General features: G+C 45.4%; 2 protein-coding genes and 2 long non-coding RNA genes across 13 annotated transcripts; 2 read left to right on the forward strand and 2 right to left on the reverse strand.

The window, feature by feature from the left end:
- The first annotated feature begins 1803 nt into the window (after nt 1–1803).
- FGD5 (FYVE, RhoGEF and PH domain containing 5) lies at nt 1804–126018 on the forward strand. The gene is made up of 21 exons (XM_031009545.3): nt 1804–2001; nt 10072–12712; nt 55282–55414; nt 71764–71822; nt 71934–71964; nt 88761–88921; nt 89191–89347; nt 89991–90078; nt 91668–91718; nt 92268–92326; nt 98962–99033; nt 102099–102167; nt 108490–108573; nt 109995–110074; nt 113154–113253; nt 113646–113783; nt 114281–114410; nt 115243–115373; nt 117593–117721; nt 124096–124250; nt 124650–126018. Exons 1-21 carry the CDS (start codon nt 1989–1991, stop codon nt 124684–124686), a joined length of 4518 nt encoding a protein of 1505 aa, XP_030865405.3. The 5' UTR covers nt 1804–1988; the 3' UTR covers nt 124687–126018.
- LOC115934025 (uncharacterized) lies at nt 108561–140145 on the reverse strand. 4 transcript variants are annotated; one of them, XR_010132653.1, is made up of 7 exons: nt 139646–140138; nt 115212–115333; nt 114326–114583; nt 113537–113639; nt 112545–112695; nt 111633–111719; nt 108561–109850 (listed from the first exon to the last, which is right to left on the reverse strand). It is a non-coding gene; the product is annotated as an uncharacterized lncRNA (long non-coding RNA). The 4 variants fall into 4 exon arrangements; XR_010132654.1 differs by lacking the exon at nt 108561–109850 and having other exon boundaries at nt 111589–111719; nt 114269–114583; nt 139646–140145; XR_010132652.1 differs by lacking the exon at nt 108561–109850 and having other exon boundaries at nt 111589–111719; nt 139646–140132.
- Nucleotides 134410–139163, reverse strand: LOC134757969 (uncharacterized). Its single transcript, XR_010132651.1, has 2 exons — nt 138717–139163; nt 134410–137791 (listed from the first exon to the last, which is right to left on the reverse strand). It is a non-coding gene; the product is annotated as an uncharacterized lncRNA (long non-coding RNA).
- Nucleotides 139216–243242, forward strand: NR2C2 (nuclear receptor subfamily 2 group C member 2). 7 transcript variants are annotated; one of them, XM_055381078.2, is made up of 16 exons: nt 139457–139540; nt 154056–154139; nt 197886–197996; nt 198564–198620; nt 207653–207853; nt 210216–210318; nt 214817–214996; nt 217228–217375; nt 218143–218236; nt 222597–222730; nt 224278–224455; nt 226381–226502; nt 228669–228808; nt 231999–232136; nt 233129–233234; nt 236821–243242. In XM_055381078.2, the coding sequence occupies exons 2-16, from the start codon at nt 154080–154082 to the stop codon at nt 236993–236995; spliced, it is 1947 nt and encodes a 648-aa protein (XP_055237053.1). In that variant the 5' UTR covers nt 139457–139540; nt 154056–154079; the 3' UTR covers nt 236996–243242. The 7 variants fall into 7 exon arrangements, with proteins under 7 accessions (XP_030865408.1, XP_030865406.1, XP_055237053.1 ...); XM_031009547.3 differs by lacking the exons at nt 139457–139540; nt 198564–198620 and adding exons at nt 150795–150834; nt 151178–151283; XM_055381077.2 differs by lacking the exon at nt 139457–139540 and adding an exon at nt 151182–151283.
- Nucleotides 243243–245556: the final 2314 nt, after the last annotated feature.

The raw sequence follows: 245556 nt of genomic DNA on the forward strand, positions 1-245556 counted from the left end.
TTTTAAAAAAATATATTTTCTTTTTGCATCAAATATTGAAGCGGTTTATCCATTCACTCATTTGTACCCACATTTAAACACAGATATACCTGCCCACATCTTGTATACCACCAACTCTACCACCTCCCTCAACTCCACCACCTCCATCAACTCAATCCATTCCCTCACCTGTCCCACCTCCATCACCTCGACTGTCTCAACTGCCTCCACCACCTGCATCACCTCCTTCAACTCCACCTCCACCACCACCACCTCCTTCATCTCCTCCAGTTCCACCACATCCACATCATCTATCAATTACACCACCTCCAACTCTTCCACTACCATGGGGTATACTGTGTCCTCCAGTTATGCCATGATTTCCACAACTACGTCCATCACCCTCTCCACCTCCACCACCACCACCTCGACCTCTCCACCACTAGTTTCTACTACCAGCTCTGCCTCCTTCACCTCCAACACCACCTCCACCACCTGTTTCTGCTACTGCCACCTTCGCCACCTCTACCACCTCCACCATCACCTCCATCTCCATCCCTGCCACACCTCCATGCATGGACCCATAAAATATATCAAGAGCCTAAGTAACACCAAATTCAGCCACAGATTTTCTATTCGAGTCACAAGTATTTCTCCACAGAAGCCTGGAGGATTAAGGACTCTGGGGCAGCTCAGAGATGGAAAGGACTTTGAAAGGATCAAATTCAGTTCCTAATTTTACAGCTGGGGAAATCAGGTCCGCCTCCAGCACCACCTCTGGACACTCCTCCAGCAGGCCAGGCCCTCTCCCACCTCGGTGAAGTCTTTGCCCCAGCGATTCCTCCTACTGGGAAGGCCTCTCCTCCGGTTGAACCCTCCCCCCTGGGGTCCTCCTCTGAGCTCCCACAGGCGCCTGTGCGTTCCCATCCCAGCACGAGCCTCGGGGTAGCAGAACTATCTGCCTGTGTCTGTGTGGACAAGCAGACGGGGAACTCCTGGGAGGTGGAGGCTTGGTCTGAGTCATCTATGTCGCCAGGCAGGTACCTGTGAGGGGCTACGCGGTGTGTACTGAGTGGATCAGGAAAGGCTTCTCATTAACTGGGTCTCCCTTCCAATGTCACCTCCTCAGGGAGGCCTTCCTTGATCACCCAGTCTCTACTCCGGTGGTTCTCAAACCTGGAGGGTTTGATAAAACACGGGGTTTCTGATTCAGTGAGGCTGGGGAGGGTCCCAAGAATGTGCGGCGCCATCTGAGAGCCATCGCTCAGCCCTATTGCCCTGGTTTTCCTCCCTCGCTTTGAAATGGTGTCTCCAGCGACTTCCTCCCGTCTAAGCTCCATGAGGGCAAGAATCTGGGGCTGTCTTGTTCCGTGCTCAGCGCAGAGGCTGGCGCGGCACTGAACGAATGCCCAGAGTTAAAAATAAAGGGATAGATGGTCCGCTGGGCGAAGGAGCCAGGAACACCCCAGAAATCCAACTCGCTGAGTTCTCGTCCTTCGAACCCCCAGCGCCTCCCGCGGTGCCCATGGCCACGGCCCCTTTAAATGTGCGCAGGGACGCCCCGGCCCTCGCCTCCCTGAATCCCTGACCGAGCAGGGGAAAAAAAAATCCTTCCTCTTCGGGAGCGGAGGAAATGTCTAGGAGGGGGTGGAGGCGCGGCTGCGGCGCAGGCAGAGGCGCAGGCGGAGGCACGACGGCCAGAGCGCAGCGCGCCCGGAGCCGGGAGCGGACGCGACGCCGGGCGCTGCCCCAGCCGCCGCCCCCGCGCTCGCGCCCCCTCCTCCTCCCCCGCCCCGCGCCCCCGCCCAGCGGCCCCGCCCCGGAGGCTCGCGGCCCGCGCCCCCACTGCCCTGCGCGCCGCGCGGAGTCCGAGGCGCGCCGGGGCCGGGCGGGCGCCAGGGGGTGCGGGCCCTGCGGGGCGGCCGCGGAGGGAGGCGGTGTGCGGAGTCGCACTGGGACCCGCGGACGGACTGAAGCGCCGACGGCGGCCCGGGCCCCGCGCGCTGAAGATGAACAGAGCAGGTAGGAGGCCCGGCGACCTCCGGCGCCGAGGCACGAGCGCGAGGGACCCCGGCCGGGCGCTCCAAGTTGGAGCTCCCGGGGAGCCCGGGGCTAGCTGCCCGAAATCCTCCGACCTTCCAGTGCCGCTCGGCCTCGGCCAAAGCATGCGCGGCTCCGGGGTCCTCTCGCCGAGGAGGCTGAGAATCGGGGGCCCCCGTCCGAAGCGCCCTGCCTCAGGGACCTTCTCAGCCTTGGCGAGGCCGCGCCCTGGCCGTGCGCGCCAGTATCCCACTCGCACGGCGTTCCCCAGAGTGAGGGTCCCTTCCACAACGAAGAAAGACGCCCCTTTCGCAAAAGCGACTTCGTCGGGCCCCAAAACCTTTGCCCTCCATTCCCCAGCGTCCCGGACCGGTCCTTGCTCATTTCTCAGGGGCCACACCTGACCCACGGGGCCCGTCCCGGAGCTCTCTCCGACTCCGGGACCAGTTCCCAGCCCTTCAGTACTCGGCATACCGGAAGGAGGATTCCTGCTCCCTTCTCTCCTCCTAGACCCCGAGGCTTGGAGCTTACTCTCCAGATAAGACTAAAAAGCCCTAAATTAATCCCCCTATAGCGCACCCCTCCCTCGCAGCGCCCTGGCCGGGGGCCTCCATTGTGCCTCCCCTAGGGGACCCAATGCCAAGGGGACGCTCCTCGCCGCCGCGCTGAGCCGCTCCAGGTTCCCCCACCCCCAGTCCATCGCGTTCCTGCTCTATGAATTTGACTCCCCCAGCTCATCCCTGCAGTTCAGAGATTCCGTGAAATCAAAATGTGTTTGAAATCGCAGGGATCCCTCCAGAGTAGTGTCATTTAACGGATTTAGAAAGCGAGACTCGGAGATGGGTGGTGCATGGAACCCAGTCCTCGGGATTCCCAACTCCATCCAAGGGGAGGGCAGAAAGTTCCCTTAAGATGAGAGTTTGCAAGGGAACAGTCCCAGCTAACTTCATCTGCCTGCCAAGGAGCAATCACCACTCTATTTTCTTTTTCTCACAGAATTTAGTAGAAGGCAGCCTGCTCCCCGACCAACACCCTTGTCCAAAGCCATACTCCAAAACACACATCCCTAAAGAAACAGGAAGCCACCATTTTGGCTGTCTTGGAACCATATCCTGCTGGTGTGTGTGTGTGTGTGTGTGTGTGTGTGTGTATGTGTGTATGTATGTGTATAGGATTTTTTCTTTTAAAAATCTTTTTAATGAAAAAAAGTCATTGTTTTAGCAGTGAGGTGCAGGCTGCGCGTTTAGACAGTCTGGGAGTGTGGCAGCCACCTTCCATGTCCAGGCCCTGTTATTGCTGGGCATACAGGCACCTGAACAGTTAGTGAGTGTGGGTCACAGAATGGGGGTGCCACTTTGCGGGAATGGAAGAGGCTGAAACAGAGGCCCAGAGCCCAGCCAGCCACTGCTTGGAAAGGGGGTTGCCTCCTGCCTGTGCTGGCGTGGCTGAACAGAGCCAGGCTAGCTTTTTCCTACACTCCTAATAAAACTCGCTTTATAACAATGGTGAGAGCGTTTCCAGTTTTCCCACGTTTTCCTGCATGAGGCTTGGGCAGACCCTCCCTTCTCTGAGAATCTGGGGGATGGAGTGAGTCGGAATAAACTTAGAGGCAGGTTTGGTCCCAGGAAATCTTAGCCGTTGTCACTCTTGGGTTCAGCCTTCCTGCAATTTGTCTCCAGTGTAAACCTGGTTCCTTTTTCAATGTGATGGTAATGATACCAGCCTCACATTCAGGCCGTGCACGATGGTCTGAATTTCCTGATCACGTGGCATGGTGGTTCACAGACTCCATAGGACTGAATCTCAGAACCATCATATGCTTAGTTATGTGACCTTAAGCAGGTTATTCAACCTCTCTACACCTGTTTCTTTATCTGAAAAATGGGGTTGGTAAGATTAAATAGACTAAAACACGTAAGGTGCCTAGAAAGAACAGTGTCTGTAGCAGAGCAACCAGTAAATACCAGCTAATATTTATTGGGTACTTAATATGACTTGGTATTGCTTTTAGGTGTTTACTTCTATCAGTTTATTTAGTTTTCACAGTCACCTTATGAGTTGAGTGCCATTGCCATCCCCATTTTATAGATGGGAAAACTGAGGTGCGGAGATTTTATGGTCACTGGCTTATTGAAGGGCTGAGACAAGATTGAAACCCAGACTCTCCAGCCCGAGAGCCTGCTTTTTTATCCAGTGCCTAACACGTAGTAGGGTGTAGGAAATGTCTGCCAGTCGACTTTATTAGGCATCGTGTCTGTTAATTTTCCGGACCTTCTCAACGGCCCTATGAAAAAAAAGGGGGTATTTCATCATTTTACCAAAAAGGAAACTGAGGCTCAGAGAGGCAAAATGATGTGCCCAAGATCACAGAGCTGACCTATAGCAGAGATGGGATGGGAGCCCAGCCTTCCTGAGCCTGAGCATGCTCTTCCCACACTGTCCTGTGCTGTCTTCCTGGTAGTGCCCTGTCATGGATCACTGGACCAGCCTAACAGCAGCCTAATTAGAAATCATCAGGCTTGGCTTGGACATTCCAGCAGGCACCCAGGAATGAAAGTTAAATTAAGATGTAATTGGAAGGTGAAATTGGAAGATAATTACTCTTACAACATATGGTTATGAGAGTTCCAGGGGGAGTATAGTGAACTGCAGCTGAAACAGACTTTGTAACTGAAGATGGGATGTCAGAGGGTGTCTTAAGAAGAGCCAGGAGTTTAGAAGGCTGTGGTCGGCCAGAGCAAACCAGACTGACTGACTGGTCCCGTCCCCTCACTCTGCAGATGGGGAAGCCAAGGCCCGGAAAGGGAAGGGACTTGCCCAAGATCACACCTCCAGTTAAGGCAGAGCCAGGTGTGAAGATCAGGGCTCCTGGCTCCCCATCCAGTGCTCCTCCCAATACCCCTGCTAATTGAACTTCTACATAGCCGACAAGGGAGCAGCAAGCACGAACATGTGAGTGACAGATATTTAATTAAAATAGAGAGAGAAAATATAAACTGGTACCAGGGGGCTGGCTGGGGATGATTTCTATCACTAGAAGCTGTTAAAAATCTCTTCCTCCTGTCAGTGCGATTCCCCCACCCCCTAGTTAACTCCTGCCATCTTGGCTCAAAGGGTTTTTGGAGTTTGAGTCATCCTTGGGCATAGCAAATTGCCAGGAGGCCCTGGGCATTAGTAACTTAGGGTGAGGAGGGTCCGACCCCCAGGCTCCGTGATACAAGGAGAGAGAAGGTTCACACCACAGCCTTCTCCAGAGGAACTCAGGAGAGCCCAGAAGGTCCACCAGCTACATCCATGCTGGGTTCTGGACAGGGAATCCAGAGAAGGAAACCACAGCTCTGATTTAGCCTATAGTTTTGCCCTACCATACCCTAAAGCTCAGCATACCCTAAAGTTCCCTGGAATGCTCTATCCAGCTGGAGCCTATTTTTTAATTGTGAAAATCCTCCTGTCCTTCAACCTGCACTCAGTGCGCGCTCTTTTCTGAGTCTTCTCTAGGCAGAATTGCCCTTAGACCTAGATAACATGATGCTGAGGTCAGGAGCTCCATCTGGCTCCCTTTTGTGATGCGGGTGAGTAGGAGGGGGCAGAGCTGGATGCTCTCATACTCTTGATTTGTTTGCACCCTCCTCATCTCTGCTGGCTGGGGCCCCCAGAGCTCCCTCCTTGGTCCTGCCCTCTTCTCTGTCCACACTCATGCCTCTGGTGATCTCAACAGGCTCCTGCCTTAAATTCCATCTCTATGATGGTGACCTCCGGCCAGACCTCTCTTCAGAAGCCAGAGCCTGCTTGACATCTCCAGCTGCTTGACATCTCCACCAGGGTGTGTAGTAGGTGACTGTGAATGGAGTTTGACCCGTGCAAACTGAAATTCTGGATTTCCCTCCCCAGCACCTGCAGTCTTTCCTGTTCCAGTTGGCAGAAACTTCAGCTTTGTAGTTGCGCAGACTCAAAACCTTGGTGTCGTTCTTGACTTTTCTCTTTCTTTTACACCCCACATTCATACGGTCAGCAGATCCCCTCAGCTCTCCCTTCCTGTTGAGAATCTGACCTCTTTTCACCTCAGCCTGGTCCAAGCCTCCATCATATCTCGCTTGGATAATTGCAGGAGTCTCCTCACTGGTCTCCCTGCTTCCTTCCTCACCATTTCAGTTTATTTCAACACATTAGCCAGAATGTGCATGTCCCTCTGCTCAAAACCCTGCAGTGGCTTCCCACATCATTCTGAGTCAAAGCCCTGCATAATCTGCACCCTCCTATGATTCCTCTTGCCTCATCTGCTTCTCCTGCTCGATCACTCGGTCCCGTCTGGCCATGCCGGCCTCTTCGCTGTTTCTTGGATGCCAAGTGAGTCCTAGCTTTCCTCACCACTTTAGTGTCTTTGCTCACATGTCCTCTCAGTGAAGCCTATGCTGGTCACTCTATCTAAAATCGCAAAAAAAAAAAAAAAAACTCCTAATCATTTTGCATAGACTTTATCATCATCTAGCATATGATATGTAATGTACTTACCCTTTCTCTTGCATATCTCCCACCACCTCTCAATACAAGGTCCCTGAGTCTGGGGGCTTTGTTACACTTATTGATGTATCCAAAGAATCTAGATTAGGGCCTGGCACATAGTTGGTACTCAGTAAATATGTATTTAATGGAATTAGACTAGGAGAAATTGAATGGGAGCAAATTAAAGCTAGTTGTTCACTTTTTGGTCAGTTAGTAGTTCTGAGCCCTGGATCCAGCCTTACATACATTTTTTAACTGCCCAGCTGTTTCTGGTCACCGTGGCCTTAGTTTCCCTGCATTTTACCCTTCTGTGCTTCACCAGATGCTGGGACCTCTGAGTCTCCATCATAGAGGAAACACTCTGTGGCAAAAAGGGGATGGCAGAGGGTCAGATGACAACACTAGAAAGCAGGAAACGCAGGTTCTACCAGGGCCCTGCTCTGGACTCGCTGGGTAGCCCCACACCAGCCCCTCACCCTCTCTGTGCCTTAGTTTCCTCCTCCTTCAGTGAGGGTCGGATGAAGCCTTTCTTCTTTTGGCTTGCCTTGATCTCAGAAGGGATGTGGCTGAAGCACTCTGCGCCTGGGGCTGGGAGCACAGGACAGGCGCTGAGTGTTTGCCATTCCCAGAGGCTCCTGTGGGGAAGTCATTTTCTTGCAGGATCATGCCTCAGACACCCACCATAACCTTTCCCTAGGAGACAGTGGCTTCAGATCAATAGCTTGATTGGATGAAGGATTGGGTGGGATGGGGGTGATACAGCCAAGGTGATGGTCATTTTTCATGGCCCACCTGTCCCTTTGTCCTGTCTGATGGCACCCATGTGAAATGCCCACCTGTTAAGGATGAGAAATGAGAGTCCCACCCCCAAAGAATAATTTCGTGCCAATGCCTGCCACCCAATGTTGACAGTGTGAAGCTCATATTACGTAGTATATCAGTGTAGAGCAAGACTTCAACCAAGGGAAGATCTGGGGTAGGCAAAGATGGACTTTATCTGAACAACAGCTACTATTTATTGAGTATTTCTATGTGAAGGCCTGCTATTGAGTCCTTTTGATATGTAGCCTTTAATTTTTAAAACAATCCATTGAGGGTAGGTGCTGTGTGGTACACATTTTACAGATGAGGAAACTGAGGCTGAGTTTCGTAGCTGATAAGTAGCAAAGTCAGGATTTGACCCAGATCAGCCAGGCTCCAAAGGCTCCCTCTGTTACCCCACTCTAACAGGTAGCTGAAGCATATCTTTTTAAGCTCTAATGTTTTGTTTTTCACTAATATGGATAGACACTTTTCTAAACTAGGACACACATGACTGTGTACGGAAACAAGGAGTTTGATAGTCACTATTTCTAGAAGATTCTGGGTCATTGTATGGATGTCAGTGGCTGGCCTGGGCATTGATGTGGATGAAATGGTGTGGATTAGGGGTCTGATGCAGTGGCTATTTTAACCTTTAAACCCACTGGCACTGATACCAACTTTGGCTTCAGAAATACTGAAATTGAGGTGCCAGTGGTACAGTCCCATGGAGATGTCTAAAACCAGTTAGAGCTGTGCTGGACAGTACCGTAGCCACCAGCCACATGTGGCTCGTGAGCACGTAAAATGTAGCTAGTCTAAATTGAACTGTGCTGCAAATGTAAAATGCATATTAGATTTGGGACACTTCATATGAAAAAAGAGTGTCAAACACCTCATTAATACATTTTATATATTGATTACGTATTGAAATGATAATATTTGGATATATTGAGTCCAATAAAATATATCGTTAAAATTACTTTTACTTTTTCTTTTTTTTTTGAGACGGAGTTTTGCTCTTGTCACCCAGGCGGGAGTGCAGTGGCTCAATCTTGGCTCATTGCAACCTCTGTCTCCCAGGTTCAAGTGATTCCTCTGCCTCAGCCTCCTGAGTAGCTGAGACTACAGGTGTGTGCCACCACACCCGGCTAATTTTTGTGTTTTTAGTAGAGACGGGGTTTCACCATGTTGACCAGGCTGGTCTCGAACTCCTGACCTCAAGTGATCTGCCCACCTTAGCTTCTGAAAGTGCTGGGATTACATGTGTGAGCCACTGCACCCAGCCTTACCTATTTATTTTTAATGTGCCGACAAGATCATTTAGAATTGCCTATGTAGTGATACATGTGGCTCACATTCCAGGGACAGCCCTGGATTAGAGATTAGTGATGTTAGATGTTTCAGGGACAAAACTGGGCCTAACATGAGTGGGAAGAGAAGAGTTTGCTGGCAGAGATCTCCCGGCAGTCTGCTTCATCTTCCCTCCTGTTAGGAGCCAGGCTGTTATTTTGAGGCTACTTGTGTCATACCCAAGCCTTAGTGGGAATGGGGCTGGGAGATTAGACCAGGCTGAAGGAGAAACGTGGGAGTCCTAATCCATGGGTGGCAGGGATCCATGCAGTACTTTTGAAGCAGAGATGTTGGGATGGAGATGGATTCCATGCCCGCAGTATGCAAGGGAGCTTAGGGGGCCAGGCAGGTGACAAGGAAGCCAGGGAGGAGGCATGGGCAGTCTTGTAGCAGAGAGATGCTGAGCTCAAAAGTTGGCAACCACTCATTTGACCGTTCCCCTTCTCTAGATCCTTCTTATCCTGCAAATCTTAGCTAAAATGTCACCTTCTTCAAGAGGTCTTCCCTGGCCACAGCAGCCCATGCTTCTCTAATTCCAGTTGCATTGTAGTCTGCACCACATCTTTTATTCTGCCATGGTCAGAAGGTCCTCAGCATCCACAGATATCCATGTGGCAAGTACATCCTTTTCCAGATATCCATGTTGGCAAGTACTGTATAATTTCTCCCATGAAATTTGCATGCCCATGAAATTTGGGTGTAGGCCTGGCTGGACACAGTCCTGAAGCATGCAGATTCCAGACGTGACCCCCAGCAGAAGCACACATCACTCTTTCAAACCTTTGGCGTGTCATTCATGAAGGGATGAAATGGCAGCTATTCAGTCATAGTATTCCAAGGGTCCCCGGCTCTACCCTCCAGTTGTTGTAACTCAACTGTGAGTTCTCAGCAGAGTCTGTTTTCTCTTCTTGACCCTAGGAGACCCTGCCGTCTGCAGTGCTATGCGTGTAGCTAGTGGGTACCCAATGGAGTAGCTGTAGAAGGGGGGATGTAAGTTCCATGAGGGCAGCAGGGAGGGTGACAGCAAGTTCAGCCTTTTCCCATGGTTGCTGGGTCATAGAAAGTGTTTATCAGTAGCTGCTGGATGAATGAATGCACTGACCTGGACCCTTCATTTGAGGAGCACAGGATTTCATTTGGTTGATTTTCGTTAGTTGGGCTGCATGTAGAAGAAAGGTCTGTTCACTTTGTTTACAGAATGAATCTTTAGTGGAAAATCAAGGGGTTTTAAAGATTCTGGTGGAGGGCATAAGCCTAAGACAAAGCGCGGGAGGTGGGCTTCACATGGGCGGACGGAACCATCTGCGGCGTCCCCTGCAAGTGGTGTGTAGGAGACTCTGAATGGCAATGAAGTTAATTGTACTTTTTCTCCTTTTCTCTATTTTTGTCATCTAGATTCACCAAAACCACCTGTTGCTCCCAAGCCAAAGACTACCAGTCCACTGACGCCAGTGACCGCGCCCAAATTCCCTTCCTCAGCCAGGCCCGAGAGTCTTCACAGTCCAAACTCCATGTTCAGGGGTCCGAAGCCCCCCATTGCCCCCAAGCCCAGGCTGACTGCCCCAAACGAGTGGAGAGCCGGTGTGTACCTGAATGACAGCTTGAACAAATGCAGCAACGGCCGGCTGCTCTGTGTAGACAGGGGGCTTGATGAGGGGCCCCGGTCCGTCCCAAAGTGCTCTGAGTCGGAGACTGATGAGGATTACATCGTGGTCCCCAGGGTTCCGCTGAGGGAGGATGAACCCAAGGATGAGGGCAGTGTGGGGAACAAAGCCCTGGTGTCTCCCGAGGCCTCTGCGGAAGAGGAAGAGGAGCGTGAGGAGGGAGGTGAGGCATGTGGCCTGGAGGGGACAGGAGCTGGTGAGGATTCAGTGGCCCCTGCTGCTCCCGGTGCAGGAGCACTGAGCAGGGAGAGTGAGGAAGGCACAGACCTTGCTCTTGAGGATGAAGGGGAGGGCTGCGCTGATGAGCCAGGGACACTGGAGCAGGTGTCCAGAAGTGAGGAGGAAGAGAAGCTAGTGCAGCCACACAGGGAGTGCAGCCTGGAGGACAGTGGGCCTTGGGCTGGAGAGGGGGTCTTCCAGAGCGACCTCCTCCTGCCTCAAATCCAAGGAGAGGACCACGAGCCCCCTGACACCCCCGGGGAGGCAGAGGAGGATGATGAGGAAGGCTGTGCCAGCACAGACCCAGCAGGGGCAGATGAGGGTTCGGGTCCTGACAGGCCCACGGAGGACATGGGACAGGATGCTGAGGACACCAGTGAGGAGCCCCCTGAGAAGGAGGAGCTGGCCGGGGTCCAGGAGGCAGAGACAGCCACAGACTGCCCTGAAGTTCTTGAGGAGGGATGTGAAGAGGCCACGGGTGTCACAGGTGGGGAACAGGTTGACCTCAGTGAACCGCCTGACCACGAGAAGAAAACCAACCAAGAAGTGGCAGCCGCCACCCTGGAGGACCGTGCACGGGATGAGTCCGCCGAGGAGAGCTGCCAGATTGTCCCTTTTGAGAATGACTGCATGGAGGACTTTGTGACTTCCCTCACAGGAAGCCCATATGAGTTCTTCCCAACTGAGAGCACCTCTTTTTGCAGCGAGAGCTGTTCTTCTCTTTCTGAATCAGCGAAAGGTTTAGAATCAGAGCAGGCACCAAAGCTGGGGCTGTGTGCGGAGGAGAACCCCATGGTGGGGGCTTTGTGTGGCCAGTGTGGCTCCCTACAGGGTGGAGCGGCCGAGGGTCCCGCAGCCCCTGATGTGGTGGTTGTGCTGGAGGAGGAGGCCTTGGATGATGCATTGGCCAACCCCTATGTGATGGGAGTGGGCCTGCCCGGTCAGGCGGCCCCTGGAGAAGGAGGGCAGGCTGCATCGGATGCCCTGGGTGGTTATGGCTCGAAAGAAGAATTGAACTGTGAGGCAGAGGGTGGCCTGCTCCCCGCGGACAGGAAGAACACCAGCACGAGGGTCCGGCCCCACTCTGGGAAGGTGGCCGGCTATGTCCCAGAAACTGTCCCTGAAGAAACCGGACCTGAGGCGGGCTCGTCAGCCCCTGGCATTGGAGGTGCCGCAGAGGAGGTGGGAAAGACGCTTTTGTCATTGGAGGGGAAGCCCCTGGAAGCCAGCAGGGCCTTGCCAGCAAAGCCCAGGGCCTTTACTTTATACCCTCGGTCGTTCTCCGTGGAAGGCCGAGAGATTCCAGTCTCCGTGTACCAGGAGCCTGAGGGGTCAGGGTTGGATGACCACAGGATAAAGAGGAAAGAGGACAATCTCTCTCTGTCGTGTGTAATTGGCTCCTCTGGGAGTTTCTCCCAGAGAAACCACCTTCCGTCCAGCGGCACCTCCACGCCTTCTTCCATGGTCGACATCCCACCTCCTTTCGACCTGGCCTGCATCACCAAGAAGCCCATCACAAAGAGCTCTCCCTCACTCCTGATCGAGAGCGACTCCCCGGACAAGTACAAGAAGAAGAAGTCATCCTTTAAGCGGTTCCTGGCACTGACGTTTAAGAAGAAGACGGAGAACAAATTGCATGTGGATGTGAACGTGTCTTCCTCTAGGTCCTCTTCAGAGTCCAGCTACCACGGGCCTTCCAGGATTCTGGAAGTTGACCGGAGAAGCCTCAGTAACTCCCCTCAGCTTAAGTCTCGGACTGGGAAGCTCCGGGCTTCTGAATCCCCCTCCTCCCTCATCTTTTATAGAGACGGCAAGAGGAAAGGTGTCCCCTTCAGCAGGACGGTGTCCAGAGTAGAGTCCTTTGAAGACCGCTCCCGGCCACCCTTCCTGCCCTTGCCACTGACCAAGCCACGGTCCATCTCCTTCCCCAGCGCTGACACTTCAGACTATGAGAACATTCCAGCCATGAACTCGGACTATGAGAATATCCAAATTCCACCCCGGAGACCTGCCAGGGCTGGCGCGTTCACGAAGCTGTTTGAAGATCAGAGCAGAGCCCTGTCCACAGCAAACGAAAATGATGGCTACGTGGACATGAGCAGCTTCAACGCCTTTGAGAGCAAACAGCAGAGTGAAGACCAGGACGCAGAAAGGTACCTGACATTCTATTTCCTTTCTTGTTCGGCAGCTGTAACTGTCCAAGAGGCAGCGTGGGTGTGGGGCACAGATGGACTTGCTTTCTAGCCTCAGGCTCTGTTTCTTACTAGCTGTGTTGACTTGGGGTGAGTGGCTTTATATCTCTGAGCCTCAGGTACTTCATCCATGAAATGGGACTCATGCTACCTCATGGTAGAGAGTTTAAGAAAATCAGAATAAGGCCGGGTGCAGTGGCTCACGCCTGTAATCCCAGCACTTTGGGAGGCCGAGGCGGGCAGGTCACAAGGTCAAGAGATCGAGACCATCCTGGTCAACATGGTGAAACCCCATCTCTACTAAAAATACAAAAATTAGCTGGACATGGTGGCATGCACCTGTAATCCCAGCTGCTCGGGAGGCTGAGGCAGGAGAATCGCTTGAACTCGGGAGGCGGAGGTTGCAGTGAGCTGAGATCACGCAACTGTACTCCAACCTGGCAATAGAGCGAGACTCTGTCTAAAAAAAAAAAAAAAAGAAAAGAAAAGAAAAAGAAAAAAGAAAATCAGAGTAGATACTCTGTGTGAAAGCAGTGTATAAGATGCCAAATACGGTACATGTGAAAGCATTTTTGTTTACATTATTTGGGAGACAGTTCTCGTTATCTCCTAGGTAGATGGCTTTGCTACCCGCCTCTGAGACAGTCACCAAGACAGAAGGTTCTGGAATCTTGGCAAACTAAATATCTTTCACATCAGGAAAATACCCTAAATTGAGATTGGTACCTTTTTATTGAGTAAATATACACTGTATTCAACCGGGAACTAGAAAAGACTATTTAAATTGTTTAAAGAGCTGATGGTGCCCTGAGCTAAATTACTGAATGGAAGTCTTTAAGAGCTACATCCAAGCTTGTTTTTTTTTTTTTTTAATTGATTCACTTTGGAAGTGAGAGTGAGACACTGAAGTTATTGAACAACAGTGGGGGTGTTCTGACCTCACCTTCCCAAGACTCTGAATGCCCCTCATTGATCATCCCGAGTGGATAATTGCCAAATCTTGCCATTCCTCGTGGAATTGTGGACACAACTTAAAGGTGATGCAGTTCGCCCTGAACCGTCCTTATTGTTTGGGGGCACCTGATCTGAATTAGCGAGAAACCAAAGTGGTTGTGATTTTAAAAGAAACCCTCTGATTCTTTTCCCTCATGTGCAGAAACTTAAACCAGTCCTACTCAGCTGTTGCTGCTAGGAATTCCTAGGTGACCCGCAGTCTTGACTAGATAAGGATGATTTGCAATTAGCATTAGCTGTTGTTGGAGTAGAGCTGCTAGGAAGTGTTTGCATGGATAATTCTCTTGAGTATTTTGCATGGTTCGCCATCCTGGCTCCATCTTCTCACTATCCCAAGTCTGGGTGAGGCGATTAATTTATTAGTTCTTTCTAAGATGAGAAGATTTGTTTGCCAGAGCAAAGGTAAACACCAGCACAGCCCGAGGGACTGAGTTTAGTTTGGAGAATGTGGACTCGTGCGAGCTGCAAGAGGGGTAGAGAGGCAGAGCCGACAAGTTCATTACATTAATAACAATCGGCAGGGGTGGACAAGACCCATCCCCAGCTGAGTGCCTCCTAGCACTGAGGAAAGCAGAACCAAGCTTTGCAACAATAAACTCTCCGTGCTGGAAGAGACCGCCCACCTCTAACAGGTGCTTACCCAGTATACTTGAAATCCTCCAGCACAGGGAACCCATCACTCCCAGAGCTGCCTCATCGGGTGCTGGGTACTCTGATCATGAGGAAGAGTTTCTCTGTGACTGAGGCATATACTGTTCCCCTCTAATATCCCTCCCCTGCTCATGGTTCTTCTCTCTCAAGCCAGGTGAGGGAGCTTATTTCATCTTTTTTACAATAGCCCTTCAAAAATTGAAATCTGCCTCTGTAGAATCACAGAATTTTATAGCTGGAGGAAACTTCAGACACAAGTCCTGTTACAGAAGAGGAAACTGTGACACAGAGAGGAAAAGGCACTTGTGTAAGATCTCTCAGTAAGTTACTGGAGAAATCAGTGTCCAAACCCAGACTTCTTGACTTCTGGATCAGGAATTTGTAGTGAATTATGTGAGGGGATGCCAGGTCTGGTTGTGCAGGCTGCGCATTGTACAATCACAGGAGCAAGTCCTTCACCTTTCATCTATGTATGGTGCCACCTGGGGTGTGCAGTGCACAGGCTGCTTGGCTATATGTGAAGGACCTGTTGCCTTGATCTGTACTTTGTGCAAAAAAACAAACAAAAAGGACTTTTCATCCGGACAGTTATGACAATAGGGAATAAAATATCTAAGACAACGCTAAAGCTCCTGGATCGTGACTGTTTACTGTGTGCCAAGCACTGTGCTAGGTGCTTTCTTTGCATTAGCTCACATTTGATGCTACAGCCTAGGGCCTTGGTTGAGTGTCTTGAACTGTCAGACTGAATTTCAAAAGCATGGTTGCACCACTCTGATGCTATTTCGCCAAAGGCCAGACTGACTGGAATAAATCTCCCATACAGGAACCACATCCTCTTGGACATCAGTCAGTGAGCAAAGCTTTCTTCCGCTTTCCTACATGAAACAGATGAAAGCAAAGGGGGAGAAAAATCCCCACTTTGGGCTGGAGCAGGTCTGGGCAAAGGAGGTTTGAGACGCATATCGCCAAGAGGCATGAGTGACTGCCGTGGGGCTGGGGGACCCTGCTTGTTTGCCTGAATAGGGGCTTTGAGTACAGAGTGGAGGGGATGCTGCTGATCTGAGACCTGTGCCTAGGGGTGCTTGGGGTTGGACGGGATGAGAGGGTGGGGAGGCAGTTCCTTCCTCCGCCTGCTACTTGTCCTGCCCCGTACCTTGCTATAGTGTGAGGATTAGAGGCAGAAGTCAAAATAAATACCCATAGCCCTGACTGAAGGCAGGTCAGTGCACCAGACATGGATTCAAAGCCTAAGGTCCCAACACTTGTTATGGGACCTTGGAAGAGGCTGGGCTGCAGTTTGCTCATCTGTAAAATGGTAAGGTTGGAGCAGTTGTGTATTTCTCAACCATTCACCTTTCCTGGACTTCATTTACCATTTCCATTATACTGCCTATACTTTGACTCATTACTTTTCTTTAAATCAGCCCATCTTTTTTATTTAGAAAAATGTAACGGAAACTTTGTCTCACTATTGGGAAATGGAAAAAGAGTGTCAGTTGCCATAAATAGAAGGCAATTGTAAAAATAAGATAGAATGGTAAAACAACATGGGTAAAGACTAGCTTGAGGTGATTCCTTGCCAAGGCTGGGAGCTGGAAGCCTGATCTCTTTGTTAAACAGGGAGAGGTGTTAAAGACATGCTTGCGCCACACGGAGACTTTCTACCTGGCAAAACCAGAAGAATCCAAAAGGACTAAGAAGGGAAGTGATTCCGTGTTATTTAAAATCCAAGCCCTTTTTCTGCTAAAAGTATCTCCCTTCAAGAAACAGCATATAATAGAATTCAGAGAGCCCTTAGCCACCCTGAAACCGGGTGAGTAGCAGCTCAGGGTCTAATGGATGATTGTAAAGTTTCTTCTGTGTAGTTACTTCCTTTGAGATTTGCATAGATAGTAGCATGTTAGTAGCTATAGTAATACTGTTAACAGTCTTTTATAAATTTATTACCTATGTCCATTTTTTTCAATGGTATACAAAAGAAGGTTTTATCATTCTTTAGTTTAAAATGTATACCTGGGCTGAGTGCAGTGGCTTACGCCTGTAATCCCAGTGCTTTGGGAGGCCAAGGCAGGAGGATCACTTGAAGCCAGAAGTTTGAGACCAGCCTAGACAACATAGTGAGACTCCCATCTCTACATATACACTCCCATCTCTACATATACACTCCCATCTCTACATATATATATATATATATATGTACACACACACACATATATAAATAGCTGGGCATTGTGGTACGCACCTGTAGTCCCAGCTGCTCAGGAGGTTGAGGCGGGAGGATCACTTGAGCTAGGAATTTCAGGCTGCATTGAGCTGTCATCATGCCACTGCACTCCAGCCTGGCTGACAGAGCAGACCCTGATTCAAAAGAAAAATGAAATGAAATGTATCCCTGAAGCATTCTTTGTTCCCTGAATTGACGCTCACTTAAAAAAAAAAAAAAAAGTTTTCAGCAGAGATCTAGTCCAACACCCTTAGTTTCCAGATAGGCTGTCTTATGTCCTAAGTCACTGACCAGTAGTCTTGGCCAGGGGAACCCAGTCTTCACCTCTGAATATCCTATAGCACCCTGATATGTTGGTTACACACTAGAAGCTTAATAAATGTATGTTGATGAGTTGGTGATTTTGAGCTTCACAAGGGGGAAGAAATACCATTTATTAAATACCTGTTTTTAGCAACACAGTGCTTCATGCTTTGTATACAGTTATTACATACCTGTTTTATGCAAAACATGACACAGACTCACTTGTCCTAAATATCTCATTTAAATCATCATCATATGTTTGTGTTTTGCATGATAGCAGTCAGCATTATACATCAGCACAGATCCCTGAGGCCACTTTTCCCCAACATTTTGTTATGAAAATGTTCAAACTTGTTGAGAAGTTAAGAGTTTTAGTGTGAACACCCATGTGCCCAGCACCCAGATTATACCGTGCACATGTTGCTGCACTGGCTTTCTCTCTCTCTCACTCGCTGTCTCCTTCCTCTCCCTCCCTTTCTCCCTCTCTCCCTCTCCTTTTCTTCCCCTCTTCCCCTCTGCCCCTCTCCCCACTGCCCTCATCCATTAGTGCATGTTGTTCTTGACACATTTATGGTAGCTTTTTCTGTTTACAGATGAGGACACCGTGGCCCGAGGAGAGCCTGTGAAAGCACCACAGCTAAGCTCATAGGCTTTGGAGCCAAGCTGCCTGGGTATTGGTCTACACTTATTCTCTATGTGACCTAGAACAAGTTTCTGACCTCTCTGTACCTCAGTGTCCTTATCTGTAAAAGGAGACGATCATTGTACCTGTCTTGGAATGTCATTAAGACTACAGGAGTTAATACGGTACATGGTAAAATGATCAGTAAGCGTTAGCTGTTATTAAGTGACATGACCGAGGTCACATAGTGGTGGATGCAGGATTTGAATTTGATTCCTGAGGCATGGAACCTGGGAGGGAGAATCTCGTTCCTCTTGCTGTGTATTTCTGTCTGTCTGTCTGTCTCTCTCTCGCACACACACAACGACTGTTCTGCATGGGTTTGACTTAACGTTTAGGGCTTTACATCACATCAGTAAAACCAGGATCATGAATTTGCAAGCTTTTGCCATAGGATGTGGCATGAACTGTACCTCTGACTTCCCATGAGATGGGTTCAGGGCTGCAGGCAACATCTGAGCAATATTGATTTGGAGTCATTAGCTGCCTCGTACACCAAAGACAGCAAGACTAGGGGTTTTATGATTCCATAATCATAATAAAACTGCCTGTCTCCATTATTATGACTGTATTTGTTATTTCATTTATAACTTACAGTTAGTTAGGTAGGAATTTCCAGCTCCCATTTTCCAGGTGAGAAAACAGGCTTGGTGACATGACATGAACTATCTTCTGTCACATGGATGATAAGTGGCCAAACCAAGGTCAGAACCCAAGTCTGTCTGACTTTCAATCCAATGCTGTTTCCACTACTACCTGTTTTCTGTGGTCGCAAATTGCCACATTTTCTGGTATTCTTTTTTTTTTTTTTTTTGAGACAGAGTCTGGCTCTGGTGTCCAGGCTGGAGTGCAGTGGCGCGATCTCGGCTCACTGCAAGCTCCGCCTCCCAGGTTCATGCCATTCTCCTGCCTCAGCCTCCCGAGTAGCTGAGGCGTCCGCCACCATGGGCGGCTAATTTTTTGTATTTTTTAGTAGAGACTGGGTTTCACCATATTAGCCAGGATGTTTTCTGGTATTCTTAATCCAAACCTGTTGAGTGTCCTGCTTGCAAGAGACAGGGTGGCACAGCCACCCCCAAAGTGTTAACATTACTTATTGGTCCAGGAGACTCAAGGAAAAGTGAAAGGTCACCTTTCTTTTCTGCTGGCTGGTGGGTTTGTCGCTCTGTTGGCAACTCATCAATAAGATGAGCTTTCCTGGAACTTGCTAATGAGGTACTCAGATGTCTTTCCCTCCTGCAGGCCACAGTGGGTACCCCTGCCCTTGCGTGGCCAGCTGTGCCTGAGGAGCAACCAGGAGTTCTCGGTTTGGAGCATGCCATCTGTTTGGAATGGAATGCTCATTAGGAGAACCTCAGAAGATTCCACCCGCCCGGGGCAGCAGCTCATGAGTGCTTGTGCATTGCAGACAGAGCAGTTAAGGATTCTGCTTCGCCAGCCCAGGGTTGTTACAGAGCTGCTTATGGTTGGAATGCAGCTCGAATTACATGCCCAGGAGTTTGTGTTTGGGCCGCGTTGTGCAGCATGCGTATGAGGAGAGGGAGCAGGAAGACCCAGGAGAGTAAGTGTGTTGGCTAACTGGTGATGGCTGTTTGTGAAATGACTCATTTTGGGCAAGGATTGCATGGAGTGATGTGTGGAAGGAGAGAGGGGGACCAGGTACCACTGCGGGCCTCAATGGACTGAGAGTCTGGGGGTAGGAAGAGGACTTAGACCCAAGTCACTGAAATGCAAGGTAGAAAAGGCCCAGGACCCAAAGAGTAGGAGTCCAGAGGCGGGCAGGATGTCTTCATGGACAAAGTGGCACTTGAGTAGACATTGCAGGAAAAGTAGGTTTTTGACATGGAGGCAGGAGAAAGAGGAGAGAACGTACAAGAAATAAGACTCCAATGAAAATGTCTTCCTTCATTCAGAAGGTACCTCAATACCTTTATTCTGGAAAATAGGTCACATCATCTGCAGACAGGGAGGAGGATTATATGGAGGAGATGGGGTTGAAAGGCTTGAGGACTAAACACAAATACCATCTCTCTCTCATTTCTGAGTGTAACAGTAGGACATTGTGAGTGAGCCCAGCCAGTTCTCTCACTCAGTCCGCTAGCATTCCCGGAGTATCTGCTGGTTGTCTGTGCTGTTCTAGGTAGTAGAGGTACTCAAATCCCTGCCCTCTGGAGTTTTTAGGCTGGCTGAGGAGAAAGATGGATAGAGAGGCAATTAGAGCCTAGGGTGATAAAGTGATAAAGCTTGGTTAGTGGTATATCCAGTTGGCTATGGAGTGGGCAGTAGGGGAGCCTTCAGTATCTGTAGGACTTTTGAGGTGGGTCTCTTTTTTTTTTTTTTTTTTTTTTTGAGATAGAGCCTCATTCTGTTGCCTGTGCTGGAGTGCAATGGCATGATCTTGACTCACTGCAACCTCTGCCTCCCAGGTTCAAGCAGGGGATTACAGGCACTCATGACCTTGCCTGGCTAATTTTTGTATTTTTAGTAGGGATGGGGTTTCACTATATTGGCCAGGCTGGTCTTGAACTCCTGACCTCCGGTGATCCACCTGCCTCGGCCTCCCAAAATGTTGGGATTACAGGTGTGAGCCACTGTGCCCGGTCAAGGTGGGTCTTGATGGGGAGCAGGAGTTGATGATGGAGACAGTCCAGGAAGAGAAAAAGCCTGCGCTTGAGTCTAGAGAGTCGAAAGGATCTTGAAGTGTTCAGCTGGAGCTTAGGGGCATGGAGTTGGGAAGGCAGGGTGGGCCCAGTTGAGAATGCCTTGTATATCAGTGTGACAAGTGTGTACGCCATCCCCTGGGCAGGGGGGAGTCCATAGTGATTTTCAGCAGGGGAACGCCGTCGTGTGGGTGGTGCATTGCATGGATACTTTGCTGGCAGGTGGAGAACGGAGGGGATGGAGGGATGGGAAGCTGGGAGATTCATGAAGAGATGGTTGTAGTGGTCCCCTCAAGAGAGGATGACCAACCTGGGGCTGTGGCTGCAGCCAGGGGAGGAGTGGCGTTCTGCCACCAGGATGTACACAGCAACCCTAGTTCTCCAGCGTTGATGAACTCCAGGGCTAGATTGCATCTGCCTTTGCATTTCTCTTTTCATTCTTTTGTCTTTTACAGTCTGGTCCCAAATAAAAGATTTGAGTTGGTTTCCAGTAAAAGACATAGCAAGAAATAATAGGAATTCAGTCTTTAAGAGTAAAGGAGACAAGCTGAGTAATGAAGTTGGGGGGAGGTCATTGTATGGGCCATCCAGACCGAGAATAGCGACTGCCATTGCAGTTCTGGAATCTAGCACAAAATCTAGCATAAGCATCCCCTCCTTCCTCCTCCCCACCTGTCAGTGCACCCCCAGATTCCTTAGAATGCATAAATATTTTGCTGAAGTGATTCTCTAAGAGAGTGAAACCTGACTTTTATATATTTTTTTACTACTGTAGACAGCGCTGCAGCAACAAATAACACATCCTTGTAAAACCAAGGTGATTTACAGCCTCAGCTATCAGTGCTCGGTGGGAATGTGACAGAGTTGCAGCTAAGCCTCCTGCTGACTGGTTCCATTGGTGCTGAGAGCTGCGTGGCTGGATTTTTGGCATATCCTAGCTGTGGTATTCACTGGTATCTTTATATCTGCCTGTAAGCCAGGAGCCTTCCTGTTATTATGTTTTTGACAAATGAACTCATGCAGAGCTTTCATTAAGTTTCATTGAAAGGACCTAGAAATGCCATGAAAATTATTATAATCTCAAAACCATCACATCCTAATGCATGTGGCTGTGCTTCTTGTTGAAATTGACTGATGAGAATGCTCAGTTTTTAATTTTCTGACTTAAAATAAGACCATCTGCAGCTGTTTCTTTTAGCAATAATTTTTAATTAAATGCAATAAAATTTACAGGGAAGGACCCTAATAAGAAAATCGTGTCAGGAACACACTCATTGTAACATTACTAGCATGATATTAAGACCTCCAACTATTTTTTTTTACCTTGCAGAGCTGTAATGTAGATAAGATCCTGATTAAGTGTTAATCACGATGTGGTTTTACCTTCATAAAATCAGGGTTTCTCCCTGTAGGAGGTGTGAATATAATTCTCGCTAATAGAAGAGAGTCTTATTGTTGGAGTTCTTCGGTGAAATGTCAGCAGCAGGTCTCCTTGACCAGCTGAGCCCCAGAAGAGGAGTGAAGTCTTTGTTCCAGCTTGAGTCTGGATTTCCTTGAGGTATTTGGGCCTCACTTTCCCCAGCTTTTCAAATGGGGATGAGGCTGTCAGGCATAGGATGCAGCCAAAGAGGAAAGTTGTGTTGGTAGTCCATGCATTCCTTGAGGACAGATGTGTATCAGGTACCTATTCTGAGCCGGGTGCTGCTCTCTGAGCTCCACATACAGCAGTGAACAGACTCCTTGTGCTGGGGAGAGGCAGACAGTAAACAGACTAATAAGTGAACACGATAATTATAGTTTATGGAAAAGAAGAATAAAAAAATCAATGTGATACAAAGTGACTGGTGGAAGACACACTTTAGACAGGGTGATCAGGGAAGGCTTCTCTGAAGAGGTGAACTTGAGTGAAACGTGAAGGATGATCAGACATCCTAAGGGGAAGGGCATCCGAGGCAGAGGGAATAGCAGGAGCAAAGGCCCTTTGTGCTGAGGCTGGAGGCCTTTGTGGGGTTCGTAGAGAGGTAAGGAGGCCAGTGTGGGTGGAGTGCAGAAGGCGATGGGAAGTCGGGTAGGCAGGGACCTTGTGAAAGATTTGGATTTTACTTGAAAGAGATGCCATTGGAGAGAAGTGTTACGATCCAAAGATACTTGAATTATCTAAGCACTTCAGATCGTTTCTCTGGACTTGTATGTTTAGGGTAGGATCAGCAAGTAGTTCAAAACTGTAGCTAAGAGTATTTGCCCTTCCAAGTGGTTCTCGGGGTGTAGAGAGGCTTGGATTTAGATTGCAAGTCTTCATCAAGCTGTGTGATTTTTAAGCGGCTGGGTCTCAGGCTGCTCTCCCACCCATGACTGCTCTGGAGTGGTTTGGAACCAGTGGCGCTGAGGTCCCCCATCTGAGTGCTCTTCCCAGAAGACCATGCTAGTCCAGGGAACCAAGAGGAGATTGGCCCAGCCACACCAGAGGGAGGGTAGGAGGGAATAAGGCTGGGAAGGCTCTTGAAAAGGAGTGTGTTGAATTTGGATTTGTACCTCCTGGTGAACTGATTTGATCTGTAAGCAGTAGGGAGCTATTCAAAGTTTTAGAGCAAAGGGTGGGAGGTGCCAAGATCAGCTAGTACTCTAGTACAATTATTGTCAGCTGTGTGGGGTGAAGAAGCCACTACAGAAAGGTGCCTGAACATCAAGGGGTCAAGACATGACAAGAGGCTTAGCTTCTTGTTCACCTGTGTAGTGTGGTGGCCTTCCAGCTGTGGCTGCAACACAGTGGCTCAGTGCAGAATAAACCAGAGCTCTTGCTAGTCTGGAACTTCCCAGCGTCACGGTTCTCAGAATGGTCAGTGATATTTGGTGGACACAGATGGCAGAACCAGAGAGGCAGCACGGCACAGCAAAAAGAGAGAATGAGGTCAAGTCCACCTTCACCCTGACCCTGCCCTCTGATCTGAGCCCCGGTTTTCTCGCCTGTATAAGTGGTGGTGACGGTCTCTTCATCACTCAGCACCGTGAGGAGTCTGAGAGATAATGCAGACACCAGGGCTGAGTCAGGTCTTCAAAAAGAATATTGTCAACCTTGTACTTTGTGCTGGGAGCTGAGGCAAACAGACACTGCTACGTAAGAGGCTTCATAGAGCTCCCCCTGCACCAGGTGTTGTCACAGACCGTTTGTATGTGTTAACTCAATTCATCTGAAAAACCACCCTGAGACATAGATGCTGTTTTTTTGTCTGTACTTAGCAGATCAGAAAACTAGGGTGTAAAGAGGTTAAGGTGAGGACTTAAGGTCACACAGCTGGTCAGCAACGGAGCGAGAATTTTAACCCAGGCAGTTTCCAGCACCCAGGCTTTCAGCTCTGCTGTGTGGTTCCTTCTTTATGTGCCTCATTGCGTCCAATTTGCTGAACGTCCCTTTGGGCATAGTTATCCAGTTTTATTTTTTTAATAGAAAACTGAGGTTCAGAGTGGCGGCATGACTTTTAAGCCAGTAAGAATGATGGAGGTAGGACCAGAGGGAGGATGTCTATAGAAATGGTTCTTGCCTCTTTCTAGTTAATCCCTTTGAGAGCTTCCTGACTCTCCAGCTGTCAAATAAGGGTACACAGTAGAGTACGAAACTTCAGGATGGAAATTTTCTTAATGCAGGTGTTCAGACTTGGACAGCCTACAGAGACTGTCCATTTGCCTGGGTTCACATGGCCAGGGAATGATGAAAAACTGTAGAGAAAAAGAACGGCACACACTATTGCAGTAACAAAGGGACAATCTTATGCAGAAGGTTTACACTTCCTTAGATTGCCTGGCTATGCTCGGGAATGGCCCTTGGAGAATTTATTATCCATGCTTATAATACTCAGGGTCAGCAGGACGATAAACTAATAATAATTTCTGAGCGACGAATTAATGTGTTTCATCTCGTTTCCTGAGAATGCCCCAAGACTGTCCAGCCTTCCAGAGATGAAGGCAGCCACTGAGCCATGTGTCGGGGAATTCCGAGCTTGCATCTAAGAATTGTGGTGCTTCCCTGTGTTGGAGAGGCCTGATCTTTGGCTGTTTTCTGGCAAGATGAGTGTCTCCGAGTTGAGGTTGTTTTTCGGGATGATGTGACTGGTCTCTATGTAAACAGACCCATTCTCTGCATGCACAGGGTTGGGTTAGAGCCCTGGATAGGGCCCAAAATCTCCAGGTCAAGGCATAACCCAAGAACTTGAAGTATGAGGCTTTCTTGTAAGATTTTAATTAAGAAAACAAGACACACACACACATTAAACAATTCTATCATACAGAATCTGCTCAGGAACCTCCTCTGTTACAGTGAGACTTTCTCGCACTGAGAGATGTGTCCAGCAGGGTTGTCTTGTAAGGTAGTGAGCTCCCCATCATGATCAGTAATTAAGCACATGAGGCTTGCACAGGCCAGGAAGTTTGAGCTCTTGGGGTCATTTTTGGCTGGCAGATAGCATCCTGAGGAAGCAGGTGGTCCGCTATAGATACTGCCTCAATGATCCCTGAAGGGTTTCCAGACCCCAAGGCTGGAGAGGCCCGAGGTGACCAGAGGAAGATCCAGTACCAGCTCTGAGGCCAGTTCTAAAAGGCCCCTCCTGGCACAGTGCAGCAGGGCTTTCATGAAGAGTGCGTGCTTCATCCAGATCCTCTGAAATGCTGGAAGACACACCTGCCGACAAGCAGCCTCAGAAGGCAGCAGCCCTTGGGTGCTGGTGTGTGAAGTCTGCCTGGGTGTGAAGTCCTGCCCGAGTCAAGGGCCTGGCCAGGTAGAAGGGGTGGGAAGGGTGGTTATGTATGCGGTCCTCCTTGGGGTTCCCTCCCATGCTTAATCTTGGTGGTTTTCTCAGTTTCTGTTGCAGCGGGCTACTTTTTCAAATCTTACTTGGAACGCCAACATAGAAACCAAGGGTCTGTTATTATAATTCTCTTTCATAAGCTCAAGTTTTTAACAATGAATAGGATATCAATTAATGAGATTGTCATAGTGAATAGAAGTCTTGAAAATTGGGAGTTACGGATTGCAGTGCTGCCTGAAGAGCCTGCTGAGGGGCAATGATTTTGTGAAGTAGTATATTATGGGAGAATGCATTCTCTAGAGTCAGATGGCTGAGTTCAAATCCCAGCTCTGCCACTTACTAGCTGTGTGTCCTTGGGCAAATTACCTAACCTCTCTGTGCCTCAGTCTCTTCATCTGTTAGAAGAGGGGAAATGACACTAGATAGCTACCTCGAGGAGTTATTGTGAGGATTGAATGAGTTAATGCTTGCAAAGAATTTAGTAAGAGCCTGGCAGTTTGCAAGTGCTCACTGCACTGGAGCCGTTATTACTAACACTATAGCACTGTCTGTATCCATGAGATTCAAACTAGACATTCATGAGTCCTCACTCACAGGAGCCTAGGGTTTCTGAGGAATGCAGTTTGAACACCCTACGTCATCTCACATAGTCGGGCTTTTGATAAGAGCTATCTGTCAGGTATACATATTTGTAAGTCTTTTTTACCAATAATTTAATCAGACGTTTGCAGAACCCTGTGCCACACACAGTAGGGGAGGTGGAAAATGGCTCCTGTTCATTTTTTGTTCTGTTGAGGGAGAGAAGCCACAGGCGGGGCATGTAAGAAGCACTTTAAGGGGTAAATAGCTTTTGGATCTTAAATTCCTGGGTTGTATTTTGTCCCTTGCCTTCTATTTTACAAGAACGGAAATGAAGTTAACAATGTAAATGGTGAAAGAAGCAAGCTTCAGCAGACCCCGCGATCTGCCACTGCATTATATGTGATATCATTAATCCTCCCAACCGCCGTGCAAGACCAGGATCATCAGCCCCATTTTACAGGCAGGAAAACTAAGGCTTTGAGACATCACATGGCAGAGGAGGCAAACAGACAGTCCGAAATCCCAGAGCAGGCCCCACAAGACACACACAAGGACCCAGCGGTGCTTTCCCCTGGCAAGCGTTGCCCCCGCCTTAGGAGATGGCGAGCCACTCTCACAGTGGCTCTCACAGAGAGGCCAAGTGAGCAGGGAGGCTGTCCTTCTGCGGGTCAGAAAGCTGGACTACAGGCAGGGTGAGGTGGCTCACGCCTGTAATCCCAGTACTTTGGGAGGCTGAGGCAGACAGATCACCTGAGGTCAGGAGTTTGAGACCAGCTGGGCCAACATGGTGATGCCCCATCTCTGCTAAAAATACAAAATGATTAGCCTGGCGTGGTGGTGCATGCCTGTAGTTCCAGCTGCTTGGAAGGCTGAGGCACAAAAATTGCTTGAACCTGGGAGGTGGAGGTTGCAGTGAGCCGAGATCACGCCGCTGCACTCCAGCCCGGATGACAGAGTGAGACTCTGTCTCAAAAAAAAAAAAAAAAGGAAAAAAAAAAAAGAAGAAAAGAAAGCTGCACTACAAAACCCAGAAAGCTCAGGAGGTCATGAAACCTTAACGTGGCCGCCGCATACTTGTGCACTGCACTTTACAGCTTACAAAGCTTTTTTCTCCCAGTAAGCACCCTTTGGAAAAGGGAAGACACCAATTACAGCAAAATTTAAGCAAAGACTTGAACAGGGAGAATTCAGGCAGTTATTTTCCTTGCAAGGCCGTGGGTGAGCCGTTTTCTAGAATGCCTCTCAGTTCCTTGACAGTAAAATGGAGATAACAGGTGGTGGCAAGTGTGCGGTGGCTAAGAACCCATGCCAGTTGCTTGGTGCAGGGTCTGGCCTGCAGAAGGTTCTCAGCGAAGGTTCTTGGTAATTGTTATTTTGATTGTGCCTGATATGAAGAAGGGATCAGAGGAGGGCAGGAAAAGGGGCCTCTGAAAGACTGAGGGTCTGGGAAATACCAGGGAAGGGGCAGAGATTAAGAGTAGAAAGGAACTCGAGGCTCCAGAGTGCTGTCCAGGATCACATAGCTGGCAGGTGGCAGAGTCAGACGTAGATCCCAGGGGCATCTGCTGTGAAGCCTCCATGCCACATGTTGCACAAGGAGCCGTGGTGAGAGCGCGGAGACCCTGGGGCTGACCTGGGTCAGGGTGTGGCAGGCCATGACCCCAGTCCTGCTCTGAGGGATAACAAGAGAGAAGGGTGATGTCATACGGCGAGAGGTTGTTCTGGGCCATGCTCCCCGCCTGGGAAGCTCGTTGTAGATGCTGCATCTGGTTTCCAGGGAGGTCCCTGGTTCAAGCCCAAGTTTGCTTGCCAGCTGGAGGCCGGAGGTCAAGGCTGGGTTCAGAGCTGCAGAGTGAGTCAATGGCTTAGCAACATCAGAGAACTTAGGCAGCTGCTCAGCCTCTGGGGTGAGGAGACCTGCCTGGTCCCCAAACGCAAATGGTCTCCAGACTCCAGGAGGCCCTGAGGTCTCCATTCAGCAGCACCGTGAGTGAGGAGAGTTCATGCTTTGCCAGCCTTTGCCTGACTTTTGAGTTTTCTCTGGCTCTCCTCTGTTCCTCAGCTTTGAGGGTGGGAGGTTCAGGATTCCACCCAGGCTGTCTGAACCCCCTCATTTACAGAGGAGAAACCTGAGGCCAAGAGGGGAAGAGAGAAGTGCTGGGACTTGGTTCCTTGAGTAGCCAAGTGGCCACCCTCAGAAAGGCCCAGGAGAGAGATGGGAGAGGCAGACCCCGATTGCTGATGAGATGTGATTAAAATAAATATGATAGGAAACTGAGCAATATTCTGGCAGCACAGAAGGAGTAGCCATGTGCTTTGAAGAAGAGGCCTCCCTGAGGCACTCGCAGGGTTAACATGGACATTTGAGCAGGGCTCAAAGGGCGAGTAAGAATTTGCTAACTGAAGAAGGGAAGGAAGGACATTCCAAATGGAAGGGACGGTGGGGACCACATGCACAGAAGCACCCGGGTATAAGGGACCTAGGGTGCACCAAGACCAAGGACACACACCCAGTGACCAGACTGTTTGCAGCAGGGAGGGACAGAAAGGAGGTGAGAGTTCAAGCCCCAAGCTTGAGGGTGTGAAGTGCAGAGAGTCAAAACAGAGGCTGAGAGTGTTGGTCAGTGGTGGTGCCAAGACTCCCAGCCTGGGGCCCTGCGTGTCCTTGCCATCTTTATCGGCGTGTCCCTGACTCTTTCAGCCCTCACTGAAACTATTTGAGGTTAAATAGGAGGCTGCTGTCTCCATGGCTGGAGAAGGGGAAGGTGTGAGTGTAACAAGGTCTTTTGAGGCTGGAGTTTGGCTTGCCTGTAACCCCAGGAGGGGCGATTGCTCAGTTCACGGAGCAGTCATTCATTATCCAGTTGCTTCTAATCCACCATTCCTTGGTGACAGGCAGAAATTAGTTTCCTTTGAACCCGCTAATTAGAGCTAACAGTTGCGGGGGCTGGGGGGGGATGTATTTGGATGACATTGGCTGGAGGACTAGCCTTCTCTAGGTTTTGCGCCTTTTCAGAATCCTGCATCTGTCCTCACTCTTTGGCCTGAGGACCATCGGGTTTTTGTATAAAGCCCAGCTCTGTGTGGATCCTGCTTCTCTCATGGAGAGGGGGATAGGCTGCGAAGTATTTGCAGGCTTTCTGAGTCAGCAGTGATTGATTATGCTCATCCACAAAAGTGCTCACGGTGTTCCACAGTTGGGTTTTGGGCTTAGAGCCCCGAGTCTCTAAGCATGGAAGTGGCCCAGAAAAGGCTCTTTGCTCTCTGCCTCTTGCTGTGTAGCCTTTTTCTTGTGTTTCTCTTTTGGGGCCTCAGTTTCCCCAGAAATGAAGTGATGAGCTAAGCGATTTCGTAGGGCTGTTCTGAGTCTGACGTGACATACTTATTTTCTGTTGCTGCCATGGCAATTTGCCATAAATTTAGTGGCTTAAGACAACAGCTGTTTTTCATCTCCCAGCTCTGTGGGTCAGCAGTCCAGTGGGCTCAGCTGGGTCCTCTACTGAGGGTCTCAGGAGGCCAAAGTCAGGGTGTGGGCTGGCCTGGGCCCTCATCTAGAGACTGTGGGGAGATTCCAGGCTGTGCCCATTCAGGTCACTAGCTGACGTCCACTCCTGTGGGACTGAGGGCCCTGCTTCCCTGTTGGCTGTCACGGGGCTGGTCTTTGCCCTGGCTGCAGCCTGCACTCCTTCCCCTGTTTTCTGCATGGACTTCTCCAGTAATGGTGGGTTGTGAGTTGACTCTTTCTCGCGCTCTGAATCTGACTCCAGGCAAGTTCTCTGCTTCTAAGGACCTGTGTGATTAGATTGGGCCCACCCAGATAACCAAGGGTAATCTCCACGTTATAACCTTCACAACCTTAAGTACGTCTGCAAAGCCCCTTTTGCTAAATGATGCAGAATATTTGTAGTTTCCAGGATTAGGGAGTGGACATTTTGAGGGCTTTGATTCTGCCTATTACAGTCTTTGATTCTGCCACTGCCATCTGACCCCCCAGTGATTCAGGTCTATCCCAAATGCAAAATATATTCAGTCCATCCCAAGGTCCCCAGAGGTCTCATCCTGTGACAGCATCAGCTCAACAAATCTTATTTGAATCTTGTCAGCTCAGAAGTCCTAAGTCCCATTATTTAAATCCAGTGTTGGGTGAGGTTCTGGGTATGACCCATTCTGGCATAATTCCTCTCCATCTATGACCCTGGGAATCTAAAGAAATAAGTTATCTGCTCTTGAAATATAATGGGACCAGTTATAGACTTCCAGTCCAAACAGGGAGAAAATGGAAGGTAAAACAAAGTCAGATGACATTGCTGGGGCCTCACATCCCTCTCTCCCAAAATTATAGGGAGAAAATGCAATAGAACCAGCAGTTTCCTACCCCCTCTGCCCCCTCCTTACCTCTGTGGGCATTCACTGGCTACAAGTCCACCCGTTATATTCTGGCCCTGTCTTTGGGGTCTTAGGAATACACAGTTGCACAGCTTTGTACCAGTGGGTTAGAAACAACAGCAAGTTTAATTGAAATGCAGCAGAAGGGATCTAGGTTGAAAGGGTAGTGTTTGATTTGAAAAGGGTTTGTTAGCACCAAGAAAGGAAAAGCACATGCTTCCAGCACCTCCTGTCTGTTTCTCAACACTAGGAAGTGGGAAATGCACAGGCTTCTGGGGACATTTGACCCGTCATTTCCGACCTGGGAGGAATTGGGGGAATTCATTTAACCTTCCTGAGCCTCAGCCTCCTCGGCTGTAACGTGGAGATGCTGCTGGGTGCCTCACAGAGCTGTCGTGAAGGTCATGTTATGTGAAGGGTGTTTTGTAGACCACAGCCAGTGTACAAATAGTAGCTCTGTTTGTGGTCTGGAACCTGCTATGCCAGCTGGTGAGGGTAGGGGGTGTCCCAGAAGGTTTGACTGTCGTCAGACCTTCCCCTCCCCCTTTGGAATGACTCTCACCTCCCCAAGATAATCTGATTAACTAGTGAGTGTATAGAGATCCTGCCCCGGGGGCACAGCACAGGGGCACAGAGGTCTCAACAGTGCAGAGCTCTGCCACAGAGGAGGGGAATGGTGCTGCTAGGACAGTCCAGAGGGAGAGAAATTTGGCAGTCCATTTTGGTTCAAAACCATTTTTTAAGAATGTTGGCCAGGCTCAGTGGCTCACACCTGTAATCCCAGCACTTTGGGAGGCCGAGGCGGGTGGATCACGAGGTCAGGAGATCGAGACCATCCTGGCTAACATGGTGAAACCCAGTCTCTACTAAAAATACAAAAAAATTAGCTGGGCGTGGTGGTGGGCACCTGTAGTCCCAGCTACTCGGGAGGCTGAGGCAGGAGAATCGCGTGAACCTGGGAGGCAGAGCTTGCAGTGAGTCGAGATCGCGCCACTGCATTCCAGCCTGGGCAACTGAGCAAGACTGTCTCAAAAAACAAACAAACAAACAAACAAACAATGTTTTACAAAAAGCCACAGGCACTCCCAAAATTCAGATCTGCAGGGAAAAATCAAATCTCACATTCTCACATCACCGAGTCCTGGTTCTCCAGCCCCCTGCCTAGTTACTGCATCCATGTACAGACATGCACAGGTAACACACACATTTACACATTTACATTTATGTTTCTCTCTTTTTTTTTTTTTTTTGAGATGGAATCTCGTTCTGTTGCCCAGGATACAGTGTGCAGTGGTGCGATCTCAGCTTACTGCAACCTCCATCTCCTGGGTTCAAGCGAGTCTGCTGCCTCAGCCTCCTGAGTAGCTGGGATTACAGGCGTGGGCCACCACGCCAGGCTAATATTTGTATTTTTAGTAGAGACGGGGTTTCACCATGTTGGTTTAGTAGAGACCACCAGGCTGGTCTCGAACTCCTGACCTCAAGTGATCTGCCCACCTTGGCCTCCCAAAGTGCTGGGATTACAAGTGTGAGCCACCATGCCCAGCCTACATTTATATTTCTGTCTCCCTCCCCACAACCCTCTACTTTTTCTAGACATAAATGGAAGCATAGTGAGCATACTCTTCTGGATCTTGCTTTTGTTACTTTACAGATTGTTCCCTGTCAGCGCAGGCAGATCCACTCCTGTTCTTTTTAATGACTGCAAGGAATTCCAATATCCAGTCACCTATTGGTAGATATTGAGTTATTTCCAGCCTTCCGCTACTCTAAAAATGGCTCAATCAGTAGCTTTATCCATATTTACATACATTTGTGAACATATCTGGAGGTAAAAACAAAAACCAACCAACCAACCCCACCACGGTGACATAATCATGATGAGCATTGGGTTGTGTTTTGTTTTTGCCATGTGTGAGTGTATATAGTGTGTGTGTTACATGGATGTGTCCTGTCGTGCACAAGATCTCTTGCTTTTTTTATTTAACTGTGTATTATAAATGCCTATATTTTAAAATAACTTACCAAATTAATAAAAGTTACTCTCAGCCAGGCTGTGGTAGGCTCAGCAGACACAGCAGTAGCAGGTGACTGCAAATACTCCATTGAATGATTGTGCCCCCGATCAGCGTGCTCCTGTCCTTTCATGGTGTATTTAGAGTGCTTCTGATATTTGGCTGTTTTGTAAAGAACACTCAGGTGCACCCATTTGTAACTGAAGCTTTTCCAGCGTTTGAGTATGTTTCCATGGGTGAGATGGCAGGGTCAGAAAGGTGCTGTGTGTTGCCATAGTGCTCTGCAGAGGGGCTGCCTGGCCATCCTGCTCAGCCGGGCCCATCTGAGATGGGAACTCTGCTGTCACCCAGGGGTGGTGAGGAATCATTGTGAAGATGATTAAGACAAGTGAAGACAGATGGAGTTACCGTCTTAAAGTGTTACATGCAGGATGAGCATTTACTATTTCTGAGCCACCTCTGTTCAGATGAGGTTGGCATGTGCTTAGGAACATGGGGAGCCGCTGGGTTAAATGCTGCCCTGTCCTGGTTTGTATCAAATTATGGAGGATTGATGAGTGGAGATGGGTCAGTATGAATAATTCAAGATTCTGAGACACAGAATGGATTACTGGAGAGAGGAAGGAGATGAACAGACTTAAGGATTAGGCTTTTTTTTTTTTTTAAGGATAAGATTTCAGAAAAGATACAGGAAAAGTCACAGCTATAGGGCATGGGTGTCACTGACAATTGTCCTTTCTCCCCTGTCTATAAAGGACATCGGTGGGGGCAGGGCTTTGGAGCAGTCTGCCAGGCTGGGATCTGAGTGCAAAAGGAAGCCCTGTCACTGGACAGTGTGAGTGGGGGGTGCCTGCCCCCACAACACACCTCTCCTGCCTGCTTCCTGCACATTTCCACTCACTCCCTCAAGAGTGCTTGCTCCTGGGGGTTTAGAAGCCCCCCACCTTCTCTCCCAGGGTGCAGGGTCCCGGGCCCTGGCCCTCTGCAGTCCTTTCTTTCCAGCGAGGACTCAGGCAGTTGCCGAGATCCAGATGTTTGGCTTCCGTCTCTACTCGGCACAGCGCTGTGCCTGAGAGTAAAGTCTGGGGTGTGCTTTTGTCCTGAAAAGGCATCCCAGCTTGGGCAGCTGCAGCTTTCTGGGACCCAGCGAAATAGAACTACACGTCCCCATGTTGAAATGCCAAGTTGTCCTCAAACCAACTCAGTGGCGTTCACAGCCAGGCCCTTCTACCATTTCCCTCTGAGGAGTCCAAGGGGAGCTTCTCCTTAAACCTCAGACCTCAGGACCACAGCCACGTCTCTTACTCCCTCAACATGTGGCCAGCTGCCTGGTGGCTGGAAGTGACTTTACTGGGGGACCAGGAACTTCTAAGTGTGGCCTCCTCCCAGATCACCAGGGCCTAGGCACAGGCATGGTCACAGAGACCAACCTGGTGCAGGTGTCTAAACCCCCACCGGATCCCCACCCCCGTGCATCTCAGGCATGGGAGGGTGCACACTCCCTTTCCTCAATGCCAACTCTCCTAGACAGGGTTCCAGAGCCCATCTCAGGCCTCTCACACTGGTCAGGACCCATTCTTCAGCTTCCCTCTGTTCTCCTCGACATGCCCCTGGCCATACTTTGCGTTATACCCTGATGTCCCTTCACTCTTTCTGCATGTTCAGATCCTCCCCAGGGCACACCCTCTCCCTGAAGACTTTGTGCTATCTGTGGGCAGGTTGTGATAGCTCTGATGTTGTCTGGATTTTCCCAGCAGCTTCCTTGTCCTTCTCGGATAGCTTTTGGAACCCTCTGCCATCTTCCCTGTTGGTGGCTGTGTGTATGCTTTCCTGTTGCAATTCCTGCTAGACTGTATTCTCCTAGGGAGCAGAGACTTGTCTCTCTCCTTCTTTCACTGTCTTGCAAGTGTCTTGCCTGTTGGATACTGTGTGTTGGATGTGAGAATGGGTGGGTGGTGGGTGGACAGAAAGGTGGGTGTCAAACCCTGGCCCCTCTGTCTGTGCGGTCACCTTGTCTAAGATAGATTGCTGCAATGAGACCTCTGAGCTGGGCCTCCTCCTCACTGTTGAAATAGAAAACAGAAGTATATTTTTAAGTGTTTGTTATATTTATCAAATGAAGCCTTATATTTCTTGTTCTTAATTTTAAAATCCCGAGAGTTGAATACTTGATATTTCTTCAAGAAAAAGAGAATCTAAATTGAGTTGCTTATTTTCTCATGTTTGACATTTTGCTTGATTTATCTTTTTCTTTTTTAGGCTGTGGCTCTCGATGAAAGGAAGGGTCCCCATCCCAAACTTGGCACAGTACTTGGCACATAGCAGGGTCTCCATATATAGTGAACGGAATTGCACTGTAATCCACAGCATGAGAGCCCCCTGGGTCTCTGCAGCTTGGAGAGCATCCTCTGCGTGTGGCAAGAGTGGGTTTTTAGCTCGGGAAAGTCAAGGCTGATGTGCTGTGTCAGATGCCCTTGCTGCCATGGTCTTTTCCTCTTAGCCCTGAAATCAGGGGCTGGGCACCCCCTTCCCTTTAGACGCTCTCTCAGGGACGGCCACTGAGTCCACCCCAGGCTCTGCGGCAGGCGTTGCTTGCAGTGTGCCATCCAGATGCCAGGTAGCCCTGCTTGGTATGCCAGGTGGGCTCTCACTGTTGATAAGGTCACGGCCAGCCCCTCCCCACCAAGGGAGTGGTTTCCGTGGACAAGGCACCAGTCTGCTGGCTGGAAGGAACCCTGGACGCTTGGGCTCTATACCTGTGCATCCCCAGGGCACTTTTTTTTTTTTTTTTGTTGGGGGAGACAGAGTCTCATTCTGTCGCCCAGGCTGGGGTGCAGTGGCGTGATCTTGGCTTACTGCAACCTCTGCCTCCTGGGTTCAAGTGATTCTCGTGCCTCAACCTCCTGAGTAGCTGGGATTACAGGTATGCACCACCACCACACCCAACTAATTTTTGTATTTTTTAGTAGAGATGGGTTTTCGCCATGTTGGCCAGGCTGGTCTCAAACTCCTGACCTCAGATGATCTGCTCGCCACGGCCTCCCAAAGTGCTGGGATTACAGGCGTGAGCCACCGCGCCCAGCCCCCAGGGCGCTTTTCTAACTTCCTTTGAAACTCACAGCAACCCTGTGAGTTGGAAGGACGGGATTCCTATCCCAACCAGACAAGTGAAGAAACTGAGGCTGACAAAAGCGAAGTGGCTTGTCCAGGGTTGCATAGCTAGGGGAGCTGGGATTTGAACCTGAATGTCCTGACCCTTTCAGCTGTAACATTTCTCACATCTTAATAGGCATTAAAAAAAAAAAAAAAAAATATATATATATATATATATATATATATATATATATATATATATAAATAAAATGCAGGTTTCCAGGCCCTTTCCCTGAAACTCGGATTCACTGGGTGTGGGGTGTGGCTGCACAATCTGCATTTGTAACAGACTCCCCCAGGCACTCCCAGGTTCCCCCTTAGAGAAACACTGCCCTGTACCGTGTGGCTTCTTAACTAGCTGCGTGGAAAAGTCACCTCCCTTTGGTCAGATCCATTCCAGGAATCTTGGGGCCAAGCTGAAGGCAGAGGAGAAATAGCCTTGGGACCCGACTGACACTGCTGTGTTTGTGCAAAGGAAGGGATAGGGAGAAGGGTCCCTTGGGGATGGCCAGACCAGACAGGCAGAGGTAGGTTGCGGTGCTGAGTATCTTGCCTTTCAGTCAGCTTTGGCATAAAACCCTGGCTGCATAGTTCACTGACAGTGTGACTTTGGACTAGTCACTTCATGTCTCTGTGCCTCAGTTTTCTCATCTATGAAATGGAGCTGATAATTCCTATCTCATAGACTTGTTAGGAAGGCTAAATTGGACAGTGTCTAGAAGGAGCTAGCCCAGTGTTGTGCTGGAATCATAAGCCCCAGTCTCTCCTCAGTAGACTGCACTCAAATCTTTTTTGTTCCTGGAAAGTCTTGCCCTCATCTCTCCTCTTAACTAAATGCTGCTGGTCTGGTCAGGTGCAGTAGCCCATGGCTGGTGTCCCGTTACCTTCTAAGGTGTGCAAGGAAGTCCCTATGCCTCGGTTCTGGAGTAGCAGGGAAAGGTGGCTACCTCAGCTCAGCTTCTAACTTCTGTGCCTCCTGGAATTTGAGAGTTAGCAGAAATTCTGCCTCCGCTCACTCAGAAAATGCCTACAGCTTCTGGGTTTTGGGTGTTTGTGTTCTCTTCTGTCACCTGTACATGCTAAAAAAGCCCTGATGCCTTCACCCCACTGCAGGTCCTTTCCATTGTGAAGGTTCTGAAGGCACCCTTGGATTGGGCTTAGTCTAGACAGCAGGAAGGGTTTCATCCAGCTGCATTCTGAAGTCATCCTCAACTTGCTGGCCGCATCGACCCCTAACTTATTTTACTCTGAAAGGTTTAAGTTGAAACTACTGAAGTTACTCACTTTGAGGTTGGAAGGGACCTTTAGTGATGGGGATGCCCCTCTCCTTCCCAGATGCTTCAGTTCTCAATAAGCCAGTGCTTGAATACCTCCTGGGGCAGGGTTCTTGCTCCTGCTGCAAGGCTGTTGGATTGTTGCAGTTTTAGTTTTTGGTTCCTTTCCGTCCTCTGAAAGGTTAAGAAGTTTCCCTGAACTAAGAAGTCTAGGAACAGGTGATGCAGGCAGGGTGGAGGTAGCAAGACTCCACCTACTGAGGCTGGGATGTGGGAGAGTTTATCAAGACAGAGACCCAGACCCTGGAGCCTGGTAACACTTGAAGGTGGACTTTGCATCAGAAACAAGATCCCCAGGGGTGGGCTTCATAGTCATCCCCCGACAGGTCTGGAGCAGTGTTCATTGCCACATGCTTTGTTTTATAGAACTTTACAGTTTGAAAACTGCCTTTAATACACTTTATGTTCAGACCCTGGGATACAGAATCAAGTTCCTCAGGTCCTCCCTGACTAGTGGCAGTGTGAATTTCAGAATCTGGAGAGGGGCTATGAGTGAAGTTGGGGGACAGGTGGCCCAACAGGTAGACATGAAGGATGTGGAGTGAGGTATGTGCTGCTCAGAGGCTGGGTTTGGGACTGGGTATGAGTACAGGGATGAGAACTCACACTCACCAAGCCCCGTGGTTTATTGACATAAAGGTGACTGATTGTTAGAAAACCTCTTCCCTATTTGATGAAACTTCAAGCTTGTTTCATGTCGGAATTATCTCCCAAGTCATTAACTAGGGGCACACCCGTCGTGTTAATTGAACCCAGGTGGCTGGTGCGATCTTCACATGGAAGAAGAAAATGCTTGAAATGTGGGAGAGGCGTGTGTGGTTTGGGGGCTCAGGGGCTTCTTTGGGGGGCCAAAAGATTGTGCTAGTGAGGATGGGGCTGAGGGAGGAGGGCGCCATCCTCAAGGGTTCTATTTTTCAGCTCATTGCCTCTCTTCCAATGCTTTCTTTCATCCCAAGCCAGAGTTGTCTGTGGGGTGGGTGGTTTTCCCAGCTTTCTATTGTCGTGGTCTCTGTCCTGGCATGTGGGGAGAAGGCTGTGCCAGCTAGCACTGCAGCCAAAGTCTCAGAACCCATATTTCAAAGCAGTTACTGACTGAAAAAGCAGGCTTAGTTGCATAGCTCATAAATACTTCCAGACACCCGGCCACAAGCCTCAGAAACTGCTCACACGGCACCCCAGGTCCACGGGGGAGTTGCCTGACATGTCCCTGTGCTGGGTCCAGAGTCAGGAGCCACTGTCCAGGTCCTCTTGGTTCATGCAGAAGATGAAGAAGCATTGTCATACAAAGGGGAAACTTCCCAACCGTGGGACCAGAGACCCCATTTTTACTATGTAACTGTGGGACCCAGGCAGTCACTCAGCCCCCCTGGGCCTTGCTTTCTTCTCTTTGTTGGAGGTGACAATGCCTACCTTACATGTTTGCGGGAAGAATCAACCATGATGAAACATGTGGAGGTGTTTGTAGACTGTGAAGTACTGTGCAGATCTTAGCTGGGCTGTAAGGAAACCCTCTTCAGCCTGTTCTTAGAGCTGAAGGTAACAGGTTTAGGACAAATCAAGGGAGACTGAACTTAGTGGCCCCCCGCCATCCCTCTGTTTTGTGATATGGGAATGATAATAGCCTGCTGGGAGAGTTGTTCCGAGGAGTGAATGAGATCCTGCTGGTAAGCACTTGGCCAGGACTTGGCACACATAAGCTGTCAGTGTAGCCAGATTATTAACACCATACTGATAAAGACTTTCAGGGCTTATCCTCGAAGATGAGTTTTTGTGACAATTTGTTTGGAAATGCCGACCCCCACCTGAAACACCTAATGTATCAACTGGAACTTTTCTACGTGCTTTTCTGTCTGTTGTCTCATTTTACCTCCCGGCCACCCATGAGATAGAGCAGGGTTTTAGTCTCCATTTTATAGCTGAGGAAACTGAGGCACATAGGAGGGAAGTGTTTTTGTCCGAGATCATGGGGTGAGTTACTGGCAGAGCAAGAGTCTCCTGACTCCTAGAACAGTGCTTCTAACCCTGAACTGCTTTAAGTTGGAAAGCCGAGCCCAAGTAGCATCCCTGGTGGGATGGAGGTCTGGAGACTCAGAGTCTGTCCTGGTTGGAGCTTTCAGTAAACATTAAAAACAGGAACAGCAACATAGCTGCAGTATGTTCTCGGTGTTTTGTATATATCACTTCACTAAATCCTCACAGCAACCTAGTGAGGTCTGTACTGTTACTATCCCTGCTTTACTGATGAGGAAATTGAGGCACAGAAAACTTGCCCAGGGTTGTGTAGCTGATAAGTGGCAAAGAACCAAGTTTTGGAAATCTAGGCAGGCTGGCTGGAGTCTGAGCTCCTCCCGGGGTGTTCTCACCTTCGAGAGCTCAGTGTGTCACAGTCAGCAGATGAGGCGCTGAGGTGTAGAGATGAGCAAGTCATAACCCTGCCTTTGGCTGTAGACTTGTTGTGTAGCCCAGGACAGGTGCCTCCCCTCCTCTCTGAGCCTTGAGTTGTCCATCTGTGGCATGGGGGCATTGGGCTCCCCAGCTCTAGGAAAGGGTAGCCTTTCTCTGGGTCCCTGGGAAGGCCTGGGGTGTGGAGTGGCCAGCTGGAGCCCCGGGCCAGCCATTGTTGCCCGGCTCTGTCAGCCGCGGGGTGTGGCCCCAACACTGCCAGGCCCTCCCCAGGGAGGAAGTGTCGGTGTTTACAGGAAATGCAGGACAAGTCCTGGGAGGTGGGTGGAGGAGGGGCAGCCAGCCACTGTGAGCTCTGAAGACATGTGGGGCTGCGGGCGGTGCCTCTCTTCTCACCCTTTGGACGAGGCTTTTCGTTGTTGTGGAAGGAAAAAGTCCCACTTCCCGGGCAGCCCTGCCCTTCCCTGCGCCTCTTCCCTCCAAGACTGCCACACCCCGAACGCCTGAACCCCAGGACAGCTGACCCCCCTCTGCAGGGAGGCTTCTGGGAGCCATGGAAATCTGGTCTGCTTTCTCATCCTTCCCCCTGGCCCTCACTGCCCCCATCTGTTAAGTAGGTAACTTGCTGCAGCCTTAACACCGCAGGGCTCACTGCCCTCATGGAGTACAGAACCCAAATGGGAGAACCAAGATGCAAAAAGGCCAGGCCAGCCCCATGCAGCCCTGGAACCCATGGGGTACAGGTTAGGCACCTCACTTATACCACAAAAAGCTTCTTTAAGAAGTGTGTGAAAATTAAAATCTTGTAAGAAATGGGCTCTATGTTGATTATACTGATAGTATATAGGTTATTTTTTAAATTTATGCAAATAAAAAAGATTATAAATTAACTTATTGAACCTTGAAAGGTACCCACCCGTGCAAGTGTAGGAACTAAAGCTTAAGCCCCATTAGCTTAGCTAGTAGTCAGGGAAGGCTTCCTAGAGTAGGATGTAAGGGTTGAGCTGGCCTTGGAAAGGAGCGGACCCTGGGCCCTGGCTGGTGTGAGAAGTCAGATCAGCTCAGGTCAGCAAACACTTTCCGGGCATCCATTCTCAGCTGGGCTCTAGGGACCAGCAGAATCACATGCAGCCCCTGCCCTCAGGAGCAGCGTGGATTTATAGGGTTTAGAGCCCTTGGCAAAGGGTGGCATCCTCTGAAAATGCTTCTTCTGTGTTTGGAGTAGAGGAGGCAGATGGAGTTGGGGAAGACCACATGAGTGACATGACAAGAGCATGTGTGCACTATCATGTGTCTGGGTCCAAGTGTGAGGCCCTTCCCTTCTGGGCCTGAGCCTCAGTGTGTCCGTCTCTGTCTGGCCCTGTGTGATGGATTCCCTCTGTGTCCCCCATCCAGGCATCCCACTCTTGCCACAGGTGACGCTCCTGTTCATGTGCGTCAAAAGGCCTGCGCCCACCTGCCCTACAGGTGCTCTGTGGACACTCCTCTGTGTCCTGGCACCTCACACATTTTCATGCCTTGTGGGCTGGGAGTCCTGCTCTGCCCTGGTACTGCCCAGCACAGAGGAGGTGACAGTGAACCGAATGAATGGATGTGTCCAGTGTGTGGGTCCAGCCATGGGCCATCTGCTTGTGGTTTTGTCTGAGAGAGGTTGATGGAAGGGGAATATAGCAGAGTGGACCTTGGGCAGGTCATTTAACTTCACAGAGCCTTAGTTTCTCCAACTGAAAGATGAGTATAATAATAGTGCTTACCTCACTAAGTGGTTGAAAGTGCTTCTAACCCTCACTAAGCTGGTTGAAAGGATCAAACGAGATAGCCCCTGGGACGTGCTCAGCTCAGTGCTTAATAAATGAATAAATACAGTAGAGGTTGCATAGACTCATTGTCAGAGGGGAAGCTCTGAAACCACATTCCCTGTGTTCAGATCCTGGCCCTGAACTTTGCCTCTGTGCACCTGTTCTCCATCCGTAAAATGGGAGTGTTAATGTCTACGGGATACAGTGGTTGGGAAGAAGCCATAGAGCACCTGGCACATAGTAAGCCCTAAAAAAATGCTGGCTTCTGTGTCTGCTGTTGCTGCTGCTGCTGTTGTTAGTATTGGCTGGCTGTGTCTATGTGGAAGGGAGGGGTGGGAGAAGGAGATTGTTATTCAGACCACCACACTTGGAAACCACAGGCTGCCCCTCTCATAGCTCCTGGCAGCTTCAGATGTGGTGTGTGGTTATTAAATTATAGTGTCCTCTGTGAATCTCCAGCTGCTGCATCCTCCCCAGCTGCCTGGGGTAGGAGCAGTGACTCCCCGGCCCTTCCTGCTTCGCCTGTGGTCTGGGTTCCTCTGACTCCCAGAGCGGAGGTTGCAGGAGAAAGATGCGTCTGAGTTTCCTCCTGCTTTGGGCTGGAGTTAGGTGCTCAGGACCCACAACTGTAGAGCTCATCTTGCAGATGAGGAAACCAAGGCAGTCCCCACCACCCATCCTTCAGCATCAGCTGAACCTGTGGGAGAACCAGATCCAGCCTCTGGGGTGCTTCTCCCTCTCCCACCCCTGACCATATTCCTAGTGATTTAAAAGCGTGGCCTGGTGAGGAAGGAAGCTCGTTTGTCTCCTGATACTTGTCTGGCCACAGTGTTCTCAGCAGTGGCAGCACCTGTGATGCCATTTCAGCGTGAGCCAGGCACTATGTTATGTGTGCAGACAGAGAGACGCCCTCCCCCTGGGTGATGGGAGGAAGTTACCTCCATCAGCTGGGATGAGACGGGGAAACTGGGATAGGACAGTCATTTGTCGGGCACCTACTGTGTGCACTTCATGGAGGACACAGAAATGCATAGCAAGCCCATGACTGCTACCTTCAAGGAACTTTAATATAGGAACGTAAATTAACTGGAGTCGTTGTAGTAAACTGCAACGGGAGCCCCTCCTGCTGGAGAGACAGAAGGCTTCTTGGAAGAGGTGGTATTTGGGTTGGACCTTGGTTGGGGGGGCGGTGGTGGGTGGGAGGGATGGTGTTGGGCAAGTGCAGGGGAGGGTGGGAAGGAATTCTGTAACAGTCTTGGAAGGGGGATAGATGGGAAACTGCAAATGTATGCATGGGCCAGGGAGTTGGTTTGGCTGCGTAGGCTGGTCAGTAATGCCAAAGATGTGGCAGGAATCACTCGAGCAAAATTCCTCAGCTTTGGACATAAAATAAAGCCACAGCGCGTTGTGGAGAGAAGGGCTTCTAGTTCTAGTTCTCTTATTTTACAGATGGGGAAACTAAGGCCCTTGGAGGGGAAGGGGCTCACACTGGTGACAGAGGTGGGACCAGAACCCAGGTCTGTAAGCGTTGAGGAGCTCTGCCTGTTGAATTCAGACTGGCCTGTAGCTCAGACGGACTCTAGTAACATAAAACCAGCAGGTACTGTGTTACACAGGTCGTATACCTCATTTACAGATGTCATCTCATCTGATCCCTACATAGACCCTCATGGACCTTGGGAATTTAAGGACTGATATCATCTCCATGTTACAGATGAGGAAACTGAGGCAGGCAGGTTAAGCAACTTACCCAAGGTCATTGGGCTGGTAAGTGGCAGAACTGCGTCTTGGCATCAGATAGTCAGATCCCAAAATGTATGCCCTTTACCACTGTCCTCTACTGCAGTCCCAGAGATGACCAAAATGTTAGAGCCAGTGGTTATGGCTAGGCCAGGCCTGTGAACCAACAGTGTGGCAGAAATGCTGGCTCCAGCCTCTGCTGCCAGCATCACTACCTCAGGTTGCCCAAGGCACTTCCAGTATCCCAAAGACAGAGCCTGAGACACCATCACAGTGGTAGGTTTGTGGCTCCGGCTTACATATTGTTCTTGAATGTTACCTCTTTATGTTATAATTTTATGAGGTTTCTGAAGATCTTCTAAAAGTTTAAATTCCCCCCCCCCCCCCACCGGACTTCTGAGCCTCACTTGATTATCTGAAAATAAAGCCTTCATGGTCACAGTTGTGTTTCCCTTTTTCTCTTTGGCTAGGAAAAATAGTGTTTGCTCAGGTTGGGAGGAGGCTGAGATGGAATCAGAAAAAAACAAAATTCTTTGAAAATCCTTATAAAGCCACTTCAAACCCACTAGGATGGCTAAGATAAAAAAAAAGGCAGACAATAACAAGTGTTGACAAGACTGTAGAGAACTTAGAACCCTCATACACTCCTGGTAGGAACGTGAAATGATACAGCCTCTTTGGAGTACAGTCTGGTAGTTCTCAAAACATTAAATATAGATTTATCATATGACCCAGCAATTCCACTTCTAGGTATATACCCAAGAGAAAGGAAAATATGGCTATACAAAAATGTGTACACAGATATTCACAGCAGCATTATACATAATAGCCAAAAAGAAACAATTCAAATGTCTATCAGTTGAATGGATAAGCAGTATGATCTATCCATACTGTGGAATATTATTCAGCCATGAAAAAGAATGAAGAGCTGACACATGCTACAAAATGGATAGACCTGGAAAACACACTAAGTGAAAGAATCCAGACCCAAAAGGCCTCATACTGTATGATTTCATGTAATGAAATGTTCGGAATAGGCAAATCCATAGAGACAGGAAGTAGACTAGTGGTTGCCAGGGGCTGAGGGGCCTAGCAGGGAATGAGGTTTCTTTTTGGAGTGATGAAAATGTTCTAAAATTAGATAATGGTGTTGGTCACACAACTCTTTTAAATATGCTAATATACTAAAAAGCACTGAATTGTATTTTAAAGGGGCATATTTCATGATATGTGACTCATATCTCATTAATGCTGTTATAAAAAGAAAACAAACCCCTCTGAAACCATTGATGCTGCTGCATTTTAAGAGGAGGGGTGGGGATGTCTCTGGTCAGAAAACAAGGATGAACTTTTGTTTTTACTTAGTGAGAAATGGAAATTGAATTTTTTAAAAAGTCTCTCCTTCGGTCATGTTTCTGGGAACCATTACAATGCTATCCCTTGGCTGACCCTGGGTGCAGGATGCATTCTCTCCGAGAGGCGTGAAAGGGAGCCTCACTTCAGACACGAGGAGGCACCAGGCAGGCAGCGCTCTCAGGGCCTGGCCCCCAGGCTGTGGGATGTGTGTGTCTGGTCTCAGCACACAGTTTCATATGTCTGGGTGTTTTGTGCTTTGACCCATGAGTCCAGCCTCCACCTCAGTTTTATAGATGTGGAAACTGAGCCTCCCCAGGACAGCCACGACGTAGCCCAGATGACGCAGGGTTTACTGAGGAATCCAGGACCCCCAGTCCTCTTGGGCTGTTTCCACAGTGTCACATTTGTGCTGTGTTTTGTCTTCGGTGGTCCCAGTTACAGTGCAAATGATAGCTCCATCTGCAAAGATTGCAATGTCCCTGTGAGGACAAGGAAGCATCAGAGCAGAAGGGGTCACCAGGGGAAGTCCTGGAGGGACTGTTTAGTACTGGGAAGGTGCTGGGGCGCTGAGGGGTGAAGGATTCAGCAAAGGAGTGGAGTGAATGTCTGAGGGTTTAGAAATCCCTATCCCGTATCCAGCCCTCCCCTCCGCCCACTTACAAGCTCTTCCAGCTATTCTGCTAATTGGGATACTCATTCTCGCCAGCCTGTCTCCTACATTTCAAACTTTCCAGCTCCCAGAGAGCTCAGCCCCGAAGCCCCGTTCCCCTCCCTGCTGGGCTGGTGAGCTTCAGAAAGGTCCCAGCCTGTCTCGGAGGGGCTGGGAGGGGCTGGGAGAAGTTACGTCTGCAATCTGGCCCCATTTGCATGAATCTCCACACCAGTGAGGATGGAATTTGAGGTTGGAGTGCCCACTGAAAGATTCCCAGGGGGAAAAGCGTTCCTTTTTTTTTTTTTTTTTTTTTACGAGTTATTAGGCCCTTTTGGCTGTGTTCAGAGTTATGGCTCCCAACGAGCGTTACGTAGGACGGAATTAAATGGTCAGAGTTGGACAGCACCAGGCCGGGTTACATAGCGTTCATCTCCCCACGTGGAGGCACATATCCTCTTACCACTCTAGGCTGCCGAAAAGGACTAGGCTCATTTGGAGCCTAGTCCTTTGGAAGGACATTTGGAAGGTCGTTTAAGGTAACAGCCTCTGAGCAGCTTTAATTGATATTCCCTTTACAGCACAAGTGGACTCAGAGGGTGGATACAGTCCCAGGGAGACTAGGCGGGGGGTTTAGAACTTGGCCCTTCTGCAGGCTCTTCAGAGCTGGCCAGAAAGGACCTGCTGTATGTCAGGCCGTGGTCGCTTTCACCATTGTGTTCTTATTGACTCCCACCGTGAACCTCCGTAGTTATCACCACCTCATAGGTAAGAAACAGAGAGGTTGAGTGGCTTGCCTGAGGTCACACAGTGACTCTTTTCTGTGTGATGCCAACATTCTGGGCTACTTGGTCACTAAACTTACAATGCTGACCACCTGGCCCTTTTCCCGTTTTCCCAGAATGTGACTCTCCAGGTAAACTTATTGAGTGGTGGGACCATATTACTCCTGTAATGACCACATGCCCAGAATTTCCTGGAAAGATCCCATTCAGGGCACAACTGACCACTAGTCCTTTATTTTTTGTTTTTTTTCTTTTACCTATTTATTTATTTATTTATTTATTTATTTATTTATTTATTTATTGAGACAAGAGCTCACTCTGTCACCCAGGCTGGACTGCAGTGGCGTGATCATAGCTCACTGCAGCCTCGACCTCCTGGGCTCAAGTGATCCTCCTGCCCTAGCCTCCCAAGTAGCTAGGACTACAGGTGTGCACCACTGCACCTAGCTAGTTTTTTAATTTTTTGTAGGTATGGGAGGTCTTGCTATGTTGCCAGGGCTGATCTCAAAGACTCCTGGGCTCAGGCAATGCTCCCGCCTCAGCCTTCCAAAGTGCTGGGATTACAAGTGTGAGCCAGCAGACCTGGCCCTCTTTTATTTTTTAAATTGACAATAATTGTACATATTCATTAGGTCCATAGTGATGTTTTGATATATGTAATTTATAGATCAGATCAGGATAGTTAGCATACCATCATCTCAAACGTTGATCATTTCTTTGTGTTGGGAACATTCAATATCCTCCTCCTAGCTATTTGAAACTATATAATATATGATTGATAACTGTAGTCCTCCTACAGTGCTACGGAACCCTAGAACTTATTCCTCTTATCTGGCTGTATTTTTTATTCTTTTACAGATCTCTCCCTATCCTCACCTTACTCCTATCCTTCCCAGCCTCTAGTATCCTCTGTTCCACTTTTTACGTCTATGAGGTTAGCTTTTTTTTAGTTTCCACATATGAGTGAGAACATGCAGTGTTTAACTTTCTGTTCCTGGCTTATTTCACTTAACATAATGTCCTCCAATCCCATTCATGTTGTCACAAATGACAGGATTTCTTTCTTTTTTATGGCTGAATAGTGTTCCGTTGTGTATGTATTTTCATTATCCATTCATCTGTTGTTGGATACCTAGGTTGATTCTGTATCTCAGCTACTGTGAATAGTGCTGCAGTAAAGATGGAGGTGTAGATGTCTCTTCCATATACTGATTTTCTTTCCTTTGGATAAATGCCCAGTAGTAGGATCGCTGGATCACATGGTAGTTCTATTTGTAGTTTTTTGAGGAATCTCCATGTTGTTCTCCATAGTGACTCTACTGATTTACATTCCCATCAGCAGTGTAGAAGAGTTCCCTTTTCTCCACATCCTTGCCAGCATTTGTTATCTTGCATCTTTTTGATAATAGCTATTCTAACAGGTGTGAGATGATATCTCATTGTGGTTTTGATTGGCATTTCCCTAGTGATTAGTGATGTGGGCATTTTAAAAATATACTTGTTGGCCATTTGTATGTTTTTTTTTCGAGAAATGTCTATTCATATCATTTACCCATCTTTTTAATCAGATTGGGTTTTTGTGTGTGTGTATGTTTTTTATGTTAAGACCTTTGAGTTTCTTATCTATTCTGGATATTAATCCCCTGTCGGATGAGTAGTTTGCAGATATTTTCTCCCATTCTGTAGGTTGTCTTTTCACTCTGTTGATGGTTTCCTTTGCTGTACAGATGCTTTGTTGTTTGATATAATCCCATTTGTTTATTTTTACTTTTGTTGCCTGTGTTTTTGAGGTCTTAGTCATAAAATATTTTCCCAGACCAATGCCCTGAAGCATTTCTCCTATGTTTTCTTCTACTAGTTTTATAGTTTTGGGTCTTACATTTAGGTCTTTGATCCCTTTTGAGGTTGATTTTTTTATAGCATGAGAGGTAAGGATCTAGTTTCATTCCTCTACATATGGATATTCAGTTTTCCCAGACCCATTTAGACTGTCCTTTCTCCAATGAATGTTCTTGGCACTTTTGTCAAAACATTAGTTGTCTGTATATATATGGATTAATTTCTGGGTTCTTTATTTTGTTCCCTTGTTCTGTGCATCTGTTTTTATTCCAGTGCCATGCTTTTTTGGTTACTATAGCTTTGTAGTATATTTTGAAGTCTGGTAATGTGATGCCCCCAGCTTTATTCTTTTGGCTCAGGATTGCTTTGGCTATTTGGGTCTTTTGTGGCTCCATGTAAATTTTAGAATTTTAATTTCTGTTTCTGTGAAGAATGTCATTAGTATTTTGATGGGGATTATGTTGAATCTGTAAATTGCTTTGGGTAAGTATTGTCATTTTTACAATAGTAATTCTTCTGATCCATGAGCATGGAATGTCTATTTGTTGGTATCCTCTTTGATTTTTTTTCATCAGTGTTTTATGTTTTTTCTTGTAGAAGTCTTTCACCTTCTTAATTAAATTTATTTCTAGATTGGGCTTTTCTTGTAGCTATTGTAAATTTTGTAAATGTAGTATTGTGATTTTTTTTTGTAGCTCTTGAAAAATCGTTCTCAGCTAGTTTATTGTTCATGTATAGAAATGCTACGGATTTTTATATATTGATTATGTATCCTGCAACTTTACCGAGTTTATCAGCTCTAAGAGGTTTTTGGTAGAATATTTAGGGTTTTCTATATATAAGATTATGTCATCTGCAAACAGGGACAGTTTGACTTCTTCCTTTCTAATTTGGATGCCTTTTATTTCTTTCTCTTGCCTTATTGCTCTGGCTAGGACTCTCAGTAGTATGTTGAAGAATGGTGGTGAGAGTGGACACCTTTGTTTTGCTCCAGTTCTTAGAGGAAAAGATAAAAGCTAACAGTAAGATGTCAGCTGTGGATTTATCATATATGGCCATTATTATGTTGAGTTACTTTCCTTCTGCACCTAATTTATTGAGAGTTTTTTTCACGAAGGGATGTTGAATATTATCAAATGATTTTTCTGTCCTTTAAACTCTTGAAATAATGGTTAGAAATGTCATCCTTTTTTTTTTGTTCTAGAGACAGGGCCTTGCTCTGTCACCCAGGCTGCTGGAGTGCAGTGGTGTGACCAGCAGCCTACACCCCCCCCAGGCTCAAGCAATTCTCCTGCCTCAGCCTCCCAAGTAGCTGAGGCTAATAGCTATAGGGATGAGCCACTACATTCAGCTAATTTTTTTTTATTTTAGAGACGGGATCTCATTTTGTTGCCAAGAGTGGTCTTGAACTGCTGGCTTCAAGCGATCCTCCTGCTTCAGCTTCCCAAAGTGTTGGGATTACAGGCTTGAGCCACTGAGCCCTACTGAAATTTCATCCTTTTGGCCTCCAAACTATCTCTCAAATGTCCTTCCTCACTTAACATACAGCAAAGTTTCAGATCCTTGGTCCTGGTTTGGGGCTTGAGAAAACAAAGGCACTGAGCCCTGGGCAACCGGGAGACTTCAGCAAGGAAACAGATATGAAGTTGCCTGTAAGTCGTAAGGTACTGTAGAGATGGGGGCCTTTCTACTGGTTCTGAACCACCCTTAGTGTCCGCTAGAGAGCAGAAAGATACCAGCTGATGGAAGGATGGGGCAGTCTGCATTTTCATTGTTCTGATGGGCTATTCTGATAAACTTATTTCGTCTGTTGCTGTCAGGCTATGGAAACACCACCACTAGCTAATATCTAATGAGGACCTTCTTTGTGCCACTTCTGAGTGCCTTTGTTGCATTATTTCAATGAATCCTCTAAATAATCTATACCTATATTACTCTCACCCCTGTTTTATAGATGAAACTGGAAAAAAAAAAAAAGCTGAGACACGGAGAGATTAAGAAACTTGCTTGAAGTGGCACAGCTGGGATTCCACCCAGGCAGTCTGTCTGAGCCCACCCTCTCCACCTCTGAGGCCAGAGAGTACAGTAAAGTACCCAGAGTACAGTGCAAAGTACAGTGCAAAGGTGAAGAGGATAGGCTCAGAAGACTTCGCTCTGTACTCTCTCTGGGCTCAGAAGTAATTTGCACTGTACTGTGTCTGAAGCCAGAGAGAGTACTTGAGTCATCTTTGATCCCTCCATGTGTTAGCTCCATGAAGTAGAAGCTGAGCCGTATTTGGTGAGTGAGTGTGAGGGGATGGGTGAGAAGGATGGATGGCTGAGTGAGTAGTTGGAAGGATGGCTGGAAGGGTGAGTGGATGGTCAGATGTCCAGTGTCCTGAAGCGGGTGGGTGGGTGGGTGGATGGATGGATGGATAGATAGCTAGACAGATGAATAGATAGATGGGTGAATGAGTGGATGGGTAGGTAGTTGGGTTAGAGGGCTTTCTCATATGTAGTATATTGGTATGCTCAAAGAATCCACCTGACGATAACACCTCATCCAGTTATGATTATAATGGGCATTTTTACTAGAGAGACTATAGACACTGTACCCTCAGTACCTGTAGTACAGAGTCTAGAACCGACAGCTCGTAATAGGAATTTTTTTGAATGAATGAAAAACCAGGCAGGCACCAGATAGCTGAAAATATAGAGCCTTGCAGGCTTCCTTTGACCATACTGAGCAGAGTACTCATCTCGGAGGTTTCTGTTGGCAGACTGGGGAGATAGATATGATATGTAAGTGTTCCCAGTCTTTTTCCCCAAGGGAAGACGTGGTTACTTGCCCAGGACACAGTTCTGCCAGGTCTGTCAGAGCATTTGGGAAGAGGTTAACATCTATCTCTCAGAGGTGTTTCCTTGCCCTGTGTATGATCAACCTCATAGCAATACCAGGGTCAATGGGAGCAGCCGTGTTGACAGCCTTGGTTTTAGTATCAGAACGTTTTGATTTGTTTATTTTACTGCTGACTTCTGTTTAAGATAGGGTCTGTTGCTGCCATTTTTTCATTGACTCTGCAAAGGCATTGGATCATACTTGCTCTTTCATGTTGGAAGTGCATATTTTAAAGACATTTCTAGACCTTTAAAAATGTATTACTATAATTTTTGATTGACAAATCATAATCCTATACATTTATGGGGTACAATGTGATGTTTTAGTATATGTATACAATGTGGCATAATTAAATCAAGGTCATTAACATATCCATCGCCTTATCATTTTTATGGTAAGACATTTGAAAGTTACTGTTAGTTGGCCAGGCACAGTGGCTTGTGCCTGTAATCTCGGCACTTTGGGAGGCTGAGGCGGGCAGATCGCTTGAGGTGAGGAGTTCGAGACCAGCCTGGCCAAGATGGTGAATCCCTGTCTCTACTAAAAAATACAAAAATTAGCTGGGCATAATGGCTTGCACCTGTAATCCCAGCTACTCGGGAGGCGGAGGCTCAAGAATCACTTGAACCTAGGAAGCAGAGATTGCACTTAGCAGAGATCACATCACACTGCACTCCAGCCTGGGTGACAGAGCGAGACCCCCCCCCCAAAAAAATAATAATAAAAGAAAGAAAGAAAGAAAGAAAAGTTACCCTTACCCAAAAGAAAAAGAAAGAAGAAAGGTTACTCTTATTTTGAAATATGTAATACTTATTATTGACTGCAGTCACCCTGCTGTGCAGTAGTCTCAAAACCCATTCCTTATGCCTGTTTGAAACTTTGTACCCCTTGATCAACAGTAAAAGCACATTTCTTTTTTGTTTTGTTTTGTTTTTACAGCTCAGTGTACAAGATTTTATTTAGTGATATCTGAATTTGGTTCTATCATGTGTGGCCCACATTACAAGTTCCATCTGGGTCCATTACAACTCGAACCACTCCCCTGCAAAAAGGGAAAGAAACTTAGAAAATCAACAACTGTTTCCATGTCATTAAATATATTCATATATAATAACCATAATATATTAGTATGCATTGGAAAGGGACACTGACCCAAACAATACGTCGTGGTCACAACTAAACATTTACAATTCTGAGTGAACAGAAATTCAAAACACAGGAGGGGGTCAAGGGAGGAGGGGAAGTGCATCTGGGAGCAGGGAATGGGAAGAAATGCCCAATGACAGGAGTGGGACTGGCTTGGCTTTTGGCAGGGGATGAGGCCCCACAAGTCCACATTTTGACACCCCTAGGTATGCCGTGGCTGTGGCCCACAGGAATGTCTTGTCATGGACCATGGCCCAATGGCCCCATCAATGAGTCTGGTTTGTCCACTCTCTGGGCTTCAAGGGGGCTTCCTTTAAGTGTTGAGAGCCTAAACGTCTTTCACTTTCCTGAAGGCAGGAACCAGCACATTTCTAATGGTGACTTATCCCCATTTGTTGTACTCATAATTCCTATATAGGACAGTGAAATAAATGAGCCAGAAATATCAGAGCGCCTGAACCTTTGCCCCTAACATCTGTTTTAGTGATCTTTCTGGAAAACAGAATCAGATAAAGAAGTAGAATAAGAGGAGGGCCATCTGCATGGGCTCCACGACTGCCGTGGCTGAGGCTGAATTGAGGATCAGAAGTAACCAGGTTCATCTGTGAGGTCTGTGCACCTCCAATGTGAGCAAGATAACTTTAGTCAAACACGTTATTATAATTTAATAATTATACGGTTTATTTTAAAGTGTTAAAAGGGTCCGGGTGTGGTGGCATATACCTATAATTCCAGCTACTGCGGATGCTGAGGTGGGAGGATTGCTTGAACCCAGGAGTTAGAGTCCAGTGTGGCCAACATAGTGAGACCCCTTTTTAAAAAAAAAAAAAAATTTAAAAATTAGCTGAACGTGGTGGTGTGTGCCTGTAGTCCTTAACTACTGGAGAGGCTGTGGCGGGAGGATTGCTTGAACCCAGGAGGTTGAGGCTGCAGTGAGCTATGATCATACCAGTGCACTCCAGCTCAGGCAGCAGAGCAAGACCCTGTATCTAAAAATAATAATACATTTCAAAATACAGTGTTAAAAGAATACAGCATATGACCTCACAGGTATTATCACTTAGGATGAGGCCAGAGTTGGTAGCAAGTGTTATAAATGAGTTAACTTAAAGAAAACATGAGGCAAATGATAGAACAGCTGGAGGCAGCAACGGCCACGCTGAAGACGGGGGAGTGGCTCGGGTTTGGGAAGCACAAAGACAGGAAGGGACAGGAGAATACAGAGCTGATCGTGAAGAAAGCTGACGTTTATTGAGTTGTCATGTGTTGGGAACTATTCTGAATGTCTGATGTTATGTAACTCACTGTGAATTGAGCACTGCTGAAGCTTGGAGAGGTTAAACACAGCCAACAAATAGCCAAGCCAGAATCTGAACCCAGGAAGCCTAACTCGAGAGCATGAGCTCTCATCTCCGCACTCAGTGACTTTCAGAAGTAAAATAACAACAAAAGCAAAGGCCCACCCAAGACCCAACTCCACATATCACTGCAGTGACAGGCCCAACTGCATCTGCTTTCAGGTCTCTAAAAGGGACCAAGCATGGAGAGAGGCACCTTCAGAGGCAGTGTATGTCAGCTCAGATTTGCCGCGTGACCTCGAGCTATCTCCTTCCCCTCTCCAGGGGTTTGGCTTCCGTGAGCCTTCTCCCCCATATCACCCATGGCTCTGACTCATGGAAACCACCCCCTGCTTGGCTTGAGGCAGCGCCCCCAGGTTCTGTGATGCCCAGCAGCATCTGACGCTGGGGAGACCACAGCAGCAGCAGCAGGAGCTGAGGGTGCCCGCCTTGCCCTCCCCAGGTCCCGCAGGCTTGCTGGACAGGCTGAGCTCTTGGGGCCAAATCCCAGCAGCCCTGGAATGCCCCTGAAGAAGTTAAGCCAGGGGACAGCACGATCAGATTGGGTTTTGAGATGGTCACTATGGCCACTGGGTGGAGAACAGATTGGGTGACAGCCAGGGTGAAGTCAGAGAGCTCAGGAAGGCACCAGTTACAGATGTTCAGGTGGCCTGGCCAGCAGAGGCTGTGCTAGAGATGCTAGATGTATGGTTGGGAGGTATTTGAAGGTAAGCCTGGGAGGAAGGTAAGCCTGACGCTCACGTAGTGGCTGTGCTAGGAGACACTCGGGTTTCTGGCTTTCTGCCTGGCATGCACCTTGCTTTTGGATGCGGAGGAGGCGTGGTAGGCGTGCTGCTAACTGCTGCATCCCTCATCCTTACTGCTTATCCTGGATAGAGCACCACCTGCTCCTGCTGCCTGAGGTGGCTGTTTCTCTCAGAAGGAGGGCAGGACTCCACTCCAAGTCTGCTGGAAAAAGGGTTGCAAATTGATGCAGGCAGCTCTGGAGGGAGGGGAGTGAGGGTTTTGTGAGACCAGTCCATGCAGTCACTTTACTGAGCCTGACCTGAGCTCTGCCGAACAGGTGAGTTGTCCCTGACCTTTAGGCTGGGGACCGCTCCTCAGTGGAGGGAGCTTGTGGCCCTTGGCAGCACGGTGACTTGCAGCGGAGGTGGAGGTGACCCTGAGACAGGAGGGAGGCTTTGGCACACCTCAGCAAGCCTGGCGGGGTGTTATTTCTTTGTATACCTTGGTAGTAGGTATATGGCTTGTTTTAAAACACCTCGTCATTTGAAAGAGAAGGCCAGAAGGCAATGTTTTTGAAAAGGAAGAAGAAAGAGGTCTGACCAGAGGGTAGCCTGTTGGCTAGTAGGTTGAGTCGTGGCTCAACCTTGGTGAGGACTGGGTTTGCCTCTGTACACAAGTGTGCAGCCACAGTCCCCGCCTCCAACCCATTATGTCAGTGGAGGCCCAGGCAGAGACAGGCCACCTTGTCCTTGCTCTGTCTGGCCCTATAGCCCCTTGTGGAGCAGGGGACCCTACTCTGGCCTTGGCAGAGCCCCAAGCTGCTTAGGCTACAGGTACTCTGGGGTTGGGTACCTGCGGTTCTGGCTCCTATGAAAGATACTTGAGGAGCTCCAGGATAGGCTCCTAGCTCAGCTATTCCCTAAGGCTGTCTCTCCTCCCCTGATGTCCCCCACCCGCCTCACTTCCCCCTGCCTGGGCCGGGGCCTGAGGGAAAGCTTGGCCCAGGCAGTCCAGGAAGTGGCTGCTCCCTTCCGTCCTGCCATCCGTCAGTCATTCCAGTATCTCATCCAGGCATTCCCAGAGGGCAGGAGTATTTGGTAAGGATTTAATAAGACCAAATTTTGAGTAGGAAGAAAGGTTTGTGAGTTGTCTGGGGCCGCGTTGCCAATGGCAAGAGGGAGCCACTGAAGGTTTTTGGGCAGGAGAAGGGCAGTCTTTTGTGGAATAATCAGTCTGCTGTGTAGAGAGAAGGGCTGAGAGCCCCCGCTGTGGGGATCACAGTTTGTGATTGTGCACGAGTTGTTCACATTTGAGGACAGGGACCATGTCTGCTTCACTCACCAGTGTTTTACTCGATGCCTAGCCCATGCCTGCTTAAAGCAGACAGTCAGTGAATATGTGCTGACTGCTATGTTCATTATTTACTGGCAACACCTGTGGAGAGTAGTCACAGGCATAGAGATATGAGACTGTCACACCTAGATGAGCTGTGATGCTCACAGCACCTGCCAAGAAGGTGAGACAGGAATCCTTGTTGCTATGCAGCTGAGTGGGAACTGATGCCCTGAGCTATGTCTTGTCTGCAATCTAGCCGATGGCAAGGCTGGGACTAGGGGCTGGAACACATGTCCTGGATTCTGTCCACCACATCATTGCATCCCTTACTCAGGCCCAGAGCACACGGCCACCTTAAGGACTAACCCTGCCGCCTGACCAGGCCAGTCCAGATCCCAGACCACCCAGATTCAACATCTCCTGCCCGCATCCTGAGTGATTCGGGCCTTCCTCTGGCAGGGGAGGCTGCCCCCTGTCTGCAGGGAAGTGAGTCTGTCTTAACGTGTGCAAAGGCACTGGGCAGCAAGAGCCTGGTGTGTTCAGGGCTCCAAATGGAAGCCAGTGTGGCTGGGGGTGGGGAAGTAGGAAGTTTGTGCCTGAGTCTTACTACTTGTTTTCTGTCCCCATGGCATGAATGGGACCCCTGGTAGGTTCACTTTGCCTATGCTAAACAAAAAGCTCTAACCCTTCTTTCCCCTGCTCTGACCCAGCGCCTACACAGAGCCCTACAAAGTCTGTCCCATCTCGTCGGCAGCCCCCAAAGAGGACCTTACGTCGGATGAAGAGCAGAGAAGCTCGGAGGAGGAGGACAGTGCTTCAAGAGACCCCAGTGTCACCCACAAGGTAGGGCACCCCACAGGTAGGCCATGGGCATCGGAGACGTGAGGGTGGAGAGATGGCTGTAACAGATCTGCTCCTTCTCTTGGTGCGGACGGAGCTGTTTGCAGATAGCTGGCCCCAGCAGGATGCAGGGGCTGAGACACGCACCATCAGGGCTCTAGGAAGCATCGCCTTCTGGGGACCGGCCTTGGTGATGCAAGGGCAACTGCTCATGCCGGCATCCACTGGAGTCTGATGAAGTCTGGGGTTTTCTGGAGCCTTTGTGGTTGATGTGGAATAGAGCTGCCTGGTTTGAATGAAGACCAGCCTATCTTCTAATGACCTTGGACACCCTGGGCCTCAGTTTCCTCATCTGTGAGGTGGAAATCATGAGGGTGAGATGTGTTAAAGGCTGTAAGGGAATTTTGTGAACTGAAAAGTTTTAGATGAAAGCTGGTTTCCCTGGCCCTGCAGCAGTGCTGTGAGGGGATGGAGTTGCTGGAGGGAGGTTGCTGTCTAGAGGCTGATGGTGAGTTGGGGGCCACGTCACAGTGAAGACCCAGACCTCATTGCTGGGCACGGGTGCATCAGTGCTGATGGGGATAATATACACTCTCTATTGGACACTCATGGTGAGCCGGCCTTCCCCCACTCACTGACAAAGTCCCAGCCTTTCCATACACCCCTTCTCAGAGTCATGAATCCTTTCCCACAATATACATTTGCAGAAATGGGCAGAGGTGAAGAACGGGCCTAGGGCATGTGACTGGTAGGTGGCATCCCAGGAAACATCACGGGGTGATATGGGGCTCAGACATTTGTTCTGCGGGGGACACGACCACTGCAGGGAAATGGGCTAGGAAGGGTGAAATGCCCCCACCCATCCCACCCATCTTCCAGGCCATGCCTGCATGTTGAGAGGCGACTGGAGAGGCAAAGAGTGAAGCGCCCGCTTCTCCCGCTTCCCAGCAGACCTCAGCACCTCTTTCTGCACCTGCCTCCCACTCTCCATCATCCTCCCCTTCCAAGCCTAGGTTAGTTTTGCTACATTGATTAAAGACCATTGCAAGGGAATGCACTCAGCACAGGTGCCTGACACTTACCAAGCATTGGCCAAATGGGGATGTCTCATTTTCTCTCCACAAAGGTGATTTCTTTTAAAAGTCCATTGATCTCTTCTGGACTGTGTTTTCATAAAGTTGCCTACCAAGTTCTACAGGAGCCCTCAAGAGAGTTACTCCCCTCTTCTCCTGCCTCTTCCCCCGCAGTCCCTTCTCCCTCCAGTGGCTCCTTCACACCCTCCCCGTCCCCTTCCCCTCTCACTCATCTCCCCGCTGCCTCTTCCTCTCTAGGTACTGAGCCACGTATCTGGCACTGTCCTGAGGTTGTCCATGTTTGCCATCTCCTTGACTCCTTACAACAACTTCAAAGTTGGCACCATTATCCCTGTTTTACAGTTGAGGACACAGAGGTCCTGAGAGGTTAAGTAACTTGCCCAAGGCCACACAGCTAGTGAATGAAGGGGTCAGGTCTCAAGCACAGCTCTGGCTGGCTCCAAGTCCAGTGTTGTCTGTCACTGTGGGCCTTCTCTGACCTCTCCACTCCTCCTCCTCTCCCAAGAAGGAGTGTTGTCTCCTTGTGGAGAAGGGAGGAGAGCCTTGAGTTAGTCGTGCCCATTTAGAGATGATTTTGGCTTTTCTGGGCATCCCTGAGGTCATGGAATCTGGGAGCAGAAAGAGATAGTTGCCATCAGAGATTTGGTCCCCACCCTGAAACCAGGAATTGGGTACTGGCCGCGAGAACGTCGGAGGGCTGATGGAGCAGTGGAGCCCACCATGTACAACTCTCTGTACCTCAGAGTCCCCCCCCCCCCGCCTTGTGATGTACCCCACCATGGTCACTGAGTTCTCTGTTAAACCCTCCTCTGGGACCCCCCATGTCTCTTCTTCCGGCTGTGTCACTGCAGGCCAGTCATTCCCCATCTCTGAAAGAGAGCACTAATAGTAACTGCGGGGCTGTGGGAGGGTTGAATGGGAACACAAATGTGAGCGTGCCGGCCATACAGTAGGGGTGCAGTAATTATCTATTGTTTCTGAATCCTTGAGACAGAGGGGGAGTATGGAAAGAGAGGGCCTGTCCTGCTCAGAACCATTCTAAAGGTATGAATGTGCAATTCTGGGGCCCTGGACATTGGCTATTACCCAGGATCTGGTCTCCCGGCCACTGCTTGGACAATCCCAGGAATAAGGAGCTAGCAAGAGGTAGAGCAGCCTAGGGACTAAGAAGTTCAGACTCAGCTTTGTCCCTTGCTGGCTGAGTGACTTGGGCAACTTCCTGACCACTCTGCTCATAGGATTCCCCATCTGTAAGGTTGGGACAGTAGTAATAGTACCTGCTTCAGAATAGTTACGAAGGTAAATAAGTCTAAGGAGACCTAGAACAATGCCTGCCACTCAGTAAAAAAGCATACAAAGGTCAGAGCTTTTGATTGAGACTAGGAGCCTGAACAGGGAAGCAACCTGCCCAAGTTCAACCGGGACTCAGCAGTGATGCACTGGGGTCATGAAGCTGGGGCAGCCCTGCCATGGACAGGGGTCCTTCATGTGTCCTGCGGGGGCCAGAGCCAGGCAGAGCCTGTGGCCAGCCAGAGCGAGGCCAGGGTCAGAGGCAGGAGCATCCGGTCATCCCAAGAGCAGGGAGGGGGTGGGTGAGTCTAGGCTCATCTTTCCAGCAGGTCAGTTCACTCTCCAGAGTCCAGACTTCTCATCAGCTATAGAGTTGGACATCCGTGCCCTCCTCCCCCTCATTCTTCTTTATGAGGCTTGCATTATACACCAGAATTGAAGTCGAAACCTACACTTTAATTGCACAAGGCATGCTCTACCACGGAACATGTAAATCACTGGAGATGAGGGTGAAAGTCCCCTCGAACTCTCATTCCTATTCCCCATTCCCTTAAACACACAGTGTATTGTTTTGTGGGTTTGTTATTTTTACATATGTGATATCAAACTATAAGAAACCTGAAGTAACTTAGTTGGGTTCCTTCAGTAATATCCCAAAGGTATTCCCACATTGATACATAGAGTTCTGTGTTAAATGTTTTTCTGGCTGCATAGTATTCCATTTTCCAGATGTGCTATGGTTTATTTAGCCATCTCCTCACTGCAGTATGCTTACAGTGTTTCTAGTTCCGTCAGCATTGCAGTGAACTTGTTCACACACCTCCTTATGCACATAAAAGATTTTCTGAAGGGTAGATCCCAGAAGGCAATCAATGGACCAGAGAGCAGGCATATTTTAAATCTCCATATCCACTACCATGTAACAGTCCCCCAAGAGGCTGAGACAGCAGACTCCCTGGCCACCCTTGGTGCCCAGAGCTCCCCAACCACGGAACCACTGTGGAGATGGGAAGGGAGGTTTCCCAAGTGACTGACCTTCCCCACTTTTCTGCAGGAAGATTTTTGGTAGGGTGGGGGTGGGGAGAAGGGTCATGTCTCCATCCTCATTTGTCTTCCACTGCGGTTTAGAATTCAGTTTCTCCAAAAGGCAGAGACCTCTCATCTCCATGCCCTAGTCACATTGTGTGGGACGTGGGAGCAAGATTTTCTGTCTCCACCACCTCAGAAGAGCAGACCAGGGAAGGTGTGAGTGAGGAGTGGTCACCCTGTGGGCCCCGGGAGGTGTTTTTGGGGGTGCAGTGGTGAGCCCTACCCTTCCTGGATGTTTTGGAGCAGCCAAGTCATGATAGGAGAGGTTTTGGGAGCAGGACAGGAGGCTGAGCCCCACTGGTCCACCCACATGTCTGACCTCTCCTGGCTCCCACTCGTAGACACACAAAGGCTGTAGGTGGAAGGAAAGAGGAAGGGAGAGAAGGAAAGCAAGAAAGACTTAAAAATAGCTCTCCTTATGAAAGGAGACATTCAAAGACTCGCTGACGTGTCGGCCCTCCCTGACAATGAGTCTAATGGGGCCTTTTCAGGCTAAATACCAGCTCCCCCGAGACCAGCCCAGTAGCCAGCAGCCCCTCCCAGGGACCCCCTCCCTCACCTGAGTCTCATGGCCACATTTGTTTCCCAGTCTGGCCTGTTTCTGAAACAGACCCTTCCTGTCGTCACGCCCTCTGTGGCAGGTCTGCTCCTGCCCAGCCGGGCCCACATGCCCAGAGCTCTGCTCTTGCCGGGCCGGCTGACCGGTGTCCCTGGTCCTTGCACCTGTAGCCTCACCTTGACCATCCGCCCCCAATTAAAGGGTCCACCTGAGCCCTGGTTGTTGCCATTGGACCAGTCCCCAGCTGGGGTTAAACACCACCATGCACTTTCTCTGTGCTATGGACTTCTAGAGCTAGATTCACAGCTGCACACTGGCTCCACTGCAAACGCTTGCTTCTCCTGGGCCCCGGGGAAGGGACTCTGAACCACAGCCTGTGCTTCCCACTCCCAGAAAACAATACTCATCTCCTAGTGAACATGAACTTCCTCCACTGTCTGCCTCTCTTCTGTCTGTATCTTCACTCAGTTACTCCCAGTCCCTCCTCCTCTTCCACAGAAACTTATTTATTAAGTATATACTGAGCGTCTACTCTGTGCCTGCCTCATTGTCAGGGAGGACCAACATGCAAGCACCCTTTCAAGGGCTGAAGACACAGCAATGACAAGTCAGACCAGTCCCTGCCTGCCCTGTTGGAGTTTCACATTCTAGAGAAGGGGATGGAAGGTAAACCAGAAAACTCCTAAGATGGGATTAGGTGGTAACAAGTGCTATAAAAAACAAACTGGCGGTCAGGCACGGTGGCTCACACCTGTAATCCCAGCACTTTGGGAGGCTGAGGTGGGCGGATCACGAGGTCAGGAAATCGAGACCATCCTAGCTCACATGGTCAAACCCCATCTCTACTGAAAATACAAAAAATTATCTGGGTGTGGTGGCACGTGCCTGTAGTCCCAGCTACTTTGGAGGCTAAGGCAGGAGAATTGCTTGAATCCGGGAGGCAGAGGTTGCAGTGAGCCAAGATCGTGCCACTGCACTCCAACCTGGGAGGCAGAGGTTGCAGTGAGCCAAGATCGTGCCACTGCACTCCAACCTGGGCGACAGAGCAAGACTCTTTCTTAAGACAACAACAACAATACAAACAAACAAACAAAACTGGCTATGGTTGTGAGGAACAGAGCTCCTGGGATTGGGGGTGGGGGCATCTTAGACACAGAATGCCTTCATTTTTCCATTTTTAAAAAATCGTGGGAAAATACACATAACATCAAATCCACCATCGTAACCATTTTTAAGTGTGCAGTGCAGTGGCATGAAGCACATTACATTGCCATGCAGCCATCAACACCATTCATTTCCAGAGCTTTTTCCTCTTCCCAAACTGAAACTCTGCCCCCTTTAGACACTGACTCCCCATTCCTCATCCCCTATCCCCTGGCAGCCACCGTTCCACTTTCTGTCTCTATGAGTTCAGTTACTCTAGGGACTTCACATGAGTGGAATCCTACAGTATTTGCTCTTTTGTGAGTGGCTTATTCACTTAGCATAATGTCCTCAAGGTTCATCCACTCTGTAGCATGGGTTGGAATTCCTTCCCCTTTAATACTGAGTTTGATTCCATTGTATGGGTGGACTGTATTTTGTTTGCCCGTTCATTCATTGACAGATGCATGGGTTGCTTTCACCTCTTGGCTGTTGCGAATGGTACTGCTGTGAATGTGGGTGCACAGATCTCTCTGAGACCCTGCTTTCAGTTCTTGTAAGTATATGCCCTGAAGTGGGATTGCTGTATTATATGGCGATTCTGTGTTTAGTTTTTTGAGGAACTGCCATATAGTTTTCCACAGCAGCCACACCCTCTTAACATTCCTGCCAATAGTGCAGAAGGGTTCCAATTCCCAGGGAGGGGCTCTTGGATGAGGAAGACACATCTGTGAGGGAACGGAATGGCATGAGGGAGCCTGAATGGCATGAGGGAGCCCGCACTGTGAAGCCCTAGGGCAGAGCCTTCCAGGCAGAGGAGAGCAGTGTAAGGGCAGGAGGGCGGGGAGAGTCTGTGAGCCAGAGCCTAGGAGGTCATTGTGGCTGGAGCAAGGTGAGGTTGGGGAAAGAAGGGGGAGCGGGAGCTGGAGAGATTCGTCAGGTCTTCCCTCAGGCCATGGCCATATTGAAGCCTCCCTCACTCCTTCACCTCCCTTACTGCTGTCGCTGGTGCTGCACAACCCTCCTGATACCCAGGAGCCAGGCCCCCTTCCGCCGTCCACTTCAGACCCCTCTTACACAAGCCCTGAGCCTCAGCCCTGGTGGCCTCACCTCCTTGGGAACAAACATCCACTTCCCTGGGCTTGCCTGACAGTCCTCTCCTGGTTCTCCTTCGTTTCTGACTGTGCAACTCTGTCAACTCTGCTGTCTTAGGCATTTCCCAAGGCTCCACCGCCCCCAGCCCCCATCCTTCATTCTGTGCCCTCTTCGCCAGCAGCCCATTCCAGCCATGGCCAGCCCTACGCAGGTGGCATCCCGAAGCACACCATCTGGCCTGACCCCAGACTTGAGCTTCTTGGTGCCCTTTAGGGACCTTCTTGGAAGCCCCACAGATGCTTCAAACTCAACACATCCCATACCGAGCTCATCCTCTTCCCATCCCCGGCCTGCCTGCTTCCTGTGTTTGCTATTCTGGATGTTAGCACCCGATGTGGAAGATCTGAATTCCTGACGTGTCATCTTCTTATTGCCATGTCTTAATCACAGATCAGAGAAAATTCAGTAGACACCTAGTTCTTCGACCAGACATCATGCAAGGTACAAAACGAGTTCTGTCTGCTCCTTAAACCCACCTTAGACCCTTTGCCATTGGAGTTTCCTCCACCAGAAGTATGCTCCCTGCCCTTTGCCTGGCTGGCTACAGGTCTCAATTTGAATGTCACCTCCTCAGAGAGGGCTCCTAGATCTTCTGCCATGCTCTGTCGCAGCATTCCTGGCTATTTCCTTATGCTGTAGTCTTGTTCTTCATTCCTCTGTTTTCTTGCCCATCGTTTGCCTTTCCCTGGCAGTCGTTCCCAGGAGGGCAGACGCTGCGTTTATCCTGTTCATGGGTGCGTCCTTGCTGCCTAGTACATTAAGATATAGTCAATGAATATCTTCAAATAAGTTAATAAACAAATGAATACATTAGACCCAGTTCCTACATTTACATAAGAAAAACAAACTCGAATGTCTGACAGTTTAATAAAATGAAAACACTTGTTTGGTTCTGTGTAACTTACTCTGCACAGTGAGTGATGGAGCTGGGAGTCCAACCTGCATTTTTAATATTCCTGTTGCTTCACCCTGGCTCCCCCATAGCCATGCAGAGAGTGCTGCATTTCAGTACAGTAACACAAGAGACATTGCAAGGCGGGTGACAGAGGAGAGGGAGGGAGGCAGACACAACTCAGAGGGGGCGGGAGAGAAGAGGGGCTCCAAGGTTCTGGAGGGCGTTGTGGGTACGTGTATGCCTCACACACCTTGCTGAGGTCCTTGGGGGGCTTGAAGGCAGCCAGGGCCAAAGGGCTGGGCAGGTTAGGATCCCCTGGCCCTGGGACAGCTTGTTCTGTGGCTGAGTTTCCTCAGTCAAAAGGGCAGTCTCAGACATGCCCTTTGCCCTAGTGTTTGGGATGTGGGCCACAGGTGATACTCAGTCTTGCTTTCTCCTTCTTGACTTGGCGGTGGTCACCCACTCTCTCTCTTCATGGCCTATGGCCAACGTGCCATATGTGGACCAACAGCACCCTAGCATCTGGGGGATCATTAGAAACACAGTATCCCAGGTCCCACCCCATACTTGCCTAACCCAGATCTGTCTGTTGACAAGATCCTCAGTGACTCACGTGTGCTCACTTAAGTCTGAACTCTGGCCCATGTGCGGCAATCACCCAGTCTATGTGGAGCAGTTGTGGTGCCCTCGGCTCTGGGAGATGCCACAGAAGAAGCTAATGGGGTCCCAACTTTGGGGAACTTAACAGTTGAGTTGGAGAATGAAAAAGCAATTCAAGTGATGATCTTTAAACTTTCTATTCATATTTTATGTACTTCTCTGAATGTTGTATGTCACACTTTAAAAAAATAAACCAAGGTTGCACATGAGATGGAAGGGTTATGGAATTTAACTGAAAAATGGCAAGATCTTTAAATTTGGAGAAGAGACTTTATTTCTTATAAGGGGTTACAGCCTGTAAGGTGGCTGTTCTCATGGGCTGGGAAGTGTAGCCTCTGGCTAAAGCCTTTAGCAGGTGCTCAAAGCAGGTACTCAAAGCACCTGTTTGAGGGAGGGAGGGGTAAGACAGGAATTTATGCTTGCAGGGGTTGGACAAGTTTACATATTCAGCAAATTATAGGAGGAGCTGTGGATATTCATAAAAGAAGACAGTGTGCACGTGTGATAAGCAAGCATGCATGTTGCATGTGTCCCATGTTCACCTTGGGGTGGAGACTTAACATTTAAATGTATTACAGTTAGGCCTTATATGTCAAAAGACGAAGCAGGGGCGGCATGAAGGCACTCAGTGCACAGCCTCCTCAAACCAGCCAGAGCCAGTCCATGGTGGGTGGTCTCTTATTAGGAGAAAGTCATAGAAATCAGTCTCTTGTCCAATCAATCCAATCAAAGCTGTAGCTTGGCTGGTAAAACAGGGGGCTTAGTCAGTCAGTGTCTGATGGTGGCTGAGCTGTAATTGTTTCAACATTGCTTATCTTGAGGCCAGTGCTTGTTTAGCTGCTGGTGAAAAAGAAAAACCACATGGCAGTGAGAACATAATTCATTCTTTAAGTGTGGGGTGCATGGCTTAACCCTTGCCTGGCACAGCCTTAGGTCTTGTTTATAATTTGGCATCATATTGCCACAGATTCCGTTCTGTCAAGTCTTATGATCTCTATTTTAACATTAGTGCTGGTCAGATGTTGTGTCTAAACTGAAAGAGGGAAGGAGTATAATGATGTGTGTCCAACCTCCCATCACGTCATGACTGGGAACTCAATCTTTAAGGTTTTTCTGGGGTCCCCTTGATCAAGAGGGGGCTTGTTCAGTCAGTTGAGGAGTTTAGGATTTTGTTTTTAGGTCTCAGGGGCAACCCTCATGCCCAGCTGTGTGAACTAAACCATGAGCAGTGGAAGGGGTCTATGTTGTAAGAGTCAGAGCAGTCAGGAAGGCTTCCAGGAGGTGGTGAGGCCTAAGTGCTCCTTGGAAGAGAGCAGGACGTAGTTAAGTAGAAAGGAGGAGAAAAGTTTATAGGAGGCAAGAACAGATGGGATGAAGGCATAGAATCCAGCCATTAGCCGGCTGTTTGAAGTCATGGATGGACCTTTCCGGAATTAACTGAGATGGGGAGGGCTGTGTCTTGTTTGAGCCAGCACTGGCCCTTTCTTGCCATCAAACATGGGGAGCTGCTAATCACAATCACAGCCGCTCTCTTAGGATTCCAGAAGGTGAGAGAGCTGAAAGGAGCATTTAGAGACCACTGTTTCTTTTCACTGTGGCAAGAACGTTTAACGTAAGAGCTACACTTTTTTTTTTTTTTTTGGAGACAGTTCTGTCGCCCAGGCTGGAGTGTAGTGGCATGATCTTGGCTCACTGCAACCTCCGCCTCCCGGGTTCAAGATATTCTCCTGCCTCAGCCTTCCGAGTAGCTGGGACTATAGGCTCACGCCACCACGCCAGACTAATTTTTGTATTTTTAGTAGAGATGGGGTTTCACCATATTTGTCAGGCTGGTCTTGAACTCCTGACCTCAGGTGATGCACCTGCCTTGGCCTCCCAAAGTGCTGGGATTACAGGTGTGAGCTACCGCGCCCAGCCAGATCTACACTCTTAATGCCCATCCTTTGGTGAGTGGATAAGGAAAATGTGGTCTGTGTATACAATGGAATATTATTCAGCCATAAAAAGGAAGGGAATTCTGCCATTTGCAACAATGTGAATGAACTTGGAGGGCTTGATGCTAAATGAAATAAGCCAGTCACCGATGGACAAATACTGCATGATTGCACTTACATGAGGTGTCTAAAATATAGGGCCAGGCATGGTGGCTCATGCCTGTGTTCCCAGCACTTCGGGAGGCCAAGGCAGGAGGTTCACTTGAGGCCAGGAGTTGGAGACCAGCCTGGGCAACATAGCGAGACCTCGTCTCTACAAAAAATAAAAAAAATAGCTGTGTGTGATGGCATGCATGCCTGTGGTCCCAGCTACTCAGGAGGCTGAGGCTGAAGGATCACTTGAGCCCAGGTGCCATTGCATTCCAGCCTGGGTGACAGAATGAGATCCCTAAGTCTCTAAAAAATAAAATAGCCTAATTCACAGAAGCAAGGAGTAGAATAGTGGTTGCCGGGGGTGGAGGGAGGGAGAGGTGGCAAGCTACTGTTCAACAAAGTTTCAGTGACATAGGAGATCACTGGAAGGAAAACTGCAGCTTGTCACTCGTTCCTTGCTCAGGGCTATTCAGCAGGTTGGAGGCCAAGTCAGGAGTAGAAATCAGGCCTCCTGATCCCTCCCCATTCAGGGTGTTCCAAGATAGCATGCTGCTTCTGCAAATTTGTTACACACTGTAGCCAGAACCAAAGATCTCTCCAAAATTAAAGGTCTTTTAAGTAGCTGGGCCAAACCCACACTCACACCAGCCTAACTTCAGGAACTGGACTAGTCAGCATGATCTGGAAACTGACCAGCTGGTCCTGGGGAAGCCAGGGGGCCACTGTTGGGTCCCTCCTTCTCCCCTCGCTTGTCCTGGCAGGCACTCACTCTCCTCCGCCTCCTCTTCCTGCTCCTGGTGACAGCTGGGATAAAGAGTGAGCCACCTCTCCCTGAGTACCTGTCTCTGAGTTTTCCAGCAGCTGTTGAAGGCTGTGCTGGAAACCCCCACCTGTGTTCCCTGCCTGCCCCAGTGGTCCCCAGGGGACTTGGAGACTGTGTTCTCCTGGAGCCTAGTGCCCCATGTATCTGGGTTTCTGAGCACTCTCCCGTCTCCAGATGTGACTTCAGAATACTCCAGCTGGCCCCTTCATTGGGACCCTCAACACATGGAAGACTCACAAGGAAAATTTCCCCAGGGCTTGAAACAGCCATGGAAGGTGGCCCCTTCCTTGTGTATGGATGTGGGTTATTTTAGGGGGGCTGCGTGGCTGAAGAGGCTGGCGCATATGGGGCATCGGGGGCACCTCAGATGTAGCCTGTGACCTAGAGATGTTTATTGAGGCTGTGTGGGGATTCTGGGCACAGGAAACTGTGTGAACCAAACACACCCAGAGGTAGGAAAAAATAGAGTGGGCTTAAGGGATCACCTGGAGCTCCACGTGGCATGGAGGAGTGGTGGAGGGGACTGGGAACAGCCCTGAGCTGAGCCACAGGGGCCCCTTTCTGTAAGCACTGGGAGCCTCTGCAGCCACTCAAGGGTGCAGGTGACAGAAGGAGGCTGTGGGAATGGCTAGGAGGCTGGAGCTCAGAGTGAATGAGAGACAGGCCAGTCAAGGGTACAGGGAGGGTCAGAGCTTGGGTCCAAGATGAGGAGTGGGAAGCCTGGACTTCAGAGGCAGAGCAGTGTGGAGTGTGGGTGAGGCCCAGGCTGGAGGGAGTGGAGGGAGACACTGCTGAGAGACATCTGAGGAGGAGGGAGGTCTCAAGGAGGTGAGCACAGGGCATTCAGATTGGAGTGCCCAGTGACCACAGGTGCAGGGGGACAGGTGTGAACTGATGGGGGCGTGTGCCGAGCCAGACACAGAGGCTTTGGGGGCAAGGAGCTTGGCAAAGGACTGGCAGAGACCAGTGAAAGAAAGAGGTGGCTGTTAACATCAGGCTGCGCCATCTTAAAGGCCGAGCAGGTGTGGACCCAGGAGGCCTGTACACAGAGAGGGGAGGCAACGAGATAGGCATCTTGAGGTTGTTCCTTCCTCTCCCACAGGTAGGACATGGTGGGGAAGGATTGTGTGGACCCTGGGCATACTTGGGGACCATCCTGAGGGACAGGCCAAAAGGCCTGGGGTTCCCTGGCCTCTGTAATAATAAAGTGATGCTAATGCCTCACTCCCCTGTAGCTCTTTACTGATTATGAAGAGCTTTTCCATCCACAACCCTTTGCTGTCTTTGTGTGACAACCTCTGAAACAGTGGTTCTCAAAACTTTTTGGTCTCAGACCCACCTCCCCTCTTAAAAATGATTGAGGGCCCCAAAGAATTTTTGTTTCTGTGAATCACATCTCTGCGATGTTTACCACATTAGAGAGTAAATCAGAAAATTTTGAAACATCTTTTAATGCATTTTAAAATAACAAACCCATTACATGTTAATACAAGTGGCACTTTTATGCAAAAAGAAAAAAAAAACTCCGTTTTCTAAAACAATCAAGAAAAAACGGAGAAGAGTGACATTTTTACATTTTTACAAATATTAATGTCTGGCTGAACAGAAGGTAGCTGGATTCACCTATCCACTTCCCCACTCAGTTGGTTGGAATTGTTTTGGTTGACTTAAATGAATAATATCCAGGCTCATACAGATATGTAGTTGGAAAAGGGAGGACCTTACATACCTCAGAGGTTCTCAGGCTGCATTTTGGGAACTGATGTCCTAGAAGGAGGCTGAGCACCTAGTTTTACAGTTGGAAAAACTAAGGCATGGAGACAGAGGACCCGGATTCTTGACTCTTTGTGTGACCCACTGTCTAACACTGAGGTTCCCTGGAGGAAGAACTACCCCTCCCGACCTGCCCGGGTCCCAGAATAGCCAAGTGTTGAACCAGCTGGTTTGCTGGGGACCAGGGAGGAGGCCGGTAGCCCTGGGGACAGCTTCAGGCAGGGGCAGGTGGCCTGATGTTAACACCCGTAGCTTCAGCCTGAGAAATGCCATAGCAATAGCATGGGCCTTGGCACCCCCAGACCCCAAGCTCCTGGGAGGAGCCCTGTTCCCAGAAGCCTGTCCCTGGACGCTGCCGTCAGCCTCGGAGTTCATTTCCTGGTTAAACAAACATCTATATTAAATGGCCCAGTTGGGCAACGCCCAGAAGCAGTTTCTGCGTGCCTCTGGCACACAGCCTGCCAGGCCTCCCCGTTGGCCGCCTGGCGAAGACACATCCATCATCGCAGAGTCACTGAAGCAGGACTGCCCCGTGCGTCCCACCCAGAATCTGCACGTCTGGCAGGAGGGGCTGGGTGGGACGTGCAGAGGGGCCCGTGTCTGGACCCTACCAAAAGCCTGTCCTCGACAGCTTGGAGACTGTAACAGTGGTAATGATGGCAACTCCAGAAGTTTGGGTATGGTGTGACGGCTGCCATCCATCATCTGATCTCATCCTGGCAGGATAGGAACACCCACCTGTTTGCCAGATGAGGAAACGGAGGCATCTGAGAGGGGCTCGCCCACGGTCACACAGCCACCCATGGCCTTGTTTGGGGGAGGATCCAGGCATCTTGACTTCCAGCATAGTTGTCTTTGTGGCATTGTGGCCACGTTCTGAGGATCCGGAGTAAGGAAGCCTGAGTGCAGAGGGACAAGCCCAGGCTGCTCTGATGTGTGTCTGCTCTGATGAAAAGCGCAGCAGGATAAAAATGGGGCAGGGGCCCTTAACCAGGGGTGACGTTTTGCATCACCCCAAGCCCTAGGACATTTGGCAGTATCTAAAGACATTTTTGGTTGTCACAGTGGGGGTTGAGGGAGTGGAGGCTCCTATTGTCATCCAGTGGGTAGAAGCCAGGGATGCCATTAGTTATCCTGTAATACATAAGAACAGCTTGTACAGCAAAAACTATTCTTCAGAATGTCAACAGTCCAAGATGGAGAAACCCCGGGGTGCAAAATGATTTGGGGTGTTCTTTAGGTCAGGCAGTCATGGATGACTGTGCTGAGGTGGTGACTTTTGAGCAGAGACCTGAAAGAACCAGAAAATACAAATGAAAAGATCTGGGGAAGAGCATTGCAAGAAGAGGGAACAGCACATGCAGAGGCCCTGAGTCAGGAAGGCATCCTCAAGAAGCCAGTGTGTGAGACCGGGTTGGTTATTCTCTACCAGATCTCAGATGAAAACACTGAGGCTCAGAGATAGGGGCTCGCCAGAGGTCATACCATGGAACAGTGCTGGAGCTGGGTTTGAAATGGATGTGATTGATTCCAGAGTCCATTTGCTTTCCACTGTCTCTGCTGCTACTGTCAGAGGAGTGGCCCAGCCTTCATTTTGCAGTTAAGGCCTTTCCCCTACTCGATTCTATAAATTTTTTTTTCTTCTTCTATCCCTGGTTACTTGGTTTTGTTCCTGGCACCACCTCAGTGACAAAAACAACAAGGATAATGATGGCCAATAATTCCATAGTGCTTGCTGTGTGCCAGGCACAGTTCCAAGTGTGAGAGATTCTCTATGTAGATACCCATCTGATCCTTATGACATGCATATGTGCTGGATACTATTCTCCTACTGTGCCCATTTCACAGGTAAGAAAATTGAGGCACAGAGAGCTAAATGACTTGTTCAACAAATAAGAGTTAGAGGCAGGAAACTGCCTAGTTCCAAAGCCCATGCTTTTTTTTTTTTTTTTTTTTTTGAGACGGAGTCTCACACTGTCACCCAGGCTGGAGTGCAATGGCGCAATCTCGGCTCACTACAACCTCCGCCTCCTGCCTCAGCCTCCCGAGTAGCTGGGATCACATGTGCCCGCCACCATGCCCAGCTAATCTTTTTGTATTTTTAGTAGAGACGGGGTTTCACTGTGTTGGCCAGGCTGGTCTCGAACTCTTGACCTCATGATCCACCCGCCTTAGCCTCCCAAAGTGCTGGGATTACAGGCATGAGCCACTGTGCCTGGCCTCAGAGCCCATGCTTTTAACCACAACACTATGCAGTGACTTTCTCAGCAGTGATTTTCTCATCACTAGAGTGGATCACTCACTTGACGAGTGGCTCCTTAAGTTTAGTAACACACAAGGTTCAGCACAGAAGGGAATTTAGAGGTTAGTTTGTCCACATATGAGGAAACTGAGGCTTGACCTTGAAAGTGATTTGTATAGAGTTGTACCAGGAGGCAGGTGTTCCCAGCTGAGTGCCCTCTGCTCTGCCATGGGCCACCGCTGCCAGCCATGCCTGCACATTCACAGCCTCCCCCGTCTATTTCGTCAGGCCGCCACAGCATGTGTTTGCATCTCTGGATCCCAGCCACTAGTTGTGTCTGATATCCGGCAGGTTTGGGGCCACCCAGCAGGAGCCTGCTTGTGGCAGAAGGCCCAGGCATCTGTCTCAGCCCAGCCCATCCTTCCTGTTTATAGACATAATCTCAGTCTATTTCCAGATCATATAGGTGTGGAAGCTGGGGCTCACCATCTGAGGTCAGCCTGCAGAGTTAGTGCTTCCCAAGGGGAATGAATGTGCGCTCGCTCACTCACTCACTCCTCACTCACTCTTTCAGTCAACAAAGAGAACTACCATATGCTAAGCACTGGTCATGCAGAGGTGGGAGTTCCTGGTCCCTGCCCTCCTGGAGAGATGTAATTGTTTCACAGTAATGATAAGTGTCGTGAGAGGGGGATGCTCAGAAAGGATACCTAGCCCAGCCCGTTGAGCAGGGAGGATCAGGAGAGGCTTCTTGGAGGAGGTGCTGCCGTGGCTAAGTCTTATAGGATGACTGGGAGTTAGCCAGGTAGAGGAGGGGGAAAGGATGCTGAGGGAACAGCATGTACAAAAGCAAGAGAAAAGAGAGAATTCCTCAGTACAGGGAACCACAGGTTGCTCAAGATTGGTGGGGTCATGAAGTGGGATATAAAGGTCATGCCATCATCATGGCCACTGAGCATTTACTAAATGGCAGGTGCCATGCTGGGCGTTAGCTCAACAACCTTCAGAGTTAGGTGCTGTTAAAATCTGCATTTACAGCTGGGCTCAGTGGCTCACGCCTGTAATCTCAGCACTTTGGGAAGCCAAGGTGAGCGGATTGCTTGAGCCCAGGAGTTCAAGACCAGCCTTGAACTGGTCAATGTAATGGTCACTGTCTCTACAAAAAATTTTGAAAATTAGCCAGGTGTGGTGGTACATACCTATAGTCCCAGCTACTCAGGAGGCTGAGGTAGGAGGATCGCTTGAGCCTGAGAGTTCGAGTCTGCAGGGAACTGAGATCACGCCACTGCACTCCAGCCTGGGTGATAGAGCATGACCTTGTCTCAAATAAAATAAATACATTTTAAAAATAAAATAAAATCCACATTTCCAGATGAAGAAACTGAGGTGCAGAGAGGTTAAATAAGTTGTTGAAGAACATACAGGTAATGAGTGCCCGGAAATGGTCTGCGAAACGCTTGGAACTTGCCTCCAGCAGCATGGTGGCCTCCTCTAGAAACCACTGATGCCTGTCCCACCTGATTGCTCTCTTTCCTCCCACAGGTGGAAGGACAGTCCAGAGCCCTTGTCATCGCACAGGAACTGCTATCTTCAGAGAAAGCGTGAGTCCCCAAGGAGCTGCCTGTGGCCTTGAGCTTATAAACAAAACGTCACCCTCCTGGGCTTACACAGGATGGGGATTAATGCAGCCTCAACTCTCTTTCCCTCTGCAGATACGTGGAGATGCTCCAGCACTTAAATCTGGTGAGTTAATCATTTTAATTGTCCAAAACTAATTGCCCTTTTACAAGTCTGTGATATAAGAGGCAGGAAAGCAATGTGGAGACAGAGGTGATTTCCATTAACAGAGGCCTGGCAGCAGGCAAGCACTCACCGACGCTTTTCAGGGAAGTCCGTCTCCTGATTAATGTGCTTCCGGGGGCAGACAGCGGATGCGTCTCCTTGCTCAGGGATGGGGTGCATGGGGGCATGGTCTGAGGTTTTGCGCAGGTTGTTTGAGGTTTCCTTAGCCCTCTTGCTGAGAAAGGCAGGAAGAGGACAGTGGAGTGTTTCTGGGGATTGCTGTGTGTGAGTTTGTGTATGTGAGTTTGTGTACCTGTGTGTGTGTGATGTTTATGTTCGTATGGAGAAGGTGTCTGCCTGGTGACAGAGCAGCTGAAGGTATCAAGAGTCTTCCTCAGTCTCCTTAGTGTCAGGGCGGTAGTGCCTGAGCTGGTGGTGAGGGGCTCCTTTGGGCTTTCAGAGGAAAGGAGGCCAGACTTGGGGACAGCCTGAACATCAGGCACTGCTCCCCTTCGTAACTCACAGGACAGCTTGCAGAGTGTCCCTTTGCAGTCAGCTCAGTTCAGTTCAGCAGACATTGTTTTGAGCTCTCGCTGCATAACAAGAACTGGAGAATGGGAAGACAGGTCAGACAGGGCCCTTCCCCAGGAGCTGTCTGGCCAGCAAAGGGGACGGATGAGGGGGGTGACCAACAGCATTGGGCAGGCTTCCCTGAGGAGGTGATGTTAAGGGCTAGGCCATAGGGAAGCGTGAGAAGAGGGCACAGCAAAGACTCAGGAAGTAGGGGACCATGGCAGACTCGGGCTTCCTGCTCCCTTGAGCTCTCTCTGGGCCACTTGCACTCTTGCCATGGTTGAGCATTGGGTTCTATGGTGCTTTGAATCATTCATCATCTCTAAGAATGTCAGAGCTGGGAATGTGCACCTGGACATTTTGTAGGTGGTGATGTGGAAGCCCAGAGGAGGTGACATGGCCCGCGTCACACAGTGGTGGAGCCAGGACAAGCACCAGGTCTCCTGGCTCCCAGGCCACTCCCCTCGCATTCACTGGGTGTTCCTGGCTGCCTTGGGAGCTCCATGGGGCAGGGACCATCTCTGGGTGTACCAGAGCACTCAACATCAAGCCAGGCCTCTTGCTGAACCCAGCTGAGGTCCCTGTCAGCAATGTCACCCTGGCATCACATCCCCACGTGAGCTGTTAGCAGCCAGGACCCCAGGAGGGCGGATAGAGCACTACTCTGGTCTGGTGCTCTCGGCCCCTCATTTTTGTGCCCTCAGGATGAAAGCCTTGTGTGCACTCTTGAACCCCAAAGCCCTCAAGTATGAAATGCACCAGCCCCCATTCAGCTTTTATACCTAAAAGATCTATTTGGCAAAGGCCTGAAGGATCAGTTTCCCATTTTTTTTTTTAACTTCTCTCTCCCTTATTTCTGGGCTGACAGCATGACAGAGGGGCTGGGCAATTTTGTTTTATGACTTCATAAGAGGGTTTTAACTGGGAAACTTGCATCTATGTTTGCCCTGCTTCCTGCCAGTTGGAAAGACATTGAAGCCCCTGGTAATCCATAATAAGATCCTGAGGATGGGGTGAAGGGAGAGCCCATAAAAGTCATCACTCAGGCCAGGCGCGGTGGCTCATGCCTGTAATCTCAGCACTTTGGGAGGCCGAGGTGGGCTGATCACCTGAGATCAGGAGTTCGAGACCAGCCTGGCCAACATGGTGAAACCCCATCTCTACTGAAAATACAAAAATTAGCCGGGCATGGTGGTGGGCACTTGTAATCCCAGCTACTCAGGAGGCTAAGACAGGAGAATCACTTGAACCCAGGAGAAGGAGGTTGCAGTGAGCCGAGATGGTGCCACTGCACTCCAGCCTGGGTGACAGAGGGAGACTCTGTCTGAAAAAAAAAAAAAGTCACCACTTAGAGGTTGGTTGCAGGAAGTTGTGGTCTGGAGCTGTATTTTAACGTATCAGTGCTTACAGGGATGGGGGGGCAGACATCTCCCAGTGTGACTCCAGGTCCTAGCTAGGGACATGAGTCTTAAAGGAGACCCATAGACTTTGGGGCACTCTCCACCACTCCCCGGCTTCGAATCTATCCCTGGTTGCTAAGCTTGGCAAGTTCTTCAGAATTTCTTCTTAGAGATTGGTGCTGTCGAGATCCCAAGGCTGTCCAGTGATGAGGAGGAGCTGACGGAGTCCCCCAAATCTCCCCAGCAGGAAGGGTCCTGGGTTCATTGTGCTATTGTTATTGGGGGCGGGGAGTGGCCTTCTGTGTTTGAGGTGTAGCTCTGTGCTTGTCACATGGTAGCTATAGCTAACTCAGTGGCTGCCATGAATTCTAGTCATCCTGATGGCCACAGTCCTGGGTTTGTGTAGCCTATGGGCCCCATAGGAATGGAGTTTACATTTTTAAACATTTGTGAAAAAAGACAAAGGAGAATATGCGACTGAGACCACATGTGGGTCACAAAGCTTAAAATATTTATCATCTGGCCCCTTACAGAAAAAGCTCACTGACTTCTGGTTTAACGGCTGCCTTCCATCCTTCCAGGAACCCAGTCATAAGAACTTTCCTCACCTGCCCATCTGTCAGTCTCTACCCGTCCACCTAGCCAGCCAGACTTTCACCCAGTCATCTGTCCTTTCATCTCTTCATGCATCAAGTGACACCACCATGCACCCATTCACTCTCAATTAATCTACTACTCAGATGTCTACCCACCTATCCAGCCATCCGTCCATTCCTCATCTACCCATCCAAACAGCAATCCATCCATTCATCTATCCATCTGAATTGACCATTCATTCTGGAAACATCACAGGATGTTTACTGTAGGCACTGAAATAGGCCTTGGAGCCCCAAAGCTGAATAAGGCTCAGAACCTGCCCTTGAGTAGGTTTCCTTTTGCAGGGAGAGAGGGTGGAGGTGGGGAGGAGAAATCAATATGTGAACAGACAATTTACATTACCCCGTGTAAGTATAATTTGCAGAACTGTAGTTTTGTGCAGAATCTGCAGGGGCATGAGGGAGGGAAAGACATATGCAGGAAGGTTTGCGGAAGAGGTGCCACTGAGATGGACTCTCGGAGTTCACCAGGCCAGGGTAGTGGTGGAAGAGGGTGTGTAAAGTAAGGGAGTCAGCATGAGCAAATGCTCACAGGCTGATGGTATGTTTGGAGAATGACACATCATCGCACATGGTTAGAACATAGAAAATTTTGGAAAGCCAGGTAGGAGGTAGGATCGGGGATCAAGTAATGGATCCCCAAATAAGGCTAGGACCAGATCGAGAAGTATCAAAAATGCTGGGCCAAGGACCTTATGCCTTTCCTTGTACATGGTGAACAGCTAGAGATTTTGAACAGGTGTGGCACCTGGACACCTTCTATCTTCTGTTTTTTCATCTAAAACAAGTCTCTCCTAGAAGAAGCCAAAAGTTCCTACCAATCCCTCCTTTGGGCTAAGGCATTCAGAAGGCCTGTTCAGAAGCCAGTTTGCTGATTGGGAGATAACTCTGGAAGTTGTCACCATCCTGCCCCAGGAGAAGTTTCCCCACACAGGAGGCCCACATGACCTGGCCCCTGTCCACCTCTCTGGCAGTACCTCCTTTACTGTTTACTTCATCACTGCCTTCAGCCACACTGGCCTTCTTTCTGTTCTTCAGATACTGCGAATGCATTCACATCTCACAGTTTTGCTCTTCCGTCTGCTGGAAGGTCCTACCCCGATCTTCCCATTCAGGTCTCAGCTCAAGTGTTACCACTTCAAACTACTGGTGCCCCAGAACTTAGTGGCATAAGACAACCATGCTGTTATGCTCACAGACTCTCTGGACTAGAAATTTCGACAGGGCACGGTGGTGGGAGTTGGTCTCTGTTCCATGATGTCTGGGGCCTCAGCTGGAAGACTTAAAGACTGGGGGTGACCTGATGGCTAGGAGCTGGGATCACCTGGAGGTGTCTTCATGTAGGCAGCCGAAGGCCCATGGGAAGTGACCAACTCAGCATTCCACTGGAGGCTATATGATCAAACAGCAAACTGTTTATCATGAGTGCAGGATGTGGGCAAACTCATGACTGTGCCTGCCGACAAAAAGTTTGCTGGAGGCATTCACTCCCTGTCGCTGAGGTTATCTACCGCGACATCTAGAGAAAGCAGTCTTGCAAGCCTACTCTGGACCGAACAGCTGACCCCTTCTTCCACCTCCCTCCTCACTATCTCTTTTGCCTAATAAATACAGAGGGCTGTGTAAAGCTCAGGGCCCTTGTCCACTAGAGGCAAGGTGACCCCTTCTTCCAAATATACTCTTTTGACTCATATCTTTTATTCCCACATTCGCCCCCTTTGTTCAGTCCCTCTAGGTCTGTGCAGGTTACATAGTAGACAAAAGAGTATATTTGGAAGAAGGGGTCAGGGGGCACCTTGCCTCTAGTGGACAAGGGCCCAGAGCTTTACACAGCCCTCTGTATTTATTAGGCAAAACAGATAGTGAGAAGAGAGGTGGAAGAAGGGGTCAGCTGTTCGGTCCAGAGTAGGCTTGCAAGACTGCTTTCTCTAGATATTGCGGTAGATAACCTCAGTGCCAGGGAGTGATTGCCTCCAGCAAACCTTCTGTCCGCAGGTGCAGTCGTGAGTTTGCCCACATTCTGCATTCATGATAAACAGTTTGCTCTTTGATCATATAGCCTCCAGCGGAATGCTGAGTTGGTCATGTCCCACGGGCCTTCGGCTCCCTCATCTTCACTCACACATCAGGTGGTTGAGGCTGGCTGTTGTCCGAGACTTAAGCTACGAGGTTGGCCAGAACACTTATCTGTGGCCACTCCATGTGGTCTCTGCCTACACGAGTTTGGGCTTCTGCACAGCATGGTGGCTGGGTTCTAAGAGTAAGTGTCCCAAGAGAGCAGGTAGAAGTGCATGGCATTTTTATGATCTAGCCTTGGAAGTCCTTAATAGCACCACTTCCACCATACCCTATGAGTTAAGACAGTCACAAAGGTCTACCCAGGTTCAACGGGAGGGGACATAGTCTCTCCTATTCAATGGGAGGAATATCGAGCTCACATTGTATAAAGACCATTGAGATAGGAGATATTGTTATGGGTGTTTTTGGAAAAGACAGTCTACTACAGAAGTTTTTCCTAAACATTCTGTGTTGGTTAGGAATTGTGTTTGACTGCTAGTAACAAAAACTCAATTACCATGGCTTAAGTAATTTAGAGATTCTTCTTTCATGTGAAATAAATCCAGAAGCAGGCGATCCAGGTCAAATCTGGCAACTCCACACAGTCTCAGGGACTAAAGTTCCATCTGCAGCATCCATTTCCAAGGTTTCTCATGAACACAGGTTGGCTGCTGCAGTTTTAACCATTGCATCTATATCCCAGGCAGGAAGAAGGAGAAAGGTAGAAAAGCAACAGGTCATGCCTCCCAGCTGGGTTAGTCCCCTGAAAGCTTCACTTGTCAAACTTCTCCTTTCATATCCTTGGGTACTCCTAGTTGCAGAGGACGCTGAGTGAAAGCTGGGTTCATCTTGGTGGCTCTGCTTCTTGTGTGTTCATCCTGGGGCCTGGGCTGAAGGGGCAGCACACACCCCGGGAAGCTCTTCCCATGGCGATGGCAGGAGAAACAGCAGAGGGCTTCTTAGAATCAAGTTCACAACTGGCACATCATCCTTTCCCCACACACCCCAGTGGCAGCAGCAGGTGCCATGGCCAGGCCCAAAGGCGTAAGGGGCAGGGACGTGCTCTCCCCTCCGATGAGGCTGTGGCAAGGGTGTGGACACGGGGAGGGTGACACACGGTGGGTGTACTTCCCTCCTCTGCACTCCCTCTCACACCTCGTTTTCTTCACACCACCTTTCCCTGTTTGAAATTACCTAATTTATGTATTTGTGACTGGTTATGTTGTGTTTTCATTTTCATGCGGCTCACAATACTTTCTATTAATAATCCCCTTTGTGATTTCTTCTTTGACCCATGGATTATTTAAAACTGCGTCGTGTAACTTCCAAGTATTTGTGTGTTTCCCACATCTCCTGCTGCTGATTTCTAATTTATCCTTCTGCTAATCCCATTGTGGTTGGAAAACATATTTTGTATGGTTTCAGTCCTTTTAAATTTACTTCAATGTATTTTATGGCCCAGCATACGCCCTAGCCTACCTGGAGAATGTTCCATGTGTATTTGAGAAGGATGGGCCCTCTGCTCTTGTTGAGTGGGGTGTTCTGTAGATGCTGCATAGGTCGAGCTGACAGATCCTGTTGAGTCTTCTGCATCCTCACTTTTTGTCTATTGTTGAGAGAGGCGTACTGACCTCTCAGCCGTGATTATTGGGTTGTATGTCTCTCCGTCAGTTGTCAGCTTTTGCTTCATGTGTTTTGGGGCTCTTTTTGGGTGCTTGTTTGCTGTCTGCCTTCATCACTAAACTCTGAGCTCCTTGAGGGCAAAGAGCTGGACCCGTACCCTTGTTCCCAGTGGCTTGTGATGCCTGGTACACAGCTGATGCTCAGTATGTATCCAGTGAATGAGTGATGGTGGAGCAAGTTCTCCTCCCAGCAGTCCTATCCTTTCTTCAGTCAAAAAAAACTTCCTGCCAGGCATGGGGGTGCATGCCTGTAGTCTTAGCTACTTGGGAGGCTGAGGCAGGAGAATCACTTGAGCTCAGGTTGCAGTGTACCTTGATCGTACCTGTAAATAGCCACTGCATTCCAGCCTCAGCAACATAGCAAGACCCTGTCCCTAAAAAAAAAAAAATTAAAATAAGAAAATAAACTTCCTGAGCACCTGGTCTGGGTGACATATCAGGGAGTGATGGCAGGGAAAGTCTCCGCCCTCAAGGCACTGATGGTCTAGAGAGAGAGATTGGCATGAAAAAGAACAATAGTAACGCAGTGGTGGGGGGTATACAGAGGTTTAGGGACTCGAAGGAGGCGTCCAGCCCAGTCTTCTTGGAGTTAGAGAGGGATGCCCAGAGGAAAATGTGTTGAATAGCCAGGTGGGGGTGCAGTGAAGAAGGCTGTGCCTGGCAACAGGATCAACATTTGCAAAGGCCCAGAGGTCAGTTAAGAATGGCACATTTAGGCCTGGTACGGTGGCTCACACCTGAAGTCCCAACAATTTGGGAGACCAAGGCGGGAAGATTGTTTAAGGCCAGGAGTTTGAGACCAGCCTGGGAAACATAGTGAGACCCCATCACTACAAAAAAAAAAAATTTTTTTTTAGCCAGACATGGTGGCTCATGCCTGTAATCCCAGCTACTTGGGAGGCTGAGGTGGGAGGATCACTTGAGCTTAGGAGTTTCAGGCTGCAGTGAGCTATGAGCATACCACTGTGCTCCAGCCTGGGTGACAGAGTGAGATCTTTTCTCAAAAAAAAAAACAAAACAAAAACAAAAACAAAAACAAAAAACAAAACAAAAAAAAACAGATGCTCAGATTCCGCCCTCAGAGATTTTTACTTAATTGATCTGTAACAGCCTAATCATTGACGTACCAGACATTAAGCACAGTCGTGAACAAAGCTGAGCAAATCTGAAGTCGAAAATAAGTGAATGAGGCACACTGCTCTCTCTTAGTTAGAGGGGAGGTAACAGAAACATGCAGGATACCTGAATAGTCTGACAATGCAGTATTTTGTTGCTTTTTCAGACTGGCATACATGTAACCCAGCCCCAGCTGTGCAGTAGGTGCCCAGGAGGGCTAAAGGCCTCTGGCTAAACATGGCGTATTTTCTAAGAACCTCCATTTTGCTCCAGATACATAATTTTAAATAAGTTAAACTAGATATGGATATATTTCAGAGACTAATGTAAAATATGCATTCTTTTTTTAAAGTTAAAGTAATAGACTTCAAAGACATTTCTGAGATTAGAGTAGCACCCTTCAGGCTCTGACCCCAAATTTCTGGAGTAGGACACTTGAGAGGCCCATAGGACTGACTGCTGAAGTAACCCAAGAGGGCCTCATGAAGGAGGTGGTCTTAAAGTAGCTTTGAAAGATCAGCAAGATGTATATTGGATGATGGAAGTGCAGAACAAAGACACAGAGGCTGGAGAAGAGGATTCATAGAAAGCAGTAGTTCTCAAAGCATAGTCTTCAGACCAGCAGCGTCAGCATCACCTGGGAAATTGTGAGAAATGAAAATTATCCCGCCCCAGCCAAGACCTGCAGAATGGAAACTCAGGCGGAATGGAGGATGGGCAGCAATCTGTGTTTTCCTAAGCCTGGCAGGTAATTTGGATGCACACTCAAATTGGAGAACCATTGTTACACAGGAGTGAACAGTCAGCTGCAGAAGTAGCTGCACCAGCTCCTGCAGGGACATGGTCACCAGGCCAAGGAGTTTAACTTGGTGCTGAGGGCAGGCGGGGCCACGAAGAGTTTGGAGGAGAGGTGAAAAAAATGGGGAGCCCTTGCTTGTCTTCCCTCCCCCAGGGACGTATGTTTGTACACTTGTAACTCTCGCCCGGATAGAACATTTCCATCATCCCAGAAGATTCCTGTCATACCCTCCCAAAGGTTACCACTGTTTTGCTCTCTGTCACATGAGATTGGTTTAGCTTGTTCTTGGATGGAATGGAATCATAAATTAGATACTGTTATGTGTCTGGCTGCTTTAGCTCAACAGTCTGTGAGATTTAGCCAGCTGTTCACGGGTATCAGTGTTCTTTGGTAGGGATAGCCTATAGTCGGGTTGTCTGTGCTGTGCATGAACACGTGGATGGCTTCCAGTTTTAGAAAGCTGCTGTGAACATCACCATAAACACCTGAAGTCATTTCTCCTTGGTATTTACCCAGGAGAGGAATTGCAGAGTCACAGGATAAGCATAGACATAGCTTTACTAGAAACTGCCAGATAGGTTTACAAAGAGGTTAAAACAATATATATTCCCCCTCCAGTGTATGAGACCAGTGTTTGTTCCACACTCTTGCCAACATGTTGGTATTGTCGGCCTCTGTACTTGTGGCCATTCTGCCGATTGAGTAGTGGTGTCTCCCTGTGGCTTAATTTGTATTTCCCTGATGATTAATAAAACGGAATCCTTCGTTCTGTTTATTAGCCATTTGGGAACGCTTTTGAATGTTTCTTTTGCTTTTTTTAAAAAAAAATTGAGGTATCTTTTTTGTATTGCTCTTAGAAGCTCTTTAAGTATTCTGGACACAAGTCCACCTTCAGATCTGGGGATTATGCATATTCTCTCAATCTGTGACTTCCTTACCCAGTTTTTTTTAACAGCTTCATTGAGATATAAATCTCATATTGTACATTTCAGCCCTTCGAAGTGTAAAATTTCATGGTTTTCAGTATATTCTCAGCGTTACACGATCATTGCACACACGGCCACACACTCCGCCTGAACCGTACTGCAGCCCTCAGCTCCTCTTCCGCCTCAGGACCTTTGCACCTGGCATTCCTTCTTCCTGAGATGCTTACCTCTTGTCTCAGCATAGGCGCTGCCTCCTTGGAAGGCTTTCCCATGGCCAAGCCAGGTCTCCCTTCTCTGGTGTGCTGGGTCCTATGCTTTTCCCCATCACAACATAGGCCCCTGTGTTGAAATAGTCTTTTTACTCATGGCTTTGGAACAATTACCCAGATTGCAAACTTTCTGAGGGCAGAAGTGCATCTCTCCATGCTCCCACTGTTTCCTCCGGGCTTGGTGCAAAGCAGGCACTCCGAATATTTGCTGTATGAATAAAGGAATGAGGACGGGTGCCTCCTACCCACTTCCTCCCTCTCAGATGGCTGCCAGGACCCCCAGGTATGATGATGGGCCCAAGTTGATGAGTTGATGAGACAGCAGAACCCTTTCAGGGAGTGATGGATGGTGAGGCTGGCACTCAGCACTTCCAGCTGGTGCATGAGTTTTAAGAACGGATGTTTGTGGCAATTCTGATTACGTGCTAGTTTTTGAAATGAGTCATGTTGGTGGTGGCCATCCTGCCCATTGGGACTGAGTCGATTCAGTGAGAATTAATTACAGACGAGAAACCAGCTTGCAGAGCAATTAATATTTAAGCTCCCTGGAGAGTGTTGCAAATACAGCCGATCTTGTCTTTGCCCGTTCTTCCTTTTCTCTCCCAACACTGTACAATTGACAAAGCAGTTATAATCATCAGGAAGAGCCTCTCTGCAGCCTCCTGCTATACTTTGTGGTACTGTTATCCCCATTTTACAGGTGAGGAAATTGAGACTCAGACAGGTGACAGCTTGCCCAGTCGTCCAATACCCTATCTAGCATCTGGGCTTGCACCCAGCCCAGAACAAATGAGAGTGTGTTGAAAGCCCCTTGTCAGACAATGCCCACACAAGAGAGATCGTTGACCTCATCAGTATACAGGGCTGTTTTTCTTTCTTTTCCTGGGATGCCAGGGCTCAGAAGAGCCTGCAGGGCTGGAGGCTGGGTCCTAAATATGGAAACTCACAGGGAAAGAGTTGGGAGTCCTCCTGCCCCAGGTCAGCAGGGAAACCTCCACCCCAGGCTCAGAATGACCCCAGTACCCCAGAGCCAGCTGTGGCAGAAGTCAGAATTACCCACCACCTCCATCCAGCCGCCCTCTGCACCTGCTGCCCTACTCACAACCCTCACCTCCCGTGCCCTCTAAAACATGCTTTCAGGAAAGGCTCTGATAGCTCCTGTACAAGGACATTCAGTTTCTCTTTACAGCTTAGCCATGTGGCTTCCTCATAGGAACACACATACCTTCATCCCAGAGAGTCCATTCGTTAGTTCAAGACTCAGCCCCTTGAGGGTTTCTGACCTTCACGTTGGGGCTAGAGGTTTCCCAAGACCTTGAATTGTGCTGGACTGGGGCTGGCCAGTCTCAGGCAGGAACCAGCTCATCCTTCCTCCTTGGGACTGCAAGCCAGAGTGGGCCACCCTCCTCGTGTCCTCCCCGTAGTTCCGGGCAGAGCAGGCTATCAGCAGGAGGTCAGCACAGGACAGGATGAGGTGTTCAGGAAGCACAGACCTTTTTAAACTCCACATCTGCTCTCCTTGTCTGATGGCGCAGGCACACGCCTCTGGGCAGATGTTGGAGGCACAGTGCGAGGGGGTCTCTCAGTCTCTACATCTCACCCTGGAGCCCTCCTTCCTTCTCCCTTCATGCCCCCTTCCTCCTTCCCTCCTTCTCTTCCTCTCACTCTCCCCTTCTCTCTCTCTCTCTTTCTTTTTCTCTCTTTCTCCCTCTCTCTCATACCTGTTCACTGGATCTGTTTCCTTGTTTTTCTTTTTCTCTCCCCGTTTCCCTCTCTGTCCCATCCCACCTCCCTGTCCTCTTTTCTACCCCTCACTGTTCCCCTGCAGGGAGGGGTAGAAAAGCCTCTGGCCTTCACTTGGGGAGAGAAGGCCAGAAAGGCTTCCTGGAGGAAGGGCTGTCCATCCTCTCTCTCAGGCACTTTCTACTTTTCAATCCTTGTATACAAAAGACCTTTTTTTTTTTATTTTTTTGTTTTTTTGAGACAGGGTCTAGCTCTATCACCCAGGCTGGAGTGTAGTGGCACTATCACAACTCACTGCAGTCTCGACCTCCCAGATTCAAATGATCCTCCCACCTCAGCGTCCCAAGTAGCTGGAACTATAGGCGTGCACCACCATGCCTGGAGAATTTTTTATGTTTTTGGCAGAGTCTCGCCACGTTGCCCAGGCTGGTCTCCATCCAACTCTTAGGCTCAAGCGATCCTCCCGTGTTGGCCTTTGAAGGTGCTGGGATTACAGATGTGAACCACTGCATCTGGCCTAAAGAAGATCTTTCCAGCAGTAGAAACTGTCCAGCAGGCCGGGCGCGGTGGCTCATGCCTGTAATCCTAGCACTTTGGGAGGCCGAGGCGGGCAGATCACCTGAGGTCAGGAGTTTGAGACCAGCCTTGCCAACATGGTGAAACTCTGTCTCTACTAAAAATACAAAAATTTAGCCAGGCGTGGCAGCAGGTGCCTGTAATCGCAGGTATTCAGAAGGCTGAGACAGGAGAATCACTTGGACCTGGGAGGCAGAGGTTGCCGTGAGCCAAGATCATGCCATTGCACTCCAGACTGGGCAAAAAGAGCAAAAATCCATCTCAAAAAAAAAAAAAAAAAGAAAGAAAGAAAACTGTCTAGTAGTGGGGTGAAATGTCTTGCCCCATAGTCCAGCTCCCCATCAGGGAGACAATCCAACAAGGTAGAGGAATCATCTTTCCTGAGTGTTGAGGGTGATTTGAACTTCTCCATTTGGGCAAGAGTGCATGATCTCTGACCCTGGGATTTTCCCAATATGCATTGCTCCACAGCTCAAGGTGGTTTCAGGATTCCCTGTCCCCACCCCAGCCGTGTATTTACAGCTGTAGAGCTAGGCCTCATGCAAGAGCAAATGTATTTGAAGATAAAATATTTTTCTTGTGAGAAAGAAATCTTTATAAATTTTTATTCTTTAATTTATTAAAAAATGCATCATAGATGTACATAGTTTCAGGGTATGTGATCATTTAATATGTTTATATAATTTGTAAAGAGCAAATCAGTGTACTTGGAATATTTATCACCTTAAATATTTGTCTTTATGCTGGAAACATTCAAATTATTCTCTTCTAGTTATTTTATTTATTTATTTATTATGTATTTATTTTTTAGAGGCAGAGTCTCACTCTGTCACCCAGGTTGGAGTGCAGTGACACGACCATAGCTCACTGCAGCCTGGAACTCCTGGGCTCAAGCAATCTTCCTGCTTCAGCAAATACCTGGAACCACAGTGATGCGCCAACAAGCCCAGCTAACCTTTTAAATTTTTTGTAAAGACGGAGTCTCAATATATTGCCCAGGGTAGTCTTGAACTCCTGACTTCAAGTAGTCCTCCGGCCTTGGCTTCCCAAAGTGCTGGGATTATAGGTGTGAGCCACCATGCCTGGCCTCTTCTAGCTATTTCAAAATGTATAGTCCATTATTGTAAACTATAGTTGCCGTACTGATTTATCTAATATTCAGTCTTATTTCTTTTTCTTTCTTTTCTTTTCGTTTTTTTTTTTTTTTTGAGACAGAGTCTCTCTCTGTTGCCCAAGCTGGAGTGCAGTGGCCGTGCAATCTCAGCTCATTGCAACCTCTGCCTCCCAGGTTCAAGCGATTCTCCTGCCTCAGCCTCTTGAGTAGCTGGGATTACAGGCACCGGCCATCACACCTGGCTAATTTTTGTATTTTTATTAGAGACAGGGTCTCACCATGTTGGTCTGGTTGGTCTCGAACTCCTGACCTCAGGTGATCTACCTGCCTCTGCCTCCCAAAGTGCTGGGATTACAGGTATGAACCACTGTGGCCGGCCTTATTTCTTTTATCAAAATGTATATCTGCACCCATTAATCATCCTGTCTTCATTGCCACCCCCTTCCCACCTCTGGTAACCACCAGCCTACTTTCTATCTTCATGAGATCCACTTTTTTAGCTACCACATATGAGTGGGAACATGCGATATTTGTCTTTCTGTGCTTGGTTTATTCACTTAAGATAATGACTTTCAGTTCCATCCATGTTGCTGCAGATGACAGGACTTCATCCTTTTTTATGGCTGAATACTATTCCATTGTGTATATATGCCACATTTTCCTTATCCATTCATCTATCTGTTGAGGTGTACTTAGGTTGAATCCATACTTTAGTTATTGTGAATAGTGCTGCGAAAAACAAGGGGGTGCAGCTATCTTTTTGATGTATTCGGTTTTCTTTCTTTTAAATATCTACTCAGTAGTGGAATTGCTAGAGCATTTGTTAGTTCTTTTTTTTTTTTTTTTTTTAATCCTTTTTTGAGACAGGGTCTCATTCTGTCACCCAGGCTGGAGTGCAGTGACATGGAGTGCAATCATGGCTCACTGCAGGACTGACCTCCTGGGCTCAAGCAATCCTCCTGCCTCAGCTTCCTGAGTAGCTGAGACCACAGGCGCAGGTCCAGCTAATTTTTTTTTTTTTTTTTAGATACAAGATCTTGCTATGTTGCCCAGACTGGTCTTGAACTCCTGGCCTCAAGTGATCCTCCCAGTAGTTCTATTTTTAGTGTTTTAGGAACCTTCATACTGTTCTCCATAGTGGCTGTACTATTTTACATTCTCACTGACAAGAGTTCCCCTTTCTCTGCATCTTTGCCAACATCTGTCATTGCGTGTCTTTTTGATAAAAGCCATTTTAACAGGGGTGAGATGATACCTTGTTGTAGTTTTGGTTTGCATTTCTCTGATGATTATGATGTTGAGCTTTTTTCATATACCTATTGACCATTTGTATGTCTTCTTTAGAGAAATATCTGTTTAGATCTTTTGCCCATTTTTAAAATCGGATTATTTGGGCTTTTTTGCTGTTTGAGTTGTGTGAGCTCCTTATATATTTTGGTTGTTAATCCTTTGTCAGATGAATAGGTTGTACGTATTTTCTCTCATTCTGTGGGTTGTCTCTTTGTTGATTGTTTCCTTTGCTGTGCAGAAACTTTTTAGACTGATGTAGTCCCATTTGTCTATTTTCGCTTTGGTTGCCTGTGCTTTTGAGGTCTTATGCAGAAAATCTTCCCCTAGTCCAATGTTCTAGGGTATTTCCCCAATGTTTTCTTCTAGTTGCATCATAGTTGGAGGTCTTAGATTTAAGTCTTTAATCCATTTTGATTTGGCTTTTGTGTATAGTGATAGATAGAGGTCTAGTGTCATTCTTCTGCATTTAGTTATTTAGTTTTCCGAGCACCATTTATGGAAGAGACTGTCCTTTCCCCAGTGTATATTCTTGGAACCTTTGTCAAAGATGAGTTGGCTGTGATTGTGTGGATTTATATCTGGGTTCACAGACAACAAGATCTGTTTTTTGTTTTGTTTTTTTGTTTGTTTGTTTTATGAGACAGGATCTTGCTCTGTCACCCAGGCTGGAGTGCAGTGGTGCAATCAGAGTTTACTGCAGGCTTGACTTCCCGAGCTCAAGTGATCCTCCCAGCCTCTCAAATAGCTGGGACCGCAGGCACCTGCCACCCTATCCTGCTAATTTTTGTATTTTTTGTAGAGATGGGGTTTTGCCATGTTGCCTAGGCTGATCTCAAACTCATAGGTGCAAGCGATCCCTCATCCTTGGCCCTAAGTGCTGATATTAAAGTGCTGATATAAAAGCCGACAAGATGTTATACTCAGAAAAAGCTGAAGACTCCACCAAGAAACTAATAGAACTGATAAACAAATTCAGCAAAGTTGCAGAATACAGAGTCAGCATACAAAAATCAGTAGCATTTCCATATACCCAAAGTGAACAATCTAAAAAAGAAATCAAGAAAGCAATCCCATTTATCATAGCTACAAAGGATATAAAATACCTAGGAATCAATTTAACCAAAGAAGTGAAAGATCTGTACAAGGAAAACCATAAAACACTGATGAAAGAAATTGAAGAGGACACAGACAAAAATGAGAAGATGTTCCATGCTCATGGATTAGAAGAACTAATATTGCTAAAATGACAATACTACCCAAGGCAGTTTATAAATCCAATACAATCCCTATCAAAATACCAATGACATTCTTCACAAAAATAGAAAAAAAGTCCTATGATTTATATGGAATCACAAAAGACCCCCAACAGCCAAAGCAATCCCAAATAAAAAGAACAAAGCTGGAAGCATGACACTACCTGACTTCAAAATTTACTTCGAAGTTTTAGTCTCCAAGTCAGCATAGTACTTGCATTAAAAACAGGATACATGGAACAGACTAGAGAACCCAGATGTAACTTTTTTTTTTTTTTTTTTGAGACGGAGTTTTGTTCTTCTTCCCCAGGCTGGAGTGCAATGGCGCGATCTCGGCTCACTGCACCCTCTGCCTCCTGGGTTCAAGCGATTCTCGTGCCTCAGCCTCCCGAGTAGCTGGGATTACAGGCATGCGCCACCACACCCAGCTAATTTTTGTATTTTTAGTAGAGACAGGGTTTCTCCATGTTGGTCAGGCTGGTCTTGAACTCCTGACCTCAGGTGATCTGCCTGCCTCAGCCTCCCAAAGTGCTGGGATTATAGGTGTGAGCCACTGTGCCCAGCTCCCAGATATAACTTTTATATTTATTAAATTGAGTTTAGTTTTAGAAGTACATTAATCATGATAGATTTTAGAAAATAGAAACAAGAAGATTAACAGTCATTCCTAATTCTGTACTCGTGACACAGCCACTCTGCATGTCGTCCTGTTTTCTTTGAGCTTTCTCCTCTGCTCACTTTTTACACAGTATATCAGGGTGTGGAAACAGCTCTGCACCCCTTCTTGATTGCTGAACACTATGATGTGAATATTTCTACATAGCCACCACCTTTATCATTTTTAGTGACTGCTTAATATACCATAGGGTGGATGCCTATAATTTCCTTAGACTTCGTTTTGAAACAACATAGCTCATGAACCTCTTCAAAGATGAATAATGAGAAAGCAAAACCTTCTGCTTCGTTATAGAAGGAATTACCCAATCTCTCCCCTATCTTGTAAAAGAAGAGTGTTCACCACGTGGCCACAACGAGAGGAGAGTGAGTGTGTGTTGAGCCCTGCTCTGTGCCAGGCGTTGGGTTGGGTGCTCTTTGGGTGTCAGCTCAGGCAGCCCTATGGTCGCCAGGTGCATGTGGTCATCTCTGCTTTGTAGTTGAGACTGTTGGGTCTGGAGACACTGGCTTAAGGCTCACTGCTGTCTTCACAGAGGCCAGGGCTCCAAAGCCCCAGGGGAAATCTGCCAAGGAGGACTTGTGCTCAGTCCTATCAACCTGTGGGTAACAGGCCTTTTGGTGTTTCAGGTTTTCCATGGAGCTGTCATGAGGGCCTTGGATGACATGGACCATGAAGGCAGAGACACATTGGCCCGGGAGGAGCTGAGGCAGGGCCTGAGTGAACTCCCAGCCATCCACGACCTTCATCAAGGCATCCTGGAGGAGCTGGAGGAAAAGCTGTCAAATTGGTGAGCAGTCCCTGGACCCCGAGGTTCCACTTTTGTTGCATTGGGGGAATGGAGACGGATAAAAACACCACCATATGAAATGGTATCTCCATTTGATGGATGGGAAAGCCGAACTCCGAAGTGTTAAGTCGTTTGCTCAAAGTAAAACAACTGTGCAAGGGTTGAGCTGGGATCTGCACCCAGGGATATGACTCCAGGCCCCCTGCTTCTAACCCTGCATTGGTTACAAGGCTGAGTTCTCACTGTCCCATCCCCATTCCTGGCTGCAGGGAGAGCCAGCAGAAGGTAGCTGACGTCTTCCTGGCCCGGGAGCAGGGGTTTGATCACCACGCCACTCACATCCTGCAGTTCGACAGGTACCTAGGTCTGCTCAGTGAGAATTGCCTCCACTCTCCCCGGCTGGCAGCTGCTGTCCGTGAATTTGAGGTGGGTCCCTTGGTCCTCTGAGACCCTGCTGTAAGGATGCAGGGGTTGAGGTGGGCGAAGGGCTTAATGCAAATCAATGGGACATCTTGGTAGGTGTGGGGCTGGGGAGCAGACAGGGAAGACCTGGCCAGAGGGATGAGAGGATGACCCATCAGGAAGGAGAACCCAGAATCCAGAACATCCACTGTTGGGCAGCAGATGACAGTGCAGTGAGTGCCACCCAGTAAGGGTCTCAGGGTAGTTTTCTTGTCTCAGTTGAAAAGCACCAACCAAGCCAGAGCCCCAGCCGTGGAGTGTTCAAGGAAATTCCCAACACTAGCCACAAACTGGGGATCTAGTTTTCCTGGGCAGAAAAAGGGAGAGCTTTCCTCCATTGCTAACATTAAGAGCAGAGCAGGGACTAGGAGAGGCTTGATACTGAGTGTAGCACCAACTGGGAGCATGATGGAGTGAGCAGTTACAGCAGGGCCGGGCTAATCCAGGAGGGCTTCCCACAGGAGGAGAACCTGGTTTTGGAGATGAGGGAGAAGTTCAGCTGGCCCGGGAAGAGGTGTGGATGGGACAGTGTATATGGGCTGCTGTGAGCATGGTGCCCTCAGGAGGGGTTTCTGATAAGGTTTTTCCTTCCCTGTCTTGAGAGCAGCAGAGTGTACAAGGAGGCAGCCAGACTGCGAAGCATCGGCTGCTGCGGGTGGTTCAACGCCTCTTCCAGTACCAAGTGCTCCTCACAGGTGGGCCCCACAGGAGGTCAATGGGGACTGAGGTAGCAGGGCAGGGAAGGCCCCTGAGGAGGGGTGGAGGGGACTGTGGTGACCTTGCCTCTGACCATGTCAGGCAGATGTTGGGGAAGGGTGACCTCTGCCATCACCTTTCCCTCCAGTTGAGCTTTGAGCCCTCTGAACCACCTCCTGCCACCTTAGAACGCTCCCTCCAGTGGCCACCCCTGATCCTAAAACACAAAAACCCAACGACACCCCTCCCCAGCTTGCACTTCCTCCTTGCCTCAGCCGGCCATCTCCTCATTTCACTGAAGCCACGCCTGTTATCAAAGTCCTCGTGGCCATATGAGTGGACATTTTCAGCCTTGGACCTGCTGGACCCACGACCACTTCCTGCTTCTCGAGTCCTTTCCTCCCCGGGTTTCTGTGGTATACTCTTTCCCACTTCCCTCCCATCTCTCTGTCCCTTCTCTGTCTGTGTTGGTGGCCTCCCATCCTCCACTGCTCCATAAACGTCAGAGCTTCTCAGGACTCAGTCCTGGGTCCCCTTCCCTTCTCTCTTTATGCCCTTTCCCCTATCTCTGCCTGCTGGAAACACCCACTCCTCTGTTCTGAGCTCCAGACCCATTTATTCAGCTGCCTCCCAAATAGACAAAGACCCCTGTCCTGGGCAACTGATGTCCTAATGAGAGAGACAGACAGTACGTATGTAGGCATGGATATGTAATTCCAGGTAGCAACTGGGGCTCCTCAAAAATACATTAGGGCCAAGGACTGGAGAATTCATTCATCTAATCCAAGAACTATTTATTGAGCACCTACTATGTACCAGGTCCCATGCTGGATGCTGGAGATGCAGCAGTAAATCGAACAGCAAACTCAATGACACTGTAGAGCTTACACCCTAGACAAGCAAATAAGAAAGCCAAAAGATAATGTCTGTTAAGAACTCTTAAGAAAAATAAAGCAAGTTAAGGAGACAGAGGGAACAGGGCTGCTGTGTTAGCGATCAGGGAAGACCTCTCTGAGGAGGCGGCATTGGACAGAGATCTCAGTAAAGCAAGGACATGAGCCATATGAAGATCTGAAGAGAGTGCCAGGCAGAGGGAACAGCAAGTACAAAGGCCCTGGGGTAGGAACAAGCTTGGCACGTTCAAGAAAGCCATCATGGCCAGAATAGAATGAGCAGATGGAAGAGCAGTCACTGGGGAGGGGCTGGAGGATGTGGAGCCTGGAGAGTATGAATGCACTACAGGTTCCACACAACACACTCGGCTGTGCTGATTGCCATGTCTGTCGCCCCCAGTGGGCTGTGATGGATTCACCTTGTTGTGTCTGTCTCCAAGGCATGGCCCAGTGCCAGGCAGGTGCTCAATGGGTATCTGTTGGATAAGTGAGGGACAAGCAGCTGTGGCAGCAATGCTGACAGTGGTCCTGGGGGCCTGGTTTCATGCTAATGTGGTATTGTGATGGGGCCAGCAGGGGAGAGAGGGTAGATGCTTCATTCTTCCAACTCTGGCAAGAGAGGGGGTGGCCACAGTTGTGGGCAGGAGGGGCTGACCTCACCAGTAGCTGACTCCTGGCTCTTATCCTGCCAACAGACTATTTAAACAACCTTTGTCCGGACTCCGCCGAGTACGACAACACACAGGGTGAGTCCAGCGTGAATGCAGAGGGAGGTACTCAAGCCTGCTCTGCCTCCTTGCGCCAAAGCCTGGACCCTGCCCCAATTCCAAGGCCCAGGATATAGTCCCCTCCCCACCAGCTGGGTGGGTTCTGCATATGACACGTCTGGGACTTCTGTGAGAGCCCGCAGTTCTTCTGAGATGGGTCCCCCGTCACCTCAGCTGTGGGGACATCCTAAGACGGGAGGACATCCCATCAGAGGCGATGGGGGAGTCACCAGAATTTGGTGATAGGAGGGGTGGTGCCAGGTCTGAAAAGCTCACCACAGTTTCCCTGTTTCCTCCCAATTCGATGTGGCTGTCCCTGTGTATCACCTGCCAGGGTGGTCACTATTATAACATACTCAGTTTACAGCCAGGGAAACTGAGGCATGCGTGACAGTGGTCAAATCACTGTCAAGGTCACCTAGGCAGTAGTGGCTAAGCTGGGCTTGAGGCCTGTGACCTGACACTACAGTGGGGAAAATTGATGCCCCTCTTGCAATGGCCCAACTCCTGCTCTGTGTCCCTCCCCAGGTGCGCTGAGCCTCATCTCCAAAGTCACAGACCGTGCCAACGACAGCATGGAGCAAGGGGTGAGTGCGGCCTGGCGGCCCCCTTCCTCAGACACAGGTTCCAGGCACCTCCCCACCAGCTCCGGTCAGCCTTCTGATGCCCCACTCCTAGGGGCTGCAGGCAACCATCTCTCTTGTGGGACTCTGCAGAGAGCCGTGGGTTCTGGCTCTGACTCTTGATGTGTGACCTCAGGCACTGTGTGCCCCTCTGCGCCTCCAGTTCACTGTTCAAACAGTGAGAGGGGCTGCAGACTTGTGGAGACCTGATAAGCAATGCCCCGACTGTGGTCTGAGGCCACCCCCATCAGCACCTGCGGTGCTTTGTAAACTCCTAGTTCCTGGGCACACGTTAGATCCTCCCAGTCAGAGCTTCTGCATGTAGGATCTAGAGAGCTGCATTTTTAACAAGCACCCTGGGTAAATGTTAGGACCACAGAAGTTTGAGAATCACTAGTCCACTAGAATACGTGGCTCTAAGCACAGATCCGATTCTGACTGTGTGACTCTGTCTGCTAGAGGGCAGAGTTGATCCCGCATCCCAGCTCCATTCAGGTGGTCACCACATGCTCACTGTCCTGCTAAGCTGTAGGCATGCCAGCGCTCTGTGTTGACAATGGTTCCAAGCCCGAGTCCTAGGTCACTGGAAAAGAGTTCAGTGACCAGGTAGTCACATCTTCTGCAGGCACAGAAGGGAGATGATGGCCATGTGTGCCGAGGAGGTGCTATGCTTTGCTGTGGCAGAGACACAGGGTGTGTGTACAGTGAGTCATCCACAGGCAGAAGAGGAAGGGAAATTGCATTTATTGGACACCTGCTATGTGTCAGACCTTGTGCTGTGTTGGGGAGTGAAGATACAAGCCCTTGAGGAAACCTCCGCTTAGTGGAGTAATTAAATATGTGGATGCAAATGACCATGATAGATGTCATGGGAGAGAATGCCACAGGGTTCAGAGAAGGGAGGTGGCCCTACCAGCCGAGGTTGCCAGAAGAGATGATACGGGCCAGGTGTGGTGGCTCACGCCTGTAATCCCAGCACTTTGGGAGGCCGAGGCAGGTGGATCACTTGAGGTCAGGAGTTCAAGACCAGCCTGGCCAACATGATGAAACCCTGTGTCTATTAAAAATACAAAACTTAGCCAGGTGTGGTGGCACACACCTTTAGTCCCAGCTATTTGGGAGGCTGAGGCTAGAGAATCGCTTGAACCTGGGAGGCGGAGGTTGCAGTGACCCGACACCATGGCACTGCACTCCAGCCTGGGTGACAGAGTGAGATTCCATCTTAAAAAAAAAAAAAAAGTTGACCTGGAGTTGTCCCCATAGGGAGGATTTGCACACATGCCAGGAAGGCAGAGAGAGAAAAGGGGTGATAGGAAGAGGGGCTGGCCTGGGCAAAGACATGGAGGTTGGATGGTTTATGTTGGAGTTCAGAGAGCCACCTGCTAGGTGGCTAGGTGTTGGGGACAGGATGGCAAGGTAGCATCAGAGTCCAGGGAGAGAGGTCGGGCTGGCTGGTGAAGGGTAGACTGAGAGTGGAGGCTGAATCAGCTAGGTGTGAATACACAGGCCAGTTTCCGGGCCATTTTCCGTGTGGGTCAGACATGCCCTTTTAATCTTTAAGGTCCTCTCTTCTCTCACTCTGCTCTGCACTGACCTCCCTGCCCCTCCTCATTTTGGCATCTTGTACATACAGTGAGAGTCCCTCAACACAGCCAAAAACTAGAGGTGCTTTGGGGTCCAGCACCCTGTCGAGGAATAGCAGCAGATGGGCTGGGTTCTCCACATTTCCCTTTAGCCGGGGCTGCCTCTGCTTCCAGAGAGAAAAACTAGGTCAGGCAGGGATACATCTTCCCTCCTACGGGGAGCTTGCACACACAGCCCCACCCAGAGGAGGAACCGGAGCAGCCGACGGCCAGACACCCTCTTGGCTTTCTCCAAGGCTGAAGTTGGGCGCTGTGCTGGGAAGCAGGGGCCAGCTGTGGACAGCTGCACCAGGCCTGCTCTGGACCAGAGGCCCCTAGCCCATGCCTGCTTGGATTGGGGAGGAGCTCTGCCTGGGACATTTACTCTTTTGCAGTTTGGAGGTATTAAGCACATTCACATTGTCATGCAACTGTCATCCCATTCATCTCCAGAACTTCTCTTCCCAGACTGAAACTCTCTCCCCATTAAACTCTAACTCCTCATTCCAGTCTGCACCCCAGCCCCTGGTAACCATCATTCTGCTTTCTGAATAGACTTTATTTTTTAAAACAATGTTTAAAAACAATGTTAAATTTACAGAAAAGATTGAGAAGATAGTACTGAGAGTCCCCATGTGTCCCCCACACAGTGTTCTCTGTTATGAACATCTTTTTTTTTTTAAATTATACTTTAAGTTTTAGGGTACATGTGCACATTGTGCAGGTTAGTTACATATGTATACATGTGCCATGCTGGTGCGCTGCACCCACTAACTCGTCATCTAGCATTAGGTTTATCTCCCAGTGCTATCCCTCCCCACTCCCCCCACCCCACAACAGTCCCCAGAGTGTGATGTTCCCCTTCCTGTGTCCATGTGATCTCATTGTTCAATTCCCACCTATGAGTGAGAATATGCGGTGTTTGGTTTTTTGTTCTTGCGATAGTTTACTGAGAATGATGATTTCCAGTTTCATCCACGTCCCTACAAAGGACATGAACTCATCATTTTTTATGGCTGCATAGTATTCCATGGTATATTAATATGCTACATCTGTTACATTAACGCACAAATATTGGTAATGGGATTATTAACCGAAGACCCTAGCTCATTCAGATTTCCTTAGTTTTGCCTGGTGTCTTGTTCTAGGGTCCCATCCAGGACCCCACATGCTGTTCAGTGGTCCTGTTTCCTTAGGCTCCCCTTGACTGCAGTAGTTTCTCATTTTCCTTGCTTTTGATGAGCTTGACAGTTTTCAGGAGTACTGGTCAGGTATATGGCAGGACGCCCTTCTGGTGGAAATATCTGGTGTTTTTCTCATGATTAGACTGGGTATATGGCTATTTGGGAAGAGGCTCACAGAGCAAGGTACTTTTCATCCCATCATATGAAGGGCATATACTAGCAACAGGATTTACCACTGTTGATGTTGACCTTGGTCACCTGGCTGAAGTCACTTAGTGGCAGGTTTCTCCACTGTGAAGCTGCTCTGTCTCACCCCTGCCTTTTCCATGCCCTTTGGAAGAAAGTCAGTTTGTGCAGCCCATTCTTAGGAGCGGGGGGTTATGCTCCCTCCTCTTGAGGGCACCGTATCTACCTAGGTTATGTGGAATTCCTCTGCCTGGGAGATTTGTCTCTTCTCCCTCATTGGCTAGTGTATCTAGTCATTATATATAAAGAAGTCATTTATATCAGTATGGACTGTTATAATCCAACACTTCCTTATTTATTTTATTTCTCAAATTATTTCAGCTTTGGCTATTCGGAGCGTTTTCAGTTGGTTTCTGTGCCCTTTTCACATGGTGTCATCAATATAGATTTCAGGGTGTGTGTGTGTGTGTGTGTGTGTTTGTGTGTGTTTGTGTTTTGAGAACTTCCTTACTTTCTGGCAGTGCAAGGTGCTCCAGGATCACTCACCTTGTGTATTTCCTGCCCCAGTCTTAGAATCAATCATTTCTCCATGGAGCCCTGATTGCATTAATTGGATAATAATACTAACAGCCAAGATACAGGCATTAGGTGCACTTACTGGTATGTGGTATCATTTCTTTTACATCTCCTTAGCTGACAGCAAAGAAATATATGTGCATACCAGCTTTTGCATATACCCATATCTGTAGATATTTCCATGCATAACCATCTGTATCTGAATATTAAACTAACCATGAGTTTTATTTTATTTTTTTGTAGAGATCGAGGTCCCACTATTTTGCCCAGGCTGGTGTCAAGCAGTCCTCTTGCCTCAGCCTTCCAAACTGCTGGGATTATAGGCATGAGCCAACATGGCTGGCCTTTATTTATTTTTATTTTATTGTATTTTATGTATTTGTTTTTTACCATGAGTTTTTGCCAATGTTTCCCATTCTAATCATGACCACACTAGCCTCCTCCCTTGCTTATCTGTAAATTCTCACTCCAACAGTGAGAAGCCTCGTTCCTACCACCCATTAATTTAATTGTTCAATTTACCTTAATTTGTGGAAGATATTTTTCCTGGGTGTAGAAACCTGGATGGACAGTTTTTCTTTGCTGCCACTCCACTGTCTTCTGGTGTACATCGTTTCTGGTGGAAAGTCTGCTGTGATACTCATGAGTATCTGTCTTTGTGTAATGTGTCCCTTTTCTCTGGCTGCCTTTAAGATCTTCTCTTTTGATTTGATTTTGGGAAGTTTGGCTGTGATGTGTCTGTGTGTGTGTTGTGGGGGATGGGGTGCTCTTTATCCAGTTGTGATTCTTGAGCTTCTTGGATCTGTGGTTTGTTGTCATTCATTAATTTTGGGAAATCCTCTTGGATGCTCTGTTCTTTTTCCCTGCTCTTTGTGTTTCAGTATGGATCATCTCCACTGATCTGTCTTCAAGCTCATAGAGTCTTTCCTCAGCTGTGTTCTGTTTGCTGCTAAACCTGTCAAAGGAATTCTTTGTTTCTGATACTGATTTTTTACTTTCAAAATTTCCATTGGATGCTCATGTATGGTTTCTATCTCTGCCAGAATCCTCCGTCTGCTTGCGGGTGGTGTTCACCTTTCCCACCAGGTCCTTTTACCCACCAATCAGAGCTACTTCAAGGTCTGATGGCTCGGACACCTGTGTCCCTTCTCACTCTGGTTTGATGGAATGCTTTCTCCTCTTGAAAATGAGGTGGGGTTGGGGAGTTTTTTGCTTGCATTTTTGTGTTCCTCATAACTTGTTATTGGAGGCCAGGCATTATGTGTAGAAGCGCTGTAGAGACTGAGATAAATCGTATTTACCCCTCAAGGTGGGGTAAGCCTCTTTTTTGGTCATGGCTGTTCACGGTAGGGTACAGGGCAGTCGGGTCAGTCCAGTCGGCACCTGATCTGGGTTTGGGTTTTGCTGCCATGTCATCAACCTTCAGTGACTGCCAGGCTTCATGCTTCTCCCGTGGGTGCTGCTGTGACCTGTGGGGTAGGTCAGAGAGCTTTTCTTTCATTCCTGCTCCATATTCAGCTTTTAGCCCTCCCTGCACCACAGGAGGGCCCTCTCCCCATGTTCTTGCCCTTCTCAGAGGCAGGCTACTGCCCTGTATTACTCAGTGCCGGGCTTATGGTGGGCACATGCCTACATCTGAAGCAGGGCCTGTGAGCCGGGCTCTCACAGCATTCCTGTCCCTCCCCTCCATGGCGGCTGAGCTCTGTGGCTCTGTGGCTGGCCTTAGACAGGTTTCTGGCCATCCCCCAGCAAGGTATTGGTGCATAGTACTGGGTCCAAGGGGTTATCGCCCCCCTCCTAGGGTGCAGCTTTTGCTCTCTTTCCCTAGAGGAGCAGACCTTTGCCTGGGCTGTGGGGGTGGGAGGTCTCCTGGCCTCCTCCTGGAACTGAAGCTTTGCATGAGAGAAGGCCTGAGGAAGTGGGCAGGGCTTTGCATGTGGCCCCACCTTGCCACTGCCTTTCTCGTGGGCACGTGGCAGAGACTCGTGGATGAGAGCTTGCAAGTGAGGACAGATTCCCTCGGGTCTGCAGCTCCCCATTACTCTAAACTGGCACCAGCCCACACTTGTCCTTTAAGAATTCATTAACATTTTCGCCACTTTCTTCTTACCTTCCTTTACATCAGCCACCTCTGCCTCCTGTGTGTCACCAAAGGTGCAGCAGTTCCTGCATCTCATTCCTTTGTGGACGGGCTTGCCAGGTGGAAGCCAGTTCACTCGGTTGCCTTGTGACCCCAGCTCTCCCACAGGCTGAAGCATAGTTATGATTTTGAAGGTTATCTGGCTTTTTCACACTACAATGAGAGCAGTGTTCTCTTGTACTTCCTACATCTTAAGTGGAAATGGAACCACAATTACTCATTTTTTACTACATAGGATTTTATGCCCAAAACCATAGATAATGGAAAGGACTTTTCAGGGCAAATTCTCTACCCACAATGCTCACCTTACAACTTTAGAACCTGCCCTGTGTAAGGTTCAAGGGGCACCTGCCCACAGGGTGGGCGCTTGTTGTATCTAGGATTGTGGGGTGCTGTGCAGAGGAGACAGGGGGCTGTTACTTTACATTTTGTGGCTAACCCAGTGAGGTACTGACAAGACACACTTACTTTTCTAACCACGAGGCTCCACAGAGTGTGGATCCAGTTTCCTCTGCAGGTGCTGTGTTCTATGGGCTACAAGCCAGGAGGGCCTGAGGCCAGCCTTGGGTCCGGTGAAGTCCCCATGCTCCAGACCTCATGAGGGACGTAGGCTTAGAGAGCGTAGGAGCAGTTGTCCAGAGAAACACAGGGATGCTGGACAGCACAGTGAGGCCAGGCAGCCGGCTCCACAGCGCACAGAGCCATGGTGGTGGCTCCCTGCAGACCCAGGCTCGGGTCCCAGTCCTGCCTTGTACAGGAGGTTGGATTTGGGGCAGGCCTTTCCGGGCTTCATTTTTGTCTGAAACAGAAGCAATGCCATGCCTTACAGAGAAGATAAGATGCCTGGAAGGGGCCCTGATCATCTCTCCCTCACCCCATTCCCACCCACAGGAAAACCTGCAGAAGCTGGTCCACATTGAGCACAGCGTCCGGGGCCAAGGGGATCTCCTCCAGCCAGGAAGGGTGAGTGCCGCCACCATGGGTAGGGGCAGAGGGTGGCTGGGCGAGGCTCCGATAAGCCCCATTGTTCACTGGGCTGGCCCCAGACAGGCCTGGCTGCAGGTGCTGTCTACCCGTGGAGGGCAGGCAGGCGGGTGGGCGTGGGCTCACTGGATTCTCCTGGCCGCAGCCCTAGGCTGCCTTCCCTGGGGTTCTCCACCCCATGTGTTGCCTGCAGAGCAGTTAAAGACTCAGTGCCAGGTTTTTTTCGTGTTGCCTGTGGCTCTCCTCACCTCCAAGAAGAGGAAGCACCAAATATTTTCAGTGCAGAGTTGCTGGGAAAACAGAAAATGATCTCCCAAGAGCAAGCCCCTAGAAATTTTCTTAAAAATAACATTCTTGAGGAGATAAATCCACTCTCTTTAAAGCTTCCAAATGGAAAATGTAAAACTCAGCTTAAAAACAGTAAAAAATGTTCATTACCAGTTGTGCTCCATAAAGGACAAGAGACAAAGGAATGAAAGTACATGCTCAGGGGAATTTTACTCAAGATTAGCAGGTGTCTCATGGGACTGAGATTCTGTAAAGTTACATTTAGTGATCATGAGTTTGGTAAATTGTTTCTTAAACATCTATTTGTATCTCCAGAATTAAGGGGGCTATAGCAGCTGTTCCCAGGTCTTCAGCTGTCTTAGTAGACCTTCCGAGGCTCTGTTAAGAATGGACTCCTCGTGGGTACAAACCAAGGAGGGAGTCATGGCTTGGACCACCCAGAATCCTGAAAGACACAGTCTTGAGCACCGTGATCCCAAACGTTGAAATCCCAAAAGATCAAAATCCCAAAAATATAATTCTGGAAAAAATAATTTAGAAAAATATTTTAAAGATATTTATATTTTTAAAAGGGGAATTTATGGGGCCGGGTGTGGTGGCTCATGCCTGTAATCCCAGCACTTTGGGAGGCTGAGGCGGGCGGATCACAAGGTCAGGAGTTCGAGATCAGTCTGGCTAGCATAGTGAAACCCCTTCTCTACTAAAAATACAAAAAATTAGCCAGATGTGGTGGCCTGTAGTCCCAGCTACTCGGGAGGCTGAGGCAGGATAATCGCTTAAACCCAGGAGGCAGAGGTTGCAGTGAGCCGAGATCGCGCCATTGCACTCCAGCCCGGGCGACAGTGCGAGACTCCGTCCCAAAAGAATAAATAAATAAATAAAAATAATAAATAAAAAGGGAATTTATTTATTCATTCATTCATTCATTCATTCATTCTTTTGAGCTGGAGTTTAGCTCTTGTTGCCTAGGCTGGATTGCGATCTCGGCTCACTGCAACCTCCGCCTCCCCGGTTCAAGCAATTCTCCTGCCTCAGCCTTCCGAATAGCTGGGATTACAGGCATGTGCCACCACGCCTGGCTAATTTTGTATTTTTAGTAGAGACTGGGTTTCTCCATGTTGGTCAGGCTGGTCTCAAACTCCCGACCTCAGGTGATCAGCCCACCTCAGCCTCCCAAAGTGCTGGGATTACAGGCGTGAGCCACTGTGCCCAGTGGGAATTTATTTAAGAAACATAAAAACACAACAGAATACTTCATAGGCCACTTTATACAATAAAATAGGCACTACGAACATACATAATTTTGCAAGCATAAATGCTGCTGTGTGCTAACAATAGTTCCATGGGTCAAACAGTCATGAGCACACAAACCATATTCATAAAAAAGAAGGTCAAACAGGGAAATGGATCAGTGTATGTCACTATGGTTAGTAATTGTATGCACCCAGCCTTATAACTGTGGTCATCTGAAATACCATGACAGATAACCGAAGTCTTTTGATGAGCTCAGTTAAAAACTGTGATGGGTCACCACAGTGTATGCAGCCACCCACAGAGCAAAGATCTCAGGAAATTTTATCTTTCACAAATGCAAATGCACAAAGAGGATATCTCTATTCATTGAGGAAGTTTGTGTTTTTAAGTACATACACAGTGCTTACACACAAATTCAACATTGTGATAATGCACTTTTCTTTTCTTTTCTTTTTTTTTTTTTTTTTGGAGACAGAGTCTTGCTCTGTTGCCCAGACTGGAGTGCAGAGTGCAGTGGCTATCTAGACTCACTGCAACCTCCGCCTCCTGGGTTCAAATGATTCTTCTGCCTCAGCCTCCCGAGTAGCTGGGACTACAGGCACGCACCACCACACCCATCTAATTTTTGTATTTTTAGTAGAGACAGAGTTTCACCATATTGGCCAGGCTGGTTTTGAACTCCTGACCTCGTGATCTGCCCGCCTCAGCCTCCCAAAGTGCTGGGATTACAGGCGTGAGCCACCACGCCTGGTTGTGATAATGCACTTTACATGAAGCCAAATTTGCAAAAAAATAAAAATAAAAAATACATAAAATGAATTAGAACCCTGTAAAAGTCTGTATACAATTTATACCTCCAGTATTGGAAATGATGCAGAATGTAATACAGAGCATGGTGAATTGCTTTGCCAGGTTTCCAGGTGTTCCTCAATCCAGTCAAGTTGATGCCTAAAAATTAACCATCACAAGTCCAACGCTTGTCAACTTGGCACCCGCACACATCTCCTTAAATCATACTTAATTTCCAAACAAAGACAATAACAGGGTAATAATTCCACCTAACATAATGCAGCTCTCCTGTGATTGTGATTTTCAGAATTTTGTGAGTGTTTTGTTTTTTGAGACAGGGTCTTAGTAAGTTGCCCAGGCTGGTCTTGGACTCCTGAGCTCAAGTGATCCTTTCAACTGTGTCTTAGGCTACAGACTCACATCATGGCACCCAGCCTGATTTTTGGAATTTTTGATGTTAAGGATTTTAGACTTCTGAGATTTAGACTTTAGGGATTATGACATTCAGGGTGGTGTCTTTCAGGACTATGATCCAAGCCCTGCTCTAGCATATACAGCACCTCTCTCATGAGCAGGCATTTATCTGCTAGCTGCTCTCGGGTTCTCTGGGAGGCTTTATGATTTAAGTTTCCACTCAGGGGCCTCCCCTGCACCCTTGTCTGGGATTCAGGGGGCATCAGCCTGACCGCCAAGTTCTGCTTCTCTCCCCACAGGAGTTTCTGAAGGAAGGGACGCTGATGAAAGTAACAGGGAAAAACAGACGGCCCCGGCACCTATTTCTGGTAAGTGCCTGGTCCCCAAGCCCACCTCAGGAACTGCCAAGTTCTATGAGGTTTTCTAGGGCCATTATTCAAGGACAAGTGGAAGAGGGTGAGAGGAGAATAGAACAGAGCAGACATTTGTGGGGGAGGATCATTCTGGACAGCTGAGAGCTTCACCCTTGGACGCCACGCCCACCACTCATTTGTTATTTGAATGATTTTGAGTGGAACGTTGGCAAGATGTAGTTACCCACATCCCCACCTTAAATATCTGTCAACCACCTTATCTAATGCTCAGAGAACTGAGGTCCAGAAAGGAAAGTCGCTGTAGCTAGGCCTCCCAGGGGGATGGTGGCAGAAGCCCAGGAGGAGCCAAGTGTTGTGACCCAAGTCCAGCACTTTCTCTACTGTGCGGGAGACAGGATGTAATATAATATTTTTGCTTATGGACAACTGGAGTCTTCCATACCAGGGAGTGTCCAGGCCTAGGGTATAGCTTTATCGGCCTTAGTGGCTGTTGAGTGCCCCAATCCTGAGACCCCCAAGTGGCCATGCCTTTTAAGCCCTCTGCTGGGCACAGTTTTTCTCTTGCTCCTGCATTTCTGCTTTCATTCCTTGTTCCTGTCCACCATGGCTGCCTCTCCCAGCTTCCTCATACTTCGTCAGAGCACCGTGTGCAGTGGGAGAGACAGGCTGTGGTAAGAGTCTACGAGCTCTCTCTGTTCCAGGCGTTGACTGAGCACCTCGTGTGTGCTGGTGCTGGAAACAAAGAAAGAAAAATCCCAGGTCTTGCCCTCAGCCTTCAGAGTCCAATGGGAGGGAGAAGCAAGCAGACAGCCCATTGTAAATGCAGAGTTATGAGCGTGATATGGAGGGATCTCGGGTGCCGTGGAAGCAAAGAGGACTAAGGAGGGCCGGGGGTGAAGAGAAGAGGAGCCACAGCCACGGCAGCGCCGCCGTGTCTGGAGTGTCTGCTGGGTGCGCACACTGTGCTCAGTGTTTCATATGTTTTCTGAAGAAAATTCTACCCGAGTTCAGCCCTGGAGGAAGGATGGGAGTTTGGCAGGTGCACCAAGGAAGGGCATTTCAGGAGAGGTAAGGGCCTAAGCAAAGGATAGAGGCATGAGGAGTGTGGTGTGTTGGAGGAGTTCTGTGAGCCTCAAGAAGTCTTTGTCTGCAGCCAGACCCTTCTGCTCGTGAGTGGGGTCTTCCCCATGCCCCAGATAGCCCCTGCCCATAGAGGGGCCACTTGAGGACTGAATTCCAGAGAGAGCTGGTGGTGCTGGTGGAGAAATCCTGAGCCTGGCCAGAAGTGTGGAGCCTGCAGTGCTGGCAGGGTGTGCTGGGCCCCGATGGCTGGTGGCCTCAGGCTCTGCATGAGGCACTAGGTGACCCAAGTCCAGAGTCTCCCTCCCTCCCTTCCCTCCTAAGAGCTATTTCTTTCCTCCCATGAGAACCCCTCAGTCTGGCTGGTCGGTTCTGCAGTGGGCGAGATTTAGCTGCAGGCAAGAGGAGAGTGGACCGCAGGGGGGATTTTGAGAGAGATCTGAGAGCCAGGCAGTGCGTGGTTTAGATTTGGGTTCTCAGAAGGGTTTCAAAGCCCCCACAGATGCCTGAGTCCTTTTCTCTAGGTCGTTTTTTTTTAACCTCTGCTTACACACCTCCAGTGTTGGAGAGCTCACTGCCTGCTGTAACATTCATTCATTCTGCAGCTTATTATCCATCTCCTCTGCATGCCAGGAACTGTGCTGGTGTGTAGACATGGCCTTTGCCCTGCTGTGGGTCTTGGAGTCCAGTAGTGGAAGACATTTTTTATTCCATGTTAGACAAGTCTAAATTTTAAAAATTCTTGGCCGGGCACGGTGGCTCTTGCCTGTAATTGCAGCACTTTGGGAGGCCGAGGCAGGCGGGTCACAAGGTCTGGAGTTCAAGACCAGCCTGGTGAACATGGTGAAACCCCGTCTCTACTAAAAATACAAAAAATGAGCCAGGCATGGTGGCGTGTGCCTGTAGTCCTAGCTACTCAGGAGGCAGAGGCAGGAGAATTGCTGGAACCCGGGAGGTGGAGGTTGCAGTGAGATGATTGCGCCATTACACTCCAGCCTGGGCGACAGAGTGAGATTCCATCTCAAAAAAAAAAAAATTCTCTCCATTGAGGAGAAGTCCCCGAATGTAGGGGCAGGTAATGAGCCAGACAGAGCTGGTTAGATCCTGCCCCATGGGACACTTACTACTTCTGTGACCCTTAGACAACTCACAGACGTGTGCGAGCCTCAAGTCTCCCCCCAGGAAAGTGGAAAGACTGGGTGGTTTTGAGAATTAAATTCCTGGCATTTAATTACATGCCTGGCAGGTAGAAGCCACTTATCTGATAGTAGTTGTAACAGTTTCTCCCTTCCCGCTGACAGTTGTTCCATGGGACACAGGTCCTCCCTCTCTATCTAGAGCTATAGATCTCATCAGCTCCTGCCCCAGCACAGCCCTGCAGGGAGTTGGGTCCCCGTGAATTCCCCCTCTTCAGGACGCAGAAGAGAGGCCATACCGGATGGCAATGGGGAGGCAGACAGACCAGATGCAGACCCCAGATGCAGACCCCAGCTCTGACAGCTACTGGTGTGAGACCCATGAGCACATCCCATTACCTCCCCGAGCCTCAGCAACCTGATCTTTAAAACAAGGGAAGCAGTGAGGCGGCAGATGGCACAGGGCAGAGCTCTGTCTTGGCCCCTCAGCCATTTGCATCTGGCCACCTCCTCTGGCCATGCCCCTCTGATCTCTGCACCTCTCCCAGGGACCTTGAATGCCAGGAACAGACACAGCAGCCTGGCTTTCCCCAATGTGTCCTCACCCTGTCCTCTACTTCATCTGTCCCTGGTCTTGGCTCACTGGCCCTCACACACCTGAAGCTCTCTGAAAAGGGTGCCAGCTCCTCCCCTTCAAGCCAAGCTCAGATAGCACCTTCTATGGAAGCCTAGCCACCACCCCCGTTTCCCCTCTCCCTCCTCCTCCTCTAGCCCTGCTTCTCCTCTCCCCCCCACTCCCCCCGTCTGGCATGGCCCTTTATCAGAACTTCTCCTTCCCTCAGGGATAGGCCTGCATCCCTCTGATTACCCTGCTGTGATTAGGCCATCAGCCTCACAGTCTGAAGCTGGGTCCTCTTCTTCCTCTGGCTCAGCGCAGCCCTTCCACTGAGCAGTGTTGATAACTCTCTAATGGAGGGATACATGGGAGGAGGGCGGCCCGACAGGTGCTCAAGCCAGGGAGTGCCATGGTGAACAAACACACTTAGGAAGAATTTTTCTTCCTCAAAGGTGCCAGTTTCAGAAAATAATCTGAACTGCAGAACAGAGTTGGGGCATCTGGGCGCCCACGCCCAGCAGTTTTGTTAGACTGCGGAAAGTGTCCTACCAGGCCGCGACATCCCTGAGCTGCAGGTGGGGCTGCCCCCTGGTGGCTCCTTACAGTGGGAAGCCCCCCTACCCATTCATGATGGGCTCGTCCTCCTTCCTCCAAGCTGGGGCTGTAAAGCATATACTTTGAAGCAGGCAGGAGAGCCATGGGCAAATTAGGATGTAGCCTGGTCCCGAAAGGCGAAGGAGACCTTGGGGTGCTCATGGCAGTTGCCATGGCAGCAGGAACTTGAGGGGCCATCACAGAGAGGCTGGGGCTGCTCTCCCTAGTGACATAGGTCAGTTCCCTGGGTCTGGGAGGGTTCATGGGCAAGGTTCATGAACCTGTGCGCAGGTTCACTGTGAGAGCAGCCCTGACATTCTCTCCCGAGCACACTGGAGGGACACTCATCAAGCCATACCCCTGGCTCCACTACCTGCTAGCTGTGACTTCAGGCATGGCCTCTGGCCTCTCTGGGCCTCAGTTTCTCCCTCTTGGAAATGAGGATGATGATCATGGTGCCTGTAGGTTAGGACTGTGGGAGTGCACGTTAGGACTGTGGGAGTGAAGTCAGGGGCTTGATCCAGCGCCTGGTGCAGAATCGGTGTCAATGCACTGTAGTGCCTGTCACTCTTAGAAGGCAGGGCAAGAACAGGGCTTCACAAACTAGAGCTGCAGGCCAAAGCCAGCCAGACACCGATTTTTGTCGATAAAGTTCTGTGGGAACACAGCCACATGCATTCCATCATGGGTTGTCTGTGGCTGCTTTGCACAGCAGCAGAGTTGAGGGCTGGAGGCGGAGGCCTGAAACATTCGATACCTGGCCCCTAAAGGACAGTGCCCCAACCCCCACCTACTCCAACTCTACTGGGACACAGCAAGGCCCGGAGAGAGGGAGGGGTTCCTGAGGTCCCATGGAGGGGGTCAGTGGTGGGCCAAGTCTCCTGCATTGCCATGGCTGGAACCATGGAGTCCTGAGAAGAGCTAGCTGTGGGAAAACTCATTCTGTTCCCTCAGCAGGCTCTGTCTATCCAGGGAAAAGAAGTATTCATTCCAACTTTTCACATGCATTGTCTTGTTCTATCCTTACACATCCCTACTTTATGTTTTCCTCCATGCCTGCATGGCTCTCCTTGGTTCATGTCAGCATCATGTGTAGAGGACTTGCCTTGGTTCACATTGGTGCCATGTGTCCAGAGCTCACTCTGGTTTATGTTGGCACCATGTGTAGAGGACTTGCCTTGGTTCACATTGATGCCATGTGTCCAGGGCTCACTCTGGTTTATGTTGGCACTATGTGTAGAGCATTCACTTTGGTTCATGTTGGCACCATGTGTAGAGGGCCCTCTCTGGTTCATGTTGGCACCATGTGTATAGGGCTCATCCTGGTTGATGTTGGTGCCATATGTCCGGGGCTCACCCTAGTTCATGTTGGCATTTTGTGTACAGGGCTCGGCCTAGTTCATGTTGGCACCGTGTGTACAGGGCTCACTTTGGTTCACATTGGTGTCATGTGCACAGGGCTCTCCCTGGTTCATGTTGCCAGGTGGACAGGGCTCACCCTGGTTCATGTTCCCAGGTGGACAGGGCTCACCCTGGTTCATGTTGGCACCATGTGTACAGGGTTCACCCTGGCTGATGTTGGCGTCATTTGTACAGGGCTCACCCTGGTTCATGTTATTGCCATGTGGAGAGGGCTTGCCCTGGTTGATGTTGCCATGTGCATAGGGCTCCCCCTGGTTGATGTTGGTGTCATGTGTAGAGGACTCCCCTGGTTCATGTTGGCTCCATGTTTAGTGGGCTTATTCTGGTTCATTTGGCCCCATGTGAAAAGGGCTCACCCCAGGTTCATACTGGTCACGTATGGAGAGGGCATTCTCTCTGTGTCCACGATAAAGTAATGGTGGTGGTGTCTCCCATTTCCCAGAGGAAGCTGAGACTCAGCTGAGGAAAGGGCTTGGTCATAGTCTCAACGCTGGTCCATAATATGGTCAGGATTTACAACCCTGAGCGTGATGTCATCTTCTCACACCTGAAACCGTTTAGCTAAACAGAAATACTCTCTCCTAAGGAGATAAAGTGACTTTCATTACATGTCCTTCTGTCTGCCCTGCTGTGGGGAGAGCTTTAGTTGTTCATTCAACAAATATTAATTGAGCACCTACTCTGTGAAGGGACCTGGAAGTACAGCAGCAAGCAGGGCCCACCACTTCCCTCTCCTCAAGGTGTCTCCCAACCCTTCCTTAGCTATACTTTATTGAGCTTTATTTCTTTAGTGAAATGCATCAACCTTAAGCGTATGTGTTAGTTGGTACTGACAAGTGTATATCACAGTGTAACCACCACCTGGGTCGAGATGTGGAACATTTCCAACCTCCAGAAAGTTCCTCTGTGCCCGTTTGGAGTTCATTTCTCCCAACCCTGGGGGCCCCCATCAACCACTGGCCTGACTTTTGTCCCTATTTAGATTAGTTCTGCCTGTTCTGGAGTGTCACAGAAATGTCATCAAACAGCATATACTCTTTTGTGCCTCGCTTCTTCACTCAGCATGATTTTGAGATGCATCCACGTGGTGGTGTGTACTGGTGGCATGTTCCTTCTGGCTGCTATAAGGTATTCTGTGGTATATGGATAGACCAGTTTGTTTATCCATTCACCTGCAGATAGACATTGGAATTGTCCCTACTTTCTGGCTGTTACAAATAAAGCCACTGTGAACATACTCACACGACATCTTGAGGGCATATGCATTTATTCCTCTCAAGCATCGAACCAGGAGTAGCGTGGCAAGGAAGGGGCTCACATTTTGGCCACAACGTTTTTGCTCACCTGTGGGGGTTACTGAGGAATACAAGATGCCTGTGCACAGCGGAGCTCAGGGATCCTTTGAGGACAGAAGCCTGGCGCAGCCTTCTGGGGCCAGGGTCCTCTAATAGGGTTTCCCTCTCTCCAGATGAACGATGTGCTCCTGTACACCTATCCCCAGAAGGATGGGAAGTACCGGCTGAAGAACACATTGGCTGTGGCCAACATGAAGGTAAATATCTGGTGCCAGGTACCCCAGGGTTGGGGGACAGGGAGACCCCAGGGGAGAAGGGGACAGCATCCTGCTCCTAGGAGCACCCAGACCAGCTGGAAGAGGGAGGCCCTGCGGAAACAGTGTTGGGCTACAGCAAGTTTGTGCTGTAAGTTGCCCAGGGAAAGGGGAGGGGGATGGAGGGCTTCCTGGAAGAGGAGACTGAACCCTTAGAGTGGATAATATTTGATCGGATCAGGAAGGAAGGGAAGGAGGGGCATCCTATGAGGAGGAAAATGCATAAGGAAGGGCCTGGGTTGGGGGAACAAGCAGGTGGTTGGTAATTTTTTTAATTGTGATAAAATACACATATCATTTTAAAAGTAACCATTTTTAAATGTACAGTTCTGTGGCACTAAGCACATTTACATTGCTGTGTATCCAGCACCACCATCCATCTCAGAACTCTTTCCTCTCCCCAGACTGAAACTCTGCCCACATTAAAAACCAACTCTCCATTCCCCTCCTTCTCAGCCCCTGGCACCTACCATTCTACTTTCTGTGTCCATGAATTTGAGTACTATGGGTACCTCGAATGAGGAGTCACACAGTATTGATCCTTGTTTCACTTAGCACAGTGTCCTCAAGGTTGATCCCTGTCATCTGTAGTATGGGTCAGAATTTTCCTTCCGTTGTGTGGATAGACCACATGGTGTTTATTCAATCCTCTGCCGATGGACACTGGTGGCTTCCACCTTTAGGCTGTTGTGAGTAATACTGCTGTGAATATGGGCATATATGTGGGGCTTAGCTCCGTGTAACTTGGTCCTGAAGATGGGAACACTTGGGAGCTGTTGGGGACTTTGAGGAGCAGGAGGTTTTAGGAAGTTAATTCTGGTGCAACAGGAGGCTGAAGTCAGAGAGGGCAACACTGAGGTGGGACAGTGGAGCCGCAGGCGGTTGTCATTGTCAAGGGCAGAGGCAGGGATGGCCAGGAGAGCTGAGAGAGGCACTGTGCAATCTCTCTTGATCCTGTAGGCTCTTTACCATGGGGAAGGGGAAGGAGGAAGCACCTTTCTCAGCACGGAGGTTTGTTCCCTTTTGGAACCAAAGGCTCCACCGAGGAGCCTGTTAGAAAAAGGCATGGGAGACGTGGTCACTGGCAGGTACTTGTCCAACATGACAGTGCACCTGGGGTTGCCCGGGCTGGGCCCTGAGCATGACGCTCTGCAGCCTTCCCAGCGGTGGGTGAGTGGCCAAGAATGATGGAGCTGGCAGCCAGACACCTTCCACAGCACCTACCATCACAGAAAGGTATGCCCTGAGGCTAGAGAACGGCAGTAGGTGGACACGGTCCCTCTGTTCATCTGCTGCCAGGAGAAGCCGGTCTACACTTGCTCCTCCCTGCCCCACCCTGAAGGAGGCTGCTGTTGGTTTTCCAGGTCAGCCGCCCTGTGATGGAGAAAGTGCCCTACGCTCTAAAGATCGAGACTTCCGAGTCCTGCCTGATGCTGTCTGCGAGGTACGGGCAGGTGGAGGGAGGATGGCGCACAAGGCAGAGGTGTGAGCATGGGAAGGTTCAGAACAACAGATAAGGATGTGCTGTTTTTATTTTGGTATCCTTCTGGGTCAAAGTATCCTTCTGGGTCAAAGGACTTTTTTTCTTTTCAGTGTTTCTTAACCTTTTGGGGAATTTGATAAAAACTTTTCTCCCCCCAAAAAATGTACACACTCATAAAATTTTATATATAACTTCAGGGGTTTCTAGAGCCCATGGCTTAAATATGGCAATAGCAATGTCTCATGTTTGTGGAGCTCTTTATGGATGATTGGGTCTCTACAGCAACACGAAAAGTTAAGGCAAGTAAAAAATGTATTGTGTGCTGCTGTTCATAAAGTGGCCTGCCTTTTTGCTTTCCTGTCTAGAAGATGAGAGAAAAAAAAATAATAAGTGAGCGTTCATCACTTATGTTGCCCTGTCTGTATGGTGTCTTAGTCCATTCAGGTCACTATAACAAAAATACCAGGCCGGGCGCGGTGGCTCATGCCTGTAATCCCAGCACTTTGGGAGGCCGAGGCGGATGGATCACAAGGTCACAAGATCGAGGCCATCCTGGCTAACACAGTGAAACCCCATCTCTACTAAAAATACAAAAAGTTAGCCGGGCGTGGTGGCGGGCACCTGTAGTCCCAGCTACTCGGGAGGCTGAGGCAGGAGAATGGCGTGAACCCGGGAGGTGGAGCTTGCAGTGAGCTGAGATTGCGCCACTGCACTCCAGCCTGGGCTACAGAGCGAGACTCTGTCTCAAAACAAAAACAAAAACAAAAATACCATAAACTGAGTGACTTATAAACAACAGAAATTTCCTACAGGCTGCAGGTCAGGAAGTCCAAGGTCAAGGCACTGGCTGATTCGGTGTCTGGTGAGGTTCTGCTTCCTGGTTCAAAGACGGTGCCTTCTCACATAGACAATGCCACCTCATGTGGTGGGAGGAGCAAGGGTCTCTCTGGGGCCTCTTGTATAAGGGCACTAATCTCATTTGTGAGGGCTCCACACCCATGGCCTCATCACCTCCCAAAGGCCCTGCCTCCCAACACCAGCACCTTTGGGAAGAGGATTTCTGCATTTGAATTTGGGGGGACACAAACATTTAGACCACAGGGGGGCATGGCCTTTCTATCAGAAGGGTCTGCATTTTCTCCAGGCCCTCAGGTTGCCTGGGATCCTCATCTCTGGCTTCAGACCATGACCTTAAAGAGCATCCCCTTTTCCTTCTTTCAGGGCAAGGTAAGCTCAAGCTCTCAGGGGCTTGGAAACCAGGGCGGTATGCCTCCAGCTAAGAGTAGCTCTTCAGCCAGGGACGTGCATGGCAGGGGTCAGCAAGGCTTCTGGGGCTTGGTTGTCTACTCTCAGCAAGCACATGAGATGGGATGGCAGCAGTGCCTATCACATGGGGGTTTATCCTGCATTGGGCGGTTCTGAGTGTGAAATGGGATCTAAATGCACTTATGCACATGCACTCTCATAGATGCATTTCCTCATTAAAATCATTTATTAGGTGGGGCATGGTGGCTTATACCTGTAATTCCATCAATCTGGGAGGCTGAGGCTGGAGGATTACTTGCGGCCAGGAGTTTGGGACCAGCCTGGGCAACATAGTGAGACCCTGTCTCAAAAAAAAAAAAAACTTAAGCATTTATTAGCCACACCTCAGTGCCAGGTCTGGCAACAATTTAGCCGTTGTTGTGCTCTCCAGGAGCCCACATTACAGGTAGGAGAGTTGTAAACTGCTTCAGATGCAGGGCAGTAACTGCTGTAACAATTAATAGTGGTAATGACAACAGTAACAGGCATTGGACACCTGTCAGGCCCCAGACGCCGCCGTGATCCTCATCACTACCCTTAGAGCTGGGGTTTGCGGCTCCTTCCGTGCATAGGGAGTTGAGGCTTGCAAAAGGGTCACACAGCCGGGTGAGGTGGAACTGGAGTTTGAACCCAGGACTGTGTGGACCAGAGCTCTTATCTGTTACAGTCTACTGCATGAGGGAGTAGAAAAGGGCTTGGAAACCCAAAGGAGGGACTGCCCCATCTGGAGGAGTGAGGGAATGCTTCCTGGAGGAGGTGATGCCTGGGTGGGGGTCGTGGCCTCACCTCTCCTTGTGATAAAATCAAGGGCAGGAGGCTGCCAGCAAATAGTTTCTGTTAGTCTGGCCATGACATGAAGGTGGTGACGATCCACACGTGGACCTTCAGGTGGGGCTGCCCATCTCCCAGGGCAAGGACAGTGGACTTTAGCATGCCAGTCACCTTCCTGCTAGTCCAGACCCTTCACACTTGAAGCTCCCAGGGGACAGCAGGACCCATTCATCACATTTTAGGGACATGGTGTCTTGCTGCCCACAATGCTGATTCAGCCTCTGCCCTGCAGCACTGCTCCCGCCCAGGCCAGCGGGCCCTTATGCTTGCTTTCCGGGGCAGGTTGCACACTTACCTGTGGTGTAGGCGCGGCATCTAGTGGACACTGTGAGAACTTCACCCAGCTAGCTGGCACCCAGCCCAGGCGTAGCTCTTGCCACTCAGGAAGCCCTCCCTGGTGCAGAGCAGGGACTTGGAAAGTGCCTGTCGGATGACTGTCTGGGAAGCTATGTGGGGAGATGAGGAAGGTGGAAGACACAGATGTTTACCTTTGCCAGCTCCCACCTACCCCTCATCCTCCACAGGTACCCAGCCCTCTGTCCCCTGCCAGCCCGTTTCTCCTGAAGTATGGGACCCTCTGGGCCTTCCTAATGTCTCTTGCTTTTGCACAATGTTGACAATGTGGTTCCACGTCCCACATCTCCCTTCATCCCCACAGCAGCCCTGGGAGTTAGGGGAATATCATTATTCCAGTGTAAGAAGAAACAGACCCAAGGACAGCTAATGGACCAGTGGTCTGCTAGTAAACCTAGTCTGGCAGGTGATCTGTTCTTTGCTGGTGGTTCTGGGCAGTGTGAGAGGTGCAGGCTCAAGGGGCATCTGAGTGAGAACCTCATCCATGCCGAGATGGAGGGTGGGAGGCAGAGCTGCTCCTGCCTTTGCTCACTCCAGCCCATGCCCGCAGCTCCTGTGCAGAGAGGGACGAGTGGTATGGCTGTCTGAGCAGAGCCCTCCCTGAGGACTACAAGGCCCAGGCGCTGGCTGCATTCCACCATAGTGTGGAGGTGAGTGGGTGGGCAGGGCCCACGGGCCACCAGCCTCGGAGACCTGGGGTTCCCTGGGCGGGCATTGCTGTTGCCACTCACACCCAGATGGACGTGTAGCTCCTGTCTTGGGGCACTGGCTCCCCCCACACCCCTACCATGCTCCCACCCTAGTCAGGGGCGGCCTCCGTGTAACCTAGGAGCCCAGCACCCACAGTCCTGTTCTCACAGTCTGGCTGTTTCCCAAGCAAGGGTGAGCATCCTGGAGGGTGCAGGAGAGGCCTTCAGCATCAGACCCACTCACCCACACACGCACACACTGCACAGAGAAGCAGGGCAGGGCTCACTGGGCTCTGCATCTGGCTGGTCTCCTGGCCACATTCCACATTACTCAGCCAATTCTGTTGCTGCAGATACGAGAGAGGCTGGGGGTTAGCCTTGGGGAGAGGCCCCCCACCCTGGTGCCTGTCACACACGTCATGATGTGCATGAACTGCGGCTGCGACTTCTCCCTCACCCTGCGGCGTCATCACTGTCATGCCTGTGGCAAGGTGAGTCGCTGCATCTGGGGTGAGTGTATGCATGGGGGTGGGGTGGGGGAAGGGCATGTCCCTGCCCAGCCGGGGGCTCAGGGATGTCCAGCAGCTACTGTAAGTCCCAGAGTGAGGCATGTTCACACCAACCTGAGAGGAACAGATTGCTAATTCCCATTTTATAGATCATCAAACCAGAGCTCCAAGTCCCAGGCCTCTTCCACACCACCACGTTTTCAACAGAAAACTGTAGCATACATGGCTATTGTGCTTGGAGAAAAAAGTATCATGTAGTGGTTAAGGGTGCAGGCTCATCAGAAAAGCAGATAGGCGCTGGCTCAGAAACAAGATGAAGCCTTGCCGGAAAAGTAGGGGACACGCACAGCTCCATGATCAGAACCTGGGGCTCCCTAGGGGCAGTTGTGGGTGGATTAGCAGAGGGAGCGGAGGGGAGGGTTGCAGGTCTCCTTTGCATGCACTGAGAGGGGTGAGAATCTTCCCACCTGGGCCTGCAGATCGTGTGCCGGAACTGTTCGCGGAACAAGTACCCGCTGAAGTACCTGAAGGACAGGATGGCCAAGGTCTGCGACGGCTGCTTCGGGGAGCTGAAGAAGCGGGGCAGGGCTGTCCCGGGCCTGATGAGAGGTAACCTGGGGACCACTTGCCTTCTTCCAAGTGGCCTGGTGGCTTCTCCCCAGGCTCCAGTGGCTTCTCTGTGGTCCATGGTTCATGCCTGAAACCGCTTTCCCTGGAGGGAGTTATTCACTCCATGGAGGGAGGAAATAGAGGTTCGGGCACCATTTTCCAATATGTGGATTCTGTGGAAAATTGATCGGTGTCCCCAGAAGAAGAGCTCTGTGGGTAGCTAAGCTTAGGAATCAGTGTGTCTATAAGGGGACAGAGGCAGGGAACTCGTGTGTCCTTTACCATAGAGGCCCTCTTGTCAAGTGTCCTATAGGCCTGTGTCCTGTAGCACCGTTTGGGTCTAAGGACTATATAAGCGTGGCAGCAGAGGAGCTGGGGTCAGGGAGGGGTGAAGCTGTTCCACACAGGAGCCTTGGGAAGCTGAGCCGGCCCTTGAGAGACCTGGTCAGTGCTGAAGGGACAGGTCTTGCCAAAGCAGGGTCAAGTTCCCAGGAAGGAGAGCAGGTGTATCTTGGGCCTAAAACTGAAGTCTTTCCCTGGCCTCCACTCCACGGGGCTGGACTAAGGTCATCAGAGAAGACAGCCCAGTCCCTGCTACCTGGAGGCCTGGAGGTGAAGGGCTGTCCAGCGCCCTGGAAAAGTGTCCCCTCCCCAGCCCCCATAGCCTTTGTCTGTTCCTGCAGGAGGGAGGGAGGAAGAGTGCTTGACTTTCAGGTCCCACTTAACCCCCATGGCTCACATTCCTAGAGGGATTTTACAGGAATCAGCGTTCCAAAGACAAGCCGCAGGCACGCCTCTCACCTCCCTTCCACGTGGCTTCTTTCGGTTACAGAGCGGCCTGTGAGCATGAGCTTCCCGCTGTCTTCACCCCGCTTCTCGGGCAGTGCCTTTTCATCTGTCTTCCAGAGCATTAACCCCTCGACCTTCAAGAAGCAGAAGAAAGTCCCTTCAGCCCTGACAGAGGTAAAGCAGGCAGGGCTACCCAAGTGGGAAGTAGGGCATTTGGAAGGTTCATGGTCATCCTGGGTAGACGGAGTCAGACCCTGCCCTGTCCCAGCCTGACCAGTCTCTTCCGGACAGAGCATTCCTAATGGAAGCATCCCAGCTACGAGGACCTACTTGACAGTGATGGTGCTAGGCGACATCTTTCCCATCCTTCTCTCTACCTCTCCCCTCCTCCTCTTTCTTTTCTCTCCTTTTTCTCCTGCCCCATAGCTTAGATCTAGTACCCAAGCAGACTGCACAGATCACAGGGGCTCTTCAGTCTAAAGGAGCCAAATTCCTGGGTTGGTCCTTCCATGTCATCCCCTCATCCTAGGGGTCCCAACCCGGCTCAGGTGTTGACGTCCCTGGAGGCCATGGGCTCTGCAGGAAACTTCAGAACTGGCTAAACTCAATTGTATTCCACAAATAGGACCAGATTGTATGTCTGTATTTCCATTCACAACCACAGACCAATGTATGTCTGTGAATACACAAGGAGTCTACAAGTGTGATCAGCTGCTTCCAAGTTAGTCCATTAATATCAAGTAGCAGGTAGCAAGGGTTTAAAAAAGTGTTAGGGAATGGAAAATTTAAATAGGTACAGTTTTATCCATTAACTTGTTCCTTTTGCAAATTAAAAATCTTGGAAATAACACATACGGCCAGGCGCGGTGGCTCACGCCTGTAATCCCAGCACTTTGGGAGGCTGAGGTGGGCAGATCACGAGGTCAGGAGATCGAGACCATCCTGGCTAACACAGTGAAACCCCGTCTCTACTAAAAATACAAAAATCAGCCGGGTGTGGTGTCATGCACCTGTAGTCCCAGCTACTCGGGAGGCTGAGGCAGGAGAATCGCTTGAACCTCAGGGAGGTGAAGGTTGCAGTGAGCTGAGATGGCGCCACTGCACACCAGCCTGGCGACACAGCAAGACTCTGTCTCAAAAAAAAAAAAAAGGGGCCGGGCGCGGTGGCTCACGCCTGTAATCCCAGCACTTTGGGAGGCCGAGGCGGGCGGATCACGAGGTCAGGAGATCGAGACCAAGGTGAAACCCCATCTCTACTAAAAATACAAAAAGTTAGCCGGGCGTAGTGGCGGGCGCCTGTAGTCCCAGCTACTCGGGAGGCTGAGGCAGGAGAATGGCGTGAACCCAGGAGGCGGAGCTTGCAGTGAGCCGAGATCGCACCACTGCAGTCCAGCCTGGGTGACAGAGCGAGACTCCGTCTCAAAAAAAAAAAAAAAACAAAAAAACAGAACACATACATGGTTAAATATTTTTCCCAAAAAAGTACAAAACAGCACATATGGTGAAAAGTGAGTTTCTCATCCTTCCCAGCCTCCCTCAATCCCACTGCCATCAAGTTTCTTATGGATCCTTGTGGAAATTTTCATGCACATACATAATACAGATGTACATTCATAGATCTTCTTTTTCTACCCAGAAGACAACATATTATACAGAATCTCTTCTGTTTTCTCCACTTAATTTGTCTTAGAGATCATTTCATAATCACATATATGTATAAACCTCACATGTTTTACATTGCATTCCTCTTTTACTAGTAAGGAAATTGAGACTTAGAAGAAGTCAGCAAATTGCTCATCATTAACCACCTAGTAATTGGTAGAGCCTGAATGGGAAATCCAGGTTGGTATTAACTCCAAGCCTGCGTTCCTCACCACATAAAGCCTGTGGACAGAATACTACTACCCCCCGCCACCACAAAGAGTAGTAATAATAATAAAAGGACTTAACGCTGCACACACCCCACTAGGCAGGAGACTATAATACCTTTTAGGCAACAATACAAAGAGGATCCCTCCCTAAATGTGAGGAAGAGATAAGTTGAAAGTGCAAGAGTTAATTTTAGAAGGAAGAACCTTTTGCCGAAGTACCTGAACGAAGTTTCTTGAGTTGAGGGGCTTAGGTTGAGAGAGGGAACCAAGAATCTGAAACACCACTAGAGGGCAGCATCAGCATTCCCAAAGTCAGCTGGGTCCATTCATTAAATCCTGTTTCTCAAAGCATGAAGCACTATCTTGCTGACTTTGGTACTGGGTAGATCCTGAGACCTTATCCAGTGTCAAAGCAGTATAAGTAGTCAGCCAAATGGTTTGCAGTGTCATTTTGAATTGTGCTCTGTTTGAACTGTGCCTGACCACCGGGGTGGCCTGACCGCTCTGCTTCCCTCCTGCCAGGTGGCTGCCTCTGGAGAGGGCTCTGCCATCAGTGGCTATCTCAGCCGGTGTAAGAGGGGCAAGCGGCACTGGAAGAAGCTCTGGTTTGTCATCAAAGGCAAAGTTCTCTACACCTACATGGCCAGTGAGGTAGTAGTGATCTGCACTCTCTCCCCTCTCCTCTGTCCTGTGAAATGACCCCCTGGGGCCTGCACACATCCTGTCACCTGCAAAGCTGTGTGAGTCCTGGCTGCTGAGCCAGTTCTGGTGGCAGTCAAGTCTTTAGTGAGCAATGCCATGTGCTCAATGTTGCTGTGGCTACACAACCACATATGACTTCAAAATCTAAGGAATTTGCAGTTTCTTTGTGGAGATAAGAAGGTACGGACATGCCAAGCTGTGCCGCAAAGTGTTTAAATGGCACAGGCCCAGCATCTAGGACAAAGATGGAACAAGCCAGCCATGCCACAAAAGAAAACGCCTTCCTACTGTCTACTTAGATTGCTTGGGGCAAAATTCAGCAGTGTGGAGGAAGCTACTCCCTTTTTGTCTGTCCATTTCTTTTATAGGGTAACTCTAGTAATTCTTCTAAAGAAAACTGAAATCTATATTTTATAGAATATCTTACTTTAGGTGAGAGAGCCTTGGAAATCAAGCTTACTTCCAGAGTAGACAGATGTGTGGCCATGGTTGTGTAGCCGGGTGCTGTGTGGCCCTGACCCAGGCTGAACCTGTTGGATAATGTGAAACATTTCTATCTCCATGCTTCACCAGCTGGTGGCTTCTAGGTGGTCAGGCATAGTTTCAGCTTTGAAAATGGGAGTTAAATGTATTCTGACGAGCTGCAGAGGGTGGGTGCTTTGCTCCACTGGGACGTGCATGTCAGGGCTGGCTCTTCTCCCCTGGCCACAGATGCTAGCAAATGTGCAAAAGGCACTTACTTCTTTGGGGCATGAAGCTTCCCTCTGGAAGGACCTGCAACTGTGAAGGTTGCCGTGTGCCCATCCCCAGGGATCACAGAGGATGGCTTTCTAGAAGAAATTGCTTTGGAGCCATACTTAAACACTTAGCAAGGCCCCACATCTGTTTACTCCAAGCAAAGCAGGCAGACAGGGGATCTGCCATAGGCCTGAGTGGCTTGGGTACCTGGTAAGCTGCACCCCACCCTGAGGGGCCTTTGCCTGTGTCCACAGGTGGGGTCTTCCACACTGTGGGGGATTTTTATCTTTCCAAAACAAACTGAACAGTTGTCATGGAAGTGACAGCATAAGCTTATTTTAAAAGGTGGATTTAGGGGCCTGGCATGGTGGTTCACGCCTGTAATCCCAGGACTTTGGGAGGCTGAGGATCTCTTGAGGCCAGGAGTTCGAGACCAGCCAGAGCAACATAGTGAAACCCTATCTCAACGAAAAATAAAATGAATGAATGAATGAATGAATGATGGACTTAAGTATGACTCCAAAACAGTTTCTTCTAGAAAGAGGAATTTACATAATTTCTCAATAAACCTGTTCCAGCGATGGAATAAAGCTTTCAAATACCATCAAAGAAAAAGAGGTTCTGATGAAGTGGATAGCTGGTTTGCACTGTCTACACCACTGTGCACCCCTGTCATGTACCCTGAGGTGGCCCAGAGCTGATGCAACTTGCTATTTAGTAACAGTCCTGGGAAAAAGCGACTATCAAAAATACATAGGTATCTTTATTTTTTCCAACATTTTCTGTTTGTTTCAAGACAGGGTCTTGCTTTGTTGTCCAAGGCTGGAGTGCAGTGGTGTGATCACTGTTCACTGCAGCTTTGAACTCCTGGACTCAAGCCATCCCCCCCAACTCAGCCTCCCAAGAAGTTGGGACCACAAGTGTGTGACGCCAGGCCTAGCTAATTTTTTTTTTTTAATTTTAATTTTTTTTTTTGAGATGGAGACTCACTCTGTCACCAGGCTGGAGTGCAGTGGTGCAATCTTGGCTCACTGCAACCTCCACCTCCCGGGTTCAAGTGATTCTCCTGCCTCAGCCTCCTGAGTAGCTGGGACTACAGGCGCCCACCACCACGCCCAGCTAATTTTTGTATTTTTAGTAGAGACGGGGTTTCACCATGTTGGCCAGGATGATCTCGATCTCTTGACCTCATGATCCACCCACCTTGGCTTCCAAAGTGCTGGGATTACAGGCGTAAGCCACCACGCCTGGCCAATTTTTTTATTTTTTGTAGGGGCAGTCTCACTATATTGCTCAGGCTGTTCTCGAACTGCTGGCCTCAAGTGATCCTCCCACCTTGGCCTCCCAAAGTGTTGGGATTACAGGTGTAAGCCACTGTGCCCAGCCTATCTTTTCCAACATTTTATTCTTTATTATATTTATTGTTTATAAATATTTTCAAACATAAAGGAATGTTGAAAGAATTTTACAGTGAACTAGCCGGGCATGGTGGCTCATGCCTGTAATCCCAGCACTTTGAGAGGCTGAGGCAGGAGGATCACTTGAGGCCAGGAGTTAGAGAACAGCCTGGCCAACATGGCAAAACCTCATCTCTACTAAAAATACAAAAATTAGCCAGGGATGGTGGCACGCACCTGTAGTCTCAACTACTTAGGAGGCCGAGGCAGGAGAATCGTTTGAACCCGGGAGGTAGAGGTTACAGTGGGCCAAGATCACACCATTGCACTCCAGCCTGGCCAACAGAGCAAGACTGTCTTAAAAAATAATAATAATAATTTTACAGTGAACTATCATATGACCATTAACTGGATTGTACAATTAACATTTCCTACATTTCTTTTATCAAGTACCTATCTATTCATCCTTCTATACCTTTTACTTTTTGATGTTTTTCAAAATATACTTAACCCTATGAATTCAATGTTTTTGTACCTTTTTTTTTCCTTTTGAGGTCTAATTTATATATAATGAAGTGCACAAATCTCAAATATACTATTTGGTGAGTTTTGATTAATGCACACACCTACAAATTGCCACTATCATCCTGTCCCCAGAGGCAACACCCTGTTGCAATTTTTTTCCACCATAGATTAGTTTTGCCTCTTGATCCTCAAACAGATGGAATCATGTGTGACTTCCATTAACCATGATGTTTTTGAGATTCATTTATGTTGTTGCATATAGCAGTAGTTCACTTCTTTTTATGGCTGAGTAGTCTTCCATTTTGTGAATATACCAGTTTTGTTTAGCTGTTCACCAGTCAAAGGACATTTGGATTGCTTCTAGGTTTTGGTGATTATGAATAAAGCTGCTTTAAACATTTTCATACAGGTTTTTGTGGGAACATAAATTTTTATTTCACTTGGGTCATTACCTAGGATTGGAATTGATGGATCATAAGGCAGGCATATATTTGGTTTATAAGGAATTGTGAGGCCTTTTTCCAAAGTGGTGTGCCATTTTACACTCCCCCAATAACGTGTGTGAATTTGAGTTCTGGTTGCTCCACATCATTGCTAACACTTGGTGTTGTCAGGCTTTAAAATTTTAGCCATTCTGGTGGGGAGTGTTGAGGTAACTCAATGTTGTTTTAATTTAGATTTCCCTAGTAACTACTGATATTAAGCACATGATTGCTTTCATGTGCTTATTGGCCACTCATATTTCCATTTGAGAAGTGTCTATTCAGATCTCTTGACCACTTTTTTAAAAGTGGTTGTGCCTGTGATTAAGTTATAGGATTTCTTTCTGTATCCTGTATACCAGGCTTTTGTCAGATAAATGTTTTACAAATATTCTCTGCCTGTCTGTGGCTTGCCTGTTCATTTTCTAATGAATGAATGAATGAATCTTTTGGTGAACTGCAGTTTATAACTTTGAGGAAGTCTACTTTGTCAGTGTTTCCTTTTATGACTGTTGCTTTCTGTGTGCTAAGGCATTTTTGTCTACTGCAAGCTACAAAGTTATTTTCCTCTATTTTCTGGAAGCATTAATGTTTTAGCTTTTACTTATAGGTCTATCTCAAATTAATTTTTGTGTGTGGTATGACATGGGAGTTGAGGTTCCTTTTTTTCATTATGGATATCCAGTTGTTCCAGCACCATTTGTTGAAAAGACTTGCCTCTCCCTATTGGATTGCTTCAGTGTCTTTGTTAAGTCTCAAATGATTGAATAAATAGAGGTCTATTTCTGGACTTTCCATTGTGTTTCATTCATACATTTACCAATCCTTATGCCAGTACCAAACTGTCACAAATACTGTAACTTTACAGTAAGTCTTGAAGTCAGGTTGTGTAAGTCCTCCAACCTAGTTCTTTTTTAAGACTGTTTCAAGGCTGGAAAGGTGCCTACGCCTGTACTCCCAGCACTCGGGAGACCAAGGCAGGCAGATCACTTGAGGCCAGGAGTTCAAGACCAGCCTGGCCAACACAATGAAACCCCATCTCTACTAAAAATAGAAAAAATTAGGGAGGTGTGGTGGTGCATACCTGTAATCCCAGCTACTTGTGAGGCCAAGGCATGAGAATCGCTTGAACACAGCAAGCAGAGGTTGCAGTGAGCCGAAATCACACCACTGCACTCCAGTCAGACTTTTTTTTCCCCAGACTCTGTCTCAAAAAAGAAAAAAAATTGTTTTGGGCATTCTAGGTCTTTTATGTTTTCATATAAACTTATCAATTTCTATGATAGGGATTATGGAATCTATAGACCAATTTGGGGAGAACTGGCATTGTAATATTGAATCTTTCAATCCATGAACATGGTACATAAATTTTCATTTATTTAAGCCTTGAATTCTCTTTTAATGTTTTGTAGTTTTTAGTGTAGACATCTTATACTTCTATTAATATATTTCTAAATATTTTTTGGATGCCATCGTGAATGGCATTTATTTTATTTTCTAGTTGTTTGCTGCTACTATATACACATAAAAACTGATTGTCTTGTGACCTTTCTAAATTGATTTTTAGTTCTAGTAGTTATTTTGTGTTTTTTTGCAAGCACAAATAGTTCTACCTCTTTTCTGACTTTATGTCTTTATTTCTTTTTCTTTCCTTAATGTAATAGTTATGGTCTCCAGTACAATGTTGAATTGAATTGATGAGAGTGAACACCATTCTTGCCTTGTTTCCAATTTTAAGGGAAAAGCATTTGGTGTTTCACTATTAAGTATGATGTTAGCTGTAGGTATTTTATAGATGCCCTTTGTTAGTTAATGAAGTTTCCTTCTACTCTAGTTTGCTAAGAGGTTTGCTTTTTTGTTGTTGTTTTTACCATGAATGGATATTGAATTTTGTCAAAGGCTTTTTCTGATCTAGCAATCCTTGAGAATTGATTCCTTTTATTTTAAAAAAATATTTCTTAGTTTTCTGGGGTTTTAGGGATGAATTCTCACTATGTTGTCCAGGCTGGACTCAAATTCTTGGCCTCAAGCAGTCCTCCTGCCTTGGCCTTGAGTGTAGCTGGGTCTACAGGTACATGCCACTGTGCCCAGCTTGATTCTATTCTATACACAAACTGTACTCCCCTTCTTCTTCCTCCCACCACCATTCTAATATGCTTAATTATATCTCTTTATGTGTTTTTACAAAGTCTGTATTGTTTATGAACATGTATGTTTTTACATAACTGTGTATAAAAATGTCTTTATCTATATATAAAAATCTTTTTCCACTGAGCACTATGTGTGTAAGATCCATCTGTGTTCTTTAGGCATATCTCATCAAATTGTTAGCAACTTTATAGCACAGACAATGCAAGTGCTCCATATTGAAATACTGCAAATGAGGTTTTGGAAGAATGAGTATAGAATATGTGATCAGAAGTAACTGCAAAACTGAGTCACTGACTGATGAAATCCATGGAAAGAATGTGGGGTTAGAAGGTGGTCATGAGTGCAAATTCTGGATCTGCTCTTTACTGCTGTGTGATCTTGGGCAATTAACCTTTTTTGAGCCTTGGTTTCTTCTTAGAATGGGAGTGACACCTTCTATGATTGTTGTGAAGATTAAAGATAATGAAAATGTAACTGCCTGGTCCCTGATAAACTGTCACAATATGTTGAGACATAGTGTCTCAACATACGTCACATATGTTGAGACAATATGTGAGACAGAGTCTCACTCTGCCCCCCAGGCTGGGGTGCAATGGTGCAATCTCGGCTCACTGCAACCTCTGCCTCCCGGGTTCAAGCCATTCTTCTGCCTCAGCCTCCCGAGTAGCTGGGATTACAGGCACCTGCCACCACACCCAGCTAATCTTTGTATTTTTAGTAGAGATGGGATTTCACCATGTAGGCCAGGCTGGTCTTGAACTCCTGACCTCAGGTGATCCACCCGCCTCAGCCTCCCAAAGTACTGGGATTACAGGCATGAGCCACCACACCCAGCCAGTGTTGTTTCTTTCCTTCCTCAGGGCTGGCTCTGGGGGGAAGCGAGGGTCAACAGTTTGTGTGTGGTGAGCCCGAAGGTGCCAAAGCACACCCCACACAGAGGCACTCTTCACACATCTCAGATTGGAGATAACAGTAAATGACTATGCAGAGTGCGGTGTTTAATGTCAATTTTTCCTTCTGTCCTCTGCAGGACAAAGTGGCCATGGAGAGTATGCCTCTGCTAGGTTTCACCATTGCTCCAGAAAAGGAAGAGGGCAGCAGCGAAGTAGGACCTATTTTTCACCTTTACCACAAGAAAACCCTATTTTATAGCTTCAAAGCAGAAGATACCAATTCAGCTCAGAGGTACGAAAAGAACTAATTAGTCTTATAGCTTTTTGTTCTCTCAGAAGGCAACAAGTTGTTTCTTGGGGCTTTGGCTTCTGTTCTGCTCCATTCATCCTATCCCATTAGGTCCCTTTGGGCCATAGCAGAACTGCAGAACTACCTGTTCTTTGTCACAATCATGTTTAGACTGTTTGGATTCATTCATGAATCAAGGATGCATTGATTCAGTAAACTTTTGCCCTGTGTTCCAGGCCTTTTGCTGAATATAGAAAACATGTTTGAGAAACAAATACAACTACGACATGGTCCTTGACTTCAAACTAAGAGGAATCTACTAGTCCAGTCTTTTCTAGGTTCTGTGACCAGAGTCATAGGCAGAGCCGCAAAACCAAATGTCCTCTCTGTTTTGTTTTATAGGTGGATCGAGGCCATGGAAGATGCGAGTGTGTTATAGCAGTTATCAAGCATGTGGACTTGTAACAAATTCTTAGGTCAATATGTGAATGCTTTTAGAAGCTAAGCTGTGGCTCAACTCATCCGGACACACACCTGGATTCAGCAATGAGGCCTGACCTTTTTTGCTATAACCGCCCCACCACTCCCCTGCCCTTGCCAACATCTTCATGAGTGGAATCCTTAAGGGATATTTATGGACCTCTCCTTTTCTGTGTTTTCCACCCCCACCCCCACCCGCCACCCGGTAATAAACTATTTCCTTACCCCGCAGTGAGTTAAAATTTAGTAAGATGAAGATGTGGAAACCAATGAAAAGTACATTTAGAAATGCAGGCTTTTTAGTAGAAAGAAGCTCTTACAGTTTTTACTCATGATAAATCTTATCACCTTTCAAAAATTGATTGTGGTGCCTCAGGTGAAATGAGAAGCTATCAGTAACAGCTACTCTCATCGAAAGCACTTTATTATTTTACGGAGCTGCAACCTCCAATTTTGTGTTTTCTAAGTGATTTACTTAAGTCAATAACAGATGGAATCCTGTGGACTAATGTGCCACCAGTTTTCTAACAAGGGTGTACATAAAATGGATTTGTGCAGACCTGGCTGTGGCTTGCTGGTGTGCAAGCACACATCACTTTAGAGGGGCTGCGCCCCACCAGATAGGAAGGGGAGGATTTTCTCCTCCAGTCGACCTTGTGACCTGTATACTAACATAACTTATTAAAGGAGGGGTCCCTCCTCCCCAGAGCAGTCCTCAACACTATGTCAGTGCTGGAAATGCAGCCACTGGCAGATCTGGCCCCCCAGAGGTCACCGCAGAGCCTCTGAAGAGTCAGGGTCTGCTTTAATTTATTGTGTGCCTTTCTGTGTTTACCTCACTCAAGCTGACAACATTGTTTATGGGAATCTATCCTTTTAGACACACGGTAATCCTTGGGCTGTATTACTGAAGGCTTTTTATTTTTTGAGAGGTGAAAAAAAGAGAAAACAAGTTAGACTCCAAAGGTGAATTCCTGGTCTTGGCAGATGGCTCTGGGAACAGCGAGGGAGCACAGAAGTCGTGGCCTGAGGCTGTTCTGTGGGCACTTGGGGCTAAATCGCCTCCTGACGGTGACTGTTGCTTATTCTGCTGGACAGGTTTTTACATAAAGCAAAGGGCATGTGAGGGGTGGGATTCCTTGTTACTCTTACTGCAATAAAAATCAATTGTCTGATATCCTGTCCCCATTCTGTTGCTGCCCTGTCCCCTACAAAAAAGGGAATTTGCTGACAAACTTTTTGTAAAAAGCACCATCTCTGGACTTACTTGCATTAAATATTTTCAGGGGAATTTTTTTTTCCAGTTTGCAGTTCTTTTAAAATGTTTGCATTATACATGTAACTAATGGTTCACACTAAGTGATTAGACAGTGTTTTTGTTAATTTTTGAGGGCTTAATTCCAACTGCATCATTTTCATCATCAGACACGGAAATGGGTTTCCTAGAGCTGTTGAGCAGAGCAGGACTTCGGTACCAGGCAGGGGGACGTTTCCCCAGTCTGCTCATGTTGCCGCCCGTGGTCAGTTTCTGAGTTCCAGATAGAATTACGGGTCTGAGAGTCATCAGAAGGCCTCTTTTACTTTATATCATCATCCTATTTTGGATGCTCTGTAAAGAGGTAATAGGGCTTTTACTTCTCAGTGAATAGTTACCCTAATAAAAATGTCTGGGTTATAGATGAAAAACACACTGGACGGGTTCTGTAAAAGGAAACTGGCAGGGGCTCATGTGTGACTGGGCAAGGGATTACCTTTTTATCTGGACATTGTATTACAAGTCCTTCCTGTGGTTCTTTGTGTACTCATTTCAGGCTAATTTCTGCTACCTTTTCTACTGGGGATGAAGCCACCCCACCCGGTCAGAGGGTGCACCTTCCCACTGGACCCAGATGCTGGGGATATGACCAGCCATGACACTACGGAGATGCTGCTCGAAGTCCCCCATAATACCTGCTCTGCCCCTCTGCTCACTGGGCACAGAGCAGCCCCTTTACTGTGCACCCCCAGCAAAGGCCATGTTTATCAGGAAGAAGCAGCATAGACGAGCCACTCGAATTGCTCTGAGCTTTGGTGTCTTCTTCTATTACATGGAGATCATTCTAGCTTCTCCTACAGGTTCAGGGGAAAAGGCACAAATGGAATGTTTGTGAAAGTGGTCTGAAAAGAGCAGGGCCCATAACTTTACTTTTACTTTGTATAATAACACCATGCCCTTCCCCACTGGTTTATCAAAGTCGTGGGCCCTGCTCTTTAACAGCACAAAATGAAGACAATACACAGAAGACCTTTTTCCTTATCCATGAAAATTGGGGCCAGGTGTGGTGGCTCATGCCTGTAATCCCAACACTTTGGAAGGCTGGAGCAGGAGGACTGCTTGAGTCCAGGAGTTCTAGACCAGCCTAGGCAATATAGTGAGACCCCAACTCTAAATTAAAAATCAGCCAGGCATAGTGGCTTATGCCTATAGTCCTAACTACTTAGGAGGCTGAGACAGGAGGATTCCTTGAGCCCAGGAGGTCACAACTGCAGTGAGTTATGATCATGACACTGCACTCTACCCTGGTAACAGAGTGAGATCATGTCTCAAAAAAAAAAAAATGGCAAGGAAGAGAAACCCTAACACAGTAAGGCTGAACTTTGGTCATGGAATCTAATCTTCTCTTTCATTTTAATCACCTCAGGAAAGCACAGACCTTCACAGGGTTGGTCTCTGCCTGCTTCTCAGAATCAATAAAGGTTTATAATAAAACTCAAAGTTTTACTGAAAAGCAGCAGCACCTATTTCACATGAATACTGGCTTCACACTTTCCCTGCAGATTGAATGTGTTTCTTGAGTCTGGGTTAGTCTTAGTAAGTAGGAAGAATTCTGTTCCTTATTACTAATACAAAGCACACCAGAAACATAAACAGTAGTGTATGTTCCTGGGTCGTAATAATTCTTTTGGCTGAGCGCAGTGGCTCACGCCTGTAATCGCCAACACTTTGGGAGGCCAAGGCAGGTGGATTGCTTGTGCCCAGGGGTTCAACACCAGCCTGGGCAACATGGCAAGAAACTGTCTCTACTAAAAATACAAAAAGTAGCCAGGTGTGGTGATGCGCGTCTGTAGTCCCAGCTACTTGGGAGGCTGAGGCAGGATCACTTGAGCCTAGGAGGTTGATGCTACAGCAAGCCATCATCATGCCACTGCTCTCCAGCCTGGGCAACAGAGCAAGTCCCTGTCTCTAATAATAATAATTCCTTTACATATCAGAAATATGCTTTAAGTTTTTCTGAGCAGGCTGACTAGCTAATAGACTTATTCTCCCTTGTATGCAGCCTGGTTCTGGGAAAATGTGTGGCCCAATGGGCTGATGCTTGCTCTGATCTTTGGGCGTGCACCATGCAGGCCAGTGCTGAGGACCCCAGCAACCCTGTTGCAGCAATTGAAGGGTGACAGAGTCCTTTTTTCCTCTAGTCCAGCCTTTCGTTTGCTCTGTTTTCAGCAGCAGTATACACTGAACACAGAAGCAAGCCCTAGATGGTGACTGAGGCCAACACAGAAGCAAGCCCTAGATGGTGACTGAGGCCGACACAGAAGCAAGCCCTAGATGGTGACTGAGGCCACCTGGGCTAAGGTGGTAGGACCAGGCTTGGAACCTGAGTTTCTTTCTGATGCAGGTCAGTCAACAATGTGCTGGAATATTCTTCTGTTGATTCAGCCTGTGTTTCTTGGTTTTTCTTTTTTCTTTCTTTCTTTCTTTTTTTTTTTTTTTGAGACAGGGTCTCACTCTGTCACCCAGGCTGGAGTGCAGTGGTGCAGTCATGGCTCACTGTAGCCTCGACCTCCCAGGTTCAAGCGATCCTCCCACCTCAGCCTTCCAAAGTAGCTGGGCCCACAGGCATGTGCCACCACGCCCAGCTATTTTGTTGTAGAGATTGGGTCTCACTATGTTGTCCAGGCTGGCCTTGAACTTCTAGGCTCAAGCAACCCACCTGCCTCGGCCTCCAAAAGTACAGGGATTACAGGCATGAGCCACTGCCCCCCAGCCTGTTTTGTGGTTTCTATGATCATGGAAGCTTCTGTGCCTCCACACATTCATGGTCAGGAGAGGACAGATATATCTATCTACACTAAGATGTCTGTTTTCAGCAGCAGGTAATGGAAACCAATCTCAATCTGGTTTAAACAATTTGGAAATCAGTTAAAAGGAGATCCAAAAGCAGGGGGATTTGGTTTTTCTGACTTGCCATGCAGTGTCAGCTTGATTCCAGGGTTGGTTCCCAAGCAGTTTATTGCTGACTGCCACTGATGGTTGGGGCTACACTATAAAATTCCCTGTTCACAGCCACCAAGGATAGACAGCTTGGCTTCGTGTAGCTAGCTTTTTCTTAGAAGCAGCCACAGGCCCTTCCCACTCTCCAGGTTCACACTTACTTATACCTGCCAACTCCTGAGCTTAATCTTCGTAAGAGGGACCACCATGATTGGCACCGAACAGTCAGCTGTGGGGGCAGCTGCTGGGGATTCACCAATGTCCACTCTCTGGACCAAATCTTCTGGAAAGACTATAGTTTGGATTAACAGAGTGCAAGGGCTATGCTTTTTCCTATCTTTTGGGGATGATCTGTAATAGAATACTCACAGGGCAATTATTTAGGCATCTATTATATATGTTTGCTAAGTATTAAGGTAAGTGGCACGGGGAAAGCTGATTTGATATCACTGATCTTTTAGGCTCCTAATGAAAGACAATTGTTAAATCAGTAGCAAAACAGTACTGACCTCTCAGGTTCTTAGGAGACCTTTGTATGATTATTAGCAACAAAGAAGTGTCTAGCACTTTAACCCTGTTATTTCATTTAATTCTCCCAGGGACCTGCTGAGGTAAGTTATTACCTCCATTTTGCACATAAGGAAATGGGAGTAGAAACATGAAGTCACCTGTCCAGGGTCACACACAAAATTGGCAAAGCCCACCTTTGTAACTGCTTCACTATAATGTCTCTTTTGAATGTGTATGAGCTGATACTAGGAGCAATTCTCTGACACCTGCAATGTGAATTATTTCCTAAATTTGACAGAAATCTCTGGCTGCAGAGGACCAATCAGTAGGACCTTTTCCTCTGAAGTCAGAATAAATAGGACACTAAGACAAACTCAATTTTGCATTTCATTATCCAAGCAAAAATCATTAAATTTTATCAGTTTACAATCCATGCACATAACCCAACTTTAATTCAATATATTGTAAAAATGAATATAATTCTATTTTTTCTACAATCATATGCACAAGATTTACCTCAATTGAATGTGGGAATCTAGATATTTAAAACTCAAAGCATACATGCTTTAAAAAAATTTTTTTTAACATACACTCCTAGTATTATTCATTGACATATTAAGATGCATACTCAAATATGAAGAGTCTAAGTGACTTCATGGATTTAGCACATTTTTCTCGTATGAGGAAACAGCAGAATTTCTATGATGAATTTATAAACAACAATAACCTCATAAATTCTTAGTTACTTGCTACAGATTGAGCAGCTTATCCAAAATGCTTAGGACGAGAAGTATTTTGGATTTAGAATTTTTTTCAGATTTTGGGATATTTGCAGATACTTAACCAGTTGAGCATCCCTAATCTGAAAATCTGAAATGCTCCAATAAGCATTTCCTTTGAGCGTCATGTAGGTGCACAAAAAGTTTCAGATTTTGGAGCATTTCAGATTAAATTTTTGGATTGGGGATGCTCAACCTACATTCTCAAACCCTTAAGAATCTGTATTGTATATGACAAGTCTGAAGGTTATGGTTAACATGTATGCTCTGTGAATTGACAAGTTTTGTATTGGAAAGGCAGCCATCATACCGTTGTTGCACCAGTTCCAAGAAGAGGGTGTGCATGTTCACAGAACACCTCTGTGTCCTGGGGGATGCGCCTCCAGGGGAGGGGGACTATTTTCAGAAACATAAGGCAATGCAAGCAATGCACACTCCAGAGCCTGTGGGTCATGTGAAGTCAAAGCAGTGTGGGGCAAGAGACCACAAATTTGCAACATGCTACAACCAGAATGAGGCCACTCTACCAAGGCTGCCCCATCCTTGGTAGTGCCCCACTCTACCAAGGCTGCTCCTCCCTGCCACAGGAGAAGCCTTGAGGAAGTCCCCTCTGGCTCTCTGGCTGTTCCTCTACGAGAGCTAGAGGGGACTTCCTCAAGGCTCCTCCTGTGGCCCACACCTCACCTCCTGGGGTTCCCTCTGGGTAGGTAGTCTGGGGTGGGATCCAGGCATCTTCAGTTTCTACAAGCACCTCAGGAGATTCTGTGCACAGGCAGGATGGAGGGAGGTAGGAGGGAAGATAGAGGAGGTGGTAGCTCAGCCACCGTGAATAACGAATAAAAACTTAGTTCAGTCATTGGCAGTGATCTCGGTTTGTCACCAGACTGAGTCTGTGGTAGAAGTGGCAGTTTACAGGTGTATCTGCAGTGAATATTCAGATCCTTAGCTTAAGAAAGTGAGACCCAAGAGTATCTGAAAATGTTATAAGGCATGAGAACTGGCACTGGTATCATCAGACAAGATTATAAGAAGCCTTTTAGACTATGACAGTATGCCAAACATTACAGGAGAAATACACGCCCACAGTAATATTTGAGGAGGAAAACCAGTCTAACTGAGGTAGAAACAGGACTACATCAACGTGGCACCCAGCCGGTTAAACATCTCCTTCCACAAAACTTTCCTCTGGAGAAGCTTGATGACCCTATGACCACCCTCATAATATCCTAGTGATCACATGAGAGATTCTGCAGAACAAATTCTCTACATGAACTTGGGATCTTCCTTGTCCAGATCATCTGAAGCTGTCATACCGGAAGGGGCATTCTGTGTTGACAGCAGAATGACATGCCTCATTCTCTAATTTTGATCGTCTTTCATGCTGCTGTTGTGATAGAGCCAGTGTAGAGAGGCAGCACTTCCACAAGAGCAAAAGAGAGGCTTGCACAAAATAAAATCTGTATGAAGCAAGCTGAAAAGTTTTTTTTGTTTTTGTTTTTTGTTTTAGCTTGGAGCCATGTTTTTCAAACTCTGGGAATGGGTTGCAAAATGGATGGAAATGTAATGACGTTTCCAGTTTTGTTTTTTGGCTGGCTTCAAAACTGTAACAAGGTTTTGGAAAAAGATACAAAATTCATGGTAAAGTTTACACAAATTCTTCTGATTCGGAAATGGATACTGTAGCAATTAAGAGAAAACCCCATTTATCTGTATTTGTAAATTATACATTATAAAAATCCTTCAGGAACTGAGAGTTCTTTAAAGTTCTATTGTAGAACTTTAAAACGTTTCATGCCAGGTGGCCCTAAAGCATTTTCAACAGTGATGACTACCCTTGTTTATATATAAAGATTACCCACTCAAATGTAAACTGCCCTAAATGACCTCAAGTTCTTATCAATATTCAAATCTCATCTTCGGTATGTTCATCAACAGCTGTATCCAAAAATCTATCTTGTGATAAAGTGTAGTCAATAAGCCCTATGCTCCTTAGAACTAAGTAACAGATACAAGCGGGAGACCAGGATGTTCAAGAATTATCATCTCCAGTAAGTCTGTGGTCCTTCAAATCCAGTGGCCTGTACTTACCAGCCCTTAATAATGCCACACTAGAATTCATGAATGTGTAATGGAGCTATCCTGTTGTGAGCAGCATACATGAGAAAATAACTTACTTTTTGAAGGCTACAGTAATTGGCTATGCCCTAAAGCATGAGACTTGATTATTCCAACACATATAATTATGAAAGTTATTATAGGCATAAAATTAGACAGCTCTTTTAAAAATGCAGCTACAGTACTACTCAATGTGACCCTGAATCTTACTTTGTGGCCACATGTAGGTGTTCACACTGACAGCAAGTATTAATCACAGATGTATAAGGGAACCTTTCAGATGACTCCAGCCATGTGAACATGAGGGATGCCAAGAGAGAACAACTTGACTCCCCTAGAATTAAAAGATTTTCATTAAAAAAAAAAAAAAAGTGACTGTTAGTCCTTAGGCCATTGAGTTTGGGTGTGATTAATTATGCAATAGATGACTAGAAAACATGCATTTCTTAGCTCCCTCCTCAAATCCACTAAAGCCAGCAAGTGAATAAAAAGATATAACCCAAAGGATAGTTCTAGAGGAGACACAACGTATAGAAAATGTCAACCCATTTTTGGAAGATATAACATGCAGACACAAAAAATAATCACCAAAGTGCGTCAGATGGGGTGCCAGTGAAGACACAAAAGGGCTTCTGCCCCTGGAGGCTCACAAACTGGAGGCACAGGTGTCTTGGAAGGCCAGGATGGGACTGAAGGCAGGGGGATCAGTTAGGAATCTCTGTGAGGTATCAGGACATCCTAAGATTCCCTAACGCCATGCTAGCAGAAAATAAGTTTTCTTTCTGGTGGGGGGATGGAGGGGCAATGGAGGGGAACAAAAGAACTAGAAGAGGCTGGGGACTCAGGGACACATGCATGGCTAAGACCAAGGTTATTATACTTAACTGAAAACAAATGGCTAAGTCTACATGCTCACCAGTAGAACTCTCCCCTCCACCTCTTATCCTTAAGATTGACACAGACAGTTCCTACTTAGGTAACATTTAAAAAACAAAAAAATTCCCTTGGAACAACACATACTCTAAAACAGAGATCAAGGGTCACTGCATTTTTCTGAGAATGTAACTTTCCATCCGATTCTCAAAGAGGTTCATGCCTATCTCAAAGGACAGAACTACTACTCTGAGATATTTGAGCCAAGTACAACTTGGAAGTAACACTTTTTCAAGGCCCAGGAAGCCCCAGAGACTAAAGGGGTGTGAGTCTCAGAAAAGCAGTTCAGGAAGAGGCTAGAAAATGCATTCTTGGTGTCCCTGCATTCTCATACCATTAATCCACCACAGGGAAAACAGCCTTTCTCTATTCTCCTCTTCGGAAGAACAAGGGCCATTTATATAGAAGTTGAGGCCTCCCCAAATAGCCTGGCAGGCTGTGCTAGAGCTTGACTTTGACACAGCATGGAGATGGGTAGAAGAGTTTTCTTCCTCTCACAGCCTTCAAGGATAGAAGAGAAGAAACAAGCAGAGAGAGCTACTAATAAATGTTCCACCCCTTGCTAGCCAGGCAACTTTGGAGGAATCATCCTCTTTGTTTCGGTCTCAGCCTATTTAGCTGTAAAAACAGGATAATACCATCTACTTCACAAGGTTATTGTAAGATTAAACAGGATAAGGTATTAAGTGTAAGGAATGTGCAATCTGCTCTTCAGAGATTATATCTATCTGTCCAGATTCCATACTTTTTTTTCTGAGACAGGGTCTTGCTCTGTCACCCAGGCTGGAGTGCAGTGGCACAACCATGGTTTACTGCAGCCTTGACTTCCCTACCTCCCCAGGCTCAAGCATTCCTCCTATCTCAGCCTCCTGAGTAGCTGAGACTACAGGGGCAGGCCAACCCCAGCTAATTTTTGTATTTTTTAGTGGAGACAGTGTTTCGCAATGTTGCCCACGCTGGTCTCAAACTCAGGCAATCCACCTGCCTCAGTCTTCCAAAGCACCGGGATTACAGGCGTAAGCCACTGTACCTGACTCAGATTCCACGGTTAAAAAAAGGGGGTGGGGATGGGTGGCTAACAGCAATTACGTGAGGTTTAAAAGTTTATTTTACAACCATGTTAATTGTACAAAAACGATATAAACAGAAGTCAGATAAAATTATTAGTACATATATAGTACTAAAGCATAAACTATTACAGAAAATTTGATACAAAGTTGTACATAAGTACTTATAAGGGCAATTAAGCTTCCCCAGTCTATGGGAATACAAAAGTTGCCAGCAATTAATTTACATTACAAAAAAGGAAAACCATTATTTATGCTATCACAAAAGCAATACCCTTAAAAGTAAAAACAATCTCCACTTGATATTAGTAATTTGAAAAACCTAGCATATCTACAACTATTGCTTAATCAAAACTTTTCATTGATTCAACATTTATCACTTAAATGCAGATGCAAAATAACCTTGCATGGCAAACATGTTTACTCTGTGCTAATGAAACTATGAAACAGTTCCTGCAAGTTCACAGACAAGTCAATCAATGATTGACTACAGAACAGACTGGTGAGTGTTACAAAAAAAAAGACCTGCCCAGGGGACCACTAGGGGTGGAGGAAGAACACCTGGGTCTCACTCACTGGGCGCTTGGTGCTTTCATTTTTATCTGTAAACCAGGGAACAATTATATTAATATTGTATGAATACACTGCGACTGGGAAAAGCGTTCATTCAACAGATGCCCACTACATACTCTGTACCAGGTATTGTGTTCAGGGCTGACAGGGAAGGACAAGGCACATCCTACGGGGGCTCGCAGTGTGGGCAGGTGCTGAGCTAACACACACACACAAGGGCTGGGTACTGCCAGATCTATATCACTCTGGAGCAAGGACCTGTCTCTCTGAATGATCTCTGGCATGGTAAAAGAGTTAACTGTATTTCAAAAGGTGAAAACTTTTTTTGCTTTGTTATGCATGTTTCAAATTGATCAGTGGTTCAGGCCTGGAGTATGCATCAGAATTATCTGTGAAGCTCAGTGAAAGTGCTGATGCCAGAGCCCACCCAAAGCTTACTGCTTCAGAACCACTGGGGACCTGGCAGTTCTGATGTGCACGACTAGTCAAGAATCCTTTAAAGGCTGATAAAGCAATCTTGAAATCACTGTCAGTGCAAAAGTGGATGTTCCTCATTAATAAGAACTCAAAAAATAAAGTACAGCTAGTATAAGACTTGTTTTTTGTGCCTATAAAACCCAAGTGTTAGCTACTTTCTAACTATAAAGTTCTATCCAAAAAGACTTGCAGTCAAAACACCGAGCCAAAAAACAAAGAAGGCACCAAAGCAGTGCCGACTTCAATGTGCAAAGGCCTTTTATGTGCTGATATTGTAAGCAATCTGTGTGCATGTGTACATATGCATCTGTTTTCAGGGAAAGAAAAGCTGTTAAAGCCAATTAAGGTTATGAATTCTTGCTACTACTTTAATATTAAACCTTTAAGTGAAAATTTATTGAACACTATTACAAATGTGGCAAACTGACATAGCTGGTTTACTGCACACACTTTAATGTCAAAGGGATTAGATCAGAGCTCCAGTCTCACTTACTGGACCTATAACATTGTGCAGGGCACTTAACTTATCTCACCTCAGGAAAATGGAAGTAACTGCTTCATTTTACAGAGCTATTAAATGAAAGAAATGAGAAAACTATAAACCAACATTGAAGCCTGAATTATTGCTTAGTATTTAAAGTCTAGTACAATTGCAATGTTTTTAATAAAAAAAACTCATTGATAGGTGAATTTTTACAGTGTATCTAAAAGCAGCATTTAACATTAAAAACTTAGTATTTGAAAGAGTACACAACCAGGCAGAGTGCGGTGGCTCACACCTGTAATCCTAACACTTTGGGAGGCCAAGATGGGAGGATCACTTGAGGCCAGGAGTTCGAGACCAGCCTGGTCAACACAGCGAGACCCCAACTTTTTTTTTTTTTTTTTTTTTTTTGAGACAGTTTCACTCATCGCCCAGGCTGGAGTGCAATGGTGTGATCTCGGCTCACTGCAACCTCCGCCTCCCGGGTTCAAATGATTCTCCTGTCGCAGCCTCATGAAGTAGCTGGAATTAGATGCCCGCCACCCCGCCTAGCTAATTTTTTTGTATTTTTAGTAGAGATGGGGTTTTACCATGTTAGGCTGGTCTTGAACTCCTGACCTCAGGTGACCCACCCACCTCACCCTCCCAAAGTGCTGGGATTACAGGCATGAGCCACCATGCCCGGCCAATGCCATCTATAAAAAAAAAAGAAAGAAAAAGAGTACACAAGCACAAAGCACTGGGCCAAATGCATTGTTTCCATGTTTGCAAGGATTTACCATAGAAATATTAGGTTGATGCAAAAATTAAATTTCCAGACTGCGAATTTTAAATCATTGTAACTACGCTAAAACATATTCTATTAATCAAAACAGGAACCATCACAATCAACACATTTTTGCCAATGACAAATGTTTATTTATTCCTGTAGCATAAAAATTCCGTGCTTCAGGATTTGACGAACTCTTGGAAAGCATTTTCTGCATCCTGCTGAAGTGTTTTCCCTGCAAAAAGTTGTCAAGATGCTAGCAGAAGTGGTAGTCAGTTGGCGAAAGGTCAGGTGAATATGGTGGATGAGGCAAAACTTCGTAGCCCAATTCCTTCAACTTTTGAAGCACTGGTTGTGCGACATGCAGTCAGGTGTTGTCGTGGAGAAGAATTGGGCCCTTTCTGTTGACCAATGCAGGCAGCAGGTATTGCAGTTTTCGGTGCATCTTACCAATTTGCTGAGCATACTTCTCAGATGTAATGGTTTCGCCAGGATTCAGAAAACTGTAGTGGATCAGATGGGCAGCAGACCACCAAACAGTGACCATGACCTTTTTTTTGGTGCAAGTTTGGCTTTGGGAACTGCTTTGGAGCTGCCTCTTGGTCCAACCACTGAGCTGGTTGTTGTATAAAATCCACTTTTCATTACATGTCACAATCCGATTGAGAAATGGTTTGTTGTTGCGTAGCATAAAAGAAGACTACACTTCAAAACGATAGTTTTGATTTCCGCTCAGCTCATGAGGCACCCACTTACAAGCTTTTTCACCTTTCCAATTTGCTTCAAATGCTGAACGACCCTAATGACCGTAGAATAGTCAACGCTGAGTTCTTCTGTAATTTTTCATGTAGTTCAATGATTGCTCTCAATTGGTCGTTGTCAACTTCCCATGGCCCATATCACATTCCTCATCTTCAAGGCTCTCTTCCTTGCAAAACTTCTTAAGCCACCACTGCACTGTATGTTTGTTAGCAGTTCCTGGGCCAAATGTGTTACTGATGTTTTGAGTTGTCTTCGCTGCTTTATGAACCATTTTGAACTCGAATAAGAAAACTGCTCCAAATTTGCTTTTTATCTAACATCATTAGACAAAAAGCATATTCTAAAATAAACAGCAAGTAATAAGTCATTAGCAAAAAAATAAAGTGAGAAATGTGCATTAAAATGATCCACATTTAAGAATGTATTCCAATATCAAACAGCAAATTTCAACAATGCAAAAACGCAATTGCTTTTGCATCTCAAGCACATCACTTGACCTTTCTAGTTCTCACCCACTTCACCCCTAAAATCGGAAAATCTTTCTGCAAGAAAAAAATTTGACCACATTCCCTTAAGGCCTCTTCCAAGAGCTGTGCTTTACCATGACAAAACGAACCTAGCTCTTTTCCCAATTTTGCAACGTCAGAAAAAGGAGGAAGGGGAAATAGGTGTGTTTAAAACATTTTTTACCAAATAGAAATATTATAAGATTATGGAAAAAAAATACTAAAAGTTGGAGTCATCCTGATAAAAACCCAAATACTGTGTGGGGAAAAAAGTTAACCCATCCATTCTGGAGTCAATATTTATTCTTAATAAGCAAGAAAACTGAAGAAAAAAAATCAGTATAAGATCTACAGCCTGTAGCCTAAACACTTCAGGGCATTTAGGATAAATAAGCGCCTGCACCTTCCCAGGCAAGTCAAAACTACGACATAAAAGAGAGAAATATGTAAGGAAAACCTACAGCCCAAGAGTTTAAGATCAAGACAGGCCATTTGCTTCAAATAAATTTAAGCAATGCTGCTAAAAGCTGCTTTACACATCCCTACCTATTACCATGTACTACTTCCACATCTCGAGGAGGAGGGGCATGGAATTACACAAGATCTGGATCGTATGTTTACTAAGAAACCAAAAATTATAGGTTCTGGGGCGTTTCAACATTTCACCTAAGATGGCCAGAGCGGGCGCATCTTTAGACCTTTAAAACCTAAATTAAAAACTACCAGTACCGAGGAAGGGCCGAAGAGCTCAACACCCACCCGATATAACCCCCACTTCCGACCTACAGACGCTCTGCTGAGCGGCTGGGCGAATCCGTCGCGCCAGTCAGGGCCCGGCTTCTTCCAACAACAGACACTTTGCGAGCCTTCCAGAAGCCTTTGGCTAAGCGAGAAGGCAGGGTGGAGGCCGCCACTGCGAGGACGGTCCCCACCCAGCTGCGAGGAGCTCGCGGTTCCCCGGAGGGGCGGGCCTGCGTCCGGGTAACCGTGCGCGACGTCCACGAGTTTTTAGGACGACCAGCCCTTCAGCCTCTAGGCCCCGACGCCTGCGCCATTTAAGCCACATATCCGCCCGCCCGGCCGCGGCCAAGGCCGGCGGCAGCTACGTAGCCGCCGCCGCCGCCCGAGGCCCCACAGCCCACGGGCCGGATGGACCGAGCGCCGGCTGCGGCGTTCCGGTGCGCGCGCGCGCCTCAGCCAATCGCGTTCTCGCCCGCCCCCCGCCGCCACGGCGAGGCTGGCGCTGGGAAGAGGAAGAAGAACATTCGCCCTCCTCCTACCAGCGCGCGGGCGGCGGCGGCGGCGGCACCGGGGTCACGAACTCTGACCTTTCACTGACAAAAACAATAACAAACCCCCCCTTCTCCGCGACCCCGGCGGCGCCCCCGGGCCCGTCCCCGCCACCCCGCTCCCACCTCGGCGTCTCGTCTCTCGCCCGCTGCCCCGCGAGCCCGCGGCCCCCGGGCTCCCGCCATCCGCCGACGCCGGGAGCCCGGGCTCCCCGCGCCCTGCCCTCCGCGCCGGGGGCCGCCCGCCGCAGACACGGGACCCGCTTCGAGGCCGCTTTGGCGCCAAATCCTGAGGTAAATTGAAAGAGGGTCGGGCGGGCTCGGGCCGGCGGCGGAGGGGGCGGGCCTGGCGCGCGGACATGGAGGCGCCGCGGCGGCGGCTGAACCCGACCCTTTTACCTTTGCCACGGGGTGGCGGCGGCGGCGCCCGGCGCTTTGCATAGTGGGCCGGGCCGCTCCCCTCCCCTCCCCGCCCGCGGCCGGGCGAAGCGAGCGGGTTCCCCCTGACCGGCCCGGCCGGCGCAAGGGTGGGGGCGGAGGGGGAATGGCCGCGGCCCCGCCTCATAGTTGGCCCTCCGCCAGCGCCGCCATTTTGTTCTAGACGGAGATGGCTCCGGCTGGGCGGGCTCCCTTCCTCCTTATCCTCCTCCTCCTCCTCCCTCCTGCAGTCCCTTCTTCCTTCTCTCCCGGGATTTTCATCCCTCCGCTTCTAGTCCGCCTTTGGCGGCCGTCGCAGCCCAACCGTCGTTTTTTCTGAAGGGGAGGGTAAAAGAAAAGGAGGAAGGCGGGCGCGAGGCGCGACCTCGTGAGCGACGGATGGGCTGGCTAATTGGCGCCCAGATAGGAGGGCCGGGTCCTGTGGCACCGCCCCCCTAAGCTTTGCTGATTGGCTGAGGCGGAAGAGGGTGGTCCTTATGCGGCGCGGGAGCCCTGGCGGGGCGGGAGTAGAGGCCGGGGCGACGAGTGGGGCCGGGTCGGCGGGGGCGGGGCCGGGGGCGGGGCGCGAGGGGCGCGGCCGGGCGGAGAGGCCGGCGCCTGGTCCTGGGTCAGCAGGTGGGCTGCTTCCCTCCGCCTGGAACGCGTCTCGAATGAGTACTGAGGAACAATAGTAATAAAGGTGATGAAGCATTTCGAGTCCACGATGCGCTCTCGTGGGAAAAGGTTTTCGGAACCAGGACACTTTTCAGGGCTCCTGCTCGTTATTTCGCAGCGGCCTTGGCGAATCCCCTAATGAGGCTCAATTTTATCGACTGTGAATGGGGGGCATGCGCATTCTTGCCAGGCCGGACCTCCCTTCTGAGCATTGTTTGTGGGGCTCTACTCAGAAAATGGTGTCAACGCCACTTTGCGAGCTTCAGAGTCACTTGAAAATGGTGTTATTGTTAAAAATGGGATTACAGCCACCAGGAGAGGCAAGCGTAAGGGTATTTGGGGTTTGAGAGAGCACAATTCGGGAGTGATTCTCTTCTCATTCGTTCGCTGAATACATGTTGACTTAGTTTTTTAGGCACTGGGGACACATCTGGAGAACCAGCTGTACAAGACCCCTGCCCTCACTAGAGTTGGGGGCTGGGGGGTGAATAGACAATTCCACAGAGTCATAAGTTCTGTGAAAGAAAAGAAGCCAAATAACCTGCTGAAGAAGACCTGAGGCATTAATTTAGATGGAATGGTCAGGGTGGCCTCTCTGAGTAAGTGATGTTTGAACAGAGGAACCCAAGGGAGGAATGGCATTCCAGACAGGACAGCCCGTGTAACGGCCCTGGAGGAAGAGCATTTGATGTGATCGAGAACTGGCTGCTTGTGGCTGGAGAGTTGGTTGGAACTAGTAATTGCCACTTTGTCTCCAAGCCAAAGGCTGTGAAATATAGCAACGGTAGTGAGGAACAAATCTTCAATGTAATAAGAAAGTCGAGGAAAATACAGCCTTCATATGAATTACTGATGAATACATGACTTGGGAGGAGGGCCTCAGAAACTCACTTTACTTCCAGATTCAAATCCTTCGTCAGCCTCTTATATACATTTTCAGTTCATCAAGTATTTCCTGAGTGCTACGAATACTCCAGGCACTATGTGCTAGGCTGGGAATACAAAAATGAGTAAGACACTGGTCCTCAAGCATGTGAATATGATTTATTTATTTATTTATTTATTTTTTGAGACCAGGGTCTCACTCTATCGCCCAGGCTGGAGTTGAATATAATTCTCTGTGTGTGAGTTTTCTCTCTCTCTCGAGATAGAGATATTTATACACATACATACACAGACATAAAATGTTTTAGTGTTGTGGTTAGCAACTCCCCAACTTTTACTAGCAGTGTGATTTTGTGTAAGCTACCTTTCCTAGCCTCACTGTTCTCATCTGGACAATAATAGAGCCTTCCTTCCTGAACTGAAGATTAAATGAGTTAATGTAAATAATAGAGCTTAGAAAAGTGCCTGACATGTAGCAAATACTGTGTAAATAGAGTTATTGTTGTCATTATGAAGTACTGGTATAGACATTGCACTAATTAAGTGATATAAATAATGAAATTTTTATGCAGTGTGGTGTAGGGGCAAAAACAATAGATTCGAACACCAAGATTCTAGGTTTGGCTCTGTGCTTTCAGCTAGTTACATGGCATCCAGGACAAAAGTTTGGAAAACAAAATAGTGGAACTAAATAGTACTAACCAAAGTATAGGGTGCTTTATGATTTACAAAACTCTCTTACAGGCAGTATGTTGTTCAGGCACCACTAGAACCCACGTAATGGCAGAGGCTTCCTGTTCCATGTTTAAAAACCTTTCCAAGGCTTTTCATTATTTTCTTATCTGTGGTACCCCTAGCTTCCTGTGCTCTAGACACACTGGCCTACCTTCAACTTCCTTGACCAGTGTAGCTTACAGTGTAAGCTTACCCCCCACCCCCACCCTACCTCAGATACTGGCTCAAGCATCACTTCTTCAGGGAAGTCCTAATTCCCATTGCCAGTCTAAATCAGATTCTTTTTATTCTTTTCTTCATAATCTTTATCTCACTTTATAATTACACACTCTATTATGTGATTATTTGATTAATGTCTGTCCTTACCACACTGTAAGCTGTGAGAGCAGGAATACATTTTGTTTACCATTACTTATCCAGCACTTAGAAGAGTGCCTGGCACTATTTGTTGAATGAATTGTTGATAATTTATGATGTCACTGATAACTAAGTTGCTGTACATTGGTGGATACCTTTTATGTGAGCCTCTTTGGCAATTCAGATAGCACTGCCAGCAATAATAAGCCTGTTACGGTATTTGGTTGAATTTAGCAAGTGATTTCTGACAGATATGCCACTTTCTGGAGACATAAATATGGATAAAATGACCCATTTCAATAGTTTTTCCCACTCATTTTTTTATGATTGAATTACAAGTTTAACTACATGAAAGTTAATAAGTTCATATGTGAAGAAATAAATAGCCCAAACATAATTATGTTATTTACTTTAACTGAAGAAACAAAGCACTAAGCTACCATGATTTTCTTGAAATCAAATATTCTGATTTTTGTCTCACCATCACGGGATTGGAGAGAAGGAACAAGCCTCCAGTGGGTTCACAGGGAATTGGGAGTTGAAAGTCTCTGTAGCCATTAATTCGGGATATTTATCTTTCTAAAGATAAATTGATTCATTTAATGAAATTATTGAAAATCACCTTTTAATTGCTTTACCAAGGTTAAAAGCAAATTTTGTTAAGTATACATCAAGTTTCTACTCGAAAGTGTGGTAAATAAAACATTTGTATTAACTTATTTTATATTGTAAAACTTTTAAAATAAGATATTGTTATGGTATTTTAAAAATAATAATAGTTTAACTTTATTTTTGGGTTTTTTTTTCTGTCTTGCTCAAAGATTTTTGGTATCACTTGTTCAATTCCTTAAGCTAATTACTCAGGGTAACCAAAGAACTGCTAGTTTAGTAAAACAGCTATATGTTGTCTTACACCATTAAGTTATTTATTGCTTTCAGTAGTTGTATTCACAGTGACTTTTAAGTTTTGTTTCGTGATCATTCTTTTATAGAAAATCCCTGTGTGTAACAACCTCCTCACTTTATGAGGATGGCTGGAAGTTTTTTTTGTGTGTGTGTTTTTTTTTTGTTTTTGGGAGTCTCGCTCTGTCACCCAGGGTGGGGTGCAGTGGCGCGATCTCGGCTCACTGCAAGCTCTGCCTCCTGGGTTCACGCCATTCTTCTGCCTCAGCCTCCCCAGTGGCTGGGACTACAGGTGCCCGCCACCACGCCTGGCTAATTTTTTGTATTTTTAGTAGAGACGGTGTTTCACCATGTTAGCCAGGATGGTCTCAAACTCCTGACCTCGTGATCCGCCTGCCTCGGCCTCCCAAAGTGCTGGGATTACAGGTGTGAGCCACCGCGCCCAGCAGCTGGGAAGTTTTTAGCATCTGTCTCCAAGGAGTAACATGGCAGGGCAGTGCAGTGACAGAGCTTGGGCTATGAAGGCAGAAAGGCCTGGCTTCAGAACCTGGAGTTGGTAGCCTCTCTGAGGCTTATAATTCCCCATTTGTCAAACAGGGAGGTGGGATCCAGCATTGAGATTGGGGCCAGGGATAGTGGATACTTGTTGTCTGAATGACTTTGAGAACAAGGGAGGTGAGTCTTTGTGGAGCAGCCCTGTCTTCAGCCGTGGCACTGAGCCACTGGTCTCCTGTGTCTAGCTGCCTGAGTGTCTCCATATATTGAGGGCCCTCTGTTGGGATTTTTATTGTTGAGTTCTCTTACCTATAAGCTATATGCTCCTTTAGTCCCAAACCATCTCCTATACAAGTATCATCTTAAAAAATACCACACGGGGGGGAGTCTGTGAAGGAATCTTAGAATCTCAGAATTGGAAGTGGTCTTAGACCCCAAGTCCAGCCTTGATGTAAGAATCCCCTGCTAGATTTTTGTTTACCTGTTTTTACTTTATTGCTAATTACGAGCGCCTTAAATGATGCCTTTTTTCTTCCCTGTGTGATCATCATCTTTAACCTAATGGATACATTTGTGCTCCTGTTACACATTGTAAAAGATATGTTCTTCCTTATTCGTTGGAGGTTTGCTTGCCTTCACCTTAACATGCCAGAGGCTGAGATTCTCTGTCATTCTCTCCCATCCTGCCATTCTTTCCCCATATCCCGCTTCTGATACCCGAGGTAGCAGTCCTACTCCCCTTGCTCACTTCAGGTCCTGAGTGCTAGAGAGTAAAGCAGCAGGAGCTCTATACCAAAAGGAAGAACTGCCCGGGAACAACAGCTCAACTAGCACAGCTCAACAATGATGAGGAGTGGGAATGACTAGAGGGATGAAAGCCAGATCAGGGCATTGGCGTAGGCATTTGTTAAAGGTACAATAAATGCAGATGCAGACCCCTGGTACCTGGAAGTCTTAGAATAGAAGGATGGGAGGTGAATTGTTAAGGACAGAAAGGGAATAGGCTAGCTCAGACACTTAACTGTTTTTTCTGTGTTACCCTTGGACTCCAGTTGGCCTGTAATGATCAAAGTCAGCCTCAGAGGCAAGTGTGATTTTTTAGGGGCAATAAAAAGTACCTCCTTCACTGTAATAAGAGGCCTGAAGTCCTTTAATAGGAGGCGAAACTTTCTATTCCATAATTATTAACAGTAACCCCAAAGATTCTAATCCCTGAAATGTTAACATGTAGATGGAGAGGAATTTCATTCCAAGTGCCCAAGTGTAAAAGAATATTTCCCCCTGTTTGCGTTAGTGAGAGGTGTGAGAAAAGGTCTTGGGGCCTGGAAAATGGGGTGACTGCTGCTGAAAAGTGAAGAGAAATGAGAGGCTGGTAGGGCTAGACTCAAGCCTGAAGGCTTCCTGGTTTTACAGGGAGCTGCTTCATTTACCTTTGTTGTTCATATGTTGATAAAAGCTATGCAGGGGAAAAAGTTTCCTACCTGACTGCCCACCCATGTTCCTTAAAAAGAAAGATTCACATACGGCCAGGCATGGTGGCTCACCCCTGTAATCCCAGCACTTTGGGAGGCCAAGGCAGGCAGATCATGAGGTCAGGAGTTCAAGACCAGCCTGGCCAACATAGTGAAACCCCGTCTCTACTAACAGTACAAAAAATTAGCTGGGCGTGGTGGCAGGCGCCTGTAATCCCAGCTACTCGGGAGGCTGAGGCAGGAGAATCACTTGAACCCGGGAGGTGGAGGTTGCAGTGAACCAAGATCACGCCACTGCACTCCAGCCTGGGCGACAGTGCGAGACTTCATCTCAAAAAAAAAAAACAAAACAAAACAAAAAAAAAACTGAGGCTGGATGGCTCTTGAGAAGTTACACAATACTAGTGGGCTTCATGCTGCATTTCCCCCAGTGTATTTGTTGTATAGTGAATCTGATTAGGTATTATTTCTAGAACATTTTGGATATGTCATTTGTACCACACTCGTTCTTGTCCCCTGTCCCACCACTATGGTGTCTGTAATGATGCATCTTTTTATTAGGTTGATAAGATGACTAACCCTGGAATTGAAAAATCATTTTTTAATTGATTGCTTTACCAAGACTAAAAGCAGATGTCACAAAGTATATATCAGCTTTTAACTGGAAAGGCTAATAATTAGACTGTGTTGTTGACTTATTTAATATAATACAGATTTTTAAAAATAAAATTTATAATATGTCTTTTCTAAAGAAATAAACAATGTACTTTCTCGAGAATAAAAATTAAAAATAGATAAAAGTAAAACAGTTAATTTTTTTAAATAGTAAAATTTTCAAACGAAGAAAAGATAGCAGTACATCAAAAGGCATGTGTGAAAATGTTCATAGGAGCACTAATCATAAGGACTCCAAACTAGAAACAATCTAAGTGTTCATCAGCTATAGAATGGAGAAATAAATTGGGCATAGTCGTACATTAGAATACTGTACGACAGTGAAAATGGATTCACTTCTCATGGTTATTACAAAAATAATGTTGGGCAAAAGAAGCCAGACATACCAAAAAGTGTATTATAAACAGTGCAATAATATTATAAAGTAATGCCAGTAGTATAAAAGTCAGGAGAGGGAAGAGAAGTTAATGACTATGGGAAGGGGTGTGAAAGGGACTTTTGGGGGTATTGGTAATGTCTTGTTTTCTGATCTGAGTGGCATTTACATGTGTGTTCTGTGTGTTCAGTTAGTGAAAATTCATCAAACTGTTCATTTACGATTTGTGCCTTTTTTTGTTTTTTGAGATGGAGTCTCCCTCTGCCGCCCAGGCCGGAGTGCAGTGGTACGATCTTGGTTCACTGCAATCTCCGCCTCCCAGGTTCAAAGGATTCTCGTGCCACAGCCTCCCAAGTAGCTGGGACTACAGGCGTGTGCCACGATGGCCAGCTAATTTTTTGTATTTTAGTAGAGACAGGTTTTCACCATGTTGCCCAGGCTGGTCTTGAACTCCTGAGCTCAGGCAGTCCACCCACCCCGGCCTCCTAAAGTGCTAGGATTACAGGCAGGAGCCACCGAGCCTGGCTGGTTTGTGCCCTTTTGTATCTGCGTGTTGTAGTTAAGTAAAAAGTTTTACTTAGTAAAATTGTTCTCACTATTTTAATTAATGTGATTATTGTGTAGGTTAAGTTTTAAGGGAAGAATGCGTTCAAAGTTCTGAAAGAACTGCCATGGTACTACCTGGGTGGAGCAGCCTCAGAAATTTCTGTTAGCAATACTGAAACATAAGTCACATATTAGGACTTAGTGGTTGTGTATATCAGTTATTAAATGATCTAGCTTATTGATGTAAGCAATTTGTTCCCTTAGATAATTCTTTCCTGTCACTTTTTTTTTTTCATTCCCTCCTTGACTTCCTTTTTTCTGGGAAATTATTTTGAAGGGCACTGTGATCTAGAGGGAATGTTGCGATTTTAGAGTCAAAGAGGCCTCAGTTGGAATCCTAGCTCCATCGCTTACTAGCTGGATGATTTGAAACGAGTTACAAGTGCTGAGTCTCAGTTTTTTCCATCTTCATTGGTGAGCTAATATTACATACTCAGAAGGTATGCTAAGGATTAAATCATGCCTAGTTTGATTTAAAGCACATTGTGGATGTCCAGAGAATTTATCCTGCTTTCCTTCCATCCATCTACCCTGGCTCTTACTGATAGATATGAAGAAAGTCCACATCACCCTTACACTTGGGCTCTTGGTAGGATAAGAAAAAATCATCCACAGTATGTAGTGACTTTTTTAGGGGAGGTATCCACACAGAAAATTGTAGAACTGCCCCGATACTATAAATATGTAAGAACTTCATTTAGGTGAAAGCCACTTCTCTTCCCTAGTAGTCACTCACCCAACCTTGCTACTTCTACCATATACATATCATTACTGCACTTTTTTACAGTTGCTTTGAATATGGAAGAAACAACTTTCCTATGGAGGGTCACAATGGAAAGGAAATTACCTGACCCTAAAGCTAAGTAAACTTGGAGTCTAAATAAATAATTGGCTTTCCATTGACAGGAAGTATACCTAAACTTAACCTTAGAGGCATCCCAGTGGGTATCTTTTCTGTTGATGAACATTTGTATTACACTAAACCTGCCACTTGAATTTCATTTTCTACTTTCAAGTCTTGATCTATGATTGCAAGTTTCAAGCTATGTATTTCTTATTTTTTATCCTCTCTCAGGCTATCTAAATCCTTCCATTTTTATTTTCCCATGAATATGAACAGACTTCTAACAATCAGAATAATTAGACTTATACTGAATGCCTTGTACCTATCAAGAGTTCTATGCCCAGTAGTATTTTGCAAGTAGTTATTAGGTATTGGTTTATTTTTAAATATTTGCAAGATTTTTTCCTAATTTAGCCCCATTGTTTTGCCCAGTTGTACAGTTTAACAGGGCGAATTACAAATGCTTTGTGTGTGTGTTTGTTTTATTTTTTTATTATTTATTTATTTTTTGAGACAAGAGTTTTACTTTTGTTGCCCAGGCTGGAGTGCAGTGGCTCAATCTCAGCTCACTGCAACCTCTGCCTCCTGGGTTCAAGCCATTCTCCTGCCTCAGCCTCAAACAGCTGGGATTACAGGCATATGCCACCACGCCTGGCTGATTTTATATTTTTAGTAGAGGTGGGGTTTCTCCATGTTGGTCAGGCTGGTCTCGAACTCCTGACCTCAGGTGATCCGCCTGCCTTGGCCTCCCAGAGTGCTGGGATTACAGGCATGAGCCACCGCCCCTGGCTGTGTGTGTGTTTACACTACTTCCATGTGTATATAGTTAAATTTCACGTGAGCCTTATGTCAAAATCAGACCTATTCCTAATCATAATACACATTTTACAGTTTGAGTTACTTTCAGATTTCTTTGAGAAAGCAAAAGTGGCACCATCACCTTTCACCAGTAATAGCTACCATGTGTTGCATTTCTATGTCCCAAGCACAACGCATACACATTTAAGATCAAATCTTCACTATAACCTCATATGGTCAGTATCTGAGAGATCAGCTTAGTGCCTGAGCCTCAGAACCCAATATAGTTATTTATCTAAGGAAATACCAAGACAGTAGATACTTTGCATGTTAATATTTATAAGCCATGTAACACATAAATATGGATGATTTGAATCAGTTGATTGTGGAGGGAAAGGCAGCCTCACTCATTCCTGTTAATGAAGGCAGCGTCTCCTTGTCCCAGGACTTGTTCATTGTTATCTGAAACTGGAGATTCAGGTGTTTCCAGAGCCCAGCTTTTCACTGCAGTGAAGTCTGCCCTACTTCACTAAAGAAACTCTGGTTGCAAGGTTTAGTTAGCTATCACATTGTGAGCCTGGAAGAGCTAATTCAAAGTCATTGTTCTGTTCTCTGCTGCTTTGTTGTTGATGGGGTGATATTGATCCACTTGGATTTGAAAGAATTTCTTATAAAACCTGTCACATAAGGCCAACCAAGTATGATTTACTACTATCATTCTATGGTCTGTATTACAATTTTTAATTTTTTTAGAGATAAGGTCTCACGATGTTGCCCAGGCTGGATGTGAAATAGTTTTTATATACTGTGCCCGGTTGTCATTTGTGTGCTATCGAGGAAAAACACACTACTTTAAGAATCCGCCTTCATCTCTAGACTTTACTATTGCTACCACTTCCTAACTGGCCTCCCATCTACAGTCTCTGTCTTTTCTATCATTTCCACACTGCAGTCTAAATTTTTTTTTTAAGATCCAGATATGAGTGCATCATTTTTCTGCCAAACTCCTGATAATTCTCTGTTGTCTACAGTGTCAGCCTCTCTCCTTCCCTGGTCTCTGTAATAATTCCACACCACATTGCCTGCCATTCCTCAAATATGCCACTCTTCCTCATACCTGCCAGTTTTGTATGAGCTGTCCTCTCTGCTTAGAACTCTCTTGTCATCCATCTGTCTTTCCTTGCTAAATTTCCATTCTTCCTTCAAGACCTAGTTTAAATAATTCCTCTCCTGTAACGTTTTCATTGGTTCTCACAGGCAGAGAGAAATGTGTCTTCCCTGGGACACTCATAGCATTTGCTTTGCATAGATACTTCAGTTTCCTTCATAAGTTCATCAAGGACAAGGACTGTTTATTCTCCTCTTTCTCCTCCTTGTTATTGTTAATTCTCAGCAGTCAGTTCATTGCCTAGTTCATAGCAGTTACTTAATAAGAACTGATGGAGGTGGTTGGACTTGATTAGTAAAATCACCAGAGGAAGATCTTCTGTAGCACTTTTTTTTTTTAACTTAAGGTACTCAGTATTATACTTCTTTTGGCAGCTAATCAGGTTCTTTCCCCTAAACATTATTGTGGGGGTGGGGGGCAATCTTTGAAGGTTAACAAGCTGAATGGGTCAAGTATTAGCCTTTAGGACTCAGGTTTCTGTACCAACAGCGAGTTAAGTGTTCTGTCCACAGTGGTTGTTAATATAATGCCTTGTGTATAGTAACCACTTAGTGTTAGTTGCTGCTATTAGTTTTATGCTTGGCTCCACCAGCCAAGAAGGTTGTTTTTAAAAGCTTTATTTCTATACTTTGTAGTATCAAAACAATAGGATTTTTTTGTTGTTGTTGTTCCAGATTGGCTGGGTGGTGCGGCTAATGCCTGTAATCCCAGCACTTTGGAAGGCTGAGGCAGGCAGATCACGAGGTCAGGAGATCCAGACCATCCTGGCCAACATGGTGAAACCCCGTCTCTACTAAAAATACAAAAATTAACTGGGCGTGGTGGCGCATGCCTGTAATCCCAGCTACTGGGGAGGCTGAGGCAGGAGAATCGCTTGAACCAGGGAGTCGGAGGTTGCAGTGAGCCGAGATCGTGCCACTGCACTCCAGCCTGGCGACAGAGCAAGACTCCGTCTCAAAAAATATATATATATAAAATTGTGCTAGTGAAGATAGTTTTTCAAACTACATCTAGACACAACCCACTGTTCCTTGGAGCCTCTTATTCTAGTGGGACATCTCCTAATTGATAACCATTTTCTGGTGGTACTTTTTCAAAGATGTATGACCTTCCTTCTCACTGTGTGATCTTTCTCTCTCTAGGACCGCCTATGGCTGCGGTAGCAGTGAGAGAAGCTCTCAGGTGAGAGTCTTATACCCTGATGTTACCTTTTTTGTCTGGGTGCATTTTGGCTAAATGTCCACGCTGCCCCACTTCCTGACATTACTTGAAGATTCTGTTTTACTTCTTACATTGTGATATCCTGGAAGAAAAAGCCTTTGTCTTCCTTTTTTATATGAGAATAGGCTATATGGTTTGTGACTTATTTTCAAAAGTAATAGAAAATATTTTTTGAAACTACTTCTCACTTACCTCCTCTGACTGGATTTAAGTCTTTATTGAAAGCACTTGCTTTAACATAGTTTCTCTTTCAATTTCTCTCTCACTCTTAGTCTCATTTTTTTGTCTCTGCTTGTTTTTCCAGAAGGTGCACATTCCTCCTTGTTCATTTTTAAGCAGCTTCCACAGCTGCTGTTGATGATGCCTGATGCTGCTTTGAAGGCAGAAAACCAACAGTGAGATCAAGAATTGTAAGAATTCAAGTGTATAAAGAAAGGTTGCTGCTCAATTCAAGTGTATAAAGAGAGGCGTTTAAGATGATCCAGGAAGTTGGTGTGGGAGAACAAGGTGGGGGGCACTTGTCCTATCAGAGAGCAAGACTTACGCTAACACTGCAGTAAAAAGATAGTGGTGGTGACCAAGAGAAAGACACAGAGAACTTAGTGGAATAGAATAGAGAACCTACAGTTATATCCACATATATAGGAAAAACAGATATGGCAGAGATGGCATTTCAGATCAGTGGGGAAAAGGATAGATTTTCCCCATATAGATAATCCATTTTCCAGAACTATTTCTTGAATAGAAAATGGTAAATGGATTATCTACATGGGAAAAAAATTAGTTGGATCCTTACTTCTCATCAGATTCAAGAATCAATTTGCAGATGGATTGAGGACTTACATATGAGGGGCAAAACTGGAACATTTCTAAGAAAATATATACAGTTACATTCCTGGGATAGGACAGGATTTTCATAAATGAAAGTACAAACTGTAAAAGAAAATAGGGATAAATTTAGCCTTATTAAATTTAAGGACTTCTGTTCATCAAAAGACACCTTAAAGAAAGTAAACAGATGAACCACAGAGTGGGTGAAGATATTTATAACTTATCAACAAAAGATTAATGTCCAGAATACTTAGCTTTTCTAAACTTAAACAGATTTACTGCTGCTTCTCTGTGACTTCATATCTGTAGTCACCTGTTGTTAGATTTATCTTGGGATCCCCAGCCCTACCTGAAGTTGATTGATCCTGCAAATTTAGTGTTAAAGTGAATTATTACAGAAAGGTTTCTGTACTAGGCCTCCATTAAATCAGATTGTCATCTATAAAATCCACTTTTACTCATAATTTGATGTATCAAGCCACCTCTTTTAGGGAACCCAATAGAAAGATACACCTTTCTAGTACTCTGTTTCTATACTATTCAATAATATTTTCCTAACAATATTCCTGTAATAATTCAAATTCACATATTTCTTACATTGAACTATAGTTAATAACAGAGGAGAAATTCTGTTGACATCTAAAAGTGATAAAAATTATTAGTTGCAGCCAATGTTTAGATTTATTTTTTAATGTACAGTACCTATTGGCTATCCATTTCTTTAAAAATTCTTATTTTCTGTTTTGAGGAAGAATCAGACTCTAGACTTTTACATGCAATACTTGTATTTTTAACAAGTCAGTTGACTTTTCTGGTACACTTAAAGACGCCTTTTCCTTCCATCTCCATTAGTTGTAACCAAACTATAGCAAGAAAAAAAGACCAAAAGGTATGTTTGTGTTTTTTTCTTCTAGAAACAAGTAAAAGTTAAGTTTTTACCATCTATTAAAAGAATAAACTTATCTCCTCAGTTTCAGACCTAATCATATTTTGTGAAAATGAGTAACTGATACTGGTGGTCTCATGTCATTGTAGAAGTTGGTGCAGTATCTGCTGTCACGGAATTTTGACTCCTTGAAGACAGGAGCCAGGTCTTTCATATTTGTCAGTCACAGTTTCATCCTCCTGTTTCTTTCTCTTAGCATTCTGGCAATAAAATATGAATTAGAATTATCATAATAGAGGTGGCTATCTAATAATAAATAGAATGATGTAGAAAGTTACCAGAGAGTTAAAAAGCTTCATAGAGACCAGTGATTATAATACCTTAGATAGGAACTACAGAAAAATATTTTGTAAAATTGTATTGCAAGATAATCCACTTTGTGATTGAGGGAGGGCAGGCAAATGAACTGTGATCTTCTATATTGCACACTCAATAATACTGTATAGTTTTTATATGTAAATCTTGGTAATAGATTTGAGCTTTGTTCTCCTGTGGACCATGGGACCTATACAGTCAACAGTGAACGTCCAGAAATTGGGTCTAGATTATACTGAATTCTTTGTGGTAGAGCCTTTGAAAGGGCTTAGGAAATATTCAGGAGAGCTTTCTCATGAGCAGAAGAGACTGGAAGTCTGCTCCTTCAGCAATGCTGGTACTCAAATGTCTTGACCCAGGAGACTGGCACACTCTTTGATCTTTAGGTGATCACTCTTTAGGTGATCTTTCTCAATTTTTACGAATAACGACATCAAATCTATTTTTGCTACTAGTAGAAAGCCGAATTATCTGGTTTTGTAATTTAATGAGGACTTAATATAAATTAATATATGTATGGGTACCATATTCTTGTTAGCACACTTTAGTAATGCAGTCTCTTCGCTTCTTGCTTTGTTAGTGATAGTATTTGCCTTTCAACCTATGAGTGAGGTATGTTAGTACCAAGCAGGGTTTGCTTCTCACTTTGCCACTAGCAAAAGAAGTATGGTTAATGATAGCCATCTAGGGCTGTATCCAGAGTTGATCTCACACCTTTCTCAGATACCCACCTTCTTATTCAGCATACTGTGACAGGGAACTATCCAAAAAGGTGTGATTCCCACCTCCCTGAGAGGTAAACCAAGCTGTTACAACCCTGTAGACCTGATAATTAAATTTCCAAATTCATCTTTGTCTATATTTGTCAGTGGAAGTTTCTAAATTGAAATGTTTCTACAAATTAATTTTGGTACCTGTAACTGAAGGAGGCGGTGCAGCATATACAGATATGTCTAACTTGCTAGGTCTGTCTGCTACAGAGGGCAAAATCCACACAAGACAGTACCAAAGATGAATTTTGATTACTAATATTTTTCAAGTAGCCTGGTTTCTCCCCACCTGATAGAAGTTGCTACATCTTTCCAAACAGGTTCTCTAATGATCTTGGTTCACCATGGCTACAAATATGGAGGGGCTGGTTCAGCACAGAGTGGGGACCCAGCAGGTGGCTGAGGTGAGTGACAGGGGCTAGCACAGTAGCTGGCACCCTCACTTTCGAAAGGAAAGAAAAATCAGTGTGCTCATTTTTTTCAAAACAGTCCCTTGGAGGTCAGCATGTGATATGTCCTAGGGTGCTGTCATGGGAGAAAAAAATGACAAGAACATTTATTTGTAACTTTTTTTTTTTTTTTTGCATGAGTAGGGTGGCCTATCTGCTTTTAATAAGGTGACTTGAACTTTTACTTTAAACCGAAAACTAGTAGAATCTGATTATTATTGAACCTTGTGGGTATAGTTTAAACTCCAGATCTCTTAGTTTCTCGTACGCTTGATTCTTCGTTAATATTATGGAATAGTAGAAGACCTGATTATGTCCATTCAGCAGTCATTGACCGTTTGCCATGGGCCGGGGATTGTACTAAGTGCTGAGATATATGGGGGTGAATGAGTCATGGGTTGTTCCTTTAGTGATCTCAAGGCCTGGTTAAGGAGTTATTATAAAATAGGTTGAGAAGTATAATTCCATGTGAGGGATTTGATCCAGGAGGTGGATCTTCCATTATGAGTAAGCATTTGTCAGACGCAAGTAAGTGGGGTGGGGAACTTTGTGGTAGATTCTGGGGAGAGCATCCTAAGTCAGAAACCTATGTAAAAGGATGTAGGCATTAAGTAGCTTGGTATGTGCAGGCAACTTGACATGAAACGCATAGTAAAGCTACAACACTAATTGCATACTTTGGGCATTCATTCTGTACCATGCCCTATGCAAGGGCTTTAATCCTCACGATAACTTTCTGAGGTTGGTACTGTCAGTATTCCCATTTAGTAGGTAAGGAAACCAAGTCTCAAAAAATAAGTAATTAGCCAAAGGCACTCTATAGCAGGACAAGATGCTGACGCAGGTCTGTTTACTTCCAAAGCTCCTCCAATTAACCATGGGTCCTACTGCAACCAGGAGCCAAAAGGTTGAGATTCGCATTTTTTATTTTTTATTTTTTGAGACGGAGTCTTGCTGTCTCCCAGGCTGAAGTGCAGTGGCGTGATCTCGGCCCACTGCAAGCTCCGCTTCCTGGGTTCACGCCATTCTCCTGCCTCAGCCTCCCGAGTAGCTGGGACTACAGGCGCCCGCCACACCACGCCCGGCTAATTTTTTGTATTTTTAGTAGAGCTGGGGTTTCACCGTGTTAGCCAGGATGGTCTCCATCTCCTGACCTCGTGATCCGCCTGCCTCTGCCTCCCAAAGTCGCATTTTTTAATAATGTTCATATATCTAGGGCAAAGACACAAATTTACGTTCAAAGAGAGGATTTTTTTAAACAAAAACTAAGTATACATATGCCAGTTTAAACCGATAAAAATGGTGAGCAGATTTTTCAGATTTTTAGATCATTAACTGAAATGCAACAATGTAACTAGTTACCTACCCCCCTCCCCACCCAGCAAATAATGGTTAATATTAACTGAAAATGAAAGAAGATAGATTTGACAAATATTTTATTATATTTTTGAATGGGCTATCAGAGTTACAGAAGTATTGGGATTAAAATGCTTGTAAAACAAGTCCTCATTTAACGTTATCAGTGGGTTCTTGGAAACCAGCTTTAGGTGAAACCACATGTAACAAAACCAGTTTTACCCTAGGCTAATCAAGAGTTAAGTTCCTATGGCATATTTCTGGTCAAAAAATAAAAAACAAATTTCTAAATAAAGATACAGAACACCTCTAATATTAAATATTGAAATAAATGTGAGCTATACATACTTTTAAGATTAAAGACTAATATAAACAAAATTATTTACCCAATATTTGGTGAATTAGTGAGTGATGGCAGTCATGGTGGTGGATTATATTAAGGAATAATTGTTTGCAAAGCAAAAATTGTCAGGAGTACCTCCTACCACTATGCAGTCAATCACAAGTATGACAGGCTCACTGAGTGCTTTCTTACTGCATAGTTTATTGTCATGCATTTGGTATGATTACTGTGGACTTTATTTTTTTTATTTTTTATTTTTTATCTTTTTGAGATGGAGTCTCGCTCTGTGCCGAGGCTATTGTGCAGTGGTGCGATCTCGGCTCACTGCAAGCTCTGCTTCCCGGGTTCATGCCATTCTCCTGCTTCAGCCTCCCGAGTAGCTGAGACTACAGGCGCCCGCCACCACACCTGGCTAATTTTTTTTTTTTGTATTTTTAGTAGACACGGGTTTCACCATGTTAGCCAGGATAGTCTCGATCTCCTGACCTCATGATCCGCCTGCCTTGGCCTCCCAAAGTGCTGGGATTACAGGCGTGAGCCACCGTGCCCGGCCATGAATTTTTATTTTACAATAATTTGTATTCATTTCCCAACCCACTTATTCCAGTTCAGGGTGATAGGTGGCTGGATCCTGTCCTGGCAGCTCAGGGCACAAGGCAGAAACACTCCTGGCCAGGACACCATCCTGTCACAGGGTGTACTCACACACATACCCACACTCACTCAGACTGGGATAATTTAGACACACCAAGACACCTCTCATGCACGTCGTTGGCATGTGTTGGGGGAAGCCGGAATACCTGCAGAGAACCCATGCAGACATGGGGAGAACATACAAACTCCCCACAGACAGTGGCCCCGGCCTGGAATCACTTTTTTTTCTCATCAACATTATAACAAAACAACATTATTTGAGGACTCCCATATTTATTTGTTGCTTTATTTTGTGATAGGAATAATTACCTTGAAAATAATTGTTAATTTTTCAAATATCTGTGTTTCCACTTGAGGCTGATTTGGAAACTGCTATGTGGATTGCTGCCCTAAGAGGCCATCATTCTTTCTTTTTCTTTCTATATCACAAGTCGTCAGGCAACATCATTAATTCTTTAGGAAAGAGGTTAATATAGGCTAATGTAAGTTCTTTGTATGCATTCAAAAAGTTTGCTAGCTAAAATTTTCTGCCAGATACCTTATTTCCTTCAGGCAGTAGAATTTCATGTATTAACTTACTACAACTGTTGTTTTCCATGGCAAAAAAATAAAAAAAAAAACATTTTTAGAGACTCAAAATAATGAAAGTCAGTCTCAATTTTGAGTGCAAAAGCAATCCTCCTGTTTAAAATATTTCTTAGATTTCCTTGCTGGTTTTTTTTGTTTGTTTGTTTGTTTGTTTGTTTGTTTGTTTAGACAGAGTTTCGCTCTTGTTGCCCAAGCTGTGGAGTGCAATGGCGTGATCTCAGCTCACCGCAACCTCCGCCTCCTGGGTTCAAGCTATTCTCCTGCCTCAGCCTCTTGAGTAGCTGGGATTACAGGCGTGGGGCACTATGCCTGGCTAATTTTTTGTATTTGTTGTAGAGACAGGGTTTCGCCTTGTTGGCCAGGCAGGCTGGTCTTGAACTCCTGACCTCAGGTAATCTGCCTGCCTCAGCCTCCCAAAGTGCTGAGATTACAGGCGTGAGCCACCATGCCTGGCCCCTTAGTGTTATTTTAAGGAATAAGTATGTATTTGTGTCCTTTGAATTTTTGAGCTTAGTAATTTTAAACTGCATATAATAACTATATATGATATTTGATTAGCTAAATGAGTAAGAGGGCCTACACTTCATCATTTTAATGCTAGGCAGTAATGGAGTGGGAATAAAGTATCCAAATTGAGAGATAATTAACAGTCAGTTTTGGATAATTGTTTACTCAATCAGCAGATAATGAAGGAGCATACCCGTTTCCTTCCCGTAGGCCAGGGAGGATATGCTGGTGGATAATAGGACAGGGCTTTTGCTCTCCCAGAGCTCTCTAACGGGATAAGCCCGAGATAGGCTACATTAGTTGAATAGGAAAGACAGGATCTTGGTAGAAAGAGACTCTGTTGAGTGAGATTGTGAGCCGTGAGATCAGACAGATTGGGGTTTAAATCCTCGTCTCTATTATAAACAATCAAAAAATTTAGCTGGACGTGGTGGCGCCTTCCTGTGGTCTCAGCTACTCTGGAGGCTGAGGTTGGAGGATCACTTGATCCCAGGAGTTCAAGACTACAGTGAGCTATGATGTCCCTCACTGCACTCCAGCCTGGATGACAGAGTGAGAACCTGTCTCTAAAATAAGTCTTTTTAGAAATGAGCTTTAGTAAGTGCCATGCATTTTTGCTCCATGAAATACAGCAACATTGTGGATTATGTAAATGATGTTCTCTAGAGTCCCCATTCAGCTTTTCTCTCCATAGACCGTCTAAGTGGCAAATACCAAGGTAAACTACAAAAGTTGGGTGATGTGAAATAACTTGATGTCCTATAATGTGCTCAAATTTAGTAATTCAGGGAGACAGTTGAATATAGTGGTCAACAGTGTAGACTCTGGAGCCAGATTGCCTAGATTTAAATCCTGGCCCTGCCACTTGAAAGCTGTGTGACCTCTCTGTTTTTTGAAATTGTTTATAAAGAATTGATATTAACTTTTCTTTAAAAATCTTGTAGAATTAGCGGAGAAGCCATCTGGGCCTGGCCTTTTCTTTTCAGGTAATTTTTGGATTACTAATTCAGTCTTTACTTGTTACAGGTCTGTTCATATTGTCCATTTCTTCTTGAGTCAGTTTCAGTAATTTGTCTTTTTGGGACTGTTCATTTCATCTAAGTTATCTAATTTGTTGGTGTACAGTTCTTCATAGCATTCCTTTGTAATCCTTTTTATTTCTGTAAGGTCAGTGGTAATTTATCCTCTTTCATTTGTGATTCTAGTAATTTGAGTCTGCCCTCTTTTTCTTGGTCAATCTAGCTGAAGGTTTGTCAACTTGATTTTTTTTCAACAAACCAGCTTTTTGGTTTAATTGATTTTCTCTATTGTTTTTCTATTTTCTGTTTCTTTAATTTTCGTTAAAAACCACAGTGAGATACTATTTCACATCCACTAGAATGGCTAGAGTATAAAAATCAGATAGTAAACACTGGAAAGGAAGTGGAAAAATTGGAAACCTCATACGTTGCTGGTGGGAATGTCAGCCAAATGTCCATTAACAGTGAAATGACTGTGAAACTTGATTTTAAAAAACAATGTGGTTCATTTTTTTTTTTAAAAAAAGGAATAGCTGAGAATGGGAGAGATAAGGTGGCAGATGATAATTGGTAACCAAAGCAGTGAGAGCTTGAATCATGTCTAACACTGGAATTAATTTTGCTTTTCATATATTAAAGGAATGAAATTTTCTAAAGGGACTTCCGTATTTTTTAAGCATTTAAGATTTCCCAAACTATACTACAAGGCTACAGTAACCAAAACAGCATGGTACTTCTACCAAAACAGAGATATAGATCAATGGAACAGAACAGAGCCCTCAGAAATAATGCCGCATATCTACAACTATCTGATCTTTGACAAACCTGAGAAAAACAAGCAATGGGGAAAGGATTCCCTATTTAATAAATGGTGCTGGGAAAACTGGCTAGCCATATGTAGAAAGCTGAAACTGGATCCCTTCCTTACACCTTATACAAAAATCAATTCAAGATGGATTAAAGACTTAAACGTTAGACCTAAAACCATAAAAACCCTAGAAGAAAACAACCCCATCAAAAAGTAGGCGAAGGACATGAACAGACACTTCTCAAAAGAAGACATTTATGCAACCAGAAAACACATGAAAAAATGCTCACCATCACTGGTCATCAGAGAAATGCAAATCAAAACCACAATGAGATACCATCTCACACCAGTTAGAATGGCAATCATTAAAAAGTCAGGAAACAACAGGTGCTGGAGAGGATGTGGAGAAATAGGAACACTTTTACACTGTTGGTGGGACTGTAAACTAGTTCAACCATTGTGGAAGTCAGTGTGGCGATTCCTCAGGGATCTAGAACTAGAAATACCATTTGACCCAGCCATCCCATTACTGGATATATACCCAAAGGACTATAAATCATGCTGCTATAAAGACACATGCACACGTATGTTTATTGCAGCATTGGAACCAACCCAAATGTCCAACAATGATAGACTGGATTAAGAAAATGTGGCACATATACACCATGGAATACTATGCAGCCATAAAAAATGATGAGTTCATGTCCTTTGTAGGGACATGGATGAAATTGGAAATCATCATTCTCAGTAAACTATCGCAAGAACAAAAAACCAAACACTGCATATTCTCACTCACAGGTGGGAATTGAACAATGAGATCACATGGACACAGGAAGGGGAATATCACACACTCGGGACTGTGGTGGGGTGGGGGGAGGGGGGAGGGATAGCATTGGGAGATATACCTAATACTAGATGACGAGTTAGTGGGTTCAGCGCACCAGCATGGCACATGTATACATATGTAACTAACCTGCACATTGTGCACATGTACCCTAAAACTTAAAGTATAATAATAATAAATTAAAAAAAGAAAAAAAATTTCCCTCTGTAACTGGAAATTTAAAGCAGACATATAGATACATATACTATGTATTTCTTCATTGCCTAAATAAAGATTCTTTTTTTTTTTTTTTTTTTTTTTTGAAACAGAGTCTCACTCTGTCACCCAGGCTGGAGTGCAGTGGGTAGTCTCGGCTCACTGCAACAACCACTTCCGTTCAAGCAATTTTCCCGCCTTAGCCTCCCGAGTAGCTGGGACTACAGGCACGTGCCACCACACCCAGCTAATTTTTGTACTTTTAGCAGAGATGGGGTTTCACTGTGTTAGCCAGGCTGGTCTCGAACTCCTGACCTTGTGATTCACCCACCTTGGCCTCCCAAAGTGCTGGGATTACAGGCGTGAGCCACCGTGCCCGGCCAATAAAGATACTTTTTAAACTCCATATTTTGAGTCAGGAGAAATTTAGGAGTTAACTTGCTGAAGTATTTTGAGTGCTTACTGATTGGCAGAAAGAAATCACTCATACACCTAAACTATAAGTTGCATGTATGTTTATGCAATAGAAATGAGGTGGCTTTACAGCCCTTTTCCTTGATCCCTGGGCTATGTAAGGGGCTCTCGGCCATCAAATAAGGCCTGCCATGGCTGAGAAAATAGCCAATGACCTCTTTATTCTTTTTATCAACAGGATTTACATCATTATTGCAGAAAACTTACACTAACATTTCCATGTAAGGGAATGTTTAAAAACATAGAGCTCTCCCTGTTGTTGAACAAAATGCAGTATTGGCAAGGCCATGTCCTCAAGGAGGGAAAAGCAAAGTTGGGTTTTCAGTGTCCTGGAATGCCTAACTCACTAGGACTGAATTTGATTAATCCTGCCCTCTAACTGGAGGTTTAAATTTTCATTTTCTTGTCAAAGTAGTACATATACATACATTTAAAAGTTGACCAATACAATATTAGGCTTAAAGCAGAAAACAGCAGGTTTCTGAACCACTCTTACCCTTTATCACCAAGCCTCCTCTAAATTTGATTTCTTCTGGTATTTAACTTCATGGTTTAAAAAATGTCCTTACCCCACTATTTCTAATTCTTGATTTATCGGGCTTAGATACTGTCTTTTTTGGGCGCCGGGGGTGGGGGGGGGGGGCGGTAATGCATTCTTTTTTTGTTTTGTTTTGTTTTTAATTGTGGTAAAATATAAAATTTACCATTTTAACTGTTTTAAAGTGTGGAGTTCTTTGGCATTAAGTACTGGTCACATTGTCCTGTAACCATCACCACCATCCATCTCTAGAACTTTTTCTTCTTTCCAGACTGAAACTCGGTATCCATGTAGCACCAGCTACCATTCCCCTCATTCCCCTAGCGTTTGGCAACCACCATTCTTTCCATGTCTCTGAATTTGACTTCTCTAGGTACCTTATGTAAATAGAATCATGTAATTGTCATTCGTTACTGGGCTTATTTCACTTAGTATAATGTCCTCAAGGTTAATCCATGTTGTAGCATGTGTCATATGTTATAGTATATGTCAGAGTTTCCTTCCTTTTTAAGACTAATATTCTACTTATGTATCACATTTTATCTGTTCATCTGTCAGTGGGCATTTGGGTTGCTTCAACCTCTTGGCTTTGAGGAATGCTGCTGTGAACGTAGGTATACAAGTATCTTGAGTCCCTGCTTTCAGTTATTTTGGGTATACAGTTGGTACTCAACTTATGATGGTTCAACTTACAATTTTTTAACTTTGCAATGGTGCAAAAGCCATATGCATTTGGTAGAAGCCATACTTCAAGTACCTATATAACCATTCTGTTTTTCAGTACAGTATTTAATAAATTACATGAGAAATTCAACAATTTTTTATAAGCTTTGTGTAAGATAATTTTGTTCAGCTGTATGCTAGTGTGAGTGTTCTGAGCATGTAAGATAGATTCGGCTAAGCCATGCTGTTTGATAGGCTAAGTGTATTAAATGCATTTTTTTATTTTTTATTTTTTTGAGGCAGAGTCTTGCTCTGCGCCCAGGCTGGAGTGCAGTGGCGCAATCTTGGCTCACTGCAACCTTCGCCTCCTGGGTTCAAGCAGTTCTCCTGCCTCAGCCTCCCGAGTAGCTGGGATTACAGGCACCCACCATCATGCCCTGCTAATTTTTGTATTTTTAGTAGAGATGGGGTTTCACCATGTTGGCCAAGCTGGTCTCAAACTCCTGACCCCAGGTGATCCACCTGCCTTGGCCTCCCAAAGTGCTGGGATTACAGGCATAAGCCACCGTGCCTAGTCTTACATGCATTTTTGACTTAATGACATTTTCAACTTACAATGGTTTATCAGGACATAACCTCATCATAAGGAGCATCTGTATACCCAGAAGTGGAATGGCTGGATCTTAGGTTTCTACATTTGATTTTTGAGAAACTGCTATATTGTTTTCCACAGCGGCTGCAACCATGTTACATTCTTACCAGCAGTGCACAAGGGTTCCAGTTTCTCCACATCCTTAACAACACGTTATTTGTTGTTTTGTTTTTTGATAAAGCCACCCTAATGGATGTAAAGTGATATTTGATTGTGGTTTTGACTTGCACTTTCCCTAACAATTAGTGATGTTGAACAGCTTTTCTGTTTTTGTTGTTGTTCACATTAAAAAATTAATTTACCTAAATTTCTTTTTTCTTTTTTTTTTTTGTTTGAGACAGAGTTTCACTCTTGTTGCCCAGGCTGGAGTGCAATGGCATGATCTCGGCTCACTGCAACCTCTGCCTCCCAGGTTCAAGCGATTCTCCTGCCTCAGCCTCCCGAGTAGCTGGGATTACAGGCATGCGCCACCACGCCCAGGTGATTTTTGTAGTTTTAGTAGAGACGGGGTATCTCCGTGTTGGTCAGGCTGGTCTCGAACTCTTGACCTCAGGTGATCCACCTGCTTTGGCCTCCCAAAGTGCTTGGGATTACAGGCATGAGCCACCGTGCCCAGCCATAAATTTCTTTTAATTAAGAAAAAAAAGTTCTCATTCTCTCTCTTTTTTTTTCTTTTTCTTTTTTTTTTTTTCTGAGACAGTGTCTCATTCTGTCACCCAGGCTGGAGTGCAGTGGCATCATTTCGGCTCACTGCAACCTCCGCCTCCTGGGTTCCAGAGATTCCCATGTCTCAGCCACCTGAATAGCTGGGATTACAGGCGCACACCGCCACACCTGGCTAATTTTTGTATTTTTAGTAGAGACAGAGTTTCACCATGATGGCCAGGCTGGTCTCAAACTCCTAACCTCAAGTGATCCACCTGGCTGGGGCTCCCAAAGTGCTGGATTACAGGCATGAGCCAGTACACCAGGCTGAGCAGCTTTTCATATGCTAGTTGGCCATTCATATATTTTTGGAGAATGTCTATTCAAGTACTTTCCCACTTTTTAATTGGGTAGTTTGAGGTTTTTTGTCATTGAGCTGTAGGAATTCTTTATATATTCTGGATATTAAGCCCTTATTAGATTGTAGTAGTCCATTCTTGCATTGCTATAAAGGAATACCTGAGGCTGGGTAATTTATAATGAAGAGAGGTTTAATTGGCTCACGGTTCCACAGGCTGTACAGAGAGCACGGCAGCATCTGCTTCTGGGGAGGCCTCAGAGAGCTTTACTCATGGTGGCAGACAAAGCAGGAGCAGGTGTCTTACATGGCAGGGGCAGGACCAAGAGAGTGGGGGGAGGTGCTACACACTTTTAAACAACCAGATCTCATGGTAACTCACTGACTATCATGAGAACAGCACCAAGAGGATGGTCTTAAACCATTCATGAGAACTCCATCCCCATGATCCAATCACCTCCCATCAGGCCGCACCTCCAGCACTGGGGATTACAGTTCGACATGAGATTGGGGGAACAGATCCAAACCATATCACAGATATATGATTTGCAAGTACTTTGTTCCATTCTGTGGGCTGCCTTTCCATTCTCTTCATAGTGTCCTTTGATGTAAAAAAAGTTTTAATTTTGATGAAGTTTAATTTATGTTTTTTCTTTTGTTGCTTGTACTTTTAGTGTCATAATCAAGAAATTATCGCCAAGTCCAATGTCATGAAGATTTTCCTCTATGATTTTTTTTTTGGCAGGGTCTTGCTCTGTCACTCAGGCTGGAATGCATTGGCACAAACATAGCTTCATCCAGCATAGACTTCCTGGGCTCAAGCAGTTCTCATGCCTCAGCCTCCTGAGTACTGCTGGGACTACAGGTGTACACTACCATGCCAGGCTAATTTAAAAAAAAATTTTTTTTTTAAGACAGGGTCTTGCTATGCCGCCCAGGCTGGTCTTGAACTCCTGGGCTCAAGCAGTTTTCCCACCTTGGCCTCCCAAAGTGCCAGGATTACAAGCATGAGCCACCGTGCATGTCTCTTTATAATTTTAGAGTTTTAGCTCTACATTTAGTACTAAATTTTAGAGTTTAGGTCTATGATCCAGTTATACGGTATTGTATAAGGAATCTGACTTCATTCTTTTGCATGTGAATATCTAGTTGTCCCAGAACTATTTGTTAAAAAGACTGTCCTTTCTTCATTGAATGGTCTTGGCATGCTTGTCAACAATCATTTGACATATATTCACGGATTTATTTCTGGCTCTCTCTCCTTTTTTTTTTCCTCTAATATTGGTAAAACCACATAACATAAAATTTACTCTCTTAACCATTTTTAAGTACGGATGTTCCTTGGTTTACAGTGGAGCTGCATCCAGGTAAGCCCATCACAAGTCGAAAACATCACAAGTCTGAAATGCATTTTATAACCCAGTAAACCAGTCATAAAGTCAAAAAATTATAAGTCAGATCATCAAGTCAGAGACCGTCTCTGTATACAGTTCAGTAGTTTAAGTATATTCATACTGCTGTACAACAGATCTTCACAGTTTTTTCATCTTGCTAAAACTGAAACTCTATACTTACTAAACAGCAACTCCCCAATGCCCCCTTCCCCAACCCGCACAACTGCTCTTCTACTTTCTATGAATTCGACTATTGATAACTACTGTAAGAATTATACAGAACCTGTCTTTTTGTGACTGGTTTATTTCCCTTAGCATAATGTCCTCCCGGTTCAGGCTATTTGTTTATATGTCTCTCTTTATGCCAGTACCACATTGTTTGGATTACTGTAGCTTTGTAGTAAGTTTTGAAATTGGGAAGTACGAGATATCTAACTTTGTTCTTTTTCAAGGTTGTTCAGGGTCCCTTGAGATTCCATATGAAGGTTAATGGATTTTTCTATTTCTGTAAAATACATCATTGGGGTTTTGACAGGGATTACATTGAGTTTGTAGATGGCTTTGGATAGTGTTGACTTCATAACAATATTAAGTCTTTCAATCCATGAACACAGGATGTTTTTCCACTTATTTATGTTGTCTTTAATTTCTTTCCATGGTGTTTTATAGTTTTCGGTGTATACTTATGGTTTTTTTGTTGGTGTTTTTTTTTTTTTTTTTTTGAGATGGAGTCTCACTGTTTCACCCAGGCTGGAGTGCAGTGGTACAATTTAGGCTCACTGCAACCTCCACTTCCCAGGTTCAAGTAATTCTCCTGCCTCAGCCTCCCAAGTAGCTGGGATTACAGGTATGTGCCACCATGCCCGGCTAATTTTTGTATTTTTACTAGAGACAGGGTTTCACCATGTTGGCCAGGGTGGTCTTAAACTCCTGACCTCAAGTGATCTGCCCACCTTGGCCTCCCAAAGTGCTGGGATTACAGGTGTGAGCCACTGTGTCCAACCAGTGTATACTTATGTTTTAAGTGTATAAATGTTTTAAGAATTTTGCTTCCTTGGTTAAATTTAATCCTGAACATTTTATTTTTTATGGTATTGTAAGTGGAATTGTTTTCTTAATTTCCCTTATGGGATGTGCATTGTTAGTGTATAGAAATGTTACTGATTCTTATGTGTAATAACATGCAGTTTTGCTGAATTTGTTTTATTCTAAAAGTTTTTTGGTCATCTTTAGAGTTGTACATATAAGGTTCTGTCGTCTGTGAATAAGGGATAATTTTACTTCTTTCTTTCCTCTATGGATGCCTTTTATTTTTCTTGACTAATTGCCCTGGCTAGGACTTCTAGTACAAGTGGCAAAAGTAGCCATTCTTGTCTTGTTCCTTATCTTAGAGGAAAAGTATTCAGTCTTCTATCAATGAGTGTTTCATTGATGAAACAGGTGGTTTTCATATGTGGCCTTTATTATGTTGAGGTAATTTCCTTCTATTCCTATTTTGTTACGTGTTTTAATCATGAAAGGCTATTGAATTTTGTCAAGTGCTTTTTTCCATCAGTTCAGAGGATCATGTGTTTTTTTCCGTTCATTCTCTTAATGAGAGGTACTTTTCATTGATCAGTTTTCATATGTTGAACCACTCTTGCATTTCTTGGACAAACCTCTCTTGGTAATGGTTTGTATTTTTTAATATGCTGCTGAATTCAGTTTGCTAGTATTTTGTTGAGGATTTTTGCACCATTGTCCGCAGGAAAGAGAATAGTTTATAGTTTTCTTTTGGTGTCTTTGGCTTTGGTATCAGTGTGATAATACTGGCCTCATGGGAGTTTGGAAATGTTCCCACCTCTTCAGTGTTTCTAGAAGAGTTTAAGAAAGATAGATGTTAATTCTTCTTTAAATGCTTGGTAGAATTTAGCAGTGAAGCCATGTGGTCCAGGACTTTTCTTTTTTGGAAAGTTTTTGATTACTTATTCTGTCTTCTTACTGGTTATAGGTCTATTTGGATTTTGTTTCTTTTTTTAAAAATATAATTTTTATTTTATTTTATTTCTTTAGAGACAGGGTTTCGCCATGTTGCCCGGGCTGATCTCGAACTCCTGGGCTCAGGCAATCTTCCCACCTCCACCTTCCAAAGTGCTGGGATTACAGGCATGAGCCACCACACCCAGTCCAGATTTTCTGTTCCTTCATGATGCAGTCCTGGTAGGTTGTGTGTTTCTGAGAATTTGTCCGTTTCATCTAGGTTATCCAGTGTGTCAGTGTATAATTGTTCATAGTACTAGTTTATAATCTTTTCTTATTTCTGTTAACATTTGTAATAATGCCCCCACTTTTATTCCCATTAGATGAAGAGACTTTAGTGTTCGTTCAGTGCCATATACTCCCACATCTCTTCCTTCCCAATAAAATTATATCCTGTTTGTATAAATCGGTGTTCTGGTTATATAATTATGATACTATTACACATACTTCCTAGTGTCTCCAACATAGTTGTAAAACTCTCCAGATACTATTTTCTATACAAATCAGAAGAATTTTTAGTTTCCTTTTTTTCCTGTGAAAACATTCCTTCTAAAAGCTTCTGACCTCCTGCTCTAGTCCCTACTGATTGCTCTTTGAACTTACTGTGCACAGCTGTCATCCTTTACTTCTCTCTTGTTTGGATTCTTTGTTTTCTTGAGTCTGTCTTCCTTCCTTCCTTCCTTCCTTTCTTTTTTTTTTTTTTTTTTGATGGACAGCATGCTGTATTAGCTTCCTAGGAAAGGGTGCATCAGAGGTGATTTTCAAAAATCTTATATGTCTGAACATATTTTTATTTACATGTACATGGCTAATTGATAGGTTGACGAGGAATAGAAATCTAAGTTGAAAATAATTTTACCTCAGAATTTTGAAGGCATCATTTTATTGTCTTCCATTTTCTAGTGTTGCTTTTGTGTATAATAGTCAGTGCCACTGTCATTCCTTATCTACATGGGTGACCTCTCTTCCTCTCCCTCCCAATCTGGTTGTTAAGATCTTTTCTATTCTGTTCTGAAATATACAGTCATGTCCCCTGGTATATATATTTTTTCATAAATGATACTGTGCACTCAGAGGGTTCTTTCAGTCAAAGTTCATGTCCTCCTGTTCTGGGAAATTGTTTTATGCTAGTTCTTAGATAATTTCTTCCCTGTTTTTTTCTAGTCTCTTTTCAGAACAACTAATTAGTTGGATTTTGGGTCTCTTGAACTAATCCTTTCATTTCCTCTCATTTTCTCTTGTGTTTCCATCTGCCTCCAGCTTCTACTTTTAGTGAGATTTCCTGACTTAGAATCTGTCTTCATCACTGACTAGTGCTTGAGTATGTTACTTAATGTCTTTTGCTAGTTTCTCCAACTGTAGGATTAATTATTGAACTCATTTTAGAGGATTATTGTGAGAATTAAATTATTTACTGCATGTAAAGCATAGCACATAGAAAGTAATACATTGTGGCAGATGGCTTTCAGCTCTGGCTGTTATTGCTTCTTCAATTTTATTTTCATTTTTGATATCTTATTTTTAATTTTGGGAACTCTTTCTCCCTTTATTTTTATAGCAACTTTTTCTTCATGGGTACAGTAGCTTGTTGTAATTCTCTTTGAGTGTTAATTGCAGTTTTTTATTCTGTTTAGTTTTCTTCTTTCTTACATAGTTGCTTTTATCCAAATTCATTTTTGTTTCTTTTAGTTCCTTTCTTTCCTATGGAAGCTTTCCTCAAATGGCTAATGATCCTCATTGTTGGTCCATATTTAAGATGTAGCCGGGCAAAATGGCTCATGCATATAATCCTAGCACTTTGGGAGGCCGAGGCGGGCGGATTGCCTGAACTCAGGAGTTCAAAACCAGCCTGGGCAACATGGCGAAACCCCGTGTCTACTAAAATACAAAATATTAGCCGGGCATGGTGGTGTGTGCCTGTAGTCCCAGCTACTCAGAAGGCTGAGGCACAAGAATTGCTTGAACCCGGGAGGCTGAGATTGTACTACTGCACTCCAGCCTGAGTGACAGAGTGAGACTCTGCCTCAAAAAAAAAAAAAAAAAAAGAAGAAGAACAGACTTCAGCTCAGCTGCAGGGAACTGTGATCATGCCACTGCACTACAGCCTGGGTGACACAAGAAATAACATTAAAAAAAAAGAATGAAGGACTTAAAACTGAAAACAAAAACCCCAAAAAAGTGTTTTTGTACACGTGTAAGCCTCATCAGCTAGCTTGATTTTACTGCGGATTGATTGGATAAGCACCCACACCCTAAACTTCAGTACAAATGTTCCTTAACTTGCAGTGGGGTTGTGCCCCAATAAACTCATTATAGCTTGAAAATCTGTTGAATGCACCTAACCTACAGAACCTCATAGCTTAGTCGAACATACCTTAAACATGCTCAGAACACTTATATTAGCCTACAGTTGGGCAAAATCATGTAACACAAAGCCTATTTTATAATAAACTGTTGAATATCTCATGTAACATACTAGTATTAAATACTGTTCTGAAAGTCAAAAACAGAATGGTCATCTAGGTATTTAAAGCACTGTTTCTACTGAATGTGTATTGCTTTTGTACCATTATAAAGTAAGTTGAACCATTGTAAGTTGAGGACTGTTCGTCCATAGGTTTCCTTTCTGGAAACCTATTCAGTTTTTTCCAGCAAAAATTCTTCAGTTTCCTATCTGCAGGGTACCACATGTCTTGTTGCCAGTCTTTTTGTCCTTGCTTGTTTTAAAACTATGGCACAGGGGATAGGGTTGGCAGCATGGGGGTTGGAGGTTCACTTTGCAATACCTATACTTTCACTTGGTTTACTTCTGTGAAAACCAAAGAACAGGGCCGCTCTCCTTCATATGAAGATGTGTTTGATGTCTCAGGGTCTGGGACCTCTTTGGTTCACTCTTTGGTTCAAGTTATCCACAGACTATACCTCCTTTTTTCTGCAGTGGTATGAGAGGTGGTGGTAATGGTGAGTTTACCTGGCTGTACCACATTCAGCCAGTCCTCTGGTTTAGGGCCTGCTTCTCAACCCAGGTTTCTGTGGGACCAGGGGCTGAGCCTTTCCAAGGTTCTGGGGTGAAAATTAGCTTGCTTCTCATTAATATCCCCCCATAGTCATTTGGGGCTTTGTCCATTTTCCTAAATTAGTTTCCACTTCATCATCTGCTTTCCATCCTCCAAAAGTATGTCAGCATCTGTGATCCACTATATCTCCTTGACTATTCTTTTTGTCCTTGTGGGTTTGTACATTTTTGTTTTTGTTCCTTTACTCATTGTTTAAGGTGACTTGGTAAAGGGATAGAGATAAATGCACGAGTATTTTCTGTACTTAACTGGAATTCAGGGAAAGTATTACTATTAGTAAACCAAATTGAAATTGTTCATTGATGGACTGCAAGGTATTCCAGAAATATTTCATTAATGTATCCATTCAGCAACTGTTTAAGGAGTACTTACTGTGTACTAGGCATTGTTATAGTTTTCAAGATAAATATGGTGTTCACATGAAGCTTTTATTCTATCAGGAAACAGACAGTAAACAGCTAAACAAAAATAAAATGTGAAGAGAGCAGTAAATGCTATAAAGAAAAGGGAAGGGATCAAAAGTGACAGGAATTACTGTCTAAGCACATTCAGGGAGATTTTTTTCAGAGGGCAACATTTAAACAGAAACCTGAATGAAATGAGAGAATTATTTGCGTGAGTGTCTGGGGGTTGGGGGTTACAGAGGTGGGGAACACTCCAGACAGGGAAGAAGTGGAGGAGCATGCTTGGTACAATAAAGGAATAATGAAGAGTCCTGTGTGGCAGCAGTGCAGGGAGGGAGGGAGGAAGAAGGTCATGGGAGATGAGGTCAGAGTGGGAGGTACGGCCAGATCATTCTGGGTATTATAGGCCATGGTCAAGAGTTTGTATTTTATTTCACATAAAATATATTTTGGGGAGGTATTGGAGAGTTTTCAGCAAGAGAATGACCTATCTTTGGGGGTTGAATCACAAGCCTACCGATAATGCAAACTGCCACAGTCAGTTCCTGCCCTGACAGACCAAGCTCTCTTCCTTGATGGTGGGCAAATTTGGGGTTGCTCCCTATTTTAAAACCATTGCCACCCGTAGTCCCCACTGTAGAATTTCCTTAGGTGGCCATATTATATACTACGTGAACCCTGGCTGCCTTGGTTTTATACCTCATGGGCTGAGTTGTTGATTCCTACTCTTTTCCGGCGTTGGGGTTGGGGGTGTTAGGGAACAGGGTCTCACTCTGTCACCTAGGCTGAAGAGCAGAGATGTGATCACAGCTCACTGTAACCTTGAACTGCTGGGCTCAAGCAGTCCTCCCGCCTCAGCCTTCCAAGGAGCTAGGATTACAGGTGTGCATCATGACCCAGCTAATTAAAAAAAAAAAAAAAAAAATGTTTTTTTGGTAGAGACAGGATCTCACTATGTTGTACAGGCTGCTCTCAAACTCCTGGCCTCAAGCCATTCTCCTGCCTCGGCCTCCCAAAGTGTTAGGATTATAGGTGTGAGCTGTCATGCCCAGCCTAAAATTCTTACTCTTAAGAATTGGAAAGCAAGTGCTTCTACTATTATGTGATACATGTATTTCTGAAAAGTCTCGTATTTCTACCCACTAAAAATAAGAAAGCCACATGGAAAAATGGGGCTTGGAATAGACCAGAGAACTAACAAAAATAATAACAGTCCTAATAAAAATACTAGTTAAATACCTAGTTAACAAAACATGTTAAATTCCTAATAAACAGAGTAAATACAGGATTTCATCTTAAAAATGAAGTGAAGGTAGCTTTATGGCAGGGGTTGTGAAGAAAGGTTAACGATGCTGAGTAATTGCATAAATGGATAAAGCTTTGGGAGAAATGCATAAAGATAGAGGGGAACCATGCAATGAGCATTTTCAGGACAGCACACGGCCAGACTGAGAAAAGAGGAAGAACCTGGTTGAATAGGCATCATGTGTGACACAGTTCCCTGTTCTGTAGCTTTCTGGCCAGTATACTTTGCATTCTGTGGCTGTTACTTAGTGATACAAAGCATTAAGGAATTGGGAGCTATCACCTGTGAATCAGACTGATTTCTACTGTTACACTGGCATCATGTCTCTATTGACAATTTTATAGAATCAAATTCACGTTGCAGAACTAACTTTGCAACAGATCATACCATAGTAACAATAATAGCTATTAAACTTTGTGCCTTGGCACTGCTAAACACTGTACATGTATCATCCTATTTACTCTTAACATAAAGCCACAGGGCGCAATGGCTCACACCTGTAATCCCAGCACTTTGGGAGGCTGAGGCAGACGGATATCCTGAGCCCAGAAGTTCAAGACCAGACCAGACAATATGGTGAAACCTTGTCTCTATGAAAAAATTAAAAAGTTAGGCCGGGCGCGGTGGCTCACGCCTGTAATCCCAGCACTTTGGAAGGCCGAGGCGAGCGGATCACAAGGTCAGGAGATCAAGACCACCCTGGCTAACACGGTGAAATCCCATCTCTGCTAAAAATGCAAAAAATTAGCCAGGCGTGGTGGTGGGCGCCTGTAGTCCCAGCTACTTGGGAGACTGAGGCAGGAGAATGGCATGAACCCAGGAGGTGGAGCTTGCAGCGAGCCGAGATCACGCCACTGCACTCCATCCTGGGTGACAGAACGAGACTCTGTCTCAAAAAATAAAAAAATTAAAAAGTTAGCCAGGCGTGGTGGCACGTACTTGTGGTCCCAGCTACTCGAGAGACTGAGGTGAGGATCGCTTGAGCCCAGGACGTCAAGGCTGCAGTGAGCTGAGATCGCGCCACTGCACTCCAGCCTGGGCAACAGAATGAGACCCCATCTCAAAAAAAAAAAGAAAAACAACACAAAGCCTATGAAGTGGTACTGTAATTTTTCATAATTATAGGCCTAGGGCACAGGTGAGGGTTAAACTTGTCTACTCATCACATGGTTTAGCAGTAGGTGGCACTGGACACCGAAGTTGTAAGATCATATAGGATCAGGGCTTGAGTTGATACCATATGTAAGTTCAAATTGTTAGGGAACATGGAAGCAAGCAAAGCTGGTCTTTAGAGAAAACCTGGAGACTAACCAGACTCTCAGAAGAAAGCAAAGAGGAGTTTCTGGGAACATGTGGCCCCAGAAGGAGATGGAGAGAGAAGCTGCTTGACAGTTCTCTAGTTCCCATATAGCCTGGTTGTACATATTGAGATTGGGTTCTGTTAATATCCTTTCAACAAATCTCTTGTTTTCACTTGAGCAAGTCTGAGTGTCAGCTGTTTCCAAACAATCACTAACAAAAGCACTCAAACCCTCCCAAGTTGTAATATTTGGTGTGTATCTGGCATGTCAAATTTCAGGGATGTAAACATCAATTTCCAAGAAAGTAGATAAGTTTAACTGCTTTTTCCTATGAAGCTGAATAAATTATCTGTTGGGATTCAAGCCCATGGCTCTCAGATGTGCATATGGATTGGATAGAGGTGGGGAGGGTTCTCTGAAGATAGGGAAAAAGGAGCAGAGAGAGGAAACTTGGATTAGCTTTAATGTTTGGTTTCTCTTATTCTTTAGTAACAGTGTGTCACCATTGTGCTGAATTTTCTTGAATCTTTTTTTTTTTTTTCTTTCATCCATGACTTTTACCACCTATATGTATATTCCTAAATGATACATATTTTTTAATTTTAAACTTTAAAAGTAATTATTTTATATGTATTCTTCTCTATGGCTTGTATCTTTTGTTCAGCATTGTTTTTGAGATTTATCCATGTTGATAAATGAATCTCCAAGTTGATTTATTTTCACTAGGAATAGTTTTCTGTTATATGAATATACCATCAAGTATTGATTCTATTGCTTGTGGACATTTGGGTTGTTCATCTGTCCTTTTGTGGGGTGACAGGATGAGAGTGATATTAGGAATAGTGCTTCAGGAGACATTCCTGTACATATCTCCTGGTACATCTGTGCAGGAGCTTCTTTTAGGGTGTATAGAGCTAATGGGGGAACACTTGATTGTAGGGAATGTACATGTTCAACATTAATAATGCCAAACTGTTTCCAAAGTAATTATACACTGTCTGTTCCCATCAGCACTGGATGGATAAGAGTTACTGATGTTTCATATTCTTGCTAACACATGGTGTGCTCTCTTTAGGTTTTTGCCCAGCAGGTGGCTATGAAATTATTGCTCAGTGTGGTTTTCATTTACATTTCCTCATTTATTAATGACATTGAGCGTGCTTTTGTATTTTATGGACTGTTTGTGCCTCCTCACTTAAGAAAGTATGTTCTTAAACCTATTTTTGTTTTGTTTTTTCTCATTAGTAAGAATTTTTATATATTTGTGTTGCTACCTGCTTGTTAGTTGTATGCTTTGCAAAGATCTTTTTTTTTTTGAGATGGAGTCTCACTCTGTTGCCCAGGCTGGAGTACAGTGGCACAGTCTCAGCTCACTGCAACCTCCGCCTCCCAGGTTCAAGCAGTTCTCCTGCCTCAGCCTCCCGAGTAGCTGGGATTATAGACATGCGCCACCACACTTGGCTAGTTTTTTGTATTTTTAGTAGAGACGGAGTTGTGCCATCTTGGCCAGGCTGGTCTCGAACTCCTGACTTCAGACAGTCCACCCACCTTGGCCTCCCAAAGTGCTGGGATCATAGGCGTGAGCCACCGCGCCCGGCCACAAATATCTTTTCTCTTATAGCTTGTCTTTTCACTCTGTGATATTTTATATTTATTAATCATTTCTTTCATGGTTTGCGCTGTCTGTATCTTGTTTCAGAAACCCTCAAGATCATAATTCTTTTTTTTTTTTTTTTTTTTTTTTTTTGAGACAAGGTCTCACTCTGTCATCCGGGCTGGAGTGCGGTGCAGTGGTGATATTTAACTACTCCATCCGCCCCACTGGGCTCAAGCAATTCTTCCACCTAAGCCTCCCAAGTGGCTGGGACCACAGGCACCCACCATGCCCAGCACATTTTTTGAATTTTTACTAGAGATAGGGTCTTGCCATGTTGCCCAGCTGGTCTCGAACTGCTGAGCTCAAGCAATCCACCCGCCTTGGCCTCCCAAAGTGCTGGGATTACAGGTGTGAGCCACTGTGCCTGTCCTCTCATGGTTGTAATTCTTAAATTGTCTTCCAAAAGTTTTAAAGTTTTGGCTTTAGGCCTTTGGGCCTCCTGGAGTTGACATTTGAATATGAGATGAGGATTTATAATAAGGTTGAGTTTCCCTAACTTTATTCTTCATCTTCAAGAGTGTCTTGAATACACTTGGTCCAAGGATCTTCAATACAAATTTTTATTTATTTTACTTTTTTTATTTTTTTTTATTTTTTAGAGACAAGGTCTGTATTAGGGTTCTCTAGAGGGGCAAGACTAATAGGATAGATGTATGTATGCAAGGAAGTTTATTAAGGAGTATTGATTCACATGATCACAAGGTGAAGTCCCACAGTAGGCCATCTGCAAGCTGAGGAGCAAGGAAGCCAGTCCGAGTCCCAAAACCTCAAAAGTAGGGAGGCCAACAGTGCAGCCTTCAGTCGGTAGCCAAAGGCCTGAGAGCCCCTGGCAGGCCACTGGTATAGGTCCAAGAGTCTGAAAGCTGAAAAACTTGGAGTTCGATGTTCGAGGGCAGGAAGCATCCAGCACAGGAGAAAGATGGAGGCCAGAAGACATAGGCAGTCTAGTCCTTCCATGTTCCTCTGTCCGCTTTTATCCTAGCTGGGCTGGCAGCTAACTAGATGGTGCTTACTCAGATTGAGGGTGGGTCTGCCTCTCCTAGTCCACTGACTCAAATGTTAATCTCGTTTGGCAACACCCTCACAAACACAGCCAGGAATAATACTTTACATCCTTCAATCCAATCAGGTTGACACTTAATATCAACATCACACTGTCGCCCAGGCTATAGTACGACAGGGTTGTAGCTCACTGCAGCCTCACTCTTGGGCTCAAGCAGTCCTTCCACCTCAGCCTTCCAAGTAGCTAGGACTACAGGTGTGCGCCACCATACCCAGCTATTTATTTACTTATTTAGTATTGTAGAGATGAGTTCTTGCTATGTTGCCCAGACTGGTCTGCAACTCCTGGGCTCAAGCAGTTGTGAGCCACTGTGCCCATTCTAAATTTTTAAATTAGCTTGTTAGGGTTATACACATATGGAAACAAAAACCTGCTGACTGCTGACTTTTCAGAGTTGGAATTGCAAATACTTAAATAAATCAATTTAGAGAGAATTGATCTCTTCATCATATTGAGTCTTCTGATCCATCATGGAAAATCTTTCAATTTATTTAAGTTTTCTTTGATTTTTTTCTGCAAAAATTAAGCACGTCTTTATTTCCTAATGTTTTATGTTCTATGATGCTATTTGTAAATATCTTATTGAAATTTTATTTTCTCTCACTGGTATATAGAAATGTAAATGATTTTGTTTATAGATTTTTTTTAACAATCTTGCTCTTACGAATTCTAATAAATTCATTTAGATTTTTATGTTATCTATGATTTAATGACAGTCTTATCTTTTTCTTTCCAATCCTTATGTTTTTGTCTTGACTTATTCTGGCAGAGAGCTCCAGTACAGTGTTGAATGGAAGTGTTGATAGCAGGCATCCTTGCCTTGTTCCTCATCTTAAAAGGAATGATTTCAACAATTTGCTATGAGCCTTTATTCGATTAAGGACATTGGAATAAAAGTTGTTATATTCAGCAAATACTGAATTTTATCAAATGCTATTTTTAAAAATTTTTTTAATTTTTAATTTTGTGAATACATAGTAGGTGTATATATTTGTAGGGTGCATGAGATATTTTGGTACAAGTATACAATGCATAATAATTACATCAGGGTAAATGGGATATCCATTACCTCAAGCATTCATCATTTCTTTGTGTTATGAACATTCCAGTTGTACTCCCTCAGTTATACTGAAATGTACAACTTAATTGCGGACTGTAATTACACTGTAGTGCTATCAAATATTAGATCTTATTTATTGTATCTAACTATATTTTTGTACCCATTAACCATCCCTGCCACTACCCTTCCTAGCCTCGGATAACCATCATTCCGCTCTCTAGCTCCATGAGTTCAATTGTCAGATGCTCTTTTTTTTTATGATCTGAGATGATCATATGATTTCTCTTTTTTGATCAGGTAATGTGAATTAGCTTGACTTTGTAATATTAAACCCATCTTGTATTCTGCAGTTAATCTCAACTTGATAGGTTAACCTGGATTATACTCTTTATATATATATATACACACACACACACACACACACACAAATATTCTTAGTTTGCTAACATTTTGTTTAGGGATTTTGCATCTGTGTTCATGAGTGAGATTAACTTTTAATTTTTCTTAAATTTATGCTAGCCTCATAAAATGAGTTGGGAGAAGGTTCCCTTTTCTCCTCCCTCCTATAATAATGTATATAAAATGAGAATTATTTGGTCCTTAAATGCTTATAGAACACACCAGTAAAACTGTTGGTGCCTGGAAAAATTTTTAGCTACTGATAGAATTTCTTCAATGGTTAAGACTATTCGGATTTTTTAGTTGTGATTGACTCAGTTTTAATAAGTTGTACCTTCTTCAAAGAATTTGTTCATTTTGTCTGAGTTTTCAAATTTATTGGCATCTAGTTTTTAGAACATCCTTGTTTTGTATTTTTTTATTATTATATTTTTTTATTTTTGAGATGGAGTTTCACTCCTGTTGCCAAGGTTGGAGTGCAATGGCGCGATCTTGGCTCACTGCAACCTCCGCCTCCCGGGTTCAAGCAATTCTCCTGCCTCAGCCTCCCGAGTAGCTGGGATTACAGGCTTGAGCCACCATGCCTGGCTAATTTTGTATTTTTAGTAGAGATGGGATTTCTCCATGTTGGTCAGGCTGGTCTCGAACTCCCGACCTCAGGTGATCCACCCGCCTCAGCCTCCCAAAGTGCTGGGATTACAGGCGTGAGCCACCATGCCTGGCCTTGTTTTGTATTTTTAATGTTTGAAGTATCTCCAGTTATAGTCTCCTTTGCAATCCTAGTATTATTTGTCATCTCTCCTTTTTTTCCTGGTCATTTTCACCAGAGTTGTTTTATCACTGATTAATTTGTCTTTATTATTTTCTTCCTTCTACTTTCTTTGCACCTATTTTGCTATTCTTTTTGTAAATTTTTAGGATAGATACTCAGCTTATTGATATCTCAGCCTTTCTTCTTTTCTAATATAAGCATTAGGCTGTATATTGTCTTCTGAGTATAGCTCTAGCCACATCTATCCCCAGGCAACCACTGATCTTCTAATTGTTTTAGATGGATTTGCATTTTCTAGAATTTTCTATTAAATCATGTGTCCATTTTTTTGTCTTGCTTCTTTCATTTAGCGAAGTTATTTGAGACTCATCCGTATTGTTGCATATATCAGTATTTAATTCCTTTTTACGTTGTATCCATTGTATAGATATGCTTAATCCATTCACCTGTTGATGGACATTTGGGTTACTTCCAGTTTTTGACTATTACAACTAAAGTTGCTGTGAACATTTGTGTATGTCTTTGTGAGAACATATGCTTTTCTTTTTCTTGGGTAGATAGCTAGGAGTGGAATTGCTGGATCATATGGTGGTTTTTTTTTTTTAGAGACTGCCAAATTGTTTTCCAAAGTCATTGTATGGGTTCATATTCCTACTTGCAGTGCAGGAGAGTTCTAGTTGCTCTACATCCTTGCCAACTCTTAATATTGTCAGTCTTCTTACTCTTAGGCATTCTAACAGATGTGTACTAGCTCTTAATTGTAATTTTAATTTGCATTTCTCTGATGACTGATAATGTTGAACTTCTTTTCATGTGATTATTTGCCATCCATATATCATCTTTGATGAAGTGTTTTATCAAATCTTTTGTGTATTATTAAAATTGAGTTATTTCTTTTCTTGAGTTTTGGGAGTTCTTTATATATTCTGGATAAGATACATGTCCTATATGAGCTATGTGGTTTGCAAATGTTTTTCTCCCAATCTATGGCTTATATTTTCATTATCTTGGCAGAGTCTCTTGAAGAATAGATTTTTTTATTTTGATATTGATTGTTTTAAATTTTTATGAATCATGCTTTTAATGTCATATTTTAAAATCTTTGCCTAATCCAAGGTCACATTTTTCTCCTGTGTTTTCACTAAAAGTTTTATAGCTCTAGGTTTTACATTTGTGATTAATTACCTTTTTGTTACGTTTTAATTTTATCACAATGTAATCAGAGGATCTGATCTTTATGATACTGATTCTTTGAAATTGGCTTAATTTATTTTTAGTTTATGTTTTCTTCCAGAATTTTTGTTAAGTATTTACATCCATGTTTATGTAGCTATAGAAATATATAGGTTTTTAAAATTTAAACTAAATGGAATCACACCGGTTATGATGTTCTGAAAACTGATTTTTTTAACTGTCTCAGATTTAGAGATACACATAATTCCTTTTTACTCTCATATTTTATAGATTAGAGCTATATTTATTTAGCTACTCCTCTAAGATGTACATTTAAGTTTGCACATTGAAGTATTTTCCAATTAGATGCACATTTAAGTTTTTTCCAGATTTTCTCAAGCATAAATAGTACAGTGACGGACATCTTTATATATGCCTCCTTGGGTTCATATGTGGGAGTATGTCTGTAGACTAGAAGTAGAATTTGAAATTAAAAGCTATCTGGGTCAAAGTGTGTCTTCTAAGGGTTTTTCTTTTTTTTCCCAACAGTTTTTTAACAGTCACATAACTTCATATGCAAGAAGTAGCACCATTAACTAGATCAGTTATTAATTCAGCAGGTATGCATCGAGTACATACTGTGAGAACCTTCCTCTTAGGGGTTTCCAGTTCCTTCAGACTCAGTGCCCCCTTTTTAAACAGTATTTTTTTAAAGACCCTTTTACTGTACCAAGGTGATACTCATAGAAAATAAAAGCATTCATATGCAAATAACTTACAAAAATCAATATGTAATAATAATTATATTCAGGAGAAATAAAAGGAAAGCAACCTATTATGAAATAATGTGTATTTCATGTAAATGCTTAGGCATAACTACCAAAGATGATATGACAAGTCACATACTTCTTAAGTAAGTACATACTTAAATAAGGGTACTAAGAAGATACAGTTGTTTTGTAGATGAAATGTAGAGAGTCAGCTGGAATAAATGTTAAATGGAATTAATGTTAGAATAAGTGAGACTAGACTTACTTATAATATGATAAAAACGGTTGACAGGAGGAATTATTAAGAAGGAGAAAATTGAGGAAGGATGATGTCCTTGCAAAAGATCCATACCTTATGTGGAAGTGTTGTGCCAAAATGATTTCTTACGGTATGTCTTGCCACAGAGTAATGACATTCTGTCATAGAGAACACCTCCTTTCTTGAAATCTGTGTCTGAGGTATACCTTTAGTGTCTGATACTTTAAAAAAGACCTTGGAAAGCATATCCTTTTATTGGTCACAGAAAATAGAGAATTAGAAAATGAAAGCATTTTGTCTACCAGAATAAAAAATCAAAAATTAGCATCTGCTGTGGGAGAAGATAACATCTTATTCAGGGTCACAGGTTGAGCATTGCACTTGATTTCTTCAGGGAAATTGTTAATAGGAGTGCCACCCAAACGTAAACATAATTCTGAGTGTAGTGTGTTTCCATGTAATCAGCTGCCCACCAGGATGATTCAGGTTAGCTTTGTAATTGCAGAAGCAGCCTAGTTTTTTTAAATCTTTAGTAGCAATTAATAGGCAAGGAGACTGATAATTATGTTTCACAGTAGACTTTTATATCTCATTTTACCAAGAAAAAAAGTTTCCGTGTTATTTCTTAGATGGGTAAGAACAGTTTTTATTTATTTTTTATTTTATTTGAGGCAGATTCTCACTCTGCCACCCAGGCTGGAGTACAGTGGCCGGAACACAGCTCACTGCAATTTCAATCTCCTGGGCTCAAGCAATCCTCCCACCTCAGCCTCCCAAGTAGCTGGGACTGCAAGCACATGCCACCACACCCAGCTGGTTTTTTTATTTTTTGTAGAGATGAGGTCTCTCTGTGTTACCCAGGATGGTCTTGAACTCCGGGGCGTAAGCAATCCTTCCGCCTTGGCCTTGCAGAGTGCTGGGATTAGAGGTATGAGCCACCATGCCCTGCCAAGTTTTTCTTTTAAAAGTGAAGAAAAATATGAAGAACACCAGTAATTTCAGATGTGGGGTAGAAAATAAGATCATTCATACTGCTAATTTCTAGCAATATCTGCTGGTTTTAAAAGGTAGCCTTGTATTTGAAAGTTTTTTTTAATTATAAAAGTTGTTAATTTCTTTATTACCACACTATGTAAAAATAGTCGTTTCCACCTCTACCTCTGTCACTTCTTAATCTCCTTACTCGTACTTGTCTTCCTCCATAATGCTTCTCATTATCTACAAACATATATACTTAATTTGTTTATCACATTAGAATGTAGATTCCAGGAAGACCAGAACTTTATTTCATTTGCTGTTGTGTTCCCAGTGCCTGAAATACAGTGCCTGGAACACAGTGAGCAATCAAGATACGTTTATTGAATGAATAAATCTTTTGCTCTTTTCTCACATGCATATCATCTGGTTGTAATCACAGTGTACATATAACTTTGTGTCTTGTGTTTTTATAAAATGTTATTACACAGAATAAATATCATCATCTTTTCCCCAGGTTGCCACATAACCTGCTTTGATCATTATTTTTCTGTATCCCGGAAACATAGCATAATTTACTAACCCGTCTCCTAGTTTGGGACATATAAATTGCTTTTGATCTTTCTGTATTATAAATTAATAGTATATTCATGTGAGGATGAAAAGATGTACAGATGGACAGACAGATGTATATATAGACAGACAGGTAAACTTAACAGTGGAAGAACTGGAGAAGTAGCTCTGTGGCTCGGAACAACACCCAGAATCACACTGCAGAGCCAGTCTGGTGAAGCTGTGGCTGTACAGCCAGTACCACAAAGCCTGGAGATGGACCTCCAGCTTCCAGTGCCTAGTCTCTCAGACCAGTGAATCTTATTGACCCCCTGCTCTCCTCCAAAGGAAGCAGGACTGCAAATATCTGGTATTGTCTGTTTTTACAGGTAGAGAGAGGCACTGCCTCACCCAAACCACTGGGAGAGGGAATTCTTATATTTCCTAGAAAAATAATTTAGGACCACACACTGATAAAGCCATTTCTATATTTAGGATAATTTGTATAACGTGGGTTCCCAGAAGTATAATTATCAGGCCAGAGGGCAGGAGCAAATTCTGATGATGAAGGACCAGATCTCTTGACCTCAATGGTTTAGTCTTGGAACTTTTTGCTTCCTTTATTAATCTTTCCTTTTACACATATGTAAAGCACATTTATTGGCTGTACTTATTCACTTATTAGTGAATAGAGTGTTTTGTTTCTTAGAACTTTAAATAGTTGTTGAGGTGAAGGGACTTCTAGTCTACTCAAAGGAGAATCATCATCTCTTTTTTTTCCCCTCTTGATTAATTTTTTTTCTCTTTTGGATAGCGGTGCCTGGGTTTGTGCTAGAATCTGAAAATGGATGACATATTTATTTCACCATAAATTGTTTTATGTTAGTGCACATGCAAACTTCTGTTTGTATGTGTGGAGTGGAAATTTCATCATTTATAGCAGTGTGAATTTATTCTCAAATGTTTTCTTTCAGCCTCCTTCTCCACCCTGTGTAAAAGTAAATATCTGTAATACCTCTTTTCTCCTACTCTTCCCCTAGGCTTTTGTTTTGTTTTTGCTGATTGGTCAGCATTCACTTCATATCAGTTGTTGAGGTATAAAAACCAAGTAGTGAGTCCCCACGTCCATCAGGGGGCTACAGCCTGCCTTAGTGGTAGGTGCTCTTGTCTCAAAGCCAGAGAACCTAGGTGTTAGTTTCAGCCTCACCACTAATGCACTGTGACTTCAGGAGCTCCCTTCCCTCAGTGGCTTTGGGGAAGGGGTGGGACTTAGACTTGAAGTCATTCTATGGACCTATTACAGTGTTCTTCGTTTGCTCTGACTACATTTGCCTATCTTCCTGCCAGAATGGGAGGCTTCTGAGTCCAGAACTCAATCTTGTATTCATGTGCCCGGTGCGTGTTGGGTGGATATGGTTAAATGAGCCCAGTTTTGTTGTTCTTGTGGGTCTTTTCTAGGTAATACAGTCCATATATTCTTGCCTACACTTTAAGTGAAAGAGGAACTTGTAAAGACCTCCTATCTTTAAGAATATTAGGGCCAGGCATGGTAGCTCACACCTGTAATTCCAGTGCTTTGAGAGGCCCAGGTGGAAGGATCACATGAGTTCGGGTATCAGCCTGGGCAACATAGTAAGACCCTGTGTCTACAAAAACTAAATTAAAGAAAAAATTTGACTGGGCGTGGTGGCTCACGACCTGTAATCCCAACGCTTTGGGAGGCTGAGGCAGGCGGATCACCTGAGGTCAGGAGCTTGAGACCAGCCTGGCCAACATGGTGAAACCCCATCTCTACTAAAAATACAAAATTAGCAGGGTGTGGTGGCAGGCACCTGTAATCCCAGCTACTCGAGAGGTGAAGGTAAGAGAATCGCTTGAACCTGGGAGATGGAGGTTGCAGTGAGCCGAGATTGCACTCCAGCCTGGGCGACGAGAGCAAGACTCCATCTCAAAAAAAAAAAAAAAAAAAATTACTGGGTGTGGTGGCACATACCTGTAGTCCTGGCTACTCTGAGAGGCTGAGGCAGGAGGATCACTTGAGCCCAGGAGGTCAGGGCTGCAGTGAGCCATGATTGCACCACTGGCACTGCAGCCTGAGTGACAGAGCCAGACCTTGTCTTTATTTAATAAAAAGAAGAATATTAGATTACTCCACCGTTAGGTTGAAGATGCTATATGCAGAACGTGGTGTTTCTGGACTCTCCAGGTCTTCCGTCCTCTCCTTGTAGGTTTAAAAATGTTTTGAGTTGGTTGGACTCCATGGTAACATTCTTGTGAACTTTCAGTTGAGGAAAGGTGATCTTTAAGGGGAAAGGGGTGGAGGGAGAGAGAGTTTAACAGTGGCAGCAATCTAGGTGAAGGGAGAACTTTATAAAGCAGAGTACATCTTCCCTAGAAGCAATTAGTCATATTATTAGACAAACTGTTTCAGCAGCTGGCAAAACAGCAGGAACATGTCGATTTTGCTTCCTTGGTTACAGGCAGTGATAGTGTACTTGACCTTCCGCAGAGCTGGGTCACAGAGAGGGCATCTTTAAACAGCCCTGTCTGGTTTGGGTGAATGGAATCTGCACTGGCAGGGTTTGAAAGCAAATGCCTGTGAGTTCCCTCAACCAACCTCTGGCCTTTTGGGTTGGACTCTCTTTGGCCTGGGAGGTTGCTGAGGAAAAATATAAATAAAGCTGCAGGGAGCCATTGGCATGGTAAGTGTGAGTGTCCTAAAGAAAACAAGACTGCAGTATTGAAGTCTATTCTCTTTCCCTGTGTTTCTGGGAGAAGCCTTGTAATGCAGTGTATTTCAGTAGTCACTTATTTTTACAGCAGTTAGTATAATAGCAGTGGATTTAGACACCTATTGTATATTTGAAGAAATTCAATTTAATGTCTTGCTGTGCTAAGCTCTTAGCAAATCGTTTCTTAATAGGAACTTGTATTTGAATATGCTGGGTAAATTCAGGTGGGGCAAAAGTTGTTTGTTGTTTTTGGCAGGTTACTCTGCCTGTGAACAGTTTATGAACCATATTGCTCTTAAATATCTCATTGTTTTACATAATTGTGGGGAGTGGTTGTTGACTCGGGATTTTTGTTTTTTTATGACAAGAAATTTAGCGCTAAGTTTTATCTTTTTAAAATCTCTATTGCCAACTGTAAAATTCAAAACTGGCTAATGAATTCTGATATAAATGATGCTGGTTTATAATATTTAGGTTTCATTCCCTCATTAGCTTTACTGTAAAGAAGAGCTGGATATATATGTCATCAAGAGAAGTAGTTCTTTACTAACACTGTTATTGTAAGGTTCCAGTCCTTTGAGGACTGGAACTGCATGTAAAAGTCAGCAGCCTCCTGTGGATTCTTCTCGCTGATGCAAGTTGCTGCACAAAGGGGGTTAATCTCTTTGCCCATTGGCCCTTCAACACACTTACTATTTAATGGCCCTTTGAAATAAACTAAAGGAGGGTATGTGGCACATTTCAGTTCAAGCTGGAGGTGTCCCCTGCCTGACACCCTTTACCCTACTTAAAGGTTTACATTGTTCATGATTTCACTGAAGTGTTGAGAAGTACTGAGTTCCTGTTTGAGATTTGTAACACTAGATCTGCACAATCTGTTTTTTTCAGAGTGTAACTCTGTTATCCTATTAGTAACCCTTGAGAATTTTTGTAGCCAAAATCCAGAATAAATTATAGATCTGGAAACTCTTAATATTGCACATTTAATTCAATGAAATGAGCATCTTTTTCTCTTTTTTAATCCCTTTTTTCTTTTTTTTTTTTTCTTTTTCTTTTTTGGAGATAGGGTCTTGCTATCTCAAAGGCTGGAGCACAGTGGTGCCATCATAGCTTACTGTCACTGTAGCCTCAAACTCCTGAGCTCAAGTGCTCCTTCCGCCTCAGCCTCCTAAGCAGCTGGGACTGCAGGCATGCGACACCACGCCTGGATAATGTTTTTAATTTTTAGTAGGGATGGGGTCTTGCAATGCTGTCCAGGCTGGTACTCAAACTCCTGGCCTCAAGTGATATTCTACCTCGCCCTCCCAAACTGCTGTGATTATAGACATGAGCCGCCGCACCTGGCCTGTGAGCATCTTCTTCAACCTAGATGTTCATTTTTCAGCAAGTGATTCCATGTAAACGTCAGAAATTTTTCCTGACAATTATTTCCTTATAAAACAAACAAACAACAAAAACAACAACAACAAAAACCCTGCTGCCAAAGCAATGTCATGCCATTATGGAATAGAGGAGGTTCTCATTCCAGGGTGAAGATGTATGAACTTCCTCAGCAGCCTCATAAACCCCCCTATGTCGGTGGAAGCCAGTACTCCTTGGTTTATATAATGAACTGCCAGGGCAGGTGTTGTGCTGTACCTCCAGGGTGTGTAATTAGCAGACAGGCACAAGAGTAGAGTAAAGCAAAGCAAAGTCTAGGCAGAGTCCCAGGATCAAAGGCTGTAAGACAGAGACTGCTTATTCATCCCCTAAGGTATTCATTCCCTAAGTGTTCATTCACTAAGCATTCATTGTGGGCCTAATATGTGCCTGGCCTTGGGAATAAACAGAGAAATAGGAAATGTGGTGCTCTGTGGAGAGTACTAAGGTGCAGGGACTGTGGGAACCCAGAGGAGGGCATTTGTATTAACCTGAGGGGTGTCAGGAAAGGCTGGCCAGAGGAACATGGCTTTTATTAAATTATTTAGTGTTTAATAAAACATTTGTGTGTTCTGCAAGCGTGGTTACCTTTACAAAGGATGTGAAATGGAACAGATGATTTTACCCTCAAAGTATGAGTTGGAGACCAAGCCTTGGAAGGCCTGTGTCTAAAGATATTTCACACCCAGCTTGCCCATGGTTTTAATTGAGTCCTTTGGACTGGCAGTTTTCCTGTCAAGGTAAAATGCCCTAACCAAGGTATAACACACACCTGGGTGTTGTCAGGCATTTATACAGTGTAAACTAAGTGATCCTGTCCTTTGCAACTTGATCAGGTTGAAAAGGTAGAAAATAGGATAAGGCAGAAGCCAAGACTGACATTAGGCCCTGAGGTGTAGGCAGGAAAAAATAGAAAGGAGATGCTTCAACTAGTCAGAAATGCATCTAATATTTTTATATCCTTTTTACCAAACTGACTTTTTATTGCTGTGCTGATGAGTCTCAATAAAATATTTCTGGGAAAAAAGGCCAAGCATGGTGGCTCACGTCTGTAGTCCTAGCCCTTTGGGAGGCCAAGACAGACGGATCACCTGAGGTCAGGAGTTTGACACCAGCCTGGCGAACATGGTGAAACCCTGTCTCTACTAAAAATACAAAAATTAGCCGGGCATGGTGGTGGGTGCCTGTAATCCCAGCTGCTCGGGAGGCTGAGGCAGGAGAACCGCTTGAACCTGGGAGGCGGAGGTTACAGTGAGCCGAAGCTGCATCACTGCACTCCAGCCTGGGCGACAAGAGCAAAACTCTATCTCAAAAAAAAAAAAAAAAAAAGAAATGTTTCTGGAAAAAAAGTAAATTTCCTGCCTTGATGTCTATTCATAATTATCAGACTGTAAATTCATACAACTGCAAGAATTTCTTAGCGGTCCCATCATAACATCACTTTGCCTTCATGCAAGACCATATCTCAGCTGCCTCTGGTGCCACTAGAACATACCTTTTTTCTAATGGCTTCAGGAGTAGGGGATCCCAAACATTTTCTGTTTAACCTGTCACTTCCAGAGTTAGTCGTCTTTTCACTGAATCTCAGGGCTATTCACTCAATCTAAATTTATTACTGAGCCTACAAGGAGCCCATTGCCAGTGTGACCCATGCCCCCTCTCAGGTAAAAGGTCTTTTGGGCTTCTCATATCAAGGGAATAAATAAAATTTGCAGATGTATCCCTGAACAGGTGAGGAAGCCAAAATCCAGGGAGTTTAAACTGTACCTCAGGCAAGGTAGCAAAGCCAAGGAATAGCAGTCTCAGTGCCCAACCTGTGCTTTCCAGTAGCTAGCTGTTTGTCCTCCACAGCAGCTTAGAGGCAGGGCCACATCTGGTTGCCCTGTGCGCACAACCCCAACATGGCACAGAGTAAGTGCTTACCAGGTTCGGGTAAAGCATAGACCACTGTCACTTTGTCTTAATGACATAGAAAACTTTCTGAGATATGTGAAATACTTTTTGAATAGTGTTTTTAAATTTTTGTTTTTTTATCCACTTATCTGCGTACTGATTTTAAATAAACTTTTTATTGTAGTATAACATACCTAAGTTTCAAATTCATCAGCTTATGATGAATTATCACAGAGAAAACATTTCCATATACTCACCACCCAAGTTAAGAACAGAATAGAAATTTCCTGCAGCCCAGAAGCTCTCTTTATGCCCCCTCCCAATCATTACCTGCACCTTCTTCCTTAAAGATGACCTCTACCCCAGCCCCTTACACCATGGGTTGAATTTGTTGTTGTTGTTTATTCATTCCTTTTTTTTTTTTTTTTTTTTGAGGCAGAGTCTCACCCTGTCGCCAGGCTGGAGTGCAGTGGTGCAATCTCAGCTCACTGCAACCTCCGCCTCCTGGGTTTAAGCGATTCTTCTGCCTCAGACTCCCGAGTAGCTGGGACTACAGATGCGCACCACCACGCCCAGATAATTTCTGTATTTTCAGTAGAGACGGGGTTTCACCATGTTGGCCAGGATGGTCTCAATCTGTTGACCTCATGATCCGCCCACCTCGGCCTCCCAAAGTGCTGGGTCTGCAGATGTGAGCCGCCACGCCCAACCTATTCATTCTTAAAAAAAAAATAAATAAATAAATAAAAAATAGCCAGCTGTGGTGGAGTGTACCTGTAGTCCCAGCTACTCAGGAGGCTGAGACAGGAGGATCGCTTGAGCCCAGGAGTTCCAGGCTGCAGTGAGCTATGATTGTGCCACTGCACTTCAGCCTGGGTGACAGAACAAGACCCTGTCTCTAAAAAAAGAAAAGAAAAATTCACAGCTCTATTAAGATATAATTCATATACCATACAATTCACTTTTTTTTTTTTTTTTTTGAGATAGGTTCTCATTCTGTCACCCAGGCTGGAGTGAATTTGCACAATCATAGCTCACTGCAGCCTTGACCCTCCGGGTTCAAGTGAGTCTCCCACCTCAGCCTCCTAAGCAGCTGAGACCACAGACACACGCCATCATGCCTGGCTAGTTTTTTAAATTTTTTAATAGAGACCAAGTTTCACTATGTTGCCCAGGCTGGCAGTTCACCTATTTAAGGTGTAGAATTCTGTGGCTTTTAGTATATTTACAATGTTGTGCAGCCATCGCTAATACCTAATTTCAGAACATCTTCTTTACCCCTCAAAAAAAAAAAACCCACACTCCTTAGCTGTCACCCCCCAGCCCTAGGCAACTGCTAATTTACTTTCTATCTTTATATTTGTTCTGGACATTTCATATAAATTGAATCATATATGGTCTTTTATGACTGGCTTCTTTTACCTAGCATAATGTCTTTAAGGCTTATCCATGTTGTAGCATGTACCAGTACTTCATTTCATTATTGCCAAATAATATGCCATTGTATGGATATACCACATTTTATCTATTCATCAGTTAATGGACTTGGGCGTTTTTACTTTTTGGCTATTAGGAATAATGCTGTGAACATTGTGTACCAGTTTTTCTGTGGACACGTTTTCATTACGTGTGTGTGTGTGTGTGTGTGTGTGTGTGTATACACACCTAAGAGTGGAATTGCTGGTCAAATAGTAACTATTTTCAAACTTTTGAGGAACTGCCAGACTTTTTCAAAGAGACTGCACCATTTTATGTTCCCACCAGCTGTGTATGAAGGATCTGGTTTCTCCTCAACCTTGCTAACATTTGTTATCCTGCATCTTTTTTATTGTAGCATCCCTAGAGGGTGTGAAGTGGTATCTCATTGTGATTTTTATTTGTATTTCCAGTGATATTGAATATTTTTTCAAGTGCTTATTGGCCATTTTGTATATCTTCTTTGGAGAAATGTCTGTTCAACCCCTTTGCTCATTTGTAATTGGTTTTTGTCTTTTCATTAAGTTATAAGGGTTCTTCATATATTCTGAATAAAAGTCCCTTATCAAATATATGATTTGAGAATTATTTTCTCCCATTGTATCAGTTTTCTTTTTCACTTTCTTACTGTCTTGAAGCACAAAAGATTTTAATGTTGGTAAAACCCATTTTATGTATTTTGTTGTTGTTGCTTTTGCTTCAAGTGTAATACATTAAGAAACCATTGCCTAATCCAAGGTCATGAAGATTTGCACCTGTGTTTTTTAATTTTTGTATATGAGGTTGGATTTAATATTTTAAAATAAAATACAAAGAATTTTCTGTTTGAGAGGCACATTAGCACATTGTATCATGTGTAGCAAAGACAGTTATATAGTTTTTATAACTTAGGTTTAGAAAAATGTTCAGGTTTGTGACAGTATCAGTTATCATTTGCTGAATGTAACTAATGTTTAACTTACTATTCATTAACCTTCACACCAGTGCCATAAAGTAGTAACAATATGTCCATGTTGAATTTGAGGAAATTTTGAAGTTTCATGTTTTAGCTATTAGAGGGTTTGTTTGTTTATTTATTGAGATGGAGTCTCGCTCTGTCCCCCAGGCTGGAGTGCAGTGGTGCGATCTCAGCTCACTGCAAGCTCTGCCTCCCAGGTTCACACCATTCTCCTGCCTCAGCCTCCCAAGTAGCTGGGACTCCAGGCGCCCACCGCCATGCCCAGCTAATTTTTTGGTAGAGACAGGGTTTCACCGTGTTAGCCAGGATGGTCTCAATCTCCTGACCTCGTGATCCACCCGCCTCGACTTCCCAAAATGCTGGGATTACAGGTGTCAGCCACCGCGCCTGGCTAGAGGGTTAAATGACTTGTTTAAGGTGACAGTACAAGTTTCAGAGCCCAGGTCTGTCAGATTCCATAGCCTGTGGGTACTCCAATAATGTTGATGGCTTTAAAACTTCTTGCAAATAAAGTAAGGACCTGAGCCAAAATTTGGCCTGTTATTCTGCCAGTGAAGAATTTTCAATACAGTCACAAACCAAATGTGAACCACATAATGACAGTTCTGTCAGTGCTTGAGTGCCTATAGGAAGGAAGGTGGTCCCATAAGATTATAACTGTATTTTTACTGTACCTTTTCTATGTTTAGATACACAGATACTTACCATTCTGTTACAGTCGGTTATAGTATTCACCACAGTCACATGCTGTACAGGTTTGTAGCCTAGGGGCAATAGGCCATACCACATAGCCTAGATGTGTAGTAGGCTATGCCATCTAGGTTTGTTGTAAGTACATGTTAACATGTTCACATGATGAAATGACCTAATGACACATTTCTCAGAACATATTCCTGTCTTTAAGCAACACATAACTGTATCTAAAACTGGCAGAATTAACTTGCAGACTAATAGACTCAACCAAAATTTTAAATGTTCATTATTAAAGGATGCAATGAATATGCTCTGATAAAGTGATTGGCCAGCCTTTTCTTTTCAGTTATAAATAAACAGAGCTAGCAGTTATGTGTACATGGATCCTGGGAGACATACCTTGCAGGATCTCAGCCTCACTATACCTCCTATAAAATGGTTGTGCTTGTCGTGCCTATTTCTTAGCCAAGAGAGAGCTAATCCATATTTTTTAAGCTAAAAGTCACTGTAAAAATACTGGATTCTGTTGACTTCATTGTAGTGAATTTGTTGTTAAAATGTATGCTTATGAAAGAAAAAAAAAATTAATAGCCCAGTAATGAATTAATTGATAATATTTTATCAAATTGAGATATAATTCACATACCATAAAATTCATTTTTTAAAAATACACAGCTTAGTGGGTTTTAGTACATTCACAAGAGTATGCAACCATCACCACTATCTAAATCCAGAATATTTTTATCATGCCCCCACTAAAAAACCCACATCTCTTAGCAATTATTCTTGCTACCCCTGTTCCCCATCACCTGGCAACCACTAATCTACTTTCTGTCCCCATGGATTTGCCTATTCTGGACATTTTAAATAAAATAGAATCATGCAATATATGGTGGTCTTTTGTGGCTGAGTCTTCCATGTTGTAGCATGTATCAGCACTTCATTCCTTTTTATTGCCAAATAATATTCCATTACATGGATATACCATGTTTTATTTATCCATTCATCATTTGGGAGGTATTTGAGTTGTTTCTACTTTTTGCCTGTTATCACTAATGCTGCTGTGAACATTTGTATACAAGCTTTTGTATAGACATGTGTTTTTCTTTGTCTTGAGTATATACCTAGGAGTGAAATTATGGGTCATATGGCAACTCTGTGTTTACCCTTTGAGGAACAGCCAGACTGTTTTCCAAAGTAACTGTACCATTCTACATTACTACCAGCAATGTATGAAGGTTCCCATCTCCACATTTTCACCAATACTTGTTATTGTCCATCTTTAACATTGTAGCCATCCTAGTGGATATGAAGTGGTATCTCATCATGGTCTTGATTTGCATTTCCCTAACAACTAATGACTTTGGAACATCTTTTCCTGTGCTTATTGGCCATTTGTATATCTTCTAGGAGAAATTTCTGTTTAACTCTTTGCTCATTTTTAAATTGGGATTTTTGTCTTGTTATTAAGTTGTAATGATATATGATTCGCACTTTTTTTCTCCCCATTTTATAGGTTGTCTTTTCACTTCCTTGATGGTGTCTTTTGAAACACAAAACTCATTAATTTGAGTTCAGGTACGCTGGCTCACACCTGTAATCCCAACACTTTGGAAGGCCAAAGAGGAAGGATCACATGAGCCAGGAGTTGGAGACAAGCCTGGGCAACATAGGGAGACCTCTTCTCTGCAAAAATATTTAAAATTAGGTGGCGCACGCCCATAGTCCCAGTTACATGGGGGGCTGAGGTAGGGAGATCACTTGAGCCTGGGAGGTTGAGGCTGCAGTGAGCCAAGATTGTGCCCCTGCATTCTGGCCTGGGCATCCAGGAGTGAGACCGTGTCTCAAAAAAAAAAAAAAAATTTTTTTTTTTTAAGGCTGGGTGCAGTGGCTCACGCCTATAATCCCAGCACTTTGGGAGGCCCAGGCTGGTGGATCACCTGAGGTCAGGAGTTGGAGACCAGCCTGACCAACATGAAGAAACCCTGTCTCTACTAAAAATACAAAATTAGCCTGGTGTGGTGGCTCACGCCTATAATCTCAGCTACTCAGGAGGCTGAAGCAGGAGAATCACTTGAACCCAGGAGGCAGAGGTTGCGATGAGCCGAGATCACACCATTGCACTCCAGCCTGGGCAACAAGAGTGAAACTCCGTCTCAAAAACAAACAAACAAAATTTAAATTGGCCCGGCATGGTAGCACACACCTGTGATCCTAGCTACTCAGGAAGCTGAGGTGGGAGAATTGCTTGGGCCCAGGAGGATGAGGCTGCAGTGAACCATAATTGTGCTACTGCACTCTAGCACAGGCAACAGAGTAAGAGATCTTGTCCCCCCCCAAAAAAAAGTTTCTAGTTTTAATGATTATTTTCTAATTTTTCTTGTGCTATTTTTGCTTTTGGTGTCATCTAAGAAACAATCACCTAATTCAAGTTCACGAAGATTTACACCTGTGTTTTCTGAGAGTTTTATAGTTTTAACTCTTACATTTAGATCTTTGATCCATTTTGATTTTTTTTTTTTTGTAATAGTGCAAGGTAGGTGTCCAGATTTGTTCCCCTGCATTTGATTTCCACTTGTCCCATCACCATTTGTCGAAGACTGTTCTTTGCCTATTGAATTATCGTGGCACCTTTATCAAATTTGAACATATAGGTGGGGGTTTATTTCTGCATTCTCTGTTATATTCCATTGGTCTGTATGTCTTGTCTTTATGCCAGTACTGCAATTTTTTTAAGTTACAAATTGAGTTTATAATTGCATATATTTACAGTACAAAGTGGTGTTATGATCCGTGACTACAATGTGTAAAAATTAAATCAAGCTCATTAACATATCCATCACCTTAAATACTTATTTTTGCCATGAGAACATTTGAAATTTACTCTTAGCAATTTTGAAATGTACAATAGGCTATTATTAACTATATTCGCCATGCTGTGCAATAGGTCTTAAAAAAAAAGAAAAGTATTCCTCCTAAGATTTTGTACCTTTTGACCTGACTTTCATCTCCCCATTCCCCCTGCCCCTCAGCCTCTGTAACTACCATTTTACTCTGGTTTTATGAGTTTGATTCTTTTAGATTCCACATTTAAGTAAGAACATGTGGTATTTGTCTTTCTGTGCCTGGCTTATTTCACTTACCATAATGTTCTCCAGTTCCATCTGTGTTGTCAGAAATGACAGAATTTCCTTCTTTTTAAAGGCTGAATAGTATTCCATTGTGTGTATATACCACATTTTCTTTATTCATTCATCTATTGATGGACATGTTGGTTGATTGTGTAACTTGGCTATTGCAAACAGTGCTGCAGAGAACATGGGAGTGCAGACATCTCTTCAAGAAACTGATTTCAAATCTTTTTGGGTAAATACCCAGAAGTGTGATTGCTGGATTCCACACAGTTTTAATTACTGTAGCTTTGTAAATAAGTTTTGAAATAAGGAAGTGTGAGACCTCCAACTTTGTTCTTTTTCAAGATTGTTTTGGATACTCTGGGTCCCATGCATTCCCATATGAATTTTAGGATCATTTTGTCAATTTATGCAAAAAAGCACGTGAAATTTTGATAGGGATTACATTGAATCTTTAGATCAATTTGGGGAATATCACCATCTTAACAATATTAAGTCACAAATGTCTTTCTATTTATTTAGGTTTTTTTTTTTTTTTTGACAGAGTCTTGCTCTGTTGCTGAGGCTGGAATGCAGTGGCGCAGTGTCGGCTCACTGCAAGCTCTGCCTCCCGGATTCACACCATTCTCCTGCCTCAGCCTCCTGAGTAGCTGGGACTACAGGCACCCGCCACCACGCCAGGCTAATTTTTTGTATTTTTAGTAGAGACAGGGTTTCACCGTGTTAGCCAGGGTGGTCTCAGTCTCCTGACCTCGTGATCCACCTGCCTCGGCCTCCCAAAGTGCTGGGATTACAGGCGTGAGCCACCGTGCCTGGCCTATTTAGGTGTTTTAAATTTCTCATAGCAATATCTTACAGTTTTCAGTATTCAAATCTTGCATTTCTTTTGTTAAATTTATTTTATTTCTAAATATATTATCCTTTTTGATGCATGGTCAGTGGGATTGCTTCCTTAATTTCATTTTCAGATTGCTCATTGCTAATATATAAAAATACAATTGATTATTGTGTTTTTGTTTTGGGTTTTTTTTTTTTTTTTTGGTTTTTTTTTTGGAGACAGAGTTTCACTCTTGTCGCTCAGGCTGGAATGCAATGGCGCGATCTTGGCTCACTGCAACCTCCGCTTCCTGGGTTCAAGCAATTCTCCTGTCTCAGCCTCCTGAGTAGCTGGGATTACAGGCCCCGCCATCATACCCGGCTTATTTTTGTGTTTTTTAGTAGAGATGGGGTTTCACCATGTTGGCCAGGCTGGTCCTGAACTCCTGACCTCAGGTAATCCACCTGCCTTGGCCTCCCAAAGTGCTGGGATTACAGGCGTGAGCCACTGTGCCTGGCCTTGTTTTTTGTTTTTGAAAGAGTCTTGCCCAGGCTGTGTAGTGACACAATCATGGCTCACTGCAACCTAGAACAACTGGGCTCAAGCAATCCTCCCACCTTAACCTACTGAGTACCCGGGACTTAACAGGCATGTACCACCACACACACCTGATTTTTTAATTTTTTTGTAGAGATGGGTCTTGCTTTGTTGTCCGGACTGGTCTTAAACTCCTGACCTCAAGTGATCCTCCTACCTCGGTCTCCCAAAGTGCCAAGGTTACAGGCTTGAGCCACTGCACCTGACCAGTTTTTGTATTTTGATCTTATATCCTGCAACCCTGAAACTCGTCTACGTGCTCTGATGGGTTTTTTTGTGGATTCTGTGGGATTTTTTTGTATATGAGATCATGTTATTTGCAAACAGAGATAGTTTTCTTCCTTTCTATTCTGAATGTTTTTATTCTTTTTCTTTCCTAATTGCCCTGGCTAGAACCCCTAGTGCAATGTTGAGGTAGAGGGAATGGACATCCTCATCTTATTCTTAACCTTAGAAGGAAAGCTTTTAGTCTTTTACCACTAAGTATACTGTTAGCTGTGAGTATTTTATAGAGACCCTTTATCAGATTGAGAACTTTCCTTTTATATCTCGTTTGTTGAGTGTTTTTATCATGAAATGTTGTTAGATTTTGTCAAATGCTTTTTCTCCATCAATTGAAATAATTATGTGGCTTCTGTCCTTTATTCCTTTAATGCAATGTATAGAACTGTTTGATTTTCATATTTGAACAAGCTTGCTTTCCTGGGATGAACCCCAGTTATTCGTGGTGTATAATCCTTTATATACCACTGGATTTGGTTTGCTAGTGTTTTGTAGAGGATTGTTTGTGTCTCTATTCCTCTATTCATAAGAGATATTGGTCTGTAGTTTTCTTTTCCTGTGATGTCTTTGGTTTCAGTATCAGGTAATATTGGCCTCACAGAATTGGGAAGTGTTTTCTTCTAATTTTAGGAAGAGTTTTTTGTGAAGTGTTCACAATATACATTTTTTTTTTTTTTGAGACAAAGTTTCACTCTTGTTGCCCAGGCTGGAGTACAATAGCATGATCTTGGCTCACTGCAACCTCTGCCTCCTGGGTTCAAGCAGTTCTCCTGCCTCAGCCTCCCTAGTAACTGGGATTACAGGCACGTGCCACCATGCCTGGCTAATTTTGCATTTTTAGTAGAGACAGGGTTTTACCATGTTGGTCAGGCTTGTCTCTAACTCCTGACCTCAAGTGATCCACCCACCTCGGCCTCCCAAAGTGCTGGGATTACAGGCGTGAGCTACCGCCGCCGACCCACAATACACTTTTTTTTTTCCTGTCACCCAGGCTGGAGTGCAGTGGCACAATCTCCGCTTACTGCAGCCTCCACCTCCCTGGTTCAAGCGATTCTCCTGCCTCAGCCACATGAGTAGCTGGGATTACAGGTGCGCACCATCATGCCTGGCTAATTTTTTTTTTTTTTTTTTTTAATGTAGAGATGGGGTTTTACCATTTTGGCCAGCTGGTCTCGAACTCCTGACCTCAAGTGATCTGCCCACCTTGGCCTCCCGAATGCTGGGATTATAGGTGTGAGCCAGCACACCCAGCCACAATACGCTTTCTATCAAGAAAAAATATGCCTGCTTCAGATACCCAGGTGACCACTCAGCACCTTGTACCTTGCCTTTGGGATAGGTATTGACTAAATTTCAGACCCTGTGGTCCTGACAGGCTTTCCCCAGCTCCATCCCATTGGGGCTGAGAAATTACCAGAATGCTTTTATAAGTACTAATCCCAGTAGGTTTCAGTGTAATGTTGGTTTTGTTTGTCATCCCCTGCTGTGTTGTGAGAGCCTTTCTCGGGAAACCATATTAAAGGAATGTTTTATAGGTGGCTTTGGAGACAGGGATAACATTCAAAGATCATCTTTAAAATGTTGTTTTGGTAGGTTTTTACTTTATTAAAGTGTGCAGAGCACAACTGCAAATTCCTTTGGTTTCTTCTTACATTTTCAACATTTGAAACAGCTGTTTTAAGATTGTATTTTCCTGGGGGGCATCCTGTAGCAACATCTCATTGATTGCTTTGTCATCATCCTTCTGGGTCCATACCTCAGAACCATACAAGTTCATCACTCCAGGCCACAGTGAAAGCAAGAGGCGTGGTCTTCGGGCCACCTCTGGGCATCATTCTGAACCCCCTTGTGATCCAGCCCACTTCTCACCCACAGGTAACACGTACACAGACCTCTCGGCCGGAATCTCCAGGGATGACCAGCCCCTCCCCACGCATCCAGATAATCTCCACCGACTCTGCTGTAGCCTCACCTCAGCGTATTCAGGTACCTGCAACCTGCCAATGGCAACCCTGCCTTTCCAGAAGAACTCTTTCCAAAAACAAACCTTCCTAAGGGTTTCACTAAAGAGTTGTGCCTTTTGGGCATCAAATACAGTACAACTTCATCGATTCTTTAAAAAAAATAAAGAAAAAATGCTTACATTTATTTAACCAACTTACATTTAAAGCAGAAGCCTAAACTGTTTCAAACTATTGAGATGAAGTACCATTTTATTACTTATTTGCTTCCAAATTGAGAGGCAGTATATCTTAGTACTGTAATTAAGAGCAAGGGCCCCTACTTGAAGTCAAATCCAGTGCCCCACTTACCTTTTTTGACCTTGGTCAATTAACTTTTTAATGCCTCACTTTCTTCATTTGGAAAATAGACATAATAGTAGTATTTGCCTCACGAAGTTATTATGAAGAATCAAAGGGATATTGCTTATAAAGTGCTTAGAATGGTACCTGGCACATAATAATGTTCAATATTTACTAATTATATAATAACTTATTACTAATATTGTTATTAACTAATCGATATTCACTTATGGGAAGTTGTCTTCCCTAGGGCTCTGAACCTGCCTCTGGCCCATTGAGTGTTTTCACATCTTTGAACAAAGAGAAGGTAGGTGTATCAAGCTTGTAGGCAAAAAGCTGGGAGGAAGGGATAATATATTGATGACAAAGATTTATTGTTATCTCAACAAGCTGAATCAAAAAGCCAATTATAACTGTTGATTTCTCTGTTTTTCTCCTTGCAGTTTTATCAGTTTTTCTGCCTCACTTTGATGCTCTGTTGTTAGTTGCATATATGTTTTATATTGTTATGTCTTTTTGGAGAATTAACCCTTTCTTGATCTTAGCCAAAAGGTCGAGAAGCGATGGAGAATTAACCCCTTTCTTGCTTGCTTTCTTGGTTGCTTGCTTGCTTTTTATTTATTTATTTATTTTTGAGACAGAGTCTTGCTATGTTGCCCAGGCTGGTCTTGAACTCCTGACCTCAAGTGATACTCCTGCCTCAGCTTCCCAAAGTGCTGGGATTACAGGCATGAGCCACCATGCCCAGCCACCCCTTTCTTATTATGTACCATTTCCCTTTATGTTTATTTTCCTTGTTCTGAAGTCTGCTTTGTCTGAAATTACTATAGTTACTCCAGCTTTCTTTTTATTAGTGTTAGTTGCTAGCATGGTATAACTTTCTCTATGTTTTGACATTTTTTCTTTTTTTTGAGACAGAGTCTTGCTCTGTCACCCAGGCTGGAGTGCAATGGCGTGAACACAGCTCACTGCAGCCTCTACCTCCGAGGCTCAAGCCATCCTCCATCTACGCCTCCCAAGTAGCTGGGACTACAGGCGCATACCACCATGCCTGGATACACACACACATAATGCTTTTTTTTTTTTTTAATAGAGATGGGGTTTCACCATGTTGCCAAGGTGGGTCTCAAACTCCTGAGCTCAAGCAATCCACCTGCCTCAGCCTCCCAAAGTGCTGGGACTACAGGTGTGAGCCAGCGTGCCTAGCCAACTTTTTTTTTTTTTTTTTTTTAGGAGACTCTTGCTCTGTTGCCCAGGCTGGAGTGCATTTACTATTCACAGACAGGATCATAGGGCACTACAACCTCAAACTCCTGAGCCCAAGCTGTCCTTCTGCCTCAGCCTCCCAAGTAGTTGGGACTACAAATGTGCACCACTGTCAGCTTCTCCATCCCTTTATTTTGCATCTGTCTGTGTCTTTATTTATAAAATGGCTCTCCTGTAGGCAATATGTATTGGGGTCTTGATTTTTTCCCATTTTTTTCCTACTTCCTATATAATTTCATAAGGGTCTTGTTTTTTTACCCAGCTGACAATCTGTCTTTTCATTGGTGGATGTGGATCAATTCATATTTAAAGTGATTGTTGATATATTTGGATTAATATCCTCCATTTAGGCTGGGTACAGTGGCTCATACTTGTAATCCCAGCACTTAGGGAGGCTGAAGAAGGCTTATTACTTGAGCCCAGGAGTTCGAGACCAGCCTGGGCAACAAAGTGAGATTGTATCTCTACAAAAAAACTAAAAAATTAGCCAGACATGGTGATGCATTCCTGTAGTCCTAGCTACTTGGGAGGCTTTGGTGGGAGGATTGCTTGAGCCCAGGAGGTTGAGGCTGCAGTGAGCTGTGATCATGCCACTGCACTCCAGCCTGGGCCACAGAGAGAGACCCTGTCTCAAAAAAATAAAATAGTAATTCAGAACTATTCATAGGAGCTAAAATTTATACTTAAGTAAAAGATTTATTTACCATTTTGCAAAGGTAAGGATTTATTTACCTTTTTGCAAACCTTTTTTAAAGCAGGTTCTTTTTACCCTTTTTATTTTTAGTCAGTAATCTTTGCTATTATCTTTCGGTATGCTCTAATATACCCTGACCTATCTTATAAACTTTATATATATGCTATATGTAAATTCTATGTATACTATAGGAAATTGTGTATATGTAGGTATGTGAGTGGGCAGGTGGTTATGTGTGTGTATATAAATAGTATAGGAAATCTGAAGAGCTGGTTTTGGGTTGAGGGACAGACCCTTGAAGGGATTCTCATTGTACTCAGAAAGAAATCCAAACTCGCAGCAGGGCCGTTCCACCTCCCTCTCTAGGTTCCTGGGCCATGCTGGTTGTCTGTGGGCCTGATAGCAGTTCCCAAGAGATTGTTCCTCCCAGGGCTTTCCATATACCAGAACATTCCTCTTTGCTGGGAACACTAAACATTTATTTGGCTGCTGTCTCCTCAGCCTTGAATCTTTTTTTTTTTTTTTAAAAGGCATTTCGCTCTTGTCGCCCAGGCTGGAGTACAGTGGCACAGTGTTGGCTCACTGCAACTTCTGCCTCCCAGGTTCAAGCAATTCTTCTGCCTCAGCCTCCCAAATAGCTGGGATTACTGACATGCGCCACCACGCCCGGCTAATTTTGTATTTTTAGTAGAGACAGAGTTTCACCATGTTGGCCAGGCTGGTCTCGAACTCCTGACCTCAGCTGATCCGCCTGCCTCGGCCTCCCAAAGTGCTGGGATTACAGGCGCGAGCCACTGTGCCACCCAGCTCAAATCTCATCTTAAATGTCACCTTGTCACAGAGGTTTTCCCTGACCTCTCTCTCTTTTTTTTTTTTTTTTTTTTGAGGCGGAGTCTCGCTCTGTCGCCCAGGCTGGAGTGTAGTGGCGCGATCTTGGCTCACTGCAACCTCTGCCTCCTGGGTTCATGCCATTCTCCTGCCTCAGCCTGCCGAGTAGCTGGGACTACAGGTGCTCGCCACCACACTTGGCTAATTTTTTGTATTTTTAGTAGGGACCAGGTTTCACCATGTTAGACAGGATGGTCTCGGTCTCCGGACCTCATGATCCGCCTGCCTCGGCCTCCCAAAATCTGGGATTACAGGCATGAGCCACCGTGCCCAGCCCCCTGACTTCTCTTTTTAAAGTTAAGTACTTTTGTTATTCAGGGTTACCCCAACCTGATCTTTTCTCTCATAACATGTACCATAAATTGAAATTGTTTACTGACTGGTTTGTTTCCTTGTGTATTGCCAGTTTCTTCCATTGAACTAAAAGTTTCATGAGGGCAGGAGCCATCTTCATATGCCACTGTCTAACACAGTGTCTGACAGAGTAGCCCCTCAGTAAATATTTGAGGAATGAATGAAAGAATGAGTAAGCCATGGTAAAAAGTCTTGACTTTTTCATCAGGAGCGATTTGATAAGATGAAAGGGATAAGACAAGACTGAGTGAGGAAAGGAGTATGTGAGAGCTTAGAGGGAAGAAATACTTTACCAAGGTCCTGTCATGTTCTGGGCAGTGTACCAAACAGTTTCACACACATCATATCATTTCACTTTCCTAGTCATCCTTTTTCATAGATATATAAATGGAGCTCAAGGGTTTATGTAACTGCTCCAAGTTGACACAGCTGGGAAGTAGAAGAGCAAGCATTCCTATTAATGTCTGTAGCTACCAAGCCCTGTCTCGGGTGTTTACAGTGAAAGAGGTGGCAAGGTGAGGATAGGGATAAACTGGAGAGGCTACCTCATCTAAAGAGGTAGCCAACCCACACCCAGCTCCAGCCACCTGGCACCATGGGGAGAACTTGAGCCCAGGATGACCTGAGCTTCCAGTTTGTCAAGAGAACTGTAAATTTGATTTTGATTATGGGAAATACTCAGTTTTTAGATGTTAGCAAACAGTTTTTTTTGTTTTTGTTTTTTTTTTAAATTAGGGGGCTGAGTACAGTGGCTTACACCTGTGATCCCAGCACTTTGGAGGCCGATGTAGGTGGATCGCTTGATCTCAGGAGTTCAAGACCACCCTGGGCAACCTAGTGAGACGTCATCTCTATAAAAAATACAAAAATTAGCCAGGCGTGCTGGCACGAGCCTGTAGTCCCAGTTACTCGGGAGACTGAGATGGGAGGATCACTTGAGGCTGAGAGGTGGAGGTTGTAAAGAGCCAACATCGTGCTGCTGCACTCCAGCCTGGGTGACAGAATAAGACCTGGTCTCAAGAAAAAAAAAAAAAAAAAACTTTGGGTAGTCAAACAAAAGTTATCCAGTGGCTGGTTTTTGCCTGCAGGCCATTCATTGGCAGGCTCTTCTTTGCAACAGAGATGTTGAACTGGCTGGAACAGAGTGGGTAACATGGGGGAGAATGGTGGTGTATAAGATCATTCCAGGGTCCTTTGGGATTAGAACTAGAGAGGACCTTAGCTTAGTAAAGTCAGTTCTGCTATAATGTGACGTGTGTTCCTGAAAATTCCCACACTTTGCCAAATTGTACAATGAAAACCACAGGACTGATTGGAAAAAATGAAATTAGTGACACAATACTCAAAAACTTTGTCAGTAACGTATTAAAAAACAGGTAGTGAATCTAATAAAACCTGCAAGTGGTTAAATACATAGTGACTATAATAAATATGGTACTTGGTCGGGTGTGGTGGCTCGTGCCTATAATCCCAGCACTTTGGGAGGCCGAGGTGGACGGATCACCTGAGGTTGGGAGTTTGAGACCAGCCTGACCAACATGGAGAAATCCCATCTCTACTAAAAATACAAAAAATTAGCGGGGCATGGTGACGCATGCCTGTAATCCCGGCTACTCGGGAGGCTGAGGCAGGAGAATGACTTGAACCTGGGAGGTGGAGGTTGCAGTGAGCCAAGATCGTGCCATTGCACTCCAGCCTGGGCAACAAGAGCGAAACTCCGTCTCAAAAATAAATAAGTAAATACAGCACTTTACCTAGAAAAAGCCTTGTAGTTTCTTTGTGGAGGTAGGTGTAGGGAGGATTGCATCTCATGAGTTACCGTGAGTGGTGGACATGGGGTGACCTGAAATCACCAGATGGATTGAATGTGACTCATACCATGTGCACTGAGTATCCCTGCATGGATCACTTCACCTCAGTGTCGTTTTCTGTTTACCTAGTGTTATTCATGGAAGAAACCACGCATAAACACAAAATTTGCATTATTCTCAAATTATTTACTAACATATCAATCATGTTCAAACAAATTCATCTTTTCACAACAAGCATTATGGCAGCTCTGAGCGTATAGGTAGGCTATTGAGGGCCTTAAAAATCACAGAAAACAACACATATCTTCTTAACGTTACTCCATTCCCCCCAATTTGTTATAGTTTACAGACAGGAATTTAAGAACTTTTGTTCCAAGTAAAGAAATTAAATAAAATTTGCCTCTTGTATTAGTTTCCCAGGGCTATCACAATAAATTACCACAAACTTAGTGGCTTAAAACAATAGAAATTTATTTTCCCAACCTTCTGGTGGCCAGAAGTCTGAAATCAAGGTGTCAGCAGGGCCATGCTCTCTTAAGGTTCTAGGAGAGTGTCCTTCCTTGCCTCTTCCTACCTTCTGGTGGGTGCCAGCAGTCCTTGGCATTCCTCGCTTGCTTGCAGCTGCATCACTCCAATCTCTGCCTCCATTGCCACATGGTCTTCTTATAAGGACACCAGTCATTGAATTAGGGCCCACCCTAATGCAGTATTACCTCATCTTATCCTAATTACATTTGCAAAGGCCCTACTTCCAAGTAAGGTACATTAATAGATACTGGGAATTATGGCTGGAATGTATCTTTTCAGGGGGTACAGTTCTATGCACAATACCTCTCCTCCACAGCCGACTTAAATTTTAATGAGCTTGGATATATCCTTGCAATTTGATGTTTCCTCTAGGTCATTAAATAGGAATCTATCTGTGTTTGTTAACAAGGTCTTGCCTAATGGTCACCCTTGTGTTCCAATAGGGTATTTGGGAGATTTTTTTTTCTGCCTGCATTTTTAGTTTTTTCATGGGCGTGATGTCTCTAAATGGAGGATACAGATGTCTTAGGAGGGTGAAGATTTAAAAAAACCCCAAAATTATAATTAATTCATTGAATTTTTATAAGCGTGAGTCTTTGAGAAAAAAAGAAAATAATCATCTAGCCAGGTGCATTGGTTCTCACCTGTAAACTCCTTGGGAGGCGAAGGCATGAGGATCACTTGAGCCTAGATGTTCAAGACCAGCTTGGGCAAAATAGTAAGACCCCATCTCTAGAGAAAAAAAAAATTGCCAGGCATGGTAGTGGTTACCTGTAGTCCCAGCTACTCTGGAGGCTGAGATGGGAGGATTGCTTGAGCCTGGGAGGTCGAGGCTGCAGTGAGCCAGGATCGTGCTACTGCACTCCAACGTGGGTAACAGAACAAGACCCTGTCTCAAAAAAAAAAAAAAAAGTTCTGAGCCTTGAAGTATGTTATATACTGCCACTAAGAGCTGCTGTCCTTGTCTGGAACCAGTAACTTCTACTTCCCAACACCATACCCTGACCTCATACTTGCCATACCTCAACCACAATGACTGGAGAAGAGCACACAAGAAATGACATGCTGGTTATCTGTGTGTGCTCTGGTACAGCATGTGTCATCCCTGAACACAAAAGGGCAAAGGAATTACTAGTGTTGCCTTGGTTTTAGTTGGTAATTGAAGACCCCTCTCAATCATATAACTGTCATTTCTTAACAGGGAAAACAGTTTAGGAAGGAAACAAAAATTGATAGACATGAGCTGGGCTTGGTGGCTCATGCCTGAATCCTAGCACTTTGGGAGGCCAAGGCGGCAGGATCACTTGAGCCCAGGAATTTGAGGCCACCCTGGGCAACAAAATGATACTCCATCTCCACAAAAAAATTTTCTAAAAAATTAGCTGGGTGTGGTGGCACACGCCTGTGGTCTCAGCTACACAGAAGGCCGAAGCAGAAGCGTTGCATGGGCCCAGGAGGTTGAGACTGCGGTGAGCCATGCTCACGCCACTGCACGCCAGCCTGGGTGACAAAGCGAGACTCTTGTCTCAAAAAAAAAAAAAAAAAGAATTGATAGACATATGACTCACAGAGCTCAGGTTATGAGGGCTTCCAAAGGCCATCTTCTTTATCTAAGGCAAGAATCCCTTCTGCGGCAGCTGAGAGAAGTATGTGTCAACCAGCCTGTGTCTGCAATCTTTCAGTTGAGCCGTGGGTAGGAAAGTTTTTTTAAAGATAATTCTTTTCACAATGTTTTCTGTCTCATGTTTTATGTTTCTGGGGGACTCTGGGCATGCCACAGATTGTAATGATGAAAGTTTCTTCCTTTCATTCCCTCCAAATCCATTCTCCTTGAGCCTTAAACATCTTTTGCCCCTTTAGTTGGAAATGATGATATACTGGGGTTTGTCCCATAATCAGCTGAGGATTCATTCTTGGATCTGTCATCCTATTCTGCTGCCTCTCTGGTCTTGCACTTGGCTGTGCCATGTAGCACACTTTGCCACATTTTTGCAGTTTACTGTTGTGTTTGATTCAAGTCTTTGTTCAGTGTCACATACTCAGAGATGTCTTTCCTCCTAAAGTTGCATCCCTGTCTCCTTTCCAATGTCATGCTTTCTTTGTTTATTCTGCTTTTTGTTTTCTCCAGGGCATTTACACTGACTGATATTATTTATTCAGAGTTCATGGTCTGTTTCCCCCAATAGAAGTTCAGTTCTATGATGGTGGGACCTTTTTTTGTTCACGTCCCTATTCCTAGTACCTAGAACAGTGTTTGACTCATAGTGGGTGCTCAGTAAACATTTAAGTGATTGAATCTTTTCTTGCGTATGTCATTTTATTTTGAGCCAGCCAACATTGTCTTATTTTCCGTATTGCAGTTAGCCAAGCTGTTGTGTTAGACTGTGTGAGTTTGTTGTCTCAACCTTGAAGTTCCATTTCTTTTTTTTTTTTTGGAGACGGAGCTTCCCTTTTGTCGCTCAGGCTGGAGTGCAGTGGCACGATCTCAGCTCACTGCAAACTCTGCCTCTGAGTTCAAGCGATTCTCGTGTCTCAGCATTCCAAGTAGCTGGGACTACAGGCGCCCACCACCACGCCCAGCTAATTTTTGTATTTTTAGTAGAGACAGGGTTTCGCCATGTTGACCAGGCTGGTCTTGAACTCCTGACTTCAGGTGATCTCCCACCTCGGCCTCCCAGAGTGTTGGGATTACAGACGTGAGCCACTGCGTCCGTCTGGAGTTCCATTTCAAAAGTCTGTCAAGAGGTGGTACAGATGCTAGACCTGCCCATAAGTGTACTGTGCTGTAGGAAACTGAGTTCCAGCCAGAGACATAGCACGTTTCCCCTCACCCAACACAGCAGCAGCAGCAGCAGCAGCTCAAGAGTCTTCTTTGCAGTAAGGGTCTGCTGGTGCCTGGAGGGAGAGGTGGCAGTGCTGCTAGCCAGGAACATCTGGTCTAGAAGAGAGGCAGGACGGGGATTAGAACAACTTCAGAGAACTTCATGAGCAAGAATAAGAGAGTTCATTCTTGTCATAGCAGCTGTTTTTGTTGTAACTGATGCAGTTAGACAAGGACTGTGTGAAGAAGTGGAGTCTTGACAGCGAGACTCCTGAAGAGTGAGAACTCCCAGAGGAATAAGGGTCAAGACTTCTCCAGAGTCAGTGCCCACTTCCTTCGGTGCATCCTAGGATCTTTTATTGTCTTCTCTCTATGTGGCAGGCCTTGTGCTGGCTCTGGGGATATAGCAGTGAATCAGATGTAGTCTCTATCCTTAAAGACCTCAGAGTCAGGAAGTGGGAGTGAAGGAGGTGGGTGGTCAATTAGTGGTGAGTTGAGTGTGTGTCAGCAGGGGTCTCCCTGTATTCTCTCAACCTAAGGCAATATTATTTATAGGACCTTTTAGAAAGAGGCTGTCTTTGAAACAGTCATTCCCAAGTTTTTGGCTTTTGTGGATCAGTAGCATTTCAAAAGAGTTAGGATTGCCTACATTTGTTATTAGGTGAGGACAAGGACTTTTCAAAAAGTTAAACCTATTATTTATTACTGCCTTCATTTCATAAAAGAAAGGGCATTTTAATTCTAAAAGCAGTAGGAAAGATATAGTCCTAGACTAAAATTAGCTTTATGAAAATTTGTTTCTGAAAAGCTCACTATTGTGTTTTATTTTTCTCAGTTCACCGTGGACTGGTGAAAATGCATGTTAGACAGCATTAATTCAAGGACTGGTTTTTGGCAGTCACCACTTTGAGCACCACCTGCAAATGCATGGGTCTTGTGACACTCCATGAGAGCAGCCTCCATGTTGTGTCTTATAGATTGTCACAGACCAGCAGACAGGACAGAAGATCCAGATAGTCACCGCAGTGGACGCCTCCGGATCCCCCAAACAGCAGTTCATCCTGACCAGCCCAGATGGAGCTGGAACTGGGAAGGTGATCCTGGCTTCCCCAGAGACATCCAGCGCCAAGCAACTCATATTCACCACCTCAGACAACCTCGTCCCTGGCAGGATCCAGGTAAGGCCTTTGGACAGGTATTTGTTTCAGCACTTCTGCTATTGAACTTGTTCCTGACTTGTTCTTACATCTGCCTTCAAGGCGAAATCCATCCCTGGAAGGTTCCTTGGGGACCTGCAAACATGGCAGGTTGCTGCTTTGGCCAAAGTAATAAACCAGCAAACCAGTGGCAAGGCCCAGAAGACAGTCAACTATAACACTCAGGATGGAAGTAGAACCTGGAAGTCAGTGGCCACAGGAGACTGACATGAGCAAGCCAGCACTGAGGCTACTGGAGAATTGTTCTTACCTAAGGCCATCAAGTGGCAGCCCTTGATATTTTAAAGGTACCACCTAGGGCTGACTACAGCCAGGTGAGAACCGACTTGTCCAGATCATCAGGTCTGTGGCCCCAGCTTTTCATTCTGTCTTTACTTGCCACTGTGTACTACTCGCCCTGGGCCCCTCAATTCTTGTCTCTATCTCTGCCCTGGTTCTTCCTGCTCTGTTAAGGCAGGATGGGGTTGAGGACAGTCCACAGCAAGGAAAAGAGCAGACATTGAAGGAAAGCAGGGTTGTTGCTAGCATGAGTCTGGGAAGCATAGAATCTCCAAACCCAACAATTAGAGAACAGAAACTCAAGGTCAGTATCCCATGATGGCTGAGCATGGAGCATGCTTCGTCAGGGTTGTGTTTCATTTTTTTTTTTTAATTTTTGATAAAATACACATAATATAAAACTTACCATCTTAACCAGCTTTAGGTATACAGTTTAGTGGCATTAAGTAGATTTACATTGTTGTACCACTATCTAGCTCTGTGTAACTCTTTTCCTCTTCCTAAGCTGAAACTCTGTACTCATTGAATAGTAACTCTCCTCTCCCCGTCCCCCAGCCCCTGGTGACCACCATTCTACTTTCTGTCTCCATGAATTTGACTACTCTAGGTACCTCATATAAGTGAAATCAGCCTTTGTGTGACTGGCTTATTTCACCCATCCATGTTGTAGCATGTGTCAGAATTCCATTCCTTTTAAAGGCTGAGTAGTATTCCACTCTGTATATAGACCACGTTTTATCTCTTCATCTGTTGGTGGACATGTAGGTTGCTTCCACCTTTTGGCTGTTGAATTAATGCTGCTTAGAATCTCTGTTTTGGGTGGGGAGGTTCTACTATGAAGAAACTTAAAGAAGGGAAGACTTTTTTTGTCTTCTGATTGAACTGGGATCAGAACGCCAACATGTTCAGCTTTCAGAACTGTTCTTTTAGACACCTTACGCTGCACTTACTAAATGCTGTCTCATCCTTCCTTTCCCGGAGTACATTGTGATCATCTGAAATCAGAATTCCTTCCTCCTCCTTTAGAGTAATCCTTGTCTGTGAAAGAATGGCTGTTGATTTTGTTGCATGTTTCACAAGAGGTGATTCTACTTAATGATTTCTGTATGTGTTCCCACCATGTATAAATCATTTTAAGGCTTATTGTTGGCTCAAGTTCAAGTACATTTTAAAATAACAGCTATTTTTCACTTTCTTATATTGATATCAGTTATAGTATTCTCCCAGATGAATTGCTGTCGCCTAGAAAATCACCACAAATGAGGGGAAGATAGCAGGTTTCAAAGGTCATTTGTTCTCGTCATCAGCTCACCACCAGCTGCCTCAGTCGGAGTCCTAGTTATTTAATTAATAAAGTTTGGTTATTTCTCTGCCAATACACCTCTTTGCGTACATTCAAGTTGTTACGGGAAGAATCTTAAATATCTTCATTTTGAAGCCTCTGTGTGTGACTCCCCACATGGGCCACAATTTTGGGTAGTTGTAGTAGCCAGATAGAGTAGATCAGTGGAAACCAGCGCCTGACCCTGGGAAACCAGCCAGCTGATGAGCAGTCCGGATGAGTGGCAGAGCCATTCTGGGTGTCAGATTAAGTTGTCTTCTGGAATTTTGCCAGTTCTGTCCAGAGTTCTCCTGCTTAAAAACCCAACATTGAGAATTTGTAGTTAAACATTATTTTGCTTAGTGATCTGGGTTTTTGTTTGTTTGTTTTTGAGATGGGCTCTCACTCTGTCGCCCAGCCTGGAGTGCCGTCGTGCGATCTCGGCTCACTACAACCTCTGCCTCCCGGGTTGAAGCAATTCTCCTGCCTCAGCCTCCAGAGTAGCTGGGGATTACAGGCGCCCGCCACCACATTTGACTAATTTTGTATTTTTAGTAGAGACAGGGTTTCACCATGTTAGTCAGGCTGGTCTCGAACTCCCGACCTCAAGTGATCCACCTGCCTCAGCCTCCCAAAGTGCTGGGATTATAGATGTGAGCCACCGTGCCCGGCAGTGATTTGATTTTTAATTGGCACCCCTGTTTGTTTCCTGATTTCTCTCAGATTGTCACGGATTCTGCCTCTGTGGAGCGTTTACTGGGGAAGACGGACGTCCAGCGGCCCCAGGTGGTAGAGTACTGTGTGGTCTGTGGTGACAAAGCCTCCGGTATGTAGTTCCAGGTTATGCTGGCACTTATAATGGGCCAACAGCATGAAGTAACTGTTGTGAGGTGGGGTGGTAGTTAATTTAGAAAGACCATTTTATGTACGTTTGTAGGTTTCACACGTGAATTCTACTTTTTTTATTGGGGTAATGATTGAAATAAGTAAGGTAGTTTGTCAGATAATTAGACATCAAAAGGAAAAGTCAAGAAATTATTTCTGTGATTTGTAAATCTTGGTTGAGTGTGTAGTATTTATGTGCTGCTAAGAAAGTACTCATTCTCTAATCTTGTTAACATTTGTACAGCACTTGGCTATTTTACAAGGTGTATAATTTGTATAATCCCCCTTCATCCTAACTGTAACTGTCTCTTAACATCCCCTCACTATAACCCACTGTAAATAACTGCTGTAATGAAGCAGGAGGAGGCATGTGATTCCAGCTAGTGTCCCAGGGTCAAGAAAGGCCCCACAGAGGCAGTCGCACCTGGGAGCCTTGGTGATTGTGTACATGTTGGTTGGAGCAGGAGGAGGGCATTCCAGTGAGTGGAGCCAGGGCCTAGAGTTTAAGATCAATACCCATGGTATCCTTGAGAGAGAGCTCATAGGCTTCTGTGATTACGATTGGGTAAAGTGAGACTGAAGAAGATGTCTGGCCCAAAAATTCAAGTGCTGGCCTGCTTGTACTGGGGATCCATAGAAGGTTAGTGAGGCAGACAGGAAGGAATGGAGAAGTATTTTACAAGAACACAGTACCAGGAATGCCAGGGGCACAGGCCTGTGTTCTGTGATGGCTGCTTGGTTCCACTTTCTTCTGTGGTCACAAAATTCACAGGAACTTTGGGCACTGTAGTCCTGGTTTTTGTTTGTTTTGTTTTTTAAAAAGGAGGTTGGACCAAGCCTCTTAGGAAGACAGCCCCAAGCAAGCATCTACAGAAGATCAGAAGCTCCAGTTTCCTTTCCATGCTGGTGACACCATTTATCTGTCAATGGTGCCTGCCTCTGCTCCCGCCCTTTGTCCTGGTAAACCCAACCCATCCTATCCCTTCTCTGAAGCCCTCACCTACCCCAGTAGGCAGATAGACAGTGCTGCTTGTGATTCTGATTGCCCTTTCCTACAGATTAATCACTTGTTGCATACTCATATAATTCACTCTTTACAGGCCTGTCTTCCCCATCAGAATGTCAGAGCAAAAACCATGTCTTACCATCTATCTCTGTATTCCTGTCTTCTTGCTCAGCAAGGAAAGGCTCTCTACAAACTTCTGAACAAATGAGTGAAGCATGAACGTAACAAAAGGGCCATAGAATCTGCTTGGCTTCCCCATTTGTCAGTCTTCTTCTGAGCTTAAAGGAAAGGCCTAGTCACAGGCTCTTGGTGCCATTGTCTCCTGATATTAGTGTCACTCAAAGGGATAGAGAACTCAAGGAAATATACTGCAAAGAAAGGAAAAACAATATTATAGAAGGCACTTTACCACAACTATTCTTAAAAGAAAAAGACTGAGTTATTCCAGATGCACACTTGGGAAATGGTTTTGCATACTAGAGCTTAGAACAATGGGATTCTCTGTAGCCACCATAAATGGTAATCCTGTGAAATGTATCCTCCTTGGCAATGTAGCTATGAAATTGGATTATACAAACAAGACAGAATCAGAAGAGCATGTCCATAGTCAGTCTCAGCTGGAAACAAGTGGGCATAATGTATGTGAAAGTACTTTGTGAATAAGAAAGCTAAACTGAAGGAGGGGCCACTTTTTTTTTCTGAGATGGAGTCTCGCTCTGTCGCTCGGGTTGGAGTGCAGTGGTGTGATCTCGGCTCACTGCAACCTTTGCCTCCCGGATTCAAGCAATTCTCTTGCCTCAGCCTCCCAAGTAGCTGGGACTATAGGTGTCTGCCACCACGCCTGGCTAATTTTTGTATTTTTAGTAGAGACTGGGTTTCACCATATTGGCCAGGCTGGTCTCGAACTCCTAACCTTGTGATCTGCCTGCCTCGGCCTCCCAAAGTGCTGGGATTACAGGCATGAGCCACCTTGCCCGGCCAGGGGCACTTTTTAATGTCATTGATAATTAAAAGTTGGAGATACCATGCAAACTGTACACCTGACAAAGGGTTACTACCCAGAACGTATAGTGAACTTAAACAACTCAACAGCAAAAAAACAAGTAACCCAATTTTAAAATGGGCAAAATACCTTAATAGACATTTCGCAAAAGAAGACATTCAAATGGCCAAGTTATATGAAAAAATGCTCAACATCACTAATCTTCAGGGAAATGCAAATCACCACATGAGGTATCACCTCCAGTTAGGATGTCTATAATCAGGCTGGGTGCAGTGGCTCATGCCTATAATCCCAGCACTTTGGCAGGCCGAGGTGGGCAGATCACATGAGGCCGGGAGTTCAAGACCAGCCTGACCAACGTGGCAAAACCTCATCTCTACTGATTTTTGTATTTTTATGAGATATATATTTTTTGGCAGGGTGCGGTGTCTTACATCTGTAATCCCAGCACTTTGGGAGGCCAAGGCAGGTGGATCACCTGAGGTCAGGAGTTCGAGACTAGCCTGGCCAACATGGTAAAACCGTCTCTACTAAATACAAAAATTAGCTGGGTGTGGTAGCGGGTTCCTGTAATCCCAGCTACTTGGGAGGCTCAGGCAGGAGAATCGCTTGAACCTGGGAGGCAGAGGTTGCAGTAAGCCAAGATCGCACCACTGCACTCCAGCCTGGGTGACAAAAGCAAGACTCTTGTCTTGAAAAAAAAAAAAACATAAAATATATAAGATTTTATTTTTATAAAATCTTATAAAAATAAAAAAATTAGCCTAGTGTGGTGGTGCACACCTATAATTCCAGCTACTCGGGAGGCTGAGGCACAAGAATCACTTGAACCCAGGAGGTGGAGGTTGCAGTGAGCTGAAATCATGCCACTGCACTCCAGTCTGAGTGACTAAGACTCTTGTCTCAAAAAAAAAAGAAAAGAAAAAATGTCTACAATTAGAAAGACGAAAAGAAGTGCTAGGGAGGATGTGGAGAAAAGGGAACACTTACACATTGTTGGTGGGATTGTAAACTAGTACAGCCACTATAGAAAACTGTATGGAGGTTCTTCAAAAAATTAAAAATAGAACTACCACATGATCCAGCAATCTCAGTACTGGATCCATATCCAAAGGAAATAAAATCATTATGTTGAAGAAATATCTGCACTCCCACGCTTACTGCATGACTATTTACAGTGGCCAAGATGTGGAATCAGCTTAAGTATCCAACAGCGGATGAATGGATAAAGAAAATGTAGTATGTAACACAGTGGAATACATAAAACTGAATGAAATCCTGCTTTTTGTGACAACATAGATGAATATGGAGGACATCATGTTACCTGAAATAAGCCAGACACAGAAAGACAAATACGATCTCACTCATGTGGAATCCTTTAAAAAAAAATTGATATCATAGAAACAGAGAGTAGAATAATGGCACCAAGACTCGGGAGGGGAAAAGAGATAGTTGGGAAAGACTGACCAACTGGTACAAAGTTACAGTTAAGTAGTAGGAACAAGTTCTGGTGTTCTATTGCACTGTAGCCATAGCTAACAATAAGGTATTATATATTATAAAATACCTAGAAGAAAGGCTTTTGAATGTCCTTATTACAAAGAAATGATAAATGCATAAGGTGATGGTCACTCTATCTGATTTGATCATTATACAACATGGATATATTGAAATATCAAATTATGCCTCATAAATATGGACACGGACAATTACAGTGTATCAGAAATAAAAAGAGACACCAAAGTAAAACAAGATTAGAAAAATGAACTATTTTTTAATAAATGCATTCCTAGAACTGTGTTTCTAGAAGGCTTTGAGTGGCTAGCCCAGGTGGAACCATATGGTAATCCTCTTTTGCTGTGGGCTTCGGCAGTGACAGTCCCCATGCTTCTCCCTGTGACTATCCCGCTTCCCCAGGGGAGGTTTCGGGCCCAGGACGTGAATCAGAGAGGGGCTAAATGCAGGAGTGAGACCCTCTGTGCCAAAGCCACACATGCACGTGTTTGCTATGTGCCACTCGTGGCAGGACAGGGGCCCTGAGCCGCATCACAAGCCCAGATCGCCAGGAATAGGACCCAGGTGTGTTCAAGTGGACAGTAGAGTTCAGCCGTCACCTGTGAGCTCCTACTGTATGTTAGACCATTTGTATACTAAGAGCACTAAGGTCATGCCATCTGCCAGCTGTCATATAACCTGTCTGAGTTTCAGTATTTCCATCATGAACTCATAAGGCTACTTGAAAGATGGTAGAGAAATTACGTGAAGGGTGTGGCCAGTACACTTAATGCTCAGGCCACATGGCTGTTGGCACCTAACAGTGTACGGCACCCATCACTTCAATGAGACTTGCACAGGAACTGACAGATCACCTCTTTGGTGAATCCACAAATATAGTCACAAAATATTTGTGTATTCTTTCTCCTGTTTCAGGCCGTCACTATGGGGCTGTCAGTTGTGAAGGTTGCAAAGGTTTCTTCAAAAGGAGTGTGAGGAAAAATTTGACCTACAGCTGCCGGAGCAACCAAGACTGCATCATCAATAAACATCACCGGAACCGCTGTCAGTTTTGCCGGCTGAAAAAATGCTTAGAGATGGGCATGAAAATGGAATGTGAGTAACAATATTTAAAAACCACATGAGTAAATGTGGAGGGAGAGAGTAAATGAGTCCATTAAATAAGGTTTCTATACCTGGCCTTAAAATACTTTAAGAAAAAAATATGCACTCAGGCTTCATTTTGGTTTACCTCATGGGTCAGCCAGGTGATTGAGAGCCAACGCTGCAGGGGTTGGTCTCTTCCTGCTGTGTGTGTGGAAAGCCTTATTCCAGATGCATCAGGAGGCAGCTTAGTGGAGTGGGTTGAACACAGGCTTTGGAGGAAAGCTGATACCAAATCTACCTCCAGGTGTGCCACTAAGAGAGAGCTATGACGCCTGAGGACACACGTAGCCTGTCAGCCACAGGGTCCTCATCTGTGATCTACTTAATCACCTTACTTATATATTGCTCCTGAGGATTACATGAGCCTACTCCCTGTCTTCTTAGCCCCTCTACTTTCTTTTGGGGTAAGGTCCTTTGCCAAGCCTCTGTGTAGCTGGGATTCTAAAGAGAAAGCTATTGCTCCTGGATGTGTGGGGCAGCCAGGGAAGGTCTCAGTCCCCTCCTTTCCACTCCCATAGACAGAATTTTGGGGGTTTTCAGGGACCAATCAGCATGGAGGTCACTTCCCTAGCTAGTGGTGAAAACATGAAGACCAGGACTCAAGATGGGCAGCACAAAGAAATCCAAGGAGAGTGGAGTTTGGCTTAAGCCACAGTAGGAAAATGGAGCTTAGCAGAGCAAGGCATGCAACTTGCATGGCAAGGCTGGTGGCCGAGGACCCAGGACTGCAGGCTTCCGCTGAGTATGCTGCATGGTTCTGTCATCTTTTGCATAGTTTTCTAGGAACTCTGAAAACCAATATATTTCAGTATTGCTGTTGATGTTTCTGGGAACGGGAATCCACAAAATTCACTGGAGAATAAATGGAAATGTATTTTTTGAGAAATTAGAAATATCAACCTAATTTCTGCCTGGTGTGATGTTTTTATTTTATCTAATGATACTGCTCTTTGCCCAAAGTGAATAAATAAATCACTGACTTGGTGTGGGACTGGCCCACATTGCCAAGCTGTCCTTTTTCTCAATGATGAATATTTTTACTGAGAGCAATGACTGAAATCAGTTTTCTTGTGATCACAGCTGTAGCTGCAAACACAATATTCAACTGGATAGCAGTTTGATTAGCAGCATATCTGAATGTTAGTCCCTGACCTTCATCAGTTTTGTCTTTAAAAAGCTTTCATTTTCTTCAGTTGCTTCTAACATGCATATCTGCTCTTATATTAGACTGCTAAAAGGAGAGTTTGCTAGCATGATATAAAATTGACACCCATTAAACAGTTTGCAGAAGCTATTCAGACTTGAGTTGGAAATTAGAAGGGTTCCTCTACAAATTGTGGCATAGGAAATGCATTCTATTAAGGGCCCACTTGAAGGTGGGCATTTCTTTTTTCTTTTTCTTTTTTTTTTGAGGCAGAGTCTTGCTCTGTTGCCCAGGTTGGAGTGCAGTGGTGCCGCGTCTTGGCTCACTGCAGCCTCCGCCTCCCAGGTTCAAGCAATTCTCCCTGCCTCAGCCTCCCAAGTAGCTGGGATTACAGGTGCCTGCCACCACACCTGGCTAATTTTTGTGTTTTTAATAGAGGCCGGGTTTTGCCATGTTGGGCAAGTGATCCACCCATCTCGGCTTCCCAAAGTGCTGGGATTACAGACGTGAGCCACCACCCCCGGCCCAAAGATGGGCATTTTTTAATCCTTGAAAGAGTCTATTTTGTTAGCAGCATAAAGTAAAAACCAGCTGGGCATGGTGGCTTATGCCTGTAATTCCAGCACTTTGGCAGGCTGGGGCGAGTGGTTTGCTTGAGCCCAGGATGAGTCCAGACTGGGCAACATAATGAGGCTTCATCTCTACAAAAAATAATAAAATAATGGCATAAAATTAATAAAATGGCCCAGAAGGCTCATGGGTGCTTCCATAGGCCACATAGGTGCTGTGCTGCAGTTTTTTTTAGCAGGGAGTACCACCCATCGTGAGGTCTTTTTTATGCCTCTAGATTTGACATGGCATGGTTTGGCTTTATTCCTTCTCTGTGGCCGAAAAGTCCACTGTGAAAGCTGAGCTAGATGAACCTAGCACCAGAGTCATCCTCCCTGCAGTAACAGATTTACTAAAGAAAACCCCGTGTGGTTTTTATTGATTTGAATTGTTTCTCTAAACACAAATATTTATGTTGTGATTTAAGCTGTGCAGAGTGAACGGAAGCCCTTCGATGTGCAACGGGAGAAACCAAGCAATTGTGCTGCTTCAACTGAGAAAATCTATATCCGGAAAGACCTGAGAAGTCCCCTGATAGCCACTCCCACATTTGTGGCAGACAAAGATGGAGCAAGGTCAGTCCCTTGTTCTCACTGCAATCAGCCTTTGCAGCTGATGGAGGAGGCACAGACGTGTCCCACAACAGGCACTGTTGTGGCTTCCCACCCATCTGCTATAACCTCCAGCGTTGTGTTGCCTAATTCTGCCCCTTCTGGAGCTGCTCAGTCACACCTCTGGACAGGCCTGAGGATGCCTGATTTATGATGGGGTCAGAAATTCTCCTAGCCTTGAATTCAGATTATGTCCTGCAATTTAGGCATCATTCATACGGAAGACAATTATTTTATGATTCAAGATTGGGGCATTTCTGCAGTACACACAAAAGACCCAAGGTGAGATAAGGTCTCAGTGCTACAGTTAATTTGTATATTCTTTTTAATATAATCTATTGAACTTACTTTAAAAGGAACGGAAAGAGGGGAAAACAAGCAATCCAAAATGTATCAGAGAGAGAGCTGGAGTTGAGGATGCCTTGCTGATTTTCTGAAAATCAAGTTAACTTTTCTTGGCAGAGTGGCCACAGTCTGCAGTCATCCTGGAAAGCCCTGGGGGATGCATCTGCATTTCATCCTGTCTCAAGCTGTAAACCTGACTTTATTTATATCTCATTGCAGAGACACAGGGGTGGGGGTTCTGCTTAGTCACTAAGCAGCTGAGTCTACTTAGAGCTTTTCTACTATTCAGACAGCTTCACAAATGTGGAAGGACAGGTAAATGCAGCATGATCATACTGTGCATAAAATGTTGGAAGCTACTCTGAGTTTCTTTATGTCTTAAATAGACAAACAGGTCTTCTTGATCCAGGGATGCTTGTGAACATCCAGCAGCCTTTGATACGTGAGGATGGTACAGTTCTCCTGGCCACGGATTCTAAGGTGACATTCTCTACTCATGCTTTCTCTCATCCTTTATGTTGACATTGCAGGCTGCTTCTCTAACTGTGTGCACCACTTTCTTCCTGGCCTTCAGAGACCACATCAAAAGCGTGACCTATGTCTTGGTCTCCTTATTGTTGTGATAGCTATCTTGTGATTTGTTTTAGAGATGCTGATGGCTTCTCAGATCAGAGCTGGCTGGTCATAATCACTGTAACATGTCAGTCTAGATGTCAATTTGGTGGACATTCAGTGGTTTTCTTTTCTGTTATAGTTTTCTTTTTCTCTTATACACATTGGCAAACTACTAGCCAAGGAAAGAAATACTTATCAGATGGCCTTTTTGCAAAAGCCCCGGGTTCCTTTTTATTAGATGATCTTCAGGAGGAAGCTCAGCCAGTAATCTATCAGTTCCAAAACTTTGCTAGAGCAGATCAGTCACAGGGATTTAACTTGTGGACAGAGATGTTCGTCAGTCCAAAAGGGGGAGACTTGCTGGCTCCTGTGAAGATAACCAAGGAAGGGGATTTTTTCCAGGCCAGGGAACTCACTGTTTTTCTCATCCTGGTGCTCCTGATACAAACAAAGTAATGAGGAAGTAGTAGCAGCAAGCCACAGCTTTAAGAGGGTGACTTGGTAATTGAGAACACTGGCATTGCTGCAACCATTAGAACCAGAGCAAGGCCTGCAGGCTTCCTCCTCATCTGTTCACAGTCTCATTCATGGGTGTACTCAGGGCATTACAGGGCATCCTCTTTTGGGAAAGAGAAGACAAAATTTAGAGCCCTTGCCTGTCATGGAGAGCTGCCCTGCATGCTTTGGTCCTCAGGCTGGGCCTTGTATCTTCTGTCTTTGGGCAGGGGCCACATGCATGATGGGAGCTGAAGGATCACGCATCGTGGGCTTAGCTTATCACCAGCACACATTCTAGAACTGTGGCTCTGACTGCATGGTCAAATGCAGAGAAAGCGTAAGCCTGAAAGTAAGGCCCAGAGAACCTTAAAAACAGATAACCAAGGGATTCACAGCAACCATTCTATTGGGCCATCCACAAACAGACTGGGAATGAGAACCAAGACTCCAGAACTGGCTAGACCTGGGTTCAGAGTCTGACAGTGCTCTTCGTAGCCACATGCTTCTTTCCTGCACTTGTAAATTTCTTGGTACACAGTGAGCGTTCAATAAATGTTAATGGTTAGGAATTAGTTATTGTCACTTTGGAGGAGAATGACCACAAAGCTGTATGGTATTTCAGGAATCAAGAGAAGGAGCTTCAGAGGCAGACTGTGTCCTACCCCATTCCTTCCTGTGTACAATGGAAACAACAATACCCCCCACAGAAGTTTGATACGAATAATAAAACATATGCAAAGCACCCACAGGAAGCTACTTTCAGAAATTGTTTTCCAATTTTACTTTGAAGTAATTATACATTTAAAATAATTTACTATGAAGGAAGTACAGTGCTATTACAGAGCTCCCACATAGCCTTCGCCCAGGTCCTCCCAGTGATTATGTCATACATACCTACGGTACAGTATCACAACCAGGACATTGGCTTTGGTACAAACCATATGTATTGTTCTGTCTTTTTTATATTTCACTCTTCTTCAACTTCATTTCCTTCAACATACCTTTCTGTTATGAGGATCTTACAGTAGCTGCACAATATTCTATGTGTCTGTTGTGATTTATTAATTTCTGTTTATGACCTTTTCTACTGATTCTAGTTTTTCATTTTGTAATCAAGACACAACCTTGTGTGTACATATCTTGGTTTGAGTATATCTCTGGCTTTCTTTTCTTTTCTTTTCTTTTTTTTTTTTTTTGAGACAGGGTCTTGCTCTGTTGCCCAGGCTGGAGTACAGTGGTATGATCTTGGCTCATTGCAACCTGCACCTCCCAGGCTCAAGCAATCTTCTTACCTCAGCCTTCTGAGTAGCTGGGACTATAGGTGCACAGCACCACGGCTGGCTAATTTTTCATATTTTTTTTGTAGAGACGGTGTTTCACCATGTTGCCCAGTCTGGTCTTGAACTCCTAGACTCAAGCAATTCACCCACCTTAGTCCCTGCAGAGTGCTGGGATTACAGGCATGAGCCACTACCCCTGGCTTTCGTTTTTAATTGAAATATAATTCACATGCCATAAAACTCACCCTTTTAGTGTATAATGTAGTGGTTTTTGGTATATTTACAAGGTTGTACAAACCATCCCCACTATCTAGTTTTAGAATATTTTCGTCACCTCAGAACAAACCCCAAACCCTATTATGTAGTCACTCCCCCTTTTCCCCTCTTCTCAAACCCTACCAACCACTAATCTGCTTTCTGACTCTATGGTTTTGTCAACTCTGTACATTTCATATAAAGGAAATCATACAATATATGGTCTTTTGTGGCTGGCTTCTTTCACTTAGCATGATGTTTTTAAGGGTCATCATGATATAGCATGTATCAGTACTTCATTCCTTTTTATTGCCAAATAATGCACCTCTGTTTTTTTTTTTTAAAGACAAGAGTTTCGCTCTTGTTTCCCTGGCTAGAGTGCAGTGGTGCCACCTCGGCTCACTGCAACTTCTGCCTGCTGAGTTCAAGCAATTCTCCTGCCTCAGCCTCCCGAGTAGCTGGGATTACAGGCATGTGCCACCACACCCGGCTAATTTTGTGTGTTTTGTTTTGAGATGGAGTCTCGCTCTGTCGCCCAGGCTGGAGTGCAATGGTGCGATCTCGGCTCACTGCAGCCTCCACCTCCCGGGTTCAAGTGATTCTCCTGCCTCAGCCTCCTGAGTAGCTGGGATTGCAGGTGCGTGCCACCACACCCAGCTAATTTTTGTATTTTTAGTAGAGATAGGGTTTCACCATGTTGGTCAGGCTGGTCTTTAACTCCTGACCTCACGATCCGCCCGCCTCGGCCTCCCAAAGTGCTGGGATTACAGGCGTGAGCCACCGCTCCTGGCCAATTTTGTGTTTTTAGTAGAGATGAGGTTTTACCATGTTGGTCAGGCTGGTCTTGAACTCCTGACCTTAGGTGATCTGCCTGCCTTGGCCTCCCAAAGTGCTGGGATTACAGGCGTGAGCCACCACGCCCAGCCATTATAATAATACACCTTTGTATGGCTATACCACATTTTATTTATCCATTAGTCAATTGATGGACATTTGTGTTATACCACTTTACATTCTCACCAACTGTGTAGGAAGGTTCTGATTTCTCCACATCCTTACCAACACTTGTTATTATCCATCTTTTTGATTGTAGCCATCCCAGTGGATGTGAAGTGGTATGTCATTGTGATTTTGATTTGCATTTCTCATGATGTTGAGCATCTCTTCATATGCTTATGGGCTGTTTATATATCTTCTTTGGAGAGATGTCTATTATCTTTGGGGTTTTGTTGTTTCATTTTGTTATTGAGACAGGGTCTCACTCTGTCTGATAGGCTGGACTGCAGTGGCACAATCATGGCTCAGTGCAGCCTTGACTTCCTGAGCTCAAGAGACCCTCCCACCTCAGCTTCCTAAGTAGCTGGGACCACAGGCACACACCGCCACACCTGGCTAATTTTTTTTACTTTGCCCAGGCTTGTCTCAAACTCTTGGGCTCAAGGGATCCTTCTGCTTTGCCCTCCCAAAGTGCTCTTTTTCCTTTTTTTTTTTTGACATGGAATCTTACTCTGTCACCCAGGCAGTGGCACAATCTCAGCTCACTGCAACCTCCGCCTCCTGGGTTCAAGTGATTCTCCTTCTTCAGCCTCCCGAGTACCTGGGGTTACAGGCACCTGCCACCATGCCCGGCTAATTTTTTGCGTTTTTAGTAGAGACAGGGTTTCACCATGTTCGCCAGGCTGGTCTTGAACCCCTGACCTCAGGTGATCCACCTGCCTTGGCCTCCCAAAGTGCTAGGATTACAGGCATGAGCCACTGCATCCAGCCTCTTTTTCCATTTTTAAATTGGGTTGTCTTTTTATTATTGAGTTGTTAGCGTTCCTTAGACATTCTGGCTACTAAACCATTATCAGACATATGATTTGCAAATATTTTCTCTCATTCTGTGAGTTGTCCTTTTGTTTTATGGGCTTTTACTTTCTTGACAATTTCTTTTGAAGCACAACAGTTTTAATGAAGACTAGTTTATCTGTTTTTGTTCTGTCATTTTGTCACATATCTAGATTTGTGTAAATACCACCACACCAAGATACAGAACTGTTAAATCACTAAGAAGATCTTCGTGTTGCCCCTTTGTAGTCACACTCCCCTCTCCTCGAAGCTGTTTTTGAACCAGCATTATAACTTCATTGGCCTGAGAGTCATTTGCGTATCTGTGTTCATTTTTAATGTCAGTATTTTTTGTTTAATAGGCTGAAACAAGCCAGGGAGCTCTGGGCACACTGGCAAATGTAGTGACCTCCCTTGCCAACCTAAGTGAATCTTTGAACAACGGTGACACTTCAGAAATCCAGCCAGAGGACCAGTCTGCAAGTGAGATAACTCGGTACGATCCCATGAGAATGGAGGCCCCCCTCCTCGCCTGGACACCCTCCCTCTATTGTGAGGGTGGAAAACAGCATTTTGGTACCTGTGCTGTATTTAACTAAGGATGATAAAATTGTTACAATGACCCTGCTCATCTGTCTTCTTTCAAATTTTAACTGTGGGAACATAGACCCACCTATGTTATACAGTATAAAACAATCAAAACTTCTTTTCATTCCCAACCATGGAAAAGGAAATTGAGTAAATCAGTAGAAGTAGGAGGAAAACTCTAGTGGACAGTGGTTATTTGTATTAATGACTGTTTAATAATGCATCTGCATATTAAGAGTTCATTCCCTTTCCTACTTCTATTTTAACCTGTTTTTCTCATCTACATTTTTTCTTTTTTTTTAATAGAGATGGGGTCTCACCATGTTGCCTAGGCTGGTCTAGAACTCCTGGGCTCAAGTGATCTTCCCGCCTCAGCATCCCAAAGTGCTGGGTTTACAGGCGTGCGCCACCACCCCCACCCAGCCCTCATGTATATTTTTTCTGAGTAATGAATTCCGAGCTTAAATCCACCAGGGTAACTAGATTGATAGTGGCTGATAGATAGTGATAGTATGAGCTAATGCCAGATGCTGATAACTGCTACTAAGGATGTTTCTTCTCTGCAGTTTGGCTCTTGTGCTCTGCTCATAACATGCCAGACCAGCCAGATACAAAGCTGGAGACGATACAAGTGTTCCAGTCCTTTGTTCACTTGTGGTCTGATAACAAATAAGATCTAGGTCCTGTGGAAAGAGGGTGGGATTTGAATTAGGTAGAATTCTGGTTCTACCACTTACTATATGGATGGTCTTGGAAAAGTTATTTAACAACTGTAAGCTCAGCATTCACATCTGTAAAATGGAAGATAATTTTTAACGTTGGAGGGTACTTGTGAAAAACAGAAATTGGGCCTAGGTGCAGTGGCTCACAGCTGTAATCCCAGCACTTAGAGAAGCTGAGACAAGAGGATCACTTGATCCCAGGGGTTTCAGACCAGCTGAGACCCATCTCTGAAAAAGTAAATAAAAGATAGATAGATAGATAGATAGATAGATAGATAGATAGATAGATAGATAGACAGACCGACCCCATCTCTGAAAGAGAGAAAGAAAAAGAGAAAGAGACAAAGAGAAAGAAAAGGAGGGAAGGAAGGAGGGAAAGAGAGAAAAGAAAGGAAGGAAGGAAAAGAGAGAAAGAAAAGAAAGAAACTGTCCATGAAGTTAGATAATACATAGCTCAGTGCCTAAGATGATGTGTAGATAATACATACAAGCTTTCGTTGTTTGCCGGATGCAGTGGCTCACGTGTGTAATCCCAGCACTTTGAGAGGCCAAGGCAGGTAGATCACCTGCAGTCAATAGTTGAGACCAGCCTGGCCAACATAGTGAAACCTCATCTCTATGGTAGAATTTAATTATCTTTTCCCACTGTAGTTTTTCTAAATCATAGCTAGAATTCTGTTCCCCCTAAAAGCTGTAGATTCACAACAATTACATGCTTCATTTTTGCTCACAGGGCATTTGATACCTTAGCTAAAGCACTTAATACCACAGACAGCTCCTCTTCTCCAAGCTTGGCAGATGGGATAGACACCAGTGGAGGAGGGAGCATCCACGTCATCAGCAGAGACCAGTCGACACCCATCATTGAGGTTGAAGGCCCCCTCCTTTCAGACACACACGTTACATTTAAGGTGAGTGGATTCAGCCTAACCATGTGCCCCCAACCTGCTGGGGGATAGGTTCTGTACCAAAGCCGGTCTGCAGTTTTAAAAATCAAACCTTGGGGCCAGGCATAGTGGCTCATGCCTGTAATCTTAGCACTTCGGGAGGCCAAGGCACGTGGATCACTTCAGCTCAGGAGTTCAAGACCAGCCTGGCCAACATGGTGAAATCCCATCTCTCCTAAAAATACAAAAATTAGCCGGGCACGGAGGCGCATGCCTGTAGTCTGACCTACTCAGGAGGCTGAGGCACGAGAATCACTTGAACCTGGTAGGCAGGGGTTGCAGTGAGCCAAGATCATGCCACTGCACTCCAGCCTGGGCAACAAGAGTGAAACTCCACCTCAAAAATAAATAAATAAATAAAAATTAAACCTTGGAGTGAGCTCATCTTCAATCTGGTATTTAACATTATGACTTCAAACTGGATCTTGTATTCCAGAATGATAGTCCCATTATGAAGCATCTTCACTTGTCTTTTGCTCACAGTGCCATTTGGTTCTGAAGGTAACCATGAAGCAGGCGTGGCCCATCATTACTAAGACAGGCTGACATAGTGGTAACTGCTGAGGGCTGAATGCTCTGCCTCTGCCTCTCTGTGACTGCCTGGCTGCCCCATGGGCTCAGGCAGGCACTTTTGTCTCTTCTCTGTGTCATAGAAACCCTCATATAAAATCTACAACAAGCAGGCAGCCAGCCATTGATCCTGACTGCTCTGCCCTCTAGAGCCACAGAAAGTAGATCCCTTGAAGAGTGCTGTTAAGGCCTCATGGGTCTTCCCCGTGCTGTCATTCACTGGTCTCACTTTTTCTACAGGACACTCAGAGGGTACCTGAAGCCCTCTCAGTCTCTAGGTCTCCAGACTGCTGAGTCCTCCTTTTCCCCCAGTATTTTTTTTTTTTTTAAACAAATACCTAGGCTGAAGCGTAGTGATGTGATTGTGGCTCACTGTAACCTCAAACTCCTGGTCTTGAACTCCTGGGCTCAGGTGATCCTCCTGCCTCAGCCTCCCAAGTAGCTAGGACTATAGGCATGTACCACCATGCCCAGCTAATTTTTATTTTTATTTTTTGTAGAGATGGGGTCCTTGATATGTTGCCCAAGCTGGTCTCAAACACTTGGCCTCAAGCAATCCTCCCACCTCAGCCTCCCAAAGTGCTCCTATCACATAAGCTGCTTAGCTCTTACTTACTGCTACCTTAAGACCATCTCCCAAAATGCCTGCTAGTCCATGAAGTTGGCCCCTGTTACCCAGATTTTTTTTTGAGACTGAGTCTCACTGTCACCCATACTGGAGTGCAGTGGTACAATCTTGGTTCACCACAACCTCCACCTCCTGGGTTCAAGCGATTCTCCTGCCTCAGCCTCCAAAGTAGCTGGAACTACAGGTGCATGCCACCACACCTGGCTAATTTTTGTATTTTTAATAGAGACAGGGTTTCACTGTGTTGCCCAGGCTGGTCTCGAACTCCTGACATCAGGTGATCTGCCTGCCTCAGCCTCCCAAAGTGCTGGGATTACAGACATGAGCCACCCGCACCTGGCCCCTGTTCCCCAGATTTAATTTAGACCTTAACTTATGGCTCAAAATGGAATTGCCATAGAACAAGTAACAGTTTAGCTGAGGCAAGACTTGAGGAGTATGTTTTTGTGGGGGTGGGCTGGGAAGATTCCCTTAGGCTTATGGACCACATTCCAAGGCCCATTAGACCCTAGTTCACTGAGCAAGAAAACATGGGGAGTCCGTGCAAGCCCCCTGACTGCATGGGACTTCAGAATCAGACAGCAACTCTAGATGCCACTGCTATTGAAGCATGACAGGGATACATGTTGACAGACAAAGCCATCCCCTGTCCTTCCTTCACCTCCTGTGCCATGTGCCTCCTCTTTTCCAGCTAACAATGCCCAGTCCAATGCCAGAGTACCTCAACGTGCACTACATCTGTGAGTCTGCATCCCGTCTGCTTTTCCTCTCAATGCACTGGGCTCGGTCAATCCCAGCCTTTCAGGCACTTGGGTAAGTGGCCCCTTGCTGTGCATGTATCCTCGGGCAGGGGCCTTCCTCTCCCTAGGAATGACCTGGAAGAACTCTGAGGGCCTGTCTAGTTTGACTGTTCCTATGACCTCATTCAAAGGACCCTGAGTTTTTTATTAAATATAGTTAGTGGACTGGTAGCAGGATTACCAGTTGCCAGTTCTGCAATGTTCCTCTAACCTTTATGGAGCCTCCTAGATACACCAAGGATTTGGTGCTGGGAGCTGGGGATGGAGAAGAATGTAGAAGGCAAGGGTAGTCCCCAGCACTGTGCTATGCACAGTGTGACTCACAAACTGAAGCCAGGCCGGGAACTGTGCCTAGGCCTTAATAAGGTGAATGTGAATCAGCTGTTTCCTCAAACATGGATTTACAATCTCACACAAGCCACAGTGCCAACTGGCACATTGAGTAGTACAGATCCTGGTGTCATCTCTACAGGAAACCCCCCCACTCTTTTCTTGCTTTCTTGAGTACCACTTGTGTATGTTTCTCCTCTAAATACCAACATCGGCTCTGCCAGTGTGCCAAGTGCTGTGCAGCTGGTGCAGCTGCCACCGTGCCATCAGGTGGCTGGCAGTCTGGTTGAAAGATAAGTAACCATATAAAAATGGAAATACAATGAGAGTCGTTGCATATTGCAGAGTAACCATCCTTAGGTAATATGTGGAAAACACTAGAATGGAGGGCAGGGTTGTCTAGTAGTTGACACTATTGTCTTTGGGGCAAACAGACCTGGTTGTCGGGCCATAAGAATAGTGCTTGTCAGCTGTGTGGCCTTGTGCAAGTCACTTTACCTCTCTGAGCCTCCAGTTTCTCATTGTAGAATCCTCGCGTGGGTTTAAGATCTATAAAGCTCTTAACCCAGTGCCTGGCATGCAAGGGACTCAGCAGAAGGCAGTGTGGTTCTGTGGGTCAGGTGGTGTGGGATGTGTCCTGAGTAGTTGTTAGAATGGTCACCTCCCTCCATGATTAAAGGAAAGGCAGTCAGAATTGTCTCATTCTCCAGGGAGAATTAGACAGGTAGTGACTGCTAAACAAGTATTAGGAGTTTCATTGTTAGCTCTTTGGGAGAATGGCCTACCCCTTGCTACTATCTGGTAGGTGGTGTAACCTCAGGCTTTTTATTTATTTATTTATTTATTTTAATAACACCACAGTCCACAGTTAATAGTACTGATAGGTACCTGAGATTTTTTAAATGAGGTTAAAACATGGTTACCCACTGCCCTGAGTGTACTTTTTCTAGTTGGGTAATTTGGAACCTCCTCCACAGAGTTTCTCAGTCCGGGCTAGATAAAATGTGCTACCACATTTAAAGTGGTTTCATTTACGTTTCATGTACTGTTTTTCATAAGTTAGTGTTCAGGGCAGTGATCATAGTAAAATACTAGATGTGCATCTGGGGCATTTGGGAGTGACCCAGTGCAGTAGCCCTGGTTGTCACTGCCTTCCTGTGGCTGGGCCACACTTAAGGCAACTGGAAGAAACAGCTTTGTCAAGACAGCCCAGTTTCTCCGGCCTCCTGAAATCTTGAGACAGGTGAGGGAATGCAATTTAGGGGTTTCTGAGAATAAGGATTATTGTTTTGTGATGTGCCAACTTTGCTGACTGAGTAGAAGTTAGCCAGGGCAGGGCTGGAAGCGGCCTTAGCTGGACCCTCATCCTCCCTGCTTCAGTCTCGGATCCAGCACAAAGCCTGCCTCCTGCCCTGCAAGGTTGCAGGGCATGTTTCTGCCCTTCAGAATCTGTACTCATCTCTTAGTCTTTTGGTCCCCGTAGCCTCTCATGACCTTGGCTGCAGGACCTAAGTAACTGATACCATCTCCTGGGACAGTCAATCCAGGATGCTGAGGCTTTTGAAGGCTGTAGGTAATGATGGTTTGGCCATACCTATTAAAATTTTTTTATTATTTAAAGAATGTTTTTTAAGAGAATAGTTGATCATTAGAAGGATTTTAGTTAAAACATTCATAGACTTATTCATAGACTTCATCCTTTTCTTGAAGAATGATCCTGGATAGCACTTCAACAAACACTTGCTGAATTCACCTGTTTGGGAAATGCTGGGACTTAGTGCCTGGATGCCCCACAACCTTGGAGAAATGCCAACACACACCACACCCAGACTCCTTTCTGTATTCCTAGGCAGGACTGCAACACCAGCCTGGTGCGGGCCTGCTGGAATGAGCTCTTCACCCTCGGCCTGGCCCAGTGTGCCCAGGTCATGAGTCTCTCCACCATCCTGGCTGCCATTGTCAACCACCTGCAGAACAGCATCCAGGAAGGTAGGGCACAGGGACTTGGGGCTGGGGTGTGTCTTGGTTCAGCCTGGTGGCCATAGAGCAGAGCCCAGCCCCCTGGTTGGAGGCTCATGTCAAAGACACCTTTGTTGACCCAGGCTGGCAACATAGCAAATTGGATAGCCTCAGTTTCCCACAGCATCCATAGGCTGAGAGAAGTTTGACTGTTAAGGTATGGAACCTTTGGGCTGGGCATGGTGGCTCACGCCTGTAATCCTAACACTTTGTTAGGCCAGGCAGGAGGATCACTTGAGCCCAGGAGTTTGAGACCAGTCTGGGCAACATAACGAGACCTTGTCTTTACAAAAAATACAAGAAATTAGCCAGGCCTGGTGGCATCTGCCTGTAGTCCCAGATACTCAGGAGGCTGAGGCAGGAGGATTGCTTGAGCCCAGAGTTTGAGGCTGCAGTGAGCTGTGATCATTCCAGGTACTCCAGCCTGGGTAATAGAGCAAGATCCCATCTCAATGAATGAATGAATGTTACAGGAGGTTTATCAGTCAGAATATGTAAATTTCTGCCAGACTGCCCTCTTCATACGATTAATATGAAGAAAAAAATGGAAAAGGTCAACTTCTTGATAGGCATTTAGTGATGTTTTCAGAATAATCACAGCTGATATTTTCATCTTCATTGACAGGTTACTTTTCTCATGTATAATAGTTCACAGATCCTCACAACCCTATAAAGTAGGGACTATTACCTCATTTTTCCCTATGGAGGAACTGAGGCCCTGATAAGGTCCCTGGCTTGCCCCAGATGAAACAGTAAGTACAAAAACTAGGGCACAGGCTGGGTGCAGTGGCTCACTCCTGTAATCCCAGAACTTTGGGAGGCCAAGACGGGGGGATCACTGGAGGTCAGGACAGTCCAGCTTGGCCAACATGGTGAAACCCCTTCTCTACTAAAAATACAAAAAAAGAGGCTGGGTGCGGTGGCTCACGCCTATAATCCCAGCACTTTGGGAGGCCAAGGCGGGTGGATTGCCTGAGCTTGGGCGTTCGAAACCAGCCTGGGCAACATGGCGAAACCTCGTCTCTACTAAAAATACAAAAAATTAGCCAGGCGTGATGGTGGGCATCTGTAATCCCAGCTACTTGGGAAGCTGAGGTGGGACAACCACTTGAACCTGGGAGGCGGAGGTTGCGGTGAGCCGAGATCACGCCACTGCACTGCAGCCTGGGCAACAGAGCGAGACTCTGTCTCCAAAAAACAAAAATTAGCCGGGCATGGTGGCGCATGCCTGTAATTCCAGCTACTCGGGAGGCTGAGGTATGAGAATTGCTTGAACCCAGGAGGCAGAGGTTGCAGTGAGCTGAGACTGTGCCACTGCACTGCAGTCTGGGTGACAGAGCGAGACTATTTCAAACAAAAACAAAAACAAAAAAAAACTAGGGCACAAACCTGCACCATGCTGACCCCCTAGTCCAGGACATACATACCTCACCCAGGCTGCTCCTTAAGAGTGAACAAACAACTTTTCTAGTGAGATCTGTGGCAACTATCTAGTATTTGGTGTTCAAAACACCAGCAGTGTCAGGAATAGGAGGCAGCCATTGTAGCCTCTCCATGTGTAGCATGTCTGCAACACTCTGAAGACCACTGTCATGCCCAGGATTCGAAGTAACACTGAAAATCTACACTTGTAGCTGAAGTGGAAGTTTTTGTTGTTGTTTTTTTGTTTGTTTTTTGATACAGTCTCTCTGTGTTGCCAGGCTGGAGTGCAGTAGCAATCATAGCTCACTACAGCCTTGAACCCCTGGGCTCAAGTGATCCTCCTGCCTCAGCCTCCCAAGTAGCTGGGACTACAGGCATGTGCCATCACACCCAGATAATTTTTATATTTTTTAATAGAGATGAGGTTTCGCTGTGCTGCCTAGGCTTGGAATTTCACTTTTAATTGGGCATTCCAGGTGTTTGATATCTAGGAATGTGAGTGACATAGTCATACATTTGTTTTTCTAGTTATTTCCTTGGAATAGTTACATAAGGGTGAAGTTTAAAAGACCCTGTAACAGGCTGGGTGTGGTGGCTTACGCCTGTAATCCCAGCACTTTGGGAGGCCGAGGCAGGTGGATAACTTGAGGTCAGGAGTTCAAGATCAGCCTAGCCAACATGGTGAAACCCTGTCTCTACTAAAAATACAAAAATTAGCCGGACATGGTGGTGAGTGCCTGTAATCCCAGTTACTTGCGAGGCTGAGGTAGGAAAATCGCTTGAACCTGGGAGGCGGAGGCTGCAGTGAGCCAAGATTGTGTCACTGCACTCCAGCCTGGGACAGAGTGAGACTCAAAAAAAAAAACCCCTTACAACATTTTATTGAAGTTAAGTACGATTTGTTCACAAATGAGCTTTAGTTTTGTTTTTTGTTGTGTTGTTATTGTTTTATTTTTGTTTGTGTGTGTGTGTGTGTTTTTGTTTTTTGCAGAGACAGAGTCTCATGATGTTGCTCAAGCTGGTCTCAAACTCCTGGCCTCAAGCAGGCCTCCTGCCTTGGCCTCCCGAAATATTGGGACTAGAGAGGCACGAGCCACCACAACTGGCCAGTTTTAGTTTTAACTGAGTATAATAATACTAATACTGCCAGTAAAGTATTGTCATGAGGATTAAATGAAATAACATATAAAATTGTTCTGAAGCCAGGCATGGTGATGCACACTTGTAGTCCCAGCTCCTCAGGATGCTGAGGTGGGAGGATCACTTGAGCTTATGAATTCAAGTTCAGCCTGGGCAACATAGTAAGACACCCAACTCAAAAAAAATTGTTTTGACAACTAAAAATTACCAGCATTTAATGTTCAGGTGCCTGCAGAGACTTAAAAAACCTAACCAAGTATATAAGCTGTGAGTCTTCAGAATAAAGGAATTATTACTCAGGTACACAATAAAAGGAATTCACAATGTACACCTACAGGCCAGCTGCCTGGCAGCAGGGTCAGGGAGAATCACTGGTCTAGGGATTTGTTATTGAGGCAGAACCCATATTGAAGCAGAATTTGGGTACCTCTTGTCACTTCATCTGCAGCTGGAAAATGAAGCTCTTGTTCACCTTGAGATTACTGATTTTTCATTAAAAAGTGAAATGGTCCCATTTCTTTCCGTATGTGGCCCCTCAAATAAGCTAGTTTTATTGTTCTTACCAGCCTTTCTCAGGATCTGTGATGTTGGTTTCTAGATAAACTTTCTGGTGACCGGATAAAGCAAGTCATGGAGCACATCTGGAAGCTGCAGGAGTTCTGTAACAGCATGGCGAAGCTGGATATAGATGGCTATGAGTATGCATACCTTAAAGCTATAGTTCTCTTTAGCCCCGGTAAGATATGCGGTGGGGATGCATGACCCTTTTCCACCTGTATCTACTGATGTTTCTGAACGTGAACATGTTGTCATCAGTGGTGTAGAAAGAGCCCTGCAGATTGTATGTGACCTAGTGTTCTTATGATAGGTGTTTTGCTAGATAAATACATAAATGCTTTTAAATTCTTGCCTTTACAGCCCCAAAGAAATATGCTGCAGTGCCTGATGATGTCACGCACTGAATAGATTTAATCTGTGTCCTAATTAAACCATTGGCCAAACAAGACTACACCATACAAAAGTGTGCTACCACCCGATGTCCTTTTTTTTTTCGGCCCTTTGCCAGTTTCCAAGTTTTGTTAGCGCATATAATCCAGTACACATTGAAGTTCCACTTGTTTGCCCACAGACTGTGTATAGCAGTAGCAGCAGCTGCTGCAGAGCATGCTAAAAGGTATGTTCGCAGGAGATGAAGAGGCAGCAATCACGATGCCTGGGCTGGCCTCACTCCCCTTATTAACTGTTCTCTCAAGGCCTCTGGAAAACTCACTTAGGCTAATTATTCACCTCACAGTAAGGGGTTGGACACAGCTTAACCTTTTTGTCTTCCTTCCCAGCCCTTCACTCACAAACAACAAAATAGCTAATAAAATTGGGACAAATTATATAATTATTTAGAAAGTAAATGACAATTTGTAATTTTATGTGATAGTTTTTAAAACTATGTGTTTTCTAGGGTAGTAGGAAGCCAGATGTCCAGAACCAATCATGTGGGGCTGTTCAGACTGGGATCCACTCAGGGTCCCCGACCCGCTCCCAGGAACTTCAGGCCTGGGCAGAAAACAGAGGAAAAGCCAGTGTTCTAATAATACCCAAACTAGATCAATCTTTGAGTTCAATTTGTTGTACTTAAGAAGTTTGCAGAAGTTTGACTAAAAGTACTAAGAAGTCTACAAGTGACACTTTCCAAATACAGAGGGAACTGGGGGGGTACTTCTCTGTTTTCAGATCATCCAGGTTTGACCAGCACAAGCCAGATTGAAAAATTCCAAGAAAAGGCACAGATGGAGTTGCAGGACTATGTTCAGAAAACCTACTCAGAAGACACCTACCGGTGAGGCATTCAGGCATATGCGCTCTTGCTTGGGGCTGCAAGGAGTGTGGCTGAGTCTGTAGTTTCTAATATAAATTATGTTAACCTTTCCATTTTTAGCAGCCTGATAGAGCCTCCATTGGATCACACTCTAATTCTTGAGTTTTCTTTGTTTTTTTCCAAGCTCCCAAGAGCTAGAGATAATTCTTGAATGCTAGAGGTGGTGTGGAGTGTAGACAGTGCCAGCAGGAGGGCCAGGACTGTGGCTGATTCCAGTTTTGCTGTGTGACTGAGCGAGGCCTCAGATTGCTACTCTTTAATTGGAGGAGTTGGAACAGATGCTGTGTGGCCTGTTCTGGGGCTAACACTGTACATGAGGCTTGAGTTCTCATGGAGATTCCTTTGTCCAGAATAGTTTGAAAGGTCTGCTCCTCTGGTCAGCATCCATTGAAGAGGCAGTGCTAGAGTACTTGACAGAAAAGTTCTTATTGACAGAAAATTCTTATTGACAGAAATCAAATCTGACCCCTATAAAGGAGTGGATGAGTTATATAAAGTCATTTTACCCTCAGATAAACTGATGGAAGTTTGGGTGCAAATTAGTGGTATTATTTGTAATTAATGTGCAGCAAGAATATGTGTATAAAAATTAGGGCCGGGCATGGTGGCTCACGCCTGTAATCCCAGCACTTTGGGAGGCTGAGGCGGGTGGATCACGAGGTCAAGAGTTCAAGACCAGCCTGGCCAAGATGGTGAAACCCCGTCTCTACTAAAAATATAAAAAAAAAAATTAGCCAGGCACGGTGGTAGGCGCCTGTAATCCCAGCTACTGGGGAGGCTGAGGCAGGAGAATCTCTTGAACCTGGTAGGGTGGGCAGAGGTTGTAGTGAGCTGAGATCACGAAACTGCACTCCAGCCTGGGTGACGGAGTGAGACTCCTTCTCAAAAAAAAAAAAAAGCAAAAAACAAAAAAAACCAAAAAACCTTTCTCGTGCAGCTTTAGGCAGGAAAATTGTTCAGATCTGCCAAAGGTCAGAATGCATTGGCAGGCTTTCCAGCCTTTCCTATGACAACTTCTGACCTACCAGAAGCTACATGAATTTCTGAGACCCTTTCAAGTAAAGTATTTCCTGTTTCCCTCCCCACCATGTCCCCCTAAAATAAACATTGGAACAAAATTGACAGCCTGGGAAGACACACGGGCCCACCTTCCCAACGTGTGTCCTCTGCACAGACCTCAGTCTCCAGGAGCCCCATGGAACACAGATGCCCCTGGGGGCTACCCCTTCTGGCCCAGTGCTTCTCAAATGATTTTGCCCCCCAGCAGGGTAACCAGCTGTTAGTCTTTCAGCGCTAAAACCAGGACAGTCCCAGTCATTTCTCTGGTGTGACTGGGGGTGTCTTATGGCTGGCTGGTCCTGCTGGTAGACAAGAGCCTGCTTCTCCTTTTGGCACACTTCTATTGCCCAGATGTGGCTTTTACAAAAGCAAGATCCATTTTCTACTGGAATCATCGAAGACTTAATCATGAATCTAGAATAACTTCAGCCTCAATACATAGAGAATGGGACTGTCAGGGAATGCACCCACACCCAGGATTTATAAATCCAGCCAGGTATACAGTCAGGTTGTCCTCCTAGGAGGCCACAGGCCTGCTCCCCCACAGTTCCCATGGCCAAAAGATGGCTGGAAATGGCCCTCTGGGGCTACTGGCAGAGCCACAGCACACTCAAGAATCACTTTGACAGCAGCGATTCTGTGGCCTTGGAAAGTAGATACAATGTGTCTGAAAACATCATGAGTCACTCCTGTCCAGTCAGGGACCCAGGGTTGGGTAGGGTGACGACAGGTTACTTAGAGCCCAAAATGATAAGGGAGGCTTTCTTATAGGGCTCAGAAATTCACTCAAGAGATAGTTCTCAAAGAAAAGGGCCTAGAGTGTTTTACATCCTGTTTGCATATTCATTTTTTCTTTATCTTGATACTTACTGTCTGGAATATCCATTTTTTACTCTTCCCCATCCTTGTGCCTTTTCTCATATTGATTATTCCTCCTGAAATGCCTCCCATCCCTCCCCATTCTTTGTATCTCTGCTGATAGAAATCTTAGCCAGCCCCTAAGGCCCAGCTGAGATGGCAGGTCCCTTACACCTTTGTGTGCCCTGCAAGATTGGAGCACAGCGACTCACTGTGACTGAGTGAATGGATGCTGGTGCTGGAATGCTACCTGCATAGTATGAATACATTTTCCCATTTTAAAAATAAGCAGTATTCACTCTAGAAAAATTTAGAATGTTCTAGAAAGGAAAAAGGAAAAAGAAAACTTTTTAAAAAGCACTATCCAGGGGCAGGGTGTGGTGACTCATACCTGTAATTCCAACACTTTGGGACACTGAGGCAGCAGGATTGTTTGAGCCCAGGAGTTTGAAACCACCCTGGGCAACATAGTGAGACCCCATCTCTATGAGAAAAAAATGAAAAATTAGCCAGGTGCAGTGGTGTGCACCTGTAGTCCCAGTTACTCAGAAGTCTGAGGTGGGAGACTCACTTGAGCCTGGGAGGTTGCGGTTGCAGTGAGCTGTGATCACGTCACTCCACTGCAGCCTGGATGACAGAGCAAGACACTATCTCAAAAAAACGAAAACAAGCACTATCCGGAGATACCTACTATTAACATTTTGCGTATTCACTTCCAGAAATTTTTTATGTATTGTAATTGGGATCATAAAATACCAAAGGTTTTGTAACCTTTTTTCATGTAATATACAATAACAGTACGTACTCTTCTTCATTTTCTGTGGTTCCTATTTCCCTGCTAATGAAAAGGGTAGGGTGTTTCCGGTTTGGGCTGTCACACACGGCACTGCAGTAGAGTCCTGGCACATGCTCCACTTGCTCACCTGGGATCCAGTCCTGGCTGGGGAATGGCCTGGTCACGTGGGACACTTGAGATACACAGTGTTCAGTGGCCCTCCAGGGCAGCGCTGTGGTGCACCCTCCACCCCAAGTTTCTTCAAAATGAAAGCTATTTTACTGCTTTATTTATAATGCTAAACGAACACTGGAAATTAGAGCAGTACAAAAAATAAGAAAAAATCACCTCAAATCCCAATACCCAGAGCCCAACTGTTAGCGTGGTGAACATTTTCCCAATACTTTATATACACATCTATACTTGCTGTTTTATAATCTCCTTTTAAATTTTTATTGAGCAATATGTCATGGATGTCTTTCCTGGTCAGTAAATCCAGATTTGTATTATCGTTTTTTAAATGAGTCTCTAGCAGTTCATCATATGAAGACTCCTATGTTAACCTGTCTTCTGTTGATGAATTTCCAGGTTTTCTCTTGTTGGTGGGGGTGAGGAGAGTTGGAATAAACAAGAGTGAAGGGAACATATCTGTACATACATTTTGTACTCATTTGGTTTTTTCTCATGATAAATTTCTATAAGAGGAACTGCTGAAATCAGAAAAGAGAGGTGGGTGGATGGTGGATCCGTTTGGTTTGATTCTGTGCAATACAGACAGGACCCTAGGAGCCTTTGCTGAGCTGTGGTTGAAGGGCATCAAACAGTCTTCTTTTCTAATGACACTCCCTTTTATAGATTGGCCCGGATCCTCGTTCGCCTGCCAGCACTCAGGCTGATGAGCTCCAACATAACAGAAGAACTTTTTTTTACTGGTCTTATTGGCAATGTTTCAATAGACAGCATAATCCCCTACATCCTCAAGATGGAGACAGCAGAGTATAATGGCCAGATCACCGGAGCCAGTCTATAGCGCAAACCACACACCTGCCAAGGAGCAACAGAATCCTCCCGGGACCGTTCACATACAAAGAAAAGAAAAGTAGTGGTATTTTGGTATGTGCAAATATTTCCATATGTTAGCCATTTCCTGTCTGGTTCCTCCTTATCTGTTAATCCCAGACAATAGCAATTAAAAGACTAGTAGGATCCTTTCCTGACATAAGAAATGTTTTAATGCCTTTTGATGAAGCAGCAGATTTTGGAACAATCTTTTAACTCAATTTGTATTTAGAAATTCTCAAAGGGCAAAAAACAAAAAAAAAAGGTTTTATAATGTCAGAGACTAGTATTAAAGAAAACTGAAAGAACCTAAGAGAATAGTATGTGTGTATATATATTAAAAAAAGTCCTTGGAATTATAGATACTAATTACCAGGGTAATAATATTAGCACTTTCTAAGCACTTATCAATGTGTAATGTTAGCAACATCTTGCCTGTGGGCAGGGCAAATGGAAAACTGTATGTCTTTTGCCGAAATGCTAATGATTTCTGTGAAAACTCACTAGGGTACAGGAGACAATCATTTATGTTTAAGAAAAGAAGGCATCATTCCTAATTGTGTGCACATGTTGTGGAGTTGAGCTGAATTCTGTGAATGGAAACGTGGCTCATTTGCATCATGCAGTAAGTGGGAGTGTGGTAGCACAGTCGGTGGCGACCCAGTTCAGAAGCTTCTAGCCATAGAGCAGACACTTGTCAGGTTCCCTGACTACTTGGTCCTGGTCTCTGATGGGCATCTGCAGACTCCTCTAGAACCTGGGGTTCTCCTCTGATGACTGGTTATCTGAATTGGATTGCAACTAGTCAGACATTAACTGCCAAATGAGATGTACAGTTCCTCCAACAAGTGAAAACATCCCCAAGTCACATCTGCCGCTCGTGGCAGATGGAGCCTTGTGACCAAAAAGCGCAAGGTGGGCATTTTGAGCTCTTGACAGTACTTCTAATACAATTGGGGGTGCTTGTGTGTTTGTCCAGATGGAGGAGTGTGGCCTTCGAGTGTGAGCGTTACCTTCCCAGGGCTTTCCACTCCAAATGCCCCTTTGAAAAGGGCTCGTGTTTCTGCAGCTCCATCATAACTGTGGGGCTGGGCAGGAGCCTGCTGCCGCCTGGTGAGAGTGGTCAGGGCCTGGTAAAGCTGGATGGAAGGTTTCAGGACAATTTCTTCCTGTTGACCTTAAATACCAGAGATTTTAAAAACTTGTGTAGACTCAGCATCTCTGTTGGCAAGTCTGTTAATGTTACCAGCACACTGTGCACTTTGGTTCCCCCAGGTGTGTGCCAGCTGACCATCCCGGAGCATTTTAAATGCAGGCTGCTTGCTCCTTAAAAACAACCCTCAATTTCCAGGGTGATAGTCTTTCTCCTCATAAATTGTAGCAACCAGAGTTTACAGCAAGAACAGTATGCGCTTAAAAGGAAGTTATGTCTAACTTCAAACACCCATAAATTCCCACGGATGTGAATATATAGCAAGCTTTTCCTGTTTGAGAACAGTGGCATGTGGAAGACCCGGTCAATTGCTTTGTCTTTTGCTTTTTAAATAGTCCAGATTAAGAAAATACACCCTGTTGGGTTAAATTTGCCTCTCTTGATTTGTTAATCAGATGATATCCAAAAAGATCCCTGGACACTCCCCTGCCTCACAGGTGCTCTGATCTGGCTCAGGCTGGTGCCACACGTGCTCCACAGGGGTGCAGTCTGGCCAGCTACAGACGCCCCTGTGGTGCCACATTGGACAGAATGGAAGCTGCTGCAGGCTCAAGGCAGAACAGGATGCTTGATCCTGAAGGGTTAGCAGCACTTTACGCAAGTCAGTGTTAGTAGGGTAAGTGGGAACAGTGTTTCCAACTTCTAAATTCTTGTTTGGATGTAATTATATCATTTTATAATTCTTGCCTTGGCAGCAAATTTTGGAGAGTAGTGGGAGTGGCCATTATAAAATGATGGAAAGGATTTAATTTTGCCAGCTTAAAGTAATTTTTACTTTTCTAACCCTGATGTGTTTTCAGTTTCAAAATTAAGACAAAAAACCCGCTGAGACAATGGAATTAGGGCAGGTTTGTTTGCGAAGGATTTCTGCTTGTGAAGGATTTTAGTAGCAGGCATCCTGAAGCTCAGCTTTGCCTCTAACACAGATTGTTGCCTGCCTGCTGTCGTTTTGATTCTTGAGAGTGACCATGAGGGCCATGTTGCAGTTCCCTGGGAATACAAGCATAACAGCTTTCAGATCCCAGTTCTTGGTGTTGGTGAAAAGGTCTCCACCAGCCCCTCCTCTCATTCCCAGGTCATTCAGTGGCAGCCAGTAGGCTGCTTAGACTCAGGCTGGATAAGGAAGTGTTGGGCTGTGGTGAAACAACCTTGCAGAAAACGTGATTTTGCTTGGAAAGGTGCTGATTCTAACCTGGTCCTACTCTTTAAGTCCCCTTGCTGGTGATGGCTGATTCCAGGGACTGTTTTGGGCTTCTCTTGGTTGGTTTCTGAGATCCTCTTGGCCTTACTTTGAAGTGGCCTTTTCTTTAAGGATCATGTCCACATAACCTGTATTCTTGCTGCTTGAACTCATTTCAAGCCTTTGACTGCAGGTCCATTTCATCTCCTGTCAGGTTGGTTAAGGAAAGTCAGCCCAAAGTCAAGAATTACTTAAAGAGATGCAAACCAAATATTTGGGCTCCAACTTTCACAGGGCTTATAGCCCTTATTAGCAGTTTGTGAAACTTTGGGTTTCATGAAGTGAGACCTGTCCTCTGGCTACTGAACTCCATGGAGCCACGTTGATGCTCCCTCTTCTACTGGCCTGGCTGCTCCTCCCTCAATGAGGAGAGGCAGCTGGCTCAGAGAGGTGGGACAGACACATGGTGTCATCAGTTAAGTGAGCTCTTTTCCAGAAGTATCTCAGATAATGTTGGGTTAAGACAGATAGATGTTGAAAATGGTGGAGATCATTACACATTAGCATAAAACAGGACAGGAAGAGATTTTTTGAAAGACCAAATTAGTTGAGCTAATTTGATTACTCCTGGAAGGTGTTTTTAAGGAAGTGTGTTACCTACCATACTCTCCTAATTTGACATTTCTGTGTCCTGAGGGGTTACCTTATTTATTGTCTAACCCTTGCCATAAGGCTGTGGTTTGAGGTTCTTTTGCTGTTCTGGGCTTTATATTTAATTTCAGGTGTAGTCACTTCTAAGATGTGTAATTGCCCTCAAGAGGGACTGATTTTTAGCTTGTCATTGTCAGTATTGAATGTGGACTCTTCTGAGGCAGTTAGGACACCAGCCATGGTGTTAACAGTGGATGCGTTAGGCTCCTTAATCTCAAGGCAGTATCCACGCTACACACATACTTAGCTGTCTTACTTGTTTGGGGGATAGTTACGGCAAGGAGCAAAAAATTCTAAGGACTCTAGCTGTTTCTAGTGCTTTTACTTTCATAGTCCTTTGAGGACATTTCCTGCAGAGCACTCTTGCTCATAGCCCGCCCTCTGCAGGGCTTCCAGCCCCTGGCCGCAATCAGCAGTTCATGCCACATCTGTACATCCATGTTCTGGGACCTGATCTCATTGGAGTCCAGAATTTTGTTGCCCACTTTCCAGTGTAAATGACTTTATGTGCAATGGGGTCATAGGTAACATTTTAACTCTTCTTTTAGTCCAGGTCATAGGAAGTCTCATCATCTGACAGCCACTTTTCTCCCAGGGAAGGCGGTGCCCATTGGGCCCTGGGAATGCCTGAGCCAGCAGAGCAGATGCCCCACGTGCTTCCTTTATCCAGCTTCCATTCTCTCAGTTATGAGGCTCTTTGAAAATGTCTTAACTTTGATGTAAATTTTTAAAGCCAACCCCTCATCAAGACAGGGTTGGTTTGGGTCTTTTGTACACAGGGTCTGGACCTTCTCATTGTGTGCCTCCCACCAGCGTGCACTTCGCATGTCCGGCCCTGGGTCCCTTCAGCAGCATTGTGCGTGTACAGGTTTCTAGGCTGTAAGACTGAATGAATGTACATGTGTTTATATCCTCTCCATATGTACAGTGTATATAGTGTATGTGTACATAGATGTATATTATGTATACAGACATGTATCCAAACTTTCCTTTAAAGAGAGTTTTTCATAAAGTTGCTAATGTAAACTGATGTGGGTGTTCCAAGGTCCCTTGGCAGGGAAGATTTGCTGGTGATTTTCTTCACTCCATTTTCCTTTGGGTGAGCCTGCCTAGGAAGGGCCATGAAGTCAGAATCTCCACTCCGCAAAAGGAAGAATTCCAGGCAGAAGAGGTTCTGACAGGGTGACATTTCCATATATTCTCTAGGTTCAGACAAGAGCCAGGAAGCTGGAAGACAGTTTATCTTAATATCCAAAACTAAGTGGGAATTTTTAACCTTTTCATGCACATATTCATGGCCCTACCTGGAAGGAACTTGGCAGTTGGGTTGAGCCATCAGCCTTCCCAGCTATTCAGCTCTGTTGAGTAGCCCAGAGACAGGCGTCACAGTCAGAGATTCAGAACGGTCTGTGTTAGTGAGGCCTGACTCCCAAAGATGGTAGCAATTTCCCAGGCTTGCGCTGTGCTCAGTCAGCAAGATGTGGGGCACTGTCCTATGACTGAACAAATAGTAATTCCCATCTTTCTATCGCCAGTTAAAAATAAACAACCTACCAAGTATTATTCTTTAAAACTAAGCATGGATGTTGATGGCTAACTTTTGCGGCATATAAGCTACAGATCTCAAGTTACTTCTCTAACTGTAAGCATGTAAATGACTTTAACTCCTTTCTATAAGTTATGATTTTAAATTTTCAGATAAGAATTGCATTTTAATATGGATATGTGTGCCCTTAAAAGCTACAGATACCAAATTTTCCTTGTCCAGGTCTACTCGGATGAATTTTCCCCCTTAATCTGGCCTTAAACTGAGACTTGTCCCTTGAGAGCCAGGGCCTGGCCCAGCAGTAGTTGCTCATAGACCTGGGAAGCAGGGGCCTGCTGGAAGGAATCACTGGATTACTGCAAAAACTCACATAATCCACAGGTTACTCTTTTTCTTTTTAAAATAAGTTATCAAAATGTTTTAAAAACACTTTATGAGACCATAGTACTCAGTGCCTTTTGTGAGACAGTGGGTCATTTAGCCTTCAGCTTCCCTGTTTTTGATGTAGACAAAGCTTCTATTTCACTGGCCTCATCCCACAAGATTGTGCGACCTTTCCCCATCATAGCCTGTCGTGACAATCACGCTATTGAAAGTGGCTTTCTAGTTAAAATGCAATTGGAAACTTGACAGTCTCTAAATGAATTAAAATAAAAAGTTTCCTTTGGGGCTATTTAGCTTAACAGCAGTCTACAAATAATTAAAGTGTGAGCTTAAGAAAAGTATCTTTGGGGGGAGAAAAATGTCAGATATTTTTAATGCCCAGCTATAAATAATTTTGGTGTCTTGATATTTATACATGCAAAATAGAAAAAAATGTTCAACATTTATTGATTGATAGACTGTTAAAATTTAATGTTTGGAATAACATTTGGAAATAGTAGACTTTGCATTAAAAAATGGCTTTTCTTTAGGAAAGTATAATCAATTATTTTAATGACCATAGCATTCATGGACTCAAATGCTGCTGCCACACACAACTCAAGTGCTGGAATATTTTTCTACAGTCTCTCTGTTCTACGGATTATCTTGTAAACCAGTGTTCAACTAGTTTTATAACTGAAAAGCTGCACATTTTTCACAGTACAAGCCGTAGTTTTTACCTGTAGTTTGGACTTCTCTGTTAGAATGTAACTGCATTACCAGCCCTTTTAAAGGCATCTATCTATCAAAGGAAAATTTGGGTGTTAGATTTTCTTGGGACCGTTTCTGTAACCTTTGCCCTTCACAATATAGAAAATATTGGTTTTGCCATTACATTTTAATGCCAGGTTTAAAACCTGTTGAAAGCTGCAGCTTTATACAGCTTTCTTCTCCCTGTGAAATCACTTTGTTTATGTGATGGCATTTAAAAAATAGCATGTTCTTTTTAAACTGAATTTTATATCTAATCAATGTCTTCAGTCTTGAAGAAGAATTTGCATTGTTGTGTTTGTATATAGAGTATTGCAGTGCATGAATTAGCTTTATGCATTTTATTAAATGCTGTTTCAATGTGGCATTATTGTTGTGGCTTAATACTACTACCTAAATGAGGTTTATACTATTAAAAGTGAATTAAAGACTAACGTGCATCCTGCTCTTCATTTTTCTTCATGATAGTAGTAATGCCTGGCCCCCAAACAATGCAGCGCTCTCCTGTGTTGTGGACATGAAGCATCCTGGTGGTCCTGTCTCTACGGCTCTCTGGTTCCTACCTTAGCCTTAGCGGCCAAGAGGGATTGGGCCCTCTGTGGTCCACTGGACTTGTTAATACCTTTAGTGGGAAACCCTGGCAGGACAGTCTTTACATCCACCCAGCAGGGCAGCTCCTTAGTGGAGGTAGGGCAGCCACACACATGTTTCTGGAGCAGAGCACAGTTAGGCTGCTGGACCATTCAGATGCCATTACAGACAGGCCTTAAATTGGCAAGCTTATTCTCTAAGGATATGTGCTATCAAGGGCAAAAACAAGCTCCAAAAGTTTCAGAAGTTAGAACATATTCATTATGTCATCTGACCTCTCATGTTCCAGGTGAAAATTCTGAGGTCCAAAGTCTGATGCATGACAGAACTCACTGGCAGCCAGATAGATAGGGCCTCACTCCGTCACCCAGGCTGGAATGCAGTGGTATAGTCATGGCTCACTCCAGCCTCAACCTCCTGGGCTCAAGTGATCCTCCTGCCTCAGCCTCCTGAGTAACTGGGACCACAGCAGATACAGGTTTAGATGGTGCTGCCAGGTAGTGCCTCAAAGAGAAGAAAAGTGGTCACTTCAAAATAAGGCTGTGAACACTGCTTGTGCAAATAAAATTAAGAACATGTTATCAATTATAAAATCCTCACATTTTCTCTAATTAATTTTCTCCCATTTCTGTATATTTTAAACCCATCTTTCATCACTACTAAACAAAATAGGGAAAGACAAAGGTTTAAAGAGAAACTATCCAGGATCAAGTAGCCTACAGGGAACAAAAAAAGAAAATAATGTTTATTTCCACAAATTATCTGCTGCCTGTGAAGCTGGCCACACGAGCAGTAACTGCACCACAGGAATGCTGCTGTCTCCACACGTCCTTTCAGGGTCTGGGCTGTCCACCTCACTGCCCATTGCTCCTGTGTCAAGCCTGAACTCAAACCCTAGTTATCTGTCCCATTAGGGACCAGACATTTATTCTGTGTAGAGAACGGTCACCACTCCTTTTGGTTCAGGACATTCCTGCTGGTTAGCAGCCTCTTTGGGCCCTAGAGGGAAGGAATACTCTCATAAGGCTTTCCGTGTCACTAGCTATGGAGACCTACACTGCAGATGAAAGCCAAAAGGAACTAGGTGCTTTCTGAAGAGCCCTTGCAGCCAAGTAGAACGCCCAGGCAGGTGGCATCAAGGTCAAGACTTCAGTCAGTTGGGTGGGGAACTGAAACCAGCAGACATGGGAGGGCTCTCTGTGGAGGAGAGCTTTTTCCACCCAGCCAAAATGCTGATAGCAGAGAGATAAGATGCTAGATTTCAATTAAACACTCCCTTTGTAAGTCTGTCACTCAAGGAACACCTGTCCATTATACATCAGTCTCTGCCCACCTTCCCCTCCCACCCCCGACAAGCCATCACCCCAAACCCAGATCTGGTACAGAATCAAACTTGAGCATCAAATGTAAAAGATCCAAATCTGCTCAATTTAATGTGATAATCTCTAACAGTTAATGAAACACATCGTAGTATGACATCATTTCACCAGCCAGCTACTTCATGTGGCGGAAAAGGTAACCTTTTCCCCATTTTACAAACAAAACCAGTTACAGACCTGGAAAGCTTTTAAGACTTGACCAAGGCCCCAGCAGGTAGAGGAATGAAAACTTCAGTCCTGCTCTGTCAAGCACCACTGTCCTTTTTTAATTCTTTTAACCACTGCCTTCCTGTATCAGATGAAGTCAGGTCTCCTTGGCTGAGTTTCTAGGGGTCCATGGTCCAACTGGTCCTTCACGTTATAATTATTTTAAAATTTTTTTCTTGAGACAGTCTTGCTCTGTGGCCCAGGCTGGAGTGCAGTAGCGCGCAATCATGATTCACTGCAGCCTTGACCTCCCAGGCTCGAGATCCTCCCACCTCAGCTTCCCAAATAGCTGGGACTACAGACGCGAAACATCACACCCATCTAATTTTTGTATTTTTTGTAGAGACAAGGTCTTGCCATGTTGCCCAGGCTGGTCTTGAACTCCTGGGCTCAACTATCTGCCCACATCAGCCTCCCAAAGTGCTGGGATTACAGGCATGAGCCACCACACACAGCCTAGCTAAACCTATTCTTAAGGTGACCCTAGAGGGCTCTGCTGTCTTCTGGAGGCTGAAACCTCCACTTTAGCGTAACTAAAGTGACAGTAACATCAGTGTCCTATGAGGAAAGA

The sequence above is a fragment of the Gorilla gorilla genome, chromosome 2, assembly GCF_029281585.2.
Source record: "Gorilla gorilla gorilla isolate KB3781 chromosome 2, NHGRI_mGorGor1-v2.1_pri, whole genome shotgun sequence".
Lineage (NCBI taxonomy): Eukaryota > Metazoa > Chordata > Mammalia > Primates > Hominidae > Gorilla > Gorilla gorilla.

Excerpts from the sequence above, each read along its gene's own strand:
- FGD5 (XM_031009545.3), top strand. Across the intron at positions 12,713-55,281 it reads GAAGACCAGGACGCAGAAAG|CGCCTACACAGAGCCCTACA; the intron begins GTACCTGACATT and ends GCTCTGACCCAG. Across the intron at positions 114,411-115,242 it reads TGTCCCGGGCCTGATGAGAG|AGCGGCCTGTGAGCATGAGC; the intron begins GTAACCTGGGGA and ends TTTCGGTTACAG.
- NR2C2 (XM_055381078.2), top strand. The coding sequence starts at position 154,080 with ATGGCTACAAATATGGAGGGGCTGGTTCAGCACAGAGTGGGGACCCAG. Across the intron at positions 207,854-210,215 it reads TCGTCCCTGGCAGGATCCAG|ATTGTCACGGATTCTGCCTC; the intron begins GTAAGGCCTTTG and ends GATTTCTCTCAG. Across the intron at positions 222,731-224,277 it reads TCTGCAAGTGAGATAACTCG|GGCATTTGATACCTTAGCTA; the intron begins GTACGATCCCAT and ends TTTTGCTCACAG.